The sequence below is a fragment of the Camelus bactrianus genome, chromosome X (genome assembly GCF_048773025.1).
Source record: "Camelus bactrianus isolate YW-2024 breed Bactrian camel chromosome X, ASM4877302v1, whole genome shotgun sequence".
Classification (NCBI taxonomy): domain Eukaryota; kingdom Metazoa; phylum Chordata; class Mammalia; order Artiodactyla; family Camelidae; genus Camelus; species Camelus bactrianus.
Genome location: NC_133575.1, coordinates 65,041,255 through 65,329,612, shown reverse-complemented (window position 1 = coordinate 65,329,612; position 288,358 = coordinate 65,041,255). Strand labels below are relative to the sequence as shown.

Here is a 288,358-nt window from a genome sequence, read left to right as displayed (position 1 = left end):
GCTATCTCTCCTTAGTCAAAGGAAATAAAAGCAAAAATAAACAAAAGGGACCACATCAAATTAACAAAAGCATTTACACAGAGAAGGAAGCTATCAACAAAACTAAAAGACCACCAACTGAAAGGGAGAAGACATATACATGTGATACATCTGATAAGGAGTAAATATCTAAAATACACAAAAAAAACCCACAATTCAAAATCAGAAAACAACCTAATTAACAAATGGACAGAGTACCTCAATGGACATTTTTTTCTGAAGAAGACATACAGATAGCCAACAGACATGTGAAAAGATGCTCAAAATCATTAATAATCAGGGAAATACAAATCAAAACCATAATGAAGAGTGTGTGGAGGGATGGTCAAGATGGCAGAGTAGAAGGATGTGCTTAGCTCACTCTCTCCCACAAATACACCAAGATAGACATTCATGGATCACACAATCACTCAGAACACTTGCTGAACTTTGACAGAATATTGCCTTCTTCAAAAGACAAAATTTGCCACAAATATGGTAGGAGAAAATGAAAAAAGAAGTAAAAAGGAAATTAACACTGGACAATTACTGCAGGGAGGCAGTGGCAAAGGAGGAATAGCGATCTTATGCTGGGTCTTCCCCATTCCAATGGAGAGGTCAGTGGGACAGAGGAGAAACCTCTGAGGCTGGGATCTATATAGAACAGCCCTTGACCAACAGAACTAAGTGAAATGGGCACAAAGAGTCCCTGTGACCCTCAGCCCTAGATGTGAACCAGCAGGGGTGGTATGGAACAAGCTGCCCCAGCTGGGTGGAGAACTGCAGCCAACTGTACAGAGGCAACCTCAGGGGACTGGAGTGTGCTGTGCACCATAGTTAGGAGGATACAGAGAACAGAACAGCCTGTGACCCCCATAAAATTAAAAAAAAAAGCAAATCAACACTGCTAGAGTACACTGGGGGAGGGGTGCCATAGCCTTTGTCTCAGACCCTCAGCATCATTGCTGGCTTGTTCCTGGGATAAGAGAGGCAAGGCTTTGTCACAACTATCATATTTGCTGGTTCTTGGTTCCCAGGTGGAGGTGGGGTTGAAACCTGAATCCATACCCAGGGGCTCTGCAACCTCATAGGCAAAAGTGAGATTTCTTTACAACCCAGGCAAAGGGGACCATTCTGCTCTGATGCCTCTGTGAACTGACGTATCTAAGACAAATGAACAAGGAGCAGAGTTCTGGCACACAGGTGGGGTAAGAGCTGGTATGGCCATTCTTGGGGAGCCCACCTATGGAGTGCAGAGCAGCAGAGGGAGCACAACTGGGGCACAACCTGCCCACCTACTGTGTGAGGACACTGCCCTGGGAGGGGGTGTGACCCACCCTCCAACCTTGAGCAGACACAGTGCTGGGAAGCTTCAGCAGGGCTAGGGCAGGAGAAATGAAAACCACAGAACAAATAGGCCTGCTTCAATAGCCAGGACAGGTTCTGGGCACCATAACACTGGCCACATCCCCAACCAAAGGGATAACAGAACAGCCAAAAGGCACAGAAGGAAGACGTGGCAAACAACAATAACTAAAATAAATCATGCAACAAAATTAGAAGTGCACAGTCTACAAGGGAGAACATTCTTCTTTTTTTTCTGTTCTATTTTAAATTTTTTAATTATTATTTTTAATTTTTATTACTTTTATTTTTTAATCTTTAAAAAATTATCTTCTTTGAAAATTTTTTGTTAGTTTTTAAAATTTGTCTCAATTTGATTTTTTTGTTTTGTTCTGTTATTTATTATATTCGGTTTGTAAATCTTTTTTCTTCATTAAATTTTTTTTATTTTTAAAAATTTTCTTAATTAGTTTTTATTTGAATTTTCTGTTTTTTAATAATTTATTTTAATTTGGGTTCTTAATTCTTCCTCTTTTTAAGTTAAAGAAATAAATTTTAAAATTTTTTTGGTTTAAATTTTTGGTTTTCTTCTTGTTTTGTTTTTTTGTTTTTTGGGTTTTTTTTTTTTTAGTTGTATTTCTTCATCCTCTTTAAATAAATTAATAAATAATTCCCTTCAGGATCACAGGAGATAACTGACACTCCATAGTCCATAGTGCCAGAGAGATATAAATAAAATGAAGAAGCAGAGGAACCATCCCCAATTAAAAGAATAAGATAAATCCCCTGAAAGAATAATCAATAAAAGAGACTTCCACAGTCTAACAGAACATGATTTCAAAAAAGAAGTCATCAAAGCACTGAAGGAACTGAGAGAGACTGTGAATAGAGACCAAGAATACTTCAAAAGGAAACTGAAACTATAAAGAGGAGCCAATTAAAAACAGAAAGCACAATGGCTGAGATAGAGCTGAGCTAAAGGCTGTCAAAAGCCAACTAGAGAATGCAGAGGAACAAATAAGTGATGTAGCAGACAGGATAACAGAGATCACACAATGAGAACAGCAGACAGATAAATAAACACAAATAAAAAACAGTGAAAACAATATAAGGGACCTATGGGATAATATAAAGTTTGCCAACCAACACATAATAAGGATCCCAGAAGGAGAAGAAAGAACAAAGGTGACTAAAAAGGTATTTAAAGAAATAATGGCTGAAAACTTCCCAAACCTAAAGAAGGAATTAGATATCCAAGTACAGGAAGCACAGAGGATCCCAAACAAGAAGAACCCAAACAGACCCACAACAAGACTTGTAATAGTCAAGATGGCCAAGGTTAAAAATAAAGAGATGATTCTAAAGTCAGTAAGAGAAAAACAAAGATTTAGTTACAGGGGAACCCCCATAAGGCTTTCTGCTGATTTCTCTACACAAACAATGCTGGTCAGAAGGGAGTGGCAAGATATATTCAAAGTCCTGAATGAAAAAAGGCAGCAACCTAGGACACTTTATCCAGGAAGGTTATCTTTTAGAATAGAAGGAGAGATAAAGAATATCACATACAAGCAAAAACTAGAAAAATTCAGCAATGCTAAACTTATGCTAAGAGAAACAATGAAAGTTCTACTCTAAATAGAAAACAAGCAGGATGCAACAGAAAGGAGAAAGCCATAATTGGAAAGGTGATAATTACAATGATTTACAATAGAATAAACATGAAGATGAAAAGATGACATCAAAATCATTAAGGGTGGGAGAGGGGAGCAAGGAAATATATGTTTTTTCTTTTTTTTTCATTCTTTATACGATGGGTTTGAGATTATATGACTATCAGTTTAAAACACATATAGTAGTGGATTAATATACATACAAAACTGGGTAACCACAAGACAAAAGCTTACAATAGAGCCACAAAAACTAAAAAGAAAGCACTATAATACAAAGGAAAATTATCAAACCATAAAAAGAAAAAGAAACGAACAAAGAGGAAATACCAAATCAACTGCAATACTAAGTTTAAAATGGCAATAAACATACATCTATCAATAATTACTGCAAATGTCAATGGACTAAATGCTCCAATCAAAAGACATAGAGTGGCAGGTTGGATTTAAACAATAATCTACAATATGCTGCATACAAGAGACCCACTTTAGGGAGAAGGACACACATACATTGAAAGTGAAAGGATGAAAAAAAATTTCCATGCAAATGGAAATGACAAGAAAGCAGGAGTAGTAATGCTGATTACACACAAAGTAGACTTTAAAACAAAGGCCATAAAGAAAGATAAAGAAGGACACTGTATAATGCTTAAAGGAGAAATATAAAATGAGGATATTACACTCATTAATATATATGCACCCAATATAGGAGCACCTAAATACATAAAGCAAATACTAACAGATATAAAAAGAGAAATTGATGGGAACACAATTATAGTAGGAGACTTTAACTTCCCATTAACATCACTGGATAGATCTTCCAGGCAGAAAATTAATAAAGCAATAGAGAAACTAAATGACAAAATAGAAAATCTGAACTTGGCTGATAATTTTAGGACATCACATTCTCAAAGTACAGAATATAATTTCTTTTCAAGTGCACATGGAACATTTTCTAGGTTAGATCATGTACTCGGGCACAAAAGAAGCCTCAACAAATTTAAGAAGATAGAAATTGTTTACAATATCTTTTCTGACCACAATGTCATGAAAATAGAAATCAACTACAGAAAAATAAATCAGAAAAAAAATGACAACATGGATATTAAACAACATGCTACCAAAAAAAAAGGGTCAATGATGACATCAAAGAAGAAATTTAAAAAATACTTTGAGACAAATGACAATAAAAACACAACCCCACAGATTCTATGGGTTGCAGCAAAAGCAGCCCTAATAGGGAAGATCATAGTGAAACAGGCCATCCTCAAAAAAGAATTTCAGAAAAAAGCAAACTAACCTACTAGCTAAAAGAACTAGAAAATAAGAGCAAAAAAAAAAAAGCCATCAGAAAGAAGGAAATAATAAAGATCAAGGAGGAAATAAAAATTAGAAATTAAAAAAAATAGAAAAAAATTATCAAATCAAGAGCTGGTTTTGTGAAAGAGTAAATAAAATTGACAAACCTCTGGCAAGGCTAACTAAGAAGAAAAGAGAGAGAAGACAAATAAAAAAATTAGAAAGTAAAATGGAGAAATCACAACCAATACCAGAAATACAAAATATTATATGAGAATACTATGAACACCTATATGGAAACAAAATGAATAACCTAGAAAAAGTGGACAAGTTTCTGGAAACATACAGTCCACCAAGACTGAACCAAAAAGAAATTGACCACTTGAACAGATCAATCACTAGAAATGAAATAGAATTAACAATAGAAAAAACCTCCCTACAACTAAAACTCCAGGACCAGATGACTTCACTGGGTAATTCCACCAAGTATACAAAGAAGAACTCATACTGGTTCTTCTCAAACTCTTCCAAAAGATTGAAAATGAGGGAGTACACCCAAACTCATTCTATGAAGCCACCATCATCCTGATTCCAAACCAGACAATAACATTACCAAAAAAAGAAAATGACAGGCCAATATCACTGATAAACATAGATGCAAAAATCCTCAACAAAATATTAGCAAACAGAATCCAACAATACATAAAAAGTTCATACACCATGATCAAATTGGATTCATCCCAGGAACACAAGGATGGTCAACATAAGAAAATCGATCAATGTAATACATCACATCAACAAGAGAAAGGACAAAAACCACATGATCATCTCAATAGATGCATAAAATACATTTGATAAAATTCAACAGCCATTTATGATAAAAAAAAAAAAACTTTACCAAAGTGGGAACATATTTCAACATAATAAAAGCTATTTATGACAAACCTACAGCCAGCATAGTACTCAGTGATGAGAAACTGAAAACTTTTCCACTAAAATCTGGGACAAGACAAAGTTGCCCACTCTCACCACCTGTATTCAACATAGTCTTGGAAACCCTAGCCACAGCAATCAGGGAAGAAAAAGATATAAAAGGGATCAAATTGGAAAAGAAGAGGTAAAATTGTCACTATATGGAGATGACATGACACTATATACAGAAAACCCTAAAAGCTCCACACAAAAACTACTAAAACTAATAAAAGAATTCAGCAAGGTAGCAGGATACAAGATTAACATACAAAAATCAGTTGCATTTCTTTACATTAATAATGAATCAACAGGAAAAGAAAGTAAAGAAACAATCCATTTTAAAATTGCACACAAAGCAATAAAATAGGAAAAATCTGACCAAGGAGGTGAAAGACTTATACATGGATAACTACAAAACACCAATTAAGGAAATTAAAGAAGACTTATATAAATGGAACGACATCTCATGCTCTTGGATTGGAAGAATCAATTTTGTTAAAATGGCCATACTGCCCTCAGTAATCTACAGATTTAATGCAATCCCTATCAAATTACCCAGGATATTTTTTACAGAACTGGAAATTAGGATCCTAAGAATTATATGGAAACACCAAAAAAAAAAAAAAAAAAACCAGAATTGCCAAAGGAATATTGAAGAAAAAGAACAAAGCTGGAGGAATAACCCTCCCAGACTTCAGACAATATGACAGAGCTACGTTAATCAAAACTGCATGATATTCACATATAAACAGACATACAGATCAATGGAACAGAATAGAGAACCCAAAAATAAATCCACAGACCTATGGTCAATTAATCTTTGACAAAGGAGGCAAGAACATACAATGGAGAAAAGACAGTCTCTTCAGCCAGTGGTGTTGGGAATTGGACAGCTGCATGAAAATCAATGATTTTAGAACACTCTCTCACCCCATACACAGAGATAAACTCAAAGTGACTTAAAGACTTAAATATAAGACAAGACACAATAAATCTCCTAGAAGAAAACATATACAAAATATTCTGTGACATAAATCTAAGCAACATTCTTCTAGAGCAGTCTACCCAGGCAATGGAAGTAAGAGCAAAATTAAACAAATGGGACCTAATTAAACTCATAAGCTTTTGCAAAGCAGAGGAAACAATAAGCAAAACAAAATAACAACCAACAGAAAGGGAGAAAATATTTGCAAATAATGCAACTAATAAAGGCTTAATTTCCAGAATATATAAACAGCTCATACAACTTAATAACAACAAAAAAGCAAACAAACAACCCAATCCAAAAATCAGCAGGTGACCTAAACAAGCATTTCTCCAATGATGACATAAGAATGGCCAATAGACATATGAAAAAATGTTCAATATCACTAATTATCATAGAAATGCAAATCAAAACTACTATGAGGTATCACCACACACCAGTCAAACGGCCATCATCCAAAAATCCAAGCATGATAAATGCTGGAGGGGGTGTCGAGAAAAAAGAATCCTCCTATACTGTTTGTGGGAATGTAGGTTATTGCAGCCATTATGGAAAAGAGTACAGAGATTTCTCAAAAAACTAAAACTAGACTTACCATATGATCCAGCAATCCCTCTTCTGGGTATATATCCAGAGGGAAATCTAAGTCAAAAAGATACATGTACCCCAGTTTCATAGCAGCACTATATACAATAGCCAAGACATGGAAACAACCTAAATGTCCATTGACAGCTGACTGGATAAAGAAGTGGTGGTATATTTATACAATGGAATACTATTTTGCCATAAAAAAGAATAAAATAATGCCATCTGCAGCAACATGGATGGACCTAGAGATCATTATTGCAAGTGAAGTAAGCCAGAAACAGAAAGAAAAATACCATATGATATCACTCATATGTGGTATCTGAAAGTAAAAAACAAACAAACAAAAAATGGGATACTATGAACTCATCTACAAAACACAAACAGACTTGCAGACTTAGTAAACAATCCTATGTTTACCAGGGAAAGAGGGTGGAAGGGGATAAATTTTGGAGTTTGAGATTTACAAATGTTAGCCACTACATATAAAAGTAGATTTAAAAAAAAAAGTTTCTTTGTATAGCACAGGGAACTATGTTCAATATCTTGTAGTAACCTTTAATGAAAAAAATGAATAGTTATATATACATATATACACACATTACTAGGATATTGTGCTGTACAACAGAGATAGATGCATTGCTATTGACTATACTTCAATTAAGAAAAAAAAACATAATGAGATACCACCTTCCAACTGTCAAAATGGCTATCATCATAAAGACAAGAAATAAGTTTTGGCTGGTATATGGAGAGGAAAGAACCCTCATGAACTCTTAGTAGAAGTGTATACTGGTATAGCTGCCGTGAAAAACAGTATGGAGTTTCTTCAAAAATTTAAAAATAGAACAGCCATATGGTTCTACAGTTTCAATTCTGGGTACTTACCTGAATAAAATAACAACACTTATTCAAAAAGATGTATGCACACTAATGTTCATTGCAGCATTATTTACAATAGCCAAGATATGGGAGCAATCTGTGTCCTCTGATAGATAAATGGATAAAGACATATGGTATCTAATGGAATATTACCTAGCCATTAAAATAAAATGAAATCTTATATTTGTGACAATGTATATTATTCTAGAGTGTATTATGCTATTTTAAACAAGTCAGATAGAAAAAAAGAAATACCACATGATCTCATTCATATATGAAGTCCAAAAAAGAAAACAAAAAATTGAAAACAGACTCACAGATACAGATAACAAACTGGTGGTTGCCAGGAGGGAAGGGGCTTGGTGGGTGTAAAATAGATGAAGATGATTAAGAGGTACAAACCTTCATTTTGAAAATAAATAAGCCACAGTGATATAATATATAACACAAGAAATATAGTCAATACTATTGGAATAACTTTGTAAAAGGACAGATGGGTACTAGACTTATGTTGATCATTTCTTGATGTATGTGAATGTCAAATCACTATATAGCATGCCTAAAACTAACACAATATAGTACATCAACTATATTTTAATAAAGAAAAGGCAAATAATCTATTAAAGACTTAAATATAAGTAAGACCCCTTTAAAAATACATAAAAGTAAAGCATCTTGACATTTTCTCTTGGCCATTATTTTTGGCTAGGAGATCAAAAGCACAGATAACTAAAGCAAAAATGGACAAGTAAGACTGTATCACACTACAAAGCCTCCAAAGAGCAAAGGAAACAACAGAATTAAAGGCAACACACAGAAAGGGAGAAAATGTTTGCCTATAATATATCTGGTAAAGGGTTAATATCCAAAGCATATAAGGAACTCCTATAATGCAACAGAAAAAAAAGTAACCTGATTAAAAGAATGGGCAAAGGAATTGAATAAACATTTTCCCAAAGAAGACAAAAAATGACAAACAGGTATATGAAAAGTTGCTCAACTAGTCATCAAGAAAATGCTAATAAAAACCACAGTGTGATATCAGCTCACACCTTTTATGATGTCTGTTATGAAAAAGATAATTGTGGGCAAGGATGTTTAAAAAGGGGAATTTTGGTACATTGCTGGAGGGAATGCTATTTGGTACAGCTACTGTGAAAAACAGTATGGAAGTTCTACAAAAAGTTAAAAATAGAACTACCATGTGATCCATCAATCTCTCTTTTGGGTATACATGCAAAGGAATTGGAAAAAAAGGATCCTGAAGATAAATCTGCATTCCCATGCTCATTGCAGCATTATTCATAATAGACAACATATGGAAGCAACCTAAATGTCCTTTGTCAAATGGATGAAGAAAATGTGGTACATGCATAAAATGGAAAATTATTCCACCTTATAATAGAAAAAATCCTGCCATTTATGGCAATATGGATGAACCTGAAGAATATTATGCTAATGAAATAAGCCAAACACAGACAAATGCTACATGATTTAATTTATATGAAGAATCTAAAATAGTCAAACTCAAAAAAGCAGAGAATAGAATAGTCGTTGCTAGAGTCTAGCAGACAGGGAAATAGGAGCTGTTAGTCAAAGTATATACAAAGTTCCCATTATATAAGATGAATAAGTCCTAGAGATCTACAGTAGGGCATAATGCCTATAGTTAACATACAGTATTGTGTATTTATTTTTTTTCTGAGAATAGTTCTTATGTTGTCTCATTACTAAATAATAATAATAGCAAGAAGAGATTTTTAGATGTGATGGACACATTTATGACATAGATTGTGATGATGGTTTCATACATATAAATTTATCTCCAAACAAATTCATTAAATATATACAGCTTTTTTTTAGATTCTCTATATAAGTGATATCATATAATATTTGTCTTTGCCTGAATTACTTTACTTAGGATGATACATACCACTACATATAAAATAGACAAACAACAAGGACTTACTATATAGCACAGGGAACCATATTCAATGTCTTGTAATAATCTATAATGGAAATGAATCCAAATATATATATATATATATTTGTGTGTGTGTATGTATGTATATATATATATATATATGAATCACTTTGCTGTATACCTGATACAGAATATTGTAAATCAACTATATTTTAATTAAAAAATATGTACAGCTTTTTGTATGTCATCATGTCTCAATTAAGTGCTTTTTAAAAAAGGATTCTACATCTAGCAAAGCTATCCTCCAAAACTGAAGGAGAAATTAAGACATTCCCTGATAAACAAAATCTGAGGGAATTCAGTGATAGTAGACCTGCCCTACAAGAAACGCTAAAAAGAGTCCTTCAGGCTGAAATGAAAAGATTAGACAGCAATTTGAAGCCAAATAAAGAAATAAATGATTCCAGTAATAGTAAGTTCATAGGTGTATATAAAAGCCAACATTATTGTAGTTTTTTGTTTGTAACACCTATTTTTGTTTCCTATGTCATTTAAAAGATAAATTCATAAAACAATTAAAACTCAATGTGAATGGACACACATGTGTATATATATATATGTATAAATATGTGTGTGTATATAAATGTGTATATATATGTAATGTGTGATAAAATACATAAAGGGGGCAGAAATGTAAAGAAAAAGATATTTTGTGTGCTATTGAAGCTAAGTTGGTATCAATTCAAACTAGACTTATACATTAGGATGGCAATGGTAATTCCCACTAAATCACTAAGAAAGTAACCAAAAAATGTTCAGAAAAATAAGTAAGAAGAAAATTTAATTGGTATATTATAGAAGAAACACAAAAGAAGGTAGTAATGGAGGAAGTGAAGTACAGAAAATATATGATATATAAAAATAGTAAAATGGCAGAACTGAGCCTTCCTCACCATTAATTTAAATATAAATGGATTAAGCTCTCCAATCCAAAGACAGGCAGAATGGATAAAAGCACATAACCTGACTGTATGCTGTCTACCAATGACTCACTTTAGATCCAAAATCACAAATGGTTGAAAGTAAAAGTATGGAAAAAGATAATTTCATGCAAGTAGTAACTAAAATAAAGCTGGAGTGACTATAACAATATCAAAGTAGACTTTAAATCAAAAATTGTTACCTTTGATAAAAAGTCAATTCATCTAGAAGATTCAAAATTATAATAAACATATATGCAACAAATAATAGAGTCCCAAAATATATAAAACAAACATTAGCAGAATTGAAAGAAAAGATAATAATTGTCCTACAAAAATAGTTGAAATCATCAATATACCACTTTTAATAATGAATAGAAGGTCTGGACAGATCAGTAAGTAAAATTAGGACTTAAACAACACTATAAACCAATTTCACCTAATTGACATATATAGAACACTCCATACAATCCTCAAGTGTACATGGAATGTGTTCCAGTATACACCATATATATCTTATATCCCCAAACAAGTCTCAATATATTTTAAAAGATTAAAACCATACAAAGTGTCTTCTCTGACTATAATGGAATGACGCTAACAATCAAGAACAGAAGGAAACCTAGAAAATTCACAAAAAATATGAAAATTAAACCATACATTCTTAAAAGAACAGATGAATCAAAAAAGAAATCACAAGGGAAATTAAAAAATAATTTGAAATTAATAAAAAAGTGATATATCCATTTAAAGTAAAACCTAAAATGTTTAAAAGAAAATATAGAAGAAAATTTTGTGACCTTAGGTTGACCAATAATTTCTTAGATACAACACCAAAACTATGATTCATGAAAGAACACACAGATAAATTGAAATTTACCAAAACTAAAAATTTGACTCTTCAAAATGACATTTTTAAAAGAACCAATGACAATCCACAGACTAGAGAAAATATTTACAAATTATCTATCTGATAAAGGAATTGTGTACAGAATACTAAAAACAGTGATAAGAAAATAAACAATCCAATAGTATATTAACTAAAGTACATTTCATAAAAAAAGATATATATATATATATATATCTTTATATATATATGGCAAATAAGCACATGAAGATACTCAACAACTTTAGTTATTAGAAGAATGCAACTTAACAACAAAGATACAATTGGACCCTCATTACTGGGGCTAAAGTTTAAAGACTAACCATACCAAGAACTAACAAGGATGCCAAGTATCTGGAATTCTCATAAGCTGTTGATGGAAATGCTGAATGGTGCAACCACTCTGGGAGCCAGTTTGGCAGTTTCCTAAAAATTTAAACATAAACCTACCACATGATCCCACTTCAAGATATTTATCAAAGAGAAATAAAAGCTTATGTCCATACAAATACTTGTACATAGATGTTTAATGCAACAATATTTGTAGTAGCCAACAAGTTGAAATGACCCAAATATCCATCAACATAAATAGATAAACAAATGGTGGTGTATTCATATAATAGAATGCTATAATAAAATGGAATTTTCAATACACTGTATAATATGGATGAATTTCAAAATAATTATGCTTAGTGAAAGAAGCCAGACAATAAAAGTGTATATATAATGTGATTGCATTAACATAAAATTCTATTATTATGCAAATTAATGTATAGAGACAAAGCAGATCACTTGATTGCCTTTGAATAGGGTTAACTGAAATAAACTAGGGAACAGGAAAAAGGAATCTCTTGGAGTGTTCATTATCTTGATTTCGTGCACATATTTGAACATATCCATATGTCAAACCATATGAAATTTCATATTTTAAATATATGCAGTTTATTTTATGTAGTTATTAAAGTTGATGGCATAACTAGCAGAAAAATAATTACTTAAACTGACTTGAAAAGAGTATTTTCATCATGCATATCTAATGGATATATCCTGAAGACTAAAAAAAAGTGAAGTAATATTATATTGCATTTAGTAGTTTTTTTGGTACCAATATTTATCCATAAGTTTAAAACATTGACTGCACACACACATACACACACATACTTCAGTTTAAGAAGAAGTAGATACAAATATAAAATCAAAGAGTTAGAATTCCTATAACATTTTATTTTAATTGAAAATATATGTAAGATCTCAAGTTTTTTCCTTCCTAAAACTATAGATATGTATAGTTTATTAGCTCTTTCCTACCATAAAAAGTCCAGAAGTAACACCAAACTAGTAGCATCAATACTCAGATTGTGATTTGCAATGCCACTGCTCACTAAAAAGAACCAGAACTTTGGAGAAATGTCTGGTTCAAAGTCTGAATCAGGAATAGATCAGATGATCATCAGACATTTTATCATGCCAGACAGCCAGGAAGCTATCTAAGACTACTGGGGTCACGTTAAAAACACAAAGAGGCTAGCTTTAATCAGTACCCACTGGCCCAAGATGGCAGTATTTAAGCATTGATAAACTTAAAAGCTATAATTAAATTACATAGAGCATGTATCCTGCCTTTCTTATAAGGAAGCAGCTTTAATCTTACCAAACAGTTGATGAATTAAGAGTTGTTTATAGAAGAATTTCAGCTAATGAATGCAGAAAGACTGATAATTAAAAAGTTACCATTTTGCAACCTCTAATGAAATAAAGGATCTGGACAACAATCATCAAAGTTGTTTGGGGAATTTTACAATGAATTGATAAGGCTGACAAATCTTGAACCCACTGATCAATTTTTAAAATTATATTCCCTCTGTTTTAATACTATATGAAGTAAACAGTGTCACCTATGAAGTAATCTTGCAAAAATAATTAAAACTGAATCTAATTCATCCTCTAAAATTTATTGACTTAATGGAGATTGGGTGATTAGAACCAACATGTTAAGTTACACCACAAGGATGCAATCACCCAAATCCAGAGACTTAGAAATTCTACAGGACATAAAAAAAATTTATTCTGTATAGTACAGGGAACTAGATTAAATATTTTGTAATAACCTTTAATCAAAAAAATATGAAAAAAAATATATGTATGTATATGCATGACTGGGACATTGTGTTGTACACCAGAAATTGACACATTATAACTGACAGTACTTCAATAAAAAATAAATAAATAAAAGTTATGTTTACACACACACACAAGAATGAAATTCTACAGGATGAGTTGCACACTTTCTTAAATAAGTGGCTTGTTAAAGGGTTAGAGTGAACCTGTTAAAGACTAAAAAGATGTATCAAACAAATGCAAATATATGACTTTGGATGCTGTTTCAAACAAAATAAATATGAAAAGAACATTTTGAGACAATAAAGGGAAATTGAACATAAACTGGTTGATAATATTCAGAAACTGTTGCTTATTTGGGGGTGTTATAATTATATTGAGGATATCTTTTATCTGTCAGCATACTGAGTATTTACAGGTGAAATGATGTTATGTCCAAGATATGCTTTAAAATTAGTCCAGAGGAAAAACTCAGTGGAAAGGGCAGTGGATGAGCTTAAATTGCAGGGGCTGATAACTTTTATCCTAGGTGATAAATATGTAAAGATTCATTATATTTTTTCCAATTTTCACATTTGAAAAAAATCATAATAAATTTTAATGAACAGACATGTTCACATTCTCATATAGACCAGGAAGCCACTTTGCCTGGTACATGTGAAAAGCCAATGGAAGTATTTTAATTGAAGAAAAGTGGCTTGGTTGAGAGTTATTTTGCAATAATGGCTCTGAAATCAGATAACTTAGGTAAAAATTCTGGTTTTCTTGCTTATTAACTGAACACTCCATTGGAAAGTTACACAACCTCTCTGAATCTTGGTTTTCTCAGTGTTTTAATGGAAATAATGATGTTATTAACTTCATAGCATTATTATGAGTTATAACTAAGATAATTCATGTGATATATTAGCACAGTGCATGGTACATAATAAATGTCCAATAAAGGTTAAGTGCCTTTATTAATCTATAGTCTCAAGCTTCATTTTAAAAGAGGATAAAACTGTTTAGATCACTATTTGTAATATCATAGAATTCCAAAGTTGACTATGAACTAAGAAATTATCTGGTACTTTCAGAGAGTTTGAAACCTAAATCACCAGAAAGAAATGTCTATTAATCTGGACAGAGACTATAAAGATATCATAGGGCCTGTTTTCCCTCAGTTAGATCACTTGTTTCTCTATCTCCCCCTGAGACCTTGCATTTTATTTTAGCAAGTTATCATTTACATTTAAAAAAATGCAAAATTATAGATGGCCTTTTCTTTTTGTTGGCAGTTTCCTTTGCTGTGCAAAAGCTTTTCAGTTTGATGCAGCCCCATTTGTTTATTTGCAAATGATAAATCTGACAGAGTTAATATCTAAAATATACAAAGAACTCATATAACTCAGCATCATAAAAACAAACAATCCAATTAAAAAATGGACAGAGGAACTGAATAGACATGTTTCCAAAGACAAACAGATGGCCAACAGGCAAATATAAAGGTGTTCAACATCACTAATCATCAGGAAAATGCAAATCAAAACCACAATAAGACATCACCTCACCCCTGTCGGAATGGCTATTATCAAAAAGACAACAGATAACAAATGTTGACGATGATATGGAGAAAAGGAAGTCCTTGACCACTGTTGATGGGAATGTAAATTGGTGCAGCCACTAAGGAAAACAGTAATGGAAAACAGCCACTATGGAAAAAATGGAGATTCTTCAAAAAATTAAAAGTAGAACTACCATAAAATCCAGAAATTACACTTCTGGGTATTTGTCTCAAAAATGAAAAAAAAAACCTAATACCAAAAGATATATGCAAAAAAAAGAGACATATGCACACCAATGTTCATTGCAGCATTATTTACAATGGCTAAGATATGGAAGCAACTTAAGTGCCCATCAATAGATAAATGGATAAAGAAGATAGATGTGATGTACACACACACACACACACACACACACACACACACACACACACACACACACACACACACAGAATATTACTTAGCCATTAAAAAGAATAAAATCTTGTCACTTGCAGCAACATGAGCAAACCTAGAATTATGCTAAGTGAAATAGGTCAGAGAAAGACAAACACTGTGTAATTTCACTTATATGTAGAATCTAAAAAACAAAACAAATAAACAAACATAACCAAACAGAAACAGAGTTAAAGATTCAGAGGACAAACAGGTGGTTGCCAGAGAGGAAGGGGATAGGGAGAGGACAGAAATAGGTAAGGAAGATTAAGTGGTATAAACTTTCAGTTACAAAATAAATGAGTTCTAGGTATGAAATGTACAATATGGGGAATAAAGTCAATAATTACATAATATCTTTGTATGGTGACAGATGGTAACTAGACATATCATGGTGATTATTTTGAAATGTATAGAAATATCAAAGCACTATGGTGTACAAGAAACTAACAGTGTTGTAGACCAATTATACTTCAAAAACAAACAAACTCATAGAAAAAATTATCAAATTTGTGGTTACCGGAAGTGGACATGGGAGGAGGGGGAATTGGATGGTGGCAGTCAAAATGTATAAACTTCAGTTATAAGATAAATAAGTACTAGGGATGTAATGTATAACATGATACATGTAATTAACACTGTTGTACTTAATAAACACAGTTGTTAAGAGAGTAAATCCCAAGTTCTTATCACATAGAAAAATATTTTTCTATTTTTAATGTATTTTTGTGAGATGATAGATATTTATTAAACCTATTTTGTAATCATTTCATGATGTAAGTCAAATCATTATGCTGTACACCTTAAACTTATACAGTGCTATATGTCAATTATATTTCAATAAAACTGGAAGAAAAACTATACACAATTATTTAAAAAGAGTCTGACAATGAAGAATATAGACACATTTGTTTACAACACTTTGAACATTATAATTACTTCATACTCTAATGTAAGAATTAGTAACTATAAATGAGAACTGAGGGAACAATTATATTATATTGTTCAATTTGAGAAAACAACTTGGATCATGTGAAAACTTGAATTAAAAGAATAATATCCATTTATTATGATTATATATTTATTACTTTAAATATTTTTCAGCTTTTTTCTCAAGAGCTCAAAGTGATTTTCATATCAATTGATTTTTATTCTCTAAGCCTCTCCACCACACAGTTAACCCTCTTATCCAGCATACTACCAAACAGAATGCTTTTGATATTTATGTTAACTGGCATTTCCATTCCATTTCTTTATACAGGGTTGCAAAATGCACACAGGCAAAAATTGTCTTGACAGCAATGACCTAAAAATCTACAAGTTTAAATTAAGCTGTTTCTAACATAAAGTATAATTTTAAATTTCAAAATGAGATTGCACCAACTAATCTGCAGACAATTTTTTTTCATTGAGTAAGGAAGAAAGGTAGGATTCTAATATGCTTACAAATTTTCAGATTCCTGAATCATCAAAGAAATATACATACACTTCAATCTAGATGTATTAGGTCTATGTTATCATAAGTAAAAATTTTAAATGTGGAATTTGACAGCTCTTTAGTAACCTAAAATAATTTAATAACTATAATACTCAATTTTATAATATGCTAAATAGAATAGGGTTTACTGTGAAAAACTGTATACTTAAGAAAATGTCATCATTTTTCAGGACTTTTGAGCATCATGTAATGCATTGCACTGGCAATTACGTAGAAAATGTTAAAGCACTTCCCCATGGGTAACAAGTTTGAATGTGACTTAAACAGTCACTTGTCATTTCATTTATCCTGCTAATATTTCTGTGACATATATAAGGGGCAAGGTTCATTTGGAACTATAAAATGAAAAGAATCTAGATTTATTCCATTTGTGTAACCAGTAGTGTGTACCGAAAAAAAAATCTTACCACTCTCCTGATTTTATAAAGGTTTGTGGTCAGTATTTCTTGAATATTATCCATAAGGTCTTGATCCAGGGGTGTTGAGAATGGGATTGACTTGGTTGTTTCATGGCTGCGGCTGCAAAAAAAAAAAAAAAGTATCTGGAATTCTCATAGGCATTCAATTCATAAATGTATAAATTTCATAAATACATTCACGAAAAATAAATTATGAATAGAGACACCACAAAGATGGTCTGAAAGGCTATTTGAGGGTGAAGTGGAGAGTGAGCAATGTAGAAAGGCACATTGAAAAGCAGAAATCTGAGCTTTAAGGGTAGTAAATTAAAGTCATTCAGGGAATTTCTATTTTTCTCAATATTTTAAAGTATACTTGTATATCTAGACTAGTAGATATATAAGCAAAAATATTTCAAAGGACAGTTCTGTTTGTGAGTACTAAAATCTGTATAATCCATACAACTGTATACTCTATATACAACCAAATATGTATACAGTATTGATAATACTTCCTCAATATGGGTTTAATAAAGATATAACTTGAATATCCGTTAAAATTTAACTTAAAGTATTTATTTATTCATTATGCAAGGAAAATGGAAAATCAATTTAACTATGATGACTGGGACCAGGCATCAGAATTATGCTGTTTCATACTAGCATTTCAAATGGATTTTGAGATTTTTCTCTTTTTTTCCCATTTTAAGCATTTTTAGATGTACAGTTAATTAGTATTAAACATATTCAGTTTTCTGCAACCATCACCAACATCCATCATTAGAAATCTATAATCTTCTCCAACTGAACCTGTGTACCCATTAAACAATAACTCCTGATTTCTACCTTCGCCTACCCCTGGAAACCGCCATTCTACCTTCTGTCTATGAATTTTCCTATTTTAGGTATCTCATATAAGTGGAATCATACAGTATTTGTCTTTTTTGTAGCTAGCTTATTTCACTTAGCACGGTGTTTTTGAGGTTCATCCATGTTGTAGTGTTAAAATTTCTTTCCCTTTTAAGGTTGAATAATATTCTACTGTATATATATACACCACATATTTTTATCCATTCATCTGTCAGTGGCTACTTATGTCACTTCCACATTTCATCTACTGTAAATAATGCTGCTATGAACAAGGATGTACAAATATCTGTTCAAGTCTCTGCTTTTACTTCTTTTGGGTAAAGGCCCAGAAGTGGAATTGCTAGGTCACATGGTAACTCTACATTTAATTTTTTTTTGAGGAATCATTGTATCATCTTCCACAGTTGGTGCACCATTTTACATCCACAACAGGAAAGTACAAGAGCTTCAGTGTCAGCACAATCTTGTCAACACTTGCTATTTTCTGTTTGTTTTTTTTTTAAATAATGGCCATCCTAATGGGCATGAAGTAGCTTTGAGGTTTTTCTTAAGTATGCTACCACTTAACAATAATTGAATTGATTTTTATTATATATATACAATCTTACAACAATATTTTTATGATAATTATCCAATTAAAGCTTTATTCTCCATCTAAATTCTAAAACATATTATCATCATTAAAGGCTTATAAATTCCTAAATATTTAGCATACTTATTTTCCTAATATTAATGCCAGATTTATATTGTTAAATCAAAGGGAAATTTCAATATTTCTATGGTCATTTCAGACAATGATGAGAGCCAATTTGTGTGATTTAGATAAAATGGAATTCACATTTAGGATCCTGAATTAACCAGAATTACTATATATATACTTATCAAACACATAAAATTTACACTTAGCCCTTAATTGTGTTTTTATTATATATACTTGACTTAAAAATATATTAATGTTCCTATATATGGCCAAAGCCTAATCTATTCAAGAATTTACAGCATAAAATTGTTACTCATCTATCTTTCCTTCTCCATAGCTAGCCTAGTCCTGCCTAATACAGAAGATCCAGCTGAGATAATAGCAGAAGTCCTTTGTGGTAGAAAATACTTCAGTAGGTCGACCGGTGCAGTTCACTTTTAAAAAACAAGTAAGAAACTCAACAATGAAAACAAGTATGTTCTAATTAATAATCTCTTAAAACACAAATTAGTTTGTAATATATTTTGATATCCTACTTCAGTGCTTATTTGGGAACTTATTCTTCTGTTTTGTTTTGTTTTTTATTTGTTTCTTTTCTATTGAAGTATAGTTGATTTATTATGTTATATTAATTTCAGATGTACAACATGATTCAATATTTTTACACATTATACTCCAATAAAAGTCATTACAAAATAGTGGCTATAATTCCCTGTACTGTACAGCATATCTTGTTGCTTATCTATTTTATACATAGTAGTTTATATCTCTTAATCCCATACTCTTATCTTGCCCCTTTTCCCTTCCCTCTCATAACATCACATAATCCAGCCATTCCACTCCTGGGTATATATCTAGAAAAAATGAAAACACTAATTCAAAAAGATACGTGCACCTCCAATGTTCATAGTAGCATTATTTACAATAGCCATGATATGGAAGCAACCCAAGTGACCCTCAACAGGTAAATGGCTAAAAAAGATGTGGCATGTATATACATATGTAATGGAATATTATCCATTAAAAATAATGAAATTCTGCCATTTGCAGCAATGTGAATGGAACTAGAGAATATTATGCTTAGTGAAATAAGTCAAGCAGACTAAGACAAATACTGTTTGCTAACATATTCTTGAGAAGCCATCCCTTAATTTCAGTCAATTGTTTAGAACCCAAAGGATTCCCATTCTTATACTGTGGAGTTTGGATTTTTTTTTTTTTACCTTGAGTTCTGTTTTGCTTTTGCTTTTGACAATTTCCTTCCCTTGATACCTTTACAGTTTTCTTCTGATTATAAAATATATTTGGTGTATTATGTATACACACCAAAAATGTATAAAATACAAAGAATAATATAAAAATCAAATAATGTAATTACTTAGCTCTTGGTCTATGCATTTCTAGGATATTTATGCACATATACAGATACAGGTATAAATTAAATTTTCTACAGAAAATGATCATGTGATATTTTCTATTTTTCAGGCTTCTTATTCTAATCAACACTGTACCCTGGATATAGTTCTATGTCAATACATTCATGTATATCTAAGGCCTGCATTGTGTTCTAGTCAATTCAACAAGAGCTAAATTTTGAGGCCTCAACCTCTGAATACGGAATAGAGAAATGAGCCCTCTAGTGGTGAAATATATCTCTATCAAATCAAGCACTGGCTGGTTGAAAATGATGAGTCCAATGATAAGTAAGTTAATCCTTTTGTCCTGGGCTAAATACGTAACTACAGTTACTTCATACCAGTTAAAATGAATTATGCTTGAAGAATTTTTTTAATTTTATAAAATTTTAATCAAAACAAACCCCCCCTAAGAAAATTTCATGATGCAGGAAAAGACAAATTCCTATTCAAACACCAAATTTAGTAAATTATTATTTATAATAATATTATTTTCTTCCTTAATTACATTCCCTTCCTTATATTTTCTCTCTTTAAAGATCTATCTACTCTCTCCTAACAATTGCCTAAAGACATACAGCAAGGACATCTCCAAATTATATATATTTTTCTCTATTGATATTCCCCAGCAAAAGAAAAAAGAAAAGCTAAATACCTTTTAACACTCAGGTCAGTGCTCAATCAACAAAAGTTAATGATAAATTATTTTACCTAAAAAGAGTGTTTAAATCAAATAAAAATACAAACATGTACTTCTTGGAAGATAGATAACATTTTTAAACTTTCAGAAGCTAAAGTTTCATAGATAGAATTTATCTCATAAAGCCTTGTTCAACACTCCATTCTAAACAATGCAGCCTGTGGTACTCAAACAAACATTCTCAATTTTATCTGAGCTCTTCTTCATATTTTTTCAGGAGGCAATGTGATGAAAGACAAACTGTGCTTTAAATGGAAGGAACTTTGAATAATCCTGTAGTTTTTCTGTGATATCTCATTAAACAAATTAAAACACACACACATGCACAAGCACATGCACACATACACACACATACACACTTACAGCAAAGATGTACTAGATGGTGTGTGTATTAACTGGCCTGCTTCAGCTAGCTCAATGGCATGTTTTCTTTCAAGCTTTTCATAAAGAAGCACAATGCTTGATTTGGGCTGGTCATATTCTCTGAGCAAAATCTTCTGCAAATACATGCTATTGAAATACTCCAGTCTGCTCAAGAAGCAAATAAAGTAAAAATTCCAGGAAATTACTGCCAATTTTTAGTACTTTTACACTCTAGTGAGAAGGTCCCAGGACTGCCTACTACAAATGTACTTTGTTTAAATGAAAATTTTAATCTATTTTGTAAAGAGAAAAATACATATGAGAAATTCTTACTTAATTATAAATATGTCTTTATGAGGAAATTGAAGGTTTTTGTTTAACCCACTAGTACCAACCAAGCCAAGGGAAACAGCCTATAAAGCTTTTCATCAAAGACTGAAATACTGGCCAAGCAGAGTCTAAATTTCAGAGAAGGCCATGAAAGAAAAGGGCTTATACAGTTTATTTCAATGGATGGGAAAAAGAATGGAACACCTTTGTTAAATGTTGACTAGGGAACCTGAATTTAAACTCACACAATAAACCCACAAAATGAAAAATAAATCATGTTAAACCACAGTTTCACAAAACCTGAGTGAAAATGTCCAACTAAATATAGATTTATGGTCAATACATTCATATTTTTAAAAATACTTATACCATAATCTTAAAGACTTTATTGAGGTTTACTTCTTTTTCAAATATTTATATATTAAAAGGCACTTATTGATGTTTCAGGAGTCTAAGGCCACGTTGACTCTAGGCTCAAGCTGTTAACCTGAAATTTGCTCAGGAAGATAATAGGTGGCAGTACCCAGCTTAGAAAAACAAAACTGTAAAAAGTTAAATATCAATTTTTACCTATGAAAAATATTGGACCCAGAAACTTATGGGAGTTGGTAGAGATGCTATTTTAGAGGAGGGGGAGATTTGTATAGACTAGGTAAGAGCAAAGGGAAGAAAAAGGAAAGGAGATGACCTAAATCTGTGTAACCATGAAGTTTTCAAGGTCTGTGTGTGTTTAACTTGTCCACAGAAAAAAATCACTGCATAAAACCACACAGAACATATCTAAACAGAAAGTCAGGTGATTAGCTCAAAATTTTATTGTAAAAAAATTTAATTGTTTGTCTGTTTGATATCTCAAGAAGGACAAGTCAGTAAGTATAAATTATCCCATTCATGGTTTATATTACTTCTGTATGATCAAAAAGAGTCATCAAAATCAAACATGAAAAAGACTTATTTTTGTTTGATCCTTTGCATTTATAAGGAGGGTAAAAGAATCTATTCTTTATTTATCAGAGTTTAAAATAAACCTGCTTTGGGAGTGACCACTGTCATAAGTTCTCTTGATTCTCTAACCTTAACATTGTCTTAGGAGACACCTCTCCTGGAAGGTTAATATAAAAGGATCTCTACAAAGTATCAGTCTTACCAATTCTGCCAAGTGTTTGCTCCTAAAATCCTATCTGTTTTTTCACACAGCCCCTGCAAGGAATCTAGGTTGAAGCAGCAGATTTTAATATGTGTTGCTACAAGGGCACTTGAAGTATATCATAATTTAGAATAGTTCAAACATTTGGATTTAAAATCTGGGACTAGATTTAATATCAGAATTTAAAATATGCCTTTTAAAATTCATTGTCATTCATTTATTTATTAAAAATATTTATTGAGTACATATTATTTGGAAGGACGTTTTTTAAGTGCTGCAGTTATAGAACTTAAAAATTCAGACAAGGTCTCTGTCCTCATGCCACTTATATTTTAGTTGGAAAGAAACATACAATAAGAATAAAGATATATTTTATATGAATTATAATTTAAAATTAAAAAATAAAACATTTAATAAACAAGATAAGATATTAAAATATCAGAGATTTATATGTTATTTAGAGAATTACCGTACATTGATATAACAGAGAATGATTGAGTAATGAGGGAAGAACTCTTTGAGAAAATGAAATTTAAGCTAAGGCTTAAATGACAAAAAGGCACACAAAAATCAGGTAGAAGAGCATCCCAGGCAGAGGGAACACTATGCAAAGGCTTTAAGTTAGAAATGTGCTGAACTTAATTTGTTAGACAGAAGGGAAAGACAGCATGGCTATGTTGTAGTATATGGCAGAGAGAATAGTATGAGATGAGGTGAGAAAGCCAGATTTGTAAAATGAGGTAAGTAGTTTGGATACCTTTTAAGTGACAAGCTATTAGAAGCTTTAATTAGTATAGTAACAAGATCTGATATAAAATCCTTTTTTATGGAACTGTACATAATACCCCCTCCCAAAAATGGATGGTCTGAGAATTTTATGCACACTGTTTAGTTTTGGGGTCTGGCCTTACTGTCAATCACGTCTCTCACTATAAAAAGAAAGATCTCTGTCTTTGTTTCCTAGCTGTCATCTTTTTCACAACATGTGGATAAATATATCTCAACTATTCCCAACAGAAACATACAGAAATATATACAGGCTTATTTTCATTTTTCTACACATGTATACAAGCATATTTTTGGCAAATCCTCACTTGTCTTTCCAGTAATATTGCCCCCAGTGTCCTGATATGTCTTCTATGCCAGCCAGCAAGTGATCAAAGAACTGAAATATAAAAGAAAGTCTAAATATATAGCATATATAAGGAACTTGGTCAATTACTACCAAATATAATGATCCATCAAAAGCACCTTGAAAATTATTGATTTCATCTGACTTGCTTACTTTTTAATCCCAAACGTTTTGTAGGGTAAGGATAAAAAGGAGACTCTACAATTGTATGTGAGGATGTCTGCAGTAATTCTAATACAAGCATTAAAGACATTCTATTTATAATTGCTAAAATAAATAACAAGGTCCTACTGTATAGCATGGGGAACTATATTCAATATCTTATAATAGCCTATAATAATAAAGAATATGAAAAGGAATATATATGTATAACAGAATCACTATGCTGTACACCAGAAATTAACACAACATTGTAAACTGAATATACTTCAATTACCTAAATAAATAAATAGATAAATAAATACAGTGGTTAAATGACAAAATAAAATAAAGTTGAAAATGCACATGTCAATCAGTATCATATGATAGATTCACTTATCTATCAAAAATATGGGCTTGGTAAAGTGATGTAAATAAAAGATTTAAAAAGCATGGCCCCCATCCTTGAAGAATATAGAACCAAACTGAAGAGGCAAAACTTAAAGAAATGGACAGAGATTAAAGCATGTGCATGATAATAGAGTTCAAAATGAAACAGGGGTATATAAGGAAAAAAAAAACAAATCATTGCTTGTAATGGGAATATCATGAATAAAATGAATGGGAATATGGGGACCAAGATGGTAGAGTAGAGAGAGTCACACATTGCCCTCTCCCAAAAATACACCAAGAATTACATCTACAAACCCACTGAATCACATAGAACACCTACTGAACTCTGGAAGAGTGTCTCTTACTTCAAAATACAGGAGGATTCTCACAAAATCCAGTGAGAGAAAACAAAAGAAAAAGAAAAGAAAAGAAAAAAATTGGTGTAGAATGGGTCTTGCAGGAAGGGAGTGGCATAGAAAGAAAGGCACCCTTATACTGGGATGCCCACTCTCCAGCCAGGAAGTCAGAGAAGAAAGAAGCAGAGCTTCTGAGGCTCAGAGGAATAAGTCACAGCCACTTGGTGGACAGAACTAAGGGAAACTAAAATGGAGGGTCCCTGCAATCACCAGCCTAGATGTGAGTCAGCAGGGACAAGCCAAGATGGGCTGCTGGAGAGCAGTGAGGAGCCCAGGCAGAGGCAGCCTCAGGGGATTGGAGGGCAGTATGTGCTCTGATCAGGGCTGTGTGCAGAACAGAACAGTCTGGGACCCCAATAAAAAAAAGCACCGCTGCTGTTGTGCATAGTGGGGAGGGGCACAATGCAGCCATGCCATAGCAACTTTCTCCCCTGGGCTCCACCGTTGGTGTGCTATTGTGAGAAGAGAGGTGAGGCTTGGTCATAGCCATCACTTCTGCATGGAGGTGGGGCTGAAAGCTGAATCCATACCCAGTGGTCCTGCAACTTCACAGGTGGGACTGAGATTTGTTTACAAACCCAGGCATAGAGGGTAGATTTGCTCTCTCTGGATGCTTGGTGGACTCATGCCTCTGGGATGAACAGGCAGAGTGTGGAGTTCTAGTACACAGTGCAGATGAGTATGGGTATATACAACAGGCTGGCATATCACATGCAGAGATGGGGCTGCAGTCTGCACTGACCCTGTGGTGAACCATGCTTTCAGGTCTGTGACTGCATGCTCCCTACTGTGGGACATCAGGACTGAGATTGGCAGACCTGCACTGGTGGCTCCTGGAACGCAGAACCTGGGGAACACCAGAGCAGGTGGCTGACATTCCCACAGGTAAGGCAGGGATAAATGCATTATCAACAACAACAAAAAAAAGCCCACATAACAGTGACAGACAACACCACAGAGGGCATCCTCACTCAGTGGACATCTCTTGTGGAGTATATTCAGAGACTCTTCTTCTCAGCTGAAGTGCTCCAACCCTGCCTACCACACACCACAACTCAGAAATGGGTCTAGAAGACTATATTCCAGCAACAGGGGAGCAGACCAGGCCCTTGTCAAGGCTGTGACAACCACAGAACAAAAAAGGAGGCCCTGTTTGACAACAGGGCAGACTCTGATCACCACTGCACCAACTACACCCCTAATCAAAGGGATAATAGCCAACACACATAGAAGAAAGATATAGCAGCCATCTATACTAAGAACAGCCCTCACTACAAAACTACTAGAGGTACAGTCTATACAAGAACACTCCCACTTTAAATACAAGAAAACAAACAAAAAATAAACAAGCCTTTCAACTGAAACCCCTAAATCCATAGAGCCAGAGAAATATAAGTAAAATGAAGAAGCAGAGGAATTATTCCCGATTAAAAGAATAAGAAAAATCCCCTGAAAGAATGATCAATGAAATAGACTTCGATAGTCTACTAGATCATGACTTCAAAAAGGGAGTGATAAAAGCACTGAAGGAATGAAAAGAGACAAAGAATACTTTAAAAAGAAAATTTAAACTATAAAGAGCAGCCAGTTAAAAACAGAAAACACAATGGCTGAGATAAGAGCCAAGGTAAAGACAGTCAAATGCAGACTAGGCAATGCAGAGGAACGAATAAGTGACCTAGAAGACAGGACAACAGAAGTCACCCAATCAGAACAGCAGACAGAAAAGCAAATCAAAACGTATGAAAGCAATATGAGGGACCTATGGATTAATATAAAGTGTGCCAATCTACACATAATAGGGGTTCCAGAAGGGGAAGAAAGAACAAAGGGGATTGAAAAGCTATTTGAAGAAATCATGACTGAAAACTTCCAAAACCTAGAGAAAGAATCAAGTATCCAAGTACAGGAAGCACAGAGGGTCCCCAAAAAGAAGACCCAAATATTCCTACACAAAGACATCATAATTAAGATGACCAAGGTTAAAGATAAAGAAAAAATTCTAAAGGCAGCAAGAGAAAAAAAAAAGAGTTAGTTACAAGGGAACACCCATAAGGCTTTCAGCTTATTTCTCTACACAAACAACACTGGCCATTAGAGAGTGACAAGATATGTTCAAAGTCCTGACTGATAAAAAGCTGCAACAAAGGATTCTCTATCTGGCAAGACTATCTTTTAGACTAGAAGGAGAGAGAAAGAATTTTGCAGATAAGAAAAAACTAAAAGAATTCAGCAATACAACACCTATGCTAAAAGGAATATTGAAGGGTCTACTCTAAATAGAAAAGAAGCAGGAAGCTATAGAAATGATAAAGCTATAATTGTAATTGTGATAACTACAAGGAGTTGCAAGAGGATAAACATGAACATGCAAAAAATAAATAAATAAATAAATAAATAAATAAATAAATAAATAAATAAATAAATAAATAAAAAGAACATCCAAATCACAAAAGGTGGGAGAGGGGAGCAAGAAAATATTCCTTCCTTCCTTCCTTTCTTTCTTTCTTTCTTTCTTTCTTTCTTTCTTTCTTTCTTTCTTTCTTTCTTTCTTTCTTTCTTTCTTTCTTCTTTCTTTCTTTCCTTCTTCTTAGGATGTGTTTGAGCCTACATAGGGCTACCAGTCTAAAGCAAACAGATATAGTATGGGGCTAACATAATTGAAAAACGGTAACCACGAATCACAAGCATATAATACAGTCACAAAAACCAAAAAGAAACCAAGATAATAAGAAAGAAAATTATCAACAACAAAAAGAAAAACAAAAAGAAAAAGAAACAAAGAAGAAATATCAAATCAACTGGAAAACAAAGTTCAAAATGGCAAAAAGCACACATTTATCAATAATTATCATAAATGTCAATGGACTAAATGCTCCAATCAAAAGACATAAAGTGGCTGACTGGTTAACAAAACAAAAGTCTAAAAAAGCTTCTTACAAGAGACCAGCTTTAGAGTGAAGGACACCCATGGATTCAAAGTGAGAGTATGAAGAAAGATATTTCATGAAAATGAAAATGACAAGAAATCAGGAGCAGCCATACTTATATCAGACAAAACAGACACTAAAACAAAAGCCATAAAGATAACGAAGGATGCTATACAATGATCAAAGGGGCATTACAAGATGAGGACATTATACTCATTAACATATATGCACCTAATATAGGAGCACCTAAATACATAAAACAAATACTAACAGACATAGAGGAAGAAACTGATGGGAAGGCAATAATACTAGCAGACTTTAACAACCTCGTAACATCATTGGACAGGTCTTTTGACAAAAAATCAATAAGGCAAAGGAGAAACCAAATGACACAACAGAACAGTTGGATGTGCTTGATATTTTTAGGACATTATATCCCCAAAACATAGAATACATATTTTTTTAAGTGCTTATGTAACATTCTCTAGGAAAGACCACATATGTGGGAACAAAAGAAGCCTCAACAAATTTAAGCGGACAGAAATAATTTCAACCATCTTCTCTGACCATAATGACATGAAACTAGAAATCAACAACAGAAAAATAAATGAGAAAATAAAAGAGCATGGATACTTAAGAACATTCTACTAAAAAAACCAATGGGTCAATGATGAAATCAAAGAAGAAATTTAAAAAATACCTTGAGACAAATGATAATGAAAACACAGCCAAACAAAATCTATGGGATGCAGCAAAAGCAGTCCTAAGAGGGAAGTTCATAGCAATAGAAGCCTTCTTCAAAAAACAAGAACAATCTGAAATAAACAATCTCATCTACCACCTAAAATAATTAGAAAAAGAAAAATAAAAACTAAAGTCAGTAGAAGGAAAGAAATAACAAAGATCAGGGATGAAATAAATAAATTAGAGATTTAAAAATAAACATACAAAATCAACAAAACCAGGAAGTGGTTTTTTGAATGATTAAAAAAAAAAAAAAGACAAACCCCTGACTAGGCTCAACTAGAAGAAAAGAGAGAGGACAAAGCAAAACAAAAGAAGAAATGAAATGGAGCGATTACAACCAACACCACAAAAATACAGAAAATCATAAAAGAATACTATGAACAACTATATGGAAAAAAATTGGACAACTTTGAAGAAATGGACAAGTTTCTAGAAACATACAGTCTACCAAAACTGAATCAAGAAGAAATAGATCATTTGAAAAGACCAATCACTAGAAGTGAAATGGAATCAATAATAAAAAAAACCTCCCTGCAACAAAAGTCCAGGACCAGATGCCTTCACTGGGGAATTCTCTCAATCATACCAAGAAGAACTCATACAATCCTTTTCAAACTCTTCCAGAGGGTTGAAGAGGAGGGAATACTCCCAAACTCACTCTATGAAGCCATGATTACCCTGATATCAAAGCCAGACAAAGACACTACCAAAAAAGAAAGCCATAGGCCAATATCATTGATTAATATAGATGCAAAAATCCTCAACAAAATATTAGCAAACAGAATCCAACAACACATAAAAAAGATCATACACTATGATCAAGTTGGATTTTCCCAGGGATACAAGGATAGTTCAACATGTGCAAATCAGTGTGATACACCACATCACCAAGAGAAAAAAACAAAATTCACATGATCATATCAGTAGGTGCAGAAAAACCATTTGACAGAATTCAACATCCATTTATGTTAAAAACTCTAACCAAAGTGGGTATAGGGGGAACATATTTCAACATAATAAAAGCTATTTATGACAAACTTACAACCAGTATAGTACTCAACAGAGAAAAGCTGAAAGCCTTCCAGCTAAAATCTGGAATGAGATAAAGATGCCCACTCTCAGAACTTCTATTCAATATATATTGGAAGTCCTAGCCATAGCAATTAGACACGAAAAATAAATAAAGGGATCCAAACTGGCAGAGAAGAGGTAAAACTCTAATTATTTGTGGAAGACATGATACTATATATAGAAAACCCTAAAGGTTACACACAAAAACTGCTACAGCTGATAAAAGAATTTGGCAAGTTAGCAGGATACAAGAATAGCATACAGAAATCAGTGGCATTTCTTTACACTAACAATGAAATTTCAAAAAAGGAAAGTAAAGAAACAATCCTTTTTAGAATTGCATCCAAAAAATAAAATATTTAGGAATAAATTTGCCAAAGGAAGTGAAAGATTTACATGTGGAGAACTACAAAACGTTAACTAAGGAAATTAAAGATGACTTAAAAAAATGGAAATATATCCCATGATCTTGCATTTGAAGAATTAATGTTGTTAAAATGGCCATACTACTCAAAGCAATCTATGGACTTAATGTGATCCCTAGCAAATTATCCAGGATATTTTACACAGAACTAAAACAAATAATCCTAAAATTTACATGGAATCACAAAAGACCCAGAATTGCCCAAGCAATATTGAAGAAAAAGAAGAACGATGGAGGAATAAGCATCCTAGACTTCAGAAATACTACAGTAATCTGTACATTAATCAAAACAGCATGGTATTATTTCTCTCAATTTGATCTTTATTTATCTTTGGTTTGTGCTTCTGTTATTGATTATACTGTTTTCAAACATTTGCTTCAGTTTTTTTTAATTTTTCTTAACTCGATTTTATTTCTCTACATTTTGTTCTTCTGTTGTTGATTATACTCTGTTATCAAACATTTTTTCTTCTTTTAAATTTCTTTATTTTTCAGCTTTATTTCTGCACCCACTATAGATAAATAAACAAACAAATAAACCCCTTCAGGACCACAGTAAATAACTGATACTCCATAATCCATAGTAGCAGAGATATATAAGTAAAATGAAGAAGCAGAGGGACCATTACCAATTAAAAGGACGAGAGAAGTCCCCTGAAAGAATGATCAATGAAATAGACCTTGATAGTCTACTAGATCATGATTTCCAAAAGAGCAATGATCAAAATACTGAAGGAACTAAAAGAGGTTTTGAATAGAGGCAGAGAATATGCCAAAAAGGAAATTGAAACTGTAATAAGGAGCCAATTAAAATTGGCAAAATCATTTGCTGAGATGAGAGCTGAGGCAAAGGCTGTAAAAAGTAAGCTAGATAATGCAGAGAAATTAATAAGTGACTTAGAAAACAGGACAACAGAAATCACCCAATAAGAACAGCTCAAAGGAAAACAAATAAAAACTAATTAAAACAATATAAGAGACCTATGGGATAATATAAAGCATGCCAACCTATGCATAATAACAGTACTAGAAAGAGAAAAAAGAGAAAAGAGGATTGAAAAGGTATTTGAACAAATCATGACTGAAAACTTCCCAAAACTAAAGAAGGAATCAGATATCCAAGTACAGGATCCACAGAGGGGCCCAAAGAGGAAGAACACAAACAGACCCACACCAAGACATATGATAATCAGAATGGCCAGGGTTCAGGATACAGAAATGATTCTAAAGGCAGCAAGAGAAAGACTAAGAGTTAGTTACAAGGGAACCCTCATAAGGTTTTCAGCTGATTTCTTGACACAAACACTACAGGCCAGAAGGGAGTGGCAAGATATATTCAAAGTCCTGAATGAAAAAAAAAAAAATGCAACCTAGGATACATTATCCAACAAGGCTAAACTTTAGAATAGAAGGAGAGATAAAGAACTTCACAGACAAGCAAAAACTAAAAGAATTTAGCAACAGTAAACCTATGCTAAAAGAAAAAATATTGAAAGGTCTACTCTAAATAGAAAACAAGCAGTATGCACAGAAAGAGAAATCATTATTGGAAAGGTGATAACTACCATGAATTACAACAGAATAAACATGAAATTGTAAAAGGGAACATATAAATCATTAAGGGTGGGAGAGGGGAGCAAGAAAATATAGTTTTTCATTTTTGTTGTTGTTTTTGTTCTCAGTAGGATGGGTTTGAGTTTATATTACTATCTGTTTAAAACAAGCAGATATAGTAATGGGTTAATATATGTACAAAATAGGAAAACCACAAGACAAAAGCTTGCAAAAGAATCACAAAAACTAAAAACAAACCAAAATGATACAAAGGAAAATTATCAAACCACAAAAATAAAAAGAAAGGAACAAAGAGGAAGTATCAAGTCAACTGCAAAACTAAGCTCAAAATGGCAATAAACACACATTTCTCAATAATTACTGTAAATGTCAATGGACTAAGTGCTGCATTCAAAAGACATAGAGTGGCAGATTGGATAAGAAAATAATAACTACAATATGCTGCATACAAGAGACTCACGATAGGGAGAAGTACATACAGAGATTTAGAGTGAGAGGATGGAAAAAGTAATTCCATGCAAATGAAACAGCAAGAAACCAGGAGTAGCAATACTGATTACACACAAAGTAGACTTTAAAACAAAGGCCATAAAGAAAGATAAAGAAGGACATTAACGGAGCAATACAAGATGAGGATATTACACTCATTAACATATATGCACCCAATATAGGAGCACCTAAATACATAAAGCAAATAGTAATGGATAGAAAGGGAGAAACTGATGGGAATAGAGTCATAGTAGGAGACTTTATCACCCCATTAACATCACTGGACAGATCTTCCTGACAGAAAATTAGTAAGGCAACAAATAAATTAAGTGATATAATAGAACAATTAAACTTGGTTGATATTTTCAGAGCACTACATGCCCCCAAAATAGAATATACATTATTTTCAAGTGCACATGGAACATTTGCTAGGATAGATCATGTATTTGGGCACAAAAGAAGCCGCAACAAATTTAAGAAGACAGAAATTATTCCAAGCATCTTTTCTGACCACAATGCCATGAAACTAGAAATCAACTACAGATAAACAAAGGAGGAAAAAAATGGCAGCATGGAGAGTAAACAACATGCTACCAAAAAAATCAATGGGTCAATGATGAAATCAAGGAAAAAATTTAAAAATGCTTTGAGAAAAATGACAGCAAAAATACAACCACAAAGAATCTACGGGATGCAGCAAAAACAGGCCCAAGAGGGAAGTTCATTGTGATACAGACCTTCCACAAAAAAGAAGAACAATTTCAGATAAACAATTTAACCTACCAGCTAAATGAATTAGAAAAAGAAGAGTAAAAACTCCAAAATTCAGCAGAAGGAAGGAAATAATAAAGGTCAGGGAGGAAATAAACACAATAGAGATTTTTTAAAAAATAGAAAATAGTCAGTCAAACCAAGAGCTGGTATTTTTTGAAAGAGTAAACAAACTTGACAAACCTCTGGTCAAGCTCATGAAAAAGAGAAAATAGGGAGCACAAAAAAATAAGAAAAGAAAATGGAGAAATTATAATCAATACCACAGAAATACAAAATATCATATGAGAATAGTATGAAAAACTATAACTACAAGGAAACAAAATGGATAACCTAGAAGAAATGGACAAGTTTCCAGAAACATACATCCACCAAAACTGAATCAACAAGAAATTGACCACTTGAACAAAACGATCACTAGAAATGCAATTAAATTAGCAATAAAAAAAACCTTCCTACAAAAAAATGTCCAGGATCAGATGGCTTCGCTGGGGAATGCTACCAAACATACAAAGAAGAACTCATGCCTGCCCTTCACAAACTCTTCCAGAAGATTGAAAAGGAAGGAGTATTTCCAAACTCATTCTATGAAGCTACCGTCACCATGATACCAAAACCAGACAAAGATATTACCATAACTAAAACACATAGACAACCTACGGAATGGGAAAAAATATTCTTGAAATTTGTGCTTGACAAAGGTTTAATTTCCATAATATATACACAGCTCATACAACTTAATAACAAAATAAAAACACGAACAACCCAATCCAAAAATGGGCAGAAGACCTAAACAAGCAATTGTCCAATGAATACATACAAATGGCCAATAGGCACATGAAAAATTGTTCAATATTGCTAATTATCAGAGAAATATAAATCAAAGCTACAAAGAGGTATCACCTCACAGCAGTCAGAATGGCCATCATTCAGAAGTCCACAAATGATAAATGCTGGAGAGGGTGTACAGAAAAGGAAAACCTCTTACACTGTTGGTGGGAATGCAATTTGGTGCAGCTATTATGGAAACAGTATGGAGATCCCTCAAAAAACTAAAAATAGACTTACCATATCATCCGGCAATCCCACCTCTGGACATATATGTGGAGAGAACCTTAATTCAAAAATACACATGCACCCCAAGGTTCATAGCAACACTATTTACAATAGCCAAGACATGGAAACAACCTAAATGTCCATCGACAGATGATTGTATAAAGAAGTGGTGGTATATTTATACAATGGAATACTATTCAGCTATAAAAAAGAATAAAATCATGCCATTTGCAGCAACATGGATGGACCTGGAGATTGTCATTCTAAGTGAAGTAAGCCAGAAAGGGAAAGAATAATACTATTTGACATCATTTACATGTGGAATCTTAAAAACAAAAGCAAACAAACTTATTTGCAAAACAGAAGCAGACTCTCAGACATAGAGAAGACACTTGTGGTTACTGGAGGGGGGTGGGAGGGGATAAATTGGGAGTTAGAGATTTGCAGATACTAACTGATATATATGGAAAAGATAAATTACAAGTTCATGCTGTATAGTTCAGGGAACTAATTTGATATCTTGTAATAACTTATAGTGAAAAAGAATATGAAAATGAATATATGTATGCTCATGTATGACTAAAGCATTGTGCTGTACACCAAAAATTGACACACTGTAAACTGACTATACTTCAATAAATATATATATACATATATATATGAAAAGAAAACAAAACAAAAATAACGAAAACTATGTGAGAAAATAAGGAACTTTATAAAAGATTTATGAAAAAGAAGAAGGTCTGCTAGACATGGGTCAAGGGTGAGGAAGAGAAGGTTGTTGACAAAGGATTTTAAATACTAAGATTAAAAGTTTGATTTGACATAACATCACAAAAATAACCTGAATATATTTATTAGAAAATAATAAACCCAACTGAGTGATATTTTACAAAATAACATCATGCACTTTTCAAAAATGCCAGTATTATGAAAGACAACAAAAAGTTATAAAACAGTTTTAGATTAAAGATCAATAAATACATACGACAACTAAATGCAATGTATGAGCCTAGATCAGGAGAAAAATTTTATAAAAGTATCTTTGGGCCATTTGGCAAAATTTTGAATATGGAATTATATTAGATAACACTATTGTATCAATTTTAAACTTGCTGACTTTGATAAATACTTGTTATTATGTACTATAATGTCTTTTTTCTTAGGAAATATTAATATATGCTGAAGTATTTAGCATTAAAAAGTCAGGATGTCCGCAGCTTAATCTTAAATGATTCAGCAAATGACAATAATAGTATGTACATATATAAACAGAGACTGTTAAGCTAAAGTGGAAAACATAACAATGAATCCAGGTAAAGGGTATATACATATTCATTGTACTATCTTTGAAATTTGTATGCTTGACATTTTTAAAATAGAAAGCTGGAAAAAGAAAATAAAGTTTGATTTGTTCTTATAAATTGGTTAAATAAATTACTTCTTATCAATGTAACATATAGTATACAATCATTAAAAGTCATTTATATTATAGGAATAAGACAGTAAAAATATGATTTTCTCCAAATGTAACCTAAAAATGTCATTCAATTACAATAAAAATCCCATTTTTTTAACAACTTGAGCAATCAAAAAGAAAAGAATGAAAAGTCAAATTTGTCATGCTTATCTTTACATATTTTAGACTCATAGTTATTAAGAAAACTTAAGCATTTTACATGAAGAAAGCCATTATATATGCTGACAATGTATCCCAGAAAATTATGGACTGTGCCACTTTGAAGTTAGAAGCAAGATAGATACTGAATGTTCTTCTTCCCTTTGATTAAAATTCTCAGATATTTTCCATATTGATGAATATAAGGATATCTTGAAATTGTTCTTAACATTCTCTATATTTCAGTATTTCTATTGTTATATTTTATAAAAGCCCACCCGGGTAAGCACAATTCAAATTCCATTTTTATATATAAAACCAAGTGATACAGAGTTCACATCTTTAAATTTCTCTGATGCTGTCCTTACTTCTAATGTAGTAGTTATATATTTTCTTATATATATAAACTCTGGGTGATTTTGAAACTCTACTTCAAAGAGTACATTTTGCAATTTGATTTGAAATCTTTAACTGTCTCAGTCCTCAATGGTATAAAAAACTCTGTCAAAGTCTAAAATACTCCAAGAAAAAAAATTTCTGATTACATAAGGATTACACAAGTCAGCTTATAAGCAATTACTTTATAATACCAAATACAAAATTAACTAAGTTACTGGATAATTTAGTCTACTATCAATAATAAATATGTTAAACTAACCAAAAACACTTATGATAGTCATAATTTGAAAAAAAAAGCTCATAATTCATAATTATTCTACCTGGATAGGTCCTTAAAAATCATGTAAACAGCCATTAAAATTTATAGATTAGTAAACCAAGGCCACAAAAAAGTTAAAAGTCTCTCCTAAGATAATGTTGGAAGCTGGGTAGCAACAGAGCAAATGTTAGAATACAGACTTTCATTTTTCTTATTCTTAACAGAAGAAATGATTTATTGATTTTCAAATTACAGATGGTCACAATATAACAAATACCTTTTCAGAATTCAGAAAATCATGTCCCCTTTTACTAGAGAAATTCAAATACAAGAAGACCTAGCATGTAGCGACCTAATGGACAAGGGTCAGTTCCAGTCAACAAAATAACCTAGATGATAATATAGACATCTTACCCGAATGAGAATTTGTTCACTCACAGTTGGTGAGGTTTCTCTTCTTCTTGTCACATCTAATAAGTCAACAAGAGGACGAATGGTCATCCCCTACAAAATGAAAAACAAAAAGTCGAATTCCCTTCATATGAAATAAGTTCTTGAAGATTTCCCTGGTGTGTGTGTGTGTCTGTGTGTCTGAATGTGTGTCTATGTATGTGCGCACATGCACATGTGTCTTAATCTGGTTGTGATAGGAACTTAGAACATTATTTTAAAATTCAGAGGGATCACTGGGCTAACACCAGAGAGAAGTGCTGTGATTTTCTCTTACAAAAATCAAAGGAGAATACATATTGTTTACAAAAATCTGGGTCAGTTAATAAAAGTATTTACCATTATATTTCAAAAACAGGAAGAAGTAGTCAAATAACAGAGCCAAAGTGCTTCAAGAGATTTTCATTTCAATTATTGCCAAATATCTCAGGTATATCCTTTTGTCTTTATTACCCATCATACATTAAATATGGGATTACTGTCCTCTTGGCATGTTACCTTAAATTTTCCTTAAGAGGAATAATAAAAGAAGCAAACATTCTATATTAATAACCATCCATTAAGTGGTGCCACTATATTTATTGAACATATATTGTGTATTAGGCACTGGAGTTACAATGGGGAGGTAAAGTTGGAAGGGCCCATAGCCTTATGGAGCTTACAGTGTCGTGTGTCTCAAGGAGAGAGCAATTAGCTAAATAATTGCATTAATGAATAAACAGTTACAACCTGAGATAAGTGTTCTGAAGAAAATGAAGCTGGTTTATAACAGAGTAACATATTTTAAATTGAACTATAAGAAAAGTTTTTTCTAAGATAAAATGTAAAGGATGAGCAGGCATAATGTACATGAAGGGAAAAGAACCATTCCTGGCTGAGGGAACAGCACTGATAAGGCCCCTATGATATGACATATTAGAGAAACTGAAAACTGTGGCTGGGTTGTAGAGTGCAATGGAGATCCTACTATTGTTAAGACTGGAGAGATAGGCCAGGATTAGACACAAAGCTTTTCAGGCTGTTTTAACCATCTTTAAAAAACTTTTTTCTAAGACTACTTCAAAATTGAAATGGCTTGATCAGATTTATGCTTTAAAAAGATAACTCTAGCTGCAGTGTGAAAAAAAAAACTGTTGAAAATGAGCTATAATGGATAGCAGGAGAAGGTTTAGGAGACCATTTTACTACTCCATGTAAGAGATGGTGATAGCTTAGACAAAGATGATGGTAGGGCAGATATAGAGAAGTGAACTTAGGAAGGCAGTATGACAGAGAGTGGGACATAAATGATAACACTAAGATTCCAAAGGGGTAGAGGACGGTAAAACTAATCTTAATGAGGAAAACTAAACATAGGAATCAGATTGGCAGGGAAAATCAAAAATTAAATTTTCAACATACAAAATTGAAGATCCCTGGGAGATAACCAAGGAAGGATGTCAAGAAAACAATATGTTCTAGAACTCAGAGGAGATATTTTGACTGGATATATAAATTCGTAAGTCATATGTGTATAGTCAGTAAATGAAGCCATATGTGGGTATGGATGAAATCATTAAAGAAAGAGTAAAGGGTGAGAAGATGAAAAAGTCTACAGGAATCTTTGAAGAACTCTGATATTTAGTGATGTAACAATGAGAATAAGCTTGCAAAAGAGAGAAAGGGAAACCAGAGAGGTAAGAGGAAAATCAGAAAGTGGGTTGTCACAAAAAAAAAAAAAAAAAAAAAGAGATTTCAAGACAGTGGGAGTTTGACTCATGTGGAATCCTGGTGAAAGCTCAAGTGAAATGAGGATGGAAAATGCCCATTAATAACCTTAATAAAAGAGATGGGAGCAACAAAGTTTTATGAGTTCAAGAGACAGCATTACTTTAGTGCAGTTGTATTGTATTTTAAATAGGAGTGACTTGAGCCTGTTTAAAGCTCATGAGAAGGATGCAGTTGAGAAGAAGAGTATGAATATATATGACAGAAAACATATGATTAATAAGGCAAGACAAGAAAGAAATAGATTACAGAGCATAGCTTGAGATAGGAGGACCCAGCTTTGTTATAAGAAGAAAGAGGAGGATAGGAGCAGATGTAGTTATGTTGGGAACTTGAAGGAGTTTCCATGGATGACTACTATAAGCCAAGTTGCCCTTTGCAGAGTTCTCTTTTCTTAGATTATAGGCATTTTAGGGCTGAATAGAATCTGAGATGATCAAGTAGTTCTCAATTATTCTGAAAATATGGAGGGGGCAGCAATTTTTGATTGTCAAAATGACCAGCACTTCCTATTGGCAATTAATGAGCAGGGATCAGGGATATCAAAGAATAAAGAAGTGTTATGCCCCAAAATCCAATAGTGACCCCATTAAGAAACCTCTCATTTTGAAGATAAAACTAAGAAACAAGATAGTTCCTAATGTCAATACAAGTAAGTTTTAAATAGCAATATATCATAACACCAATTCAGGAATGAGAGATCACTTAGTATAATAATCTATAACACAACATTGTAAATCAAGTATACTTCAATTAAAGAGAAAAAAAAAGAATGAGTGATTACACTCAAAATTCCAAAAATGTTCCTAAAATAGAGGTCAAAATGATTAAAATAAAACATCTTAATATATGCATAGCTCTTATTGTATTTAGTGTTCTCTGGGGTGGGAGAGGTTAGCAATTTAAATTGTCTTTTCAGATTTTTGTGCTGAAATATATCTCTACTATTTTTTTTCTGTGATTACACCATTACCTGATCTTATATAAAAATAAACATATTGCCAGTACTGCTAGTAATAATTAAATAAAATGAAGTCAAATGTGTCCAAAGTCTTACATTTAACCTTTAAAAATAATTATACTGATTAGGTAAATAAATTTAGAGAAGCCAAAAATCAGACTTTACTCTGTTTACCACTATATTTCAAGCACTCTAAATGCTACCTGGCATATAGTAGTTGCTCAATAAATGTTTGTTGACTACATCAACAATATTAATGTAAGTAATATGAATAATAAAGTGAAATAATAGATGTGAAAGCACTTTGCACAGTGTCATGCAATTGTGTGGTCTAATTAAAGCTGGCTTTTAGATCATAGTTGCAAAGGATTACACTTATCCTTTTAAGAATAAAGAAGAGGGGAAAAAAGTTGTGTGAATGGCTCTTATCTACCAAATGGTTGCTATTTCTACCAGATCTGGTCCACAGGCTCTGACTTTTCTCTTAGGCAATTCTCTCATTTCAAAGCAAGAGGAAGGATAGGGCTGATGAATTATACATATTAAATAATTTGCTATTAGAGAAATTTGCCTTTGTATGTCACTTTGAGAATCCCCATTTATATTTATTCTTAAATCCTTAATTATACATATTAAGTGACTGCATAGTCTAAATTCACTTAATACCTGATTTTACCTTTTGAAGCCTGACATATTAGTGCCCTAATGTGAAAATATAGTAAGTGGAATACCAGTTTTATACACTTTGAATGCATGCATACATAAAAATATCATTAAATGAACTAATAGCAAGAGTGAGTGATATTTGTTCACCTTCTATAGACAAAAAGAAGAGAAAGCAAGACCAAGACTAAGACAGTAAAAGTAAGGGGGAAAGAAAATGGAGAGTTGGAAATTGTCTAAAATGTTGTTTTGGTTTTCTTAAACCAAAGTATGGTTGAACAAAAAGTAAGAGAAGAAGCTGAGATTTGCCCTAGAGTTTACATGTGGGAACAAGGATTTTAAGAAAGAAAGTATCAACTGAAGTGAAAAACATGGGGTGGAATATGGAAAAAACTGGTTTTAAATACACAACAAAATCTACTGCTTTCAAATGAGCTTCCACACTTCTTAGTCATTTTTAAAACACTTTGAAAAATGCATCCCCATAAAGCTTCTATCTTCATGTTATTTCAGAAATGTAGGAAGAAGTAGGTAATAATGTCCATTAATGTTAAGGTTGAAACTTAAAAGAAACTCAGGGGTGTCCTAGCTCTTCATCAGCTCTTCGGCACTTTCAAATGATCAAAATGTTCCAATTTGGAACTATGCAATTTTTTGTAAATGTATCTGAATTGCCCAAAGTCAGGGGATCATCCTATTCACATGGTTTTCATAAGTAATTTTCTATAATTCACGCTTTTTTAGATGACATTTGCGTTGTGTGATTCCACTAAATTCATTCTGACATTTGAAAAATTATCATACAGTTCTTTCATGGGATAGAACTACATCCTTTAACAGTGTTTATCACAGGCAAAAAGCTTCTCAGTGTGAGCAGGTCTGCTTAATGAGCTGTCTTTTAAAAGGTTGACTCCATATTTGCATTTTTTAAACCCATCCACACTACTCTCCATCTTCACTTACCTTAATACATTCTATTCAGCCTACCTGGAATAGATCAAAATTAATATTTCTAAAATAAAGATGTCAAACCAACCTGACTCAGTGACATTTCCTCATATAGAGAATTTTATGTATTTTGTACAATTATACTCTGGTTATCTGAAGATGTGAAATACAGGTGAGGGACAAAATTTTATTCCAAATGGTCTGTATGGAATCTCTGTAGTAACTAGCATATCTAGTTAAATGAAGTATTGAATAAATCAAGGCCATGGTTTTAAAGAAATGGACTTGATTTCAAAGCTCTACTACATATGTTCATAATTTATATCCATACTCCAAATTAACTTTTATTTACTATTTATTCACTTATTTCTTTATTTCACAGATATTCATTGCACATTTCATTGGAGCCCATACTAGAAGACTCTGAGTATATGGTGACAAATGAACCATACGTATTTCCTGCATTTATGGAACTCACCCAAGTAAAGGAGACAGACATCATACAAGTGCAGATGAAAATAACTAAAAGATTGATTGATAGATAGATAGATAATAGATACAGTGATATAGCCTATGAAGGTGTTAAAACAAAACAATAGGCCCAAAATGGAGATGCTTATCCTAAGCCCCAAACCATCAAACCAACACTTAAACTTATTATGGTTTCAGGTCTCCCAGAAATGGAATCAAACCAGTCAGGAATCGCCTGATCAGCACAGGTTAGGTAATCTGCCATACAGACCCCTGCAACCAACTAAAGGAAAGTAACCCAACAATAACCAATCTGTTTTTTTGCCTAGTATAACTTCCTTGCTCCTGCTTCCTTCTGCCTATGAGTCTTTCATTTTGTACAGCTCCTTGGAACTCTCATCTGTTACACTGAATGCTGCCTGATTCATGAATTATAAAGTTAATAAGATGTTTTAAATTTACGCAGTTGAATTTTGGTTTTTCAACAAAGGAAAACAGATCTAAGGTGAAATGATCAGAACAACAAGGGGAATCCACCTACACAGAGTGGTCTGGGAAGCTTCTCTGAGGAGATTGTATATAGCTTCTCTGAGGACTGAAGGATAAAAGGAAGACAGACATGCAAGGAACTTAGGAGACAGTGTATTAAGGAGAGGAAATGACATGTTGGAAAGCCTCAAGCTGACAAAAAGTTTGTCAAATTTGGAGCACTTAAAAGGCTGTTAAGCATAGTGGACAAGAGGGAGAATGGCCCAAAAACATGAGGCTTAAAAGGTAGACATGAGCTATATTTGTCACAGTTTATAGCCATGCTAAGTATTTTGGATTTCATTAAATATTCGAAAAGAATCAATAGAAGAATTTTGGAAGGTAAGAAATACAATTTGTTACAAAAACATTGCTTTTGTTTCTCTGGAGATAACAGATTGAAAGACGAAAGGAAAATGGAAGATTTTAAGGCAGTTCAGGAAAATTTAGAGAAGATGGCAGAGTAGAAGGGCCCTTGCAGCTCACCCTTTCCCACAAATGCACCAAGACCCACATCCACAGACCCACTCATCCAACCAGAGCACCTGCGGAACTCCGACAGAACATCGCCCTCTTCAAAAGATAAAGACTCCATAAATCTTGTAGGAGAAAAGGAAAAAAGAAAGAACAAAAGGCAAAGCAGAGCAGGAAGGGCCCCGTGGGGAGGGAGAGGCAAAGAGGACTGGTGCTCGCTCGTTGGGTCTCCCCTCTCCAACTGAGAGGCCAGCAGGACGGAGGGGGGCCTCCGAGGCTCGGATCTGTACAGAGCAGCCCTTGACTGACAGAACTAAGTTAGACGGGCACAGAGGGTTCCCCCAACACCCAGCCTGAGACGCGGGCCAGCAGCTGGGGGCAGGGCCAAGCTGCCCGAGCCGGGCAGAGAATGGGGGCAGCTGCACTGAGGCAGCCCCGGGGGAATGCAAGGGGCTGTGCACCATGGCTGTCGGTGTACAGGGCAGAACAATCTGGGACCTCCATAAAACAGCAAGGTTGATGTGCTCTCGGGGGAAGGGTGCACACCCCCATCTCTGAAAACCCGCGGAAAGTTTTCTGGGAAAGAGAGGCAGGGCTCAGGCACAGCAGCTATATCCTCCGGCCCTTAGCACCCAGGTGGGGCTGGGACAAAACGTGCATCCGCACCCGAAAGGCTTAGCAGCCTCAAATGCCAGACTGAGACTTGCCTACAGCCCGAGGCAGATAGGATCCTTCCATCCTGGACCCTCAGAGAACTTGCTCCACAAAGACAAACAAGGAGCTGAGCTTTGGCCCAGAGGAGGGGCAAAGCTATCCCTCGGTCTTCCCCGAGCCCACCTGCGGAGCGCCAACCATAGGCAGAGCGCACAGCCACACAGAGCAGCGGAGGTACCAGCGCCAGGAGCGGGAGAGCCGCCCCCCGCCTTTCGGGCAGGAACAAAGCCCCTGACTGCTGTGCTGGGAGGAGGCACGACCCTCCCTCCTACCTGTCCAGTCTGCAACATCTCACTGCGGCATCGGGAGGGGGCAGTGACCCGCCCGCCCACAACAGAGGAGAGCTACACCTGACCCAGTGTTAGGAGGAGGCGCGATCTGCTGGCCAACAGGTACTGGGAGCAGCATAGAAGAGGGCGCCAATGGAGGGCCTCTGAAAACAGCAAGCTGAGCTTCCAAAACAGGAGGAAGACAGAAAGACTTCACATTAAAAGCACACAGACTCCAGGAGAACACCAACAACCCCCTTTTTTTAAAATCTGTTTTTACCTGTTCTATTTTCTATTAGCCTCTTAAGTTTTACTTCTTAATTCATTTCTATTTCTCTTGGGTTTTGATGTCCTGCTATTGATTAGACACAGGTTTCAAATACATCTATTCATCTACCCCACCTTTTTTTTAAAGTTTTAAAAGGACGTCTCAACCCGATTAATACTCTGCTTCAATTCGCTCTTCTATTAACCATTAAACACTGTTTTCAAACCCTCTTTCTCCCTTCTTTTAAAATTATTTCTCTCTCTTATTTTTTTTCTTTTTTTCCTATCTTCTATTCCTAAATAGGCATCAGATAGATAAACTCCTTAAGGACCAAAATAGACAACTGATACTCCATAAACCACAGTGCCAGAGAGGTATGAGCAAGATGAAGAAGCAGAGAAACCTTTCCCAATTAAAAGAACAAGAGAAATCCCCTGAAAGAAAGATCAATGAAATAGATATTGATAGCCTACTAGATCAAGATTTCAAAAAAGGAGTGATCAAATTGCTGAAGGAATTAAAAGAGACAGTGTTTAGAGATATAAAATATGTCAAAAATGAAATTGAAGCTATAAAGAAGAGCCAAGTAGAATGCGTAAACTCATTGACAGAGATGAGGAATGATCTAAAAACTGTGCAAAGCCAACTAGATAATACAGAGGAACGAATTAGTGATCTAGAAGACAGGGCAATAGAAAGCACCAATTCAGAAGAACTACAAGATAAGAAAATAAAAAATAATGAAAATAGCATAAGGGACCTATGGGATAATATAAAGCGTCCCAATCTTCGCATAATAGGGGTCCCAGAAGGAGAAGAAAGATCAAAGCAGGTTGAAAAGGTTTTTGAAGAAATCATGACTGAAAACTTCCCAAACTTAAAGAAGGAATCAGATACCCAAGTACAGGAAGCTCAGAGGGTCCCAAACAGGAAGAACCCATATAGGCCCACATCAAGACATATCATAATCAAGATGGTCAGAGTCATGGATAAAGAAATGATCCTAAAGGCAGCAAGACAAAAGCAAAGAGTAAGTTATAAGGGAACCCCCATAAGGCTCTCAGCTGATTTTTCTACACAAACACTACAGGCCAGAAGGGAGTGACAACATATATTCAAAGCCCTGAATGAAAAAAAGATGCAGCCTAGGATATTTTATCCAGCAAGGCTATCCTTTAGGATAGAAGGAGAAATAAAGAGTTTCACAGAAAAAACAAAAGCTGCAGGAGTTTAGCAACAGTATACTCATGCTAAAGAAATATTTAAAGGGATATTCTAAATAGAAAAGCAGCAGGATGCTACAGGAATGAGAAACTCACAACTGGAAAGGTGATAACTCATGAATTACAAATAATGTAAAAATGAAATTATAAAAGAAGACATACAAATCACTGAGAATGGGAGAGGGAGGCAGGGAAGTATAGAATATATTCTTTTCTTTCTTTTCAAATTTTTTTTAACAGTAGGATGGGTTAGAGATCATGTTACTATCAGTTTAATAAAACAGTTATAGTAATGGGCTAATAGATTTAGAAAAAAGGGTAACCACAAGCCAAAAACTTACAAGGGAGTCACAAAAATTAAATAGCATCCATGATAATACAAAGGAAAATTACCAAACCACAAAAGGAAGAAGAAAGGAACAAAGAGAATATACCAATTCAACTGCAAAGATAAGTTCAAAATGGCAATAAACACACATCTATCATTAATTACTGTAAATGTTAATGGACTAAATGCTCCAGTCAAAAGACATAGAGTGGCAGACTGGATAATAAAGCAAGAACCTTCAATATGCTGCATACAAGAGACCCACTTTAGGGAGAAGGATAAATACAGATTGAGAGTGAAAGGATGGAAAATGATATTCCATGCAAATGGAAAAGCCAAAAAAGCAGGTATTGCAGTACTGATTTCAGACAAAATAGACTTTAAAACAAAGGCCATAAAGAAAGATAAAGAAGGACGTTTTATAATGATTAAAGGAGTGATACAAATGAGGATATTACACTCGTTAATATATATGCACTCAATATAGGAGCACCTAAGTACATACAAGAATTACTAATAGAGATAAAGGGGGATATTGATGGGAATACAATCATAGTTGGAGATTTTAACACTGCATTAACATCACTAGACAGATCTTCCAGACAGAAAATAAATAAGGCAACAGAGAAATTAAATACTACAATAGAAAAACTAGATTTGGTGGATATTTTCAGAGCATTACACCCACAAAAAATAGGATATACATTCTTTTCAAGTGCATAAGGAACATTTTCCAGGATCAATCATGTACTCGGGCACAAAAGAAACCTCAACAATTTTAAGAAGATAGAAATTATCTCAAGCATCTTTACTGACCACAATGCCATGAAACTGGAAATCAACAACAGAGAAACAAAGGAGAAAAAAAAAGAAAGCATGGAGATTAAACAATATGTTATTGAAAAAACAATGGGTCAATGAGGAAATCAAAGCTGAAATTAAAAAATACCTTGAGACAAATGAAAATAAAAGCACAACCACTCAAAACCTATGGGACACAGCAAAGGCACTGCTAAGAGGGAAGTTTATAGCGATACAGGCCTTCCTCAAAAAAGAAGAACAATCTCAAAAAAACAATTTAACCCACCACCTGAATGAATTAGAAGAAGAAGAACAAAATGCCCCAAAAAGCAGCAGAAGGAAGGAAATAATAAAGATCAGAGAGGAATTAAATACAATAGAGATTAACAAGACCATAGAAAAAATCAACCAAACCAAAAGCTGGTTTTTTGAAAAAGTAAATAAAATCGACAAACCTCTGGCCAAACTCACAAAGAAGAAAAAAGAGAGAGCACAAATTAGCAAAATAAGAAAGGAAAATGGAGAAATTACAACAAACAAAATAGAAATACAGAATATCATATGAGAATATTATGAAAATCTATATGGAACCAAACTGGATAACCTAGAGGAGATGGACAAGTTTCTGGAAATATTCTGTCCACCAAGACTGAATCAAGAAGAATCTGACAACTTGAACAATCCAATCACCAGACAGGAAATAGAAATAACAATTAAAAACCTCCCTACAAATAAAAGTCCAGGACCGGACGGCTTCACCGGGGAATTCTACCAAACATACAAAGAAGAACTCATACCAGTCCTTCTCAAACTCTTCCAGACAATTGAAAATGAGGGAATACTCCCAAACTCATTCTATGAAGCCACCATCACCCTGATACCAAAACCAGGCAAAGACACTACCAAAAAAGAGAATTATAGGCCAATATCACTGATGAACATAGGTGCCAAAATCCTCACCAAAATTTTAGCAAATAGAATCCAACAACACATAAAAAAGATTATACATCATGACCAAGTGGGGTTCATCCCAGGGACACAAGGCTGGTTCAACATACGCAAATCAATCAGTGTAATACATCACATCAACAAGAGAAAGGACAAAAACCACATGATCATCTCAATCGATGCAGAAAAAGCATTTGATAAAGTTCAACACCCATTTATGATAAAAATTCTCGCCAAAGTGTGTATAGAGGGAACATATCTCAACATAATAAAAGCTATATATGACAAACCTACAGCCAGCATAGTACTCAACGATGAAAAACTCAAAGGCTTCCCACTAAAATCCGGGACAAGACAAGGATGCCCACTATCACCACTCCTATTCAACATAGTCCTGGAAGTCCTAGCCACAGCAGTCAGGCAAGAGAAAGAAATAAAAGGGATCCAAATTGGAAAAGAAGAGGTAGAAGTGTCACTATATGCCGATGACAAGTTACTATATATTGAAAACCCTAAAAGGTCCACACAAAAGCTACTAGAGCTGATTGAAGAATTCAGCAAGGTAGCAGGTTACAAAATTAACGTTCAAAAATCAGTTGCATTTCTTTACACTAACGATAAATCAACAGAAGAAGAAAGTAAAGAAACAATCCCCTTTAAAATAGCACCCAAAATAATAAAATATCTGGGAATAAATCTAACCAAGGAGGTGAAAGAATTATACACAGAAAACTATAAACCATTGATGAAGGAAATTAAAGAAGACTTTAAAAAATGGAAAGATATTCCATGCTCTTGGATTGGAAGAATCAATATTGTTAAAATGGTCACACTGCCCAAGGCAATCTATAGATTTAATGCAATCCCTATCCAATTACCCAGGACATATTTCACAGAACTAGAAAAAATCATAATAAAATTCATATGGAACCATCAAAGACCTAGAATTGCCAAAGCATTACTGAAGAGAAAGAAAGAGGCTAGAGGAATAACTCTCCCAGACTTCAGACAATTCTATAGAGCTACAGTCATCAAGACAGCATGGTATTGGTACCAAAACAGACATATAGACCAATGGAACAGAATAGAGAGCCCAGAAATCAACCCACAAACTTTTGGTCAACTCATCTTTGACAAAGGAGGCAAGAATATACATTGGAATAAAGACAGTCTCTTCAGCAAATGGTGTTGGGAAAACTGGACAGCAGCATGTAAAACAATGAAGCTAGAACAGTCCCTTACACCATATGCAAAAATCAACTCAAAATGGATTAAAGACTTAAACATAAGACAAGATACAATAAACCGCCTAGAGGAAAACATAGGCAAAACATTATCTGACATACATTTCAAAAATTTTCTCTTAGAAGAAATAAAAGCAAGAATAAACAAATGGGACCTAATGAAATTTACAAGCTTCTGCACAGCAAAGGAAACCAGAAATAAAACAAGAAGAAAACCAACGGAATGGGAGAAAATTTTTGCAAGTGAAACCGACAAAGGCTTGATCTCCAGAATATATAAGCAGCTCATATGACTCAATAAGAAAAAAATAAACAACCCAATCCAAAAATGGGCAGAAGACCTAAACAAGCAATTCTCCAAGGAAGACATACAAATGATCAAAAAGCACATGAAAAAATGCTCAATATCACTAATTATCAGAGAAATGCAAATCAAAACTACAATGAGGTATCACCTCACACCAGTCAGAATGGCCGTCATTCAAAAATCCACAAATGACAAATGCTGGAGTGGCTGTGGAGAAAGGGGAACCCTCCTACACTGCTGGTGGGAATGCAGTTTGCTGCAACCACTATGGAAAACAGTATGGAGATTCCTCAAAAGACTAGGAATAGACTTTCCATATGACCCAGGAATCCCACTCCTGCACTTATATCAAGAGGGACACTACTTCAGGATGACACCTGCACCCCAATGTTCATAGCAGCACTATTTACAATAGCCAAAACATGGAAACAGCCTAAATGTCCATCAACAGGTGACTGGATAAAGAAGAAGTGGTATATTTATACAATGGAATACTACTCAGCCATAAAAACCGACAACATAATGCCATTTGCAGCAACATGGATGCTCCTGGAGAATGTCATTCTATGTTAAGTAAGCCAGGAAGAGAAAGAAAAATACCATATGAGATAACTCATATGTGGAATCTAAAAAAGAAAAACAAAAACAAACAAAGAAACAAACAAAAACAAAGCGTAAATAAAGGACAGATATAGACTCACAGACAGAGAATACAGACTTGTGGTTGCCAGGGTGGTGGAGGGTGGGAAGGGATAGACTGGGATTTCAAAATTGTAGAATAGATAAACAAGATTACACTGTATAGCACAGGGAAATATACACAAAATGTTATGATAACTCACAGAGAAAAAAGTGTGACAATGAGTGTGTATATGTCCATGAATGACTGAAAAATTGAGCTGAACACTGGAATTTGACACAACATTGTAAAATGATTATAAATCAATGAAAAATGTTAAAAAAAAAAGGCAGTTCAGGAAACAGTTTGGACTAAGATGATGTCAATTGGAATGGAGAATAGCATAGAGATTCCACAAGGAGACAATACAAGAATATTCATGGCAACACAATTTGTAAAACCAAAAAAGAAAAGAGAAACAAAAAAAGTATCATTTGAAATGACAATGAATAAATAAATTGGTCTACAATCATAAAATACAATATTGTAGAGCACTGAAAATGAATGAGCTACAACTACTCACAACTATGTGAATAAATATTGGTAATAAAATGTTAACAAATCAAAAAAATTCCAGAAAGCTACATGCAAAACATACATATATACACATCCTTCACATACACACTTTTATAAAGTTAAAAAACAATTTAAACTGATTAATATATTATTTATGTGTATGTGCCTATATGTGTAATACATGATTTCAAAAACTACTTTTTAAAAAACAAGAGAATGGTAAATGGTAAATTCAGAATATCAGTTACTTGTGTGAGACAGAGGCAAGAAAACTGTATAGAAGTGCATTGAATGGGTAATTATTAACTTTCTATTTCTTAGGTTGTGTTGCGTTCACAGCTGTTAAAAGTATTAAATGAATGAATAAATGTCACATATGGGCCAATGTTTCTATTGTGTCATGAATCAAAATATATTATTAATATAATTCTGCATATCTGGAAAAATTTTAAATCAAATACTATATTGAAGATTATATTTTGGAGTTTGAAACCATAGGGTTTGATGTAGGGGATAAGTTAGAGGGAATAATCAATGATGCATTCCACATTTCTGGCTTTAGTAATCGGGTAGATGTTAGTGCCATTAACTAAGATAGGATTAAAACAGATGAGGATCAGATTTGACCTCTGTAGACATATTGCCTGTGTGGACAAAAAAAAATGTTGCCTGCCATTTCAGAAAATAATGAATACTGCCTGCCATCTAGCCACCCCTAGTGATGTGCCCTGAAAGGAAAGCAGGGTAGAGAAAAACAGGATACTGGCCCTAGATAGTTAAGATGCATATCAAAGGAGTAATTTCAATGAGCCTAGACTCTTGCATCTTCTCAAACACAGAAAAGAACAATAAGCAGTAATTTTTTGATGTTCTACTACATGTTTTTTCAGTAAAAAGTCTTATATAACCTGGCTCTCTCTTACCTCTCTGGAACAGTTTCTCAGAGCTGTCTGAGAGACTGTTTCCCAATCTATAGAGCTCCGTAAGTTCCCCAAACAAAACATAACTCACAGCTTTTAGGTTATGTCTTTTTTCAGTTGACAGCTCTGATGTTCTTGTGAGACATCCAAGTAGAAGTATGAAGTAACAATTTAATATAAACATCTAGACCTCAGAGTAGATATCTGAACTAGATTTAGAAGTCGTCAGAATTTATATTGCATTTGAAGCTATGAAAATGAATATAAACACCTAATGAAAAATTATAATAGAACAGGATGTTAAGGACGTAATACTGGAGATCTCCCACACTTAGAGACCCAAAAAAAAAAGAATCAGCCTGCAAAGAAGTCTATGAAATGCCCAGAAAGACAGAAACACTAGGAGGGTATGACGTCAAAAAAGCAAAAAAGAAAGCACTTCAAGAAAGAAGGAGTCCATTGTATAAAACTCTGCTGACAAGTTTCATAATATTAAGACAAAAGAATATGTCCTAATTTGACACTATAGAAGCTAGCAGAGACTTTTTGGCAAGAATAATTTCAGTGGAATAGTGAGAGCAGAATCCAAATTGTAGTTAAGTGGAACTGACAACCTGAGGCAGCATATGAAAATAAGTTTCTTAATAATAATAATAATAGTAACAATAATATCTTATAAACATAAAGTGCTTTTAAACTTATATTACTATTTGATCTTTATAACAAAATAGAGGGAAAGATAGGTCCTGTATCCCCTTTCTCCAAAAAAATATAAAGGATGTTGAGTAATCAATAAGATGTTCGTGATTAGAAAGCTCATCTAAATGTCCATCAACAGATGACTAGATAAAGTTGTGGTATATATTTGAACCATGGGATACTACTCAGCCACAAAAGGAATAAAATAATGTCACTTGCAGTAACATGGAGGGACCTTAAGATAGTCACTCTAAGTGAAGTAAGCCAGAAAGAGAAAGAAAAATACACATGATATCACTTATAAGTGGAATCTAAAAAAAAAGACAAACAAACTTATTTACAAGACAGAAACAGACTCTCAGACATAGAACACAAACTTATGGTTACCAGGAGGGAAATGGGGTGGGAAGGGATAAATTGGGAGTTTGAGATTTGCAGATACGAACTACTATATATAAACTAGATATACGACAAGTATAGCACAGAGAACTATATTCAATATTTTGTAGTAAATTATGCTGAAAAAGAATATGAAAACAAATATATGTATGTTCATGTATGACTGAAGCATTACGCTGTACACCAGAATTGACACAACATTGTAAACTGACTATATATATGATATAAAACTGACTATATATATATAAAAGAAAGCTCATCTGGAATGAAGTTGTGATTAGCACCAGTTCTTCTGATTTCAGCTCTGGTCCTCTTTCTCCCTCAAGAAGAATAAAGGGGTAAAAATGGTCAGATGATTACAAAGCATGTCCAGTACATCACAGAAAAAAATTCAAAGATATGTTCTACTCATGGTGGACCAGACTCATTTGCCTGAATCACATCATGGCAATTTTATTAATCACCAATAAATAAAATATAACATTGTACTTTTGTTTTCTTTTCCCTCCTGGGTCTTAATTCTTTAAAAAAATTAAAATTTCTGCAATTATTTTAACCACTAGATGGAGTTGGAACGACACGAGAAATTCTTTATTGTACAATCTACCTACAATTGCAACTAACAACACTCCCTCTAAACACCTGAATTCCACCCAAACTCCCTAATTAGAGTCTTAAGTGGATTACATCATTATTTGAAACAACAGGAAAATGTAAATGTCAAATGATGAAGTCTCTAGGAGTAAAATGTACTTGAATACTTGGAGGAAATGCACAATTAAAGGAGTATATGAATGCTATTGATAAATTATCAGAGATACTAAGTAAGAATTTTAAAATAATGGAAATTGAAAATTGTGGTAGCTCACAGTGAAAAAAATGTGACAATGAATATATGTATGTTCATGTATAACTAAAAAATTGTGCTCTACACTGGAATTTGACACAACATTGTAAAATGAGTATAACTCTATATAAAATGTTAAAAAAAAAAGAAAATTAATTCTTTAAAATGACTTTGCATTTTGAAGTTACATTGTTTTACCTGACACATATTAAAGTGAAGATCAGTTAATGTTTAGATAAAAACACAATTTGATTTGGGTTGGTTTAATACACATGATTAAGTTTTAAATGAGGATAAAATAAATGTTGAATCTTAGTCATTTACAAACAAAATAAAACAAAACAAAACAAAATTTAAAACCTAAGAAAATAATCTCACCTGTTATAGAGAAATAATTATTTTGTTTAAAGGGAAGCCTGCCAAACTCACTCACATCTTCTGATTTGTCCTACCCTACCACACACACACACACACACACACACAAATATCCACCATCATTCTCCTAGTTTAAAAAATTCAGCCAAAATTTGAAATACCATCTCATTAAATTACTAAATAGGTTTTTAGATTTTTTTCCAATATTCTTTTGGCCAGTTTTATAAAACTGAAATGCAGTGAATTAGCAATTAGAGACAAATGGTGATATAGACAGGACAAGGAGATAATTCAAGAGGAAAGTTGCCTTAGAATGAAATTCCTAAAGCATTTTATTTATTTCCTCAACTACTCTCAACCCCAACCTTACCTTTTTAAGTAGCTAAAGTGCAGTATTTGTTGTATAGCTATTGGTGTCAACCAATTGAATAAATGGCACATTCTTCCCTTCCCCTATTGATTTGAAAATAAATCTCATCTCAGCTTTTGCAGATGTCCTGTTTGAGTTATGGTAGAAGCTATTTCATATGCTATAATTGTCTCCCCCAAATATAAACTGCCTCAGTTAAAGATCCTGAAAGAGAATGTTGGTCCATTCTTAGCCATTTAAGTGGAAGATTTCAAATTGCCCTACTTTATTTTGTTTACCTGAACAATAACAGTGAAGAGGATAACAACTGTGGTTGCTGCAATGAAGAGCTTCTTTCTGGAAAACTCTGGGAGTAGAAAAACAAGGGAGAAACAGATCGCTCCCCTCAGTCCTCCATAGGCTATAATAAATTGGTCCTTTCTGGTGACTGTATTCACATGACATTTGTTCACGAAGAAAGTCAGCACAAGAACTCCTAAATTTTCCAGTAAGAAGAATAGTTGAGTAATTAATCAACAGAAGGAAAAGTGTTACAAATGTGTTCTAATAAATTAGTGTTATACTCGACTGGAATTCTAAGGATTTGTGATGAATAATTTAAAAGTCTAAATTAACTAAGCTATTAAAAGGTTTGTTTCCTCAGAGAGTTTTCTTTAAATAGTTACATTTTGTTTTGGTTGCGTTTTGTTTTTTCCTTATGATTGTTCTCAGTTTTCTTAGAAAGAAGGCAGTGCAACTCCCTTCCTTAGGCCTATGTGGATTAAATCAGGGTATTCTGCAAAAGTAGACTCTGCAAACAGAATATAACATTTTTCTTCAGTCTAATAAATATTACTGAGCTGATCAAAGCTAGTGAACTAAAAGTTAAGTAATGTGACCTGTATTGGTTTTAATCTTTAATGAGCCAGGCTTCCAGATTCTTCAAGGTTTTGAAGAAAAGTATTTTTATTTCTGCCACCCAGAATCTAGAGTTCCAAGACTCAAGTCTCAAACAGAGCTTTTTATTACTCATGTTTGTCTGTAGTCTCAAAAACCAGCCTTAACCAGGAGAGAAGTAAGTGCTTAGTAATGTACCAGTACTAGTTGAAGGAAACCAGTTAAATCTCTGCCCCACAGATCTCACTCCTAGTGATTATCTTTTGAACATCTTAATGTGAATGAGTTTATAAGATTATTTACTTCAAGACCAGGAAGAGAATGCAAGTTTCCTTGATAGGCTAGCTGAAAGTGGAGGTTCTTACATAAAATTTGAGTTGAAATAAGTTGGCCAACAGACAATTTAGCTAAAATTGATTTGTTTGGAAAAAATCCCAGATGCTCTTCATTGGAGTATATGGTTTGGAGGTCCATGGGAGTAGTCTTGCAGCCTCTAAATATAAGAATTGTGGTTCATTTTTCTGTTTTTAGAAATATTTTAATTTAATTTAAAAATTTTACACAGTGCCAGAAAATGAAAACTTAGTCAAACTCTTAGAGCTGACATAATTAACTTTAAATAAAAGCTATATCTACTGAAATGTTTAGAACTTTGAATTTTCCTTTTGAAAACTCTGTCTCCTTAGCTCTTTTAATTTTCTTTTTTATTACTACAAAAGCAAAGGAAGCTCTTAGAAAAAAACACAGATATGCAAAGGAAGCATATGACACCCATAATCCCACCCATCCAGAGAAAATTATTGCTAACAATTTGGAATAAAACCTTCCAAAGCCACATATGACTGTTTAAATTATTATTTTTCTAATAGTAACTGTTTCCCTACTGTTGAACATTTAGGTTGTTCCAGTACTGCCTAAACATATGTAATAACATTTCTAATCACCCTTCTGCTATATTAAAATTACCAGAATTCAGAAGTAGTGACAGTATATTTATTTGAGGCCAAATTACCATTTTGACTAAATGGAAATTCATCCAGCACACTTTGAGTCAAACTGCATTTGGCCAACTTAGGTGTACTGTGTCAGTAATATTGACATATTGCCAGAATGCTGACTTTTCCGTTTTGTTTATTACTCATCTTATGTTGGTTCCCAAACCAAAGGAATGAGAATATTCTGATGCATCAACTACTAAAATCTTCTAATATTTCAGAATCACAAATATATATATAGATCTTTTTCCTTTTCTCATACTAGATGTAGTGATTATCTATACATTATAGTTTATAAATAAAATGGTATTAAAAAGAGGATTTGTTTCATCTCATGAATTTTCATACAAACTATATATACAAATCTATAGAAATCTTAGCCTCTGTCTTTGATGTTTACTCTTGCTAGGTCTTAACATTTTGTAGGAAAAACTCCTCAATTATCTCTCATTTTTTTCTTTCCTGTCAGCTATTTTTTTATAGTATATGAGCACAAAGTAGACTTTTTTGATCAGTTTTATTTAAAAAGATGCTTAGATGAAAAAAGAACATTTTACAACCCTAGTGAGATTTTCCAGTGGGCTCAGAATAAACTAGAACTTGCCTTCTGTGAACTTGCATGATGATTTCACTGTTAATGGCCAGCCTAAATACATTTTAATGGATGATAAAGCATACCCTGGCCAGCCTTTTTATTCATCCTTAAAACCCTAAGCAATTTCCCTAATATGCCCCTCAGTATTGCTAGAGTAACTTATAGTCTCCAAAGAAAAGTTTACAACGATTCTGTTCATTTGTGGAGGAGGAGGGAAACAGAGATATAAATGTCAAGAAAAGATGATAAACTATAAACTGAATTCTTATGCAGACTATAAAATGTAAGATTAAAGAGACAGCTCAGTTTAACTAGCAGTGAAGCTGTGATGTTTTCAAGATGAAAAATATGCTCACATGTGTATTTCATTTCAGTACAAATGGAGTACTTTTTTAAAATGTTAAGCATTGAATTAGAAGGTTTAGCTGCAGCCAACTGTAAAATCACACAGTAGGTATAGTTTGGGGGTACCAGATGTCACTCAGCCTCTACTAGGTTTGGAGGAAAAGACATAGATGGTGCGGATTTTCCTGCTGGAGTCAGCATTCCCCATGATACAGTCAGTACTTAAATAATACTGATGCAAACGTTAGCAAGATGCATACATGTGTGTTAGGATAGGAAGTTGAAACAATAGTGCTGAGGGCAGTGGTAACTTTTACTCCTTCTTTGTAAACTAAGGTGAGGCAGGGAGATGTAAATACTCAGAAAGAGAAGAATGAAATCTTTCAGTGCTCACCCTAGCAACAGTAATATTATTGAGTATTAATTCTTAGTAGTAGTACTAGGAGCACCCACAAATTTGTTATAATATTCTATATTATAATAGCACAAGTATTCACAGTAGCAGCAGCAGCAGCAGTAGTAGTAGTAGTAAAAGCTAACATTTAGTGGAAGTTTATGATGTGCCCAGCACTATACTAAGCCCTTTGACTGCTTTATGTCATGTAACTCTCACAATAGCTGCCTGAAGTTGATAGCAATACCACTTCTATTTTACAGTTGAGGACTCTCAGGCTTAGCAGATTATATGACTCAAAGCCATAAGGCTAAGTCGTGAAACTAGAATTTGAATTCAGGTAGTCTTATTCCAGAGCCTGTTACTTAGCCTTGCTATTATGGACCCCCTACATAAGTGAAGATATAAAACAGTCCACTTATGATAAGTAAAGCAAATATAGCATATTGGAATTTTAAATATCTTGCTTCTAATGCAATCCCAAATTAAGCTGACATATTTTACACACAAAACAATATCCACCATACCTAATGCTCTCCAGAAAAGACAGAAAATGACAGTGAAACAAATGTAAGGCCAATTCCATTCATGGTTATTTCCAATGGTAGAAACACCAAGGAAGATGAAGATAAGAGTGTCACTAACACTGCTCCACATCTTCATGAAGTACTTGATAGTGGTGTGGGACTTCTGAGAAATGTTAGCTTCCACATAGCGTTTCATGCTCATAGCACAGGCAATAATTCTAAAGAAGAGGAAAAAATGTGTAAGAGTAATACTTGAATTTAACTTTAAGGGAAAGTGATCACACAAATGGTGTTGAAGACTAAATTAGCATTTCCGTTACTCAAGATGTCTGTCTTTATTCCAGAACATGAAAAACATTTCATTTCTGCAGAATTTATACAGTAACATTTCTAAGACTATAAAATGCTTAGTTTTCAAGATAAATGACAGTTTTTACGCTCATTTGTGTGCTGAGAACCACCCGCCTGTTTTATGTTTAACATCATCTAATCAGTCCTCCTTCAATAAGGCTGCACTGACAGATTCTAATCATTGGTTGGCAGCAAATCACTCAGAGGCAGGGGCTAATAATGAGAAATATTACATACTTGTAGCCTCTAAAGTACTGTAATCAATAATCAATACTAATCAATTCTAATCAATAAAGCATTTTTTGATGCTTAGGGAAGGTTTTACTGTTTTATTCTATTCACTATGCTTTCAAAATTATGTTTTATATTCCTACTTAATCATCTTTTTCAAGTCTTCCTCAAGAGTATTTCATTGCACCTTCAATCCATCAAAACGGTTTCTGGCCTGCAAGACTTTCTTACTACTCTTACTCATTTAAGGGTCAGATATTTAGATATTTTCTTAATAACTGGAAGCAGGGGAGCGGGAGAGTAGGAAGAACATTGTATATAGGATGATCAACAACCTGTTGGCATCCCATACTAAGTAATGTTTAAATTACTTTCTACTGAAGTGCACACAAGTGCACTCATTTCACAGAAAACAGATGTTCTTTCACCTCCAATATAACCTTTTTAAAATGCAAAACTCCCAGAAAATGGCTCACATTAAAAGCCATAAGGGTATGAATGCCAAACTAGGAATCTGAGAGGCAGACCAAGGATATGAGGCAGCTTTGTAGATTGTAAATCCTCAGTTTTGCCCAGGACCAGCTCAGACTAAACAAATAGTTCTAAATCCCGTAATGTGATACTCAAGGCATAAAAACCATCAGTTGCTAATACTTAGTTCAAACTAATCTACCCTGGAAATCTACCCTGAAAATAGCCAGAGGTTTATCATATGTAAAACTCAGAGAAGTAGGTAAAACAATGATTAGCAAGGAATTAGAGTCAAATTTCAGCTCTGGTTAAACCAGACTCACAAAGGGAGCTTTGAAAAGACCGATTCATCTTCAGCTCCTTTAATATCAGTAATAACTGACTGACAGTTGTCCTTAAAGTTACTGCAGGCTCTTTGGGATTGCTTCAGTCTGATTAAACCTATGAAATTCAGTTAGAGGCACACTGATTTAAGAGTTAATTACTTAAAATACCATTTGACAAGCTTAATCTTTGTTCTTTCTTTGACCTACAGATGATTTTAAAGTATACATATACATATTTACATAAAGATTTTATGTGCTAATATTTAAGTGCTTCTTTTGTGTCAAGTATATCTTCTAAGTGTTTTATCTATTTTATCTCAGTTAATTCTCAGATTGACATTTATGAGATAGAAACTATCTCCATGTCACAGGTGAATGAGGCCTGGAGAAATTAAAGAACTTTCTCAAGGACACTTGGCTAGGAAGTAGCAGAGCTGGGATTGAATCTAATCAATCTGTTTATCTAGAGTCCATGTTCTTGACCATCTTGATATATATTTCACATATACACAAGTTACTTCATTTGTGTGAATGATAACTAATATTTTTAAGTGTGACATTTTTAATCAACTTATGTTTTGCTTTTCCATTTTTTGAAAGTTAGTTACCTTATCTTACTGACTTGCTTTTTATGTTTTCTGTCATTAATTGAGCATTGAAATGTTCTGACATTCAGTATCAGCCCAATATAGCCTCCTTCCTTTTTCAAAGAAACACTGTTAACTGTTCTATTCTGGAAAAAAGAGGAGAATGTAAGAAGCTTCTCTGACTTTTCATTCTTTTTTTCCTCACAACAGTTTACAAGAAGACTTTTTCAGTTGATTATTTCAATTTTTGAAGGTATAATTTCAAAGTATTTGTTACACTTAAAATCAATCATTGTTACCAACATTTATTGTTTTCTCTGTCAAGTTGTATTTTTCCCTCTAGTCAGTTTAGCTCTAAAGAGCTTCCTCTCCTGCCATTGTTATGTAGTGTTGTTTCTTTGTTTCCTAAGTAATTTGAGATTTTTTTCCAGAAACTGGAAGAGTTCCATGATGATGTTCAGTGTTCCAGGACAAAATTTTAAAATGTTTTTAATTGCTCTATTTTCATTTTAGTCTCAGCTACTTTAAGGAGATAGGCTTGGTCAAGTGGTAAATAACCAGACTTTCAAAAATGTGATAGACAAACATATGCTCTCAATCTTTTACAGATTTTTTTGCTTTCAGTTGCAGTTCTGTGTGTAAATTTTCAGGGTTAAAGCTGAGTTCCTGATATAAGCATAGGTATCTCATGAATAATCAATTTTAGTTGGCCAGTGAAACTTTTTTTTTATATTTTAAACCACTTCCTGGATACGGTTTAAAGTATCTAAAAATATATGGGCATCAAAAGCCTTAAGTGAATTATCAATGCTAATTAATCTCAAGATTATTTCTTATTATTTTCACTATGCTTAATAATTTCTTCTAATAAATAGCATTTGGTTACTTGATAATTATCATACATTTCTTGTTTTCCCACCTGTTGCATGCAAGTTTTATTCTCATTTCCTATTCTGTAAAAAGAAAATTAAAGCAGTTCAATAACCACAAATTTCCATTCTCTAGAGTCAATTTGTGATTGTTTGAGAGAAATAGAATAATGAAATCCTCAAGGAGTAAGATTTACATAGAGCATCTGCTGAAATTGTTGAAATACTACATGCTGTCTGGTGTCTTTCAGCACAGAACAGTTTTTTGTTTGCATGTTTGACTATCTTAGACGTGATAACTAATTAAAATATTACCTAGAATATATCATTGCCATCATACATGCATTATAATCACATCTAAGGCAATTCCTAATTGCTGCTGTTTAATATTTACTGAGCAGTATGCAGCATTGTGTGATTTCCACCCCCAACCCTCATACATGGTTCCTATTCTTAATCACATTAGGATCTTAGGTAACATAAGGTCACACTGACAGTACATACATTAAGCTAGAAATACAATTTGCATGCAAACTGATTATTTTCAAAGATTAATTGTATTTTTTCTTTCTATTCTGTTTTATAAGTATAGACAGACATACAATCACACATCTCATAAAGAAAGACAAGTACGAGATAAAAGATGAATGAAGTAGCTGTGGTTTTAATGGTACTCCCCTCAACACTTAGGTCATTTTTAATTTTTTTGTAGAAATGACACCCCAAAAATATCAAGAGAGGTGGGAATGAAAGATCAATTATGCAAACCAGAAATATGACTTGGTCATTTCTTTTAGCCAGAGAAAGAAGAGCTAATGAAGGTACTAATGTCAGGTAAAGGTAAAGGAAGAGTTCTTTAAGTAAAATATAAGTATAAAGCAGGAATAAAATATACTTTGATTTATTAACTATTAAATATAGCATATTCCTAATAAAATGCTTAGAACTGCTAATATTGAGTGCCTACTACATGCTAGTCACATTCCATTTAATCTTCATAACCTCACAAAAATACACAAAGTGTAATAAGTTGCAGAGCACATATTTTAACCCAACTCTGACCAATTGCAGAACTTATGATCTTTCTATTACCCAATGCCACTTCATGTTAAACAAAAATTATCCTGCATAGATACACTTGTTTTTCATATTTAAAAAGTTCTAAATAGCCTTCTCATATAAAAAAAATTGTTACTGCAAGCATTGTAAAACTGTACTTTATAAGGAAGTAAAGTCAGAGATCTAAAACACAAGGAAATCTAGGGTGGAATTCAGGCATACTTCTGTGACATTGTGGGCTCAGTTCCAGATCACTAACAAAGTGAATATTACAGTAAAGCGAGTCATATGAATTTTTTGGTTTCCAGTAGACATAAAAGTTATGTTTATGCTATACTATAATCTATTAAGTGTGCAATAGCATTATGTCTGAAAAAATGTGCATGCCTTAATTTTAAAAGTCTTTATTGCTAAAAAATACTAACCATCAACTGAGCCTTCAGTGAAACATAATCTTTTTGCTGGTGGAGGATTTGAAATATTGGCAAGAATTACCAAAATATGACACAGAGACACGAAGTGAGCAAATGCTATTGGATAAATGGCACTGATAGACTTGCTCAATTCAGGGTTGCCACAAACCTTCAATTTGTAAAAAATGCAGTACCTACAAAATACAATAAAGTGAAGCACAATAAAGTAAGATATCCCTGTACTAGACTAAAAATTTTTAGGTATGTTTTACCTTGTACACTCTGCATACTTTAAGATATTCCTTTACATAACAAACAGTATATGGTGCAACAGTAAATTTCTATAAAATTAAGTTATAATCATTCACCTTTCTGGGTAGTGGCTAGGACTAGAATCTACAATTTAGAACACCTGTCAAAAAAGATCTATGTCAAATCTTTACCAGTAATAATCAGATACAGTTCCTGTAGCTCTCTATGTAAAACAAATAAAGCCAGACTGTGTAAGTTAAATTTGTCTTCTTACAGTTTGGCACTCGCCATGTGCTAATTTGGCAATAATTCTCACCTACTTTATAAGGTTTCATGTCCCTCTCTGTTTTATTAATTTCCCCTTCACTATCATCTGTCACCGAACAGATATTTGGTTGGTCTTTTTTCCTTTTTTACTTCTTTCTCTTTTCACTATACAATTCCAAAGTTTTACTTCAGCAAAACTTAAAAAAAAAGGTAGGAAGAGAGACAAATGTTATTCTTTTGAGGTACAGCCATTTATGAGTCAAATTCTAACAATAGATAATTTTTAAACATATAACAAGGGTTTTCAAGAAAGTGAGAACAGCTTTCCTTCTAGACCATTTATTAGACTATCAATTTCAACCATTTATTCACTTTTACCATTACTATGTAAAGTGTTGAAGTATCAGCAAGCTCTAATAATTAAAAAGGGGCTGTATCTCTGCATACAAATTTTGTATGTATCACTAGTACTGTAACTTGAGCTACGAGGCATTTAATACTTATCAAATAACATTATTTTTACCAGTCCCCAAAGTATTTTACCAGTCTAACTTTTCTCCAGGAGGCACACAAAAGTAAAATAATACTAAGAATAAATAAATGAATTAATAAAACATATCTTCAATAAATATTCAGCATCTATTGTATTCTAGTTAATGAATTAAAACAGAAAAATACAAGAGACATTGTCAGTGTCTTACAGGAGTTCACAGCCCTGGGGGTGGGAATGGATAAAACATGCTCCCATACATATAAGATAAAAGTAATTAGGTCCCTTATAGCCACTTTCTGGAAGATTTAATGAGTAGCCAGTTACAAATTGTCTTCACCACTTAAAATATTTAATATGAATCAGGAATCATGCAATACCTAATGACAGTGAAGTTTAAAGAAGCTATTATGGAAGACAAAAGGAGGGAGCAGGCAGAAATTGCTACAGCTTGTATAGGTCTTCAGGGTTGATAAAGCCATGAAGCCAGCCTCCTCTTCTCCCTTTTCTATCTTCACCACTACCCCAACTACCACTCTTGCTTTTCCTTTAGTTCTCAGATTGCCCATTCTCCTCAAGGCACTCTAGTCCAGGCCGGGGCATGACAGCGGATAAGTGTTCTTTGTTGTTACCATACATTTGAGCACTTCCTATCTTCCTTTGTTGCAACCTATTATTTCACCCGTATGTTTTTGCCTCATTAAGTAAGTTATAAGATCTCTGAAAGCAAGAACTTTGTTTTAAAATTCTTTAATCGCTCATAAAAATGAGAACAGCACTAAGCATATAGGAGCTCATAAACGCTTGTGTTTTTTTAAATTAAAATGTATTTCAGGGAGGATGAAAAAAGATCGACTAAAATCCATTCTAACCTGAGAGACCCTCACCCAATGTAACTGTCTATACTCTAGCCCCAATAGGCTCCTAATGCAGAAGTCAGAAATGAAGCTAAGTGAGAATATCATAGTACATCTTTGTGAAAAGTAACTGATTTAGCTATACCTAAAGGTTTCTCCATAAATTAACAACCAATCAAAACCAAGTATTCTGTTTCCATAGGCTTCTGTAATAAAAAGTTAGGGGTAATGTCTTCATGATAGCTTCATAATAATTTTAAAATTTATGAAAGACATAGAAATTAAATCTTCCTTTGCAAGAGAGAAATGAAAAATTTTGTACTTTATCACAAAACAAAATAATTCAAATGGGCTGTGCAAAGAATGTTTCTCTTTAGTCTCATTCCAGCATATAAAAAATCAAGTAGATGATGACTTTATTCAATATTTTGGCTACAATTCTTACAACAGTCTCTCTTTTGCCTTTTAACTGTAATTTCACACTGGTATTTGATATGATTTGATATTTAGGTAACAGTTATAAAATTACCAGCCTTCATGCACTATTTGTTGTTTCACATCTTAGAGCTGTCACTCCAAGAGTACAAAAATGACAAGTAAGTCTTTTAATAGAATACTATGACTTTTAGTCTTAAAAAAGTGATTACAAAAAAGTTTTAAGCAAGAAAGAGCAGCTGAATGTGAATATACTTAACACTACTGAACTGTACATTTTAAAATGATTAAGTTAGTAAATTTTACATTATGTATTTTTCCACAGTAATTTTTTAAATTGGATGAGCTTTGTGCAGAATTGTTTTTGTCAGTGACCCTTTAAAAGTAGAAGAGATTCTGACCCGTTGAGATGACTTATGCTCCTGTGTGAAAAATTCAACTATGTAATCACCCACACATCTTTTCATCTTTATGGGCATCAGTTTCCTCACCTGAAAAATGAGGGGAGTGGATTAAATTATCTCTAAGTTTCCTTCTAACTGTAGGCTTGTTCTAATTTTGTACTTCTGTTTTTTTAATTTTGAAGAAGAGTAAATGGGGACTGCATTTCACTCTGAAAAGTGAAAAAGACAAGCACCAGGTATCTGTAGATAACTAAAATCATAAAATGCTCTGAATGTATGGTCACTATTCTAACACATTAAAGCAATAAATGCAGCAATTAATGTTTTACATGTAAATCATTTTCCAAGTTTGAGAAGAGTGAGGGAATGAGAATTTTTGTGGTTCTACACTAGTGAAGTTTTAATCTATAAGTGGATTTAGTCTTTGGATCACTATAAAATATATTTTGTTTTGTACTTACTCAAACCTAATTTTAACCAGATAGATATTATATCTTAACTTGAGAGGGGGAAAAGAGCTTATCACAAAAGTTTAAGTCAAAAAAAAAAAAGTTTAAGCCTAATGCTTCCTCCCTCCAAAAAATGTCAGTGGTTGCATTGGGTTGTAATGCTTAGATAATTCATAAGCAATTCAATCAACTAATTTTTTATATGCACTGGTGAAGTAAAAGATTTGCCTAATAAAATAAGTTATAATAATTCCAATGTTTTTCAGTGTATGGAGAAAAGAAAGCTGCCATGGCTTAGAGAGAAATGACCTTCATAATGCAGAGAGAAGCCACTTTACACTGGCGAAAGACCACCATTATGTGATACTCTAACTGAATATAGACCTGGCCTCATTGCCCTAAAAGGAACAGGACCAAGCTGCTCCAGGATTAAAGCTAAGACTTTCCCTTCTTTATAGGGGATTTCTCATGGTGCTTTTCAAATGCTATAACAATACATATGAGGAAAAAAAACCTGGAAGGATATCCAACAAAATATTGCTTATGGTTATGTTTGTATGTTTTGTTATAAAATTTATTTTAAGTTTCTGTCAACTTTCTGAATATTTTACAATGAACATGCATAATTTCTAAGAAAAAATTGAAACTGTTTTCCAAAGTGACATAGTGTAACTCATACACAGCTGGTAGCACTATAGGTTATCAGTTCCATGGGTATTTGGCATAAAGAGAAAATCTGAGGCAGAAATGAGCTAAGATCCCTTCTCATTACATTTAATAGAGTCTAATGTTCACATATTTTTAAGGATGAAGAGAAAATAGAAAATAATAATAAAATGTACCATGTATTGAGCTCTTATCATGGGTCAGGTACTGTGTTAAGCCCTTTACATCTCATTTTTAATACAACACAGTCATATAGCTAGTAAGTAGTAGAGCTGGGATTTAAACCCAGATCTGTTTAATTTCAAATCCTTTGATCTTAATCACTATCCTATGCTATGAACTTTCTTCCATTTCTACCTCACTTAAAAAAATTGACCCTCATCACACTTAAAGTACTTAATTATAATGAATAATAAGCTATTTTCTCAAATATAAAAATATGAACATGTTTGTTCTACAATGACTATTTCATTTATTAAAATATATTCTGCAATCCCCTCACTGCAACAACTCTAGACTTCATTTACCAAATAATAGTTGGTATTCCTGGGACTTGATTTCAAGAATAAAAAATAAATAAATAAAACACAAACTAAAAGAATGCAAACACAACAACTAATGAATGATCATTCATCTGTAACACAAAACCATATATGGTTCTCAGCTGTATTCCACATTTCTAAGGAATTAGATATGAGCAGTCTATAAATTATGCACCTATGAGATACATCTCAAAAGCCTATATTTAGTACTTTAAAGTATTAATGTTATGAATTATGGTTGCATTTCCAGACCATCACACAAAATCTATTTAACCCAGAACATAGCTAAGAAGTAGTAGCAGATTAAACTATATATCCTTGGAGCTGGAGTTCCTGCAGTGCTGGAGGTAGAAGTTTTTCCTTTGGTTTTATTGGATGAGAGACTAGCCTAGAACAAAATTTTAAAATCAGATATTTCTAAGGTAACAGCGAACTATAGCTCCTCCAGCTGTATCATTTTTCTCTTTATATCAAACAAACCCAAGGTCAATTTATAAACACAAAATGTCTATTAATGTTTTCCCTTTGATGACACTTGAATAATTGTTCTTGAAACTTAAAGATAGATGTGGTTAGTCTAATAGATTTGCTTTCAACTAATTTGTAATCCCCATACAGCAATCCAGAAGGCCAAAATCACCCAAAAACATTCTTTTAAAAAATTAAACTTTTTCTTCTCTATGGCATTTCGGCAATGGATCTCTCAAACACTAAAGCATCAACCACCTAAGTCAAGACAAATGAAAGTTACAAAATTGCAAATTATCTTTGAGTGCTACTTTTTATGGAAAATATTTTTCCAGAAAATACTCATAATCTAGTGAGTTCCTCTAGAGATTTATAACCAAAAAAAAAGTTTTGTACAAGATCAAATGTTCCCACTCAAAGTATTCCCCTCCAACTAATCTCCAGTTGCTCAAATTATGCTAATTCTTCAAAGACCTGAATCACTTCTTCATGAAGCCTGTATCACTCATAGAAATTTATTTGCAACTCTAGCTTAATTCTTGTCACATCTGCCTAGCATCATAGTTACTCACATAGATGTTTCTCCCTCACAAATATTAGCTAATATTCATTGAGCACTTCCTGTATGTCAGGCACTATGCTTATTACTTTACATATATTATCTTGTTTAATTCTCATGGCAATTGCAAAATAAATAGTTAGGCACTATTAATTCTGTCCATCTTACAGGAAAGAAACCTAGGTTTAGAAAGATTAAATAACTTGCCTAAGGTTATGCTCCTGGCAGCCACATCTGACTGCAAACCCCAGTGTCTTAAAAACTGCACTATAATTCCCCCACCTACCACCCATTCACCCCACTGAATTTATAGAGGTTTATCCATCTTTGTGTAGCTACCTCTTGATATGGTGACTCATACATTTTTAAATGCTTAATAGAAGTGTCAAATGGCTATTTCCGAGGCTTACTTTGACCTAGATCAGTGCTTCTCAAACAATCTGTGATTAAAAATCAGTTTCTGTCAATGACAATAAAAATGAATTACTAGAAAAATGAAGTTTAAAAAAGACCTATAAAATACAAGTCATAATTTATTATTATATTTAAAAGTTGGTTTAAGACTATAAAAGTTTCCAATCTCTATACTAACCAACAGTTCATGGACCAGCAGAAGTCGATAAACCACACTTTGAATATTATAGGCCTATATTACTATGAAGCATTTCACAATGTCGAAACATATTCTATTAGGCCATTTTAGTCCTTTTGTGTAGAAGTCACAGCAATGCATAAACTCTTTGAGGTCATGCATGGAAGAAAATGTAATACTTGAATAAGATTTAAAACTAAAAATAAAAATTATAGCTTATTTCTAAGTCCTTTCTTAATAGAATTGGCCTTGATTTTTATGTGCTATCTTGATTTGTTTCATGTTTTTTTCTTGATGAATTCAATAAGATTTCTCAGCGTCTTTAAGACTAGACTCTAAACTTTAATTAAAGTTTCAAGTATTGATTGCCATATGAGTAAGAGTTTCCTAGTAATTAAATTCTAGAATAAAAGATCATGTCTGTCATTGACTCATTACAGATCTTTAGGGAATTCATTTTACCTCTTCCTTAAGTATAACATGCTTAAGAAAGTCATTTTCTCACTTCCTGAATCCATTTCTCTATAGGGAAGGTTATATGTGAGTCATAAAAATATGATCAATACAAGAACTTTCTTTTACAGAAGTGGTCTCATGATGTCTTATCTAAAATTTCCCTAGTCATTTATGCATTCATTTGTACATTCATTCAAAAAGTAACAATCAAGTGCTGTACACCAGAAATTGACACAACATTGTAAACTGACTATACTTCAATAAAATATATATAATATTGCAAAAAAAGTAACAATCGAGTCCCTACTGTGTGCAAGTCTCGGTACAGATTTTGCTTCTCATATCATTCTTAACAAAAAGTACTGGTTCTTTCCTGAGAACATTGTTGGCATTGTAATTTCAAAACTGAGCAAGCTGGGTAGGCCAGAGAAGTTTTGCTGAAGACATATCCAACAAAACTTATTTTATCCTGGTTTTAGAAATTTTGAATTAAAACAGTGAAGTTGGTAAGCAGGGACATCTTTGTGATTCCCTATTTAATTGTTTGCTCTAATATCAGTAATTAAACATACAAGTATTACTTCAGTTACTCCATAAGACTAAGATGTATAGGCTTGATAAGTTGCAAAAGAAATAGAAAGAAAATATCATTTGAAATAAACTATGATTCTATTTGGTATCTTTCAGGAATAGTCTCAGACTAATAGTGTCAATCATGAAAATAAAATATGGACTGTAGTTAAAATATTTTATTTTATTTATGTACATATTTTGAGCTAGAACTTTGCTTTAAATTTAAGTTTAGAATTTAAAGTGTCCAACTAGGCTAGAAAATAAATAAAAGGTACTTATCTGGAATCTATAGATAATAAAGATCACAGCTGCCAACTAAAGCCATCTGTGTGTCAGTGAGAAAAAAGACAAACTCTTTCCAAAAGTGAAAGAGAACTATGCTTCACAAGCACATAGTTTTATCATTTGAACTAACAAAGGGGAACTTCTACTAGATTCCAACAGCTTTGAAAGTGCAGCAAAGTTATAATATAATATATATATTTCATTATATAGGGCATTTTTTTCCTATGATGATACTTTCTTGGATAAAGCATTATTATATTGCAAAACAGATGATTTATGAAATTACCAACTAGTACAGTTCAAACTCATTATAGAACTGGAAGCTTAAGCTAAAGTATTCTTAAATTCTAATGCCTTAGCTTTGTAGTTCACTTCAAATACACAAAAATAACTTTAGAATATATTTCTGGTACCACAAAAATAGTATCTGTCACTATATAGAATCATTTCTGAATCCTCATGTTCTGTAAGTGCCTCTTTTTACAAAATTTAGAAAGTTTTTTTAAATGACATAGTGAAGAAAATGGTTTGTAAAAAGAATATCCTTTGGTTATTTTAGCTATAATTAGAAGTTCATTTTTTATTAGAATGTAAAATAATTTTGTTCAAGCTCCTGAATAGAAATCACAAACAAGCTAATTTTACAAATAGTTTCTGTAGAGACCATAACCCTTTATCTAAGAATGATTGTAAGATGAGAAATGAACATAAGATGAGAACTGGCCTGCTACTTTCTGCAATGTAATTTTGATATAATACTATCTACAGAGTCAGCAAAGGGTACACTTTATTAATTGTATATGAAAATTATACCACAAGAATAGTTGTTCCTCTGTTTCTTCTGCCAAAACGTGGTATCAATCTGATATTTAATAACACTGCTTACTATTTTTTGAGATTCTCCAAAACAATATTAGGTAGTCATAGCCATCTGACCCAACCACAGTTAATTAAAACACCTTGTTCTCCTACCTATGCTCATAGGCAACAACAATAAACAGTTTTCTGAATGAAATACAGACGAATTTGAAGCTTGCAGAAGCAAACTCATCATTGTCAAGTTGTAAAAAAATGTACCAAAATATAATGGTGATAAAATATATATTATCAGACTTCTAAATAGAAGTCTAGCCTTGGACATTAATCTCAGAATTATTAACAATTGTTCATTTATAATACAAAGATATATAAATATAATTTAATTTTTGTCATAATAAAATTTAATCTTAAACTTAAATTTTATATTATAGCAATTGGTGCTGCTGATGGGTGCATTTTTTTTAACCAAAATATGTCCAAAGTAGGAGGCAATATAATAAAACTTATTATAAAATATCAGTAAATGTGTACTTATTGACTTCAGAAACAATGAATTATTGAAAAGGCACAAAAATGAGTTCTATAATGGATGCAATATACCACTGTTAAAAGCACTTATCATTAAGATTGGATGCCGTATGCTTTTAGGCTGAAAATAGTGTTCAATCTCACAATTCTACCAATAGATTTTTAATTACTTTTCACACAGTAAAGTCGCTTCCCCATTTCCCCCACAAAAAAACAAAAATCAACGATGACATTGACCATTTCTGAGAACCAGTAATCCTTCAGGTAGAACCTGATTTATACACAGCTCATTTCTTAAAAACTAACTAATGACTGACTGAGTTTAGGTGTTTTGTGTACATTTTTCAAATTATTGTAGAATAAAAGAAAATGAAAGGAAGAGAAATTTTTCCCAAAGTAACATTGTGACTCTGATTATATGTTTGTTTTGTATTTAACACAGTGATTCAATCAATGAATAACTACAGAATTACTACAATTTACTTTTTATATTTAAATAGCCAATCAGTTAATACATTATTTCATTTTATTAGCCACAATTATTCTGTGAAGCAGATATTATCTACCTCTAACAGCTAAAAAATAACTGAAGCTCAGACAGTTTTGGAGGAAGCTTTCTATCTCCATCACCAAAAAAAGTTAAATTTTTAATTATTCAAAAGTATTTTATATTTAAAATCTGTGACTTGACTGTTAGTTGAATTATCACTGTATTCACTTTAATTACAGGTTAAAATATCATCATTACCAAATCTGGTTTGGTCATTTAGGTGACCTAAGTATCAGTGTTCCACTTATTAATCCAAGGTTTTCAACCTAATTAATTTTCCAATACTACAATGTCTTAGAAAAGGATTCTCTCAAATATTTCAAATCATGCTTGTTCTTTTCTTTTTCAATTGCATTCAAAATAATTGTACTTTAGGTAAGACAAAATTTCACACATAAACACAAAGTTTATACTGGTATATTATATATAATTTTTAAAGGTTTTATACAAAAACTTTTAAATACAAAAATGCACCTACAGCCTTAGCCTAAGATAGTCTGAATTATTAATCATTTAATGATTTTGTTAAACTGTTTCTATAGAAATTAAGGGAAGATCTGTCTTCACTACCTTTGACAGTCAAAAGAAACAAGATTGTCAGATATAACCTGAAGGATACTTGTAATCCTAAACCAAAATAAAACATCTTAGAGTTATAAGAAAATTAAGAATCAGAACATTTTTAGAGAAAGCAAGTAGTTTTGACAATATTGTTTCCTTTGACCCATTCTTTCAATACTCAACACAGACATGGCAATACTCTCCACATTGCCAAGTTCTTTAAAAATCCAGGGTGTTCAAAAGAAGGAAGCCACCTAAAAGATACTAAATTAAAAACTTTGGAAAATGCTCTAGATTAGGAAAATTAAATTTAAATTGCCATATCCAATTCATTTGTTGGCCTTTTTTTTTTAACATGTCTTTCATTAATAGGTAACATGAACAATGAAAATCAAAGACAATTTAAAGCACAAACTACATCTTCCAAAAAATTAAAATGCAATCACCCAGGCCCTTGCTTTTAGTCTAAAACATTTTATTTAAAACAGACTAATATCAACCACTATACGGTGACATTTATCATTTACAGTAAATCCTTTTAGAAATTAGAGTAACAAAGTCAAACGGCATTACTTCTGTAGAAGTTAAAAATCAACCCTTTCTAAAAGTCCAGGACCAGATGGCTTAACCACAAAATTCTACCAAACATACAAAGAAGAACTCATACTAGTCCTTCTCAAACTCTTCCAGAAGATTGCAAAGGAGGGAATACTCCCATACTCATTCTATGAAGCCACCATCACCCTGATACCAAAACGAGACAAAGACACTACCAAAGGAGAGAATTATAGACCAATATCACTGATGAACATAGATGCAAAAATCCTTACCAAAATATTAGCAAATAGAATCCAACAGCACATAAAAAAGATTATACATTATGATCAAGTGGGGTTCATCCCAGGAACACAAGGCTTGTTCAACATATGCAAATCAATCAATGTAATATATTACATCAACAAAAGAAAGGAAAAAAACTGCATGATCATCTCAATAGATTCAGAAAAAGCATTTGATAAAATTCAACACACATTTATGATAAAAACTCTCACCAAAGTTGGTAAAGAGGGAACATATCTCAACATAATAAAAGCTACATATGACAAACCTACAGCCAGCATAGTATTCAATGGTGAAAAACTCAAAAGCTTCCCACTAAAATCTGGGGCAAGACAAGGCTGTCCACTATCTCCACTCATATTCATCATAGTCCTGGAAGTCCTAGCCACAGCAAACAGGCAAGAGAGAGAAATAAAAGGGATCCAAATTGGAAAAGAAGAGGTAAAAGTGTCATTATATGCTGATGACATGTTACTATATATAGAAAACCCTAAAAGGTCCACACAAAAACTACTAGAGCTGATCGAAGAATTCAGCAAGGTAGCAGGTTACAAAATTAACATTCAAAAATCAGTTGAATTTTTTACACTAATGATGAATCAACAGAAAAAGAAAGTAAAGAAACAATCCCCTTTAAAATAGCACCGAAAATAATAAAATACCTAGGAATAAATCTAACCAAGGAGGTGAAAGACTTATACATGGAGAACTATAAAACATTGATTAAGGAAATTAAAGAAGACATTAAAAAATGGAAAGATATCCCATGCTCCTGGATTGGAAGAATCAATATTGTTAAAATGGTCATACTGCCCAAGGCAATCTACAAATTTTATGTAATCCCTATCAAATTAACTAGGACATATTTCACGAAACTACAACAATCGATAGTAAAATTTATATGGAACCACAAAAGACCTAGAACTGCCGAAGCAGTACTGAAGAAAAAGAGAGAGGCTTGAGGAATAACTCTCCCAGACTTCAGACAATACTATAGAGCTACATGGTATTGGTATAAACACAGACATATGGAACAATGGAACAGAATAGAGAGTCCAGAAATGAACCCCACAACCTTTTGGTCAACTAATCTTCAACAAAGGAGGCAAGAATATACAATGGAATAAAGACAGTCCCTTCAGAAAATGGTGTTGGGATAACTGTACAGCAGCATGTAAATCAATGAAGCTAGAATACTCCCTCACACCATACACAAAAATAAACTGAAAATGGAACAAAGACTTAAACATAAGATACAATAAACCTCGTAGAAGAAAATATAGGCAAAACATTATCTCACATACATCTCAGAAATGTTCGCCTAGGGCAGTCTACGAAAACAATAGAAATAAAAGCAAGAATATACAAATGGGACCTAATGAAACTTACAAGCTTCTGCACAGCAAAGGAAACCATAAGTAAAACAAAACAACAACCTATGGAATGGGAGAAAAGTTTTCCAAATGATGAAACTGACAAAGGCTTGATCTGCAGAATATATAATCAGCTCACATGACTTAATAAGAAAAAAACAAACAACCCAATCCAAAAATGGACAGAAGACCAAAACAAGCAATTCTCCAAGGAAGAAATACAAATGACCAATAGGCACATGAAAAAATGCTCAATATCACTAATTTTCAGAGAAATGCACATCAAAACTACAATGAGGTATCACCTCACACCAGTCAGAATGGCCATCTTTCAAGAGTCCACTAATGACAAATGCTGGAGAGGCTGTGGAGAAAAGGGAACCCTCCTACACTGCTGGTGGGAATGCAGTTTGGTGCAGCCACTGTGGAATACAGTATGGAGATTCCTCAAAAGACTAGGAATAGACTTACCATATGACCCAGTTATCCCGCTCCTGGGCATATATTCAGAAGGAACCCTACTTCAAAAATACACCTGCACCCCAATATACATAGCAGCACTGTTTACAATAGCCAAGACATGGAAACAGCCTAAATGTCCATCACCAGATGACTGGATAAAGAAGTGGTATATTTATACGATGGAATATAATTCAGCCATAAAAACGACAACATAACGCCATTTGCAGCAACATGGATGTCCCTGGAGAATGTCATTCTTAGTGAAGTAAAGCAGAAAGAGAAAGAAAAATACCATATGAGATCGCTCATATGTGGAATTAAAAAAAAAAAAAGAATATTAGTACAAAACAGAAACAGACTCATAGACATAGATTTCAAACTTGTGGTTGCCAAGGGGTGGGGGGTGGGAAGGGACAGACTGGGATTTCAAAATTTGTAAATACTGACACTTATATGCCAAATAGATGAACAAGATTATACTGTATAGCACAGGGAAATATATAAGATCTTGTGGTAGCCCACAGTGAAAAAAAATGTGACAATGAATATATGTATGTTCATGTATAACTGAAAAATTATGCTCTACACTGGAATTTGACACAACATTGTAAAATGACTATAACTCAATAAAAATGTTTTTAAAAAATCAACCTTTTCTTTTTTATTTTTAAGTTTTTGGAAAACATGCAACATTTGAAAAAATGCATTCCATTACTTTTAAAAACACAAAATGGGATGATCTGTTTACACCCTAGTACAAAAGTGTTTAGATGTTAATATTCACCATATGGTTATTTAGTGTTACAAGCTTATTATTAGATATGAGGTATTATCATCACTGGTTAAATATCAGTGGTGGATAAAAGAAAAACATAACATGCCCTATGATTTACAAAATAAGTTATAATATTACTTAACTGCCATGACAGAAAGTTCATCTATAGAAGGGTTAATGCCAAGTTTATTTATATGGTGTCATTTAATTACCACTATAATATGACTAGGATCAGATACTATTAGGGGAATGATTTTCCCTATGCCATGCCAAATTCTCACCACTTTTGTTATGCAATAAAGTCATACTGTCCCGTACCCTCAATATAGGCAAGTTAGTTGGGATATAGCCATTTAATCTCTACTGGAAGCGCAAGAACTTGACCACAATAATATGCAGTGCTATGACTAAGTGCCTATTAGAGGCAACAGGAAATCCTAGAACATAAAGGGAGGGTCCTCCTCCCATATCTAGGAAATGCAATTTCTTAGACTTCTAGTGGAAAATCAGACTCAATTCCTATGAGAAATTGTATAAATTAAAGACTTGTCCAGATACTTACGCCACAATCCCTGAGAGATGGAACATTTCAGCTGTCAGGTAGGAGAGATAACTATATAAAAAAACAAAAAGAGGTTCAATGACCCGGATGGTCTTGGTAAAGCGCGTGGTAAAGGCAGCAACCATGCCAAACAGGAGGCCAATGAAAATGCCTCCTATTCCAACCAAGAAAAACTTTCCTATCCCAGCCAAAATATCCAAAGGTTTGATAGATGGCATTTCACAGAAAGATTTGAACAGCTTATAGAGCACCTGCATAAAAAAAAAAAAGATTAGAATGAATTTATCATTCAGAAGAGTCTCAAATTATGCCCCATGTAGCCTTCTAATTTGAGGTTTTTCAACTTTGAAGTCCTTCAATTTCCCATTTCCTTCCCAAAATGAGTTCCTAGAAAGCTTCCCTTTATTAACAGATATTTCTGTAGATAATGTCAAATTATGGATTATTATGTTTGAAAATTGTCTGATGGACTGTGAATATATCCTTCATGGCTAAAATATTCTTATCTGCCATGACTAGGAAGGTTTACCCAAGTTTCCATTTAATAAACTGATAGAAGATTAATACAGTATAAAGGAAGCACTGTTATTTTTGAAAACATATTAATGGCCAGTAAATCACAGTCTCTGTTCATAAACTTATTTCTAAGACTAAATTGCTCAATTATCGTCTAAACCAGAATTCAGTTCTTATTTAAATTTCAAGGGTGATCATAAAGGAACCTATTTAATTACCTAGAAAGCTCATGCCTGGGATACTTACGACAGTAACAGCATCATTAAGGAGGGATTCTCCAAACACCAAAATATGAAGCTTTTCATTCACATGAATTTCTTCAAATACAGAGAGTACAGCCACAGGATCTACTGCAGCAATCAAACTACCAAACCAAAGGTTATGGAGCAATGGCACATCTTGAAGGTTGAAGTACTTCACCTGACATATGCCATAGAGGGAAAGGCCTATCCCAAATGCATTCCAGATGGTTCCAACTACAGCGTACAACAGAATTGTCCCTATGTTTTCAAAAAATGGCCGACTGGGCATAAAATACCCTGCATCAAGGACTATTGGTGGAAGTAAATACAAGAAAAATATATCACTGTTCATAACTGGTGGGGATTTGTCATTTAAACTGTAAATTAGTCCTCCCATGATGAGACCTACAAATATCAAGAGGCAGCTTTCAGGTACAACTGTGGGTATCTTATTATAGAGGTGAAATCCTAGAAAAGAAAAAAAGATAGAGTATTATAACATCTTCATTATCAGTCATCTCTGTATGTCAGCCGTTCGAGTCTATGATTCCAGAAAATAGCTTCTCAGTCATTTAACATTTAAATAATAACTTAATAAAGATGAATATGCATGAGTGGAGGCATTTTTCTTTATAATGGAAAAATATTTACTAATTGAATGAAACTATTCACCGTAAACAACAATAAGATTATTTATGTGCCCACTGAATCATTTTCAAATGTGAGAACATATTCTAAAATGGAAACCATGCATTTATCATCTGGCAATATTCTTCTGCTCTTCTCATGATCATAATGATACACATCAGACACTTTAAGAATATAGAAATCAGAAACATAATTTAAACATCTGCTTTGAATAATAAGAGTTGAAAAGGGCTTTAGTAATCGTAACTAATTCTTCATTGATAAGGGATCATGATTATTTATAAGGAAATTGAGACCAAAGAAACAAAGTAACTTTTCATGGCTATATGTTAAGTATGTGGCAGTTGGGAAGACAACCCAGCCGGGCCTCCTGACTTTTAGCTCAATGTTCCTATAATTACCTCAAACTGTCACTTGGTCTGATTGACAAATGTGGGCTTACATTAATGCATACAACTGAATCATCAAAATAAAATTCCAATCATAAAATTTATTTTTTTCTCATAGAATTATATGAGTCTTTCATCCCATGAAGGGAAATGCACCAATTCTAAAAACCCACATGGCAGCAGTCCTCTGTTTTATCCCGTATTCTTTTACTTTTGCCTACATTATGTCACATCATCATGCCCTAGCTTACATAATGCCTATAGATAGTGACTCTAATTATCATCAATACTCTCTGCTTTAGAAAGGACCTTAATAATCTTTCAAGCTAATCAATCCTCTTCCTCTCTACCCCAGCCCCCACCAGTACACTGCTGAGATCCCTTTCTAATATACTTGTTAATTAATTTGACTATAACTTTCTCAAGGATTGAGGCTAGTTTTTTACATTAATCCCCTAGCACATTGCTAGCACAAAGAAATAGCTCAATAGATACTTATCAAATAAATAATAAATACATTTTTAGAAAAGAAAGTCAGCTGGCTTCTAAGCTAGACTTTATTTTTTAATAGTTTCAAAAGTGCCTTCACATATGTTCTTGTATTTGATTCTCTCATCACACCAACACAGTGATGTAAATACTGTTATTCCTATATTTGAAATGATAAATATGAGGCCAAAGAATCACTTCACTCCTCTAACACATACTTATTGACCGCTTATTTGCAGGCACTGACTTCTAAACTTGAGCAAATATTAAACAGCTCAAAGCAATCTTATCTTTTCATTAAACCATGCTGCTTCCCTCTTTATCCTCTATACAGCCATTTATTTCCTCTAGGCCTTGAAATAATTTGAAAACTCCTCATAGGAAAAATGGGGTCTTATCTCTGTAGCCCATGGGCCCAATATAATGCTCCATACATGAAATGTGCTCAAAAAATATTTTCTGAATGAATGAATGAATGAAAGCTAACAAGGAAGTTTTTTTGTTTGTTTGTTTTTAAACTTACATTCTCTTACTAAGGTTATGGTAAAAAAAAATTATCTGTCAGTGATGGCTCAATGAAGTCCTACTTAAACAAATGGCAACAGATGACCTATTGGGAAGATTCTTTGCCCTATGATCCAGAAGTTAACATTTAATTAGACTATTTATTAAATCAACATATCTAGTACTGCAAAAAATAGTTTAAAGAAACTCTTAACTATATAGAAGTGCTAGTTATTATCATCCAAGACAGAATATATCTCTAATCAAAGAGGTATGAGACTAGCATTCTAAGCTCTGGTTTGTGAACTTCACAAAGCATCTTCTCTCCCTGGGCCTCAGATTTCCTATCTATAAAATGAAAGGGTTGGATAAAAATGGACTCTAATGGTTTATCAAGCTCTGATAATCTATCATGCTATAAATCTGTGGATTTTGTGTATCATCGTTAAATATTACATTTCATAAATGGTAATGCTTTGGTATCTATAAAGTCACTTAAATAAAACTTTGAAATGCTGAACATGATTTATTTTAGAATAAATTCATTTTAAAATAACAAAATTCTACAGCTTGTTTCATGTTTTCCTGGCATTGTTCTCAGTTGTGAACCTACAAATAAATGGTAACTCAATCATGAATACTTAGAACTCTTAAAGGTTCTCATAATTTTAATATCACCATAGCAAAGGTTTGATAAATTATTAAAGAACATAGGAGGAATAACTGAGAATAAATCTCCTTAGGAGAACCATAACACTAGTAATTCAGGGTGTTCACAAAGGTGAAATAAAGCACAATGGCTCTTCTTTTCTTGCTGGATTTATTCTTAGTTTGTGTTTCCCCTTCAATTCTGAGTGGTGGCCAAAAGACCTACCTTTTAACAAATAGGAAATAAGTTTGTCCCATTTTTTGCACTACCTGGCAACTATAACAAGGATCCTGTGAGGAAAAACAAGTCATCTAAAGACTTAGATTAGTCAGAATCAATCAAGATTTCTCTGTTCTCTCTTTTAAAGTTATGCCTTGTCTACTTAACCCTTGAACAGCTGGGACCCTCTCCAGTCTAAGTTCCTGTGCTCAGTCTATTCTTGTCTCCTTCTGCTGGGAGACCACCAATATTTGAACATAATCCCTGCAAGAGGGTTGGCGCTATGAAGAGAAAGGTCCTTTTAGCAGAGATCAGGTGGCAAATATTATAGTTTGCTTTTCTTGGGTTTATTAAGAAAAGGGTGCCTATCTTTACATCTGGAAAAGCCCTGAAAGTTCCCCCTGTTAGGCAACTCCCTGGGAAAGCCTTGGGAAATTCCTCACTTACCTATCTTTGCCAGAGATGCTAACATAATCCAGAGTGTGATCTCAAAAGGAACCTGCACATGCTGGTAATCCAGAGAGAAAAGGAGTGTGTGAGCAGACACCTCTGAGCCATTATCCTGTGTTCTTTTGGGTCGCCAGCTGCCATTGTCTGCTCTCAGGTCCCAGTAGTGCAGTATGCTATCACCAGAGGTTCCCAGAAGCTGGGAGCAGAGCTGCCCCAGCAGCAGAGGTAACAGGAGCCCCAGCCTGAGGGCCATCATCAGCTTTGCCAGCTGTGCTTGCTAAAGTACTTAATCTCTTCCCCAGCTGCATCTGCTCACAAATGCAGTTTGCTGTCCTTGACCCTTAGTCCTGCTGGCTAGCATTTAATGCATCAGTGAAATTTCCAGCAGCCCCCTGGAGTCCCAAAAGAGAAATGCTGGACTGTTATGCCCTGGAATGAAATTAGAGCCAGCCCAAGCCAGCAAAGGGAGGAAGCTGGGACAAATTCATTGATTGACATAGAAAGGGATTTTTACCCCGAGTCCTAACTCTCAAAGGAAGAAAACCATTGGGAACTGGATTCTGGCCACTTAGCAATCTATTTTCTCACTACAAGATGACTCCAATTCACAATGGATATGGAAGAATATTCAAGAATTTCTAAATCTCCAGAGACTTTGAAGACCTCTATATACAAGAATCCTGACTCCAAATTCAAACTACCTTTTGGGGAAAACTCTAGACCTAGAGCTCCTTATATTCATAGAGAGGTGAAAAGGTTGGCAAAATTAAATCAGATCAGCTGCTCCTGAAAATTCCAGGAGGAAAGCATTTTCTTTATTCTGAATAAGTGTCCCAGTAGTAAAGACTGAGATTTTGTTACTACTTTTACCATAATTCCTATCTTCCATGTGCTTTCAATAGAACTTCTAAAAAAGGGCAAGCACCTTCTACTCCCACTTCTACCTCATGTAAATTATGATTACTTTATTTGTTAATCAAATTCCTCAGGTTTTTACTATGAAAAACATATACTGGTTGCTAATAAACTAAGTGAAGTTTCACCAGAGAGGCTGACCTCCAGCATAGTTACATACCCTTTTGTATCATCGTGCCCTTTTCATCTTTATTATACTCAAATTAGGCATGAATTTAAACCTGGTGTCTTCTTTCCTGTTGTTTTCCTTTGTCAAAAATCTTTAGATCACATCTTGTTTCATAGATTACCAAATTGAATATCATCAGAAATTCAATACTTACATATTTATTTTATCTGTGGCAATTAAGGAAAAATATAATTAAAAGTAGAATGTGATGAAAGAAATTTTCATATATTGTGGTATATATATATATAAATTAACTTGAATTTTATGTTAACTAAAACAGCCTATTTGTGGCCTATCAAACATACATTGTACATCTGCTTTAATTGTGAAAGAAAAAGACGCATTGACCAGAAGTAAACAATGTCTATGTTAAAAATAAAGATTAAATGCCCCTCTTCCTGGGATGCCAATGTTGGCCCTCCTTTGATGATAAGACTCCCTTCCCAGGTGTCAGGGCCATACTGACTTGCTGTGTACATGCATATTTGTTTTTCAGAAACCTTAAAGGAGTTTATCCCTGACTTGCTTAATGTTCTTTGTTCTGAAAAGATATAAAACTGTGCTGGAAACCATGGATCTCCCAGAGCAGTTATCTGAGAGGCTGTCTTCCAGGCTATAGTCCTCAGTTTGGTTCAAATAAAGCTTTTTTTCTATTCCTACTATAGATTGTTTATTACTTTCACTGACAAACATTTCATGCTATTAGTTTCAGAGAGCCAATCAGCTAAAAAAGGAAAAGGCTTTATGCAATTTCCATGTGACTTATTTCCCTGAATTTTCAATGTTAAGCAGCCACATCACACTGGCTATATAGTTAACAGGTGGAATGAATAGTATATATATGAATCCCATGGCATGTTGACAAAGATGATGAATTTTCTCTGACTACTATTGTGTTTTTAAAATGTATCTTTGTATCTGTCCTGTATTATTATAAAATCCTTTATTAGTATTATTCCTATAAATATTTTGTATTTTTAGCCTCTAAAATTAAATAGTCCAGAATACACCACCATTTTCTAGGGGTAAAGACAATGCTTTATAGACATTGCTTATATAAAGACATATGTCTTTAAAAAGACATTGTTTATATAACAATGCTTGCAATAAGTACTCAAGTAAAAAATTCAGGGCAGATGGTGACAAGTGTATTTTAAAGTTTAAAGTGTATTTAAACACTTTGAACATTATGACAAATATTTGTGATACCGAGGAAAATTTTTTTCTTGTTTTCTATGTGCTCAGAATACCGCAAAATTGCACAGTAAAAGTTGGAAAGTGTTTTCCTGGTAAATTCTTGTTTTTAATAATAATCATCCTTACCTTTCTGATAGAAAGCAAAAAATATATATACATATACACACATAGAAAGGGAGGTGGGAAGGGAGGGAGAGGGGGAGGGAGGAAGGAAGGAAGAAAGAAAGGAAGAAAGGAATGAAGGAAGGAAGTCCAAATAAGTAAATATGCATTTCATGAAACAGGACGTGGGAGTGTTAACATGGTTGACTATTCACAGAGAACATGAGTAATTAAAACATGAAAGCCCTAGGCTATTAGATAAATCAATGACCCATTTTTTTCTTAGCTGCCTAAACACCATCTAACAGCTAATGATAAATCAATGGCCCATTTTTTAACAAAAAGGAATAATTTGGAGATACAAGCTCACCTATGCATACACTTTTTGATATGTCAACAAGAAGTCTTCTTGAAAATAAATCTAATTTTAAAAAGCAGGGCATAAATTAAAAATCTGACAACTTAAAATTTAATTTCCCTGTAAACTTCTCCATTTGCAATTTCATTTGTCATCATCCTGTACTCAATATTTAGTTATTCACTTTACTTTTAGATCAGAGACTGACACTAACCACTATTCTCAGTAATTATTTTCCAGGTTTCCATTAGACTAAGTTCTGGAGTAATTATATTAGGTATGGAATATTCAATATTGGTGTACCTCATTATCTAGGTCTAGCCTTTTATATAAGGGGCATATAATGTGATTTTAGGATCTATGAAGGTCACCCCATGAAAAGAAAATGCCTCTTTTTACTATTTATTCTTTTCTCTTTTATTGATGTATAATTACTAAATATATTTAATAAATACATAGTTCTTAAGTATTCAACTTGATATTTTGGCAATTTATATACATCTTTGTAACTACCACCGAAAGGAAGATAAAGAACATTTGTCTCATGCTCCTTTTCAGCTTATCCCCACCTTAACACACAGACAACCATCGTTCTGATTTTTTTCAACATAGATTAATTTTTGCCTACTTTTGAACTTCATATGAATTGAATCATACAATATGTACATTTTTGTATCTGGCTTCTTTCGATCAATGTAGAATCTATAGGAATTATCCATGTTGTTATATGTATAAACAGTTCAGTTCTTTTTACTACCAAGTGGTGCTCCATTGTATAAATATAGCATGATTTGTGCATCCATTCTTATATTGATGGACATTTGGGTTGTTACTCGTTTTGGCTATTGTGAAAAAAGGCTGCTATGAAAATTCTTGCATAGTTTTGTGTGGATATATGTTTTTATTTCTTTTGGGTAATTGTTTATGCATGCAGTTGATAGGTATTTCTTTCCTTTTTTAAAATACAGGACAAAGTATTTAATTCTATAGCCCATCGTTATTGAGACATATAATGTAAATCTATAAAGAAGATAATTATGGAGTTAAATTCATGGTATAGGATAAATTACTAAAGTTAAAGGGACTTGGTAAATATAAAAGAGCAATAAACTATGAATCAGGAGACCCACCATTAGATAATACTTTCATGATGTTGGACAGTTTATTTAACCTCTGTGAACTTCTATTTATTTGTCTACAAAAATAAGGTTTAGTGTTTAGTTCAAAATCATTTGAGTCTTCTGTGTACCCGTTATGCTATGTGGGTACAGAACTAGATGCTGTAGACATGAAGAGTAACACTGATTCCCTGCAATCGAGGACCTTATGATTTAGTGGGAAGAACAGGCATATACATAAGCAAGGTCACTAGAATATATTAAGTGAAGCTCATTCAACAATATGCATATAACCAACAGTTATCTAGTGAGTGTCTACCTTGTACTTCTTGCTAGACACTAGGCATACAACGCTAAATAATTCCATATACGTTTGGCTTTTGTGATAAGGATTAATGGTAGATTCAAATTGAAAATCCAATCCTAATATAGTATGATTAGATACTCAAAGAGTATCCCACAACATATGGGAGCACAGAACAAGGTTCTTAACCCAGACTAAAAGAAGAAAGAAGATGAAGAAAACTTCCAGAATAAAAAAGTCTGAGCTGAGACCCAAAGGGAGAAAAGTTGGAGATAGTTGGACAAAATGTGATGAGTTTCACTGGCAAAACAAAATAGAGATATAAACGACCAGAGAAAGGTCATGGCAAATTACAGGAATGTAAAACAATTAAATGTGACTGCATCTTAAATAACTAGCATAAATAGAGACAAGGAGACCCATTGGGAGATGACAATAACCTGAAATAGAGACACAACAGTGAAAACATAAAGTTTGCAGATTAGAAATATTAGCAACAACAGAAGCTACTACTATACCTAAACTTAAGGGACAAAGAGAGGAAATGGAAACTTATCACCTGACAGAATGACCTGGCAGAAATTGAAACATTAGCAGTCATGTTTAGTGAGAGCTGGAGTCATGAACAGCTGTTGCCAGTGATACCACCATGGAAGATAAGACCAAGAGAAATACTCTGGCCTCTCCCTTCTCTCTCTCCAAACTCCCATCAGTACCTACAATTATATGAGTCCACCAGGAAGCCAACTGATACAGGAGCCTGAGAAACACAGCCTGGAGGAGTCTGCCCCTCTGCAAATAAACGTTAAGGACAAAGCAATCAAATGTTAAGGAATGAATCTGAGACCAAAAAAGTCCAAGACTGGTACATAGTCCTAACTACTATCAACTAATACCAATAGTATTGCTATGCCAGCTGCATGTGAGAAAAAGAAAGGGGAAAGGAGAGAAGAGAAGACATCCAAAAAAGAGAGAACACATAAGGAAGAAGTGAAAACTTTCAATCTCTTCACTTCTCCAAAGAGGAGAGGCCTGGGTGTACCCACACATAGACTGAAATCTCTTTTTCTGCACCCGATCAGTCAAGAATATGACACATTTCATCAAAATGTGTAGTTCATTACAGCAGTGATTTACAAACAAAGGTGCAGATGGACATACTAGGTATTCCAGAGGGTATGTGTTGTTTGAAGTGCCTCTCCAGCTTTGATGAATACTCTTACACACATACACACACACACACACATACAAACACACAATCAGAATCACTACACTTTTTTACTGATACCATCTACTTTATTAAAGATGTCAGTATCAGAAAACCACTGCCCTATTTTTTCAGAGCCCTTTTGTTATATCATGAGATATTCCTACCTGGAGAAATTACTCTCTCCTAAGAAAATAGAATGGAGCACCATTGCCAGAAACAGAAAAGGAGAGTAAGTTGAAATGCAGTCAGCTGCAGGGGCGTATCCTAGACATTGCAATGGACAGGTACTGGAATATTCCTAAAGGGGATGGGCATTCCCCAGAATTCACAAAAGGGAATATCTGTGGGAAAAATGTTTGAATTTGAGCACATGACACATAATGAGGGCATTAGGTGCCAAATTACAGTGGAACAGTCCAGTAAGATATATTTCCTTCCCTTCACCTCCCCTTCAAACCCCAACCATCCTACATGAGCTAGAGGCAGCCAAATAAGCAATGAAGAAGACATAAAAAGGAAGGTAAAGAAATAGGAAAGAAGCCATCTATACATAACCTCCTCTCTACCAGCATTTCTCACTGCAGGTTTCTAATCATGAGTCAGACCCAACTCTAAGGAGAAAGAGATTAAAAACATAACAATATACTAGATTGATCTTTTAGTACATAAAATTAGACTGTTGATCCCTGAAAGTGACCATAAAAGCAATGTGATCTGCCCAAGATATAAACCATAAGCAGAAGATGAGTATTCTACAGAACTCAGTTAAAAAGTAATAATGGGGATAAAATAGAAGAAAAAGAGAGCAAAGAAAACTCAGTCAACCTAATAAAGACTGTCAACTTAAAAGATCAAAAAGGTAGGAAAAAACCTTAGAAACTGGCAAATAGGAAAAACGCAAAATAAAATGTAAGAATAGGTCTAAATATAATCATAATCATAGGCAAAGTGAATGGAATAAACTCACTGTTAAATGACAGATGCTGTCAGATTGGAATTGCTAAATCCAGCTATATGTTGTTAACGAGATAAACCTCAAATAAAAGTTGTGAAGAAAAAGATTTTAAAATATACAAGACAAATTGCTTTAAAAATGAAAAAAAAATATAGCAATATTAATATCAGATGAAGAGACTTCAAGGAAAAGAAAACTATCTGATGTAGAGTTGGAGATGACACTGATATCAAGGGACATAAAATACTGTCATTGTTCCTTGAATAAGATGGGAGCTTAAGGAGGCTGGGGTGATAGATGGGATTCTGGTCTAAGTCCATCTGAGAGTGGGTCCAAAGTTTTCACAGACCTATGTTATTATTTTTCCAGTCCCTGGGTAATAATTGGTAGAAATCTTATATTGGATCCCTTTCCAATATAAAAGCAATACAGTGATTGGTAGTCCTCGTTGAATGTTGAATACCATAGTTTATTACACTTGGAAATACTGTCCTTACCCATTTATCAAGAGATTTAAAAGGCATAGTTTTGAGTAGGGCTCGAGGAGTAAGGGGATGTTTTAATTGCTTCCCATTCACCCCATTGGTGAGGAACACACTAGAGTTATGGTAATGGTTAAATACACAACAACCAACACTAGACAGATGAGCTCAACAGTAGATTAAGAGTCACATATACTCACAGCCCAGGGGAGAAGGACACCATATGCCACATAAGACAACACGGTGGTTGCAATTTGAAATAGAGTGAACAAGAAAGGGGTGTAGAAGGCATGCTTTATAGTATCAGGAGAGTGAGGTGATGCCTGGTTCCTGTCAGAAATTGGTTTGTTTGAATAATTATATAGGTTGTCAGGGAAGTGAAATCCACTACTCAGGTATAAGCAGGAACTGTGCCTGGCACCCTTGATAAGCACAGTGGTCTGATAGAGATCTTAACCACAAAGACAGACTACAAAGGGGAACTTTGCAGTTAGGCCATTTGGGCCCTTTCTGGCATCAGAGATCAAGGCAACATATAATATTGGGCCTTAATTTTAGGCCTTATATCACAGAGGCTCTGAAAAAGATCCAGGTGAAAACTGCCCTGTTCTCAAGCCATATGACCTAGCAGATTTGATGGTGTTAGAGGTATCTGTAGTGAATGGGGATGCTATGTGGATTCTCTGGCCCCAATTAGAGAATTATAGCACAGACTCCAGGGGTTACAGACTAAGGCCATGCTTTCTGCAGCAGATGACTACTTGATGTTTGAAAAGCAGACTTGGATATACTACTAGACCCTAGTAGAGACTAAGCACATGACTAGGGGATATCAAGTGACTTACCACTAGACCTGACCATAATGAGCTGGTTATTATCAGATCCACTAAGTCAATAGCAATCAATCATACAATAGACTGGTCCCAAAGTCCCAAGTAAATTGCACAAAAACAGAAGGTCAAGACCTCATGTCATTTGCCTTTGTTGCACTGATGCCTCTCCCTCACATGGGTTACCTTATAACCACTCTGAAATAAAAAGAAAGAGAAAATATTCCAGGACTTGATTCACAGAATGGTGGGCTCAATATGCTGTTGTCAACCAAAAATAGCCTGCTACTGCATCTACCAGTCACATATATGGGTGTCCCTAAAGGGCAGAAATAAGTGAAAATCCTCCCAATTGGCAAAGTTTTATGTAGTACACCTGATTATCAATTCCCTGTATATAAAAAATTAATTGAAAAAACGGCCACAAAAGTTTTTTCTGACTTTTCAGCTCCTCCCATTAAGAGGTAGAGTTTATCTTTCCACCCCGTGAGAGTTGGCTGGCCTTGTGATTTGTTTGGTACATTGATATAGCATAAGACCAATTCAGGGCCTAGTACTCAAGAGGCTTTCTATGCTTCTCCTCTCTCTCAGAACCCTGAAATGACCATATGAAAAATTCCAGGATAGTTTGCTTGTTGATGAGATACATGTGGCCCCAGTTACCCTAGCCAATAGGTAACAAAGTACCAGACATGTGAGACAGGCCCTCCTAGACCAGCCATCTCTTAGCTGATGCACTGGTTGACTGAAGACAGATGAACAAGCCTGGCTGAGATAAACCAAGCCTGGTCTCGAAAAACAGAATCATCCAGCTCACCAAAATATCATAAGAAAAAATACATGTTTATTGTTTTAAACAACTGAATTTGGATGTGATTTATTCTGTACCAATAGCTTACTGATATAATGTGAAAGGAGAAATGGTTGGAAGTATGGATATCCATGGACTTCTGGGCAATGATAAATGGCTTGGATGACTGTTCAGAGGCCTGGAAATGGCAAGATTAAAACATCAGAGACAAGAAAGTCTAGGGTACAGACATGTGAATGACTCAAAGGAATAGGCAAAACATGAAAAAGTTTGAGACACCCTTTAATGTTGAGAACATCCAAGTGAACAAGATAATTCACCCTATAGATATCAGCCAACCTCTCTCCTAGGCTATCCCAGTGCTTTTGTAGTGGAACCATGAATAAAGCGGCTATGATGGCAAGGATAAGAGCTAGGCAAGGGCTTCCTTTCATCAAGGCTGATATAGCTACCTCTACTGCTGAATGTCCAATTTACCAGCAGCAAAAACTGATATTGAGCTCTATATATAATATAGTCCTTCAAAGAGACCAGCCAGCCACTGTTGCTGGTTAATGACAAAATCCCTCTTCCATCAGGGATCTACTAGTTCTACCATATGTAACATTATCTGAGATAAGCTAGCCTAATTAAATGGCCTAGTAGATGCATGATGAAGGTTCCATTTGGAAACTACACCCTACATGGATGAGGCACGATCCTCCAGTATAAAGCATATTCATTGAAGGAAGAGCTGATACATGGTTCCTATCCTCAACGGCTAGAATAAATTGGTCCAGTGAATAATGGAATTGGCTCTTCTCTCCAACACTGTGGGTTATGACTTTCTATTCCTAAATTTTTAGTCTCTGCCAGATTCAAAGCCCCAGTTTCAATTGGGGAAGAATGCTTCTTAAAAAGGGAGAGTGTAGGGTGCCATTGAACATGAAACTACAACCCCTACCTGGTCATTTAGGACTTCTCATAAAAATAGACCAGCAGGCAAAGAAAGGAGTTAATATTAATATGAGATATTAGCCCATTACCATGAAGAGCTAAGGTTACTCTTATATGATTGAGGTAGGGAGCAATTTCTAGAACCCAGGAAATTTTACTAGGGTATCTCTTTGTGTTTCCACATCTCATAATAATGATTAATAGACAATTACAGTTGCCATAGCCTGGCAAGGGCAAGTCTCCTAAGGACGCAGAACCCTTAGGGTTGAAAGTTTGGATAATCCCACTAGACTAGCAATCTATATTAACTAAAGTATTGACTGAGAGTGAGGGAAAAATAGACTGCAGGTAGAGGAGTGAGACAGTGAATATCCACACAGACTTGGAACCAGTTGCAACAGTAGGGACAATAGTAGCAAGTTCCATTAATCTCCCCGATGTATTGTCATTTGTGGAGAAAGCAGTTGGATATTGCATTAAAAACTTAATGAAGAAAATGAGAGACAGTGAGTGCAAAGGGTGGATCCTATAGGACACATCTGAACACTACCTCACAGCACCTCACTCTCAGGTCTGATTCCAGCCATATGATGACAAAAAGCGGTGTCCAAGTTTTGATTCTACTTCATGCTGACAGTATACTTCATCTCAATAGCACAGTCTTCAACTAAATTGTAATCAAGAATCAATGGATAGACAATATCCCTTAGGCAAGTGGTCATTCTGGGGTACATTTTATATATCTCCTCAGAATGGACGATTTAGATTGAATATCAATTATCCACTGTGGTAGCCAACTTGATTCTGCGTAATTAGATTTATCTCCTTCCCTGTTTCCCTCTCTCTGGTTCCTCATTCCCACTTCCCAAGTAAACTATCTTCATGAAAAAGCTTTTGAATCAGGCTCAGCTTTTAAGGTAAACCAGAATGAGACATATGTATTTTGTTCTCCCTGTATTTTTCCCTTCCTGGTTCCTTCTTGTATACTTCAACTCTCAGGGAAGAGTTGAAATGCAGTGCTAAACTCAGAAGTTGCTTTCAGAAAATATAATATTCCTAGTTTTTGGTTTCCAGAAGCCTAAGTAACCTGAGGTAAATATGCTTGGAAACAAAGAATGGAATGTATAAATTTAAGGAGAGAGAACCTTGAGGAGAGAAAAGCATGAGCAGTGAAAGAGAATGAAATATCCCAGGATCAGAAAGGGATTATGATTTGGGATCTCCACAATCAGTAGAGGACCTATACCCTGAATCTGATGCTTCAGAGAGATGCCGGGACCTCCTGGGAGTGGGAGTATGATAGAGCAAGCTGGATCCTAGACAGGACAGCTTATAAATCTGGCAAATAATGTCGTGCCAAAGCTTGACAAAAATGCAGCAAATCTTTAAGGTACCATGTGGAGTCAGACAATGAACAACTCGCTAGCATCCATGTTGCAGCAAAGGCAAGATTTCCAGGAACCATATACAATCTCAGATATTTGTGAGAGTTTAAAGAAAGGAAAAGGTCCTCAAATATACTTATACACACACACACACACACACACACACACAAACAAACATGCATGCATGCATGTAACATACAGTGACTGAGATTGAAGCACCGGTTGGTTAGTATGGGGCCTCAGAATTAACTTTAATTTGATTTTTTAAGAATAATGTGATATTTATGGCATGCCCAAGACTGTGTTTGCAATCTCACACCACTATATACCTTTCCCAGCTCAATGCAGGGCTTAGGGGCTTAGTATAGTACATATACTGTTTCTGCAAGCATATGAACACGCTTCTACACACACACACAAAAACACACACACAAAAAAACACACACACACGATCTGTTCCAATCTTCCACAAGGATGAAAAAGAAGTCTAAATGCACTCAAATATTCCTCTCAAAGTTATCATGACTGAAATGGAAATATTTATAGCCAGAGAGCTATATTATTTTTAAAATTGACTTTTTAAAACATACTACAATGTTTAAAAACTCTACCCTCCAACTCTACCTGTCCAGAATTGGATATATGGCCTCATAATTTCTTACTCTAACTCTGATTTTCTTCTTGAATTCCCTATATCAGATAATGGTACACCCATGTTACACATGCTAGAAATCTGGGAGTCATTCTTAACATTTCTCCCATACTTTATCAATCTAACCTATTACCAAATCCTGTTATTTCCATTTCCTATCCCTTTCACATATCCATCTCCTCTTCTCTACTTTCACCATATCAGTTCATGGCCTCAACATCTCTCCCTGGGACTAGCGTAATAGCCTACTAACAGTTCTTCCTGTATCTGATCTCATCATCGTCCAAACCATTTGATGTATTGCTTGCTAAAGTTATCTTTCTAAAATATCAAATCAATAATCTCAATCCCTGCCTAAAACACTTCATTGACTCCCAACAATAAAGAGTATAAAACTCAAACATATTAAATGCTGCTGATAATTATTTCACTCATACCTCTCCACTCTCATTTCCTACCACTTCCTTCCTCTAATTTCATGCTTTTATGATATCAAAATATTTGTGGTTGCTTTCATACCATATGCTACTCCTCACTTCCATGCTGTGGCCATATTGTTATTTGCTTCCAGAAAGCCATTCCTACGTTTCTTCACTGAATAATTTTTATTCATCCTTCAAGATGCAATTCAGATGTCATTTTTTCCAGGAAATTGAATTGTATTAAGTACCCACCTACTCAATTTCTCATATCACACCATGCTTCTATCACTGTATTTTATTTGCTATATTGAAATTATTTTTATTCTTACTGTCCCCCACACTATACTGTGAGCACCTTCAGGGCAATAACTTATTAATTTATGGATCCCTTGTTCTTAGCATTGGGTCTGGCACATGGCAGTTTTTAATCAATATTTACTGAACTAAACAGATAAGTGACTTACCTCTCCAGAATTATGGTCTGCCATCCCCTTCAATATACACTTTCTGTTTCCTAGACTTGGAATATAGTGTATCACAAGCTACTGGAGCAAAAATTCACAAGCAGAAAACTATCTTGGGGCAAGTACCAGGGTAGGAAAACTTAAACTTTAATAGGCAGATTCCTAGGGAGGGTCATTGCGGACAGGTCTAAAAATTAAAAATTCTGGGTAGAGGAGGCAGTTATAGGGGGATTCCCATGCTTCATCTCCAGGAGTTCTACCAGGTTCTCACAGTGAATGTAGAAGAAGAGAAAAATCCCTTTGTGTTTCCTGCAGGGGAGAGGGAGAAATAACCATTTGGATATACACCAGGGAATTCTGTTCTTTGAAAGAAAGCCTGTCCTCAGGAGAAAATATTTTACCAAAGCCTAAGCTATTAAGAGCCTAACTGACCTGGAGGAACTCAACTCCTCTCTGCCTTTCCATGGGGTGGAAGAGAAATACCAACTCCTGCCCATGCTAGTTATCCTGTCCCACCTAAGAGGGAGAAGAAACTGATAAATCCTTGTAAGGTGCATAGCCCAGAGATACACACTCACTGAAAGACTGAGATCTAATCATACAACTATAGACTTACTCCCTCCCCCTATACCTTACCACTGTACCACCAAAAGCCTATTTACCACCTTGTCTTTTACCTAGTATATTATGTCTTGCTTTCAAAATTAAAAGACATACTAAAAAGCCAAAAACACAGTTTGAAGACACAGAACAAATATCAGAACGAGACTCAGATGTGCCAGGGGTGCTGGAGTTATCAGACTGAGAGTTGAAAACAACTGTTATTATGCTAAAGGGAAAAAAAAAAAAAAGGAAAAGTAGATAACATAAAGTAAGAGATGGATAGTATAAGCAGAATGATCCAAATTCTAAGAAACAATTAAAAAGATATGTTAGAATTTAAAAAACAGAAATTAAGACTGCCTTTTATGGGCTAATTAATAGAATGGGCACAGGTGAGGAAAGAATCTCTGAGCTTGCAGATACAACAATAGAAAATTTCAAAACTGAAAAGCAAAAGAACAAAGACTGAAAAAAAATTGGAACAGAATATCCAAGAACTGTAGGATACAAATAAAAAATGTAACATAAGCATAATAGGAATATAAGGAGAATAGAGAAAACAACAGAATAATTTTGTGAAACAATAATGAAGAATAATGAGGAATTAATGTCACACATTAATTCAATAGATTCATGAAGCTCAGATAATACCAAGGGGGATACATGCCAAAAAAACCTACATGTAGGCATAGAATATTCAAACTGCAAAAAATTAAAGAGAAAGAAAATATTTTGAAAGAAACAAGAGGAATAAAACATCTTAACTATATATGAGCAAAAAAAAAAAGAAAGAATTATATCTTACTGTTCAGAAACCATGCAAGCGAGAAGAGTGGAGTGAAATACTTAAAGTGCTGCAAGGACACACACACATACACATACACACACAAACCTAAAATTCTGTTTCCTGCACCTGTCTTGCAATAAATGTTAAAAGACATTCTTCAGAGAGAAGAAAATGATACATGTCAGAAACTCAGATCTATATAAAGAAAGAAAGAAAGAGACATGGAGAAGGAATAAAATAATTTTAAAAAGTTTTTTTTTCTTATTCTTAATTGATCTAATGGGTTGCAGTTTGTTCTAAGTAATAATAACAACAATGTATTTGGAGTGAAAGGTATAGATCAGTGGTATAGTGCGTGCTTAGTATTCACAAGGTTCTTGGTTCAATCACCAGTACCTTTGTTAAAAATAAATAAATAAACCTAATAGCTCCCCCCAAAAAACAGCTTATTCAATTTTGTATGCTTATGTATATTTATATACTTACATATTCATTTCAAAGTGAAATGAATGATAGCAATGATGCAAAAAATGGGAGGAAGGAATGAAGAATATTTTAAATGAAAAAAAGTATAATTGACATGTTAAGAAAGAAAAGTAAATGGAATCATAAAAAAATTTTCATTTAAAACCCACAGAATGCAGAAAAAGAGTAAAAAGTGAAAGACAAAAATAAGAATAAAGAACAAAGGCAACAAATAAGAAACAATATTAAATGTGGTAAATATTAATACAAATATATTAATAATCATTTTAATGTTAGTCATCTAAATACCCCAAATTAAAAGGCAGACATTTAGAGAGTAAACCAAAAAGAAGACCCAGATGCATGCACCTAATAACAGGGTACCCAAGTACACAAGAAAAAAAAAACTGATAGAACTACAAGGATAAACAGAAAAACCCATTATTATAGTTGGAGATTTCAAAACCCCTCTATCAGAAACGGACTGATCTATAAGGCTGAAAATAAATAGGGACATAGATGAAATCCACAGCACCATCAATCAACTGAATATAATGGACATCAATAGACTACCTCATCCAGCAACAGCAGAAAACACATTCATCTCAGGATTATATGGAGTATTCACCAATATAGATCATATTCTGGGCCATAAAACATACCTTAAATATTTTAAAATAATGTAACTCATACAATGTCTGCTTTCAATCACAGTGGAGTTAAACTAGAAATCAATAATGTAGAGACAAGTGGAAAATGCTCAAATGCTTGGACTGCAACAACAAACTTCTAAATAATACAGGAGTCAAAGAAGAACTCACAAGAGAAATTTTTTAAATTTTAGAAAATAAATAAATATAGAAATAAACTCTAAAACTGTGGGATTCAATGAAAGCAGTGCTTAGAAAAAAATTATATTATTAAATGCATATACTAGAAAAGTAGAAAGATCTAAAATAAGTAATTTAAGCTTCCACTTTAGGAAACTGCAAAAAAGAGAGCAAATTTAATACAAAGTAAATAAAAGAAAATGAATTATAAAAATTAGAGCAGAAACCAGTGAAACTGAAAAAAAGAAATCAATAGAGTAAATTTTAAAATAAAGCTGGTTCTTTGAAAATATCATTAAAATCAATAAGCCTCAACAAGACTAAGACAAAAAGACACAAATTACTAATAATAGAAATTAAAAATATCCATCATTACAGATCCTATGACAAGATAATAGTGGAATATCATGAACAACTCTACGCCCACAAATCTGATAACCTTGTTGAAATGGACCAATTCGTTGAAAGACAAAATCTAGCAAAACTTATGCAAGAAGAAAGAGAATAGCTGAATAGGTCCATATCTAATAAATAAATTTAATCAATAAGTAATAAGGCCTCATAAAAACTCTTACCAAAGTGAGTATAGAAGTAACATATCTCAACATGATAAAAGCTTTTATGACAAGCCCACAGCCAACATAATACTTTTCAATGAAAAGTTGAAAGCCTTCCTGCTAAAATCTGGAACAAGACAAGGATGCCCACTCTCACCACTTCTATTCAACATAGTATTGGAAATCCTAGCCTCAGAAACCAGACAAGAAAAAGAAATAAAACGGATTCAAATTGGAAGAGAAGAGGTAAAACTGTCACTACATGCAGATGACATGATACTATTCAGAGAAAACCCCAAAGGCTCCACACAAAAACTACTGATAAAAGAATTCATCAAGGTAGCAGGATACAAGATTGACATACAGAAATCAGTGGCATTTCTTTACACTAACAATGAAATATCAGAAAATGAAAGTAAAGAAACAATCCTTTTTAAAACCACAACCAAAAAAAAAAATACTTAGGAATAAGTATGACCAAGGAAGTGAAAAACTTATATGCAGAGAACTACAAAACATTGACTAAAGAAATTAAAGACTTAAAGAAATGGAAAGATATCCCATGCTCTTGGATTGGAAGAATTAATATTGTTAAAATGGGCATACTACCCAAAGCAATCTACAGATTTAATGCTATCCCTATCAAGTTACCTGGGGCAAATATACATGGAGTCAAAAAAGGCCCAGAATTGCCACAGCAATACTGAAGAAAAAGAACAAAACTGGAGGAATAACGCTCCCAGACTTTAGACAATACTACAGATTTACATTAATTGAAACATTCTGGTATTGGCACAAAAACAGATATATGGCTCAATGGAACAGAATAGAGAGCCCAGAAATAAACCCACACAGCAAAGGTGAATTACTTCTTGACAAAGGAGGCAAAAATATATAATGGAGAAAAGACAAGTCTCTTCAGCAAGTGGTGTTGGGAAAACTGGACAGCTGCATGGAAATCAGTGAAGTTAGAAAACCCCCTCACACTATACACAAAAATAAACTCAAAATGGCTTACAGACTTAAATATAAGACAAGACATGATAAACCTTCTAGAAGAAAACATAGGCAAAACATTTTATGACATAAATCTTAGCAATGCTCTCCAAGGGCAGTCCACCCAGGCAATAGAAATAAAAGCAAAAGTAAACAAATGGGACCTAATTAAACTTGCAAGCTTTTGCACAGCAAAGAAACCATAAACAAAGCAAAACAACAGCCTATGGAATGGAAGAAAATATTTGCAAATGATGCAACAGACAAGGACTTAATTTCCAGAATATATAAACAGCTCATACAACGTAATAACAAAAAAAACAAACAACTCAATCCAAAAATGGACAGAAGTCCTAAATAAGCAATTCTCTGTTGAAGACATACAAATGACCAATAAGCACATGAAATAATGCTCAATATCACTAACTATCAGAGAAATGCAAATCAAAACTACAATGAGGTATCACCTCACACCAGTCAGAATGACCATCATTCAAAAGTTCACAAACAGTAAATGCTGAAGAGGCTGTGGAGAAAAGGGAGCCCTCTTACGCTGCTGGTCAGAATGTAGTTTGGTGTAGCCATTATGGGAAACAGTACAGAGATTCCTCAAAAAAAAAAAAAAGTAGACTTACCATATGATTCAGCAATCCCACTCCTGGGCGTATATCTGGAGGAAACTCTCATTCAAAAAGATACATGTACCCCAATGTTCATAGCAGCACTGTTTACAATAGCCAAGACATGGAAGCAACCTAAATGTCTATCAACAGATGACTGGAGAAAGAATTTGTGGTATACTTATATAAAGAAATACTACGTAGCCATAAAATAGAATAAAATAATGCCATCTGCAGCAATATGGATGGATCTGTAGATTGTCATACTAAATCAAGTAATCCACAAAAAGAATGAAAAATACCATATGACATTGTTTATACGTGAAATCTAAAAAAGTGACACAAATGAACTTATTTATAAAACAGAAAGAGACTCATAGACATAGAGAACAAACTTATGGTTACCCAGTGGGTAAGGGGAAGATGGAGGGATATATTAGGAGTTCAGGATTTGCAGAAACTAACTACTATATATAAAATAGATAAACAACAAAGTCCTACTGAATAGTGCAGGAAGCTATAGTCAACATCTTGTAATAACCTATAATCAAAAAGAATATGGAAAGGAATATATATATGTATATAAAGGAACATTATATATATATGAAACATATATGAAAAGGAACATATATATATTGAAACAATATGCTGTATACCAGAAATTTACACAATATTGTTAATTGACTCTACTTTAATAATGTTTTAATTAATTGGGTTGAAAGTCTCTCTTGATTTTTGGCAAAAAATTTCCATTGAAACAAATGAAAATTTTAAAATCATTTTCAATCTATATCTCCACCCTCATAAAGATTGATATTGCTCTCTATTTTGACTCATTGCCCTTACACCATACATAAAGGAATAAACATAGTCCAGTGGTTAAGAGTATCTGCTTTGGAGCCAGGGAGATTGAGATTCATATGTCTGATCTGCAACTTCCTACTTTAGAGCCTTTGTTTCATATATACAATGGAGATTACAATAGTATTACCTTACAGGATTAAATAAGATGATGCATTGAAAACACTCAGTAAATTGTAGGTATTATTAAATAAACTGTATAACCCTTCTCTATTCATAGAGTCAAAGAGAGAATTTCATTATGAAAAACAGAGAACATTATAAATCTAATGGAGTGTAGTTTCAACATTATGGTTGATGGAAATCCTAATGAAAACAAAACTGGTGAAAATAGGCCATATATTAATCTTAATGCAAATTCTTCATTTTGGTTTATTTCTGTTCATGGAAAAAATATGTATTTATCATGGATAATTTAGAAAGAAGATAAAAAGACTGCTTCTAAACATTTTTAGTATAAACCCACAATTCCTACTATTCTCCACTAGATGACACTAGTGGGTAAAATAGAATGGTGATTTTTGCCAATATTTCCTAAACTGAGGCATACATCCAGATTATTTTCTGGTATGCAGTCAAATCTCAGAAGCAGTGAGAGAGAGAGAGAGAATGATGCATAGCTTTAAAGTAAAATAAAATAAATGAATCTGCAAAGTTTGAAGCAGCAAAGCAGAAAATGTCTGTTTAATAGAAATTAGAAGAGGAAACAAAATATTTTGGGCAGTGTATTTGTAAATTTTCAATTGAGCATGCAGCAACATAAATCATAACCTCAATATTTTGAATATGTGTTTCAAATATATGTTTGAAAATAGATTACCAGATAGTAAAAATTTCATAATCTAAAATGTTTCTCTTTATCATTTGGCTGCAAGAATGCTCAGGGTAAAATTTAATAGTAGTACTATCCTGATCCCTTTTTCTGTTTTCTTTGTGATATTTCTTTTAAGTTCCTTTGTAACATTCAATGTTTCTGTACTTTCATTTTAAGCCATCTTCAATTATTATCAGAAGTGGTTGGGAGAAAAATTTCAGGATTACTATAATACATTACAATTATTCATAAAAATAAGGAAAAATTACTATATAAAATAAGTCAAACTCTAAATGCCAAGAAGACACACACTTCTCGGATATTGTTTTGCTTTTCGTTTTTAAAAAGTCTTGTTATTTTATACTCATTAAACTGATTTTTTTTTTTTTACAAAATCAATAGTACTCAATACCTTTTACGAGTTTGTGGTAACAGTGGTACATTACTGGTTCACTATAAATATGAACAATTTGTATTTAAGCCAATATGATAATATGTATCAGAAATACATACAATGAAATAAATATTCATTACTGATGTACCTGGAGCAGATATAGACTTGAGGAAGTTTTAGAACTAAATATACAATAAAGAGGCAAAAAAAGTAGTAGAGAAAGTGGAACTTGTATATAACAAAAATTTGGAAACTAAGTTAGTTGCAAAGGCAAGTCCCATCAAGAGCAAGTAAATAGTGTTGTATTAGAGAGGATCCAATCTGCTGAACAGGGTCCAGCAATGACAATGTGGCAAGTGACAGGAAATAATATAGTGGAGGTATGGATATATTCTAGTTATGGAAGGGTTCCCAATGTTTTAATGGGAAATTTTTTCAACTAATAAACAGCATGGGAAATGAGGAATAGAATTAATCCTCTCAGTCAAGGAAAACATTAGCACAGCTTACACAATGTATCAGGAAACACCAAAGAGTTGGGATTCTAAGAAAGATTAATTTCATGGACATTAACTGGAATGCTCAACAAGACAAACTACATAGTTGGGTTCAAAACAAACCCCAATTCTATGGACTAAAAAACACTGGACATGGAGAAGGGCCAAGATGGCATAGTAAAATGATGCTCGTAGTTCACCTTCTCCCGTGAACACACCACGACTGATATTCACAGACTCACCCATCCAATCAGAACATCTGCTGAACGTTGACAGAACATTGCCTTCTTCAAAAGGCAAAATACACCACCAATCCAGTGAGAGAAAAGGAAAAAAGAGGGAAGGAAAAGGAAAATAGTGTGGGACCAGTCCTGTGGGGAGGGAATGGCAAAGGAGGAATAGCACTCATTTGCTGTGTCTTCTCCTTTACATGGGAGAGGTCGGTGGGATGGAGGGGAAACCTCAGAGGCTCAGATCTGTACAGAATAGCCCTTGACTGACAGAATTAAGTAAAACAGTCACAAAAGGTCCCCACAACTCCCAGCCCTAGACACAAACCAGCAGGGTTGGGATGGGAAAGACTTCCCTAGCTGGGCAGAAGACTTGGGCTGACTGTACAGAGACAACCTCCAGGGACTGCAGTGCTGTGTGCCATTGCTGGGAGGGTATACAGATCAGAACAGCCTGGGCCCCCCATAAAATAAGAAAAAAAGGCAAAGCAACACTGCTGGTGTGCTCTGGGGGGAGGAGTGCCATAGCGTTTGTCTCCACAGACCTGCAGCACCATTACTGGCCTGTTCTCCGAAGAAGAGAGGTGGGGCTCAGTCACAATCACCATATTCTCCTGTGTGTGATTCCCAGGTGGAGGCGGGTTCAAATCCTGAATCCTTACCCAGGGGCTCTGCAAACTCATAGGCAGGACTGAGATTTGTTTACAGTCCCAGGCAGAGGGGAACATTCTGCTGTGGTGCCTCTGTGAACTCTCACCTCTAAGACAAATGAATAAGGAGCAGAGATCTGGCACAGAGCATGGTGCATGCTGGTGTGTCCATTTTCTCTGAGCCCACCTACATAGCACAGACTTACAGAGTGCAGAGCAGCATTGAACCTGGGAGTGACCTCCCCAACTACCAAGCAGGAGCCATGCACCAGGAGGAGGCATCAGGAGGGGGTGCAACCTGCCTTCCTGCCATGCATGAGCTCAGCTCTGGATTGTGGCATCAGGAGAGGGTGTAACCTCCTGCCCACCTAATGGCACTGTGAACAGCACAGACAAGGGGTGAGACCAGAGGGCCACTGGAACCAGCAAGCGAGTGGAGTTAATACAGCAGGGTGAGGGCAGGAGTGGTGACAACCACAAAACAAAAGGAGGCTCCGCTCAATAGCCAGGGCAGATTCTGGCCACCAGAACATCGGACACACCCCCAAACAAAGGGACAACAGTCAAAAGTCATGGAAGGAAAACCTGGCAAACACCCATACTTAAGAAGGACCTCTTGACAAAATTATTAAGAGCACACAGTGTTGAGGGGAACACATCCACTTTTTTTTACTTTCTTTTCTTTTTTCTTTTTATTTTTAATTTTAATTTTTAAAATTTTCTTATGTTTCTATTTTTAATCCATTTCAAAATTTTCTTTTAAAATATTTTTATTAATTTTTTAAAAATTTGTCTCAATTTAATTTTTATTTCTTTTTGTTTTGTTCTTTTGTTATCAATTATATTGTGTTTCAAATCTTTTTTCTTCTATTAAATTTTTAAAAAATCTCTCAATTTGGTTTTTATTTCTCTTTGTTTTGCACTTATTGGTTACACTCAGTTTTCAAACCTTTTTTTCTTCTTTTAAGTTTTCAAAAATTTGTCTCAACTTGAGTTTTATTTCTCTTCATTTTGTTCTTTTGTTATTGATTATATTCTGTTTTCAAATTTTTTTTCTTCTTTAAAATTTTTTTAGTTTTATTTCTGTATCTGCTTTAGATAATTAAACAAATAAATAAACCTTTTCAGGACCACAGTAGAAAACTGATATTCCATAATCCATAGCTCCAGAGAGAGATAATTAAAATGAAGAAACAAAGTAACCATTCCCAATTAAATGAACAAGAGAAATCCCCTGAAAGAATGATCAATGAAATAGACCTCAATCATCTACTAGATCATGATTTCAAAAAAGGAGTGATCAAAGTACTGAAGGAACTAAAAAAGATTCTGATTAGAGACAGAGAATATGTAAAAAAACAAAAAACATTGAAACTATAAGAGGAGACAATTAAAATTGGGAATACTCATTTGCTGAGATGAGAGCTGAGGTAAAGTCTGTAAAAAGTAGGCTAGATAATGCAGATTAACAAATCAGTGACTTAGAAGACAGGAAAACAGAAATTACCCAATCAGATCAGCTGACAGAAAAACAAATAAAAACCAATGAAAACAATACAAGGGATCGATGGGATAATACAAACTGTGCCAACCTATGCACAATAGGAGTCCCAGAAGGAGAAGAAAGAGAAAAGGGGGTTGAAAAGATATTTGAACAAATCATGACTGAAAACTTCCCAAAACTAAAGAAGGAATCAGATATCCAAGTACAGGAAGCACAGAGGGGTCCAAACAAGAAGAACCCAAACAGACCCACACCAAGACATATTATAATCAGGGTGGCTTGTATTAAAGATGAATAAATGATTCTAAAGGCAGCAAGAGAAAAACAAAGAGTTAGTTACAAGGGAACCCCCATAAGGCTTTCAGGTGATTTCTCCAAAAAACATTACAGGCCAGAAGGGATTGGCAAGATACATTCAAAGTCCTGAATGAAAAAACGATGCAAACTAGGATGCATTCTACAGCAACGTTATCCTTTAGAAACGAAGAATAGATAAAGAACTTCACAGACAAGCAAAAACTAAAAGAATTTAGGAACAATAAACCTATGCTAAAAGAAATATTGAAAGGTCTACTCTAAATAGAAAAGAAGCATGATGCTACAGAAAGAAAAAAAAAAACAAGTTGAAAAGGCAATAACTACAATGAGTTACTACAGAATAAACATAAAATTGTAAAAGAGGACATCTAAATCATCAAGGGTGGGAGAGGGGAACAAGAATATATAGGGTTTTTTGTTTTGTTTTGTTTTGTTTTCAGTAAGATGGCTTTGAATCTGTTTAAAACAAACAGTTATAGTAATGGGTTAATATACATATAAATAGGGTAACCACAAAACAAAAGCTCACAACAGAGTGGCAAAAACTAAAAAGAAACCAAGATAATACAAAGGAAAATTATCAAAACACCAAAAGAAAAAGAAAGGAACAAAGAGGAAATACCAAATCAAATGCAAAACTAAGTTTTAAATGGCAATAAACACACATCTATCAATAATTACTGTAAATGTCAATGGACAAAATGTTCCAATCAAAAGACATAGAGTGGCTGACTGGATAATAAAACAATAACCTATAATATGATGCATACAAGTGACCCACTATGAAGAGAAATACACATGTAGATTGAGAGTGAGAGGATGGAAAAAGACATTCCATGCAAATGAAAATGATAAGACAACAGGAATAGCAATACTGGTAAAACAGACATTAAAACAAAGGACACAAAGAAAGATAAAGGACATTTTATAAAGATTAAAGGAGAAATACAAGATGAGTATATTACCCTTGTTAACACGTATGCAACCAATATAGAAGCACCTAAATACATAAAGCAAATAATAATGGATAGAAAGGGAGAAATTGATGGAAATACAATCATAGTAGGAGACTTTATCACACCATTAACATTACTGGACAGATCTTCCAGACAGAAAATTATTAAGGCAACAGAGAAATTAAATGATATAACAGAAAAATTAAACTTGGTTGATATTTTCAGAACATTACATCCCCGCAAAATAGAATATACATTCTTTTCAAGAACACATGGAGCATTTTCTAGGATAGATCGTATACTCAGGCACTTAAAGAAGCCTCAAAATTTTTAAGAAGATAGAAATTATTTCAACCATCTTTTTCTGATCAAAATGCCAGTAAGATAGAAATCAACTACAGAAAAACAAATGAGAAAAAAATGACAGCATTGAGATTAAACAACATGCTACTAAAAAATCAATGGGTCAAAGATGAAATCAAAGAAGAAATTAAAAAATACTTTGAGAGAAATGACAACAAAAACACAACCACACAGAATCTATGAGATGCAGAAAAGGCAGTGCTAAGAGGGAAGTTTATAGTGATAGAAGCCTTCCTCAAAAAAGAAGAACAATCTCAAATTAACAGTCTAACCTACCAGCTAAAGAGTTAGAAAATGAAGAGCAAAAAATCCAAAATTCAGCAGAAGGGACGAAATAACAAAGATCAGGGAGGAAATAAATAAAATAGAGATTAAAAAACAAAAGAAAATATAAATCAAACCAAGAGCTGTTTTTTTTTTTTTTTTTTGTGAGACTAAACAAAATTGACAAACCTTTGGCCAAGCTCATGAAGAAGAGAAAAGAGAGAGCACAAATAAAGAAAATAAGAAAAGAAAATTGGGAGATTACAATCAATACCACAGAAATACAAAATATATGAGAATACTATGAACACCTATATGGAAACAAAATGGAAGATGTAGAATAAATGGACAAGTTTCTGGAAACATACATTCCACCAAGACTGAATGAAAAGGAAACTGACCACTTGAACAAACCAATCATTACAAATGAAATCAAAATAGCAATAAAAAACCTCCATACAAACAAAAGTCCAGGACCATATGGTTCCACCTAGGAATTCTTACTAAATATATAAAGAAAAAAGTTTACCAGTCCTTCTCAAATTATTTCAGAAGATCGAAAAGGAAGAAGTACTCCTACATTCATTCTGTGAAGCCACCATCACCCTGATACCAAAACCAGAAAAAGATATTAACAAAAAAAGAGAATTACAGCCAAATATCACAGATGAACATAGATGCAAAAATCCTCAACAAAATATTAGTAAATAGAATCCAATAATACATAAAAAGATCATACACTATGATCAAGATGGGTCTACCCCAGGAACACAATGATGGTTCAACATACACAAATCAATCAATGTAATACACTACATCAACAAGAGAAAGGACAAAACCCACATAATCATCTCAATAGATGCAGAAAATGCATTTGATAAAATTCAACACTTATTTATGATAAAAACTCTTGCCAAAGTGGGTATACAGGGAACATATCTGAACATAATAAAAGCTATTTATGACAAACCTACAACCAGCATGGTACTCAACAGTGAAAAACTCAAAAGCTTCCCACTAAAATCTGGGAAAAAACAAGGTTGTCCATTCTCACCACTTCTATTCAGCATAGTCATGGAAGCTCTAGCCACAGCAATCAGGCAATAAAAAGAAATAAAAAGCATGCAAAATGAAAAAGAAGAGGTAAAGAGAGTGAAAGAGAGAAGATGGCAGAGTAGAAGGATTCCCGTAGCTCACCCTCTCCCACAAATACACCAAGACTCACATCCACAGACCCACTCAGCCAAACAGAACACCTGCAGAACTCCAACAGAACATCGCTCTCTTCAAAAGACAGAGATGCCAAAAATCTGGTAGGAGAAAAGGAAAAAAAAAAAAAGAACAAAAGGCAAAGCAGAGCTGGATGGGCCCCACAGGGAGGGAGCTGCAAAGGAGGACTGGTGCTCATTTGCTGGGTCTCCCCTCTCCAACTGAGAGGCCAGCGGCACGGAGGGAGAGCCTCCGAGGGTAAGATCTGTACAGAGCAGCCCTTGACTGACAGAACTAAGTAAAACGGGTACAGGAGGTCCCCCAGACACCCAGTCCGAAACACCGGCGGGCAGCTAGGGGAAGGGCCAGGCTGCCCAAGCCAGGCAGAGGACAGGGCGGCCACACTGAGGCAGCCCCAGGGGACTGCAAGGGGCTGCGCGCTGTAGCTATGGGTATACAGGGCAGAACAACCTGGGTCCTCCATAAAACAACACGGTTGATGTGCCCTGGGGGGAAGGGTGTATACCCCCATCTCTGGAAAGCTTTCAGGGGGAAGAGAGGCGGGGCTCAGGCACAGCGGCCATATCCTCCAGGGCTTAGCATCCGGGCGGGGGCGGGGGCGGGGGTGGTGGCGAAACCTGCATCCTCACCTAAGGGCTTAGCCGACTCAAAGGCCAGATGGAGACTTGTCTACAGCCCAAGGCAGATAGGATCCTTCCATCCTGGACCCTCAGAGAACTTGCTCCACAAAGACAAACAAGGAGCTGGGTTTTGGCCCAGAGTAGGGACAAGGCTGTCCTTCGCTCTTCCCCCAGCCCACCTGCGGAGCACCGACCCAAGGAGGAGCACGCAGCAGCACAGAGCAGCTGACCGACCGGCGCTGGGAGAGGGAGTGCAGCCCCCCCGCCTTGCTGGCAGGAAAGTAGCCCCTGACCACGCTGCTGGGAGGGGGCGCTACCCGCCCTCCTACCTGGCCAGTCTGCAACAACTGACTGCAGCATCGGGAGGGGCAGTGACCCACCCGCCCACAGCAAAGGAGAGCTGAACCTGACCCAGTGTTGGGAGGAGGCACGATCTGCTTGCCGACAGGTGCTGGGAGCAGCACAGAAGAGGGCACCAATGGAGGGCCTCTGGAAACAGCAAGCTGAGCTTCCAAAACAGGACGAAGACATAAAGACTTCACATTAAAAGCACACAGACTCCAGGAGAACAACGACAACCCCCCCCCTTTTTGTTTTTAAGTCTGTTTTTACCTGTTCTATTTTCTATTACCCTCTTAATTTTTACTTCTTAATTCATTTCTATTTCTCTTGGGTTTTGATGTCCTGTTATTGATTAGACACAGGTTTCAAATACATCTTTTCATCTTTTCCCCTTTTTTTAAAGGTTTTAAAAGGACGTCTCAAACCGATTGATATTCTGCTTCAACTTGCTCTTCTATTATTCATTATACACTGTTTTCAAACCTTTTTTTCTCCCTTCTTTTAAAATTCTATCTCTCTTTCTCTTATATTTTCTTTTTTTCCCAAGTTCTATTCCTAAATAGGCATTAGGTAGATAAACTTCTTAAGGACCACAATATATAACTGATACTCATAAGCCACGGTGCCAGAGAGGTATGAGCAAGATGAAGAAGAAGAGACACCTTTCCCAATTAAAAGAACAAGAGAAATCCCCTGAAAGAAAGATCAATGAAATAGATATCAATAGCCTACTACATCAAGATTTCAAAAAAGGAGTGTTCAAAGTGCTGAAGGAATTAAAAGAGATAGTGTTTAGAGATATAAAATATGTCAAAAATGAAATTGAAGCTATAAAGAAGAGCCAAGTACAATGAGTAAACTCACTGAATGAGATGAGGAATGATCTAATAGCTGTACAAAGCTGACTAGACAATGCCGAAGAACGAATTAGTGACCTTGAAGACAGGAAAATAGACAGCACCCAATCAGAATAGCTACAAGAGAAACAAATAAAAAATAATGAAAATAGCATAAGAGACCTATGGGATAATATAAAGCGTCCCAATCTTCTCATAATAGGGGTCCCAGAAGGGGAAGAAAGATCAAAGAGGATTGAACAGGTTTTTGAAGAAATCATGACTGAAAACTTCCCAAACTTAAAGAAGGAATCAGATATCCAAGTACAGGAAGCTCAGAGGGTCCCAAACAGGAAGAACCCATATAGGCCCACATCAAGACATATCATAATCAAGATGGCCACAGTCATGGATAAAGAAATGATCCTAAAGGCAGCAAGAGAAAAGCAAAGAGTAAGTTACAAGGGAACCCCCATAAGGCTCCCAGCTGATTTCTCTACACAAACACTACAGGCCAGAAGGGAGTGGCAAGATATATTCAAAGTCCTGAATGAAAAAAGATGCAGCCTAGGATACTTTATCCAGCAAGGCTATCCTTAAGGATAGAAGGAGAGATAAAGAATTTCACAGACAAGGAAAAGCTGCAGGAGTTTAGCAACACTAAACCCATGCTAAAAGAAATATTGAAAGGTCTATTCTAAACAGAAAAGCAGCAGGATGCTACAGAAATGAGAAAGTCACAACTGGAAAGGTGATAACACATGAACTACAAATAAAGTAAACACGAAATTATAAAAGAAGACATACAAATCATTGACAGTGGAAGAGGGAGGCAGGGAAATATAGAATACATTTTTTTCTTTCTTTTTTGAACATTTGTATCGGTAGGATGGGTTTCAGTTCATGTTACTATCAGTTTAATAAAAACAGTTATAGTAATGGGCTAATAAATTTACGAAAAAGGATAACCACAAGCCAAAAACTTAAAACGGGAATCACAAAAATTAAATAAACTCCATGATAATACAAAGGAATATTACCAAACCACAAAAGGAAGAAGAAAGGAACAAAGAGGATATACCAATTCAACTGCAAAGATAAGTTCAAAATGGCAATAAACACATATCTATAATTAATTACTGTAAATGTTAATGGACTAGATGCTCCAGTTAAAACACATAAAGTGGCAGACTGGATAATAAATGAAGAACCTTCAGTATGCTGCATACAAGAGACCCACTTTAGGGAGAAGGACACATAAAGATTGAGAGTGAAAGGATGGAAAAGGATATTCCATGCAAATGGAAAAGCCAAAAAAGCAGGTGTTGCAGTACTGATTTCAGACAAAATAGACTTTAAAACAAAGGCCATAAAGAAAGATAAAGAAGGACATTTTATATTGATTAAAGGAGTGATAAAAGATGAGGATATTACACTCGTTAATGTATATGTACCAATATAGGAGCACCTAAGTACATAGAACAATTACTAACAGAGATAAAGGGGAATATTGATGGGAATAAAATCATAGTTGGAGATTTTAAGACTGCATTAACATCACTAGACAGATCTTCCAGACAGAAAATAAACAAGGCAACAGAGAAATTAAATTATACAATAGAAAAATTAGATTTGGTGGATATTTTTAGTGCATTACACCCCCCAAAAATAGGATATATTTTATTTTCAAGTGCACATGGAACATTTTCCAGGTTTGATCATGTACTTGGGCACAAAAGAAACCTCAACAATTTTAAGAAGATAGAAATTATCTCAAGCATCTTTACTGACCAAAATGCCATGAAACTAGAAATCAACAACAGAGAAACAAAGGAGAAAAAAAGGAAAGCATGGAGATTAAACAATATGTTACTGAAAAAAAAATGGGTCAATGAGGAAATTAAAGCTGAAATTAAAAAATACCTTCAGATAAATGATAGTGAAAGCACAACCACTCAAAATTTATGGGACACAGCAAAGGCAGTGCTAAGAGGGAAGTTGATAGTGATACAGGCCTTCCTAAAAAAAGAAGAAGAATCTCAAAGAAATAATTTAACCCACCAGTTGAATAAACTAGAGAAAGAAGAACAAAAAGCCACAAAATGAAGCAGAAGAAAGGAAATTATAAAGATCAGGGAGGAATTAAATACAATAGAGATTAACAAGACCATAGAAAAAATCAACCAAACCAAAAGCTGGTTTTTTGAAAAAGTAAATAAAGTCGACAAACCTCTGGCCAAACTCACAAAGAAGAAAAAAGAGAGAGCACAAATTAGCAAAATAAGAAAGGAAGATGGAGAAATTACAACAAATAAAATAGAAATACAGAATATCATAGAAGAATATTATGAAAAACTATATGGAAACAAAATGGATAGCCTAGAGGAGATGGACAAGTTTCTGGAAACACACTGTCCACCAAGAGTGAAGCAAGAAGAAACTGACCACTTGAGCAAACCGATCACTAGAAAGGAAATAGAAATAGCAATAAAAAACCTCCCTACAAATAAAAGTCCAGGACCGGACAGCTTCAATGGGGAATTCTACCAAATATACAGAGAAGAACTCATACCAGTACTTCTCAAACTCTTCCAGAAGATTGAAAAGGAGGGAATACTCCCAAACTCATTCTATGAAGCCACCATCACCCTGATACCAAAACCAGGGAAAGACACTACAAAAAAAGAGAATTATAGGCCAATATTAATGATGAACATGGATGCCAAAATCCTTACCAAAATATTAGCAAATAGAGTCCAACAATACATAAAAAAGATTATACATCATGACCAAGTGAGGTTCATCCCAGGGACAAAAGGGTGGTTCAACATATGCAAATCAATCAGTGTAATACATCACATTACCAAGAGAAAGGACAAAAACCACATAATCATCTCAATCGATGCAGAAAAAGCATTTGATAAAATTCAACACCCATTTATGATAAAAACTCTTGCCAAAATGGGTATAGAAGAAACATATCTCAACAAAATAAAAGCTATACATGACAAACCTACAGCCAGCATAGTACTCAATGGTGAAAAACTCAAAGAGCTTCCCACTAAAATCTGGGACAAGACAAGGATGCCCACTATCACCACTCCTATTCAACATAGTCCTGGAAGTCCTAGCCACAGCAGTCAGGCAACAGAGAGAAATAAAAGGGATCCAAATTGGAAAAAAAGAGGCAAAAGTGGCACTATAGGCCGACGACATGTTACTATATATAGAAAAGCCTAAAAGGTCCACACAAAAACTACTAGAGCTTATCGAAGAACTCAGCAAGGTAGCAGGTTACAAAATTAACGTTCAAAAATCAGTTGCATTTTTTTATACTAACGATGAATCAACAGAAAAAGAAAGTAAAGAAACAATCTCCTTTAAAATAACACCCAGAGTAATAAAATGTCTGGGAATAAATCTAACCAAGGAGGTGAAAGAATTATACACAGAAAACTGTAAACTATTGATGAAGGAAATTAAAGAAGACTTTAAAAAATGGAAATATATCCCATGCTCTTGGATTGGAAGAATCAATACTGTTAAAATGGTCACACTACCCAAGGCAATCTACAGATTTAATGCAATCCCTATCCAATTACCCAGGACATATTTCACAGAACTAGAAAAAATCGTAATAAAATTTATATGGAACCATCAAAGACCTAGAATAGCCAAAGCATTACTGAAGAGAAAGAAAGAGGCTGGAGGAACAACCCTCCCAGGCTTCAGACAATACTATAGAGCTACAGTCATCAAGACAGCATGGTATTGGTACCAAAACAGACATATAGACCAATGGAACAGAATAGAGAGCCCAGAAATCAACCCACAAACTTTTGGTCAACTAATCTTCAACAAAGGAGGCAAGAATATACATTGGAATAAAGACAGTCTCTTCAGCAAATGGTGTCGGGAAAACTGGACAGCAGCATGTAGATCAATGAAGCTAGAACACTCCCTTACACCATATGCAAAAATCAACTCAAAATGGATCAAAGACTTAAACATAAGACAAGATGCAATAAACCTCCAAGAGGAAAACATAGGCAAACCTTATCTGACATACATCTCAAAAATTTTCTCCTAGTAGAATTAAAGGCAAGAATAAACAAATGGATCCTAATGAAACTTTGAAGCTTCTGCACAGCAAAGGAAACTATAAATAAAACAAAAAGACAACCTACGGAATGGGAGAAAATTTTTGCAAATGAAACTGACAAAGGCTTGATCTCCAGAATATATAAGCAGCTCATAAGACTCAATAAGGAAAAAATAAACAACCCAATCCAAAAATGGACAGAAGACCTAAACAAGCAATTCTCCAAGGAAGACATACAAATGATCAAAAAGCACATGAAAAAATGCTCAATATCACTAATTATCAGAGAAATGCAAATCAAAACTACAATGAGGTATCACCTCACACCAGTCAGAATGGCCGTCATTCAAAAATCCACAAATGACAAATGCTGGAGTGGCTGTGGGGGAAAGGGAACCCTCCTACACTGCTGGTGGGAATGCAGTTTGGTGCAGCCACTGTGGAAAACAGTGTGGAGATTCCTCAGAAGACTAGGAATAGACTTACCATATGACCCAGGAATCCCACTCCTGTGCTTATATCAAGAGGGACACTACTTCAGGATGTCACATGCACCCCAACGTTCATAGCAGCACTATTTACAATAGCCAAACCATGGAAACAGCCTAAATGTCCATCAACAGGTGACTGGGTAAAGAATAGGTGGTGTATTTATACAATGTAATACTACTGAGCCATAAAAACCAAAAACATAATGCCATTTGCAGCAACATGGATGCTCCTGGAGAATGTCATTCTAAGTGAAGTAAGCCAGAAGGAGAACGAAAAATACCATATGAGATCGCTCATATGTGGAATCTAAAAAACAAAAACTAAAACAAGCAAACAAAAAGCAAAGCATAAATACAGGAGAGAAATAGACTCATAGACATAGAATGCAGACTTGTGGTTTCCAGGGGGGTGGAGGGTGGGAAGGGATAGACTGGGATTTCAAAATTGTAGAATAGATAAACAAGATTATACTGTGTAGTACAGAGAAATATATATAAGATTTTATGGTAGCTCACAGAGAATAAAATATGACAATGGATATATATATATGTTCATGTATAACTGAAAAAATGTGCTCTACACTGGATTTTGACACAACATTGTAAAATGACTATAACTGAGTAAAACATATTTAAAATAAGAAAAATGTCAAATAAACAACCTAACCTTAGACCTAAAGGAAATATGGAAAGGAGAACAAACAGAACCAGAAGTTAGTTAAAAAAATATATATCATGAAAGTTAGAACAGATAGAGATTCAAAAAATAGAAAAGATCAATGAAACTAAAAGTTGGTTCTTTGAAAAGATAAACAAAATTTAAACCTTTACTAAACTCATCAAGATAAAAAGAGAGAGGGCCCAGATCAAAAAAATCAGAAATTAAAAAGGAGATATTACAACCAACACCACAGAAATGCAACGAAAGATAAGAGACTACTAAGAACAACTGTATGCCAATAAAATGGACAACCTATAAGAAATGGGAAAATTCTGAGAAATTTACAATCTCCCAACACTGAACCAAGAAGAAATAGAATCTATGAACAGACCAATTTCCCATAATAAAACTGAATCAATAATTTAAAAACTTGCAGAAAACAAAAGTCTAGCTCCAGATGGCTTCACAGGCGAATTCTACCAACCATGTAGAGAAGAGTTAACTCTTATCCTTCTCACACTTTTCCAAAAAATTACAGAGGAAGGGACATTTCCAAACTCATTCTATGAGGCCCATCACCCTGATACCAAAATCAGAAATAAGATATTTTAAAAAAAGAAAATTATAGGCCAATATCACTCATGAACATAGATGCAAAACCTCAACAAAATGTTAGCAAGTCAAATCCATATACTCAGGAAACTATAAGATATGACAAATAAAATTGAAGATGACACAAACAGATAGAAAAGCATACCATGTTCTTAGATTGGAAGAGTTAATATTGCTGAAATGGCCATAGCACCCAAGGCAATCTACATATTCAATGCAATCTTTATCAAAATACCAATGGTATTTTTCAGGGAACTAGAATGAATAGCTTAATAATTTGTATGGAAACACAAAAGACCTTGAACAGCCAAAACAATCTCAAGAAAGAACAGACCTGGAAGAATCACTCTCCCAAACTTCAGACTATAATACAGAGCTACAGTAATCAAAACAGTATTGTACTGGCACAAAACAGACACATATCAATGGAACAGAATAGAGAGCCTACAAATAAACCTACACACTTATGGTCAATCTAAAACAAAGGAGACAAGAACAGACAATGGAGAAAAGACAGTCTCTACAATATGTGTTTCTGGGAAAACTGGACAGCTTCATGTAAAAGAATGAGAGTAGAACATCCTCTAACAACATAGACAAAAGTGAACTAAAATGGATTAAAGATCTAAATGTAAGATTTGCAACCACAAAATTTCATGAAGAAAACATAGGCAAAACACTCTTTGACATGAATCATAGCAATATTTTTTAGATCTGTCTCTTAAGGCAAAAAAAAGCAAAAATAAACAAATGGGATCTAATTAAACTTAAAATGTTTAGCACAACAAAGGAAACTACCAACAAAATGAAAAAAACAACCTACTTAATGGGAGAAAATATTTGCAAATGATATGACTGATAAAGGAATTAATATCCCAAAATATAAAAAGCTCATACAACTCAACATCATAAAAACAGACAACCCAATTAAAAAATAAACAGAAGACCTGAATAGACATTTTCCCATGGAAGAAATGCAGATGGCCAACAGGCATATGAAAAGATGCTCAACATCACAAACTGTTAGAGAAAAGCAAATCAAAGTCACAATGAGATATCACCTCACACCTGTCAGAATGGTTATCATCAAAATGAACACTAATAGCAAATGTTGGTGAGGATGTGTAGAAAAGGGAAACTTCCTTGTATGTTGCTGTTGTGAATGTAAGTTGGTGCAGCCACTCTGGAAAACAGTATGGAGGTTCTTCAAAAATTTAATGATAGAACTACCTTATGATCCAGCAATTCCACTCCCAAGTATATACCTGAAAAAAATGAAAACACTAATTCAAAAAGATACTTGCACCCATGTGTTCACAGCAGCATTTACAATAGGCAAGATATGGAAGCAACCTAAGTGTCCATCAACAGATGAATGGATAAAAAAGATGTGGTATATATAGTAAAATACTACTCAGCTATACAAAAAAGAATGAAATTTTGCCATTTGTAACAACTTGGATGGACTTAGAAGATATTGTGCTAAGTGAAATAAGACAGACAGAGAAAGATAAATACCATATGATATCACTTATATGTGGCATCTTAAAAATACAACAAACTAGTGAATATAATAAGAAGGAAACAAACTCATATATATAGAGAACAAACTAGTGGTTACCAGTGGGCAGAGGGAAGGAGGAGGGGCAAGTTAGGGGTAGAATATTAAGAGGTACAAACTGTTATGTATAAAATAATTAAGCCATAGAGATATACTGTACAACATTGGGAATATGGCAAACATTTTATAATACGTATAATCTTTAAAGATTATGAATCACTATGCTGTACACCTGTAACTTATATAATATTGTCCAATTATATATCAATAAAAATTAAATAATTTTGTACACCAGAAAATGTATTCAATAAAGTGAAAAGATTACTAACATAATGGAAAAAATATTTGCAAATCATATATTTGGTAAGGGTCTACTATCCAGAATATATAAACCCTTACTCCTCAAAAATAAAAAGTCAATTAGCTCATTTTTTAAATGAGCAAAGAATCTGAATAGCCATTTTTCCAAAGAAGATATACAGAAGGCTAATAAGCACTCATAAAGATGTCCAATATCATTATTCATCAGAGAAATGCAGATCAAAAACATGAGACAGGACTTTGCACCTGCTAGGATAGCTACAATAAAAAGTAACAGTTACAAGTGTTGGTAAAGAAATAGAGAAATATTTAGCATTCTACATGGCTGATGGGAATGTGTTATGGTAGATCATCTGTGGAATATAGTTTTGTATTTTCTCAAAAAGTTAAACATAGAAGTTACCTTAAAAAACAAGACTAATAAACAAATTCAGTAATATTGTATGATATAAAATTAATATATAAAAATCAGTTGTGCTCCTAAGTGTACTTCTAAATAAACCTTCAGAAGAATAAATTAATAAATTAATCCCATTTACAACTGCATCAAAAAGAATAACATACCTAGTAATAAATTTCTCAAGGAAGTGAAAGACTTGCATGCTAAAAACTCTAAAACATTGATGAAAGAAATTGAACAAGACACAAATAAATAGAAAGATATTCCATGTTTATTGATTGGAAGAATTAATATTGTTCAAATTGCCATATTACTCAAAGTAATGTACAGATTTAATGCAATTCTTATCAAAATTCCAAAGGCATCTTTCACAGAAATAGGAAAAAAATCTTAAAATTTGTATAGAACCACAGACCCAGAATATCCAAAGAAACATTGAGAAAGAAGAAAGTTGGAGGCACCACACTTCATGATTTCAAACCATATTACAAAGCTATAATAATCAAAACAGTATGGTATTGACATATAAACAGATATATACATCAAAGGAACAGAATAGAGAGCCCAGAAACAAATCCATGCATATGTGTTCTATTATGTACAACAGAGGAGCCAAGATTTAACAATGGGGAAAGAACAGTCTCTTCAACAATGGTGTTGAGAAAATTGGACAGCCACATGTCAAAGAATGAACCTGGGCCACTATCTTACACCATATATGAAAATTAACTCAAAATGAATTAAAGACTTAAGAAAAACCTGAAACCATAAAACTCCTAGAAGAAGACATAGGTGATATGCTCCTTGACATCAGTCTTGGGTATGATGTTTTAGATTTGATATCCAAAGCAAAGGTAACAAAAGCAAACATAAACAAATGGAACTATATCAAATGTAAAAGCTTCTGCACAGCAAAAGAAACCATAAACAAAATGAAAAGACAATTTATGGAATGGGAGAACATATTTTCAAACCATATATCTGATAAGGGGATAATATTCCAAATATATGAAGGATGCACACAACTCAATAGTTAAAAAAGTAAATTTGACTAATAAATGGGCAGAAAATCTAAATAGACATTTTTCTAAAGAAGACATGCAGATGGCCAACAGGTACATGAAAAGGTGCTCAACAGCACTAACTAACAAGGAACTGTAAATCAAAACCACAATGAGATATCACTTCAAATCTGTTCAATGGCTACTAAGAAAAAGACAAGAAATAACAAATGCAAGTGAGGATGTGGAGAAAAGTGAAATATTGTGCGCTGTTGGAGTGATTGTAAATTGCTAAAGCCACTATGGAAAACAGTATGGAGATTCCTCAAAAAGATAAAAATAGAACTTCCATATGATTTAGCAATTTATCTGAAGGAAATAAAAACACTGACTTTGAAAAGATATCTATGTTCAGATACTCCCCATGTTCACTGCTGCATTATTTACAACAGCCAAGACATGAAAGCAACTTAGGTGAGTCCATTGATGGATGAATGTGCAAAGAAGTTGTGAGCTATATGTGTATACACACACACACACACACACCTATATACCCATTATGGAATATTGTTCAGCTATAGTAAAGGAGGAATCTTGCCATTTGCAACAATATGGATAGACCTTGAGAGCAGTATGCTAAATGAAATAATTCAGATAAAAACAAATATGGTGTGGCCTCATGTGTGGAATGTAAAAATAACAACAACAACAAAAAAAACAAGCTCATAGATACAGAGAACAGATTAATGGTTACCAGAACCTGGGGGTGTATAGTGAGTGAAATGAGTGAAAGTAATCAAAAGGTAACATTTTCCGGTTATAAAATAAGTAAGTCCCAGGGATGTAATGTACAGGCTTTGGTTAATATGCTATTGTATATTTGAAAGCTACTAAGACAGTAAATCTTAAAAGTTCTCATCATAAGAAAAAATTATAAATATGTGTAGTGAGGATATTAACTAGCCTTATTGTGGCGATCATTTCACAATATGTACATGTAGTGAATCAATATATTGTACACCTGAAAGTAATAATGTTATATGTCAGTTGTACCTCAATTTTAAAAATATTCAGCATTTCCACTTCTAGGTATATACACAAGATAAATGAAACCTATGTCCACACAAAAACTTGTGCAACAATGTTCACATCAGCATTATTCATAATAGCTAAAAACTTTCAACAATTCAAATGTCCATCAACTGATGAACAGGTAAACAAAAGTTTGTATATGCATACATTGAAGTACCATTCAGCCATAAAAGGAATGAAGTACTGATACATGCTACAACATGAATGAATCTTGAAAACATTAACTAAGTGAAAGAAATCAATCATAAAATGCCACTTATTATATGATTCCATTTATGTGAAATGTCCAACATAAGCAAATCCACAGAAACAGAGAGTAAATTAGTGGTTGCCTGCAACTTGAGGGAGAGAATAATGGGGAATTATTGCTAATGGACATGGAGTTTATTTTGGAGATGATTAAAATTTTCCAAAATTAGATGGTGGAGATGATTGGAAAACTCTATGAATATACTAAAAACAAATTAAATATATTTTAAATGGGTGTAATTTATAGCTTCAATTGTATCTCAACAAATCTGTTATTAAAATACTCTAAACATCAATTAAACCAAAATTATGCTATAAATAATAGCTTTGAGAATAATGAAAGATGGTGTAAGAGGCATATTTCCACCCCACACTTAATGAGAACTTCATAAGGGAGAAGAAGAATCAGAGGATAGAAGAGAGTCTGATTTTAGATATGGCTTCTTAGAAGGAGACCTGAGAACAGAACCTCTTAGAAATTAAGGATTTTATGTCCTCCTTTACATTTGGAATCCTAGTAGACAATAGCTTTCCAGAGTTTCCCTGCACCAATATATTATCAAGGATGGAAGGAACTTCACATGACCCAGAGTGACACAGGGGCAATTCCATTTTTTCATACTACCAAGAGAAATGATGGAGTGTGCTGAGAGAGAGAAAGAATATCCTGAAGTATTGTAACTTTGATTCATTTTGAGATGTAAACAATGTAGGAGGTGGGAGTTGGGAATAACTGTGATTAAAAGAGGTGTAACTAAAGCCATCTCAGCAGGTGCCAGCATAGAGGGGAAACATTAACCAAGGAAAGAAGTATTTCTGTGCTTTAGTGGATGTGAGTATGGGCAGACACTGATGACTAAGTGCCTCTCCCAGATGCCATGGTACTATTTGAGCAGCTGGAAATGTATATACCACCCCAGGGGGAGACAGATAAGATGAGTAGAAATTCTACAAAGACTTCATTGAACCCCGAAATAACTGAGAAAACCTGAAAATGACCAGAACTTCCCCTGAACTGACTAGTAACAAGTTTTGCCATTAGGTGAAATTAAGGCTCAGTACTGAAAGGAAGTTTAGTAACAGAAAAGTGACTTTTTGGAACACATGAATAAATGGTGTATGATAGACATACTTGCTGCATAAAGTGTACTAATATGATATGATAGAAAAATAAACAGAATAAACTTTATTAAATGCAAATCTGTAAGCGAAGACATATTTCCTTCTTCCATGAATGATTCCCCTGCTCCTTATTTAATTTTTATTTCCAGATAACAGAATCTAGATTTGGATAAACTTCAGAAAACAGTTATTCCATTGCACTGTCCTTACCTCTACCAAGCCCTTCCTGGAACATCTCCAGTGACATGAAATTCATAATTCACAGTAAAACTTATTATGTTTTGGATGTTCTAACTGTTAGAGTGACTTTTTAATGATCCAAAATCTCTCTCTAATGTCTGAAAATTAGACTAATTCTGGTCTTATTAATGTATTTACTCACTTAACAAATATGTGACAGACACCATGTTAGGCACTGGTGTTGCAACAGGAAACAAGACAGACACAGTATAGTGTATAAGGCAGACATCAAACATGAATTGGGCACCCTGATTTTTTCTAGCTTCTATGAAGCCATTGGTTTATAAAGAAATGTAGGAGAAAACAAATACAACTAATAACCTTTCCAAAGATAATATTTACTGACAAGGTAGCTATTGAAACAATAGTTCATGGAATCTAAAATGGATGGTGAGGAAAGTGAATAATAGGAGGCGGTTACTTAGATAGGAGCAAGTTAGAGGTATCAATGGACCAGAAGTTAAAGAACATTTTTTAAAAATTTATTGAAGTGTAGTTGATTTACAATGTTAGTTTCAGGTGTATAGCAAAGTGATTCAGTTATACATATACATACATATATTCTTTCAGATTCTTTTCCATTATATGTTATTATAAGAAATTAAATAAAGTTACATGTGCTATATAGTTGTTTGTTTATCTATTTTATATATAGTAATGTGTGTCTTTTAATCCCAAACCCCTAATTTATCCCTCCCTGCCCTTTCCCTTTTGGTAACCATAGTTCGTTTTCTATATCCATGAGTCTATTTTTGGTTTGTAAGTAGAATTTGCATCATTGTTTTTTAGATTCCACATATAAGTGATATCATATGATATTTGTCTTTCTCTTTCTGGCTCACTTCACTTAGAATGACAATCTCCAGGTCCATCCTTGTTGCTGCAAATGGCATTATCTTATCACTTTTTAATGGCTGAGTAGCATTCCATTGTATAAATATACCACAGCTTCTTTATCTATTTGTCTGTCGATGGACATTTAGGTTGTTTCCATATCTTGGCTATTGTAAATAGTGCTGCTATGATCACTGGGGTTAACAAGAAATCTGGTAAGGTAGATAGGAGACTGTAATGATAAAACAGGATGCTTGATGTGGATTAGAGTATTTTGGGGTGATGGCCATGGCTGATGTAGAATAGCCACTGGAGAAAAATATGAGAGTATTTTGGGTAGAAAGACTTTGAGCCATGTATCACAGTCTTCTATAAAAGAGGGAATTAGCCAATGCATAGGAAAGAGTGATATAGAGGATTTCTATGAAACAACGGAAAATTGTTGAGCTGGAAGGAGCAATGGGGAACAAGTGAATATAAAATCCACCTCCCAATCCCAAAGAAGCAATGTTCTCAAGGGAGAATTCAGACTGTTAAGATAAGGAGATGACTGGAATATTCCCAGAAGAAGCTGAATATATGAGTAAACTTTGCCAATTATAGAGAAAAAATTCCTGAGAGTACAGTGATAGAAAACTGGGTGAAGAGAAGTATCTTGATAAAAAGCAAAGAAATGCAGCACAGTATAAGTCTGATCGTGCCTTAGAACTCTGGGCATCAAAGTGAGACTGCACAGCCAGAGGATGGGTGCTTGAGGAGATGTGATTATAGTTACATAATATAATCCATTAAGGTGTGAAAAGAAAATATAAGCGCTTCTATGTATATTGTTGGTTGATACCCAATTTATTTTTACTGTTTTGAAAACTACTGCCATAGGGAATATCTAGTCAGGACCACTTCTTTATGTTCTGAATGATAAAACAGAGATCAGAGGCATGAAAAATTAGTCCCAAAAACTTCCATGAGGAGCATGGTCACAGAGCTTAACTATTTCCAAGCTTGAGGTGATTGTAGGTTCAGCAGTGACAGTTGCAGCATCCATGGCTTACAACCATGTATGTCTACACACCTCTTATGCAATGGAGCAGTGATTAAAAAAGAGAGAGAGATACATCTTCAGTGTAAACCAATATTTATTTGTCAATATATATTTTATACATTTTAGCTAAGCTGGTATAAATAATGGACATATGAAATCTATATTTTAGGGCAAAAATAAATTTAAAAGTATAATAGTAGTCTACTATATAATTGTCAACAATAATTTCCACTAATTTATAGTAAAATAAAATTACCACTCTTCCATGATCTGCTGACAAGTTTTTTGGGGGTATGCATGTCTCTTCATTAATGTCATCTCTGGAGTTAGCCATTATTACAATTTGATTTAACATGTCCATTTCCAACCTAGAATCTATCTTTTGATCTACAGTGAAAAACATAGCTTCAAATATGATTTTTCCACCTTTTAGATAGCTATGAGAAAAAAATGAGTTATTTCAGATAAATCGCTTAAAAATTTCATCTTTCACATAATAAGCAATAGATAATATCTTTATTTCAGTCTCTGGAATGAGTCACAAGAACCATAAAAATGTTAGGAATTTTGGAGGGGAAGGATAACTGTAAGCTAGGAAAAACTGCATGAATAACTTATTAACACTTGTATAGACCTTCTAGTTAGTTTACAAAGCACTCCCAAACACATTATACTATATATTATATATAGTATATATATTGCACTGTATCCCTGTGAGGTGTGAGTAGCACGAGTAAAAATCTGATTTTACAAATGGGGTTGTAAGTGACTTCCCAAAGCTCTGATAAGAGGCAAGCTATGATATGAGCCTGAGTCATCTCACCTCAAGTCTGGTGCTCTTGATTTGCTACTGTCTTCCTTGATAATAATAAAACTGAAAAAGAAACCTTAAAAAATGAATTGGTCCAAAACAGTCTAAGTTAAATTGAAAAGCAGGAAGTCTAAAATCATTATTCAAAACCTTGTTGTTACTTTCTTAATGACTTTGTAAAACTCCTTCAGGGAAAGAAGACTTCTGCCTTGCTTACCTACTGTTCTCTATACCTGTTCCTCAGAACCATGTTCTAACTGTTCTTTTCAGCTAAGGAGCTATGATCAGTTGTTCTTTCCACACATGAGACCCCAACATCCCATTCCACCCCCCCCCCCAGTTTTTTGCAATGGACACATCTCCCTGTGAGAAGAAAACTTCCTTGCTCTTGAGAGAATATATACTATCTTCACTCTTCTACTACGCTTTCTTTAATACCAAATCTTGTATCATTTTAGAGCCAATCCATTAAAATTGGGTACATAATTTGTCTTATGTGTTCTAAGGGTATCAAGTATGTGATTTTCCTTGGATAAACTGAAATTTTATGTCATTTGCATTGTATCTAATTAATGTTAAATATGAAGCTAAAAAAATCACTTCTCTGCTGGTTAAGCCTACAAAATCTTTTCAAAGGGCACTCTGAATATTCATTCTCAAGATGGAGAATTATAAAAGTTCTATAAAGAAGAATTTTTCACTAGTTGAATGATAAAACACCACAATGCGTAACTGAAGGTTTGCTCCTCAAGAACTTTTTAAATAATAATGCAGTAAAATAACTACTATCTTGGATGAATAATTTAGATCTTCAGCAGCTTGAAAGCAATATATTGAAAAGTATGACCTCCTAACATATTTTTTTAATTTTTGGTGCAACTACTCTATGATGTAACCCAAGTAAATAACATTAATACCCTGCATATAATGTGCTCCATTGATATTATCACTATAGTCTCAGGGTCCAAGTACAAAGGAATATTTATAATTGAAAACCTAATAATTAAACAGCAGCAACCCACATGACTAAAGTTAGGAGTTCCCAATGAAGACGGCCTTAAAATTGTGGCCTCTTTATTAGAATAAACTGAATATATCCAAGGAATGAAAAATAGAAAATAAACTAAGAAAATAAGCTTATAAAACCTGCATTTCAGAGCCACATTTCAGGAAATTCTGGTCTTTCCCACTAAATACTGTATGACAGATTCTGCAAAGACCCTTCATATAGTATTTCATGGGAAATAAATAAATGACCCTGTATCTATCTTTATCTTCCAGTATTGGGTGGGTCTCCACATTTCTCACCTGTCCCCAACCTCTTTTGGGAAAAAAATAAGCTGTCTAGAATTGTTTTCTAGGTGTTTAAAAATGTCTTAACTTTGTTTTACCAGTGAGAATATAAACCTCTCTGGGATAAGGGTACTGTTCCATATCACTTACACTGCCCCCCCAACATTCACTGTTCAAAAACACAGGTGGAAAAAAAAAGTGACCTTCAGCAAGTCACTTACACTTTCTGACTCTAGGTTTCTTTATCTTTAGAGTGAAGGAGTTGATCTAGATCTAGATCAGAGATTCTTCACCAAATGTCTGTATGAGAAACTAAATAAGATTTGAAGCCTAAGCCTCAGAGTCAGATTTGGTAAATATGGGGCGAAAGACAAAAAAATTTCTCTGAGAAGTTTCTCAGGTGGTTTTGATGAAGACTCTTAAGTTGATAAATAGGCTCTAAGAAATCTGCCATTCTACAGCCATATTATTTCTCCATAGTCCATATGAAAATATTTTATAGCCCTTTTTGAGATCTTTTTGAGTTTAGGGCTCCTTACACTGGCTAGTTAGTTCAACCACTGCTCTTCATCAGCCAGCTATCAATTTTCACAATCTGGTCTATTCAGATGCCTAAATGTAAAAAGTAATGAGATTTATCTTGCTCTCCTTTATTTGGACATTAGAAGCACTGAAGAAGGTGTCCCACATATATTTATATACAAGAGAGCAGTTTTAATATCCTGCAATGATAGGAAAGAAGAAAGCAAACATATTTACCTGCTTATTCAAACAAATATGGTGGTTTGACTCATTTTAATGGATTTGCATTCCTCTTAGGAAAATACACTCACTGAATTTCTACATCCTTTCCATTTTATGAACACTTTATTGCTCACTTTGATTATTTCCTTACCACTGCCCAGGCAGCAAAGCTAAACCAGTGGGAAAATTCTCACATTCATTGCTGTTATTTCTCTTTGAAAATAAGTTCCAAAAAATAGAATAAGTTTACAAAATACATGATGTATCATCCCTAAATCTTAGTGGATCTGGGCATGGGGGATGAGAAATGATGAGTGGCTGCCAGTGGTTGTGTGACAACTGACCCCTTTGGTGCTTGGAAGCCAGAAAGAGCAGCTTATGTCATCATTTGAGAGGAGTATTTGGAAGCAGCAATAAGGCCCCACTATATGGGAGCCTAGGCCACTTCTGGCATGCATACCACAGGGTAAAATTATAGCTGCTGTTGATGATAACAGTGATGATAATGATGATGATGATGATGATGATGACGAAAACTATGACGATGACGAGGACATTCTGGTCCCAGCATATAGAAGCCTGGAATTTTGACTCATTTTAAGAAGAGGAAAGTAATTTAACTAGCAATCTTCTAGAAGACCTGGATACCGGTACCAGTTCGGTCATTCACTAACTGCTTGAACAATTTTTCCCTCTCTTTGGGCATCACTTTTAATTTATAAAATAAGAGCTCCAGATTAGATCAACAATTTTCAAACTATTACGAGGAGCCCCACAAGGGTTGCCTTAATGTGGGAAGAAGGTCAGAATTTTTATTTTCCTTCTTTGAATCAGAGAAACTCTTAAAATATCTGTTTTACATATTGAGACACTGCAAAAGTGTGCGTGTGCATGTGTGTGTGTGTACAAAGGGTGAGGGGAGAGAGAGGTTTATTTCCCTGGAGTTTTAAATGTAAAAATACACCTTGATTATCTCTATGGAACTTTATATCTATGATGCTCTACACCTCTACAATATCTAAACTAGAAAGCAAAGACCTTCCAAGAGCTCACAACAAATCCTCCCTTATTTTTCCTCTATCAGAAATTTTTTTGCTATTGTTGTCATGTACTTCTTTTTTTTCCGTTTCACTACAAGTTTTTTTTTTTTTTATTGAGTTATAGTCAGTTTACAATGTGTCAATTTCTGGTGTACAGCACAATTATTCAGTCATACATGAACATACATATATGCATTTTCATACATATATGTTTTTTCACCATGAGCTACTACAAGATCTTGAATATATTTTCCTGTGCTATACAGTATAAACTTATTTATCTATTCTACATATACCTCTCAGTATCTATAAATCTCGAACTCCCAGTTTGTCCTTTCCCAACCCCTCCCCTTGGCAAACACAAGTTTGTATTCTATGTCGGTGAGTCTGTTTCTGTTTTATATTTTAAGCTCATTTGTCATCTTCTTTTTTTTTTTCAGATTCCACATATGAGTGATATCATATGGTATTTTTCTTTCTCTTTCTGGCTTACTTCACTTAGAATGACATTCTCCAGGGACATCCAAGTTGCTACAAATGGCATTATGTTGGTTTTTTATGGCTGAATAGTATTCCATTCTATAAATATACCACAACCTCTTTATTCAGTCATCTGTTGATGCATATTTAGGCTGTTTCCATGTTTTGGCTATTGTAAATAAGCACTATTTACTATGAACATTGGGGTGCTGGTGTCTTTGAATTTTTGAATTAGGGTTCCTTCTGGATATATGCCCAGGAGTGGGATTTCTGGGTCATATGGTAAGTCTATTTTTAGTCTTTTGAGACATCTCCATACTGTTTTCCACAATGGCTGCACCAAACTGCATTCCCCCCAACAGTGTAGGAGAGTTCCCCTTTCTCCACACCCTCTCCAGCATTTATCAGTTGTGGGCTTTTGAATGATGGCCATTCTGACTGGTGTGAGGTGATACCTCATTGTAGTTTTAATTTGTGTTTCTCTGATAATTAGTGATATTGAGCATTTTTTCACATGCCTATTGGTCACTCATATGTCTTCATTGGAGAATTGCTTGTTTAAGTCTTCTGCCCATTTTTGGACTGGATTCTTTGCTTTTTTCTTATTAAGTCATATGAGCTGCTTATATATTCTGGAGATCAAGCCTTTGCCAGTTTCATCTTTTGCAAATATTTTCTCCCATTCCATAGGCTATCATTTTGTTTTACCTATGGTTTCCTTTGCTGTGCAAAAGATTGTAAGTTTAATTAGGTCCCATTTGTTTATTTTTGCTTTTATTTCTATTGCTTGGGTAGACTGCACTAGGAGAATATTTCTGAGATGTATGTGAGATAATGTTTTGCCTATATTTTCTTCTAGGAGGTTTATTGTATCTTATGTTTAAGTCTTTGACCCATTTTGAGTTTATTTTTGTGTATGGTGTAAGGGAGTGTTCTAGCTTCATTGATTTACATGCTGCTGTCCAGTTTTCCCAATACCATTTGCTGAAGGGACTGTCTTTATTCCTTGTATAGTCTTTCCTCCTTTGTCGAAGATGAGTTGACCAAAAGTTTGTGGGTTGATTTCTGGGCTCTCTATTCTGTTCCATTGGTCTATATGTCTGTTTTTGTACCAATACCATGCTGGTTTGATTACTGTAGCTCTATAGTGTTGTCTGAAGTCTGGGAGAGTTATTCCTCCAGCCTCTTTCTTTCTCTTCAGTAATGTTTTGGCAATTCTAGGTCTTTTGTGGTTCCATATAAATTTAATTATGATTTGTTCTAGTTATACGAAATATGTCTTATGTAATTTGATAAGGATTGCATAAAATTTGTAGATTGCCTTGGGCAGTGTGACCATTTTAACAATATTGATTCTTCCAATCCAGGAGCATGGGATATCTTTCTATTTTTTAAGCCTTCTTTAATTTCCTTAATCAATGTTTGCTGTCATGTACTTCTAAAAGCCTTCCACTCTTATCTTCCTGAGCCTCAAGTCACAAGACATTGCCTAAGGAAGTTGCACTATCTCATATTTTGTAAAATGGCCCTACAGCCCCTACAGTAGCAGCTTTATACCTAAACAGATTCAGGTCAGCTTTGGTAGTGAAATTCTGAGGAACTATCACAGGAAGGTCAAATTTTAAGCCCATAGGTATCTGGATAAAGCTTGAATGTGTTTTTCCAGAGAATAGAATCCATTGTTCCACACTGGGAATTTAGCCTTTTAATCCAGGCTTCTATGGAAGAAGGAAAACTGACATTCACAGTCAGTTAGAAATGACTCTTGTCCAACGCCATAAATATAATTAACACTGCTGTACATTACATATGAAATTTAAGAGAGTAAATCCTAAAAGTTCTCAGCACAAGAAAAAAATGTTTTCTTTTTAATTTTGTATCCATGAGATGTTGGATGTTCACTAAACTTATTGTGATGATCACTTCATGATATAAGTCAAATCATTATGCTGTACATGTTAAACTTATACAGTGCTGTATGTCAACTATATTTCAATAAAACTGGAAGAAAAAAAGAAGACTCTTGTCTGAAATCAAGCTTCTGATTACAGAAAAAAAGAACTGAGTGCCTAAAATCACTGGACAGAACAAATCTCAGTTTCCCCATGTATAAAGTGGGAAAATGATAAATATAATAAAAGTAACAGCACTCACCATTTATTGAGTATTTAATAGGTATCAAACATCATACTAGACATGACTTATGCTATCTCATTTAAGTCGAAAAACAATCTTAAAAGGTAGGTGAATTACCCACTGCAATGAGAAGGCCTCTATTATTTTTAACTTCTTACCATTATCATTACTGCTATTATTACTGAAAGGATCTAGAATGAGGAAACTAGAAAAACAAATTTCACCAACTGCACAGTCCTGCTGTCACACTTTCTTAACAGCATAGAGTTGCCTCTCTCTTTCAGGTAGTATCCTATTCTTTGCCAATGTTACATTTGTTTAAGAAATAAAAAAAGTACTGTATCTACATCATTTGCTGTTGAATCCTAGTACTCTTTCAGTGACTCTTCCATAAAAGTTCCCACTGGTCTCCGTATACTTCGCTGTAATAGGAGATACTGTGCATTAATCTTAAATAGTTTCTGTTTCTCTCATCCAGTATTTATAGCATATTTTGTCTTCAAAAAGCATTTACCTTAAATTTCCTTCATCTGAAATAAAAAATTAAATCAAAACGCTATAAAGTTTCTCAAGCACTAGGAAAAAGGCAAATCTTTTTCTTCTTATATGTTCCTATAGAGCACAAAAGCGTCCCCTCCCACCAGTAAACACTAACAGCATATGTGAATTCTCATTTCTTATTTTACATTCAGATGGTCCTTTTAAGTAATCAGAAGGGATTTATTACAAATGTTAATTAGGTTAGCAGAAAGGAAGTCTTTACCCCACCCCAACTTGAACGTGATGATTGATTTCTTACAAGTGTGCTGATTCCTTATTTAAAAAGCTATATATTAGTGGAATCTTTTACTACTTACCAAATCTTTTAAACTCCTTTTAATCCTCATAACAGTGCTGTTATATATTTGGGGGGAGTCCTGTTGCCCTCATTTTTAGATAAGGACATTGAGACTCAGAGAAGCAAAACGCCTTGCCAGGCAGTTACTGTATGAGTTGGAACTGCTAAAACACAAATCTCATCGCAAATCCTCTGCTCTTTCTAGCTCTCTTCTTACCTGTTTCACTGAATGATTTACTCATGTAACAGAACAGAAACAGATGTCTCAACATACCTACAATAAGCTCTGTGAATCTATAAAGTCCTCAGGAGATGAATCTCTCTCCCCAGCTCTCCTTGAATTAATGGCTCTGTAAAATGGTATCCTGCACTTACAGCTTCCAGAATTCTTGGTCTTTTTCCCCTTAGTTGTGTCCCTCAGGTCTCACTCTGCTGTTTTAACCACTGTGGAAAAAGCAAGGATAGTGTTTAAGGTAGGGTCACCCAATAAAATACAGGACTCCCAGTTAAATTTGAATTTCAGATAAATAAATAATGCTCTTAATATAAATGGGTCCCAAATATTGCATTGGGACATATTTATACTTAAAAGTAATTTGTTGTTTTCCCAAAATTCAAATTTAACTAGACATTAAAAAATGAATTTGCTAAATCTGGCAACCGTAGGTTAACAGCATAGGTTCTAATGTCAGAGTGACTTCATTTGAATAATGACTCTTACTCTGAGTAGCTGTATGATACTGGGTGACAATTTTAACATCTCTTAACTTCTTCTTGTCTAAAATGAGGATAAAGATACTACTTATCTAATAAGGTTATTGAAAGAATTAAATAAGAGGATAAGAGCAAATATCTTAGTAGAGTGCCTGTCATATAATAGATACTCAAAATAGTAACCATTAATATAACTGAATGACAATGACTAATAATAGCATTCCTCTTGTTAGGTAGATAGGCATTTCACAGGTAATAAAATCTCCAATTATATGGATAAAGCTCTATAGTAGAAATTTAGGGAACTTCACATAGGCAGAAAGTCTTCTCAAGGCATTGAGCTTTTTTATACTTAAGCTTTAAAGTATAACTTTTCAGTGTCTGAAACAAAAATAACTTTTGTTATGAAGAACAATGCAATATCAGTCAATAGCTTTTAGGTCTGAGATGACGTATAAACCAGGAATATTATAAAGTAGAATGTTCAAGATAATCAGTGTCAGACACCCAAGATGTGGTCCTCTCTTTTGTGTCTTAGGTCACTCAGTTTGGTCAACAGGTGGCAAGCAAAAATTTCATAAGTCAATCTGCATCTGGATAGTATATCAAGAAGTAAATGACCTTTGAGAAAAACACAGCAATAAAGATTAAAGGCAAGGCCAGAGAAAATCAAAGAAAGTGACTAACAGTAAAGAAGTCCCAGTCAAAAGATTTGGTGCTCATGAATATATCTCCACTTACTTAAGAGTTGCAAGAGAAAAACAGAGATCAAGTCTAGAAATAATAGTGTTACTCAGCAGGTTTTTGGAACTGTAATCTCAATATTGAAGTATATACAAGCAGAATGAAGGGTCAAAATACTTAACAATTTATATGAATAAGAAGTGTCATAGATAGTACTAGAGTTGGGTATTAAAGATCTCTCATTTGTCTGTTTACTTGCTGGATCATAAGAAGATATAAGGATCCAGAAGCAGGGATTAGAGTGGCCAAGGTAGTTATGGGGGGTTAGGACTTGGAGAGTTAGTGGTGGCAGCTTCACACAAGTTGTCACAGAAATATTTCAACATGTTTAATAATAAATAGAGGTATGCTGGTGAATGACACCAAATAGCAGCTCTGGATACAAGATTCAGACTAGATTAAAAGTAAGCCAGGCAGGTAGAACTACCAGCATACGTAATCTAGAGCTACGTGTTATAACTTTCATGGCCCTAAAATAGTCTTGTGGTAATTTACTTTTGTTCTTTGATTCTATCATCAGCTGAACTATAAACTCAGTTAAAAGCAGTAAAAGCATCAATTTTGTTCATCATTTATTGGGATTGCCTATCACAGTGCTCAATAAATATTTGTTTAATGAATAAAGAGCCAGTCAGTTTCTCCTAGTGCCTGGAGTGTCCTGAGGATAAATATTCCTAGAGGATGAAAAGCTCTGAGAATTCACTCTGATCTTGAACTGGCCTTAGAAGTCTTCTCCAGGTGCAAGATGGTCCCTGTCATTTGAACTCTTAGAAATCAATTTCTAAGCCTCATCTATGGGGAATACAAGGGTGCTCTACAATTGTATAGCTTCCCTAAAGCAGAGCTGAACCCTTAAAGGAAAGGGGCAGAACTACATAAGTCACTGAAATCCTGACCAGCCTCTTAAACTTTTTCAATTCTGCTCAAGAGTTCATTTGTCAGATATGAGTCCAGTTTACAATTGTAGAGGGAAATAAATTTCAAGAAGTAGCTGACCAATGAATTTCAATCACTCTCAGCTAAAACCAAGGTCTTATGACAATTTATGTTTCTCATGATAAACTGCCTCTATTAATTTAGGGAAGTAAAAACCAGAACTACAATGTAATTCTGTAAGCTACAAATTTCTCAGCTTTAAATAGAAATAGCACAAAAATTCAAAGAATTAACTGCCCAGAACAATGATTCAGTATTTTTAACTGATGTCAGTATACCTTAATTTAGTTCTCCTCATGTTTATCGCTGTGATCTTAACATAATTATGTAAAAGTTATCTCATAAAATTACAAGTGATGAAGTGCATTTACACTATAATAAATATGAAACCAACATTTCTATAAATTTTTGCTAAACCTTGAAGAAAAGAATACTACATGATTGGGGATTAAAAGTCCCAAATTTCCAATAAGCATTTTTCAAAAGGGCAGGTATCTTTATTTTACCATGAAGAGAACATTTTTTGCCATCATTTTTTTTTTTTTGCTTTCAAATATTACTTTGTTTTTCATTGACTTTCACACATAAGTAGCTGATTGGTTAATTTCCATACAAATGACTAGTCATGAAAACATTAAATCACTTGAAATTTGATTTAACAGATATCTGTTGTTGTCAATTTACTTATTTCTTTCCTTCTTGTATTAACTGCAACCAATTTTCTACTTAACTGCATAATTATTCCAGTTTATTGCACATACTAATCCTCATCAAGCCATCCCTCCACCTTTCATCCAAATATGCATTATGTAGTAATGCTATATTAGTCAGATTACCTGAAAAGAAATTCATTGTATTTAAAGATAAATATATTTGTATATTTATAATGATCTACTCTACTCCTGCCCACAAAGCAGCTGCACTTAAAGGGAAATTGCATGTGAAAAGATATCCGTAGAGAACTATTTATTTTGTTTTTCCACTTCCAAAAATCAGTTTTGATAAGACCCAAATGTTAAAGGTAAGATTGGAAAGAACCAGAAAGTCTGCTTATAACTTTGAGTGGACCAGGTCAGTGTTATCGTTGGTCTTAAGAACCTCAGGGAGACTGGCTTCTTTTAAAGACTAACCCATGAGACAGATAGATGAAGCCTAAAAACCCCAGGAGTCCAGAATAGTCTATCTCTTGAATTTTTTTTTTAATGATTTAGGGATACTCCTGACAGAAAATTACTTGAAACTGGGTCAAACCCACTCTGGGACCTAAAATAGTGACCTGAAATCCAAAGATGGGATATAAATTACACTGACCTACACAGGTAAGGAGCAGCATTGTAGTGGGCATCATTCTTAACCTCCTAAAATTTTTCCCTACACAGAAATTTTATGATCCTCCCCAACTGATGAATCAAAAACATTCTCCATTTTCACAGAAGCACAAAAGTAATACTTTCAACTTCTGAAAAAGTGAGACAGAAAGAAATTAATCATTTCATACATTTCAAATAACATTTTAAAGGGAACTGTATGGTCATATAAGTGAAACCCATGATGAAAGACAGAATGAAGAGTGACTACTTAAGGTGAAAATATGCTAAACACAGTCCCATAAGCATATCTAAGTCAAGCATTAAAGTCAGCAGGTATGAGGTCAAGGTGAAAATAATACTAAATTTATCTTCTTTCCTTGGTTAAATATTGCATTGAATTCTTAGGCCATTTTAACAATAAGTATCTTTAGATAAGCATTTTGGTGACATAAACAGGAGGGAGAAAATTGAAGTCTGAGAGTATAATTAAATGCATTTGTAAATTTTATACTAGCTAAATATTGTGCTTTTTTACATAATACTATGTAGTCTTAATACTATTTATGAATATATACACTTCATAAAGTATTAATACATATTATAATATCTTAGAAAATTTCACACAAATAATGTTGCCCAACATTTAATTCACTTTAGAAAAGATAAAGCTTGACATTAATATTTCATTATTTTGGTAACATATTAAAAGTATAAATTTAGCAATATATAAAACAATGTATACACAACCATTTTTCAGTATCTACAAGACACTAAGTCAGTTTTTCCGAAATCTTTGCCCATTGTTTCTTCAGAATCAATGTCAGAATGATGGATATGAATTGGAAAGGTTACGGAAGAAGATGCTGGGGCAAGTACCGATGAAAATAAAAACAAGGTAATTCAGGCATATTTGTTATTAGATCATAGAAATTTGAAGACGATGAAAATAAACTAAAGGTTGTATGATCAAAATGAACAAGCTGTAAGGACATCTGGATAACTCATTCTTTAACATTTAATCAAAGACCAAAGAGATAATTAGGGGGGAATATGGGATTTCTAAGGTACAAATCTTATTAACATATAATGAAAACATAAAAATTCCATAACATAAATTCATACCATTTAATTTTACAAACAAAAGTACATGTCAATCATTTTACTATCCAAGAGAGAAGTGTTAGCTGTCAAGTATAGGATCTTGTTCCAAGACTGCAATAAACCATACCATTCCTTTAGGTATGTCATGTTTATTTTATTAATTAATTAATTAAATTCCAAAATTGCCATAACATTCTACTGACTTTTATCCTAAACCAGGATCTTGACTGAGGATAATCTGAGAAGTGTAAAAAGTTGCCAAGAAAGCCTCTTTATTTCTAGGTGATTCTCTATGTACTCTGTTCACTCTCCCTATACGCTTTCCTTCCTCCCATTGCTGAAAAACACCATGCATAGCAGAGTGATATAAAAAAGTTGATGCTTGTCCCAAGAAAGATCAAGGAAGCATCAAGTTTAGTTGCAAATGTTAATGGCAAATTCTCCATTTTTCCTTAAGTCCTCCTTCCATATTTCTTTCAAATATAATTTAAATCCAACATTTCTTTGAAGAATTGCTGATTGACAGTGTGAACGATTCTATCTGTTGAAAATAAAAAGAATGGTGTTTAAGTACTATTCATGTCTTTAAACATTTTTGTAGAAAAATAAATGCTCCCTTCTGATACAGTTTCTACTGGTCTTTTCAGTAGCTGAGAACAATAATCCTCTCCTTGTTCCACTTTTTTTTTTATCACTTGTGTGGTAAATAAATCTGATGAGTGAGTGTGAAGTGATTAACTTGGGATGCTCTGACAATTAAATAGATAAGCACATCAAACTTGAATGTAGCAACCATTAAAGATGTCAAAAACAATTAGAATTTATGGTCATAAAATTTAATTATTAAAATTGTCTCCTACAAGAATTCAGATGTACAATTGGTCAAATAATTTATCTGTAATAACCATACCCCAAAGGGCCTGATGTGGCACAATAAGCCAGAGAATACTACTGTTACTCCAGTCTCATAAAACAATCCAACAAACCTACAGTTGGTTCTTATTGTAGATGTAATACATGTTCCCTACTTCTCTGGTTTGATATTTGTAAGTAAGGAGTGCTGAATTCAGAACTATTTCCACAGGAAAAGTTACAGAGATTACATCTTGCTAAAGAGTGTAAGAGAGCTTCCCGAACTTTCGATGCCTCTATGTTCTGCTCTTGAGAGATTTGAAAGCTTATCTGATTTACATTATTCATTAGTAAATTGGAAGCCATAAGATTGGTTATGGAGCAGCACCTAGTAAGATTTTCTTCCAAAAACTGTTTGTAGAGTTCGTCCACTTTTTTTTCCATATAACTATTAAGCATAGAATTAGAGATGGGCTTCTTATGAAACAACATACTTTTTTCTCGAATTTCATCCCCATTCAAAATCTTTGAGGTAGGTAGTTTATCTAGAGGTTCAAAGATAGGAGAATGTCCCAGAGGTATATCTACTGAAAGTAAAAGAGGACCATTAAAAGTATCATCACGTATGTGTTCCACAAAGCATCCTGAATCATACATGTTACCCACGTGGTCTCCTCCAATCTGTAGATCAGGATAATTCTGGCAAATACTTGTACATGACCAAGATCGGTATAAATCTACTTGTGTTTCATCATGTTGTTCTCTCTTTGGTATGGGCAACGCAGCAGATACATTTCCTGGAAGTGATGCACTTTTACGTTTTGTTACAGTTTTCTCATCCACAGGTTTTATTATATTTGTATCATTACATTGCTCTGTTAAACTTTCTTTCACAACCTTATTTTGATTTTCCATTTTATAAGGGGAAAGTGAATTGTCATCTATATCTAAAAGCTGCTTTTTCCAAGTTTCCTTTTCATCATTTGAGGTTTTCTTACATGTAAGTGGTTCTTTGTATAAGAGTTCAATTAAGAAGGCTTCTCCAAGCATTTTATTAGACAAAGTTTCTAACCAGAAGAAAGTAATATATTCCTGTAATATAAAAGAACTCATTAAGGCAATGTACATTAAATTGTGAAATGAAGATTTAACTTCTACATGAAAACACAAAAGATTTAAGGAGGCAGTATTACTCAAAGGATAGAGAATAAGACTAGCAGTAGAGAGACTTGGGTTCTAATTTTGTCATTAACTTTTTACTGTCAGGTGATTTGTTTACCATTCTTGTGTCTCAATTTTCCTCTCAATTAAATGGTGATAATAATGTTCCCCTGGCTTCTTCACAGGGTTATTGTCAGGATAATATTTAAGGTGTACATGCAAGTGTTTTAAAAGTACAAACTTGGAGGGCTTCAAGATGGTGGAATAGAAAAACATGGAGCTCACCTCCTCCCACAAATACATCAAAAATACATCTGCATGTGGAACAGTTCTCACAGAATACCTACTGAACTTTGGCAAGAGATATTATACAAGCAAAGCTACAAGAAAAATCTCCGTGTAACTAGATAAACAACAAGGTCATACTGTAATGCACAGGGAACTATATTCAATAGCTTGTAATAACTTATAATGAAAAAGAATATGAAAAAAATATATGTATAACTGAATCACTATGCTGTACACCAGAAACTAACACAATATTGTAAATCAACTATACTTCAATAAAAAGTACAAACTTATACAAATGTATTCATATAGATTCAATTGTCATAAATGATTTATTTTATTTTTTTAAACATTTTTTATTGAGTTATAGTGATTTTACAGTGTTGAGCACAATTTTTCAGTTATACATGAACGTACATATATTCATTGTCACATTTTTTTCACTGTGAGCTACCACAAGACCTTGTATATATTTCCCTGTGCTATACAGTATAATTTTGTTTATCTATTCTGCATATGCCTATCATTATACATGATTTATTTTAAAGTTATTAGTTAAAGTGCTTAACTCTTTCTCTATTTTCAAATAGTTTGCTTAAAATCAAGCCTGCTTTCAAGGAATTGATCATAACTGTGCTTTAATTGATGTCATTTGAATCACATAAAAAACATATACCTTACAATGTGTATAAGAAATGGATATTTATATATAGCTTGGACAAATGCAAATTGTCTGATTTAAACTATAAACAGAGTCACTTAATTTTTCAATAATTAAATGCAAATAAGTTTATGAAATTCACTGCCATCATTTTTCTTTTTTTCTCTCTCCCTTTCTTTTTTCCTTCCCTCTTCCCTTCTTTTCTTTTCTTTTTTTTTTTTTTTTTGGACTTAAATCTTATTTCCCAAAGCACTTATGTCAGTCTTTTGCATGATTCTTTAATACAGTTTTAAGACTTTCAATTTTCTGTACAAACTCTATAAGCGTGCAAGAGGGAAAAATAGACTTGATTAAAGATACACTTTTCTTTTAATAGGACTATAATGTCTACTATAAATGTTTCCAGGAAACCTACTTATTCATATTTTAAATCATTTGGTAAAAACTAAAATAATATGAACTAAAATACATAAGAATTCAAACTTACCTTTTCCAAATGTCAGGGTAACTAAGATTTAGTCTTCTGAGATTCCAACAATCCAAACTCAGGAAAAGTCCCTTTTGGCTTGTTTTTTTCCTCAGGTCTTGCCTACACCTCAGAAGGATAATTTTAATCACACAAAATGAAATGGTTCTGCTTTCCAGTCATACCCTAGGACTGAACCAACTAACAGGAAAGTGATGTGGGTTGATCACATATATGGTATGGCAATGATCACATACTAAAAGAGGATCTTGAAAGTATTTATTCAAGATGCAACTGACAATGACAGTGGGAAATGTTAACAGCAATAGCCTTCTTTATTCAAGTGAAGACAGAGACAAGGTTATTTTAATTTTTTAAGTATTAAAAAGCAGTATGGTAACCAGCATATTTTGTAACAATTAATAATTAAAAGTAACTTAAATGGCCACCAGTAAGACAATGGTTAAATTGTGATATATCTATTATGTGAAAAACTAAATTTCATAAGATTTTTAATGATGGAATGATAATAAAGAGAAGTAATTACTACATAACAGTCATTCTAAATGTTATACACATACGATTTAATTTAAAACAGAAACTATTATCTCCATTTTATAGAGGAAACAGAGAAAGTTGTATATATGAAAGTTCACAAAGGGTGGAATTAGATTTGTACCAGGCAACTGGACTCAGAACTCATGCTCTTAATCACTATACTGTACTGCCTCTATGTTTACTGATGGAATGCAAGTTGCAGAACCTTATGTACAGTATGATTCCATCATGTGTTGTATGTGTACTATGTGTCAAGCACTTTTCTAAATATTTCACATATACTAACTAATTTAATCCTTTTAACATCTCTTTGAAACAGACATTATAATTGCCATTTTACCTATGAGGAAACTGAGGAGTAGAGAAGTTAGATAAGATATCCATTATCACACAGTTGTAAGTGGTAGAGTCTGGGTTAGAACCCAGGCCACCTGGCTTCAAAGTCTGTGTGGTTAACTTTCCTGGTGTAACAGAATTTTTTCCCCTTTTAATTGACTTAATATATGTAATCATGTTAATGGAAAAGACTACAAATCAAACTGTTAATAGTGGTTTCCTCTGGGAGAAGGGTGGCAGGCAGAAGGTGAAAGGGTAATTTTATTTTTCACTTTCTATATTTCTATAGAGTTTGAATTTATCTACAAAGAGCATGTATTCATGTATTATTTGTATGATTAAAAATAAATAATTCACATACATAAAAGGACAAGAAAAACAACACTATCTTCTTTAGAATTTATTTTCTCCATCTCACAAGTGTCTGGCCCATTCTTTAAAATGATTTTAAACCCAGATAAAAACTGTGAAAATAGACTGGGAAGCATGAACAAAATTTCTACATAGTTGATACTTTCAGCTACAATTATCAATGCAGCTCTTGTTTTACAAATAATTATTTTAAAATAATTATCACAAACATCCTATAGAATAGGTTAATTCTAGTTTTGAAATACATATCGGCCATTTTTTTTTAGGTTGTCAAAGATAGCCTCTTGTAAGAAATAGTGCATTAATTTAGCTTGGAACCAACGGAATGGTTCACAGTGAAATGAGGAACTATTTCACAATACCACACCAGAAAGATAATGAAAACAGTTGTTAAAAAAATTTTTTCTACCACTGCTACCACAAAGAAATATTAAAGGAAAATAGAGGTCTCAAATTGTTTCTAACTTAAACTCCTTCATTGGTTTTATCCCATCTCCTCTGACTTTCTCCTCTCTATTTCCAGCTGATCCAAATTCTAGCAGTCCTCTGTACTAAATATCTCTACCTTTCACTACTGTCATTTTGTTCTTGGATTGTTGTAGCTACTTCCAATCTTGCCTCCTTTCAAATCCATTTGACATTGTAGATTTATCCATCTTTCACATGAACCTGCTAAATCCTTCAATGGCTTCTAACCATCCATGGACTAATAATAAGAATAGACATAATTTATTGTGTACCTCGTAAGTGAAAGATGCTTTTAGGTGACATCTGTTGTTTATTTAATCTTCTCAGCAAATCTTCAAGTTATGATTTTCCACATTTTCACAAAACAGAAAACAGCCTGGAAAGGACTAAAAAGCAAAATCAAACATGACACCTGAAGGTCTATGTGCTTTTCCCTGTTTACTTCCTTAACCTCTATTCCTCCACTTGCTCCCCAAAGTTCCAATTACCATGTTGCTTCATGACTGTTCCTAAAATTCTTTTACTCTTATAATTTCCTGGCAGACTATATATCCTTCAGTTTTCAGTTTCAGTCTCAATTCTTCAGATCCCTGAAGGGCCTTGACTCACCTAGCCTGGTAGATTTCTCTATATTGCATTTACCTTGTCTTATCAGTTATCACTTTGGTTTTTTCTTATTCATATTGATGTGTTTGTTTCCAAGCAGCATGCAATGAGTATGGCATTTATTATCATCTAAAGTAATCATCATCATTTTCTGAACTACCTGCGTGTCAGATTGTATGCTAAACACTTGTACATACTAAATTCTTTTACCCTTCACTATGATGCTGTCAGGTAGACATCACCTTTCTCACTTTAATAATAGAGAAACTGACATTCAGAAGGAAATAATTTGCCCAAGATGCATAGTTATGAACTGGAATCCAAATCTGCCTAACAGAAAATCTGGTGCTGAGGTTCTCTGGCACTTTACTCTCAATTTTCATTGCCCATTTTTGCCAAACCAAAAAAATCCTGGAAATATTACAGTGATCTTTAAATACTGGAAAAGATTAAAACTCGAAAATAAACGCTGGAATGAGTTATGAAGATATTGAAGAGGAAATGGTCTTTAAAGTACCAGGTTATCTTTTTACAAAGGGGTGGAGAGGAAGTTCTAGGAGTCAGGGACTATTTGCACCCACTATCACACAAACCCAAAGGTCAACTCCCAGAGAGAAAGGGTGCCTCTTGCAAAGCACATGCTCAAGAAGCAGGTGGGGTAGGGGGACTGGAGAGGGAAAGGAGGCACTTCTCTGGGCTAAGAGAAAATGTAAGACTGCTATGGTGGTCCAGACCCATCCAGGTAAATATCGGTTCCATTTGCGCTGTTCCTACAAACCTAGACAACACAAGTTTTAATTTATATGTTTTCTTCACTCATCACTTTGTATTTTGGCCATTTTCTCCCTCTGGTGTCTCGGCCGTTCAGACATGGCCATGTTTCTCAAGCATGAAAGCTCAGGCTCACCACCATTCCCAACCAGGGAGACAGGAGAAGGGGCAGCAGGAATGTAGAGTGCTATGGTTCCCCTGCTATTCCTCCCCTGGGCCTCACAGATGAGGAGAGAGAAAAAACTTTAACTAAGCTTTATTCTCCCTGAGAATTCAGCCCCTCCCCCGAGGCCAGTGGGAGCCACAGCCTCCGCCTCACCAGGCACCTGGAGTTCCTGGAATGTGCACAAGCTTGCGCCACAAGGGCTCTTGTTTCCCAGCCAATCGTGAGCGCAGGGCCTCGGGCCGTTAGCAACGACCCTGGAGAAGGGCCGGGTGTTGGGACACAGTGCCTAACGTTGCTGATCCGGAAGCAGCGGTGAAGTGGCAGAATTCGGGTTACTTCTGCAAAGTAGCCTCAGAGTGGAAACAATGAGCTCCATTAAAGTCTATTACACCAGCGTGTCAGGGTCTAGGGAGGTGAGTGGAAAGAAAAGGGCCTTAGCGGGCAGAAAAATGACTTAAGTGAAGACATCCCAGTTGGGGACTTAAGGATTGTGCTGAGCCATTACCATCCCCTTCCTGCCTTCCATTCTTCAGTTCCCTCCTCTGTAGGTTTTTGGGGGTGGGAAGTGCGGGAGAGAACAGAGAACTTCATTAATACCCTCACCCAGGTTGTGCTCTAAGACCTGATCTGGGAGGTTTCTGTGTCCTGAGTTCAACCATCTTAAGAGCTTCCAGTAATTTTGTGGATGTTTCGAATGGATGAGATAAAGAACTCTGTTTAAGACGGGAGAGGAAAAATGCCAGTGAATGGCCAAAATCCTTAGATAAGTCTTGGCAACCACAAAAATACAAACTGATTAATTCCTAAGAAGGTATATTTGCACAGATCAGTCATTTCTTTAGCTTAATTAGAACTAAGGAGAATCATCTTGACCAAGATGTACAAAATATTATAGAGCAATGTTTTCCAGCAGCAATATATTGTGAGCCACATAAGTAATTTAAAATTTTCTAGTAGCCACTTAAAAAATAGATGAGATTTTAATATTTTATTTAACACAAAATATACTAAATGTTACTATTGCAACATATAATCAGTATAAAGATAGGAATATATTATTTTTTCATATTAAATCCTCAAAATTCAGTATGTATTTTGCATTTATAGCACATCTAATTTTGGACTAGCCACACTACAAGTGCTTCATAGTCACATATGACTAGTGGTTATCACATAAGACAGCTCAGTTATAGAAGGACCATTATATGACTAGAAACTTCATTCTGCAAAGTTTTTGGAGAAGCATGAAAACTGAAAGATTTGGAATTGGTTATAAATGGTTGAGAAACATTCATCACACTCCCGATGTGTGCCAGATACCATGACAGGTGCAAGGAATGAGATTTGATCTGAGCCTAGAAAGAATACATTACTTTTCATAAGCCTCATCAGGTAGATTAGAGATTTCACCTGGATATTAAGAAACAATAACAAGTATTAGTTTAAAAAAGAAAATTACAGGCCATTTGACTAGTTATTTTTTTTAAACACTGTGAATTGTTATTGGATATGGTACTGAGTCTGTAAGAGGGAATGATTTGAAATCTGTAAGGACTGAAGTGGATGCAATAGAAGATTCACCCAAATGTTGATTTGTGTCACTCAAACTGTAATATAAAAATAATCTGGAGGACTTATTAAAACACTCCTGAGACCCACTGTAGACTCTGACTGTGTAGTTTTGGAGTGGAGTAAGGCTGATGATGCCAGGCTTATGAACCACCCTCTGACTAGCACTGGTCTAAGCAATAGTTCTTCTCTTAATGGGTTCCTCTGAGAAGGTTTTGAAAAACCACTATAGAAGTGTGGCTAAAGTCACATGCACCGTGTTTCTGCAATTTTAAAGACAAATGAGCCTCAGAAAGTGGAAATGTTGCATTTTGGAATTTCGGAAATTTCTCAGCTATACGTCAGAAATAAGCAGTTTTCCTAAGCGTGAGTGTGACTCGATTACATTTTCAAGTAGTCAAACAAAAAGCCTACTGACATGCCCTTTCACAGAAATCCCACTTGAGTAGACTGGGGTTTGTACTTGTCAAAATGCTTTCACATAAGTTTTCTCATTCTAACGTCAGAGATTTTATGTGACAAAAATGTTCAAGACTGTCATATGAAAATGTAGAAACTTCAAATTTAATATTTCTGATATATATTTTTTTAATTTCTATTTATAAAACAAGTTTAATAGATAACTATTACAATTTTACTTTAATAGTAGTGTGTATTTTTAAAAGATATCCGGCTATGACAATTTTATTTTAGTTGTCTGTGATTTAGGGGAAAAGACAATGGAGGGAAATACAGTAGTAACAGATGACACAAATCTAACTGTTTATATAAGCGGGCATAACAAGAATTGATCAACTGATACACACCGCATCTTTATCTATTCATCTGATAATGTGCATAGGTTGTTTACATATCTTGGAAATTGTAAATAGCGCTGCTATGAACACTAGGGTGCATATATCTTTTCAAATTAATGTCATCATTTTTTCTGGATACATACCTAGGAGTGGAATTACTGGATCATATGGTAGTTTTAGTTTTTTGAGGAAACTCCATACTGCTTTCCAGAGTGGCTACAACAATTTATCTTCGCAACAACAACGTACTAGGGGTCACTTTTCTCAACATCCTCTCCAACATTGGTTATTTGTAGACTTTGATGATAACAATTCTCACAGGTGTGAAGTGATGATATCTCACTGTTGTTTTGATTAGCATTTCTCCAATAATTAGTGATGTGAAGCACCATTTCATGTGCCTGTTAGCCATCCATATTTCTTCTTAGGAAAAAATGTTTCTTCAGGCCTTCTGCCCAATTTTTAATTGGGTTTACTTTTTATATTGAGTTGTTTAAGCTCTTTAAATATTTTGGATGGTAACCTTTTGTCAGTCATATCATTTGCAAATATTTTCTCTCATTGTGTAGGTTGTCTTTTTTAATTTTTTTAAGTTTTCTTTTATTGATTTATAATCATTCTACAATGTTGTGTCAAATTCCAGTGTAGAGCACAATTTTAGTTATACATGAACATACATATATTCATTGTCAAATTTTTTTCTCTGTGAGCTACCATAAGATCTTGTGTATATTTCCCTGTGCTATACAGTATAATCCTGTTTATCTATGCTACAATTTTGAAATCCCGTCTATCCCTTCCTACCCTCCATCCCCTTGGCAAACACAAGTTTGTATTCTATGTCTATGAGTCTGTTTCTGTTTTGTATTTATGCTTTGTTTGTTTCTAATAGATTCCACATATGAGCGATCTCATATGGTAGTTTTCTTTCTCTTTCTGGCTTACTTCACTTAGAGTGACATTCTCCAGGAGCATCCATATTGCTGCAAATGGCGATATGTTGTCATTTTTTATGGCTGAGTAGTATTCCATTGTGTAAATATACCACTTCTTCTTTATCCACTCATCCGTTGATGGACATTTAAGCTGTTTCTATGTCTTGGCTATTGTAAATAGTGCTGCTACGAACATTGGGGTGCAGGTGTCATCCTGAAGTGGGGTTCCGTCTGGATATATGCCCAGCAGCAGGATTCCTGGGTCATATGGTAAGTCTATTCTTAGTCTTTTGAAGAATCTCCATACTGTTTTCCATAATGGCTGCACCAAACTACATTCCCACCAGCAGTGTAGGAGGGTTCCCCTTATTCCACAGCCTCTCCAGCATTTGTCATTTGTGGATTTTTGAATGATGGCCATTCTGACTGGTGCGATGTGATACCTCATTGTAGTTTTGATCGGCATTTCTCTGATAATTAGTGATATTGAGCATTTTTTCATGTGCCTATTGATCATTTGCATGTCTTCCTTGGAGAATTGCTTTTTTAGGTCTTTTGCCTATTTTTGGATTGGGTTGTTTGGTTGTTTCTTATTAAGTCGTGTGAACTGCTTATACATTCTGGAGATCAAGCCTTTGTCAGTCAGTTTCATTTGCAAAAATTTTCTCCCATTCTGTAGGTTGTCTTTTTGTTTTACTTATGGTTTCCTTTGCTGTGCAGAAGCTTGTAAGTTTCAATAGGTCCCATTTGTTTATTCTTGCTTTTATTTCTATTCCTTGGGTAGACTGTTCTAGGAGGGCATTTTTGAGATGTATGTCAGATAATGTTTTGCCTATGTTTTCTTCTTGTCATATGTTTAAGTCTTTGATCCATTTTGAGTTTATTTTTGTGTATAATGTAAGGGAGTGTTCTACCTATTGATTTACATGCTGCTGTCCAGTTTTCCCAACACCATTTGCTGAAGGGACTGTCTTTATTGCATTGCATATTCTTGCCTCCTTTGTCAAAGATGAGTTGACCAAAATTTGTGGGTTCATTTCTGGGCTCTCCATTCTGTTCCATTGGTCCATATGTCTGTTTTTGTACCAATACCATGCTGTCTTGATGACTGTAACTCTACAGTGTTGTCTGAAGTCTGGGAGAGTAATTCCTCCAGCCTCTTTCTTTCTCTTCAGTAATGCTTTGGCAATTCTAGGTCTTTTGTAGTTCCATATAAATTGTATTATGATTTAATCTAGTTCTGTGAAATATGTCCTGGGTAATTTGATAGGGATCATTAAATCTGTAGATTGCCTTGAGCAGTGTGACCATTTTAACAATATTGATTCTTCCAATCCAAGAGCATGGGATATCTTTCCATTTTTTAAAGTCTTCTTTAATTTCCTTCATCAATGGTTTATAGTCTTCTGTGTATAATTCTTTCACTTCCTTAGTTAGATTTATTCCCAGATATTTTATTACTTTGGGTGCTATTTTAAAGGGGATTGTTTCTTTACTTTCTTCTTCTGTTGATTTATCGTTAGTGTAAAGAAATTCAACTGATTTTTGAACGTTAATCTTGTAACCTGATACTCTGCTGAATTATTTGATCAGCTCTAGTAGTTTTTGTGTGGAACTTTTAGGGTCTTCTATATATAGTAACATGTCATCAGCATATAGTGACACTTTTACCTCCTCTTTTCCAATTTGGATCCCTTTTATTTCTCTCTCTTGCCTGATTGCTGTGGCTAGGACTCCCAACACTATGTTGAATAGGAGTGGTGATAATGGGCATCCTTATCTTGTCCCAGATTTTAGTGGGAAGCTTTTGAGTTTTTCACCATTGAGTACTATGCTGGCTGTACGTTTGTCATATATAGCTTTTATTATGTTGAGATATGTTCCCTCCATACCCACTTTAGTGAGAGTTTTTATCATAAATGGGTGTTGAATTTTATCAAATGCTTTTTCCGCATCTATTGAGATGATCATGTGGTTTATGTCCTTTCTCTTGTTGATATGATGTGTTACATTGATTGATTTGCGTATGTTGAACCAGCCTTGTGTCCCTGGGGTGAACCCCACTTCGTCATGATGTATAATCTTTTTTATGTGTTGTTGGATTCTATTTGCTAAAATTTTGGTGAGGATTTTGGCACCTATGTTCATCAGTGATATTGGCCTATAATTCTCTTTTTTGGTAGTGTCTTTGCCTGGTTTTGGTATCAGGGTGATGGTGGCTCCATAGAATGAGTTTGGGAGTATTCCCTCCTTTTCAGTCATCTGGAAGAGTTTGAGAAGGACTAGTATGAAATCTTCGTTGTATGTTTGGTAGAATTACCTGGTGAAGCTGTCCAGTCCTGGACTATTATTTGTAGGGAGGTTTTTTATTGCTATTTCGATTTCATTTCTAGTGATTGGTTTGTTCAAGTGGTCAGTTTCTTCTTGATTCATTCTTGGTGGACAGTATGTTTCCAGAAACTTGTCCATCTCCTCTAGGTTATCCAGTTTGGTTCCATATACTTTTTCATAATATTCTCATATGATATTCTGTATTTCTATTTTGTTTGTTGTAATTTCTCCATTTTCCTTTCTTATTTTGCTAATTTGTGCTCTCTCTTTTTTCTTCTTTGTGAGTTTGGTCAGAGGTTTGTCGACTTTATTTACTTTTTCAAAAAACCAGCTTTTGGTTTGATTGATTTTTTCTATGTTTTTTTAAAACTCTATTTTATTTATTTCCTCCCTGATCTTTAGTATTTCCTTCCTTCTGCTGCCTTTTGGGGTTTTTTGTTCTTCTTTTTCTAGTTGTTTTAGTTGGTGGGTCAAATTGTTTCTTTGAGATTGTTCTTCTTTTTTGAGGAAGGCCTGTATTGCTATAAACTTCCCTCTTAGCACTGCCTTTGCTGTGTCCCATAAATTTTGTGTGGTTGTGCTCTCATTTTCATTTGTCTCAAGGTATTTTTTAATTTCAGCTTTGATTTCCTCATTGACCCACTGTTTTTTTAATAGCATATTTTTTAATCTCCATGTTTTCCTTTTTTTCTCCTTTGTTTCTCTGTTGTTGATTTCTAGTTTCATGGGATTGTGGTCAGTAAAGTTGCTTGAGATAATTTTCTATCTTGTTAAAATTGTTGAGGTTTCATTTGGGCCCAAGTACATGATCAATCCTAGAAAATGTTCCATGTGCACTTGAAAATAATGTATATCCTATTTCTGGGGGTGTAATGCTCTGAAAATATCCTCCAAATCTAATTTTTCTATTGTATCATTTAATTTCTCTGTTGCCTTATTTATTTTCTGTCTGGAAGTTGTGTCTAGTGATGTTAATGTGGTGTTAAAATCTCCGACTATGATTGTATTCCCATCAATACCCCCCTTTATCTCTCTTCGTAATTTTTTTATGTATTTAGGTGCTCCTATATTGGGTGCATGTATATTAACGAGTGTAATATCCTCATCTTGTATTACTCCTTTAATCATTATAAAATGTCCTTCTTTATCTTTCTTCATGGCCTTTGTTTTAAAGTCTATTTTGTCTGAAATCAGTACTGCAGCACCTACTTTTTTGGCTTTTCCATTTGCATGCATCCTTTCACTCTCAATCTATATGTGTCCTTCTCCCTAAAGTGGGTCTCTTGCATGCAGCATATGGAAGATTCTTGCTTTATTAACCAGTTTGCCACTCTATGTCTTTTGACTGGAGCATTTAGTCTATTAACATTTACAGTAATTAATGATAGATGTGTGTTTATTGCCGTTTTGAACTTACCTTTGCAGTTGATTTGGTATTTCCTCTTTGTTCCTTTCTTATTCCTTTTGTAGTTTGGTAATTTTCCTTTGTATTATGTTGGATTTTATTTAGTTTTTGTGACTCCCTTGTAAGTTTTTGGCTTGTGGTTACCCTTTTCTGTTAGTCTATTAACCCATTACTATATCTTGATCCCATCCTACTGAAAACAAAAAATTAAAGAAAACAAAGAAAAATAAATACTGTATATTTTCTTGCTTCCCTCTTCCACTCTTAATGATTTCAATCTCTTCTTTTACAATTTCGTGTTTATTTTATTTGTAATTCATGAGTTATCACCTTTCCAGTTATGAGTTTCTCATTTCTGTAGCATCCTGCTGCTTTTCTATTTAGAGTAGACTTCTCAATATTTCTTTTAGCATGGGTTTAGTGTTGCTAAACTCTTTTAGTTTTTGCTTGTCTGTGAAATTCTTTATCTCTCCTTCTATCCTTAGGATAGCCTTGCTGGATAAAGTACTCTAGGCTGCATCTTTTTTCATTCAGGAGTTTGAATATATCTTGGCACTCCCTTCTGGCCTGTAAGTGTTTGTGTAGAGAAATCAGCTGAGAGACTTATGGGGGTTCCCTTGTAACTCACTGTTTGCTTTTCTCTTGCTGCCTTTAGGATCATTTCTTTATCCTTGACTCTGGCCATTATGATATGTCTTGGTGTGGGTCTTTTTGGGTTCTTCCTTTTTGAGACCTCTGAGCTTCCTGTACTTGGATATCTGATTCTTTCTTTAAGTTTGGGAAGTTTACAGTCATGATTTCTTCAAAAACTATTTCAATCTTCTTTGATCTTTTTTCCCCTTCTGGGACCCCTATTATGTGAAGATTGGTACGCTTTATATTATCTCATAGGTCCCTTATATCGTTTTCATTTGTTATTATTTTTTTATCTTGCAGTTGTTCTGATTGGGTTCTTTCTGTTGTGCTGTCTTCTAGGTCACTAGTTCTTTCCTCTGCATTATCTAGTCTGCTTTGCACAGCCTTTAGGTCAGTTCTCATCTCAGCCAATGAGTTAACCAGTTCTACTTTGCTCTTCTTTATAGCTTCAATTTCATTTCTGACATTTTATATCTCTAAACACTATCTCTTTTAGTTCCTTCAATACTTTGATCAGTCCTTTTTTGAAATCTTGATCTAGTAGGCTATCGATGTCTATTTTATTGATCATTCTTTCAGGCAATTTCTCTTGTTCTTTTAATTGGGAATTGTTTCTCTGATCTTCATTTTGCTATATCTCTTTGGCACTGTGGCTTATGGATTATCAATTATCTATTGTGGTCCTTAAAAAGTTTATTTATTTATCTATCTAATGCCTATGTAGGAATAAAATAGATTTTTGGCATCTTTGTCTTTTGAAGAGGACAATGTTTTGTCGGAGTTCCGCAGGTGCTGTGATTGGCTGAGCGGGTCCGTGAATGTGAGTCTTGGTGTATCTGTGGGAGAGGGTGAGCTACGAGCATCCTACTACTCCACCATTTTGGCCTCGTCTCTCATTGTGTAGGTTGTCTTTTGATTTTATTGATGGTTTCATTTTTCTGTGCAAAAGATTTATTTAAGTCCCATTTATTTATTTTTGGTTTTATTTCTTTTGCCTTAGGAGACAGATCCAAAAATATATTGCCGTAATCTATGTCAAAGAGTGTTACACCTGTGTTCTTTTCTAGGAATTTATGTTTTCAGGCCTTGGTTGTGGTCTTTATTATATTTTGAGTTATTTTTGTATATGATGTGTGGTAGTGTTCTAATTTCATTGTTTTACATGTAGCTGTCCAGTTTTCCTAGCACTATCTGTTGAAGAGACTGTATTTTGTCCCTTGTATATTCTAGTCCCCTTTGTCATAGATTAGTTGACTATAGGTGTGTGAGTTTATTTCTGGGCTCTCTTTTCTGTTGCATTGATCTAGGTGTCTGATCTTGTGCCGATATCATACTGTTTTGATTACTGTAGCTTTGTAGTATAGTCTGAAGTCTGGACACATGATTCCTCCAGCTTTGCTGTTTTTCTTAAGATTGGTTGGCAATTTGGGGTCTTTTGTGTTTCCATATGAATTTTAGAATTATTTGTTCTAGTTCTGTGAAAAATGTCATGGGTATTTTGACAGGAATTGCATCAAGTCTTTACATTGTTTTGGATACTATGTCCATTTTAACAACATTAATTCTTCCAACCCAAGAACATAAACTATCTTTTCATTTCTTGTATCATCTTCAATTTCCTTCATCAGTGTTTTCTGGTTTTCAATGTATAGGTATTTCACCTTTTTTTAAAGTTTTTTCCTTGGTATTTTATTTTTTGATGTTATTTTAAATGGAATTTTTTAACTTTCTTTTTCTGATAGTTCATTATTAGAATTTAGAAATAAAACAGATTTCTGTACATTAATCTTGTATCCTGCAAGTTTTCTGAATTTATTTATCAGTTCTAATTGTTCTTGCATGGAGACTTTAGGGTTTTCAATATAAGTATCATGTCATCTGCAAATAATGACAGTTTTACTTCTTTCCTTCTAATTTGAATGGCTTTTATTTCTTTTTCTTGTCTGATTGCTGTGGCTACGATGTCACTACTATGTTACAGAAGTATCCAGAGTAGGCATCCTGCCTTGTTACTGAATTTAGAGTAAAGGCTTTTAGTTCATCTTGTTTGGGACCCTCTGTGCTTCCTGTATCTGGATATCTGTTTCCTTCTTCAGGTTTGGGAAGTTTTCCTCCATAATTTCTTCAAATACTTTTTCGACCCTCTTCTCTCTCTTCTTCTGTAACCCCTATACTGTGAATGTTGGAGTCCTTGATGTTATTCAGAGATCTCTTAGATTGCTTTCAAATTCTTTAATTTTTTTCTTTCTACATTTCTGGTTGGGTGATTTCCATTATTCTATCTTCCAGATCACTTATGTGTTCTTCTGTATCACTTAGTCCTCTTTTCATTCCTTCTGGTGTGTTTTTTTTAATTTCATCTATTGAATTATTTATTTTTGATTTGATCTGTTTTATAGTTTCCTTGTTTAAATGTTCAGTGTTTAGATTAATTCTTTTTCCTAATTAATTTAACATTTTATTACCAGTGTTTTGAATTCTCAGTCTGGTAAATTGTTTATTTTCATCTCATTATTTTTTTCAAGGGTTTTCTCTTGTTTTCAATTGAGAGTAGTTCCTCTGCCTTTTCATTTTATTTAACTTTTTCTGCCTCTATGAATTTAGGTGAACCAGCTACATATTGTGGTCATGAAGGTGTATTCTTATGTGGGAGCATCCTTATGTAGATTGATTGTGCCCAGTACCTTTACTGGGAAGGCTGGATTTTATGTGGATGCCAGTAATTTTTTTCCTTAGGGTGTGCTGGTAGCTATCACCTTGGTAGTGGGTGGGGCTAGAGATGGAGGTGCTAGAGCCTGTGCAGGGTGTGAGGCAGGACTTTCCCCCAGCTCAGTGCCCATCACAGCCTTGTCAGGTGCAAAGTCTGATCCCAGGTTGCTGGAGCAGTAGCCCCAAGGGTCATTCTTGGGATGGCTCTGTTTCCTTTAAGTGTTTGTTTTTCCCACTACCCCCACTTGAATATTTTCCACAGAAGAGAGAAGTGCTGAAACAAGTAGGGCCTGTGCACATACAGAAATCTGATGTACTCCCTGTGTAATTGTCTGTGTCTCCACTTAGGCACAGACCATGGTTGAGCCTTTTCCTGGTTTTGCTCATCCCAGATCCAATGCCACACAGTGGCGTAGTCTGAGCAGTGTTGGAGTGTTTGCTCTGCTTGGGCTAGGCTCACTCTGCTGGGCCACATGGCAAGTGGTTGCTGGAAACCCAGCAGCCACTAGAGCAGTCCTCTCTTTGCCCTCCTTAGGGGCAAGATACCTTTGTCTCTCACAGCTGATTACCATTCCCAGCCTGCACTGCTCCGCAAGGGAATCAGGGACTGTATGGTTTCTCTGAATGTATGGGGAGGTGAGCTGTGGCCAAGTAGTTGCCATCAGAAATTTGGGCTGCTTCTGGAGTGCCACGTGAGTAAGGGCCCACAATGGCCACCACAGCCTTACTTGGACTCTGCCTTGGGACCAGGTCACTTCTGAGTCCTAAGATTGAATCTTTTCCTTAGTCTTGGCTGCCCCAGATCCAGTGCTGCACTGTAGCAAGGAGAGAGGGGGGCTCAGAACATTTGCTCTGTTCAAGCTGGGGTACATGGCGAGGAAGTTGTTGGAAAGCCAGCAACCACTAAGGCAGACTTTTTCTCTACCCTGCCTCCAGGGCAAGCCAGCACAAGTGAGTGCTACTTACATTGGAGTACTGGCTTTTCCTGCCTATCTGCCCCAGTGGTCCTTCAACCAGAGAAAAGCATTTGTTATCTCCACATAGGACCTGAGGACTGGGAAGCCCAGTCTGTGCCCTGACCCATTCACTCCCTAGGGTCTGTGTCTGCTGGCACAATCTTTCTTTTCCTCTGAGTCCCCTCCCAGGACAAGTCCTGACCTAACCACTTTTCTTCCCTTCCTATATGATTACATATGTATCTTTCTTACAGCCTTGGTTGTACAGGTGTCCTTCTGCCAGTTTCTAGTTAGTTTTCAGTGAAAATCATTCCACATGTAGATGTATTTTGGATGGTGGTGAGGATGGGGAAGTGAGCAATATATCCTTTTTCTCTACCATCTTGATCTCTGCCAGCCTGATTACGGTTTTAGAACTGGCATTAACTTTCCCTCAAATTTAAAAACCTGATATCATGTCCATTTTCTACACAGTTACTATGTATTAGCATAAATTAATGCTGTGATGAGTTCAAAAGCCTGCTTGAACTGTTAGCAGAATGTTCATAACACTTCATGCCCAGTATGAAAAGAATTTGTTAAATATTTATAATTAATTAGATATTTTCAGCCCCCATTGACTGTAATTCTTCATATTTATGTATTAAACATATTTATATATTACATGCATACTATGTGTATATACATATGTAACATATAATATAGAGCGATGTTTATTTATAAGATATGTATACATCTCACAAGAAAATTACCTAACTTTTGCTCCTCAAAAAATATCATACCATTATAAAAGCTGCTCCTCTTACATAGCATAATGAACAGGGAAAATAAAAACATAAAATGAAATCAGTTTATTAATATATTTTTATCTTTGTCTATCTAGGTGAAGCAGAGACAGGAAGAAGTTACCAGAATTTTAGATACTTACAAAATAAAATATGAATTAATAGATATTTCTGTCAGTTTGAAAATGCTTCAAGAAATGAAGATGAAGGTTTCCATCTCTAAGGCTCTACCACCTCAGATATTCAATGGCCAAGAATATTGTGGAGTAAGAATAAATGTCTATATATTTTTTATTTTTATTTCATATTTTAAAGTCATATACTGTGGAAACAGTAAATTATGGGGTGTGAGGGTCAAGTTTATCTATTTATGTAATAACTTATGTTCTTGAAGAAAGGCAATTTGTATTTTATTATGAAAAGATCATAAAAAGAAACTGTATCATGCTGCTTGTTTGGGATACTTATGCAGTATTTTTCATCACACACATTATAGCATGAAGTGACTGCTATTCTGAGGAAATTTTTTTTTTTAATCTAACTTAGCTGGCAGCAGTTTGCATGCAAAGACCCAGGGAAGGTTATTAGCAAACTTACCTAGACACTTGAGTTTAATAACTTCATAATTGGGAATTATCAGTATTCACATTATGAGTTAATTTTTATTCTTTTTAGGATTTTGAAATGTTTCATAAGGCAAAGGAGAACAAAGAAATTCTGAAATTCCTGAAGATGGAATGAATGGGCAGCAACGACACAAAAGATGTTTATCAAGGTGGATCTGCATATACTTCCATATACATCAGTTACTCTAATTCTAACAATATAACTGTTTCATTAAAGTTAATTGTTACCTAGACTAAGTTGTAATCATTAACATGTGGATCTTTATCACGCATTAAAATAATTTCTCTATTACACTGTGAACATTTTATAAAACTGTGTAAAAATTTTGTTAAATATCTATCTATTGATATAAAACTTTTATTTTAAATCACTAGTAGCTGCCACTTTATAGGCATGAAGTAGACCTTTAATGCAATTTTCAATTTACTTTCAGCATTATTTTTTAAATATTTCTCAGTACTTTTAACAAAAGCCTACATACTGTACTAAGGCTGCTTAAAAAAAGAAAAGAAAAAGATCACTGGAATCCTTTCCAAATTCTCCTAAATGGAAATGAGGGAGGGAATAAGAATTTGTATTGTAAACAAATTCCTCAGGTAATTTTTTTTTGGTACACTAAACTCTAGGAACCGATACTAAAGAATACCAATAATTTTAGGTCACTCCTCCCTTGGTCTCTACCTGTGCTATAAAATGGCACTCTTCCTCCAAATCTGTTTCTCCTGTGATTTCTATATTGCTGAATGGCACCTCCACCCACTCAAATCTCAACTCAGAATCCTGAGAGTCATTCTTAAATATCATCCACTCCCTCACCTCTGTATGTAATCAGGCAACAAACCTTAGACGAGCTAGTCTTAATACCTCAGTTACTTCTCCAGTGCTCCAGCTATTGCCCTTGTTCCTGTCCTCAGCACTCTTGCTGTGCTATTGCAATGTCTTAACTCCCGACTTCCACTTTTACTAATCTAATATCTGCCCTTTGCATTGATTCTAAATGAGGACTTTTCAAACTTGACTGAACTTTGGAATCACCTGAGGAACTTTAAAAACCACAATGTCTGGATCCTACCTTTAATGATTCTAACGTGCACCTAAAGTTGAGAATAATAGAATTGGAGGGATCTTTCTAAAACTTAAGTCTAATCAAGTTTATATTGCCTGTAGCAAACATTTCTCAGTGTGGTGTATGAAAACCACATTCCTCAGAATCATCTGGAGAACTCAATGAATATGCAGATTCCTGAACACTTCCCCATACCTCTAAATCTGGGCAAAGATATTTGAATTTTAAATGAGTTGCTTCAGATAACACACTAATTCTTGAAAAGTATTGATCTATAGGTTAAAATTAAACTCCATACTCATTCTCTGAAACAAACCTCTGTACATTATTATTTTCTCACCTTTTAGTTACATCCAACACTCTCCCCTATTAACCCTACTTATCCTATTTGTAGTTTCCTAAAGGTTTCAGCTTTGCATTATCTTGCCTTTTTGTACATACTTGCAGGCCTACATAGTCCTGCCATCTGCTTGACAAGTAATTACTGCTATTTCAAGTAAAATTTCTCTAAGATGCCTTTTGTGACCTCCTCCTCCCTAATATAATGAAATACCATTTTTCTTTATGACCCAGATGGTACCCAGTAGCTACTTTTATTGCAGCACTACTAACAGTTTAGAACTATTACCTCCCTTGAAAGTCATAATTGTCAATACTTCTTTTAAGTGAGGATCTAAGAGAATGGGACTGAGGTCAGCTTCATAAAGGCTTACATCTCCATTGCAGTGAGTGAAAGAGCATCCCAAACTTTCCCATGTCTCCTATGGGAATGAACAAAGAGCAGTCAAATGTGAACAATTAAAGGTTATTCAGATATTGCTATAACAAGCAGCCAGTTACTAGCACTTTTATTCTTCAAAGACTGAAAGGCAGGCAAAGGAGTGGGAAAGCTTTATAGTGGAAAAAAGAAGGCTTTAGGTATGCGCTGATTGGAGGTTGTTGGCATGGGGAAGCTGGAGGCAGGCTAACAAGAAGCATGGCGTCTTATGTTGATCTGCTGGGGGAGCATGTTTGGTTTTCTACGCTTAGTCCCAATTTGTAAGCAGGGCCAAAAATTAGGGAAGCTGTCAGTTGTCGATCATGCCCTGGCTGTTTTGGACTGATTGCTACAGAGGTTGTTTGACTTCCTGAATGGATTACTGCAGAGATTGTGTTTAGCTTCCTGGGTTAGTTGTTGCAGGTTATGAGTTAAAGTTCTATTTTTATATAAAGACTAGCATTTGTCTGTTTGTGTATTCAGTTTCACACTCCACTTTCAGAAAGGATCAAAGGTGGCTGAATGTGAGCTAGCAGATACAGAAGTCCTCAAATTCAGGAAATAAATGATGAGTGACTTTTGTGAACCTGGTGATCATGGAGTAGAGGGATATAAACATATCATCCACAGTTTAAAATCAGTTTGTCCTCCAAAATAGAGAAAATGCCCATTATGTGCTAACATTTTCCCACTTTTAACAGTTTATGCTTCCAGCTTTCAGGCAGAGACTAAGAAAACTGAGGAGAATTATCATCCAGCATAATAACATTAACTGAAGCTGTCCCAGGACTATAAATTTGGGTATTATAAAATGTTTACTGATTTTGCAGATACAACACTCTGACAGCCATCCACTGAGAAGGTTTTTTTCTTACCTCCATTCCTAAATCCCCTGTAATAGATTGAATGGTGACCCCTAAAACGGTACGTCCACATCTTAATTCTTGAAACCTAGGAATGTTACCTTATTTGGAAAAAGGGTCTTTGCAAATGTAAGGATCTTGAGATAAGATCATTCTTATATTATCCAGGTGAATCCTAAATGTAATGCCTCTTTATTAGAGTGAATCAGGGGATATTATAGAAAGAAAAGAGAGCACCATGACCACTGAGACAGAAATTGGAGTTATGCGACAACATGCCAAGGAATGTCCAGAAGCAACAGAAGCTGAAAGAGGCAAAGAATGGATTCTCCCCTAGAGCCCTCACAGGGAGTGAAGACTACTAACACCTTGATTTCTAACCTATTGCCCCCAGGATTGTGAGAAATTAAATGTTTGTTATTTTAAGCCACCCATTTTTGTGATAATTTGTAATGGAAGTCACAGGAAATTAATATTAGACCCCGTGTGCAATTTCCCAAAACTAAGACAAAAGGGAATAAAAATAACTGGGGTCATGTGTGGTGTCAAAAGAAGAAGAGGTTTTCCTTTACACCATCACGGGATGGATACAGGGATACCCATAACTTAATATTATAAATGAGAAAGCTAGTGGAATAGGGCAAGAGTCACTCCCAAGTCCCAAGGATCTTTTGTAAATTCTGTAATGCAGATATTTTGAAAAGGCAAGTGGCTACACAATGAAATTAACATGGTTGCATGCTACCAGCATTTCTGAAGAATGAAATATAATACTAGAAAACAGAAACTAACAGAACAGAGGCTTCAGTGATCACATATTAAAGGGAATAGAATATTTACAAAAATAAATTAGAAAACACACTAAAACAATGGATGACTGTAGCTTTAAATGATCAAGAACAGCAAATCCTGAGGAAGGGGGCAAGTCTGATTTCCAGAGATACCACATTATGCTACTGTTAGGTGGAGTCCTTTATATGTCTGTTAGGCTTAAGTTATATTGTTATTCAAGTGCCCTATTTCCTTATTGACCTTCTGTATAGATGTTATATTTGTTTTGAAAGTGGAGCATTGAAATCTTTAGCTCTTATAGAAATATCTCCCTACAGGTCAACATTTGCTTTATATATTTTGAAGTGCCATTGTTTTCTGTGTATATTTATAATCATCTTTTTTTGAAGTATAGTCAGTTACAATGTGTCAATTTGTGGTATACAGCACAATGTCCCAGTCATAGATATACATACATATATTCATTTTCATATTCTTTTTCATTAAAGGTTATTCTGTGTGCTATATAGAAGAAATTTGATTTTATCTATTTTTATATATAATGGCTAACATTTGCAAATCTTAAACTCTCAAATTTATCCCTTCCCACCCTTTTTCCCCCAGTAACCATAAGATTGTTTACTATGTCTGTGAGTCTGTTCCTGTTTTGTAGATGAGTACATTACTGCCCTCTTTTTTCTTTCTTTTCTTTTTTTTAGATTCCACATATGAGTGATATTATATGGTATTTTTTCTTTCTTTTTCTGGTTACTTCACTTAGAATGACAATATCTATGTCCATCAATGTTGCTGCAAGTGGCATTATTTCATCATCTTTTATGGCTGAGTAGTATTCCATTGTGTAAATATACCACATATTCTTTATCCAGTCATCTGTTGATGGACATTTCAGTTGTTTCCATGTCTTGACTATTGTAAATTGTGCCGCTATGAACATTGAGGTGCATGTATTTTTTCAAATTAGAGTTCCCTCTGGATATATGCCCAGGAGTGGGATTGCTGGATCATACAGTAAGTCTATCTTTAGTTTTTTGAGGAATCTCCATACTGTTTTCCACAGTGGCTGCACCAAACTGCATTCCCACCAGCAGTGTAAGAGGGTTGCCTTTTCTCCACAGCCTCTCCAGCATTTGTCATTTGTGGACTTTTGAATGATGGCCATTCTGACTGGTGTGAGGTGATACCTCATTGTAGTTTTGATTTGCATTTCTCTGATAATTAGTGATATTGAGCATTTGTTCATGAGCCTATTGGCCATTTGTATGTCTTCATTGGAAAATTGCTTGTTTTAATTTTTTGCCTGGTCTACAAATTTCAGACTTTCCAGTCACCATTATTGTGTGAATTTCCTTAAAATAATTTATATATAGTTATAATTCACATATAAAATAATTCATATATATATATATATATAGGATGTGTATGTATGTGTGTGTATATATATATATCCTACATATATAGGATGTATGTGTGTGTGTATACATATATGTATCTCCTATTTGTTTTTCTGTTCTGTCCCCTGAAGAACTCTGACTGATAGGAATTTTGGCACGTAGAATGGTTCAATAGGAACAGAATCTTAAGGGTGAGTTCTCTCCTGCTTTAGTTCTGGAATTTCTTGAATTGTTTCTTTAATCTTATTAGATTTAAAGGCATTAATGACTCTATTTCTAATGGTAAAGAGGGCATTGATAGTCCAAGGCATTACATGTCAATACAGAAATGTAAAATATCACCATTGGAATTCTTAATCAAATAATTATAAAAAGAAAAGTTTTGGGTGACCATGTATTTGATGCCTTAGAACATTTTTGTTAAGCTCAGGAATATAATGGGATTGGTAGTCTCTTCCTACCTCCATTAGAAAAAATGAGGAAAGGAAAAAATACTATTTTTTAATATTTATTTTCCAACTATAAACCTATGTGGAGAAATTGATTACATGTATATAAATATGTATATAGAAAGATAGGTGTAGATAGAGATGCATACACATATAGATGTGTATTCATCTGTTTAGCATCATGATTTAGGATGTGTTTTTCACTGGATATAATAAACAACTAAGTTTGAAAGCCATTATTCTATTAGGTTGAAACAAATAACCCAAACCGAAAGGTAAGGCTCTTTTATATTCTTTTTTTAAAATATACATTCTTTCAGACTGTATGTGTGTGTGTGCAAGTGTGTGTGACTGGCTTAAGAACATTTGGATTGTTCTGAGTCCCATCCATGACAGAGATGTAATATTGAGATTAGAACATATTTTAGGTTAGTTTAAAAAAGTAGAACCACTGCATATAACATAGCATAAGTAACCAAGGTATATTTCAATAATTTTACCCTACTTATACAGAGATAGTTTCCATTCACCTGATTTAATTAGCCAATATGATGTCTATTTATTAAATCCAGCACATGATAAAGATGTTACTAATAATCTGTTCTATATATTTAGTTTACTGGCATAATTTGGGGTCAGATAATTGATACATTAGTCTATGAGCTTTTGTGTTACAGAAAGGTATATGATATGTAGGATGTGAAAATATGTTTTAAAGTATGAATATATAAAATTAATAATTCCTTCAGCAGAAACACTTGTTCCTCAAATGCAATGGCTCTCAAATAATTCTTGGTAGAACTTTATGGGATCTCTAGGATTTTTAATGTTTGGCAGGGAGCAGAGGAGAGAATAGAGCCAGCCAGACTCACAGTCCTCCAAATACACACAGACACACACATCAATTTCAATCAGAAAAACCACTTACACATCTTCTATACCAGGCACTTACATCATATTTTCCTTGAAGAAAGAGTCGCACCCATCAAATTTAAAAGCACTAAGTTTGACACAACATTGTAAAATGACTATACCTCAATAAAAAAAAAAGTAAAAAGCACTAAGTAGTGATTACTTCTTAGCCAGAAGTGATCAATATTGGAAACGGAAATACATGTTTTTGAAAAAAAAACTTCACATGTGCACTTTATAATGATTTTTTGTTACTTCACTAGCTTATCTTTCAAGGTAACCCTAAAATAGGCATAGTAGAAACATCACTGAATTGAGTAAGAAGCCCCAGACTCTTGACATATTCTTGTTTTGTAAGTCAGCAGGTTTCTGTCTTAGGGTAAATCAATTGATTTTTCTGGATTTTAGTTTCCTTTTTGGTGAAATGAGGTTGGTCTAGACTAAAGTAGCAAATAATTTCTAACTCTTGTGCTAAATCTGGTTATAGTTACTGCCTTTCTAAAGTAATGTGTCTAGAAGGATTCCAAGGCTCAATAGGAAAGAGAACTGTTATTCTTTAACAATATCTTCCATGAACAAGGGAATGGGTAGGGAAAGATTTGGGGCAATTTATTTGACATCCCCAGGCTAGATGATCTCTTGAAATCTTTTCCAATCCTAAACAATGTAATATAAAAAAAATAACAAGTAAAAAGCCCATCAAGTAAAATGTAAAGCACAGGAATAAATGATAAAATGCAATAAATTTCTGAGCAGACTGACAATCAAATGACGTGAATGGAGCAGGGAGGAAGTGATGAATAGGTGGAATACAGGGGACTTTTAGGGTAGTGAAACTATTATGTTACTGTAATGTAATGTAACATTATGATTCTACAATGATGGATACGTGACATTATGCATTTGTCAAAATCAACAAAACGGCAAAACACAAAGAGTGAAACCTAATGTAAACTATAAACTTTAGTTAATAATAACTTATTAATATTAGCTCATCAATCATAACAAATATATGCTACTAATTCAAGATGTTAATAATACTGGAAACTAGGAAACGGAGAGGAGTATATGGGAACCCTCTGCTTTCTGCTTAATTTTTCTTTAAACTTAAAACTGCTCTAAAAAGTAGTCTATCAATTAATTTTAAAAGTAAAAAAACCAAAAAGGACACTCATTACAAAAGAAGACTGCCAAGTAATGGCAGTAAGGAACATTTCAAAGAAAAATGTAAATACATTAAAGTCTTGTCTACTTATCTAGCTTTTTAACTGATCACAGGCACCCCTGCATTAATAATAGTGTGCTGACCATGCACAATCTCTACCTTAGCCATACTGAAGTACTTGTACTTTCTTTAGTGCTCCATAAGGTCTCCTCCAACCAGGCCTAGGGCCATGCTGCCGCACTCCCCTTGCTTCTTTACCTAGCTAACTCCTACATAGCCTATATGTCTTAGTTTATAACTCACTTCCTATAGGAAAGCATGCCTGTTCACCTCCTACATCCGCCAACACATAATGAGGTATCTCTCCTAAGTCCTCTCTTAGCACCATTTACTTATATTTCTGTATTAGAAATGTGTAGTAATTTGTACATTTTAGCACACTAAACTATTAGTTTCTTAAAAGTAGAGATAATGCCTTGTTCGTGGTAGTATTCTCATCACTAAAATTTTTCTGCTATGTAGTATGTGATTAAAAATATGGGTTGAATGAATGATTAATTACAATTGCTACTCACAGTAGCACTTTAAAATTTAGACATTATAAAATATAGAGAATAAGATTTTTAAGACAAAGTTCTTTGATGATCAAGAATGCCTTTTTCCTTTTTTTTTCCTCAGAGCATATCAAATACATTTTAGGAAACAACAAATGTAGAATGGAATTGGAAAGGCTATTTGCCATCAGCTATGTAAACCTATGTACTACTTGCTGAGGTGTCACTCACTAAACCAGGTGCTTAATTTGTGTTTTCTTCCACTTCCACTTCAAGCTAGTTATTATAAATTTCATATACACAGTATTCCTTGACCCTTTCACTTAATATTTTACTAATACTTAGAAATAGTTAAAAATGAAATATGATTTGCATATATTTCCTCTATTTATTGTGAAGGAAAGTGAAAAGAAATGGAATTATCCATAATTTCTCCAAAGCTCCATCTATATGAACAAACCTGTTTGATTGTTTTGACTGACTTAACCAACTGAAGCCAGGCCAGAAGCTGTCAATCCAATACCTCATTTGACTTTTTCCCCTTACTGAGCTGATAAAGTCAGCACAAGCATCAAAACACGTTGTGAGTGAAGAGCCAGATTTAAGTTGGACAATCTAAATAATCGAAGTAAAATATGTACTTCCTCTTCTTTATTTTCTAAATTTCTTGCCTATATTTGCCTCAAAATTCCATTTCACAGTGCAGACTTTCTGCTGTCATAGTAACAGCAACATTCAGTAGGACCAAGATCTAATTTTTAAATATAAGTAAAATTTTTTAAAGTGCTCAAACCTCAGAATTTGACTTTATAGTCAATTTTTCAGAAATATATTTATTTTATATACGGAGCCTAGAAGTAGAGAGGGGCAGAAAAGGAGGTTTCCTTTCATGCTAACTTTCAGGGTGATGAAATGAGAGGGGAAAAAAAAAACACAGACTGTAGAGTTACTAGGACTTAGGTAACTGCCATTTCCCAGCTATGTGACCCAGGCAAGTTACATAACTTCAGTTTTTCCATCAAAACTATGGAGACAGTAATACCTATTGTATAATTTAGAGTGCTCCAGAGAAACAATAGGAATACACACACACACACACACACACACACACACACACACACACATATATGTGTTGCAATAAAATGTGGCAAGAGAAGATTGTCACGTCCCAAGTCTTGAGAGAGTTCCTGGGATGCACCTCACCAAATGAGGGTCCTTGGCCTCACGCAGGAAAGAATTCAAGAGTGATCCAAAGTAGAGTGAAAATAGATTTATTCAGAGAGATACACACTCCACAGACAGAGTGCGGCCATCTCAGAAGGCAAGAGGGGTGGCCTCAGGGCATGGTGTCATCTCAGAAAGTGAGAGCTGCCCTAGGAGATATACATTCTATAGGAAGAATGTGGGTATATCTCAGAAGGGAGAGTGGCCCCAGGGCATGAGATCCTCTCAGAAAATAAGTGTTTCATTTTTATGGGCTCAGTAATTTCATACGCTAAAAAGTGGGAGGATTACTCCAGTTATTTTGGGGAATGGGCAGGGATTTCCAGGAATTGGGCCAACATCCACTTTTTGGCCTTTTATGGCCAGCATTGAAACTATCATGGCCCCTGTGCATGTGTCATTTAGCATGCTAATGTATTAAAATGAGTGTATAATGAGGCTCAAGATCTACTGGAAGTTGAATCTTCTACCATCTTGGGCTTAGTTGGTTCTAACCAGGTTATGTCTTATCCTTAATTGCTGTGCCATTCTTTTAATGGTTATGCCTTGCCCCCTTACCTCCTGTCTCACATGCATACATTTTAAGGAACTGATTTGTGTGATTTGGGGGTGGGGTGCTGGTAAGTCTGAAAGTTTGAAATTTGCAAAGCAGGCCAGCAGGCTGGAAATTCCAGCAATAGTTGATGTTGCAGTCATGAGTCATAAAGGCAGTGGGGAGGCACAATTCCTTCTTTCTCAGGGGGCCTAGATCTTTTTCTATTAAGACCTTAAACTGATTGGGTAAGATTTACCCACATTACAGAGGATAATCTGACTTACTCAAAGTCTATTGACTTAAATGTTAATCACATCTCAAAGATACTTTCACAGCAATATCTGGACTGGTGTTTGACCAAATATCTGGGCATTATAACCTAGCCAAACTGACACACAAATTTAAGCATTACACCTATGTATTATGGCTGTTGTGAAGATTAAGTAAAGTTATGTAGGCAGATGATGTAGTAGAGTGCCCAGAGTAAGTGCATTGCCTTCACCATGCCCAGTAACAATCCAAATAATTAGGATTCATGTGAAGAAAAAGAAATGAAGAAGGAAAAGGTGCTCTACATGCTCTGGGGCCACTTTTGCTTTACATAAAGGTGGGGAAATGGAAATAAAGTTGTAAAACAGGTACCACTACTGTCTCTCTGCCTCTTCCCCTATATTAATCCAGTAGTAATGAAAATTAATTACCCAGTAGCAATATAAACTGGTAACTCTAGGTCTTCAAGAATCACAGTAAGTCAAACGATTTGACCAATTTCTGAAATTGAGGCCTTTTCTCTATTCCTACAGTATAGATATTTTAATAATAAACCTAGGAAGATCATCTGCTTTGAAGGCTGTGTCATTTTGATAAAACTTGCAGGAAACCTATTTTTCTCATAATCCCACAGTATGATAGGTTGGAAGGACTGAAGTCATACTGTATTTCCATGTACATTGCAAGCAGGTTAGGGCCAAAGAAAAATAATGTTATTTTTTTTAATTTGTGGAGGAAGATATATTTTATTATGAAAGACAATCATGCTATGCTTTTCTAATGGTGGAGTAAGGAGCATGGCAAAACTTCCCCCATCAAAATAGCAATTTGAGTGAAGAAAATTATTTTGAAAGCTTCTGAAAGTCATCCTCAGGGCATACAACTATATTGGAATAAGAAATGACACCAGATGGTAACTTAATTGCACAGGAAGGAATAAATAGAAGCAAAATGGTAAATAAGGTTAATATGCATATATAACCCCTCTATATTTGTTCAGTTCTCTCCCTTACGGTAATAAAATTATCCCCTTGGATACAAGATCCCTCAATTTCAGGTTTTTTAGATTTTTTTGTCCAGAGGAATCCCCTTCATATTTCATATAATGGTTAAACAAAAATGAAACATAAAGGCTATGGATATAGTAAGAAAGAAACTGAAAAACTCTTCTTCCAGTACTGGTGACAGAGATGGGATGGGAGAAATATTTAGTGGTCTGTCATCTTATGCAAAAGATGATCTTAACTTAAAAGGCTGTCTAGCAGAGTAATAAGTAGCAGGTGCCTGCTCCCTGTCCCCAGACACACTTTGCCTGATCACCATTAGGTTCCGAAATTGGGATGCATGAATGGGTCACTAGGAAGTGCAAGCATTTCCCACACAAGCTAGAGTAGCCACATTGTACAAGAAATTCCACTCAACCCTGGGTTTCCTGCCTGTCGGGAGGAAGTTAGGAAATCTCACTGCTTCCTAAGCCCTCTTCCCTTATATGCATTTCTGGAAAACCTATTAGTAGAGAAAAGAGAATTTTGCAATCCTGTGTAACTCCCTAACCCTACCCCAAGAGTCATAGTAGATGGTGATGTGTGAATATTTATATACACATATGTGTTTATATAGGTTTAATTTCATACATAAAAGTAGACAGTTACATATTGTACCCTAAATAATAATAATAATAATAATAATAATAATAATAATAATAATAATAATAATAATATTGATGATGATGATGAAACTGTTTCTAAAATTTCTTGTTCCTTGTATCTGGAAATGAAGAGAGTTTTTATACTGGGGAACCATGCCTCTAGCCTGGCTTAGGGTGCTGGTCAGAATTTGGAGGTAACAGAGCAGACCAGCACATCAGTGGAGGTGAAAACTTTTGGAAATGAGTATCTCAGAAAATGAGTGGTACACACTCCCAACATCAGAAAGTTGAATCAAGAGCAATCTAGGAAAGCAAGGGGCTCTGTTGCTCATGGAATACCACAGAGAACCAAAACCCACCTTCTCTCTGCTTTGCTTTCAGGTTTGTGTATTACTTTCTCTAGGTTAGTTATTCCAGCTTCTTACTATCTCTTGGTGTTTTGTGGGTTTATAGAATAGTGGGACAATTTTTGGTCTTTCATAAAAGGGGCCCCAGCATGGCCTTGAAGGCATTTCCCTAATATTCAGAATTTCACTTGCTTTTCTTAGGTCTACCAGACATCTAGTGCTCAGCTGACCAAAAAAAAAATCAATTTGGAAAGACTTAATACAACCTTTTACTTTAAATATATATATATATATTTGTTACATTGTACATTGTAGTTAAGTAGATATAAACATCTAGAAATGCCATCTATTTTTAAAGAATGTCTGTTTTTTGACAGTGTTAACTTATTTGATACTAAAATAAAAGTAAAAATGCCTACATAAAATACTACAAGTAGGATCATCAGCATTTAATAAAGCACAGGAGAAAATATTGATGAAATTTTTTTTAGCATTTTCCAGAATCTATTACAAAACACCTTGCTTACTCCAGAGTTCTCCACAGCATATTTTTGTACACAAAACAATGGAATAATTATTTGTTTGACTCCAGTGTGTATGCAAAATTCAGAGCTCTAAGGAGGAAATTTAGAAATTTCATTCAAATTGTTTTCTTTTTGTTATTTTCACTTTTCTCCTTCCCCACCCTCTAAAAACTATATTATTAATCTAAAGTTATTATTACACTATTTAGAAACTCCATAAACATATAAATTATGTTTCTCAAAGTAGTAAGTTTATTTTAAAGCATTGCATCAAGTTTGAATCTCCATAAACAAAGCCATGTCTTCATTGTATACTGATTTTGGCCAAGAGCGCAGACTTGCATCAGATGATATGATAAAGTAATTTAAAGGTGTTTGCTTTTAGCAATAAAATAATGTGGAACTTAAGTACAATATATATGTCTCCTGGATGATTTAGGTCATAATGTTTCTAGTCTTCTTGTAAGTTTTCAAAATTAACATTTTTTAAATTGATCCTTTTATCTGATACTAATTCTATTCAGTGGAATGGAGGCATAGAAATTATTCTCTCTGCTTAGATTAATGTACTCATACAGTATATGCCTAAGCTGAAACAAAAAGGTCAAATGTCTGAGAGATAGTGGCATTTGTGATCACAAGTTGTTTTGAAAGGGAAAAAATGAGTTCCAGTGTATTTAAAAATAGTTAATTAAAAATCTGAGTTCATTGCAAAAGAGGCCATTTTAAACTTATTTGCCATCCCACTTCCATAACATACATATGCATATTTCACTGGGGCAAGCAACTTAGTAATATGATTGCATCATAGCTGTGTACTTAAGCAAGAAACTTGTCAACTGAATACATCTTTTTTTTTTTGTGGGAGTTCACCAGTGTTGACTGGATCAGATCAGATCATTTCCTGATCACTGAAATATGCAATGAAAGGCTACGTTTATAATTCTAGAAAACCTGTGGTTCAGTACATAGAAGTTTCAACTACAGAAGAATGGCAATGTTATAATTACCATAGGAAATTGTCTGACATATCATAAACATTACCTGCAGCTACTTTTTAATCATAATAATGTCACATCAAAAAGGTACATATTTTTGTTTACTAAAGTAAATGAGGCAATCTGGGAATAAGAGATTCTTTCTTTCTCTCTCCTTTTAAAATTTCTCAGTGGAGAACTATGGATATACTTAAGCTGCAGTAAATAATACCAAAAAAGGGAACAAGTGTTTGCTTTTTAAAATCATTGAAATACATAAAATGCCTTGGCAGACAACAATACTATTCCATGACATCTACTTAAAATTGTATGTTCATCTCCAAAGCTCATCATAATGTTCACATTTTAATTATGTATTCATTTTGATTGTTTGCATTTGAAAACAACAACTAATCTATTATTTCAACATTAAGCCTATTTCTGTTGAAGCCAAGATAATTTTGCTAGTGTATAAAAGCAAAGGAGACTCCTTTTTCAAGATGCTTAAGGCAGAATGTTTAAGGTTCATCCTTGCTGCTTTGCCTGAGCTTCTGCTTCCTGAAATGAAAAACAAACAAAATAGATTTAAATATCACAAATCAGACATCCATGTGTATTTTGGTTAGACTATATAGTATCTCAAATTACTAAGACTATTTAAAATCAGAAAAATGGCCCCCAGAAAAGACTGCTTACAAATTCTGAATAGAAAAGCTATAAAATAGAAACTTCGGCTAGAAACAGATGTCATAGAGAACTGTCTAGTCATTACTAATTGTTTGAAATAATTCCATAAAAGCAAATGATTTACAATTATAGTTGACATTTAATTTAAACGTAGATGATGTCCTTTTTGTGTGATTTTTCACAAAAATTGAGTGTTCAAAAACATTGTCACCCACAGTTTACAGTCAGTTGGGGTTTTGTTTAATTAAGGTTTAAGTTACTTTTAAAATGTGTTGTTTGTCAAAATGTTGTTACTTTTAAATTTCATTTCAGTAGGCACAAAGAGGTAAGGTCATCTTTCTTTTCCTTTGGACAGTGAGTACTTCTAGCATAGGAACTCTGACTTATGGGTATGTTCTGGCACCTAACTTAGTACTTGGTACAAAATAAATTAAACAAAAGTTTATGGAATTAAAGATGGGTGGCAAGAGTGACTTTGGTGGAAGAAACTTCAGACTTAAGTTGTAGAAATCATGTATGCTAGACAATATCACTCTAAACACCTGTCACTAATTGAATACTTTGACAGTCTCATGAGTAACAGCAGCTGCATATTCCAAAATAAGCCTCTGATATAACCTCAAAAGAAGGGGGAAAAGCAAACAAATAAAAAAAAGATGCTACATTTTTGCCAAAAAAGAGGTAGAAATGATAGAAATAAGGAAACTAGAGAACACTGTAATTCATTCTTAATACATCTTGAACACACAGATGTCATACACTACTGATTCACCTTCCAAAATCTCCAGTCAAAAAAAAATGTCCTTAAGCTCTTCTGAAACTTCTAGCATAGTGTTTGGCTGTCAAAATGAATACATCTTAGACCCACACTATGCATTTTGTTTCATTTTATAGAACAAGCTTCCAAAATTTTTCTCACACAACAAAATAAATTTTATACCAAGGCCCCTCAATGGCCCAGCACATATAGTTGGGGAAGCAGTGAGATAAAAATGTGAGTATGTCCTAATGTGAAGTCCTTCTTATGAGCTCCTAATGACTCTGAGTAACTAGTATTTTGGAGACAGTCTAGTTCCCTAAGTCACATCTTATCAATCTTTGCTGTAATTTATCATAAATTCCTTGGCTCTCAGTTATCCTTTTTAATGGAAGAAATCACTAGTACAAAAATCCAGAACAAAAGGCAATTCAAAAATTATTTGTAATCTTTCTTTAGAATATATTATATTTAAATTATTTACTTTTCTAATTGTTTTATTCATCAAATATGTAAATTGTGCTAAAAGCTTTATTATTACCTAAAAATAAGCAGCCAGTATATGTAGAATCACATTATTTAATCAACCAGAAAGCTTTAGAAACCGGCATATGAGGTGTTCTCCCCCTCCACTCCTACTATAAACATCATTCTATAAATGTACTAATTTTGAGTCAGATAATTCTGGGTTCAAATTCCATATCTGCTACTAAATTATTGTGTAGCCTTGAACAAATAATGTAAATTATCTGAGCATCAGTTTCCTTCTCTGTAAAATGGCACTGAGGACACCAAAGCTCATAAGGATGGTGTAAAGATAAAATGAGATATATGTGAAGTGTCTAGCTCAATGTTTTAGCCCACTGCAGGTATCCATCCTTCTTTCTTGCTTTTCTCCATTCCACTTTTGGCCTAGTAACTAAGACCAACACCACAGCTAAGTGTTATTACATACACTTCTCTTGGAGATGCAGTAGAATAGGATGGGCTTAGTGGAAATAGAAATCCTTCAAATTTCACACTAGGGGCAGATTTCCATGGCTCCTCCCTAGAGGAAGGTAGTTCAACCAAAGGTAAGGAGAACATTTTTTAACCAGTATCTTCTATTCCCTCAACATATTAGTGAGCATGGTTCTTCAGGAGCATGTTGGTTTTCCCCTCAACATGAACATCACTGGATTATTATTTTTTAGTAAAAATATATGCTATTTGATTTCATATCAAAACTACCAACTACACTGCAATGTAAGAAATGCTAGTGCTAAGAACTAATCTTTTGTATTAATAAAAGAATACATAGTAAATATTTATATACCATGTTTAAATGCATCCAATATACAAAAAAATATAAAAATTACTTGTCTTCCAGATAAGAATTCCTTGCTTTGTGGAAATATTTGGCAATGGGTACTTTTAAATATCAAGCTTTCCAGTGCAGTGGTTTTTAATAATTTTTAAATGTAAAGAGAATGTATGCTAATTATTTGGAAAATAAAGAAAGGGAGAAAAACATGCATATTAGCTATTACAGTTCCTTTCAGTCTCTTTTTATCCTATACACAGATCTTAAATGTAATTACAATGTTAATTATACAGTAAAAATAGTTTTGCAGCTCATTATAGTGTATCTTTTTACAAACTATCATTTTTTAATGAGAGCATGAGTTCATTCAGTGCATAAACCATTTTTGCTGACTCTGTTTTTGGACATTTAACTTGTTTCCAAATTTTTTAAGCTTATAAATAACATTTGATTTGTTTTTATCCATAAAGACTTTTCCATGTATAGAATTATTTTATTAGGCTTCAATACCCAATGAAATTACTGGATAAAGAACTATAAATATTTTTGAGGTCCTTGATACTTATTTGGCATTCTGGTTTTCAAAAGGCAATACCAATTTATACTGTCACCAATAATATATATGTTTCAAAGCACTCTTTTCAACACTGAGCATTGTCACTCTGTTTTATATTTGCTAACTTTATAGATAAAAATGGTATCTCATTTTGTCACATTTCTATGTTATTACCGGTGTACTTTCCCAATGCAGGTTAATTAGTAGTATTTCTTGTTTTGTATACTTCCTGTTCAGCCAGTTCTTTCTGGAAGGCTTATTGTTCTGTTAAATTAAAGAGGGGGGGGGACTCTGAAAGCTGAGCTGAAAGATAGAAAAATCATCCTTCTGATATTGAATTTATCACTTTTAATCTTGGAAAAACCTATTAAATATTAATATTCAAAATCTCCCTATCACCCAACCACTCTTTAACTCCAGTCAATTCCAGACCTCTTCTTGTTATCCCAATCTACCATTTTCCCCTAGTTCAAGTCTTGATAACATCTACTTTTCCTTTACTCTATTCCTCATCTTAGGATTGAACAAACAAGCTGACTGGCTCCACTATGAGTTCATCAACTCTAACTTTAGCTGGGCCTCTCATTTTGCTCAGCCATCCTTCCATTCATGATTTTAGCCTACACCTTAGCTTATTTTCAACAAGTGAATCCTTTCAATTCTCCTCAAATTTCCCATCACTCCTAGCAGATGATCTTTCTTCTTACTTCATAATAAAGATAAGATGTTTTCAATGTGAACTTTCCCATAACCTCCACACACATTAAAATTTCTTTCTATTTTTATCCTTTCCTCATTCCCTCCAGTCTCAGAAGAAAATTGCATGCCCTCTCCTTTACAAGACTAACTCCTCTCTTGGATCATTCATTTTTCTGTTTCCTTCATGATTTTTGCTTCATTTTCCAATCACTCAGGTTAGAAGCCTCAGAGATAGCTTCAATCCTTCCCAGTTCTTTACATACCCAAGTATTTTATAAGTTGCTAAATCTTATCACGAGTGATGTTTCTGTGTCTCCTAACTCCATCTTCTTCTATGGCTGCTATATCACTTTAGGGCTTCTCCATCACTTTTCTGGACTCCGAAGGTATCCACTCACAGGTCAACCCATCTCTAACATATCATTTCTCCAATGTTTCACAATCATTACCACTGCCAAGTGTATTTTCTTAAGACATAGATCAAATCACATCTTAAAATACAGAAATAATCACATTACTGTCTTCCTCCATTTCCTATAATGGCTTTTAGATGTCTAGAAGATAAAGCTGAAGTTATCCAGCACAGCATTCATAATCTGGTTCCAACCTGCCTAGCCAATCTCACCTCTTAATGAATCCCCCTTTATTTAATATGTCCTATACTGGATTCATGCTATATTACACTCTGCTCCCTGAACATATCATCAGGTGTAGCTACATCCCAAGGCACTGGTTCTTGTTGCTGCCTCTGTGAAACATGCTTAGTTTTACTTCAATATTTCAGAATCCCTAACAGCTCAAATGCTACTTCCTCTATGAAACTTTCCACAAACCCTTTAGTAGTAATTTATGATTATTTCCTCTGGATGCCTACAACAATTTATTCACACCAGCCATACAGAATTTATTTGTCTGCATGTCCCTCACTAGGTTATAAACACTTTGAAGGTACAGACTATGTTGTATTCTCTGTATTTGCCCTACAATCAATATCAAGTCAATGTTTGACACTCAGTAAATATTTATTAAATGAATAAATGAATGAATGACTCCTACTTTTCATTGAAAGAGAGAGTCATCAGTCATAGAAAACAGACTATCTTTCCTTTTATACTTCCTCTAATATGCACTGAAATTAATTACTTAACTCAGATTTTACTAACTTCTTTAAAGAAAAATGCCTTACCTAACATTTCCTACAACTTGAGTTACAGAAAACCTAAAATAAGACATTTTATCCATGGGAAAAGAAAGTTTGGCAAGAAAACAGAATTTCACAGTGACTCAAACAACAATGCCTGTAAATGGTCTCTAGTGAAAACACAGACTCTCAAAATTGTAGGAGGAGCTGGAGTTTGAAGAATCTGTTTAACATAAAATTAGCTTCTAAGAGCAAAATGTAAAATAACAGAGCAGGGGACATACATTTTGATTAAACCAGACTGTGGGTAAAAGTAATAAAGTAAGAGGCAAAGGCATATTTGAAGTTCATCGCTTTGAGACATTTCATAAAATAGGCAATCTAATTTTTGATTTTTTTTTCTTTATATGGTCTCCCCTGGGAACACCGCCACTTGGAAAATTAATTTGTTATTGACAGGGGAAAAGCTCCAAATTCAGTCAGCAATTTAGTGACCAGTTTTGACATTCAGATGTTGTTAGTTAATTTGAGTGAGTGACTCTAGCATTTGCTCTCACACAAAGATAATAGATACTGCCAGGAAGATTACTATGAACTAAGATGCTTTCTATCCATGTAGAACTGTGTATGACAGCTGGAATGGTAGAGTCTTTAAAATTGCTAACCATTTATTTGAGAATGGGTCAATGAGAAGTTTACTGCCTTGGGGAGCTTGATAGGGAAGTCATTCCACCTACCTCCCATTCACATACTTTATGTATTTGATTATGCACATCTGACTGCCCTACTAGGGGTTTTATGCATTTGATTATGCACATCTGACTGCCCTACTAAGGGTTAAGTGCATGCAGAGCAGGGATATTTCCCTTTAGCTATGTTGCACTGACTCTGGCTTAATCTGAGTACTTAATAAAGGTGGAAATCTTACTGATTAAAAAACCTAGCAGCAATAAAACGGCCTATAAAGAAGGGAAAAAAAGAATCATACCTTTGAACCAGGTGGGGCTGTCAAGCCTAAAAAGGCATACACTGCATTATTTTCTCTGGCTTCAAAGAAGGCATCATAGTCCTTGATAAAAAGAAGATAAGAAAAATTAGAAATATTCAACCAACAAAGGAAAGAAAAGGGAACATTTATGCAGAATGATCTGACTGGTCAGTATCTTTGAGGGCAGATAAGCTAACTAACTTCCATAATACTAGAATTCTGGACAGAGTAATAAAGAGGCAAGGCATATTGGATCCCAATTAATGTGAGTTAGAAGATATGCTGTTCTTTCATACCACACAGTACTTAAATCTGCTTCAGGGCAAGTGGCTTTCTCCACAGCCCAAATCGGCTAACTATTTGCCAGTAAGACATTGCTTATTTTTGATACGAGGCTGTTGTTCCAGTTCTCCGTTATTTCTCTTCCATTATTTATTAAGGTAGAAATGTTCTCAGAACCTACAGTGGGCCAGATAGTAACTACATATGCCCATGGCCATAAAAACAGTAAATCTGTGCTGTGTTTGGTGGAAGGGTATGGGATTTTCATAAAATATGACTGGAAGAGCAAACAATACACAAAATGTTTCAATCCAGGGATCCAATAAAACCTCACATGACTAAATTTGATTGGGCTGCCCATAGTCATCCTCTAAGTCACCACACATGCTCCAAAAGTAACAAATATAATTATCTAAATTTGACTATGACATATAATCAATAGCCAACCTACTTAGAAAGCACAGCCATTGTCTATATCTGCCCTTAGTTTGTTTGATTTAGAACACACAGAGAGAAACTTGGCATTTTGGCTGATTTATTAGAGGTAAAAAGTACCCATAATTTGCTGACTTCTCTAGAGATTGCATCACCAAAAGATCAGCTATTACAGGGTTCTTTTCTAGCACGTATAATTCCTGGCACCTGGAAGATCTAGAAGTATAAAGTTTAAGGCCTCTCAAGCCATTGATGACCCTAAATTTGAACCACATCCCAAGAAACATCAGAATTCCTCTCTTATTTAGGGACTTTTTAAATACAGTGTTATTTAGAGCCACTGAGATCCCCTCAAGGACTGACTCAAAGCATCTTTTTGTTACCCTAGATATTGACAAAGGAATAAAATAAACAAAACACATTTATAAGCAACCTCCTATACTCTTTGAACTCACCATTCAAAAACAAAACTAACTGGATCTTTATACAAATTCTATACTGAGACACATGACCTATAAGCTAATCAAAGTAAAAAAACAACATACATCATCACTATACTCAGGCACTTGGAAGTAACCTCAAAATGCTAGTTAAAGGAGCCCAACCGTTATACAAAAAGTATTTCTTATTATCATCAAATCAATAAAAATAACCCGTGTTAGTCTTTAAAATCATGTGAAAGAAAGCAGGTCTTTAACTACATTGAAATCTAATTATAAAATACTATGTAGGGTACTCTAGTTATCTCTGTTTCAAGTGTTTTGGGGTCAAAGTACATTATTTTTTGGCCTCAAACTTAGCAAACACAAACAGATTGTAACTCTGAGAGAAAAGAATAGCAGTTTCTCAATTAAGCCAGATTAATTAATTTATTCTGCAGATATGTATTGAGTACTTACTACATGCCAATCACTATTCTTGGTACTAAGAATACAAGACTGTGACATAATCTGTTTCTTCTGTAGGAATTTTCTTGAGGAAAAATAAAGATACTTTATTGACATCTCTGGGATTCCAATAACATCAATCCAGAATGTATTCTACCATATATTGGTATCATATTAATTATTTCATAGAAATGTGCTTTAGTTCTTCATATACATAGCATAAGCTCTTTCAGAAGAGGACTACCCTTAAAAATTTTGTATCTTCTATAGCAGAGCTTCATCTATGTTGGTAGGGTAATTGTTTCAGTCACATCCTAATCTGGAAATAAGAAACTAAGCTATAATTCAGTGATTCTTAAAAGGAGGTAATTTTCCCACCACAGACATCTGACAAAGTCTGGAAACCTTTTTTGGTTTTTTCACAACTGGGAAGGTGCTACTAGCACTCATGGATAGAAGCCAGGGATGCTTCTAAACATCCTGAAATACACAGGGCAGCCCCCATGAACCCAAAATGTCAGTAGTACCAAAGTTGAGAAAACTTGAGATAGTTTAAAGAAGGGAACTTAATATGAAGAACTACTTACAAAGGATTAAAGAGCTGAGAGGCAGACAGGACATGGTGAGGCAACCCAGAGACTAGCAATGGCAGGAAGCTGCCACCACAGCTAGTGCTGGAGGGAAAAGTGGAGAAGGTGGTATTACAGAGCTAGTCCCATGAAGGAGCTGTAGCCACTGTCATGGAAACCTCCAAAAACAGGAAGGAGAGAGATAACTTGTTTTTTCCTCTCCTCCTGTCATCCACTCTTCCAACCAGTGCTTCTTATTATCAGCCACACCTAATAGGCAGCCATTTGGTAATGGACACTGGGAAATATAATTTGCTGAGGTCAGCTCCCCACCCCCAATACAAAATAAAGCAATAAAAGAAGGAAGATGGGATCTTGGAGTAGACAGGAAACTAAACAATGTAGTGGTTTAAAAGAAAGAGTAAGAGCTTCAGGATAAAACAGATCTAAGTTTAAATCCTAGCTGCAACATTTACTAGTCATGTGATTTAGGAATTCAGTTAACCTCTTTTAGGCTTCAATTGCTTCATCTGTAAAATAGGAATAACAGTACCTATTTCATGCGATTTGTATGAGAACTGACTAATATTATACACATAAAGTATGTAGCACAATATACATATAATACACTTTCTATGAATGATTGCTATACACTTTTCTCCCTAAGAGTCTATATTGGGACAAATCTTAATTTTTATCATTATTAAACTCCTAACTTGGTGTCTGGCACACAGCAGGCAATCAACAGAAATTGGATTCCTTTTCCATTAACACCATTTGTTTGGTCTGAGTGTCACCTCCTGCCCCTTCCTTTCCTTCTTCCCATTTCTTAGTGACACTTGCCTTTTTTCCATAACATACTCCATTCCCTTGTAGTGTGGCTTCCAAGGGAGAAATAAACCAGGTAAACGTGGCTTCTCAAACATTACCCTTATAACCCAAAATGTCTTTGTTTTTAAAAGGCAAACAAATTGAAATTTGTGCTTCAAAAAAGAAAGGTTAAGACAATATATGCTGGCTTCAATTGGACTGGATGACCTCTGAGGCCTCTTCCAGCCCTTGAAAGTCAACAATTTGCAGAAATTTCAAATATAGAGGCACTGAGGTTTCACTATCTAAATGAACAGCTGAATTGCCTTCTCCTTATCTGCAGAGTATGTCTTTACACACCGGCCCTGTTTGCAGTAACAGAAGAAATCTTCAGGCCCCTCCTCAGAACTGATGAATTCAATTCAGAGAAAATATTTTACTTCTGAATTTTGCCATATCCTCCCCCAGATGCTCTGAATTGGCACATAAAAGGATCCCCACCAAAAAGTATCCTCACTCCCATATAAACCTATGAGTTAGAAGATTTGGATTGCTGGCTCTAAAAACATTTTTTCCTCAATTATGCTAATTCTGAGGACATAGCAAAGTAAACAATTCTTTACTGGAAATTCCTATAGCCCTTCCATATGATTTCTATACCAAGTCATCACATGGATGTGGCTTCATAACCACTCTCTGTTTCAGGTGTGTATGATTATACCCACATGCCACTCCCAACCAACTCTTTAAGAAAAAAGGCTGTTTTCTATTAATACTTGTACTTGTCATGGTAACTAGAATGGCCATAGGGTACAAATGTTACTTAAATATCCAGTGAATAAACAATGAAGGAAACTACTTCACAGTTTAAATGAAGACTAAACAAGATGGCATACTTGAAAGTACCAGTCACAAAGTAAAAACTCTATTTTTGCTTCCCTCATTCCATACATAAGTTCAATTAGCTAACTCAGAATTTTAAGAACATTCATTAATGATACCAAAATAGAAATATTACCTTTTAGCACAAAGTAAGATATTCCTCTTTTTAAATTGATTTTAATCTAAATAAGTAAAACACCTGACTTTTCAGAGGCTTCTTCTTGGACATACCAGAAACAGTATAAATGCTCTGGTCTGTATTTATACATTCACAGGTATTTTGGTGACTGACTCATCCCTTTGTTTCCTAGTAGAAGGCAAAATACTCTAGCTGCCTAGGATGGATGCATAGGATGAACAGAAGAAATGACTGTATGAAGATGTGGGGTGAGGGATTTAAGGTAATCCATTTGAAAAAACAAGAATTTAAATTGGTTCCTTACCCCAAGGTACTGGCTTTCATTGAAAATCTGAGGCGGCAGGGGGTACCCTGTTGCTGGTCGACTGTTTTCAGGTACATTTTCTCTCATCCACTTCCGATTCTCTTCATTGGCTGCAATATCTTTTTCTTCAAATCCTATCTTGTTAGCTTCTAAGAAACCAAGTACATCTTGCTGTTTCTTCTTAATCTAGGACATAAAAGACAAGATACTATATTGTTGAAAAAAAGTGTTTATTGTTTTTATTTTTCAAATTCAACAAAAAGTGTTATGAACTAGCAGAAATGAAATCAAAATCCGTGGTTCACAGATACATGGTTTTCCCTCTATTATTTTGTCGTTAATGATGCATCACAAGTGGACTGAAGAGCTTTCAGTTCACAGATCCTTTTATCAATCTGACTTTTTCTTTTTCTTCCATTGAAATTCCCACATCTAATCATGCAGAAGAAAAGCTAGCTAATGCATATCAATAACCTAAAGTGAAATTAACTCAAAAGTGTGAGTAGTGGGAAGATGTGTTTCAGCCCTTGTTGAAAGTCATTCCAAATGATCTATGTCTACTTCCTGTCCTAATAAGCATCATATAGTTAACAGAAACGAATCTTTCCTTGAGAATGTTACAAGCCACTACATCTCAATTTTTATCATTTAGAACAGAAACTGAATAAGAAGATATAAGAGCTAAGCCCACGTGTATAATAAGTTTGAAATATACCTGTACTATACGTTAGCCTTTAACATGTGCTGCTAAGGAATCTTAGAGATAATACACTTATTTTGTCTACTAATCATACGTAGGAGAGAGCTTTAAAATAGTAAAATTAATACTTTTTAGTTAGGTTTCTCCTCTGATATGCATTTCTTTTAGAACCTTAATTCATATATCTATAGTAATTTATCCAAATTTAAAACTATTAGCAAACAGTTCTGAACTGCAGAGCACAATCAATAAATGTTTCTTCATGGGGCTACATTAAAAAGACACATGGAGCAGAAACATTAGAAATATAAAATCAAAAGAAACAGTCTTCCTAATGGAAATTAAAATGCAAAATAAAAAAATTTTCATACAGTCAAATCTAGATTTATACCGTGCCCCTCCAACACACACATGCATGCATATGCAGAGGTTGTATTTTTGTCCTTGTAACTTGTTATGAGTAATTTTCTCTCTCCTCACACAACCCCAGGAAAAAAAATTCTCAACTTCTCCCAATACGAACTGGAATCTCTACAGGCTATTTAGATCAGAGTACAGAATGTCCTCCTTTAAAGATCTGTTACAGCCCAGCAAAATTTGCAGCAAGATAATTTTTCTAATAGGAATCCTATTTCCTTATTAAATTATAAAGTCAAGCTTTCATTCATAAACATAACATATACCTTCTTTTCAATTTTGAGGATAAACAATGGAAAAGTCAGTAAAATAATCAGGAGTGATGGAAGGTTCAATTAAATCAGTGGTTCTCAATCTCCATGATACAATAGGGAGTGTTCAGTTTGTATGAAGTGTGTCAAGTAATTTGTCCATTATTTGTATATTTACAAATTTAAGTAGATAAAAAGATGCCCCATAAATATGGTACTTTTAGGCACTTGGCATTCTAACAGATATTTCTGAATGAATTAAGAGTTAATGTTATAGCTAATATGCTAATAATTATACATGGCCCTGGGTGAGTGTCATCTGTCATGTTTGTGTGGGAGAAAAAAGGCAAAGGACCTTTAAGATAAATGACTTTTTGAAGCCTTTCCCACCTTACTGAATGCTTATATGTTCAGAGCACTGTTCACTGTTTGCTGAGTTAAGGTGGTGGCCAGGCCTAGTATCACTGAACATTACAGTAAACCTTCACTGATATCTTTACCCTCTAGCCATCAACTGTGGACCACAAGTATTCCTCCCATGCTCTGGAACTGCCTGACAAGTACACATGCCTCCTAGCATGTTCTACATCTTTGTAAGGCTGACCAGAATGGGCTATAATAACACTTTTTTTAAAAAAGTTGTTATTTTTTAAATTTTATTTTATTTTTATTTTTTAATGGAGGTACTGGGGATTGAATTCTGGACCTCCTGCATGCTAAGCACGTACTGTACCACTGAGTTATAATCACCCCCCACATAATAACACTTCTTAAAGTAGAACCTACTTTAGGTAGAACCTGCCCTGGTGAACATGAACAATTGTCCATCTTTGAATTGTCAGGAAATGTAAAAAACATTGTTTTCTAAATTGATCATATCTATAAGTCTAAAATTTCACATATCAAGTTTATTTCTAACAAGCGACCTTTTATATATAAAGAGTTAGTGCCTACAGGCACATGTTCACTTCAATACATCTTAATATTGGATGACGCTAATTTCCTAATTCCCTGGGGGAACTTAAAGGAACACAGTCAACAGATATGACTGAAAACCATACACTGCCAGAGCAATTAGGAATGAGTGTCACAAAGATTCACTAAGGAATAAAATTTAAATTTCTTATAGGAAAAGAAAGTAGTCTGGAATTACAAGGTTACTGACATTCTTTTCAGCACACAAATGCATTTGCAAGTGGGCAATGGCACTGTAGGAATTTAAATCAATCTTTTTGAAAGAGCAAACCACACCCTTCCCCTCCACCCAAAGAATGCCAAGTTATTTCTGCTCACATGTCAGGGTTTGAGGTTCAAGGTACCCTTCCTAACAAAGGCACAGAGCAGGGCTGCTGAACAACTGTTGTCTACAGGAAACAACTTGTCTCCAGCTAGCTTCAGTAAGTTTCTTGTCTGTCATCCCAAGGGTCAAGTTCCTTTTAAAGGAAGGAAACTGACAAGGTTTCTGCTTTAGAAGGTGCCCATGTGAATGTTCAAATTCCAAAGGAAGACCAAAATTTCAATAACCATGCTTCAGATGGGAAAATAAAAGTCTCTTTTATGAAAGTATCAACCTACAATAAAACATTCAATCAAGATGGAGTTTTGTCTTGTTTTCTAATCAACCTGTCACATTTTTCTCAGTTGACACTTTAATGAATATTGAGAGGTTCCAGCTGTAATGCAATAAAATCTAAGATGGTTGTCCAAAACTGTATTTAATAGCTATTCAACAGTATTTCTTGGGTGTCTCTTAAGTGTGTAAGAAATTTATTCAATTCTTTAAAATGTCTAAAGAAAAATAGCAGAGATTCCCTCTTAAAGTTACAATCTACTGGAGGGATTAGACATAGATATATTAAAAAGTTCATTTACAACATGGTATTTAAATATGAAGCTAAGCCAACCATACAAGATGGTCAGAAGGGTCAAGTGAATGACAAAGCCAATGAATGCAAGGAGCTTAGAAGAGAGAGCAAGTGCTTACTGCTATTAGCAATGCCACTTGGACTAAGCTCAATAATCACAGCACAATATGACCCAGTAATACCATTCCTGGGCATATATCCAGAAGGAATCTTACTTCAAAAAGACACCTGCACCCCAATGTTCATAGCAGCATTATTTACAATAGCCAAGACACAGAAACAGCCTAAATGTCTATCGACAGATGACTGGATAAAGAAGATGTGGTATATTTATACAATGGAATAGTATTCATCCATAAAAATTGACAACATAAGACCATTTGCAGCAACATGGATGTTCCTGGAGAATGTCATTCTAAGTGAAGTAAGCCAGAAAGAGAAAGGAAAATACCATATGAGATCACTCATACGTGGAATCTAAACAAACAAACAAAAAAAGAACATAAATACAAAACAGAAACAGACTTATAGACATAGAATACAAACTTGTGGTTGCCAAGGGGGTGGGGGGTTGGGAAGGGACAGACTGGGATTTCAAAATTTGTAGATACTGGCAGGCATGTGCAGAATAGATAAACAAGATTATACTGTATAGCACAGGGGCACAGGGAAATATATACAAGATCTTGTGGTAGCTCACAGCAAAAAAAAATGTGACAATGAATATATGTATGTTCATGTATAACTGAAAAATTGTGCTCTACACTGGAATTTGACACAACATTGTAAAATGACTATAACTCAATAAAAAAAAGTTTAAAAAAAAAACAGCACAAATGCCTGTATACTACATCCATCTATACTGCATACAATCTATGGTTTTAGAGCAAGCATGATGTACCTAGTAAAATTTAATATAACTGGCTAGCTGTGAAAACTGAACCCACAAATATTATAGCATATTGCACTAGAACAGTGACAGTTCAGAATTTACAAAGTAAACTTGGAAACTTTCTAAATGGATGCTCACAATTTCTACGATTAAATTTTCACACATAATTGAAGTCTATAAATGACTTGTGTGGGTGTTTATTTTGTCTTTTTTAAACAGGTTATAATTTGTGACCCAGTCAACCTCTGCAAAGAGAAATTTAGATACAGATTCCCTCCAAATGGTTCTGTTTATTTCAAATGCTGCCCCAAGAAGGGCTACTCTAATTTATAGGAAAATAATAAGGCTGTCTTTGCTTAGCCAGTGCCTATGGATTTAAGAGTCGGGTGAAGGAAGAAGGAAGCATGAATAGAATTTAAAGCTGCCTTTTCAGTTTTTTACTTATCTACTTACAAAATACACCTAAAAGGAAAATCAAATCTAAATCCCCAGTTTGTTTGGTACTAGACAACTGCAGTGTTGCTACTGTGTAGTCATTTGGTCACCAGAGAGATCTATGTGCATTTTTAAATGAATACTGTCATGAGTCCTTAAGCCACTGGCTTCCTACTGCTTTATCTAATGGTACAACCACAGCAAGAGATGCTTGTTTTCAGCTTGTCTGTTTTGCGACATTTAATAAAAAATGCTTTTGTCACAATCAGCCATGTAAAACTTGTAATTCATATCTCTTTACCAATAAGTCTGCAACAAATCTAGGTTAATACGACCATTAAGACTTTTCTTCCTAAAAAAATAATTTTCTTCCTGATCTCCCACCTCCACCCCTAGCTCCCTGGAATTCTCCTGAGAGATGTTCCAAGATGTGGCAAGAAGAGAGCACAAGGTAAGGTTTGCTACTTTACTGCTGCCAAAATAAATAAATAAATACTAGTATCATTTTCCCTTTTAGTTGCACTTCTACCACATTATGTCTAAAAAGATGTTAAGGCCTAAGCAATTTCAGAAGTACAGCCTAGTGTGAAAAGAGGAGAAGGTAGATATTTAAAGGTAGTTTCTCAAAAGTAGCTATGTCTTAAGGTGGTCACAATAAAATACATTCATGTCTATCATTCTGGATTAAAAAGGCTTTCCTTGATCAGTTCTAAATAATCTCATCTATCTAGTCCTTTCTTATCTGGAGTTTTTTCCAGAGTCAGAAGGAAATTTGGTCCCTCTCCAATTCCTTCAGAGATGGCTCTATGTGTAGACCCAGGAGGCTGTGAAATAAGAAGCACTGGGAGTACCATCTACTTTAAAATTCAATTCTTCTGATGCCTGTAATCCTACCATTACCAATTCACTACTTTGGTCTTCCTAGAAAGCGCAGGCAGTGTGCATGTTTGGAGTGAAGGGAGGGACTACCTGGAGAGATGCAGGTAAGGAAGACAGTGAACTTTCTTTGTCTGCCCTAGAATTTGGCCCAGAGTTGTCCTTATATAAATTCTAACCAAAAAGGCGGCAGGAATGGCCTCCCCAGAGGAAATTTCCAAGCCTTATTGTATGTTAGTACTGGGTTAGGCTTTGTATCAGATGAACAACTTTAAGGAGAAAGGGAAACTAAGATTTGCTGAGTGCTTACTGAGTACAAAACTCTTTGTGAAGACATATACATATATCCGTGAAATCTTTACAATAATTCTGAAGCATTAGCATGACTATTCTCATTTTACAACAAAGGAAATTTAGGTTCAGATAGGTTATGAAACCTGTCCAAGAAAAATGATCTATTAATTGGCTGTACCAAATTACAAATCTAAAGCTATCTGACAGCAAAGCCCTATCCTTTTTCACCACATGCAGTACATATTAGAATTCCCAATCTAGCTGGGGAGATAAGACTGACATACAGGAAAGAGTTCCTTCTAAACTATGTGATACAGAATAGAAAGACAACAAAAATTGAGATACGTTCTCTTCCAAATAGCCTTATTTAGTGAATTTGATTTCCTAGTTATTATGGGCTCTTTCCCCTTGACCAGTCTAAACAGACCCCAATGAATTTCTAAGACCACAAATTTGTGAGTTTGCTTGCACACAGGCAATAAGCACACAGGAGACCCGAATGGCATATCATGAGGCCTTTGGTTTCTTGTTGACTGCACTGAGACCAAGGTAGTCAATGCCTTCCCCTTTCTAAGAGCTCTGTCACTTAATAGTTCTGAGTGGGCAAAGTTGGTATGACCCTTCCCATTATTTATTTTTTAAAATAAGCAAAGTACCCATCACTTAAAAATAAAGTCCAACAATCTTTTCAAAGAGCAAAATGATCTGAATACAATGCACTACTCACTTGAAAGAAAAACAAGCTTTAACTGAGTCAGTAACAAACAGAGGGACTGAAGTTCCTTCTGACTCTGGGAAAGAGTATGGACAGAGAAAAGTTCCAGGTAAGAAAGGGCTTACAGAGAAGATTATTCTATTTCATTTAGTCAAAAGCCCTTTTAATCCAGAAGAGGAGCATGACTGTATTTTCACCTCTTGCAGGTGAACTTCATCCCCGCATAGTCTTATCAAATGCACACGCTAAGAGAAGCATTAGCAGATTAATAAATAATAGACATAAATTTGGCCAAAGGTTGAAAGCCACAAAATCAAAACAAATACTGTAATCCTACTGCTGCTACACTGGTTCCTTGTGGCCAATTTTGACCCTATCCCCTATCCCCTACTGTATAACTTTCAAGGTTCTTCATACTGTTCTATCTACCTCTCTAAAAATATGCATTCCTCTTCCACCTCACATCAGAACAAGCTGCCTTTATTCTTCCCTGAGTTTTCTGTACCCAAGAACTTAGTGCTTTTTCTCTTTGTTCCCTTCATCTGCAAGTCTCCCTTCTCTCAACTAATGCAATTCTAATTTATTCATCCAGGTTCACTCAGTCTGTGAAGCCCTTGGTGGCAACTCCAACCTTCTCCCTCTGACCTCCTACAGTCAGTATCACCCAGTTGGAGCTTAATCAAATAGTATCAATGCTTGTTAATCTTTTCACCTGTCAAATTCTTATCTCTTCAGTTCCTTAGTTGATAAGCCACCTGGAGGCCACACCTTATGCCTATGTCTCCTTACTTAATGCTCATCTCCAGGCTGGACCCAAAGTAGACAATGCTTACTGATCTAACAACTTCATTTTAAATTCAGCACCACCAAAAACTTTTTTTTTTAGTTTTTCATTTTAATAAACTTAAACTTTGGAATAATTCTAGATTTACAGAAAATTTGCAGATATAATAGAGTTCTCATGTAGCTCTTACTCTGTTTCCCCTATTGTAACACTTTAGCTCACAGTGGTACTTTTGTCACAGCTAGGAAACCAATACTGGTACATTGGTACAGTACTATTAGCAAATGCCAGACTATTTGGATTTCATTAGTTTTTCCACTAATATCCTTTTTTCATTTCAAGATCCCTTCCAGGATACCACATTCCATTTAGTCATGCCTCCTTAGTCTCCTCTGGCCTGTGACAGTTTCTTAGACTTTGCTTGTTTCCCATTATCTTGACAGCTTGGAGGAGTACTGGCCAAGTAATTTGAAAAATGCCCCTCAATTCAGGTTTATTTGATGTTTTTCTGATGATTAGATTTCCAAACTGTTTTCGAAGCAAGCTAATAAATCAATTATACATCAATAAAGCTGAAAAATATATAGATAATAATAATCCCAGCCATATAAAGCAAGAAAAGCTCTCCTTTTGCAACTCTTACATCATACTAGGAATCTGACAATACTTTCTAGGAAAGTTTGAAAAAAGTCTGATGGCTATAATCAGGCTATGAGAGCTTATTCAAAAGTAATACACATCATATTTGAGGCTGACTGCACTGAATTTCTCATAGATTAAATGTTATCTGGAAATATGTCTTCAAAAGAAATTCCCTGGATTAAACATATCATGCATAAAATTAGATTGATGGGTTCTTCTAAAGGGATTGGAGAAAATGCCATTTGTTAATGGGTTTTAGTTATATTTTACTCACCATTTTCAATACCAGATATTTCTCACACCCTTAAAATACTAGTGACTATGGAATGTACATTATGACAATATAAATTCCAATTACCTAAGATTTGAGTGCAGAGAGATATTGTTGATGATTACTGTTTGCACATATAATCTTGTTCATCCCCAACTAGCAAAGTAAGTCTTGATTCTCCAAATTACCACTTGGATGGAGGTTCCTCAAAAAACTAAAGATACTTACCATATGATTCAGCAATACCACTCCTGGGAGACTTACCATATGATCCAGCAATCCCACTCCTGGGCATATACCTAGAGGAAACGTTAATTCAAATAGACACATGCACTCCAATGTTCATACAGTGCTATTTACAGTAGCCAAGACATGGAAACAACCTAAATGTCCATCAGCAGATGACTGGATAAAGAAGCTGTGGTATACATATATACAATGGAATACTACTAAGCCATAAAAGAGAATAAAATAATGCCATTTGCATCAACATGGATGGACCTGGAGATAGTCATTCTAAGTGAAGTAAGCCAGAAAGAGAAAGAAAAATGCCATATGCTATTGCTAATACGTAGGCTCTAAAAAAATACACAAATGAACTTATTTACAAAACAGAAACAGACTTACAGACACAAAGAACAAACTTATGGTGACCAGCAGGTAAAGGAGGTGGGAAGGCATAAACTGGGAGTTTGAAATTTGCACCTCTTGGGGAATGATAGAAATGTTAGGTATCTTGATTGTGTTGGTGGTTTCACAAGTGTATACATTTATCAAAATTCATCAAATTGTACATCTGAAATATGTGTAGTTTATTGCACAGAAATTATAACACAATAAAGTTGTTTAAAATTTAAAAAAATAAAGGATAGTTGATTAATTTATCGCCATTTCTCCATTTGACAAAATACAGTAAGAACAAGCAAATACAGCCCTCAGAAATCTCCAGAGCTAAAAAGAGCACCTCTGCTAGCACATTCCATAGTAGGGAGATAGATAGCAGCTGTTCTGGGCAAAGCATAGATGAATTAAAGCTCAAAAGTTTCACAAGATTTAAAGCTTCTGGGCGTTCATCCAGCATAGAGAGATGCTTTGGGGTATTAGAAGGTACCCAGTAATTATTCCCAAATTCACAGGAATTTTAAGTTGTAGTTGTGTTCAGACAAGACTGGAAGAAAGATACTGTCTTCTTATTATTCATACCAATTACAACTATCAGTTATAAAAAGCCAGTTAAGTGACAGCTGCTAAAGTAGGTGTTTTGATATATTATTTCATTTAATATTCATAATAATCTTGGAAAGCAGATTTCATTACCTCCATTTTACAGATTAGAATGTTGAGGCTCAAAAAGGTTAAGTAAATTTACCCAAAGTCACAAAGTTAGTGGGTGGTAGGACAGGCATTCAAACCTAGATGTCCTGAACTACAAAGCTTAAGTTTGTTCCAATACATTTCCATGTCTAACTTCAAGATATTTTTGGTATGGATTTTTTCTCTTAAGAGATTTTTATATAAGGTAAATAAGCTCTTACAAAGAGTAATACCACTTTTTGATGTGTTCTTACTATATAATTCTAAATTCTACTTAGCAGACAGTGATTTTGCTTCCATTATTGTCCAAATGAGTATGCACACAATTTAATCAATCTTCACATGATTATGAACAAGAAGTGACTGGAATACCCAATTCCAGCTCTAAGATCCTCTGTTGCTAGGAAAGGATTAGTGTCAGAACCCTGCTGAGGTAACGTTAGAGACTACCATTTAATCAAGAATTCAGTTCATGAAGTGGCCAAGATGACAGAGTAGGAAGACACTGAGCTCACTTCCTCCTGTGGGCACACCAAAATTACAACTACTTACAGAGCAACTATTGATGAGAACAACCTAAAGACTAGCAGAAAAAATCTTATACAAAGAAGAAACCACAGAGACAGATAGGAGGGGTGGAGATGCAGTGTAGTCAAGACCCACAATCCTGGGGAGGTGACCCACAAACGACAAGATAATTACAATTGCAGAGGTTCTTTCTGAGGAGTAAGGGGTCTGAAATGCACATAGGGCTCCTAAGCACAAGGGTCTTGCACCAAGAAGATGAACCCCCAGAATATCTGTCTTGATGGCCAGTGGTGCTTACTTTCAGAAGAGCCAGAAGGCTGTAGGAAACAGAGACTCCACTCTTAAAAGGTGCACACAAGAGTTCACACACTCCAAGACACAGGTTGAAGCAATTATTTGAAAGGAGCTGGGTCAGACTCACTTTCTGATCTTGGAGAACCTCCTGGAGAGGCAGGAGGCAACCAGGACTCACCATGAAGTCAAATATGTTAGCAGGAGCCATTTTGGGGAGCTCATTCCACTGCAAGGATACTGGTGCTGGTAAACACCATTTTGGAATCCTCCCTCTAGCTTCTTAGTACAGGGATCTGGCTCTGCCCACTAGTTGGTCGGTATAAGTCCTGAGATGTTGCAAGCTAGCAGCTAGCCTGGTGAGGACATAGACCCACCTACCAGCAGGCCAGCTGCAGTAGGATCCCCTGAGAACACAGCCTCCCTGGGAGCCAGCCATACCCATCAGAGGGAACTGGAACTGTCCCCATGAACCAGTGCCCAACACCAGCTCCAGGATCCCTGGACCCCACAGCCAGCTACCTAATGCCCTGGCCCTGCCAACTGGCACTGGGCCCAGCTGGCACACAAACTGGGACTCCTCGGGCTGTGAAGCCCGCCATGCTAGGACCCAGCCCCACTCACCATGGCCAGCAGCCTCTACACTAGGTAGGGCCAGGCAATGACTGGACCAGAGGACAATCATGCCTACCAGTGCACCCACAGTAGTCAACCTACCACAATAGAAGGGCCCATACAGCCCACATAGAGGACACCCCAAAAGCATATAAACTCTGGTGGCCAGAGAGGACTGTGCTGCTGGGCCCCAAAGGACATCTACAACAAAAGGCCACTTCTCCAAATATACAGAAATAAAAACAGAATTGAGCAAAAGGAGACAACAGAGGAATATGTTCCAAATGAAGAAACAGGATAACATCCCAGAAGGACTAATGCAAGGTAATGATGGTAAAGATGTTCAAAAAAGAGGTTCCAACCAACAACACAGAAATAACAAAGGATCACAAGAGATTTCTATGAACAATTATATGCTAGTAAAATAGACAACCTAATAGAAATGGACAAATTATAGAAATGTATAATCTTCCATGACTGAATCAGGAAGAAACAGAAAATATAAACAGAGAGATTACTAGTAATGAAATTGAATCGAAAAAAAAAAAAAACATGAACAAAGAAAGTCCAGGGTCAGACAGCTTCACAGGTGAATTCTACTGAACATGTATGGACAAGTTAAAACCTATCCTCAAATTATTCCAGAAAACTGCAGAAGAAGGAATGCTTCCAAGCTCATTCTGTGAAATCAGTATCACCCTGATACCAAAACCAGACAAAGATATCACCAAAAAAAGACAATTACAGGCCAGTATTACTAATGAACATAGACACAAATATCTTTATCAAAATATTAGCAAACTGAATTCAACAATATACTAAAAGGATCATACACCATGATCAAGTGAGATTTATCCTAGGAATGCAAGTATGTACAGTTCAACACCTGTACAGAAAATCCTACAGATGCCACCATAAAATTACTAGAACTCATCAATGAATTTGATAAAGTTGTAGGATAAAAAATTAATATACAGAAATCTGTTACATTTCTATACACTAAAAGCAAACTATCAGAAAGAGAAATTAAGAAAACAACCCCATTTACCATCACACCAAAAAGAAGAAAATACTTAGGAAACCTAGCTAAGGAAGTTAAAAGACTGTACTCAGAAACTTATAAGACACTGGCACAAACAGATGGAAAGATATTCTGTGTTCATGGACTGGAAGAATTAATATTGCTAAAGTGAATGTACTACCCAGGGTGATCTACAGATTCAATGCAATCCCTACCAAAGCACCAATAGCATTTTTCAACATAACTGAAACAGATAATTCCACAATTTCTATGGACATACAAAAGACTCTGAATAGCCAAAACACTCTTGAGAAAGAAGAACAAAGCTGGAGGAATCACACTCCCTGATTTCAAACTATACTAAAGAGCTACAATAATCAAAACAATATGGTACTGACACAAAAACAGACACATAGATTACTGGAACCAAACTGACAGCCCAGAAATGAACCCATACTTATATGGTCCATTAATCTACAACAAAAGAGGGAAGAATACACAATAGGGAAAAGAGCCTCTTCAATAAATGGTCCTGGGAAAACTGAACAGCTACATGCAAAAGAATCTAACTGGACTACTTTCTCACACCATATACAAAAATAAACCTAGAATGGATTAAAGACTTAAATGTAAGACCTGAAAGCATAGAACTTCTAGGAGAAAGCATAGGCAGTATGCTCTTTGATATTAGTCTTAGCAATATTTTTCATTTTAGGCAAGGAAACAAAAACAAAAATAAACAAATCAGACTATATTAAACTAAAAAGCTTCTTGCTCAGTGAAGGAAACTCAACAAAATGAAAAGCCTGCCTTCTTAATGGGAGAAAATATTTGCAAACAATGTGTCTTATAGGGGTTAATATCTAAAATATACAACTCAACATTAAAAAAACAAGCCAATTAAACAATGGACAGAGGACCTAAATAGACATTTTTCCCAAAGAAGACATACAGATGGGCAACAAGTACATGAAAAGATGCTCAATATAACTAATCATCAGGGAAATGCAAATCAAAACCAAAATGAGATATCACCTCATACCTGTCAGAATGGCTACTATCCAAAAGACAACAAGTAAGTGTTGGCACGCATGTGGAGAAAAGGGAAACATCATGCATTGTTTGGAATGTAAACTGGTACAGCCATTATTCAAAACAATATTGAGTTTCCTAGAAAAATTAAAAATAGGATTATCATACTATCCAGTAATCCCATTCCTGAGTATTTATCCAAAGAAAATGAAAGCAGTAATTTGAAAAGATATATGCACCCCTATATTCATTGCAGCATTATTTACAATAGCCAAGATACAGAAGCAATCTAAGTGTCCCATCAACAGGTGAATGGTTAAAGAAGTTGTGAGATATATATATATATATATATTACATATATAAAAATATACACACACACACATACATATACATTACTCAGCCATAAGGAAGAATGAAATCACGCCATTTGCAACAACATGGATGGAACTAAAGGGCACTATACTAAGTGAAATAATTTGCCAGAGGCAAGGGGAAGGAGCAAGGAGAGAAACAGGTGTGGGAGATTAAGAGTAGACATTTCCAGTTACAAAATAAATAATTCAAGGGTATAAAACCTACAGTTTGGGGAATACAGTCAGTAATTATGTAATATCTTTGTATAGTGACAGATGGTGACTAGACTTATCATGGTGATCATTTTGAAATGTATAGAAATATTGAATTATTATATTGTGTACCAGGAACTAACAGAGTGTCATAGGTCAATTATACTTCAAAACTAAACAAACCAACAAACAAGCACATAGAAAAAGAGATCAGACGTGTGGTTACCAGAGGCAGGGGTTGGAGGGAGGGGGAAGTAGATGAAGGTAGTCAAAAAGTACAAACTTCCAGTTGTAAGATAAATAAGTACTAGGTATGTACTGTACACCATGATAACTGTAGTTAACACCGCTACATGATATATTTGAAAGTTTCTAAGAGAGTAAGTCCTAAAAGTTCTCATCACAAGGAAAATACCTAAGAAATATAATCAACACAGCTATATGTTATACATGAAAGTTGGTAAGAGTGTAAATTCTAAGCATTCTCATTACACAGAAAAAGGGTTTTTTCTATTTCATTAATTTTGTATCCATATGAGGTGATGGATGTTCACTAAAATTATTGTGATAATCATTTCATGATTATATAAGTCAAATCATTCTGTACATCTTAAACTTATACAGTGCTGTATATCAATTATATCTCAGTAATACTGAATAAATAAATTTATAAATAAATAAATAAATAAATAAATAAATAAATAAATAAGATAGTTGCATCTTTCTGTGAAAATAATAAAAGAATGCAGCTTCTAAGTACACGTTGGGCATTCAAACCATTGTTCTTACCCTGACATAAGTAAAAATAAAATAAAATAGATAATATTTATGATCTCAAGGAATTTATAAATTATAATTATAAGTTTATAAATGCCATACTAGCAGACTATTTAAGCAATGGGATCTAGTCATTCATTAATCAAAGTCTGGTCCCTTTCTGAGGCAGGAAAGTAGGTGGATTAGGACTGGGCTGATAAAGGGAAACAAAGGGACATAGATCCCACTTTAGGGTGTGCTAACAATGGACTGCAGACTCTGATATGTAGCAGGTCCCTCTCTGTATTGCACCAAATTTAATCTTACTCTAAAGTAATATAATTATAAAATAATAATTACTATTGATTCAGTGTTTTTTATGAGCCAGGCACTATACTAAGCTCTTTACATGCTTACATTATTTATTTATCACAATAACCTTACGAGCTGCTGTTATTTTCATTCCAGATTCACAGATAAAGAAACTAATGCTCAGATGGATTAGAAACTTTCCAAAGTACACACTTGCCTGAGATCTGTCAAAGTAAAAAGCACCAGTTAAACATTAAACATAATGAATAGCAAAATAATACATTACCATACTTGTTATCTCATGCTAATTAGACTACCTGTCAACTTAATGAAGTATCCTTCCGTGCAGAAATGGCTCATAATTCTTTTGTATTACTCTTAATTCCAAAGTTTGGCCAAAAGTAAGAACAAGAAAAACTGTTGGTTATTTTAAGGATTTGATACACAGGGTAAATTTTCCTAAATGACCCCTTCAGTCCTTTCCCACCATGAAGTTCTGTGATAATGAAACAAAGAAACATGACACAAGCAATAAAAGCCTCCTGGAACTTTAAGACTTGATAAGAAAAAAGTTATAGCAAAGAATCTGTATTAATTCCATTGCCTATATTAAAAAAAAGTTTTATCTCAATTTAAAATTGTCATACGGTCAAAAAAGTATGAAGTTAAAAACATTCCAAAGAGCTTCCACAAAAGTATCAGTGACTTGTGTCCAAAGGTGCCTAAGGAAATGAGTGCTGAGGGGGAAATAGGGTAACAGGTGCTCTAGGGTGCTCTGTCAGCTTTGGGAGTGCCCTTAAAGCAAAAGCTTTCCTCGAAACAAATCACACTGTTATAATCAAATATCAAAGCTAAATATTTAACAAGTATTAGTCTAACATAAGTGGATTTTATGTTCCATAAAATTTCAGATTAAGGTTGCACTAAGAATTTAAAGGTAAACAAACCAATTCATTACAGCCTCTACCTCCCGGCCCTAATCACTATCATCATCAACTCATTACAATGAGTTCCTATACAGATTTCATTCTTCTTTAGGAGAACTTTGTCATAATAGAAGGAAAAGAATTTGATTAGTACATGAAGAGGTATAAAAATGCTGGTGATTTTACAGTCGGCAAAGATGTTCTTCAACTCGCCACCTCTCTATGGAACAAATTCTGACAGGAAGGAAACCTAATTACACAAACCACAGCTTTCTCCTTGAGCCACACTTCCTGCAAATGCTAAAGGGCTTCTAATCCCAGTCAGATTCTCCAGGCAGCCTTCCCATATAAGGATAAGCAAAAACACACAAATCCTCCAACAAGCTGATGTAAGGTCACAGGGCAGGCATATGAGAACCAAATATGGTAGTTAAATTCTCCAGCTCACAAAAGATACTTAAAAAGAAAAAGGCTATGACCATCCACTACAAACCATAAGTTCCTTAATCACAAGAAAAGTAATAAGCAATTAATCTAATTTTATTAGTGTTAGCCGGATGACAAATATGAGCTACTCTACCGTATTTTACACCAGCTCTGCATTTTCCTTCTTTTCCTTTTCTATTGCAGGGAAGGCTACTGTGAAACGTGCAGCTAAAGTGGAAAACAGGGTATTGCATCTAAATAAATAAATTAGTTCATTCTGCCCCTGTAAGAAAGAAATACAGATTTCCCAAGTGCCCCATGAGAATAGCTTCTGCTCCATTGTACAGAAGGCACTGTCCTACACTATGACTAAGAAAAATGTCCATATAAGTGACATCATTCAGTACTAAGGTTAATTCCTGAGGGGATCCTTGTCCTTATTTGAACTCCAGGATAGAACAACATAAAAAGAAAATAATTTCCTCTACTTCTCACTACCAAAACCTTATGATTAACAGCAGGTAAGATATTGTCTTTCTTTCTAATGATCATATATTTCTAACTAGAATTACCACATGACTTGGTAATTTTGAAAGCTATTAATTCAATCACAGTCAAATAAAACCAGAAGCATTTTGGGGCAGGGTCTAGCTCAGTGGCAGAGTGTGTGCTTAGCATGCAAAAGTCCTGTGTTCAATACCAAGTACCTCCATTAAAAAAAAAAAAGTAGATCCTTGCTTATCTATTTTATATATAGTAATGTGTGTCTGTTAATCCTCAAACCCTAATTTATCCCTCCTTGCCCTTCCCTCTTTAGTAACCATAGTTCATTTTCTATGCCCTTGAGTCTGTTTTTGGTTTGTAAACAGAATTTTTATCATTTTTTAGATTCCACATATAACTGATACCATATGATATATTTGTCTGACTCTATCTGACTTACTTCACTCATTATGATAATCTCTAGGTCCATAATCTTGAGAGATTATGCTGCAAATGGCATTATTTCATTCTTTTAATGACTGAGTAATATTCCATTGTGTGTGTGCACACATATATATATATACACATATATATATACACACATATATATATACTACTGTATAGCACAGTGAACTATATTCAATTTCTTGTAATAACATATAATGGAAAAAAATCTGAAAACAAACAAAAAATATATGTATGTATGTGTATGCATAACTGAATCACTTTGCTGTATACCTGAAACTGACATTGTAAATCAACTATACTTCAATAAAAATTTTTTAAAAAATAAAAAAAACAAGAAAAGTTAAATTGCTTATTTGCAAATAAAAAATAAAAACTATTTTTAAAAAAGAAACAAAAATAAAAAAAGCATTTTGAGAGTGTGCATCAAAAGTCATGGAAACATTCATATTCCTTGACCTAGTAATTTGATTTCTGGATTCCTAGGCTAAGACATAATCCAAAAAAGGGTAGAAATTGTGTGCCTGAAGAGATTATGTAATTTTTTCGTGTGTTTTGTGGGTTTTTTTTTTTAACATTTTTTGATTGAGTAATAGTCATTTTAAATGCTGTGTCAAATTCCAGTGTAGAGCACAATTTTTCAGTTATATACGAACATACATATATTCATTGTCACTTTTTTTTGCCGTGAGCTACCACAAGATCTTGTATATATTTCCCTGTGCTATACAGTATAATCTTGTTTATCTATTCTACAGTTTGAAATCCCAGTCTGTCCCTTCCCACCCCCCACCCCCTTGGCAACTACAAGTTTGTATTCTATGTCTATGAGTCTGTTTCTGTTTTGTATTTATGTTTGTTTTTTTTTTAAGATTCCACATATGAGTGATCTCATATGGTATTTTTTCTTCTCTTTCTGGCTTACTTCACCTCGAATGACATTCTCCAGGAACATCCATGTTGCTGCAAATGGTGTTATGTTGTCAGTTTCTGTGGCTGAATATTATTCATTGTATAAATATACCACCTCTTCTTTATCCAGTCATCTGTTGATGGACATATAGGCTGTTTCCATGTCTTGGCTATCATAAATAGTGCTGCTATGAACATTGGGGTGCAGGTGTCATTTTGAAGTGGGTTCCTTCTGGATATATATGCCCAGGAGCGGGATTCCTGGGTCCTATGTTAAGTCTATTCCTAGTCTTTTGAGGATTCTCCATACTGTTTTCCACAATGACTTTCCTTGCTTCCCTCTCCCACTCTTAATGATTTAGATGTCTTCTTTTACAATTTTGTGTTTATTCTATTTGTAATTCATGGTAGTTATCACCTTTCCAGTTATGAGTTTCTCACTTTTTAGCATCTTGCTTCTTTTCTATTTAGAGTAGACCTGCCAATATTTCTTTTAGCATGGGTTTAGTGTTGCTAAACTCTTAGTTTTTGCTTGTCTGTGAAGTTCTTTATCTCTCCTTCTATTCTAAAGGATAGCCTTGCTGGACAGAGTATTCTGGGTTGCATCTTTTTTTCATTCTGGAGTTTGAAGATGTCTTGCCACTCCCTTCTGGCCTGTAGTGTTTGTGTGGAGAAATCAGCTGAAAGCTTTATGGGGGTTCCCTTGTAACTCACTCTTTGTTTTTCTCTTGCTGCCTTTACGATCATTTCTTTATCCTTGACTCTGGCCATCTTGATTATGGTATGTCTTGATGTGGATCTGTCTGGGTTCTTCCTGTTTGGGACCCTCTGAGCTTCCTGTACTTGGATATCTGATTCCTTCTTTAGGTTTGGGAAGTTTTCAGTCATGATTTCTTCAAAAACTATTTCAATCCTCTTTGATCTTTCTTCCCCTTCTGGAACCCCTATTATGCGTAGATTGGCATGCTTTATATTATCTCATAGGTCCCTTATATTTTTTTCATTGTTTTTTATTTGTTTTTCTCTCAGCTGTTCTGATTGGGTGCTTTCTGTTGTCCTGTCTTCTAGGTCACTTATTCCTTCCTCTGCATTATCGAGTCTGCTTTGTACAGCCTTTAGGTCAGCTCTCATCTCAGTAAATGAGTTTACTAATTCTACTTGGTTCTTCTTTATAGCTTCTATTTCATTTTTGACATATTTTATATCTCTAAATACTATTTCTTTTAGTTTATTCAGTACTTTGATCAGTCCTTTTTTTGAAATCTTGATCTAGTAGGCCATCAATGTGTATTTCCTTGATCGTGCTTTCAGGGGATTTCTCTTGATCTTTTAATTGGGAGATGTTCCCCTGCTTCTTCATATTGCTCATATCTCTCTGGCACTGTGGCCAGTGGGCGGGCAGGTGACTCCCCCTCCTGATGTCGCAGTCAGATGCTGCACTCAGGCAAGGCAGGTGGGCGGATCGCGCCCCCTCCCAGCACCGTGGTCAGTTGTTGCATTCTTGCCACAAAGGCGGGTGGCCACCCGCCCTCTCCCAGCCCCGTTCGCTCCGTTCGCTCTGCTGTTCAGTATAGCTGCCTGCTCTGCCTTAGGTCGGAACTCCGTAGGCGGGCTCAGAGAAGACCGCAGAATGGCCCCTCCCCTGCTCCCTGCCAAATCTCAGCTCCTTGTTTGTCTTGACAGCGCAAGTTCTCTGAGGTGCCAGGGCAGAAAGATCCTATCTGCCTCGGGCTGTAAATAAGTCTCAGTCCTGCCTAGTAGGTTGCAGAGCCCCTGGTTATGGATTCAGGTCTCGGCCCTGCCTCCGCCCGCGTGCTTCACATCGGAGGAGATGGTGGCTGTGGCTGCACCCGACCTCTCTTCTCATGAGAAGCTTCAGTAATGGCGCCGCGGGTCTGAGGAGACAAACGCTATGGTGCCCCTCCCCCCAGGGCACACCAGCCTTGTTGCTTTGCTTTTTTTGCAATTTATGGGGGACCGAGGTTGTTCTACTCTGTATCCTGTCCCTGCCACAGTGCACAGCAGCCTGCAGTCCCCCAGGGCTGCCTCAGTCTAGCTGCCCCAGTCCTCCGCCCGGCTCGGACAGCCTGTCCTGGCCCCCAGCTGCCAGCTCATGTCTTGGGCTGGGTGTCGTGGGGACCCTTTGTGCCTGTTTAACTTAGTTCTGTCTGTCAAGGGGTGCTCGGGGCAGATCTGAGCCTTGGAGGCTCCCCCTCCATCCTGTTGGCCTCTCCATTGGAGGGGGTAGACCCAGCAAACAAGCACTATTTCTCCTTTGCCTCTCCCTCCCACGGAACCGATCCCGCACTGTTTTTTTTTTTTTTTTCTTCTTTCCTTTTCTCCTATCAGATTTTTGGTGTCTTTGTCTTTTGAAGAGGGTGATGTTCTGTCGGAGTTTGGCAGGTGCTCTGGTTGAGTGGGTCCATAGATGTGAGTTTTGGTGTATTTGTGGGAGAGGGTGAGCTACAAGCATCCTTATACTCTGCCATCTTGCTTCTCTCTCTTTCTTCATGTGTTTTGTTGTTGCTGTTGTCATCATTAATTTGTTTGCTTTTTAGTGGTGGAGAATTGAAAGTTGCCTGTATATCCAACCATTCAGACTTGGTTAAGTAAACAGTGGCATGGTCATTCAAAAGATTCCTATGAGCACATTAAAACTGACCACTCTACAATTATGTTGCAACAAGGAAAAATAGTTATGATATAAAGAGTGCAAAAAGAAATCTAGAGAATCATGTTTTTGCTGATCCCAACTATGGAAAGGAGAATTGTGTATGCTTTTTAAAAGACTAGATAGGAATTTAAGTACAATTATTATGACCTCTTAGTGATAGCAGGAGTGAGTGCTTAACACCTTGCTCAGGTGGGTAATTGAGGTGTGTCGGGATTACTGGATTAAGGGAATCCTCTTCCAAATTTTTCCAGTGGTATTATGTTGCTCTGTATAATTTTTTTAAATATTAAAAAAAAAAAACAATTCTTGTATATGGAGCTTGTAGCAGGGGAAACACAATATAGTAGAAATACCATTGACTGTGGAACCTATGGCCCCCCCTATGATCCTCACCTCTTGGCATTAATTTCCTTATAGAATTCCCTAACCTGGAGTGTGAGCAGGACCTGTTACTTGCTTCCAATCAATAGAATATGGCATAATTAAACTTTTAAGTTTTTGTACAGCAAAGGAAACCATAAGCAAAACAAAACAACAACCTACATAATGGGAGAAAATATTTGCAAATGATGCGACAAAGGTTTAATTTCCAGAACATATAAACAACTCATACAACTTAATAGCAAAAAAGCAAACAACCCAACACAAAAATGGGCAAAAGTCCTAAAGAAGCAATTCTCCAATGAAGACATACAAATGGCCAATAGGCACATGAAAAAATGCTCACAATCACTAATTATCAGAGAAATGCAAATCAAAACTACAATGAGGTATCACCTCACAGCAGTCAGAATGGCCATCATTCAAAAGTCTAGGAATGATAAATGCTGGAGAGGCTGTGAAGAAAAGGGAACCCTCTTACACTGCTAGTGGGAATGTAGTTTGGAGCAGCCATTATGGAAAACAGTATGGAAATTCCTCAAAAAATTAAAAGTAGACTTGCCATGTGATCCAGCAATCCCACTTCTGGGTATATATCCAGAGGGAACTCTAATTCAAAAGATATATGCACCTCAGTGTTCATAGCAGCACTATTTACAATAGCCAAGACATGGAAACAACCTAAATGTCCATCAACAGATGACTGTATAAAGAAGAAGTAGTATATTTATACAATGGAATACTACTCAGCCATAAAAAAGAATAAAATAATGCCATTCGCAGCAACATGGATGGACCTGGAGATAGTCATTCTAAGTGAAGTAAGCCAGAAAGAGAAAGAAAAAAAAATATATCACTCATATGTGGAATCCAGAAAAGGAAAAAAGAAAAAAAAGCATACTATGAACTCATCTACAAAACAGAAACAGACTCACAGACATAGTAAACAATTTTATGGTTACTAGGGAAACGGGGTAGGAAGGGATAAATTTGGAAGTTTGAGATTTGCAAATGTTAGCCACTATATATAAAAATAGATTAAAACAACAACAACAACAAAAAAACAAGTTTCTTCTGTATAGCACAGGGAACTATATTCAATATCTTGTAATAACCTTTAATGAAAAAGAATATGAAAATGAACATATGTATGTATATGTATTACTGAGACATTGTGCTGTACAACAGAAGCTGACACATTGTAACTGAATGTACTTCAATAAAAAATTAAAATTAAAAAAATAAAATATGGTAAAGGTGATGTGTTGGGATGCCACTCAACACAAGGCTTTATCTTTCCAGCTAACTCACAGTAGAGTTTATCTCTCCTTTGTTGGCTACAGAGAAGCAAGCTGCCATTAGTACTACAGCCTCAAAGAAATGAATTCTGCCAACAACCACATGAGTTTGAAGGTGTATTCTTTCATAGTGGAGCCTCCAGATGAGAAACCAGTCCCAACTGATACCTTGATTGCAGCCTTATAAAGGACCCAAGTCAGCTATACCAGACTCCTGACCTACAGGCACTGTGATATAATATGTGTTGTTTTAAGGCACTAAATCTATAGTAATCTGTTAAACAGCATAGAAAACTAATACAGAACCCAACAACTGACTTGGGTTTGAATCTAAGATCCTCCATTTATTATCTGTGTGATGAAGCAAGTTGATTAATCTTTCTAACTCTCAAATGCTTCATTTATTAGTTGAGAGTAATTTAATACCCACCTCCCAGAACTGTTGCATAGAAAATTACAGATGAGAGAAGCAATATGCCTTTAACGCTGACTGCCACAAAATATGCTAGATTGTAAACTATAAGCTCTCTCAGGGCTGAAACTTTATCTATCTTGCTCATCATTTTATCCATTGCCTATAATCATATCTGACTCATAGCAGGTGTTCTGTAAGTATGTAGCTAATGAATAAATAAATGAAGGTAAGTTCTCAAGGAAATGTAGCTACTTTAAATATACAAAAGGAACTGTAGTTATACATAATTGAAAGAGAACACCCCCTAGGAATAGACTTACCATATGAACCAGTAATCCTGCTCCTGGGCATATATCCAGAAGGAACCCTACTTCAAAAAGACACCTGCACCCCAATGTTCATAGCAGCACTATTTACGATAGCCAAGACATGGAAACAGCCTAAATGTCCATCAACAGATGACTGGATAAAGAAGAGGTGGTATATTTATACAATGGAATACTATTCATCCATAAAACCCAACAACATAATGCCATTTTCAGCAGCATGGATGTTCCTGGAGAATGTCATTCAAAGTGATGTAAGCCAAAAAGAGAAAGAAAAATACCATATGAGATTGCTCATATGTGGAATTAAAAAAAATACAAAACAGAAACAGACACATAGACATAGAATACAAACTTGTGGTTGCTAAGGGGGTGGGGAGTAGGAAGGGACAGACTGGGATTTCAAACTGTAGAATAGATAAACAAGATTATACTGTATAGCACAGGAAAATATATACAAGATCTTGTGGTAGCTCACAGTGAAAAAAAATGTGACGATGAATATACGTATGTTCATGTATAACTGAAAAATTGTGCTCTACACTGGAAATTGACACTACATTGTAAAATGACTATAACTCAATAAATAATGTTAAAAAAAAAGAAAGAGAACCCCTGACTTCAAGGTATTAAAAAACAATGAATTACACCATGGTGCATCAATCACAATAGAGGATAATCTTTCTGGAGCAGTATGATAAGGATATGCATATGCAGATAAGGTGCCAGACTCTGGAATTAAACATAAGAAAATTGTATCTGCACAATTCAATGTAACCTTTGATAAGCTGCTATTAATATCAATAGAAACTATACATGAAGATGATAAAGAGATATTTAAATCAAGCAGTATAGTCACTGGTTAGTCAGTATAAGGTGAGTGGTTTGTAAAATGCTCAGCTGATCTCTGAACATTCATAAAGTCTAGTGACTTTCCTCACTCACTTCACGGGGCTCTGAGAAGCTTAATGAGCTAGTTAGTACATCCAGGAAATGTTTGATGGATCACTCAGAGACTATAAATGTCTCCATGAGAAACCACAGAAAGATGCAACTATTTACTGCATTACAGTAAAATCCCAGAAGTGTTGTGCTCAGAAAAAAAGTGTCTACCAAAGTAAGAAAATTTATCCTGATAATAGCCCATAAAAAAAGGTGCTTTTAATGTAAGAGAGTCTAGTAGAAAGTTGACTGACAGTTAAATATTGTCAAGCAATACATTCCTTTTTAACTTTTTTTGAAGAATAATCAATTTACAATGTTGTTACTTTCTGATGTACAGCATAGTGATTCAGTTATACGTATATGTATATGTATATATATTCCTTTTCATATTCTTTTAATTATAGGCTACTACAAGATATTGAATATATTCCCTGTGCTATACAGTAGAACCTGTTGCATATATATATATATATATATATATATATATGTATATGTATATATATATATAGAGTCAGTTTACAATGTGTCAATTTCTGGTGTACAATATAATGCTTCAGTCATACATGAACATACATATATTTATTTTCATATTCTTTTTTACCATAAATTACTACAAGATACTGAATATAGTTCCCTATACAGCATGAACTTGTTGTTTATTTTATATATAGTAGTTAGTATCTGCAAATCTTGGACATTCAGCTGGTGTTCACTGTAAAAATCCACCAATATTTGTTTCTGTGAAAAAGGGAAGGCCAAAAATATTGTTAAACAATGGGAAAGGAAGTCATTGACTCAATCTCTGAAAGTCCCCCAAATCATTTTATGAAGGAAAACAGTAATACACAAAGACACATGCACATTCTCAGAAATGCGATTTCTAATGACTCTAAGTTGAAAGAAACTAATTTCTCCACTTCCCTTTCTTTTCTCAGAGGAAAAGGAAGCTGTTTTACATATGTCCTATTGATTTTCAACCCAAAGACATCTCTTTGCTAGGACCAAATTCTCTCTCAGTACAATAAAAATATTTTAAGGTAATGACTTTTTCAATTTCAAGAGTCATATTATAATAGCAATAGGCAGAAGTGGGACAAAATATAAAAAATGATTCAGGGAGATTTGACCTATTGCTAATGGCATTACTCAAGGTAGGGAGAGAATCTCAATCTAACACCAATCATGAAGTAAAGCATCAAACACAGGAAATAACAATAATCTTTTCACAAGTTGATGAAATTAATGAAAATGACAAGAAATGTCCCAATTCAACTTCTTTAAATTCACTTACCCTTAAAATTAATATTCTATCATATGCATAATAACAGGAGATATCAAATCTTTGTACACATTATCTAATGGGATAATTTTCACAAATAATTCTGTCAGATTTTAGATCACAGAGTCAACTTTGCAAACGGTTAAAACTTTAACTAATTAGAATGTCATATAATGAAAGAAACAAGCATGGCTTTACTTTCATACTGAAAACAAGTTAACAGCCACCCAATTTAAAGCTAACTCTTAGTTACAGTCTATTTAAGGTAAAGGATTTTAACTGGCCTTACACAAACATACGATTGCTTTTTTTTTTTTTTTTTGCTTTTTTTTATAGAATTTGCAAAAATATCCACAAAGGAATGTATATTACTAATGTTATTTAACAATCTAAAAGTTGTTCATATGAATGCTTCTTCAAGGTTAAGAGAGAATGCTTGGTCTGGTTACCTTAATACACATGCACACAAAAACTGCATGTCCCTGGTCACCCTCTAGACCCTTCTGGGAAAATAACTGTTAACCACATCCAGCTGATGATGAGTCCACAGCATAATCCTTACACCTAAAGGGCCGTCCATGACTTCAGAAAACACAAAAACAAACAGACAAAAAACCCCAAATACTACCATTTCAGACTACCGTAGCTGTAGTACTGATTATTTTCCTCTATAGTTGATGAGGTGATTAACATTTCATTACAAAGGAAATTAAACACTTTCCTTTCAAGGGAGCATGGCAACTCAGAATTCTGTGTCCTGGCCCGAACAAATGCATTTGCCACAGGAAAAATAATTAGTCTGAAGCCTTAGCTGAGCAGTGTGCTCCAGATAAACATTCCAGAGAACAAACACTGTGAGTGCACTCCCAGACTCAAGCCATAAAGCATGTGCCAAACCACCCAGCTGAGAACAGCTGCCAGGTATTACCTAATTAGTTAAACAAGACCAGGATCAAATGGTCCAAGAAATTAACCAACTAGCAAGCCAAGGTTACTAAAACAAAAGAGGCCTAGGTCATGTAGTTCTGTAGGGCTCATTAGTGAGTTTTCTGTGCAATTTAATTTGCTACAATTGTTATTTGGACTATGACTGTCAAGGATAACAGGAACAGAAACTGCTGTCAACGATGCTGTACACCAGAAATTGATACAACATTGTAAACTGACCATACTTCAATAAAACAAACAAAACAAACAAAAAAGGGAATGGTGAAAGATCTGATATTTTTCCTCCACCTGCAAATTAATAAGTAAACCTGCCACAGCTTTAAGGATGGTGGAAGAAAACATGAGATTTTGGGATCATAGCAATAACAGTAGCCACAGTACAAGCATTTTCTTGTACCCGTTCCTTGATCCTCAATTCCTACAGGGTGATACAGGGGGCCAGGTGGGGGAACATTTATCTTTCATACTGGGCTGTAAGCAAATTTTCCTTTTGCTTTAGAGAGAGACACTATTTCATCTTTCAAGACTGTTTGCATCCTTGAAAAAAAAAATACAGGACAAATGTAGTCAGTGCCTCTGCTCACAAGATGTACACAAATACAAGAGATGAATGGAGAACTGTCCGCCAATATCTACTGTGCACAACCTATTTGGCTATTATAGAGTTCTCAGCTCTTGTTTTACACATTAATGAAGAGAAGCTAATCTCAACATCAAATGTAGTTTTTGGGTGATGAAACTGTAATTCACCACCTGGTGGAACAGAAAATTGTGTGAGTTAAGTTGTATAGCAATTCAATTAAAAACAGAAATCATGGATTCTGCAAGAATCCAGCAGATCAAACTGAACTCTTCTATCTCCATGGATAACACATTCATTCAGCAGTCTCTTATAAGATGGGTTGTTTATTTGTAAAATCAATTCTTGTGACCAGTGTTACATCTTCAACTCCTTTCACTTTAAAAATCAAATATCCATACATGTGCCAAAAGACAAAAAGTAAATCATGACCTCATTTTAAAGTCTAGACAAGCTGCAAAGCATTTAATTCTCTCAGCAAACATGCTTTTGCCTTAAGGATTTTGATACTGATTCAGGAAATGATTTGTTGAAATGAATCTAATACTAGTCAAGTTTTAAAAAGGAAAAAAAAAAAAAAAACCTGGCAGTCATCTCCACAAAATCCTTATTGAAAGTAAAGTATATGAAAGAAGGACTTCAATGTCTGGTGTTATTGTAAAATGTTATGTAAGCATAAATGCTTTTTTATTTTGTTCTGTTTTGACTTTAATCAATATTAGAAGTTAGTATAAACTGTGAGGAATATAAATTGCAGAAATTAAAATATTCACTTTACCTTATGATATTTTTTGAGATCAACAGCCAATTTTATTTTTTGTATATATACCTTTTTATTGAAGTATAGTCAGTTTACAATGTTGTGTCAGTTTCTGGTGTACAGCATAATAGTTCAGTCATACATACACATATATATATTCATTTTCATATATCTTTCACCATAAGTTACTACAAGATATTGAATATACTTCCCTGTGTCATACAGTATGAACTTGTTGTTTATCTATTTTATATATATTAGTTAGTATCTGCAAATCTCAAACTCCCAATTTATCCTTTCCTGCCCTCTTTCCCCCATGGTAACCATAGGTTTGTTTTCTGTGAGTCTGTTTCTGTTTTGTAAATAAGTTTGTCTTGTTTTTTTTTTTTTTTAGATTCCACATATAAGTGATATCATGTGGTATTTTTCTTTCTCTTTATGGCTTACTTCACTTAGAATGACAATCTCCAGGTCCATCCATGTTGCTGCGAATGGCATTATTTTATTCTTTTTTATGGCCAAGTAGTATTACATTGTATAAATATACCACAACTTCTTTATCCAGTCATCTGTTGATGGACATTAGGTTGTTTCCATGTCTTGGCTATTGTAAATAGTGCTGCTATGAACACTGAGGTGCATGTGTCTTTTTGAATTAAGGTTCCCTCTGGATATACACCCAGAAGTGGGATTGATGGATCATATGGTAAGTCTATTTATAATCTTTTGAGGAATCTCCATACTTTATCATTTTAAAAGTGTTTCACTGCTCGCAACAGATTATATGCCAGTTTCCACAGGAAGCTAATAAGATATATTCTCTTCATAAAGATTTATATACACAAGGGGAATGAATTATTCTAATGAATCATCTAGTGATCTGATAGTTGATAATTTGTTGACATATATCCAATTTCCCTGAGCACCTGACTCATTCATTCTATAGCAAAGAATCATAGGTATAATTAATAGCAAACAGGTATTGAATCGATGCCTAGCATGGCCTTTCTAAAATTCAAATGTTATTTATTAACTCTGTACAATCTACCAAAGCAATAAAATCTCATAATGCCTGTTTGTTGATTGGTAGATATTCAGTTTCCTTAAATGTTTATGGATCTTTTAAAAGATCTACATGATAAGTATTTGTTAATGATTCTTCATCATAGTATCCTGCAACTTTTAACATTAAGTTTGAGACACAGGAACACTTCAGTAACTAGTTTTGTAGGGGAACAGGGAAAAAAAATCACTAAGTATTCTTTTCTTAGTGTAGAAATACGTAAAAGTGTTGAAAAAACAGTTTAAAGAGATTTGCTACTATACTATACTTAATTTAAAAATAATTTTAATTAATTTTTTTTCTATTTTCTTCAGTCCACGTTTATATGAAATATCCTGGCAACAAAATCACTCCCTCCCAAATCATCTTGATTACTTCTTGTTCCACAGCCAGCTCTTCAGGGAACACAAAATGAGAAACACTATTTCTGTTTTAGAAAAATTTTAAATTTAGTATGACACTAAATTCAGTTTGTTAACACTTCAGTAAAATACTTATGCGCCAAATATTACACTAAGCACTCCACATGCATTATCTCACTTTAATAGATGAGAAAACAGTCCTTAGAGCAGTTAACCATCCCCAAGAAGACACAGCAAGAAAATGGTGGAACAGAGATTCAAAGTAAGCAGCTTGACTCCAGCTCTTGAATCCATGATCTTTACTACCACATTACACAAATGGAAGTTAAGTAATTAAGTAAGCTATAAATAAGAAAATAATGCCAGTAAATTTTAAATAATTAGGAAATTTTTCATTCAAAGGATTGAAAAGGGTGAAGCTAACCAATGAAGTCAGTGAAGAGAACAATGGCTTTAAACTAATAAAAGGAAAAGTATAAGATTAAAATATAAAATTACTTTATTCTAAGACTTAAAGAAACATATTTTAAACAGTAATTTCCATTTAAGTACATATTTTTCTAATACATTTTCACAGCATTCATTTCTTTTCAAGTCTAGAATTGAAATTAAAAATGGATTTAAAATGTTATTGCATAAAATTCCTTAAAAAGCAAGCAATAATCATACAATTTACTAGATTGCCAAACTTAGTTTACGAAAATAAGGAGTTAGGTGTTCCTTGCTTTGGGAAAGCCCTAGGAAACTTTTTTTTCTTTCTGAGATGTCAGAAATTTAGATTAAGATCTATGGTATAAGTTAAACCTGTTTTTTTCTCCTACTCTCTACCAGATGGTATGTTATCAAATATATTTTCCTTGAGGCTGTACTGAATACATTCATTTCACAAATAAATACACATCTGCTGAACAGTTCAGAGAAAAAATCTCATCACAACTTCTGATCAGTATGATCTGTGACGTTCATCCAGATGAAGGTGTGATTAGTGAAGGGCTAGAAATTCTGATATTTCTTATCGCACCACTACATAGTCAGTTTGACCAAAGTTAAGGCTTGAATGTTTCTTGTAACAACTACATGTGCAGACACAGATGGCGTTTATTTGCAATGTTAAAGTTTTCCATTGAAAGAATAGCTGCATTTATTTTGCCCTTTTCTATCATGATGTTTGGTATATAGGAGTAATTTTCCCATCTAACCTAGCACATAGTAAGGGCCTCACTAAACCCTCCCTCATGGCTGAGAATTTATTTCTATGGAATGGTCTGGTCTGGAAAGGAGATGTCCATGGTTTCTGTTTATTTAGCAGGGCAGCAGGACACAGAATGGTCTTTAGCTCTTCCATCCAGATGAGGGAAGAAATATATTTGGATGCATTCAATACATGCCTAATTCCAATAAATTTATTAGTACAATTGAAAAAAATACATGTCTCATGCCTTTTTGTGAACACCATTTAGTGAGAAAAAAAGCTTAAACTAAGGTCTAATTTCTGCATTTTAATGTACATATGGCTCCCCTCATGAAGAACCATAATTTGGCCCTGAAAATATATTCATTAATGGAGAAAAAAAAAACAGTTGAAGTTGGTAAACTTTATGTAAGTTAGACTACTGCATACCAATGAATGCAAACTTTCACTAACCATACCAAATAATTTACTTTAAAGAAGGAGGAGTGATAAAAGAGAAGAGGAGGAGAAAGCACAATACCAAATTTGAGTTATAGAAGGCATTATGCCTTAGATTAAGAAGGGAAATAATCACAAGACTATAACTCTAAAATATGGAGATAAGAATGCTGCTTAGTAGTATTCACTACTGCTTCATATTTACTTACTGGTTTCTCAGAACCCTTTTGCTGAATAAGAGTTTAGCTTTTTCATGTAACACAAATGGATAAGGGTCTGTATGTCAGATCAGGCAGTATTTCTGAGATGCTTGTTCTGGGCCCAGCACTAAATTGCACTAAATTCTCTGGGGACTACAAGAGAAGCTAAAAATACAACATAAGAAGGGAGGTCATAAATATAAGAAACTTTACAGCAATATGAGATGTTATATAATGGAATATTTAATTGTGAGAATCACATTATGAAAAGGATCCTTAAGTTCAGACTTAGGATCTGTGAGTCCCCTAAAATGTGTAAGTGTATCCTGGGGGAGGCTCCAGAATTTCCATCAGGTTATCAGATTGACTAGAGTGGAAGGTCAATAGATGATTTAGAAGGGAAATAAGAATGGAGAGGCAGAGTGGAAATAACTGGTGCTAAATCTTATAAGTCCAATAAGTCCAACAGAAAGACTTAACTTTCACATAGCACTTCAAGCTTTCACACCCATTTGCATTTGGAGAAGGTTCTTAAGCAATGAGATGAGATGAGGGAAATAGTGTTTGAGGAAAATTAGAAGAGCAGTAGTATGCAGGATGGATTGAAAGCAGATTATGGGTAAGAAATTATTGTTTAGGTCTAAAGGGTCCAGGGACAATTGGAAGGTGTGAGCTGTAAAAGTGCAGAGGAATTAGAGAATCTAAGAGACACTATTAAAAAAAAAAAGAGACACTATTAAAAGAAAAATTGATAGAATTCACTGATGGATTGGTTGGGAATGTTTAAGTATTAAGATTTATTTAATCTATTACTCATTTAACAAGTATTTATTGAGCTGAGCCTATTAGGTTCCTGGCACTTGTCCCAGACATCAAAGAAACAGCAATAAATAAAACAGACAAGGAAGGTACCTGATCCCATGGAATTTATAATCCAATGAGAGGAAACAGACAATAAATAGGAAAACAAATTAACAGACAAAATAATTTCAGATAGTGATTAACTGATAAATTTTATCAGTTGTCAAAGTCTTAGTATGAAAGATGACTTCCAGGATACAAAGATGACAAGTGCAAGGGAACTAAATATGTGCTAGTTAATGGACTAGGTTTTTAGAAAAATTTATCTCATTTAGTTAAAAGATGATACTGACAATAACATGGGACCACTGGCAAACATAGGACATTGTGAAGGTAGACAATGTGTATGTGTGTGGTGGGGCAGTAAATATATCTAAGAAGGGAAGAATGGTGAGAGAAGTGGCAGGGAGTAAAGATGATGAGTTAGGTTTCAAATAAATTGAACTAGAAGGTTTCTATTTTGATGAGAAATCAACCCATGGGTATGACAGCAACAAGTATTATCTGAATTAAAAAAAAAAACTACTTTGGTGTAGCAAAACAAGATGATATATTCAGTCAATGCTGTCTTTACAAGTGAAGAGGTTTTAGTTTTTTATAAATGTATAATGGCTACTCATTAAGGAATGAAGAATTGGTAAATCAATGCATTGTGCTTCTCTTTTGCTTCTACTCCCACAATTAACTGTTGATATAAGTGTTTCTACCTTTATAGAGTTTTATCACATAAAAGCAGGCTTGCTCATCCTTGTGTGGAAAAAAGAAACTTTGAAAAAAATATGTACACACATTCACATATGAATCTTGTTATCCCTACTAGATTACAATCTCTTCAAGGCCAGCTCATGTATCTGATTTATGTTTGTGTCCCTCAAAATACCAAACAGAATGCATTATGTATTGCTGGTACTCAATAAATACTTTTGAGTAAAGGCCCCTTCAAGGTAGATAAACTTATATAAAATACAATGCATCATTTTGATAATTCTCCTCTCATGAGAATATTAAGTGGATTTATTCTATTGGCACTTCAAACACTGTAAAATCAGTTACTACTAGCAGTATTTTTATCTTTCAGTCAAAGCCTACTTTGGTCCAATTCAAAAATAAGAAAAGGAACTGAAAAAAAAAAAGCAGAGTATGTGAACTTTCAGGCCCAAGAACTAAGCCAGAAAAGAGGCAGGCAAACTAATTTGGATGCAAAATAATCAGAACAACATTGGAAGAAAAGAATCATTAAAATCTTAAAAGGAAAAGTTGCACTGAATTGTTCACAAATGCACTTTGTAAAATTAATCAAAGACAACTAAAGACAAAGAGAGGAGAATCATTTCTTTGTGCATGCTGCAGAATTGATTTTATAATGCTTGCTTTATTATTTTTAGCAAGTGAGCAAGTTAAAGTATTTCTACTTTGGTGCAACCTATTTGTAATGGGAAGCTATTTCTTCACATGTAATTTGAGGAATTTAGAAAGAGTTAATCAAGGGACCACCGATGTTTGGTGATCTGCTTCAGATGGCCTGTGGGATTATTCTGGACCATAGAATGAGCCTAGACAGTAGAGTGAAACATTAATAGTGAAGCCAATCAAAGACGAAATAATCTGTTCAATGATAGTCTAGAAACAACACAAGCTTTCTCAACAGGATATTCAAAACATATTCAAAAACATTGCGAGAATTAAGATGGGCCTGCCAAATGAGAAAGTACAAAAGCAAACAACTGCTATAATTTCTGTGGATTCCAGGCTTACCAGTTCAAATCCACACTTTCTTTACAGTAGCTGACTTCTGCTCTTCTTATTACTGATAATTTGAAATCCTGGGTATGGATACCGGCTCTACAAATTTAATGACTATAAGACCTAGGGCAAGTTATTCAATTATTTTGAGACTTGGTTTTCCTATATGTAAAAAAAAAAAAAAGTATACCACACCTACTTCACAGAGATATAAGGGCTAAATGAGAAAAGGAATGTAGCATGCCTGGCTTTGAGCCTGGCTCCCCAAAGGCACTCAGTAAATAGAAAAATCTCTCCACACCCATTTCCTCTTTTCTCCTACTCAGTCTTCAAACTCAGTCCAAAGTCTTGTCTATAATGTATTTTAGGCACACTGACTTTTCTTATATCTGAGTTCTTATAGCAGTACTTTCTGATCTGTGGTCCAGAGAGCACTGTGGGGAGAGAGAGTGAGAAGGGAAGAACAGTTATTGCAAAGGGCCTACAAATCTCTCAGTACACAAAGAATTTTCTAGAGACTGAAAGATAAGTTTTACACTGAAATATACAACTGTTTTCTAATATGTATAGATACTGTTGTGTAAATTAAAATATAAATTCATTTTAAAGTGTTACCAAATTTATGGTAGCTTTTTGCAGCTACTTATTTTCTTACCAATGCATAGTAAAAAAAGAAACTAATATCATAGCAGATTTCCATTATACTCTGAAAAGCTGAATCCCACTATCACAAGCGACTCTATTGTTGTATGATGTTCTCCAGTTGTTTAAAGTTGGCCTGAACTAAGTGTAGGAAATGAGATGCTTACCTGGAGTGAAAATTTGAGGGGTATCAAAAAGCTCAGTAATCATGATAAATAATATTTTAAATATATTTTTAAAATAAAAATTAATGCAAAAATATATGATGAATAAAATATCAAAATTTTAAATAAAGACATGACCAGACAGAGCCAGGATTATAGGGAGGTAAATGAGATGAGTCAGACAAGAGCAGGGTCAGATCCTGATTTATAGGCATGCTGAAGATTTGACCCTATTCACTATTTCACAATATGAAAAGTGTTCATTAAAATTTTCAGCTGGATTTCCAAAAGAGTATGCTAACCCATGCCAAGAGTGCTTTCTCTGTCTCTCTCTCTCTCTTTCTCTCTCTCACAGACACACACAAAACTGCCTTTGGCATGCAAAAACCACTGCAAGCACCAGAGTATACACAATGGAAGCCATGAGAAGAGACAGATAGGTATGCATGTCGAAAGTCTCAATTTAGTAATATGAATAACAGTTCCGGGAGAGTATCAGTGAAGCAGTAAAAGTCTTACTGTTCAGAAAGGCTAGCAGCTAGCCTACATTTATTTTCCAGAGGGCAAGCGACATCACCTTCTTTATCATCATTATCATCAACATTAGTATTTACTGAATACTTAATTGTATGCAAAACACTACATTGAGAGCTTCATCTTGTTTAGTCATCGCAATGGTTCTGTGATGTATATGTACTCCTATTACCCTCATTTTATTGACTGAGTTTCATCAGGAATTAAATCACTTGTGTACAGTGCTGCACCTTGTAAAGGATTTTAGGGACAATATAAATGTATCCAGGTGTACCTGTAATAATAATAACAATAATATCAAGTAACATTGAACAGTTACTGTTTTAAGCACTGTGCTAAACATACTATCTCATTTAAACTTTATAACAGCCAAGTAAGGCAGGTATTATTATCCCTGTTTTTACTGTGTATGTATACACACACACACACACACACACACAGTCAGCCCTTGCACAAAGTGAGAGTTAGGGGCATTGACCCCCTGTTGGGCTGCACCCCACAGGTCTACAAGACCTGTACTTGCCCAGCTTTAAGACCTAAGAAAGAGCCCAGAGTCAGTGACAGAGATATCCATGGTTTAATGGATAGGGAAATCTTACATGTCTGAAACAAGGTCCTGGACACCCCAATGTGTGCCGCAGTCAGCAGGCAAGACATGGCAGCAGTCTTTGCTACGAGGGGAGGGGGAGGTTACCAGTTATAGGGGTAACCGACTTCAGGTTAACTCATCAGTTACCAGGGAAACCAGCAGAAGGGCATGCCCCTCACTTCCCCTTTGACAAGCTATCATAGCGGAGATATTCTAATATAAAGCTATAACAATCATTATCTGGGGCCTGGGGCAAGTATGTAGGAAGGTCAGTCATGTGAGTAGGGGTAGGTGAAATAGGCACTGGTTGAGAAGGCAATGTAGAGAGAGCAAGAGAACATACCAACACCCATGCAGTTGAAAATCCCTGTACTGCCATCTCTGCCTCAAAAAAAAAAAAAAAAAATTGATCAGAACTCACCCAAAGGCAGGAAGCTGAAACAGTTTGGATAGAATCAGGACTCAAACCCTAGTTCCTTTGATTCTACATATTGTGATCTGTAATCAAACACAAACTTTTCCTTATACTTAAAGATCTATAAAATGAAAATACAGATACTATAGTTATTGAAAAAAAAATCCTCGTACAAGTGGATCTGCACAATTCAGAACCTTGTTGTTCAAGAGTCAACTCTATAGTTGAAATAAATTTCTAGAACCAAGATGGAGCTGCTTCTGCCCTGGATGTCATGTCAGCAAACCCAAACTTAAATAATTTTCATGTCCCTGCAAATGTTCCATTGACCAGAAAAGCAGTATATCCAGTCAGCCAATCCCCAAACACCAAGCCAACTCTGGGCCTTCTTCCTCCAAACAAGGTCAACTGTGTGACCCCAAACAATTAGTCATTTTCTATTTTTCTCTTCCTAGTTCAATATTCTTTATCCTATAAAAGCTTCCTGCCCTCTAACCCATTTTTCTGTTCTCTGAACATAGACTGTCCACTTCATGAAGTGGTAAATTGTTTCTATCTCCCAAATTATTTCTTTAATCATTTTTAATCATACATATATACACACACACACATATATATATATATATATATATACACATATATATATATACACACACACACATATATACACATATAATATATGAACATACACATATAATATATTTAGCATCTACCTTGTGCCAGGTGTTATGCTAAGTACCACATACATTGTGTCATTTGATTTCACTTGCTTGTACCCAGAGAATATTGCTATTGCAGTCTTGTACCTAAAACTGCCATTTTTATAACTGTAGTCTTCTAACAGCTTGTCATTAGTCTTTATCCAATTGAGTTCCATATATCATAGGGCTCTGAAAGGTTCTCATAGAGATATTACTGCTATAACCTATAGAAGATAATAAGGTTACAAAGCCAGAATCAAAGAAGACTCTTAGAATTTAAATGAAAATATTCAAATTTTAATCTGAAAAGAAATTGACCAACACTCTGTGTTTTTTCCGACAACTACATGCCATTTTTCTATACCAACAACCAACTCTCCAACACCAACTGAGTATCCAACAATATAATTCTGACACTACCTGAAGTTAGTTCAGATCCCACAAATTAAAGGGCTCAGTCCTTCAATTCAGATGCCAGCCAAAAGTGGGGTTCCTAGACAACCCACAATTCTACCTGGCCAACTACAAATTCAAGGGTTCCCACAACTCCCCATCAAGATCAGTAATTCAACAACTCATAGATCTCCCCATCAAGATCAGTAGAACAACTCATAGAACTCAGTAATGTGCTCCACTTACTATTACACTTTATTATAAAAGATACAAATGAGCAGCCAGATGAATAATAGGTAAATAGGGTGAGGATTTGAAAGGACATAAGCGCAGGAGCCTCTGTCCCTGTGGAGTCAGGTTACACCACTCCTTGGAATGTGAATATAGTATTTCACCAACTTGGTAGCTCCCCAAACCCTGCCGTTTAGTTTTATGTAGGCTTCATTATATAGGCATGATTGATTAAATCATTGACCATTGGTGATTTTTTAAATTGAAGTATAGTCAGTTTACAATGTTGTGTCAATTCCTGATGTACAGCATGTTTCAGTCATACATATACTTACACATATTCCTTTTCATATTCTTTTTCATCATACGTTACTACAAGATATTGAATATAGTTTCCTGTGCTATACAGGAGAATCTTGTTGTTTATCTATTTTATATATAGTAGTCAGTATCTGTACATCTCGAACTCCCAATTGCCATTATGGAAAATGGTATGGAGAGTCCTCAAAAAACTAAAAATAGACTTACCATATGATCCAGCAATCTCAGTCCTGGGCATATATCCAGAGGGAACCTTAATTCAAAAAGATACATGCACCCCAATGTTCATAGCAGCACTATTTACAATAGCCAAAACATAGAAACAACCTAAATGTCCATCAACAGATGACTGGATAAAGAGTTGTGGTATATTTATACAATGGAATACTACTCAGCCATAGAAAATAATAAAATAATGCCATTTGCAGCAACATGGATGGACCTGGAGATTGTCATTCTAAAGTGAAGTAAGCCGGAAAGAGAAGGGGGTGGGAAGGGACCTTCGGCGATTGAATTCAATCTGGCCCTTTTTCCCTCCCCAGAGGTTGGGAGGTGGGGCTGAACGTTCCAACCCTCTAATCTTTTGGTTGAGTTCTCTGAAGACCAGCCCCTATCCACAAGTTATCTAGGGGCCCCACCCTGCTAAGAGCCACCTCATTGGTATGAACTCAAGTAAGGCTGAAGGACGCTCATTATGAATAACAAAAGGCTCTCCTCCTCTAATGACACTCCAAAGGTTTTAGGAGTTATGTGTCAGGAACCAGAGACATAGACTATATAATACCACAATGTTATTCTAAAATTTAAATGACAAGTCATTTTGAACACTGCTAGTATATATTAATTTTGCACAAATTGTATATTCTGTTTTGAACTTAACTATACTTAACTTTCCAGCAAAAATTTGACTAGTTCATTCCAAAATTGACAACATAATCACCATTTAACAGATAGCAATTCAATTAAATTAATAACTGCTAGCAATTGGTAAGAGTTAGGAATCCCCTTCTAATCAGCTATAGCAACAAGTCGACTGCTTTCTAACAGAGATAAAACCCCATAATACAGTTTTGCTACTTTATTTAGATCCTTAGTTTCAGATAGAAAAGATCAATAAAAGGAAGTGTCCAAAACTATAACTTAATTTTTCTGTTCTGAAAATGACAAACGATGGATGTGGATACCTTCAAAAGCTAACAATATATGCAAAATGAAATTCAACCCTCCTCATTAAAAAAAAAAAAAGCCTAATGACACTGCACTTCACAGCTGTCTTAAATGATAAAAGGAGTTAGGAGTGATAAGTATTTGCTTGAGTCCAAATTTACAAATAGAACTTCATCTGCAAGTTCATCTTTTTAGATATATGTCTGGTGAAATGCATCATTCTTATTGGCAGAAAACAATTTTCCAAAAATATTGAGTGAGCAATGCTTGTGTTCACAAGCTTCTACTAAAATAATACTCAAACAACATGGTTTTTCTAGCTTCTCTCCCTAAAGAGCCACAGACCACCAACTACTGAACATACTTGCCTTACTTCAACATATCAACACATTGTTCTAAAGAACATTGACCTGGGAATCAGGTGACCTGGAGTCTGGTCTCTGAGCTGCAGTTATTCATATATATAACAAGGGATTTGAAATAGCTAATTTCTAAGGACACTTCCTACTCTGCCATGTTGTTCTGAGAAATCTTTCACTTTAATAGCCAGGTAAGACAGATAGGGTAAGGGATGTGCAATTCTTCCTGAATTCTTATTTACTCTAGAAATTAGTTGGAAAAGTAAGCCCTTGCTTTACCTGAAAAGTGATAGAAGTGTTCTGTATTCAGTTTATATGAATGAAGTTGTTGATGTTACAAGTACAAAGAGCTAAAACTCTTCAGGATACTGTGAACTAATTAGGAACTCCAAGGAACCAATAATCTCATTTGGGGGAAAATAACCACAGAAGGCACCTAGCATACTTTTGATGTTAGGGCAAGTGATAGTGAGAAAAATCCAGCTTTCATCCCATTTAGCTCAAAGTACAAATGTAGGAATACACAGGCTTACCTTCATGTGTTAAGAGTCAGTTAGGGCCATACATTACAGGGATGGAAAAACTCAGTGATATTATGTTGAAAATAGAAGTGCCAACAGTACTATGACCACTTTAAACTTATGGAAGTTTACGGTTCATAAAGTTTGCCATTGTACTTTCAAGGCTCTATTTGATCTACCTTCTGACTTCTACTCCAATTTTATTTCAAATTATTCAATTTTTACCAACTACACCAGGGATCACCCGTATTCCTCAAATATGCCAAGCTCATTTCCTCCTCTAGGTAGGTCTTTGAAGCTGCTGTTTCTCTGCCTGAAATGTTTCCTTGCATATCATCTACTTGGTTCCTTCTTTCCTTCTAAGCACACTGGGACCTTCTCTGACCACACTATCTAAAGTAAGTCTCTTGTTATGCTCTCACGTTAAACCCTATCTTCTTTTTTCATGGCACTTATCACAAGTTGTAATTACATCTGTATTTATGTGTTTATTTCTTTAATATCTGCATTTTCCATCAGAATGTAAACTTAACGAAAGTAGGAGTTATGTTAATCTTGTTCATTGCTGAATCTCCAAGGCATACTACAAAACCAAGTAAACAGAAAATGTTCAAAATATACTTGATGAATGAATATACATTCACTAATTCAATACAATAACCTAATGGAATAGGTAGAGCAAGTACTAGGTACTCATTTTTTTAGTTGAGGTCACTGAGGTTCACATAAACTAGGGAATCTATAACATAGCTATGAATGATGGAATTAAAACTCAACCTCTGAACTTCATACTCCAAATCCAGTGTACTTTCCACTATACCACATGGCTAGAAACTCCCTAATTACTAGTAACCCCATGTAATTTAATCATTGACAAACACCTCCTCCATAGCCTCTGAAAATGAAATCTAGGCAGCAGAGATGAATATGCATCACAGATTTCCTTAAAAAGGAGTTACCCAATTATCTGTGTTCTTTTCAAAAGAGGACCACCATTCCATTGAGGCCACTCAGGATTCTCAAACTTCAGTAATGGCTAATCTTAAACTTCTAAATTCTATATTTAACTCACAAGCTATACCTCCTGTCACATTTCATGTCATTTTGTTGAAAAAAAGAATTTAGAGTTATAAACCCAAAACATATCTACAGAGTGGATTAACTATATACTTTGGGTTAAAATAGACTTTTCTTCTTATAAACAGACACATTAACATTAACTATCACAAATAAAGGTCTATACATTTTTATATACAATCACTGTAATCATATTTTTTAGAGCTCTAGTATCTAAAATTGCCTACTTGGTGAAATATATGAGAGAACACGAAGCTGCATGGTCACAGTTTATTTTGTAATAACTTCTGTGAATTGCAAGAAAGTGCAAATACAAGAAATGAGTGAAGTATGCTATCACGTGAGTTAATACTCCAAGTATTAGTTCTCCATTCATTGTACTCAGCCCACTCTTGGCTTAGGCTATTTAACAGCACATCCAGCTTACAAGAACCAAGGAAACAACAACAAATTTTTCAAAAAAGCCATGACTTAAAGAATATTTACAAATAAAGGTTATTGTTACTTAAACCTTAAAAAGCAAATGAAATCATTGTGCCTTTTAGAGACTTATCAAGACAGCAAGTAAAAAATAAGTCATTTTTAAAGCAAAAGTAAAAACATAAGACAAGTTTACTTTAGGCTAGGAAGTTGTCAACAGTCCCATCTGATAGTTTGTTCAAGAATTTTTGTGCATTCTTCACATAGAGTCGAACCCCTGGGGTTTTGCAAGCAATGAAACAGGCTCTCTGTTCTGAAATAGACCAGCTGAGTAAGGGCATATAGTGGTGGGAAATGTACAGAAGAGAACATTTTGGTTGCTTTTAAGCAGAAAAATAAAATAGAACTCTTAAATGAGAGACTAATTGATTGCTTTTGCAATGGCTCTGGCAATCTCCTTCAGATCAAAATAAAATGTGGCAGTTTTAAACCCATGAAGTAGCTAAAAACTTTGCACTACGTTTTTAACAGGTGTAGGGGTCTAACAACAAATTACTCAACATTTGGTCTTTGGCCCTCTATTTTTCACAATGATATTTCTGTTGTGAAGAGCCCAAAGCATTTATTTCAGATACAATTTTATAAATTTCCTCACAACAGAGTTGAATGATCTGTAATATGGGCAATGTTAAACCCAATTTAGGTAAACTAAGAGAAACAAAAGCAATGACAAAGTGACTTGGCCAAAAATACATGACTAATCAATGGCAGCGCTGGGAGTTCTATTAGCTTCCTATTGTCACAGTAACGACTTACCAAAAATTTAGTCACTTAAAACAATGCAGATTTATTCACTTACAGTTCTGGAAGTCAGAGTTTAAAATTAGTTTCATGGGAATAAAATCAAGATAGTGGCAGTGCAGATCCTTCTGAGGGCTCTAGAAAAGATTCTGTTTTCCTTGCCTCTTCTAGTTTCTAGAGGCCACCTACATTTCCTGGCTCATGACTGCTTCCTTGCAACACTCTCAACCTATTTCCATCATCATATCTCCTACTTGCCCTTCTGCCATCAAATTTTCCTCTGCCACCCTCTTTTAGGGAATCTTGTAATTACATTTAGGGCCCACCTAGATAGTCCAGAAGAATCTCCCCATCCCAAGATCCCTAAATGAATCATAGCAACAAAGTCTCTTTTGCCATATAAGGTAGCATTCACAGGTTCCAGAGATTAGGACTTGGATATTTTCTAGGAGTTATATTTATTACCTTAGTAGTTAATAGTAGTAGTTAGTAGTATAAATTAACCAGAGTTATCTGACAATGGAACAATCTATTTGAAGGATTACTAGAAGTATCAATGGAAAAGGTCAATATTTAAAAGGCTGTTAAAAATATGTTTGCAGTCAATAAATTATTGGACAGATTGGGCTACAGGTCCAGTTCACCTAAAAGACTGTATGGGTCTCGAATTAGATTTTGCCAAAAGATACAATTCCTTCCACATAAAATCTTACACTAATGTTACTTATTTTGTTAACATAGCAACATCATTAAGAAAAGAAATTTATCAACAATCATTTACTGAACATCTCTTATGGGCTAGGAATTGAAGACATATATGATATAGGCCCTATCCTCAGAGAGTTTAATGGCTTGATCAGAATGTAGCTGACAATATGATGAACATCCCTCATGAAACATATAGGCAATGAGTACTAAAGGAGTTTAGAGGTAGAGAGAACTGCCTTACTTTAAGTAGCCAAGAGAGACTTCATTAGTGAGGAAGGGTAAAGATGGATAAGACCAAGGGCTATGAAATAGGAGGAGAAGTATAACTTAGGTGGAGGAAACACTGGGAGCAAAGGCACAGAGGTGAGGCTATACCTGGCACATGTAGAAGTAGTAAGCCCAGATGTCTGGACCAAATAGTGCCTCTAGCTCAGTGCTTTCCACTGATGACATACAAATGGATTTTTAGTACATGATTAAAGATGTTCATTTAACTGTATGTGTTTATGTTTATGCTAATGTGTAATAGACAAAACAGGTAATTAGCACATCAAATCCATGATTTCACAGATACTATTGCTTGGGATAAATCAAGTGCTTTATTCATGCATGCATTCCTTCATATATCCACTAATGCCATAATCATGTATTCACTGTATAGTTCTGGGGACTTGGCACTGTGCTACAGCTTGAGAACATAACAGAGACGCACAAAACAAAGACCCTGAGCCCAGGGAGTTCACAGTCTAGTGGGAAAGACTGATATAAACAGAAAATTATAATACAATATGCATTGATATAAAAATATGTACAAGGTGTTACTAGATTATAAAAAGACACCTAACCTAGCTTTAGGGTGTTTCCTGGAGAAGATTAAAGTTTATTTAGGAAGCTTAATATGGGGATCCTGAGTGGAATGCAGAGGGACAGGCAATGAAGAAAATGGTTGATTTTTCTCTCAATATAAGGTAAAATATCAACTTAATTCAACTGGGATTTATCCTGTAGTTCTCAGAAATATACAGTTATCAAATTGATGAGATTCCTAAGCCATGCCCCCCTATTTATGAAGATTAACATTATCAACATAAACTCATTCATTGTGGGGAAAAAAAACACTTCACAGGAACAAAAGTTCAGTTAATGTTTATAAATACGTAGGTCGCACCAAAGAATATCCAAAAGAACATTGGGCTGAATGCTGGTGATTAAAAATGTGGCAAAGGCCTAATTTTAAAAGGAAATTTCATTTTTCTAGAAGAATTAATTTACTGCCAACTTAGGTTAAGGTACAGCATTTTTCTTTCAGAGGCCTTGGCTTTATTTACAATATATTGGTAGTGACCCAAATTTTGATTAACTGTCTAACTAGGATCATTGTTTTCCCTTAGCCTTAATTATGTAAAATTAATAGAACTGGTATTGTGGTGGCCTGAACTTACTTCAGTCTTGAAAGGCTTGAAAAAAGGCGTGGGTATTGAATGAAATATAGTCTCTATTTGTACAGGGCTTTAATGAGGAAGCCAGCTTTACTTAGCTCTACATATCACTCATCAGGTCATTATCTGATCCATTATCTTCTTTAGAAAAGAGAGACGTTGACTCAGTTTTAAACAGCAATCTCCAAGGAGCTATAACACCCCCTCATGGTTTCTGCAACAATTTTGTAAAAAAAAAAAAAAATCTATATTCCCAGTTCCCTCCAGAGTTGAGGAAAAAGAAAGGGAAAAAACTGATGAGGAAAAAAAGAGTGAACAAAGGATGGTTAGTGGTCCTTTTATTACACTATGTCAAAAAGTGGAGTTTAAGACAACTGCAGTGGAATTATAAGGGAGGCACAAAAATAAGCCTTTTTTTGTATAAAATTAAGTTAGTAAATACACATCAACTTAATTTCACAGATTATGATCTGAAAAAATGCATTTTAATATCTATTCTTGATTCATTCTCAGTCTTGCTTCCAACTATTGGGTTAAGACATAACCTGTGACTCAGGTTGTCTTTCTGACTCAATTAGTACTTTAAAGATCTCATATTTGGTGTATATACAGTAGGATTTCACAAAATTTGTTTATAATTTAGGAAGGTCTTGAGACTGGAACCTATTGCAAATTTGCCTGAAATCATTGAAAAATATCCAAAGAGAGTAGATGTTTAATATTTTAGAAATAAGTATAAGAGCTACTAATAGATTCAGAAGAAATAGATGGCAAGGAGGAAATATCCAAAAAGAGAGATTATTGATGAAAAGAATATGATCATTTTCATTAGCATAAGATTCTTTTCCTAGAACACGATAATACATTTACAAAAGTTTTTACATGTGACAATTCTAATTTGGAAATATGAATGTCACAAGCAGCGTGATTAGCTTATTTTCTAGAGTTGAAGGTCCTATATAATCTTTTCTTAGTACCTTTCTCCTAGCTTAACGTATAACTTCTCTGGGACACAACTTTGTTATTAAATGTCACGTTCAACTAATTGTAAATCACTGTGCATTGTTGCAAAGGCATAGAAAAGAACCAGAGAGAGGAGAGAGGAAGGGAGGATACGGGGGGAAGAGAGAGACCAAACATAAGAGTCTACAATATTGTTCCCTAAGAGAAGAGTTCATTTTCAATGAAAAGGAATGAGGTAAAACTCTCCCCTGTGCAGTATTAGGATTTCAACAGAAAACAAGGAGTTAAGGTTCTCTTGAAGCCTAATCCTGGACTGCTAAAAACAAAACGTAAAATTCGAATTTATAAAAGAAAAATAGAAAGGCAGTTCTGTGCCAAGAGTTTTAACAAAATATTTCAGGGTGCTAGAGAAAAATAATTTTCTTTCAGAGATCATCACATTGCTATTCATCACATTTTTAAAAATCTAACATTCGTGGGAAGTGGGGATAAGGTCATTTCTTCTATTTCACAGAGAGAGAGAATAAAGCATATAGATTAAGCACTATCTTAAGGCCTTTATTCCCTGATCCAGGGTTCCCTTGTTGGTTAGTACACTAATGATGGGAAGGATTTCAAACAAATTACTATTAAACAACATTAAAAAGTCACAGCCTTCAGTTCGGAGTTCTGAAACAGCTGTGTTTTCTCTATAACAGCAAGTAGTATAATTAATAATTTTATAACAAAATATTTTTCTTGAAATTGAACTTTTTAAAGGCACTACATTAGGTCTTACATTAGCCATGCTATATGATTTTCTTCATTAATAATACCATCAACTATTATGAATGAACAATGCCCAGTACTTCAGCTTTAGGGAATTTTTGATTTTAAAATGTTTAAAATGCTGATTTTGAGATTAGTATAAATTCAACAAATCATAAGTCTCACAAAATAACCAATATATAGAATATTCTCTTATGGCATGATCTTAAAGTGTACTGATCTACAGGCATGAACAATGCCCAGAATGCTTCCTAAAAAAGAAGAGGGACAGAAGAAAAGAGAAAAAAGAAATCATCAGACCTACTTTAAGCTTTCCAAAACAAAATAGGTTGTAAGCTCTCTCAGGACAAAGACTTTGTCCCCCACAGAGTTGACTATTTTATCATCAGGTATTTAGGAAATATGTGTTGAATTGATAACTAGTGGATCTCTATGTACTGTACAGTGCTTTAATTCCTTTACTTCCATGGTTTCAAGAATCTGATCTTTTCTCTTCACTACACAAAAACAGGCAAACTATATCCTTCATTGGTCACCCAGATTTCCACAATCTTAGTCCTAGAGTCTAGGACAACAAGGAATAAAAAGTAGTACTGCAGCATATTATCAAGGGAGGTTGTATATTTCCTTCTTTGGAGAGTTTACTAAGAGAAAATTGATTATTATCTTTCTGGGACAGTTCACTGGCAGTCTTGACGTGTATGGACTGGATGACCTCCTAAGATCCCTTCTCCCTAGATGTTTTTCGTATTTTATTTTCAGCATGTTTCATGCTGATAAAAAGAAAAAGACCAAAAGCAATTTTTTTTTTACAATGAAAAAGGGACTTCCAGTGTTATAGTCTAGGTTTCTTAATAACAAAATAACAAATTCAATAGATTAATTTTTACCATGACCTTTTTATCTAGATATAGTTGTTTTAGTCCACTAAAGCACTGTTATAAAAATGTGAAAGCCCTAATGCTATTTTAAGAACAATAGTGCCCAAGTGGATATCGGTGCTTATTAATTCTTGGTAATGTGGCAACCATTTTTGACAGGGTTCAAATGTTTGTGGTGGGGAGAATTAGAAATATGTTGGGAGGAAGAAGTAGGAGTTAAATTATATTTATTTATCCAATGATTTGGTGGAAACATAAGAAGAAGTTTGATTATCTCAGCATTTAGTTCCTTTGCCATATGCATGACCAAAGGCAAACACTGAATAACCTCTACACTTGAAAGTCTGGCTCAGGAGATAATCTTTATCAAATTTAAAGGAGCAGTGACATGAACTAAAGCTAAAGTAAATGAAGCACATTGATATCCAGAACCCTGAAACAAACATTAAGCCATACTCTTGAGATGCCTATAATCCTTATAAAAGGAGGAAAGAGCCAGGGAGAACAGGAAGGGAGAGACAAACAGAAGATGGTTAGGGTGTTATAAATAAGAGTTAATAAATACACCTCAGATTTTTGTAAAGCATAATTGTTTATACAAAAGTCAAGGCCAAGGTGGTCCCAAGATTTAGGGATTATAGAGAAGTCTAAAAAGCATGTTTCAGAGATTTAAAAGGGGGCTTAGCGTGCTTTGTTCCAGAATTCCAAGGTAACTGATAGAACTGGTTTGGCAATGATATCACAGATCTTTAACTTGTCATCACTGCTACATTTGGCTTTAATCAGAACCATATAATGATCATGCTTGTGAAAAATGTTCAAATATAAGAAGAAAGTGCAAATTGTGCCTATGATCTCCTTCTCACACTTTTCTAAAGTAAAATGGCAGGAAAACTGAGTAAAGTTTGAACTAATAAACTATTGTTTTCAGAATAGTTACTCAAGGAGATCTTTTGTTAGGGTGACTGGAAGGGGTAGACAAAGTAGTTTAGGACATTTGTTTGGAGGCAGAATGTTGATTCCTGTGAAACAGCATATCAGATTTCATGCTAGAAGTCCCTGAAGTATTTCTGCCTTTGATCTCCTCATGTACAACTCCTTATTTGCAGACCCTGAAATTATCACCATAATTTCTTCCTTTTTATGGTTCAGGGAAGAGGCTGAGGAATCTTTATTCCTGGCTCTTTTTTTGCCCTTCAGGACCTGGCTCCAGAGTCCAGCCCAGTGGATGGCAATAAATATTTTCCGAATGAATTAATAAATTTGGGATGAAAGGAAAAAAACCTTAAGACAGCCTATAGATTCAGCATGACCAGGGCCTGCCTACATAATTTATTCAAATTATCTACCTCATGTAAGGCTCTGCACCAGAGCACCTCTGTCAAGTGTTTATATGGTATGCATGTATGCATACATTATTAAGTTTGCTCAATGTTTTCTCTTGGCCTTAATATCTATTCTTTTACGTACAGAAATCTACCTTATATGACTTTAAAACAATTACTATGGTAGAGGCAATTTCTATAACTTGAGAAAATGTTTAGAAAATAAAAGTTTAATGCTATTATAAACAACATGTGTTCTCTTATCACATGCTTTTACATATAATAAGGGCTTATTATTAACCAAAAAAATGAAAATTGCTATACATTTTTATTACAACAAAATAGGTAAATTAATGTCCACCATTTCAACTTCAAATATTTTTAATATGTCTTATAAAGACATCAAATGATGATCCTTTTAGCAAATGTGCATATAGAATTAGGTTGTAATTATCTCACCCATTGGGAGACTGTCTGACTACTTTTCCTTATAACTGTCTATTGGAACAATCCATGTTTTGACAACCCAAGTATTTATGTTTTGCACTTTTCTTCCCCCAGAATCTCTTAACATGAGCTATTGTACAATATAGTACCTAACTGTTGTACCTATACCCCCCTTTATAGATGTTCTCTATATATTCCAAGCAATAAGATGTTTATGCACAGTTTCAGTAACCTGAGAGCACAATTCTAATACTTCTCTATCCAGCCACATTAGGCAGTGAAAAAATAAAATTCATCTCTGTAAATGAGTGATTTTCAAAAAGTAATTAGATTTACAATAGCCAAGACATGGAAACAAACTAAATGTCCATCAACAGATGACTGGATAAAGAAGGTGTGGTATATACATACACACACAATGGAATACTACTCAGCCATAAAAAATAAAAATACTGCCATTTGCAGCAACATGAATGGACCTGGAGAATGTCATTCTAAGTAAAGTAAGCCAGAAAGAGAAAAAAAATACTGTATGATATCACTTATATGTGGAATCTAAAAAAATAAAAATAAAAAAGGACAAACGAACTTATTTACAAAACAGAAACAGACTCACAGACATAGAAAATAAACTTAAGGTTACCAGGGTTAGAGGGAAGGGGGTGGGAAGGGATAAACTGGGAGTTCAAGATTTGCAGTTATTAATAATGTACATAAAATAGGTAAACAAGTTTATACTATATAGCACAGAGAACTATATTCAATATTTTGTAGTAACTTATGGTGAAAAATAATATGAAAAAAATATATGTATGTTCATGGAAAACTGAATCATTATGCTGTACACCAGAAATTGATACAACATTGTAAACTGACCATACTTCAATAAATATATATATATATATACACACACACATACACACACACACACACACACGTACACACATACAAAAAAGCAATTAGATATTGACTGAGTAAATCTACGTGGGTATCCAGATATAAATTATGTAGATAATATTGTGTTAGATGCTTTGTGTTTCAAAGCATCACATGGTACATCACTTTTCATGAAATCTATAGTCACTGACTTTTGAAAGTACATACATACTGTGTGGCTGGTGGGACCTCCCCCAAATCGTCCCTGACATTTGGGCAGTGTAAGGATCTCCTGGGATGTAGTATTTTAATTCTAAGGTCAACTTTTTCATAGAGTCAGACTAAGTGAGATATACATACTCCTCTCTTAAGCCTCCCATGCAGAGCCTGATCATAAGCATACAATTAAAGGGATACAAACACATACCAAATTAAAATCATTTTTCAATTTCAACTTCAAAGTGAACTTGTAAATCTTAATGCAACTGGACAATAAGTAAATGTTTATTCACACTTTCCTCATATTTTTTTGTATTTGTCTTTCAACAACCTCATTTTTAAAAATCATATAAATTCCAAATCTGGTATAGAATTGGCTTTATTCCGGATCTTGTCATCCTTCATACTTAGTCCCTTTAAAACTCACCAGGTGTTTGTCTTGTCATCTGGCCAACTCTCTATATTACCACCACTACCCTTGAATGTCCTCTCAACATTGCTCAGAAGATTTAAATTTAAGACTTTTATGCCTAAATGTCTTAACTAGAAACTCACTGAAAAAACTTCACCCCAACCACTGCCTTTTTGAGTTCAAAATATTTAGTTGATGCACCAAACCAATTATGTTTAAGTTTCTGAAACTGTTAGATCATATTCCACAATTTTTAGTAATGGATTTCCATTAACAATACTTGCAGTTTTCTTCCATAATACTCTGAATTTATGTCATTTATATTCCGCTTGTGAGGGTGATGAGAAGCAAAGAAAAGTTTAGCGACCTACTCAAATCACACAGGCAGCAGGCAATAACACATACTTCACCTTAAAGCCTCATGTGTCTTATCTACTTTTAGTTAGAATGCCTTACACAAGGTAATTTTCTTATACTGGGATAAAGGTACATGTTCTTCATTCTAACTAATCGTATATACTAAGCTATTATGACTTTAATTTTCTGCTGTAAAGAATTCTAAGTTCTCTACATGGGAAGTTTTCTACATGATGTAACAAGCCACTAGAATTATTCTTGGTACTGCTATAGACCAATTAATTAAGAAGTACTTTTCATGACTTTCAAGCTCAGAAGAAAAGCAATTTTACAATTACTTATAAATTAATTTTAGAGCCTCATTCGTACTGGGTAATAAATAAAAATCAGTAGGCAGAAAAGCATAAGGGTTAAGACTATGGGCTCTGGAATCAGACCACCTGAGGGGTGCTTTGCTAGCTCTCTGACATTGCTAGCTCTCTCAGCCTGTTTCCTCTTCTTTAAAATGAGCATAATAATTGGGGGTTAAGAGATACAAATTACTATGTATAAAATAGATAAGCTACAAGGATATATTGTACAGCACAGGCAATATAGTCAATATTTTATATTAACTATAAACGGAGTATAATCTTTAAAAATTGTGAAGCACTATGTTGTAAACCTTAAATTTATATAATACTGTAAATCAACTATACCTCAATAAAAAGAAGGAAAAAAAGAAAGAAAAATGGACATAATAAGAGTACTAACTTCATTGAGTTGTTACAAGAAGTAAATGATGCATCTAGTTCTTAACACTTTGTCTGGCACATTTTAAGTGCTCAATGAATGACAGCTTTTATTATTATTAACTAAAGCTGACAAATTATTTGCATGAGAAACTAAAATGAGATGATTTATCACATTTTTAACATGTTAAGTACTTCTCTATGCTCATCTTCCTTCTAAATCAACTTTGAAATATCACATTGGATAGAATGGTTTCTGATATACAGCTACTATTAAATATATATTTACTGTTATAATTTCAGTGTTGAGAAATATGCTGCACTTATGGTGAAACAATAGGCTGAGTGGTGGTGAAACAAACAGAAAATTTTTTCATGTTGTAACTGTTAACTGAGATGAATATTCTCTGATGTTTAAAAGGTGAAGTTCTTTTTGTCTTGACTCACTGCTGGAAATCCCCTAAGCTTTAAAAGTGTTTGGCTACACTCCAACTCTGTGATAGGGTCTCATTTCCAAACAAGACTAAGCCAAAGGGACAGAACTCATAAAGACTAGAGTCCAGGACCAGAGTTCAAGTCATAGAAGTTCTGCCTTCTAGATGAACTGAGATATACAGAATCAGAAAAAGCCACCTTTTAATTATGTTGGTCTATAGCCACGCATAGACACTTTTCAGGGAAGAGAACTAAAGTCATAAAAGTTCAATATGTCACAAATGGTATTTAAAAATGTGCCCTTGGCTATGCAACTTTATTTTTTTAACATTTTTATTGATTTATAATCATTTTACAATGTTGTGTCAAATTCCAGTGTTCAGCACAATTTTTCAGTCATACATGGACATATACACACTCATTGTCACATTTTTTTCTCTGTGAGCTACCATAACATTTTGTGTATATTTCCCTGGGCGGAGGGTGGGAAGGGATAGACAGGGATTTCAAAATTGTAGAATAGATAAACAAGATTATGCTGTATAGGCAACTTTATTTTAAGAAAGAACTAAATTGTATATGAAAATGTTGCTACTAACCTCTCTATCTCCCCCACTCCCATCTAACTCTCACATGCAGATTATGGATGAAGACATATTTGCCTGGTTAGGCATCATCCAGTCTTTTTCCTTCTTTTCAGGCATCATCCAGTCTTAAATGGCAGTTATAGGCTCCCAATCACATGACAAGATTTTAATGTACTATTGACATAATTTCTGTTCAATACCTATACATTAAGAGGATGTGTAAATAACAGTGTTTAAGAGTGGGTTCTGGAGTCAGAACAACCTGGTTTCTAACCTGCGTTCTGCCATCTGTAGTTGTTTGATCTTGAGCAATGTACCTAATATTCTGGGACTTAGAGATATCTTCTCCGATTATATGAAATGGATCTAATACTAGTACTTACCTCAGTGTTATCATAGGATTCAACTAATTGAGATAAATTATGTAAATTGTACCTGACGTACACAATGCATAAATAAATGTTAGGCTCTAGTATTACTAGAGTCAAATCTTGAAAGGTAATTAAACAAAAATCCAGGAGCACTAGCAACTAATACTTTAAAATATACATTTTTTTCAATTTGTTGTGGTATTTTTAAACTTATATCTAATTATGGCCTGATGTTCTGAAACACTTGAAACAAACTAATAAAGCCAAAATGTGAGGAACTGAGCTAGAAACTAATCCCTTTTGCTTCAAATTCTTCTCTATTGGTTGGCCAAGTGTAAAAAGTCAGCTTTACACACATATTAATTAAATTAATTTAAAAATCATAAATGAGCTGCCCCTTCTCTCTAAATGTATGTTTGTTTAATCTTGGTCTGCATTGGAGGAAGTAATTAAGTGCTGGGTTTAAAAGGTTTCCTGGTGGGCTGCAAAGTAGAACTGAAGGCAAACAGATGGTCAGACAGTTATCAACAGATTCTCAATCTGTTTAATTTTATAAGTAATAAATGAAACACAACATTCACCCTTGATAATTCAATTAAAACAGAAAACATTTCTGTAAAAGATGTATGTTTGATTATACAGTATATATTTTAGAAAATAATTTAGAGATGAACTACAGAGAATTAGAACATTCAACCTAATTGTGTCTGGGTGCTTCGATTTATTTTTTTTCCAACTCAACCCAGGAGGAGAATTGACCTTAAGGTTTATTGATCAAAACCCTTCCTCAGTAACTAGTCTTTGAGTTAGAGATGAATCCATTTTATCTTTTCCATCTACCAGATTATGAAACTTCTGCAATAGATTTTTTCCTACAACCATTCAACTTTTAAGTACCTTTTAAAATTTCAAAAATCATCATCATTGATAACTGTTTTCCCCAAGCTTCTGTAAATTGAGCCAAATTATGCCAAATGCTTTGCCATTGTTGCTGTGAGATTTAGGAAGTAAGTCACCAAATATATGGCACCAAACTGAAGGCACTGATCTTGGTTCCTGTATCTGTCATGTGAAAGTTGTCATTTTCAACTTTTCAGTGCATTCAAAAAGCATGTCCACACAGTCATTTCATGAATGGTTTCTAATTTTGCTCTTCTAAGTAATTAATGAATACCTTTACATAGCACTCAAACAAACTTGGCAGCTACAAAAAAGACCTCAGCATACATCAAATCTATGTTCAATTTACAAATAAAGAGACAGAGCAGCAAAATACTCTGTTACCCAAATGCAATTACTTGAAAATCATATAGTTGAAGAACAATGGTTTGTTGTTCTATATCCAAGTAAAGAATGAAGAAATGAAGAAAATACTGACTAGTGACTAATTTTTTGGCAATCATGAGTGTTCATTTTGTTCACTTGTTTTTATAACTTGTGTACAGAATAATCCCATAGAGGAAAATCACATACATTTCACTTATTACATGGACAGTCCAAGCTACAACTAGTTTATGTTTTAGCAGTCATTAAAGAGATGATTTTACCAAAGTCATTCCATAAATAAAACCCTCAGATATCTATCACAATCTATCTACCCCAGTCTTAAAATTTCTACACCAAGCTCACCTAAAATGCATAGAGACCATGAAATGGAGATTATTATGGATCTGAGGGGAAATGTATGGGAAGAAAACTCCCAAACCAGTGAAAATTCTCCAAGGTATCATCACTGTAGCAATCCTGATCAAAGGCCAGTTTTGATTTTTGTTAAAAGTTATTGAAATGAATTAAGTTTATTATAGGCTCTGTGCTTACTATTTCTCTCCCATTAAATGAAAATTTACAGAGCATTACTATCTCAAGAGAAAAAAAAATATAGTGTATACTACTGTGTTACAGTAGAACAAGACATTCTGAACAGGCAGAATTCACTTCCATTAAAAAAAAAAAACAGTATTAAGACCTGAATTTTCATACCTTAACCTATAAAAGACCAGTTCCAAATGTACGTCTTTTCTATTTCCCTGGCCTTGAGTGAATAGTCATTTAGCTCACTTACTGACATTCACCTTTAGACAACTATCCCTCCTCTACACTGGCTCCTCATTTTTCTACTCCTCTATATGTATATGCCTGAGCAATTTTTCCACTTACAGGACCAACTCCCTTCTATACCTCTCACCTCATGTTCATATTTATCTCCTCATGCCTCCTAGCTGTCATGCATCACTGGGCGGATTTATTTATTGGTGGTTAAACACAAGTCATTTGGATTTAAACAGCTTGTGTTGGATTCAAGTTCTGTGGCTTACGAGTTGTGTGACTTTGAGAAAGTTGTTTAACCTCTCTGAACCTCTATTTTCTTAACTTAAAAACAGAGATAATCACTTAGAATGACATTCTCCAGGAGCATCCATGTTGCTGCAAATGGCATTATGTTGTCGGCTTTTATGGCTGAGTACTATTCCATTGTATAAATATACCACTTCTTCTTTATCCAGTCACCTGTTGATGGACATTTAGGCTGTTTCCATGTTTTGGCTATTGTAAATAGTGCTGCTATGAACATTGGGGTGCAGGTGTCATCCTGAAGTAGATTTCCTTCTGGATACAAGCCCAGGAGTGGGATTCCTGGGTCATATGGTAAGTCTATTCCTAGTCTTTTGAGGAATCTCCACACTGTTTTCCATAGTGGCTGCACCAAACTGCATTCCCACCAGCAGTGTAGGAGGGTTCCCCTTTCTCCACAGCCTCTCCAGCATTTGTCATTTGTGGATTTTTGAATGACGGCCATTCTGACTGGTGTGAAGTGATAACTCATTGTAGTTTTGATTTGCATTTCTCTGATAATTAGTGATATTGAGCATTTTTTCATGTGCTTTTTGATCATTTGTATGTCTTCCTTGGAGAATTGCTTGTTTAGGTCTTCTGTCCATTTTTGGATTGGGTTGTTTATTTTTTTCTTATTGAGTCGTATGAGCTGCTTATATATTCTGGAGATCAAGCCTTTGTCGGTTTCACTTGCAAAAATTTTCTCCCATTCCATAGGTTTTCTTCTTGTTTTACTTCTGGTTTCCTTTGCTGTGCAGAAGCTTGTAAGTTTCATTAGGTCCCATTTGTTTATTCTTGCTTTTATTTCTTCTAGGAGAAGATTTTTGAAATGTATGTCAGATAATGTTTTGCCTATGTTTTCCTCTAGGCGGTTTATTGTATCTTGTCTTATGTTTAAGTCTTTAATCCATTTTGAGTTGATTTTTGTGTATGGTGTAAGGGAGTGTTCTAGCTTCATTGTTTTACATGCTGCTGTCCAGTTTTCCCAACACCATTTGCTGAAGAGACTGTCTGTATTCCATTGTATATTCTTGCCTCCTTTGTCGAAGATGAGTTGACCAAAAGTTTGTGGGTTCATTTCTGGGCTCTCTATTCTGTTCCATTGGTCTATATGTCTGTTTTGGTACCAATACCATGCTGTCTTGATGACTGTAGCTCTATAGTATTGTCTGAAGTCTGGGAGAGTTATTCCTCCAGCCTCTTTCTTTCTCTTCAGTAATGCTGGAGAGCTGTGGAGAAAGGGGAACCCTCCTACATGGGTGGTAGGAATGCAGTTTGGTGCAGCCACTATGGAAAACAGTGTGGAGATTCCTCAAAAGACTAGGAATAGACTTACCATATGACCCAGGAATCCCACTCCTGGGCTTGTATCCAGAAGGAAATCTACTTCAGGATGACACCTGCACCCCAATGTTCACAGCAGCACTATTTACAATAGCCAAAACATGGAAACAGCCTAAATGTCCATCAACAGGTGACTGGATAAAGAAGAAGTGGTATATTTATACAATGGAATAGTACTCAGCCATAAAAGCCGACAACATAATGCCATTTGCAGCAACATGGATGCTCCTGGAGAATGTCATTCTAAGTGAAGTAAGCCAGGAAGAGAAAGAAAAATACCATATGAGATCGCTCATATGTGGAATCTAAAAAACAAAAACAAAAACAAACAAACAAACAAAAACAAAGCATAAATACAGGACAGAAATAGACTCACAGACAGAGAATACAGACTTGTGGTTACCAGGGGGGTGGAGGGTGGGAAGGGATAGACTGGGATTTCAAAATTGTAGAATAGATAAACAAGATTACACTGTATAGCACAGGGAAACATACACAAAATGTTATGATAACTCACAGAGAAAAAAATGTGACAATGAGTGTGTATATGTCCATGAATGACTGAAAAATTGTGCTGAACACTGGAATTTGACACAACATTGTAAAATGATTATAAATCAATAAAAAATGTTAAAAAAAACAGAGATAATCATAGCATGTAATTCATAGGACTAGAAACTGTCAAGAAAAAATTGAGATAGTACCTGACACACTTAAGTGTTCCTTCTAACTGTCATTACTGTGGTTATTATCAAGAAATCCACTGTGAAAATCAACATACTTGCTTTCATTTCTCAACTTTTAAGAAATAAGTGTTCTATATTGGGGAAGAGTTGAGTACAAATTTGAAAACTTTGTTTTTTTAATCAAGCTTTGAAGGAAAGGGAATCTTGAGATAAGGTCAGAATAAGTTGCAATCATCATTGATCCTCCCTTGCCTGATAAAGCATCAAATATTGGTTATTTTTATGATAATCATTAGGAGGAGTAAGAAAACAGTCAAAGATTACCAATCCCAAACCAAAAGCTTTCTTTTAAATGTTCTTTAGAAAACTATACTTAGTCACTTACAGGAGCATCTCACTTTGTATAATTGTTGGGTTCCTGTTAGGATATTGGCCCCCAAATTTCTGAAGCATATATTAAAAACAACATAAAAGCAATCTTAAAGGAAAACCCTTTCTTTGTATTGCAAACTGAAGAGTCCCCATTTATGTTATAAAGGTGTTTTTCTGAAGTATACCCACTTTATACTGTTTTGATATCATTTAAAAGTACTGTAAGATTATAATAAAATAAGAATTTATTTTGGAAATATGCAGTAGAATTCTGACAACAGGTTCATAAGAACTATAACTGATGCAACAACAGGCAAATCTCTAATTATCCACAGGAAAAAATAAACATAATAGCATAAATATTTCTTATTTGCATAGTTTTCAACAGTGGAATCTAATAATGGACATAATAAGAGAGAATAGTCATTTTTAAGGCTCTAAGAAATTTAAGTCAACAAAGAGTTAGAGTTATTCTTACTTGAATAGAAATTCTGAAAGGAGCCTCTTTTTGAATCTTCTTTTAAGGGAGAGTAGAAGAGCAAGAAAGCCAAGAATAAATAGCAGTACTGAAACTGTGTATCGCCCAAACTGAAATCCTGAAATTAACTTCCTGTGTTCAATCTAATTAGAAGTTTAACTAAATGTATCAAGCTGATCTTTTAAATTTTACAAATATTGCATTGGACTTGAGACTCTGAGCAGCTCGAATATTACTTTGAAATATCATAATTAATATATATGGAAGATAATAAGGCAAGAAGCTTATAAAGTGAGGTTCAAAGACAATATAAAAAGTTTTCTTTTTTCCAACTGAAATTTGCTCCAAAAATGTAAGTTTAAGTATTCTATTTCAAAACTATCTAAACACACCCACACATGGTAGCCACAGAAGACAAGTTCAAGGTTCAAGGTTTTTATGATTTCACATAAATTTCAGTTCTATTCCAAACCCTCTTAGGGGATAAATAAACAAAACAAAAACACACAGCAACAAGAACATGGAATAGCTGCTGCTCTAAAGCTCAGAAGAGGGAGGGGGGTTCCTACACGGTACATTCTGAGCCCACACATCTGATCTTGCCACTGGTGGCTTTTATCTTGGGTTGTGAAAAACAGAGACATTTCCATTTATCATGGATATACACTCAGCTTTCATCTCAGTTTAGCCTATTGCTCCCCACAGTTGTTTAAACTTGTTATTCTAAATTAAGAGCATGCGAATGAGGGGGGCATCCTATCACTGAAGAAGCAGTACTGGAGTTTGTCACTACACAAGAAGCCACCCACTTGTTAGTTCCCTTTCCAGTTCTCAATACACTTAAAGCAGTTAGGCACTGTTTGAAGTAAAATCTTTTGAAAGAAAATAAAAAGTCAAAATCAGGGATCATATGGAAGAAAAAAGAGGTCCCTTTTCACATTAAGTTTAAGAAAACCCCACAATTTTGCATCATTGTTCCCAAATTACCCTCCCATTCTTTCTAGTTCTAACCAACTGTTTACAGCCACCTCTACACACTGGCAAATAACTATTTGATAATAGGGATCTCACTCTCTGATACATAATCACAATGCCTCAGTAGGCCTCCACTCAATCATCATCAATAAGAGCATGTTTTACATCTTTAAGAGATGTGTACTCCTGCCCCTTGCTTCAGTACCTAGAGTACACATGGCAAATATCCCATGGAAAGCAACGTGTGATTTTACTTGACTTCTTCACCTACCCCTAAAGACCCTATAGCAGCACTATGTTCCATTTACCAGAACTCGGTCGCATTCTTTTTCCGTCAAAAAAGAAATGTGGCCCTAACGTCATAAGTCAACCAAAGCCAAACTCCATGGAAAAGTGAAATCGATGTAACAAAGGGAAGAAAGGGAGGAAGAGGGGGTTGGGTGGGAGATGCGTGTCTACCGAAGGAGAAGCTGCCAGACAAACTTCTGCAATTTAACCGTTCTGGGGCAGCAGGAGACTGACATGCAGGAAAACGATAAAGGTGGGCTCCCCACCCTCCTTACCGCCGTCGAGCCAGAGGAAGATGCAATATACACACGGATCACCATCCTGGGAACAGCGGCTGTAATTGTTTGAGTCCTGCAAAAGGCTGGAGAGCAGCTGCAGCACAGGCTGGAATCAAGCTAGGGGCCATACAGAGATTGGAAGAGAAGGGTGGGGGAAGGTGGAAGGGGAACTCGCCGGAGCCCCGCCTCCTCCCTCCGCTGATTTCACTGGACTCTGAGGGCTGTAATCCCAGCCCCAAACCCCGGAAGGCACAGGCTCGTTTGCATCGTTTCTAATTTTTTTTAAATTGGGAATCTCGAATAGCACCGCGAGATCTGTTGAAACATTTATTTTTGAACTATTCCTTCCCTGAGGAAAGGGAAAGGAGAAAGAAAAAGAAAGAGGGAGCATCGAATTAAATTAGATTACAACGAAGGACCTTTTCCCACGTAGACTAAAAGTTCTTTGTGTAACTTCCTGCTCAGAAATGTGTGCAAATAAGAAGACGTCTTCCTTGAAAGAGGAAGTCATATGTTGAATCTAGACGCTAGTAAGAAAGCCCAGGTTCTCAAAGCCTCGTGCATTTTAAGACTCCTATTATGAAGTGATTGTTCTGATGTTAGCTGGTGGCAGGAATTCGCCCTGAAGGACTGAGCGCTGCCTTAGAAGGTTTAAGAAAAGTTTCTGGTTTCCCTAAGCCCAGAAACGGCAGGATTAGTTTTCTTTTTGAGTTTTGCTTTATTGTTAAGTTAAGGAATACTGCTTCTCTGTGAGAATTCGCAGGAGACCTGATTGACTGGCAAACTCAAGAATGGAAGAAGAAATTGCAAACCAAAAAAGTTGAAAATACAGTGTAAGAAAGTGAATGATTTTTGTTTTGTTCTGTTTTATTTTGTTTGTTTTCTGACTGAGGAAAGAGTTTGGGCCATATATTGCAGGAGATGTCTAAATGATAAACAGAGAGAGCAAATGGTTATTTGTAGATCTAGGGAAATGAGCAAAACAATTGGTAATGTCCAGAGAGAGACCATATGGAATGTAATTTCAACTTCCCAGATTATGTTAAATGAATAGAAATAAGGAATTGCAAGATAAATGAGAGTGGAGATGGAGTCAGTAGCCTGTCCTACTTATTTACTTTTACTTTGCAGTTTGTCCTTCCTCTGCATTCTACTGGTTTATCATCTTTGTCTAGGTCCAATAGTTGCAATAGCTTCCTAATTGTTCCCTGTTCACAGATTCTCCCTTCTCCAATCCATGTGATCCGTACAACCTTGAGAGGTGGATATTATCACATCAAGTTTTCAGATGAAAAAACTGAAACTCAGGAAAGTAAGTAATCTTCCTAAAGTCATATAGCTAGTAGATTCCAGAATTAGAACTAGACTTCAAATCCAACCAACTCCAAAGGCCACCTTCTTAAATATCATTGTAATACACTGTCTGGAACAGGGAAAGTATTCAATAACTGTTAGCTATTTTTCTTCCTAAACATTATTTTTATATATCACTAAAGACAATGTAGACTGAACTACTTAAGGCAGGTATCCACTGACGATCAAACCAAACCTAAATTATGTTGCTAAGGAGCTCCCACCATAATCTGGTCCTACACTATCCATACAGTCCTAACCATTGCTCCCCCAAACTAACTTCCTTGAATAATCATTGTTGACTCCCCACTACAATCATCACACTTATTCCCATTTCCATACCTTTGCTTTTCCTGTCCATTTCTTCACCTTTCTCCCACATCCTTACACCCTTTTCTGCCTTCTCCTTCTGTCCAGCTCTTACCTTTAGTAGACACAAATCAAAATCTTTATACAAATAATCATGCTGAAGAAAGTCAGGGTGATTAACCACCCTCATCATTGTCAACATCAGAGTGACTGTTATTGTGCTTCCCAGCCCACAGGAGTGGAAAATCTTCCTTCAGGTTTTAATTTGGCAAAACGGGCATAATTTGCCATATAATTACATAATCTAACCTCCTACCCCTTTATTTATAATTTATGAAAGAAAATGAAGAGAAAGAAAGAACTCTTCTGTTTATTCTACATACCCATATGACAAAATATCTCCAGAGAACTGAGTGGCAGGCAAGATTAGCAATATGTCCAGTGGGTCTTATCTGGAACTTTGAGAAGACAATTCCTGGTATTTAGTTTCTTTTAAATGCAGTCGTATTAACCTAAGTGAAAATTTCAGTAAGCTGTGCATAGAGTGGTAGCATTGGGGTGTATAGCATGTGCATAGGTGAACAGATAGAAAAAGAAGGCTACAGAATTGAGGATATCTGTCACATGGAAGGATTCTATACAGGAGTCTAATAAATTCTGGTAGATATGGGTCATGCATATGGTATAGAATAAGAACTAGAAGATGTCTCTCACTCAGAAATTCTACCTCAGGTATCAACCTCTATGCTTCCCTCCTTCCAAATCTTTTCACTATTCATTGGAGGTTCTGCTTTATGCTGAGAAAACTCTCCCATATCTTCAACCTTTTCTCTAAATGTTCCTTCTACCTCCTTGACTTAACTGATACCTGTTTCTTCAGGACAGCTCTTTCCTTTCTCAAGTGGAGACTTCTTATGTTCTCACACCCTCCTCAAGGTTAGGAGTCTTCAGGTGCATCATCTTCCTTCCCAAAGCCAAAAGAGAAGGATCTGCCTAGAAGCTTCATTTTCTTGCTCAGCAAATAACCCCTTCCTAGGGCAAAAGTATCTCTAACTCATCACTGAGCTCTTTGAAGTTTTAATTCATCCCTTTTTCTTACCCTGGTAATTCCTCACTTTCTTGTCTAGGTCTTCGATGTTTTTAAGATTTTGTTAAGTGTCTTCTAACATTTTAAATTGCCTTTAGTAAGAGGGTTGTTCCAGATCACCTAGTCCACCATTGCCAGAAGAGTAATTTTCCCTATTTTTAAACTTTTGAGAAAGTAAAAATATTATTTACCCCACAATACAGAAAGAAAACTACAAAATCACAATTATGAAATATTTGATGAAATATCTACAAAAAATTACCATGTCAACTTCTTAAATAGTAAATTTGGTATTCATAAGAATTTCATTTAATTTGAAAACAATTTGGAGTTTAGATTTTTTTCCTACAGCAACAGAATTCCCAAGTATATATAATGCTTGAAGAGAAATAACTATCAAGCATAGTTTAATGAATTGCTTGGTGCTGAATAATTTTAAATTTAAAAACAAAATTATAGGGGAGGAAGGTATAGCTCAAGTGGTAGAGCACATACTTAGCATGCATGAGGTCCTGAGTTCAATCCCCAGTACCTCCATAAAAAAACTAATAATAAATAAATAGACCTAATGACCTCCCCCTAGAAAAAGTAAATAAATTTTTAAAAGTTTAAAAAATAAAAACAAAATTATAAAATCTTAATAATATTTGTATTGAACATTTATATTTAAGTCAGAGGTACATTTGAATTTTTATATTTTGGTGTTTCCAAAATAAAAGTGCCTGGGCTCTTGATGGTATTGAAAGAGGCTTGACTGTTGGATGGAACCACCAACAGTGTTATTCAATGATGCCCTAGTCCCCACCTTTCTGCCTGCTCTGGCAGATGGGAGACTAGAAATATAACATTTTTCTTCTATTAACAGGCAACACATTAACATAAATATATCTATCCCCCCCTAAAAAAAACCCAAAAACAAAAACAAAAAGACTCCGTACTTTGGAGGATTTAGTGTTGTTTTTCCAAGGGTTTCCAAGCCTGTTGCAGTCACCTGCTACATGGTGATGTGCAACAGCAGGACACAACTTTAGGACTTGATGCCAGAATTTGTCTTCAAGTTGTCTTCGTAGTTTTGAGTCGAGTTCTAATTTCATCCAAGACATTATAATCATAGCTGTAGCAGCTAGAGGGCACCATATACCCATGGAACATTAATATTCTGGTGCTTGGATTTTTATCAGCTCTGTACAGAATTCCGGCAGACAGGTAGAATGTCATTTCATCCATTGTCCCCAAGCAATAACAACAACAACAAAAAATGTCTCAGGGAACAATGAGACTCCAGGAAAGAGAAACGACTATTTCTAAAAAGCTTTTGATACCTGTGGTAAGGGCTACTGGCCCATTATTCTTTCACTTGGTTACCACTGATCCAGAAAAGTAGTGAGTCAACCTGTGAAGATAACTCATTGATCACCAGAAGAAATGTAATGGGGTTAGGGTGGAGGGTGATTTCCCAGGTATTATTTCTTCCAAAGAGAAGCCTGCTTTGAGATCTCATTCTCTCTCTCTTTCTCTCTCTTTCTATCTCTCTCTCTCTGTCTCTCTCTCTCTCATGCACGCAAGCATGCAAACACACCATAATTTATGGAATTATAAATCTGAAAAGGACCTCAGAAATCAGTTTCAACCCCCAGCTTCCTTCATGCTTTAGTAATAATAGCCCCATCAAATGGTTGCCCAGGCACTGCTTGTGAACACCTGCTGTTGCAGTGAACTCACAACTCCTGAGGTATCCCCATTCCATTTTTTTGGTCAGTTCAAAACTTCAGTAAATTTTTTTCTGAGGTTCAGCTGTTTCCCTCCATGTTTCTCTGATACTAATAATTTCCAGTTATAAACTCATCTCTATTCTTGTGAAAGTCTTTGTAACAGGAGGACTTCTCTCCTACAAGTTAATATTTCCAATTTTTCTAACCATTCTACATATGCTGTGAGATCTAGAGGGCTGTCTTCTAAATATGCTCTAATTTGTCAATTTCTCTCTTCTGCAAAATGTGGTCCCCAGAACTGAATATCATGCTCCAAGTATGGTATGACTAGCACCGTGTAGAATATAGTATGCGGTTCTCATTTTGGACCCTGTGTTTCTCTTTTAGCCCTCTTATTAGTGGGGAATGGTTATCTTACTGTGATTTTAATTTACATTTTCCTTATTACTTAGAAGTTGTGCACCTTTTCATATATTTATTGTCTTTTGGATATTTTATTTTGTGGAGTATCTGTTCAGAACTTTTTCCCATTTAAAAAAAATTGTTTCAAGGTTCTGCACAGCAAAGGAAACCAGAAGTAAAACAAGAAGACAACCTACGGAATGGGAGAAAATTTTTGCAAATGAAACCGACAAAGGCTTAATCTCCAGAATATATAAGCAGCTCATACGACTCAATAAGAAAAAAATAAACAACCCAATCCAAAAATGGGCAGAAGACCTAAACAAGCAATTCTCCAAGGAAGACATACAAATGATCAAAAGGCACATGAAAAAATGCTCAATATCACTAATTATCAGAGAAATGCAAATCAAAACTTCCATGAGGTATCACCACACACCAGTCAGAACGGCCATCATTCTAAAGTCCACAAATGACAAATGCTGGAGAGGCTGTGGAGAAAGGGGAACCCTCCTACACTGCTGGTGGGGATGCAGTTTGGTGCAGCCACTATGGAAAACAGTGTGGAGATTCCTCAAAAGACTAGGAATAGACTTACCATATGACCCAGGAATCCCACTCCTGGGCTTGTATCCAGAAGGAACCCTACTTCAGGATGACACCTGCACCCCAATGTTCATAACAGCACTATTTACAATAGCCAAAACATGGAAACAGCCTAAATGTCCATCAACAGGTGACTGGATAAAGAAGAGGTGGTATATTTATACAATGGAATACTACTCAGCCATAAAAACCGACAACATAATGCCATTTGCAGCAACATGGATGTCCCTGGAGAATGTCATTCTAAGTGAAGTAAGCCAGAAAGAGAAAGAAAAATACTGTAGGAGAGCGCTCATATGTGGAATCTAAAAAACAAACAAACAAACAAAAACAAAGCATAAATACAGGACAGAAATAGACTCATAGACAGAGAATACAGACTTGTGGTTGCCAGCGGGGTGGAGGGTGGGAAGGGATAGACTGGGATTTCAGAATTGTAGAATAGATAAACAAGATTACACTGTATAGCACAGGGAAATATACACAAAATGTTATGATAACTCACAGAGAGAAAAATGTGACAATGAGTGTGTATATGTCCATGAATGACTGAAAAATTGTGCTGAACACTGGAATTTGACACAACATTGTAAAATGATTATAAATCAATAAAAAATGTTAAAAAAATTTGTTTGTCTTTCTTTGTCTCTATCCCAAATAGCAGCCTCATGCCCCTTATATGTGTTGTAAATAATATCTTCCAGCCTGACCTAACAGTGTCATTCTATAAGCAACAGCTTTAATTTTAAGTAATTTAAATATGGCATATTTTCCTTTATGGTTAGTTGCCTTTATGATTAGCTTTATGTCAGTTTTTTAAGATATTTTCCAAATCCTGATGGCACTAAGATATTCTCATATTCATTTATAAAAGCTTTATTATAGTATTTTACTTTTAGAGTTACAATCCACCTGTAATTGACTTGCATGTAAGATTTGAGATATAGATCAAATTTAATTTTTTTCCAAATAGATATCCAATTATTCTAGTGCTAGTAATTGGAAAAAAATTTTTCTATTGCTTTGCAATGCCACTTTTGTCAAAGATCAAACAGTTTTTGTATCTCTATTCTGCTTCATTTGCTTGTTTGTCTGTCCTTACACCAATAGCACACTATCTTAATTATTATCAAATTTAATATCTTAAAAACTGGTACAGCAATTTCTCCTACTTTGGTCTTCTTCATTAAGTGTCCTCTCTGTAGTCCTTTATATTTCTTTCCAACAAAGTTAGAATGTTTGTAACTGCAATATAAAAAATACAATTGATTTCTGTATAGTGACTTTGTATCCAGAAATTTTGCTGAACACAAATGTTAACATTAATAACATATCCATATATATTTTGGAATTTATGTTTACACAATTCTATCATCCAAGAAAAGTGACAGCTCTGGCTTTTCTTTTCAATCTTATACTTTTAAAATTTATTTTCATTTTCTTGTACTGAAATTTCCAAAACATTCATTCTTCTTACTATTGCTGTGTAATAAACAACTCCAAAACTTAACAGCATGAAACAGTTATTTCATCATGCTCAGAGATTCCATGGGTCAGGAATTCAGCCAGGGCATTACAACTAGTATTTTTCTCTTCTCTATTGTATCTGAGGCTTCAGCTAGGAAGTCTTGAAGGATGAGAGTCACTTAATGGCTGGAGGCAGAAATCACCTAGAGATTTCTCTATCCATATATCTGGTGCTTATGTTGAGATGATTCTCAGATGCAGCTCAGCTGCAAATCTTGACTACAGTACTTATGTGTGATTTCAACATGTGACTTAATGCTTTCTCATGACATGACAACTCCAGAAAGTGAATCTTCTTTACAATGCAGCTCAGAGCTCCAGCAAATAAAGCAGAAGCTATAACCTTTCATAATTTTACCTCAGAAGTCACATAACACTACTTTTCCAAAGAGCTATACTCAGAAATAAGGGAAACAAAATAAACAGACTCCAAAGGGACCTTGATTATTTTAAGTTAATCTGGGGTTTCTCCAAAAGCAGAAGTAATTCCTCTTTGGAATAAGATAGCATCATCCAGATTCTTATTATTACTACACTTTTTAAAATCTACAATGTCTAGAACTCAAAAACAATCTTACTTAAAAAGAGAAAAGATGTGACTGAAAGCCAAAGACGGAGAGAAAACCATAAAAGCAGCCACGGAATAAAGAATAAAAAAGACACATTACCATCAAAAGAGCAGCAGTAGGATCTATTGCTGGTTGCTCTTCAGAAAGAAAAAAAAAATAGGAGACAGAAGGCAATGGAAATATATCTCCAATGTGCTGAATAAACATACTAAAACCATGTTTCCAAAATGATATCTATAAAACATTAATTTGGGATAACGTTGATAAGTGTGTGTACGTGTGTGCGCGCGCACACATACACACACTACAAAATAGTTCTGTGCTCACATTTGGGAAATACTGCAAATGTCATGCTATTGGAAACGTGTAACACACTTTTAAAACTCTGAAAAGTCCTGCAGTAAATACATGTGAAGGCATGTTTAAGTTTAACTTTGCTTAATCTAATGTTTCCTAAATTTATCTAGTTATAGAAAAGTTGTTTTGTGCATGTGTGTGTATTTTTATTTTTGTTTGTTTTGGCAGCACTATCCCATTAACATGAGTGTTCTGAAGGATACCAGTTTAGGTGGTCTACTGGTCTAGCATAATATATTCTTAGTGAACCCATACTGACTTTAGTGATCATCACTTCCTTTTAAAAATACCTTTTAATACATTTAGAATTTTTCTTAGAATTCCACTGTTTCATTCAAATAAATAAAATGATATTCTCCCATCATGAGTCTTGTGGAACTTCTTTTATTCCCTTAAGAGTACAGGTAATCATCCATCCGTTTCATTCACTAATATCTTCACTATTCTGAGAACTTATTCCCCCATGACTCATAGAGCCTAAGCGTTAGGGTAAGAGGTACCATATGTGAGTATCAAGTCTCTCTGTAAGTATTTAGAATGGGGTCATATGCTACAATAAAGCAGATGAATGCAAACATTATGAAACGGTAGACTGTAGAAAAGAACATTTCTATTTTTAGGTGATAAGATTGAAAAGAAACACTTTTAGCATGGTTATTATATGCCAAGCACTGTGTACAGCACTATATGTACCTTATTTCATTAAATCTTTATAAAAATTTAAGTGAGATATAGCTCAGTGATAGAATGCCTGTTTAACGTGCACAACGTCTTGGGTTCAATCTCAAGTACCTCCACTAACAACAAAACAACAAAATCTTCATAAAAATCCTGTGAAGTAACTATTACTGTCTCTATTAGTCAGAAAACTAAGCACAGTGCTTAAGTAACTTGCTCAAGGTCATGTAACTATTAAATAGGGAAGCAATATTGCAAATATACATTTATTTGATTTCATGTGTTCTTAACCACTACGCTGTACTGCCTCCCTGAGGACAAAGATCATATTATATTTATATTGTAATACTTCAGAATGCTTAACATAGTAGTTGCTCAAAAAAATTGCTGAATGGATGAATATATAAATAAATACATTTCAGTTAGATCAGGGGACTTTCAGGCATTCAAATTACTTATGTGCTCTAGGATAATACCTCTATCATTCTTGGAACTTCGATTCCTATTTATTAATATTACCCACTAGTCTTCTATAAATTCTAACTAAATGCCATTAATACATTTCAAAATTAATCCTTGGAATTCTGGAAACTAAACCAAAGGAAGATTTTAAAAACAGTTTAATAGATTACTGTATACCCTTGAATAAAGGGCTGTAAGATGTGTGAGATTTCCATATAGAAAAGCACCAGTGTAATGAACAAAGTTTTTTTTTTTAAGTTTTGATTCTTATTTTCCACTAATGAGACTCTATTATTTTACTAGAGGGTGGTCATCTTAGATATCACCAAGTATTGTGATAGTATTGGCATCATTTTTAACTTAAGAATTATAGAAAAATTATTTCCAATTTTTCAGGTTTTCTCTGTTCACCATCTTAATTGAATACCTGCTGTATCTCCAGGGGTTCACAATAGTATAAAGACAAACAAATCTAAGTAAATAATTCTAATACAAGAGAGTGACAAGTGCAATAAAAGAGACGAAAGCAGGATATTATAGGAAGAGATTCATTAAGACAAGGTGTACCTGAAAAGGTTATATTCATTCAAAAGACAATTTATTGGGCAACCATCACATGCCAGGCACTGTGCACATTATGAAAGAGACAGAGATGCATTAACATGAGAATCCTACACTTAAGAAGTTCATACCTTTGTAGAATTAACTAACAAGAAACAAAAACTATGATACTAACTGTGGAGTGTTATAAAAAAAAGCTACATATAAAACAGTGTTTAGAGCAAATCTTGGATAAAATGGGGAAGGCTTGCTGAGGAGTTAATCTTTTTTTTTTAAATGTTTATTTATATTGTTTTGAATATGTAATATACTCAAATGGTTCAAAAAGAAAGTAATAAATCGAGATTTCTGTTGAGAAGTCCCATTCCTATCCCCTCCCCAACTGCACCATTCTTACCCCGCACAAGTAACTACTTTATTAGTTCTTGTGGCTACTTGCAGTGTTTCTCTATGTAAATACAAGAAAATGAAGATATATGTCATTATCACTCCCATCCTTTATTTATTCAAAAGGTATTATACTATAAATACTCTTCCTTTTCTTACTTTTTCTTAACTTAATTATATATCCTGGAGGTTTTCCCATATCAATGTATAGAGAGAGGTTCCTCTGTTTTGTAAAGAGATGCACAGTGTTCCATTGCATAAGTGTACCATAATTTACTAAGCCAGTTTTTTTAATGAGTGGACATTTGGGTTATTTCTAATCTTTTATTATTATAAATAGTATACCAATAAATAGCCTTATATACATATGCAAGTATATCTTTAGCTATAAATTCTCATTAGGATTACTGAGTCAAAGAATAAATCCATTTGTATTTTTGATAAATATAACCAAATTATCCATAGGAATTGTCCTATCAAAATATATGAGAATGCTTGTTTCCTAAAGCTGATTGGTGAAAATTGTCATTGTAGCTTGATGTATATTTGTCTTATCACAAGTGAGATTGAGCATTTTTTCACATGTATGGGGAATTTGTACTCCTTTTCCTCTGAAATGTGTATTTTTCTCATTTTTCTAATGGGTTACTTGTCTTTTTTGTATTAATTTCTAGGTTCCCTTAATAAAGTGGGAAAATTAGCTCTCACCTGTGATATCAATTGCAAGTATTTTTCTAGGTTTTAATTACTCATTTGAGAAAATTTTTAGCATGGGTTTTTTTCTTGTTATGCAGAAATTTTGTTTTGTTTTTTAAGTAGTTGACATTATCAATCTTTTCTTTCTGGCTTCTGGATTTTGAACCACAGTTAAAAAGGTCTTTCCTATCCCTTGATTATAAAAAACATTCATCTGTGTTTTCTTCTTGTCCTTTTTGTAGCTTTTTGTAAAAACATTTGGAGTTTATTCTGGGTGTTCAGTGTATGTTACTGTATCTCTTTGCATCTAATTATTCTTTCACTTTTTATTGGAATATTTTAAAGCAAATCCAGACATCATATCTGTTCACTCCTAAATACTTCAGTATGTGTGTCTAACTGATGGAACTTATTTTTCTATATAACTACCATGCCGTTATCATACCTAACAAAATTAACAGTAACTCCTTAATACCATCTGGTAACCAGGCTACATTAAATTTTTACTGATTATCTCAAAGATGACTTTTTTCAACCATTTATTTTTTCTCTCATCAGCATCCAAATAAGGTCCACACATCACGTTTGGTTGGTATGTCTGTTAAGTTTGCTTTATTTTACATCCCCCTGGTCTTTCCCCTGATATGTACATACATTTAAGGAGCAGATAGTGTCAATCTTTAAAACTGGCTTTAGAGCCTCCTCAATTCTTTGGAGAAATAAATAAGATTTAAACACACAAATAACATTTAGCTTTGCCCAGCATATTTAATTTTATCAAGACACATGATTCATAAAAAGTAACTTGTTTTTGATAAATGTAAACTTTATTGTATTAATCTAGAATTCTTCAAATAGTTCCCTTGTGAGCATATTTATCAGTTCTCATTTTATATACTTATTGTTATATTTCAAATATTTTCTAATGGGAGGACAAAATAATTTTAGTAATGTATCATAATTTAGGTACAGTATGTGCAATGACCCTGAAGCAGTGTGGCCAGAGTGTAGTGAGCAAGGGTTTGAGTGACTTGAGATGAGGTACAAAGAGAGAGGCAGATGCCAAACTGTGCAGGGTTTTCTAGGGCCATTAATGATTTTAGTTTTTATCATAAGAACAATGGGAAGTCATTGAAAAGTTTTAATTTTTCAGTTGCACACCTTCAACTCAGGAAAACTCTGAATAGTTCCATGTTGATTAACTAGCTCACATAAAAAATATACAAGGAAATGTAAATTTTTGGCTCTCATCCATCAACATGTGAGTTAAAAATGAGTAAATTATGTTGTCAAGCCTGGAAACATGCCATTACATTTCTGTTCATATTTCCATCAACTCCTAAAGTTATGCAGAACTAGAACTGACCTGCTACCTGACATAAAAGAATTCAGGGTTCAAAAGTTTGTTTTTGAAGAGAAAATAAGTTATATTTATGGGAAAAAGAAAAGTTGTACAGTCAATGTTACTTCAGTGCCATTTATTTTTGTTCGCATTTACCTAAGATGCATGTTTTTTCTGCAATAAAAGCTACAGTTTCATCACCATTGGTTGGTCCACTTATAAAATCCCATTTTCTCATAAACAGAGCTCCAAAATGCACTTTGTCAATCACTTAATATTCACCAAATGGGACTTAAGTTACTTGTAATACACAAGTTACGTGTTAAAATGAAAGCGAAGTCCCCTGAGTCACAATAATAATGCACTATTCTTGTGACAGTGTTATACGTTTTTCCATCCTCATTTCAATCTTTAAAATCAACTGTCTTGGAAGGCAACATATTGTACCAGAGGAAACATAAGGCTTGAAATCAATCAAAACAGGATTGCAATCCCAATTCCACCACATATTTGTAGTTTATCTTGGCCAAGTCATAGGCTTTCTGAATCTCAGTGTTTTCATCTACATAATGGGAATAATAATATCTAACATGCAGAGTTGCTATGAGGATTGAATGAGATAGTTTACATAAAGCATCTGGCACATAGTAGATGCTCAATATGATTTTGATGTCATATTGTTATGTTTAATACACCCCTAATGTTAGATTTGGAGAATTTGAGACATATTAGCATTTCTCACTATATATGTTACCAGTTAGCTGATAATCTCTCATTGATAACTGATGCATTTCATCAGTGATAAATCTCATTGATAATCACTCATTGACAGTGTTTGAGGGAATGCTGATTTTACTCTTTATGCCCCTAGTGCATCCACTTGTTTTATAAATTAGGCCATTAGCATTACTGGACAAAATGGTTTTGCCTGATTTTGCTTCATTTTCTTAATATAGTCAGTTATTTTTCTGTTATACATTTATTTTATTACTAGAAAAGTAATATAACCATAGGTAACTGTCATTTCCAGGGCCACATCATCATTGATGTAAAATAGAGTTATTCTAACAATCATCAAATAGTATTTCTATAACTCTGGACTCAGTTACTTTAAAAACTCTAGTGCCTGCTCTACTTCACACTACTCATGGTCCCAGTGCACCATAAATAGGTTTGAGATTCCTTAGGGCATCTCTCAGATGCCATGTGAACCAGTCCTCCTGGCTGCTACTTGGTGCCTTGTTTTCTTCCTCTCCTTGCCGTAGTAACGCCTCTTGTCCTTGACTATGCCCCCAAAATCTATGGAATTCATTGCCTCTGAAGGCACCAGTCATTACTAATAACTACTGAGGTTCTTGTTGCTGCTGCTACTCTTGCACATTTTTACAGTAAGTTTACTGATATCTACTGCTCTTGTCTGGGAGGCCTATATAAACTTGAGGATGCTACCTCCCATCTCAGGTTGCTGACACTAATGTTACTAATACTTTAATGTAAGGATTAAACACTTAATGTGTCATGAAAAGAAGATGAAACAACTGTGTAGTGCTGTGTAATGAGGTAAAACAGCTCATTACATTTTTTATTCTTTTTCTTGTTTGGTATTCCTCTAGGACTGAAATGTGAGTCCCTGTGAGTGAGCTGGGTCAGTGACTAATCCAACTAAGTGATATATACCTGTGCTATAACCGTAATCAATCTTTCTAATGGCGTTGACCCATTGTCTTTGAACTCATCTTGGGTTTTGTGACCTTTTTTTCCCCTGTGGATGAGTTATTTTCCAAGAGGTTCTTTGGCCCTTCAGGCAGCTAGGTAACTAGGAACTGCTTTTCCACCAGTTTTCCAAGACATGTCAAAAATCTAAATGGTACAAAACTTGGGTATATTCTAAGAGCCCCTACGAGTTTCTCTTTCTGATAAAAACTTTGTAGTACATGCTGCAGTCTGTATCTTCATTCAGGAATCAATTCATGCAACAATGGGGAAATAATCAATTATTTACTTAGATACTCTAAGCTTGGCTCACAGGCCCAGATTCTCACATACCAAACAACCCTAGATTCTGTAACATCCTCTCCTGACACATCAAATGTGATTGAATAAGGCTGGGCTACAATGCAGTTTCCAAATTACCTATGCTGTGAATGCTCTTTTTTTCAAAATGAGCATTTTCCTTTCTGTCTTTGATCCCTTCTACCTTAGAGAAGTAGGTCCCCAAGTTCTTTGTGTCTTCTGGAACTTCCCAAGACCTCTCTGGAGGAGCCACATGTTCAAAAAACACTGCCCATGAGAAAACCTATGGTTATGGGTAGGCAGATTCTGTAGTTTATGATGGCAACAACTCTAGTGTCATCTTCTGACTCACCCTCTACCCTAGCTTCTCTTGTTTTCTATGGAAATCAGACATAGTTAACTGTAAACTTTTCCTAGGCAAAGGATAGATGCTTCATCTTGCTGCCTCAGTTCCCAAGCACTGGGCTAACAGATGTAGGAAAACTATCTTTCCCCAATTCATATGTAGGCAATAGATCATATTTGTAGACCCCCTATGTCAGATGGACCCCATTTTCTGCCAGCTCTTTTTACACAGGTAATGGCCTTAACCTTTAGTCCCATTAGATAGGGTATAAGTATTCACATGTCATTCATTTTATACTGGACAAGGAGACCCAAAGTCTATAACAGTACTCATCACCCATCTTGGAGTCCCTGGCACTACACTTCAGCATTGACACCACTGCCATTAGCCACAGTAATGTTTTATCTGGGAATATGTTGTTTCTCACTTACTTAGTTACTCGATAGGTTGGGCTTACTGAAGTTCCAGTCTCAACACCCATTCTAAGTTAGTGGTCTGTGGACAGTCAGGATACCTGCTAAATATGCAAAAATAAAGGGTAAAGAAAGTGGTGTTTTTCTTAGTCTTTATAGCCAAGTGCTAGGAATGTCATGTCTGGCTCTGAACTCTTTTTTATATGCCCCCCACTCCCCATTTCCTGGCATTCTCAGCAAAGTAATCAAATATTTGTGGATCTCCTGAGAGTCATGATGGGGTAATTCTGGATTTTTGCGTGTCCATCAATTGCATACTTTGCATAATAGCCTATATAGAGAGTAGTATGTCTTCCATAAAATCTAAGCAACTGTGATTAGAGCCCTTTAATTTTATGTGTCATGGGTGAAAGAATTGGTTTCCAGGAGTCTGCTCCTATAAGCTCTTTTATCTGGTTTTAAAAACAAGAAATCTTTGTTCATTAACACTATGGCTTGCCATTGTGAATTACTTATGGTTGACAAGTTTGGATATCTTTTGCAGTATACAGAAGTTTCTCAGTGGATTTAATGCCTTCGGTCATCCTTGGCAAACAAAACAAAAGAAAATCCAGGTCCAAATTAGTTCTAAGGTCTTTTCTCTTTTAATAATCACAGTCATTGCTAATGCCCTCATAAATATTTGTGATATCCTCTGAGAAAAAATCAAATGGGTTAAAATAAATCCACATGTTTCTATTTCCCTTGTACAGACCAGTGCAAAACTTTGCATAATACCTGACTGACTACTTCCAAATTATGCCATTCTTAAAGTAAATCTTAGCAATCCTAGAAGAACACTTTTCAAACTGCAGATCATAGCCCATTAAGTAGTGAAATAAAGTCAATGGGTCACAAAAAAAGCATTTTTATAAAATGCAGTAGAATAGGATGGAGCAAGAAATGTAAGACTACATGGAACTTAGAAAAATAATTATTGTGTGATATTTTTGTTTCAGTTATATATTCATGTATATATATGTATGCATATGTGTTTCTGGATAGAGCCATAAAATCTACTTCAAACTGGATAGTAGTCAAAAATTTTTGAAACCTGTTATCACAGAAGAGTTACCAGTTCTCTCGGCTGGAAGGCCTTTTCTCTTAGCTCACTATGCTCTGTATCTATCCTCTACCCCATAAATTGCGTCAGCAAATATTTATATAGGACAACACAGCTGACAGGTACTACAGATACTGTCTAGAGGCAGGCACAAGTTTTCAGACATGCTTATTAAAACAGGGTACCAGGTAATCTGGGAATTCCAAATAGACCTAATTTCCTACATAAGGATAAATAGTTTCCATTTCCTATAGGTTGAGTACCTGAGATGGCATCTCTTTGTCACAAATCTTGGCCCTGTAGCATAGATTGACACCTTTAAATTATAATCTAGAAAAGCCACTACCCAATTATGTTCAGTAATATCTAATCTGAAAGTGTTATTAAATCTCTTCTCCAACAAGCAAGAGGTTGGAGACAGTGATGACCAAGGAAGGATATGGTATCCTAGAAGTTAGTGTCAGCAGTGATACAGGAATGACTATTTAGAATCTTGTTCCTCATGCAGCTGGGTTGGTTGAGGACAAGAATGTATGAGCCTTTGCCTGGACTTCTCTGAGGTTCTTCTTTGCATGAGTCCCTCTTTAATAGCATTGCCATAGAACTAGTACTTTTCTGAAGATCTTTGCAATTGGCTAAACTCAGGTGGCTTGATACTAAAATAGCCACCATCCATGTTCTTCCAGTGCCCTGACAAAGGCAATGCTGTCATTTAGATCTAGCAATACTTCTTGATAGTTCATGCAATCTACCCCTTTTCCATTAGGTGTTGAGAAGTGTCAGAAACTTCTGTTTTCTTTTTCTGAAGTAGTCTTTTGAACTGATAAAGATATTTCCCCTTTATCTTCATCAATAACTGAAATTTTATGATTCATGTTTCGCAAATATAATAGAGAAATTTACTGCCTTCCTAATAAAACATACTGTAATTTTATATCTAGATATAGTAACTGTGAGTGTGAAAATCCATGCCCATTCAAAAATTTTCAGACTTTTTTTCATTATCACAATAGGTAAGGTACACAGACAGAAGGATCTGGTAATAATACCAGTAGTTTATAGTTCTTTAATGTGATTTCTCAGGTCATTAATATCTGATAAAGTAATTCTCCTAGATTAATGGCTATCAATTGGAGTAAATTTTGCCACTCACGAACCTTTAGCAGTGTCTGAAGAGGTTTTTTGTTGTCAAAACTGTGGGGGTGGTATTACTGGTGTCTAACGAGTAGATGCCATTGATGCTGCTAAACATTATACAACGCACAGGGCAGCCCTTGTCACCTACCCCTCAACACAGAATTATTTGGTCCAAAATGTCAGTAGTGATGACATTAATGTTGAGAAATTCTGTCCTGACCCTGACATTTGATCCTAACATTTCCTTAAGTCATTCAAAGTTATAGTGAGCTATTCCCTTTATATACCGCTTCGTTAACATAGAGACTATATCATGGCCCTAATCCTGATCTTCCTTCTCAACCTCTTATTCTATGTCTCAGAACTTGAATAGATCTCAAACTCAAAATTAAACTAACTCAGATCTTAAACTTGAAATTTTCTAGGATGATAGCCAGAAGGAAGAAAGAGAGATTGAGAGTTGTTTTGTTTCTATTTCCAAGTCTGGTGAGCTGGTGTGTATAAGTTTTTTTAAGGCTATATCATCAGTCTACTGCTGGAAATAATGTTCTGGTATTTTAAAAAGGCTTAAATTAGGCTCAATCACCACAGGAGGTTTAAGTCAACTCATCTCAATGGCTGATATGGGGTAAGATAATGAGTTCAATTTTGAATATGATGAGTTTGAGGTGTCTGTGGACCATTCAAGCAGAGATGTCTAGTAAGTAGTTGTATATATGGCATTGGAGGTAGAAATAGAAATGTTGGCATCATTAGCTTATAGATGGTAATTTAAGCCACTGGAGTAGAGAATAACAGCTAAGGAAAGAATATAACTTTAGAAGAGAAAGCAGTCCATAACTGAACTCTTAGGTAAATCCAACATTTGATGTCAGATACAAGATCAATTCAGAGCCAAAGGTCTTTCCACTATATCAGGCCATCTCCCAGATAGAAGGAGAATTACATTTAATCATTCACTAAATATTTATATTAAGAACTTATTATATGTCAGGAACTATTGTAGGAACTTGGATCAGTAAACATCAGTAAACAAAACTGACAAAAACCCAGACCCTAGGGGAGTTTAATGTGTAATAAGTTTCTTTATAATGAAACAGGAGTTCCAGATGTTCTCCCTTTAAGAAGTCTCTGGTTCTCTGAGAACTTCAATCCCCCACCTTCAATGTTAGAAGGAAATCTTAGGTGCCACTCTGTTCTACCATTCCAGCATCTTTGTTCAGTGTTGCACGTAACTTTAGTTTTCCTACAAATTTGCTGGCTGCTTTGAACAAGTGAAATAGATAATAGAGCAATTCAGAAATTAGAGAGACGTTGAACTTGGGCAAAAGGAAGGAGAATGAATGTCACATCAAAAAGAATGAGAGGCATTCATAATGAAATAAATAACATTATAGACCCAAGTTAAGATAAGTGAACAAAGAAATCTCAGTTCCTAGATTGACAAAATATAACAAAGATGGGACAACATAGTTACACAGTATTGGAGGGAGTAAGGGTAAAGGGGTTGGCCTGGTTTGAAAATGCTAGGAAAGAGGGAGAAACTTAATCATCTTTCTGACTCTGTATCTCTGCTCTTTTTACCTTGGACTGAGTTTCACTCCCATCAGGCAACAAATTGATGTGTCAGACCACATAATAAATGTATTTAACTAAAATTTGATGATAAAACTTTAGACTTTCTCAGCACTTTTGAAATAACTCTCTTACTGTAGGGGAGGGGAATCACTGACAGATAAAGCCCAGTAACACTTAATGACAGATTTTCTGCTTCTCTTTAAAATAGCATTTGTTTCCTCATTTTTGTTAAACAATGTTTACAGCTTTAGAATACTCAAAGACTTGGGGGTTAGATCATTTGAAAGCAGAAAGTACAGCTCATCTCTGATGCATTAGGCACTATTATGATGGCAATCCAAGTAGAAAACATCCATGTAATAGGTAACCAGAGCTTCTGGATGGACACATCGCCATGCAAGCCTGGATGACATGGGGTAGAAGAGGCCACTTAATGCCAAGAGATCCTCCATCATGGAAACCTTATAGCCATCCGTTAGTAGTCGGAAATAATTAATCAGATATGAATGAAAGACAGAAGGTTATATATAACCTTGTGTGGGACACTGTGTGAAGGACATCAAAGTGGTAGACTAAACTGGGAGCCCATTGTACAGAATGATTTATTGAAGATGTCAGCTCAAAAACTTTGCACACAAATTATATGCTTCTGGGCATTACCACATTGGACACTTATAGTGAACTTTATGGGATTTCTATTGATCTTGTATCTATAAAGCACAATGTTCCTGAATCTAGGAACACCCATCAAGTCCTAAAATTGCTATGGAATCTTTATCAAGTTTGGTTTAAGATTGAGAGTTGAGATCACATTGTAAATACAATTTTGAATTGGCCCTCTTCATCTAATATTATATCAGAAACATTTTTTCTGGTAATTGCTTTATTTTCGTAATTGGAAATATTTTTTATTGAAGTACAGTCAGTTATGACGTGCCAATTTCTGTTATACAGCACATCCCAGTCATGCATATACATACATATATTCATTTTCATATTCTTTTTCATCAGAGGTTATTACAAGATATTGAACATAGTTCCCTGTGCTATACGGCAGAAACTTTTTTTCTAATCTATTTTTATATATAGTGGCTAACATTTGCAAATCTCAAACTCCCATATTTATCCCTTCCCACCTCCTTTCCCTGGTAACCATAAGATTGTTTACTATGTTTGAGAGTCTGTTTCTGTTTTATAGATAGGTTCATAGTGTCCTTTTTAAATTTTTTTTTAGATTCCACATATGAGTGATACCATATGATATTTTTCTTTCTCTATCTGTTATAACTGGAAATATTAATTTCAGTGGTTCCCGTACATTCTCTCAAGGTTTATTTTCATAAAACACATTTGAATAACAAACAGCAACACTAAAATTCACCAATAAATTTTATTTGCATTTTAATTTTCAGAAATGAATATTGTGTAGGAATATGTTTTAAAGCAAAGGAAAATATCACTTTTTAATTCATGTATTAAAAGTAGTACTTTTATCATAAATACACTTTTTAAACTATTTTAAAACAATAGAATTTCAAGGTGAGTTAAGTAGTAACCAAGAGGGCGAAATTATCCTAGAATCTTCGCTTACCACCTTGACTGCTATTTGAATTGTTCCTTTGGCTAAGGTCACCTTCGGTTTACCCTATCACCAAGATCCTTTGAGTGGCATTCCCACTGAACTCTCCACAGCCTAAAGTGTAGGACATGACCATCGTATTATGAAACCCATAGCTCCAGAAGCACTACACATGCAGACATAGATAAGCTGGCAGCAATCCTGCAGTTCTTTCATTAATCTTTTGGAAGAAAACAATTACAGAACAATTGGCACTGTTATCAAGGCCTTACTCTTACATATAAGGCAACCATATCTACATAATTATCCAGGCATTTAATATCTTTAAAGAACAATTTTCTTTATCTGGGTCAGTTGATGAAATTCTTTACATAACTCCATGGACACTCAGCCTTCATACTTATGAGCAAGGCAGAACATTTTAGATATACTGCTGATGGCAAAGATAAAAATGGGTCATTCTGAAACTTCAAAAAAGTCACTCCTTATGCCAGACCTATGTTGGATTAGTGTTGGAACTCTGGATGGTATCTGACTTCTTGCTCATGAGGAGATGCCAATACTTCCAAAGCATGAGACAGACACTGTGTAAGAGTTCCAGTTGCTGGAAAAGTATGTGCTATGGAATGATGCTGCCCTAAACAAGACATTCCAGGAAAGGCTTTCCACACTTTTATGTGAACAACTGATTTAGATAAGGGCTTGTAACTTGGGCTTGTGTGTATAGATGAAATTATACCTGGACATTTGGACGTATCTCCTAGCCATCTTGGTTCAGTCATCTAACACCAGCCATGACTGAGTAAATGCACCAGCATGAGATATTTTATTCAGAAAGATCAGCCACTTTATATGTGTGTGCTTAGCCCACCAGCAAGAAATGCCTCAGTTATCCAATAATAATAAAAGTCATCCAGGTTCTCTCTCTCTCTAGCTTTATCTTAAGTTGGGGGAAACTTAGCTGCCTATATAACCCACCTGTAAACCCACATGAGGACAGATTTCATTCAACCGTGGTCCAGTAGGCCCAGACTCACTCCAAGCCTCCACCAGATAGTGGACAAATGTAATGGACATCTGCTGCTAGGAGAAACCATTCGCCCATTAGAACTTTTTAGGGTATGGAATTACATGGGGCTACTTGTACTAATGTTGGTACTTGAGCTCAATTGGTCTAATTATCATCTGTAGCATCCTGAACTATAAGCTTTATCTTTGCCTACTGAATATCAATGATCACAGGTTTTTCAGGTGTGCTTAGTTTAACACTCACACTGACACCCAGAATGCTCAACTATAAATCAATTTACTAAGAAGTCTTTTCTAAACAAAATGCAGGGGAGATACCCTAGTTATTCACCTATTTGATAAGTAATTATTAAAGACTTACTATGAGATAGGCACTTGGTATACAGTGGTGAACAAAACAGAAAAATATCTTTGCCCTCTGATGCTTACATTTTAGAGTGGAAGACAAAGTATAAACAAAATAAGTAAAGTAATAAAATATTAGAAAGTAGTAAGTTCTATGGAGATAAATAAAGCAAAGAAAGGGGATAAGGAGGTAAATTTAAATGTGATAATCAAAGAAGGTCTTCCTGAGAAAGTTATATTTAACCAAATAGTGGAAGAAGCTGAATAAGCAAACTATATGGCTATATGGGAGGAAGAGCTCTAGACAGAAAAACCTAGAACTGGGAATTTTAATTCTGCTTTAAACTTCGGACTGAGGCTTTAGTCATTGTGATTAAATAACAAGTGAATCAGAGTGATGCTAGCTGTTGCTAAGATATGTTAGTCCTACTTTAGTTCTGGCCATACTCTGAACTACCCTAATATAGATCACATTCACATAGTAAAAATATCTGTTTCCAATACTACATTGGAAACAAACTTATTGCAGAAGGATACCAGCCATTCAACAACTACCATAATCATTTAATTTCTGGGAAAAATGCCATTCGATACTCTATAGAGGAGGAGTCAACAAATTAAAATCTGATATCTGCTTTTTTAATTGAAATTTTCATTGAGATAATTATAGATTCCTGTGGCATTGTAAGAAATAATACACAGAGGCCTCATATAAACTTTACTAAGTTTCTGTCAATGACATCTTTTAAAAGTACATTACAATAGCACAACCAAAATATTGACATGATACAATCTACTGATCTTATTCATGTCTCCATATTTGCATGCACTCATTTGTACATGTACATATTTGCATGTTTCTTAATTTCTATGCAGTTTTATCACATGTATAGATTTGTGTATTTCTGACCAAGTCTAGCTATGTAACAATTCCATCATCACAAGGATCCCTTGTGTTCTGTTTTTTATAATCACACCCCACCTCCTTCCGACCCCTTATTTTGTCCCTAATCCCTAGCAATCAATAATCAGTCCTTTATTTCTAAAATTTTGTCATTTCAAGACTGTCATAAAAGGATTCATAAAATATGTAACTTTGGGGGGTTGACTTTTTTTCACTCATATTAATTCCCTGGAGATTCATTCAGGTTCTTGCATGTAGAAGTACTTTATTCCTTTAAATTGCTCCATAGTATTCCACAGTTTGTTTAAACATTCACATGTTAAAGGACATCTAGCTTTTTATTGGTTTTGTCTACTATGAATAAAACTACTATGAACATTCCTGTATAAACTTATGTGGTAACTTAAGTTTTAATTTTTCAGGGGAAAATGCCCTGGAGAGCATTTGCTGATTTGTGGGTTAATTGCATACTTACTTTTATAAGAAACAGCCAAGCTGTTGTCCGGCATCTGTATCACTTTACATTTCCACCAGCAATGTATAAGCAATTCAGTTTCTCCACATTCTCAGCAAAATTTGCTGATGTCACTATTTTTTATCTTAGTTTCCCTTACAGGTGCATATTTAAATGTCATTGTAGTTTAATTTGCAATTTTCTTTTGTTAACATTTCTTATTGAGTTATAGTCATTTTACAGTGTTGTACCAAATTCCAGTGTAGAGCAAAATTTCTCAGTTATACATGAGCATACATATAGTCACTGTCACTTTTTCTTTTTTGCTGTGAGCTACCACAAGATATTGTATATAGTTCCCTGCACTATACAGTATAATCTTGTTTATCTATTCTACATACGCCTGTCAGTATCAACAAATTCTGAAATCCCAGTCTAGCTCTTCCCACCTGCCTCCCCCTTGGCAATCACAAGTTTGTATTCTATATCTATGAGTCTGTTTCTGTTTTGTATTTATGTTCTTTTTTTTTTTTTAGATTCTACATATGAGCGATCTCATATGGTATTTTTCTTTCTCTTTCTGGCTTACTTCACTTAGAATGACATTCTCCAAGGACATCCATGTTGCTGCAAATGGTGCTATGTTGTCAATTTTTATGGATGAATAGTATTCCATTGTATAAATATACCACCTCTTCTTTATCCAGTCATCTGTTGATGGACATTTAGGCTGTTTCCATGTCTTGGCTATTGTAAATAGTGCTGCTATGAACATTGGGGTGCAGGTGTCTTTTTGAAGGGTTCCCTCTGGGTATATGCCCAGGAGAGGGATTCCTGGGTCATATGGTAAGTCTATTCCTAGTCTTTTGAGGAATCTCCATACTGTTTTCCACAGTGGCTGCACCAAACTGCATTCCCACCAGCAGTGTAGGAGGGTTCCCTTTTCTCCACAACATCTCCAGCATTTGTCATTATTGGACTTTCGAATGATGGCATTCTGACTGGTGTGAGGTGATACCTCATTGTAGTTTTGAAAATTAGTGATATTGAGCACTTTTCTTGTGACTATTGATCATTTGTATTTCTTCCTTGGAGAATTGCTTGTTTAGGTCTTCTGTCCATTCTTGGATTGGGTTGTTTGTTTTTTCTTATTAAGTCATATGAGCTGCTTATATATTCTGGAGATCAAGCCTTTGTCAGTACCGTTATTTGTAAAAATTTTCTCCCATTCCGTAGGTTGTCATTTTGTTTTACTTCTGGTTTCCTTTGCTGTGCAGAAGCTTGTAAGTTTCATTAGGTCCCATTTGTTTATTCTTGCTTTTATTTCTATTGCTTGGATAGACTGCCCTAGGAGAACATTTCTGAGATGTATGTGAGATAATGTTTTGCCTATATTTTTTTCTAGGAGATTCATTGCATCTTGTCTTATGTTGAAGTCTTTGATCCATTTTGAGGTTATTTTTGTGTATGGTGTAAGGGAGTGTTCTAGCTTCATTGATTTACATGCTGCTGTCCAGTTTTCCCAATAACATTTGCTGAAGAGACTGTTTTATTCCATTGTATATTCTTGCCTCCTTTGTTGAAGATTAGTTGACTAAAATTTGTGGGTTCATTTCTGGGCTCTCTATTCTGATCCATTCGTCCATATGAAAGTTTCTGTACCAATACCATGCTGTTTTGATGACTGTAGCTCTATAGTATTGTCTGAAGTCTGGGAGAGTTATTCCTCCTGCCTTACTTTTTCATCAGTAATGTTTTGGCAATTTTAGTTCATTTGTGGTTCCATATAAATTTTATTATGATTTGTTCTAGTTCTGTGATATATGTCCTTGGTAATTTGATAGGGATTGCATTAAATCTGTAGATTGCCTTGGGCAATATGACCATTTTAACAATATTGATTCTTCCAATCCAGGTGCATGGGATATCTTTCCATTTTTTTAAAATCTTCTTTAATTTCCTTAATCAGTGTTTTGTAGTTCTCCATGTATAAGTCTTTTACCTCCTTGTTTAGATTTATTCCTAGGTATTTTATTACTTTGGGTGCTATTATAAAGGGGATTGTTTCTTCACTTTCTTTCCTGTTGATTCATCATTATTGGAAAGAAATGCAACTGATTGTTGTACGTTAATCTTATAACCTGCTAACTTGCTGAATTTTTCAATTATTTCTATTAGTTTTTGTGTGGACCTTTTAGGGTTTTCTATATATAGAATCATGTCATCTGCATATAGTGACACTTCTACCTCTTCTTTTCCAATTTGGGTCCCTTCTATTTCTCTTGCCTGATTGCTATGGCTAGGACTTCCAAAACTATGTTGAATAGGAGTGGTGATAGTGGGCAGCCTTGTCTTGTCCCAGATTTTAGTGGGAAGCTTTTGAGTTTTTCACCGTTGAGTACTAGCTTGGCTGTAGGTTTGTCATATATAGCTTTTATTATGTTGAGATATGTTCCCTCTATACCCACTTTGGCGAGAGTTTTTATCATAAATGGGTGTTGATTTTTATCAAATGCTTTTTCTGCATCTATTGAGATGATTATGTGGTTTTTGTCCTTTCTCTTGTTGGTGTGATGTATTACATTGATTAATTTGCATATGTTGAACCACCCTTGTGTCCCTGGGATGAACCCCACTTGATCATGATATATAATCTTTTTTATGTGTTGTTGGAGTCTATTTACTAATATTTTGGTAAGGATTTTTGCATCTATGTTCATCAGTGATATTGGTTTGTAATTTCTGTTTTGGTAGTGTCTTTGCCTGGTTTTGGTATCAGGGTGATGGCGGCTTCATAGAATGAGTTTGGGAGTATTCCCTCCTTTTCAATCTTCTGGGAGAGTTTGAGAAGGACTGGTATGAGTTCTTCTTTGTATGTTTGGTAGAATTCCCCAGTGAAGCTGACCGGTCCTGGACTTTTATTTGTAGGGAGGTTTTTTTATTGCTAATTCGATTTCATTTCTGGTGATCGGTTTGTTCAAGTGGTCAGTTTCTTCTTGATTCAGTCTTGGTGGACTGTACATTTCCAGGAACTTGTCCATCTCCTCTACGTTATCCATTTGGTTCCATATAGTTTTTCATAATATTCACATATGATATTCTGTATTTCTATGTTATTTGTTGTAATTTTTCCATTTTCCTTTTGTATTTTGCTTATTTGTGCTCTCTCTCATTTCTTCTTTGTGAGTTTGGCCAGAGGTTTCTCGATTTTATTTACTTTTTCAAAAACCCAGCTTTTGGTTTGATTGATTTTTTTCTATGTTTTTTTCAATCTCTATTTTATTTATTTTATTATTATTTATTAATTTATTTACTTATTTATTTATTCATTTATTTATTCATTTATTTATTATTTTAGTATTTCCTTCCTTCTGCTGCCTTTTGGGTGTTTCTGTTCTTCTTTTTCTAATTTTTCTAATTCTGTTAGTTGGTGGGTTAGATTGTTTATTTAATATTGTTCTTTTTTGAGGCCGGCCTGTATCGCTTTAAACTTCCCTCTGAGGACTGCCTTTGCTGCGTCCCATAAATTTTGTGTGGTTGTGTTTTTATTTTCATTTGTGTCAGGGTATTTTTTAATTTCAACTTTGATTTCATCATTGACCCATTGGTTTTTTAATAGCATGTTGTTTAATCTCCATGCTTTCCTTTTTCTCTCCTTTGTTTCTCTGTAGTTGATGTCTAGTTTCATGGCATTGTGGTCAGTAAAGATGCTTGAGATAATTTCTATCTTCTTAAAATTCTTGAGGCTTCTTTTGTGCCCAAGTACATGATCAGTCCTAGAAAATGTTCCATGTGCATTTGGAAAGAATATATATCCTATTTTTGAGGGGGTGTAATGCTCTGAAAATATCCATCAAATCTAATTTTTCTATTGTATCATTTAATTTCTCTGTTGCCTTATTTATATTCTGTCTGGAAGGTCTGTCTAGTGATGTAAACGTGGTGTTAAAATCTCTGGCAATGATTGTATTCCCACCAATTTCCCCATTTATCTCTGTTAGTAAATGTTTAATGTACTTAGATGTTCCTATATTGAGTGCATAGATATTAACAAGTGTAATATCCTCATCTTGTATCACTCCTTTAATCATTATAAAATGTCCTTCTTTATCTTTCTTTATGGCCTTTGTTTTAAAGTCTATTTTGTCTGAAATCAGTACTGGAACACCTGCTTTTTTGGCATTTCCATTTGCATGGAATATCCTTTTCCATCCTTTCACTCTCAATCTATATGTGTCCTTCTCCCCAAGTGGGTCTTTGTATGCAGCATATTGAAGGTTCTTGCTTTATTATCCAGTCTGCCACTCTCTGCCTTTTGATTGTAGCATAGAGTCCATTAACATTTACAGTCATTAATTATAGATGTGGGTTTTTTTTTGCCATTTTGAATTTGTTTTTGCATTTGATTTGGTATTTCCTCTTTGTTCCTTTCTTCCTTTTGTGGTTTGGTAATTTTCCTTTGTATTATCTTGGATTTTATTTAGTTTTTATGACTCACTTGTAAGTTTTTGGCTTGTGGTTACCCTTTTTTGTAAGTCAATTAGCCCATTACTGTAACTTTTTACATTAAACAGCTACTAATATAAGCTCAAACCCATCCTATTGAGAACAAAAAAGTGAAAAAAAATACTCCAGATTTTCTTGCCTCCCTCTCCCATGCTTATGATTTACATGTCTTCTTTTATAATTTTGTTTTTATTCTATTTTTAATTCATTGTAGTTATCACCTTTCCAGTTATGAGTTTCTCATTTCTGTAGCATCCTGTTTCTTTTTATTTAGAGTAGATCTTTCAATATTTCTTTTAGCATGGGTTTAGTGTTGCTAAACCCTTTTAGTTTTTGATTGTCTGTGAAATTCTTTCTCTCTCCTTCTATGCTAAAGGATAGCCTTGCTGGATAAAGTATCCTAGGCTGCATCTTTTTTTTTTCATTCAGGACTTTGAATATATCTTGCCACTCCCTTCTGGCCTGTAGTGTTTGTGTAGAGAAATCAGCTGAGAGCCTTATGTGGGTTTTCTTTTAACTCTCTGTTTCTTTTTCTCTTGTTGCCTTTAGGATCATTTCTTTATTTTTGACCCTGGCCATCTTGATTATGATATGTCTTGGTGTGGGTCTTTTTAGGTTCTTCCTGTTTGGGACCCTCTGAATTTCCTGTACTTGGATATCTGATTCTTTCTTTAGGTTTGGGGAGTTTTCAGTCATGATTTCTTCAAATCCCTTTTCAATCTCCTTTGTTCTTTCTTACCCTTCTGGAACCCCTATTTTGTGTTGATTGGCATGTTTTATATTATCCCAAATGTCCCTTATGTTGCTTTCATCAGTTTTTACTTGTTTTTCTCTCAGCTGTTCTGATTTGTTGCTTTCTATTGTCCTATCTTCTAGGTCACTTATTCATTCTTCTGCATTATGTATTCTGCTTTGTACAGCCTTTAGATCAGCTCTCATTTCAGCAAATGAGTTACCGATTCTACTTGGCACTTCTTTATAGCTTCAATTTCATTTTTGACATATTTTATATCTCTAAACATTATCTCTTTTAGTTCCTTCAGTACTTTGGTCACTCCTTTTTTGAAATCTTGATCTAGTAGCCCATTACCATCTATTTCCTTGATCATTCTTTCAGGGGATTTCTCTTGCTCTTTTAATTGGGAGTGGTTCCTCTGCTTCTTCATCTTGCTCATATCTCTCTTGTACTGTGGCTTATGAAGTATCAGTTATCTATTGTGGTACTTAAGTAATTTATTTATTTATCTACCTAAAGCCTATGCAGGAATAAAACAGATTCATGTCGTCTTTGTCTTTTGAACAGGGCAATTTTCTGTCAGAGTTCAGCAGGTGTTCTGTTTGGCTGGGTGGGTCCATGTATGTGAGTTTTGGTGTATTTGTGGGAGAGGGTGAGTTACTCTTCCATCTTGTCCCCCTCTCTTAATTTGTACTTTTCTGATGGCTAATAATATTGAACATCTTTTCTTTTGCTTACTTGCTACCTGGATATCCTCTTTGATGTTCATGTCTTTTGCACTTTCTAATTGTCCTTAATTTTTAAATAATTTTTGATTTTATTATTTATGTCAAGTTTTGGCAGTTATTTATATATATTACACTTTTGTTAGATAGGTGATTTGCAAATATTTCCTCCCCATTTCTAACATGTCTTTTCATCTTCCTCACAGCATCTTTTATAGAACAAAATTTTGTAATTTTGATGAGGTATGATTTATCACATTTTCCTGTTATGGGCCATGCTTTTTGTGTCAAATATAAAAACTTTTTGTCTAGCCCTGGATTCTGAAGCTATTATATTTTTTATCTAAATTTTTTATAGTTTTATGTTTTACATTTAAATCCATGATCCATTGTGATTCATTTTTTAAAATAAGATGTAAGGTTAAGATGGAGGTTTGTTTATAGCCTATGGATATCCAGTTGTTTCTGTACCATTTGTTGAAAAATCTGTCTATCCTTCCTTCATTGACTTGCTTTTGTACTTTTGTCAAAAATAAATTTGCTATATCCACTGATCTTTATGTCTGTTCTTTTGCTGATACAACACTGTTTTAATTACTATGCCTATATAGTAAGCCTTAAAATTGCAGGAGTGATTCTTTTTTTTCAGAATTGTTTATTTTTTAGCAATAAAGTATTTTTAATTAGGGTATGTATAATTTTTAGATAGACTATATATAGAATATTTTATATATATAGAATTATAGAATTCTATAATATATACATAGAATTGTATATTGATATATCAATTCTAGAATAAGTTGTCTATATTTAAAAAAATAACTTGGAGCTTTTGTAGGAATTACATTAAATCTATAGATCAGTTTGTGGAGAATTGACATCTTTATTATATTGAGTTTTCTATTCCATGAGCATGGTATGCCTCTCCATTTACTTAGGTCTTCTTTGATTTCTTTCATCAGCATTTTGTAATTGTAAGCATATAGAGACTATATATATTATTAAGTGTATTCCTTTATATTTCATTTTCTTAGAAACAATTATAAATATTATTATGCTTCTAATTTTGGTTTCCATCTGTACATTGTTAGCATGTAGAAATACAATTGAGTTTTGTGTGTTTATCTTGTACCTTCCAATCTCACTGAAATCAATAGTTCTAGAGAATTATTTGTATACACTAGTGGATTTTCTATGTAGACAATTTGTCATCTACAAATAGGGTCAGTTTTATTCCTTCTTTTCCAATCTTTGTACCTTTCATTTCCTTTTCTTGCCTTATTGTACTAGCCAAAACTTCCAGTGAAATATAAGAATAAGTGGTATGAGAAATTTTCTGACAGTTCTATCAGATTCTAAAAGGGACATGTTGAGATCCTCAACTATATATGTGGGTTTGTCTCTTTCTCTCTTCACCTCTATCAGTTTTTGTTTCATGTATTTGTTTTGAGGCTCTATTGTTTGATGCATAGACGTTTAGGATCATTATGACTTCCTGGTGGATTGACCCTTTAGTCATTATGTAATGTCTCCCTGTCTCTAGTAATTTTCTGTTCTGAGCTCTAGTTTATTGGATGTTAATGTAGTGACTCCTGCTTCTTTAAATTAATATTTGCATGGAATATCTTTTCCTACTCTTTTACTTTCAACCAACTCATGTCATTGAATTTGCAGTGAGTCTCATGTTAACAGCATATACTTGGCTCATTTTAAAAAATTCATTCTGCCAATCTCTGTCTTTTAATTAATATGTTTAGGGAATTTACATTTACCATTATTATGGATATGTTAGAGCATAAGTCTGCCATTTTATTATTTGTTTTTCATTACCTCTGGTTGTCACTCCTCTGTTTCTCTTTTTTTGCCTCCCTGTTTATTTCTTAAACATTTTTTCAGGATTCTATCTTGATTATTTCTTGATTATTTATAGTGTTTCTGAGTGTATATCTTTGTATAGCTTTTCATAGAGGTTGTTCTCGGTATTGCAATAAACATATGTGATTTATCATAATCTACTGGGTTCAATATTTTACCACTTTGAAGTGTGGAAACCATATTTCCATTGAGACTCCCTTACTTTCCCTGCTTTTTAAATGTCATTGTCTTGAATATTTGATGATGTTATACATTTTGTTTCAATTGTAAAATGATTTATAAACCTCATGAGGAAAAGGATAATCTATGCTATGAACCCATATTTTTTAACCACTTTATTAAGATGTCAGTTAGATACCATGTAATTCATTCATTCAAAATGTGCATTTCTATATTTTTCGTGTAACAGGTTGTGCAACAATCATCACAATCAATTTTAGAATAGTTTCATTCCTCTAGAAGGAAACTCTGTACCCATTAGCATTCATTGTCCATTTCCCAAAACTCCCTCCAACCTTACCAGTCCCAGGAACCACAAGTATATTCCTTTTCTGTCTATATATTTGACTTTTCTAGACATTTCACATAAGAGGAATCATGTCTTATGCAGTCTTTCTGTTACAGGCTTCTTTCCCTTAATATACAAGCATACCTTTGAGCTTCACTTTATTGTGTTTCACAAATATTGCATTTTTTTTAAACAAACTGAAGGTTTATGGCAATTCCACATTGAGCAAGTCTATCAGCACCACTTTTTCAACAGCATTTTCTCACCTTGTGTTTCTGTATCACATTTTGGTAGTTCTTGCAACATTTCAAACTTTCTCAGTATATTTGTTATGGTGATCTGTGATCAATGAATTTTGGTGTTACTATTATAAAGAAATTGCAGCTTGTTGAAGGCTCAGGTGATGGTTAGCATTTTTTAGCAATAAGATATGTTTTAATTAGAGTATGTACATTTTTTTAGACATAATGCTATTGCATAATTGAGACTAGAGTATAAAGTAAACATAACTTTTATATGCACTGGGAAACCAAAACACTCATGTGACTTGTTTTATTGCAATATTCACTTTATTGTGGCAGTCTGGAACTGAACTTACAATATCTCTGAGGTATGCCTGTAATGTTTTCAAGGTTCATTCATATTGTAGCATATAGCACTATTTCATTCCTTTCTATTGCTGAATAATATTCTATTGTATGAATGTACCACATTTTACTTATCCATTTATCAGTCAGTGGACATTTGGGTTCTTCCTACTTGTTGGCTATGGTGAGTAATGCTTCTGTAAACATTCATGTATAAGATTTTGTGTGGATGTATGTTTTATTTTTTTTGATATATATCTAAAAATAGACTTCCTGACTCATATCAGATCCTTTGCCCATTTTAAATTGGGTTATTTATCTTTTTATTATTTATCTGTTAATAGTTCTTTACATAATTGGAATAAAATTCCCTTATCAGGTATATGATTTGCAAATATTTTCTCTCATTTTGTGGGTTGTCTATGCACTTTCTTGATGGCATTGTTTGCAGTACAAAGTATTTCAATTTCAGTGACGTCCAGTTTATCTCTTTTTCTTTTGTTGCTTGTTATTTTGGTGTCATATCTAAGAAACCACTGCCTAACTCAAGGTCATGAGTATTTACTCCTATGTTTTTTCTAAGAGTATTATTGTTTTATCTCTTACATTCAATTGTATGATCCATTTTGAGTTAATTTTTGTGTATAATGTGAAGAAGTCTAATTTGTTTGCATGTGAATAATCACTCTTTCTAGTGCCATTTGTTTTAAAGACATTTTTCCTACTGACTCTTCTTTGCACCTTTGTTGAAAATGAGTTCATCACACATGTAATGTATTTTCTACATTCTCAAGTTGATCCCATTGATCTATATGTTTATCCTTATGCTGGTATTTTAATTAATGTTGCTTTGTAGTAAGTTTTGAAATTGGGAAATGTGAATCTTTCAACTTTATTTTTCTTTTCTAAGATTACTTTAGCTATTCTGAGTCCCTTTAATTTTCACATTAATTTAGGGATTGTGTTAAATGTGCAGATCAACTTAGGGGGGTTAGGGAAGAATGAGGAGTGACAGCTAATGGGTACAGTTATTCTTTTGGGGGTTATTTAAATATTCTAAAATTGATTGTGATAATGGTTTCACAACTTTGTTAATATACAAAACACATTGAATTGCATGCTTTAATTTGGGTAAATTTTATGGTATGCAAATTACATTTCAATAAAGCTGCTAATGAAAACCAAATAAATCTAATGATGAAGTTTGGTATTTGGTCATAACAAATTAAAAATATTAAAGAAGCCAAATATTAAATCCAAAACTCATTGAAATATTCAAGTTCAATATGAAATAAGATGATAGTGTTCAAACTCAATGTGAAAGTCCTAAACTGGTTGTAATTAGTGCTTGTAACCAAAGAGTGCAATAACACAATTGAGAAATGGCATTACAGCTCATAGCATGATTTCTAACAGACTAAAGTTCAATATTTGGTCAGCTGCTATGTTTACATTAGACAAGTTTTGTAATATGAATAAACACTGTTTTCTTAGTGTAACTCTTGTTTACCAGATATAAATCTATTTATGGATTCATAATAGATTCACCCATTTTTTGTACTCATTGAAAACAAAGTTAGGTATTTTTATATCCATTATAATAAAACAATTTTAATGGAAACACAATTTGCTAAAATTACAACCCTTTTTATATTTAAAATTAATTGAAATATTGAAATGACTTGGCAACAAAAACAAAAACAGGATTATTAGGTTAAAAAGATAATGGTTTTAGGGAGGTGGGAAAGGATAAACTGGGAATTTGAGATTTGCACATACTGACAGGTATATATAAAATAGATAAACAAGTTTATACTGTATAGCAAAGGGAAATATATTTAATATCTTGTAGTAGCTCATGGTGAAAAAGAATATGAAAATGAATATATGTATATTCATGTATGACTGAAGAATTGTGCTGTACACAAGAAATTGATACAACATTGTAAACTGACTATAACTCAATTTTAAAAAGATAATGGTTTTAACTTTTCATATGTCAGTAAAATTATGTGGTATACATATAATGGTATATACATCATATGTTTGCCAGTTTTATCTGGTCCATATCTTATGCAAGGAGGCTGAATTATTCCACACCTGCCCCTGTTTGCCTAAAATAGTAGCTGGTCAAGATCACATTTTCTATTTTGACTGGGCACTTATATAGTCTTCCTCAGTTCCAGCACAGTTCCTTTGCAGGGATTTACCTAGCTGTGCTCAAGGCAGAGTCTCACTTCTCTCTAATCAACCAAGAAAAAAGAAATCCTATCTATTCAGCACTGCCTGAAAAATACATAGATCAAATAGTCACTGAAATTTCTAGTTATATAAGAAACCCATGCATCTGCACTGAGCCCTGGGAACAATGCCAGTGCCCCTAACAGAGGAGTATTTTTCAAAGTGTGGACACATAGGTGGTATACAAGGTAATTTGGGAGATACATTGGAAAGTATTCTAATAATTACTTATTTTATATGTATTATGAAAAATAAAAAATAGCACAAGTCAGTATTTTAACAAATATTACTTTTTAGGATGAGTAAAAATATATAGAATTATTAATAATTCTTTACTTGGAATGCTCATCTCCCTTCTTTTGTCTTACTTCTTCAGTAAAGCCTTCCCTGACCTCCCCACTTTTCGTGATATTGGCTTCTTACTCTGATTCCCGTACTATTTTGCACATATCTTGATCATATCACATCTCAGATTACATCGTAATTTTTATAGGCACATCTAACTCTGTACTAGATTGTGAGTTCCTAAGAACCAGAGCCAAATATTTGTATCCTCAGTGCCTAATGCACTGGCTGGGACCTGAGAAGTGCTCAGTGAATATATGTGGAATGCATGAATGTGAATTACAGCTGTGGTCAGGACAACTACATTCTACAAACATTGATGTAGTAGCTTTCCCAGTTGGGGACAAAATGGCACTATGTCCCAAAGAGAATGGAAAATGTAAAACTGCAAGACAGGAAACCAAACATAATTAATTCTCTGTCTAATTAATTACATTAGCTAATTTTTTATGCTGAGTTTTCTTAGAAAAAAATGAATTTCTGAACTGAGATTCAAAAGCAGAATTACTGGATAAAATAAGGGCTGAAAGAATTGAAATGTAATTAAAAGAGCATAGTCTCTGGAGTCAAAGTCATCTGGATTTTAATTCTGGCTCAATAATTGCTAGCTGTATCACATGTAAATTGAGGACCAGAAATAATTTGTATAAAACCTAAATAGTACCTGACACATAGTAAACTTCCAGTAAATGGTAGCTGTTATTATTAATTTAATCTGGAGAATATTTTACTAGTAAACTCTAAGTAGGGCCTTTTGAGGGTTTGACTAGAGAGAAAAATATAAAAAAGTTCCCTCTCTTATCTTGCTCCCATTCCCACCCCAATCCTCTCACTATAGCACTGTGATCATTACCTTCTCAACTTATGCCAGACACCAATCTAAAACACAGCTGGTCTCTCCTCCTGAAGTTCCTGGTATAGATCTTCCCTATACAAGGAAATAAATCATTTTCTAATTCACACTTTTCTGGTGGCAAGCAGATAATTGTTTATAATTAAAAAGGGTTTTCATCCAGTTTCTACTGGGTTAGAGTAAATCACACTACTGTCGTGCCAGGAAAGTACTTAATCAAGCAGAAGAGGTGACAATGCATCAGTGTACTTTGTTGGAAAAATTATAGGCCAAAAGTTGAAGTAGGAAACCTTATTTCTATTCTTAACTTTGCTAATAGCTTACTTAGAAATCTTAGGTGAGTTGCTTCATTGTTCTCGGCCTCAATTTCTTTACTCACAGATGATAAGTTCTATGCTGAGACAGCTGGCTCATATTTAGGAAAAAAACTAAGCTGTATCCCCACTCCTTTAAAAAGCTTAGGTCAAGAGGACTAACAAATCTTTAAGTATAAAAAGTGAAACGATATAATTTCTAGAGAGAAGTGTGAATGGATGTGTTTATAATTTTGGAATAGTGAAGTTCTTCTAAAAGAAAACACAGCCAAGAAGTCATATAGAGAAAGTGATAAGACTACATAAAAACTTAAGTCTTTTGTCTGGAAAAACACACCACTCTAAAGAGCTCAAAAGATGAAACAGAAAAATCAAATAGAAAAATAAAGGATATGGTCAAATAATTCACACACAAAAAATACAAATGACCATCAAACACATATAAAGATGTTTAACTCCACTCATAATTAAAAACATGCAAAATTAATAGATTTTAAGATAATAATGCTGGCCAAGGTAAAAGAAGTGATCATGCTTCTGTGTTGGTGAGAGTGTAAGGTGATGCTGCTGTTTGTAGCTGATTCTTGCTACCTGTCTCTGAGGCACTTCTGTTACAATCATTCTCAGAAATGCCCCTCTTAATGGTATTCCTACTACTTAATTTGGCATCCCACAGCCAGGTTTTAATCTGAGACACCATGTGCAAAAATAGATACACTGTTCTTACTGTTCCATTCCCCATCACCACCTCTGCCTTGAGAAAAGTTCAAAGCCTCCTACAGTATGGCTCTTTTTCTCTCTTCTAGTCTTTGGGAACCCTTCCTACCTGGATAAACAAGTTCCACAAATTCCAAGGACTTAGCCAGTATAATTCTCAAAGCATAGCCATCAGCAACTGGCTGAGGGGAAGAAACACAAAGATTTTGCTAAATTCTTGAAATGGAGACAAAATACAAATTAATATTTAAAGAAATTATCCTCCCATAGTTATTTCAAATATAAAATTAAGATGACTAAACATAATAGGATACTACTTTTTATGGACAAGTTAGCATAAACTCACAAAATAATGTTTCTGTTTTCAAAAGCTGCACAAAATGTATTTCATAGAACAAAACATACCTCATGAACCAAAACATCATTTATTTTATTTCTTTTTAAAAATATCCAATGTGGGCCATATCCAGGAGAAATTAAGTACCAAATGGCAATTAATCATACAATAAATTTAGATATGAACTGGAACATAAAAACAAAAGACTGGAGGAGTAATTTTCCTTTCATTTTGAATCAGTAATGAATCCATATATCAAATAGACTAAACGATATATAATCCGACAAATAGATTAAAGAATATTTTAAAATATTATTTTAAATTTAAAAAAAAATATTATCTTATTTACATCTAGACCATGTAACCCTGAAACCAAGGGAAGAAATTCCAAAGATATGTTTAGTTTATTTAAAATAATGAAAATATGTAAATGTAGATTGTCACTAAAATGTGTAAGAATTGAGCATGCCCATTTGCTTAAATGGTTACTCACTTCAATATAAATTATAATTTCTCTGGTTATAAGTCAGTGGGAAATGAGTGAAGCATGTCAACTATTGTTCAACAAATGAATTGAACATAGACTGACAGTAACAATTGGATAGAAACAAACAAACAAAAAGAATGATTCCTTGAAAAAGAAGTAATGGGGAAAATCTTGCAGTAAATGTTTTTCACTATGTCCTTAGAATTTATAGACATAGAGATGTGTATAAATAATCCCCCTAAAATGACTCTTTAGAGATAATTTCCTAATGATTCTTCTCCAGTGGATCCTCTTTTCTCTCTTCCTCCTTTACTATACACTTTAAAGCATTTTTCAGACTTAGCACATTTGTTGTATAGCTGTTTGTTTATTTATCTTCTTGAAGGAATATACAGTTAGTGATTATAGCAACACAGATTGCCAATTTCTCAAAACAGAATCTACCTGAGTTCTACTACTTCGTCAGACCATTCATATCTACAGTTTGAAAATTGAAGAAAACTAGTTTTAACTTTGTGTTATTGCACTTTAGATATGTCTAAATTAAAAAAAAACTCAGTTGATGGCTTCAAGTAATTTACAATAAAATATAACAATTTGGAGAGTTATATGATGCTTATTACAAAACAATGTGATATGTAAGGCTCTAAGTAACTGGATGAAGGCCAAAACCAAAAAAAGGGTGGGGGGCGGGGACCAAGCATGACACAAAGTTAAGAGAATCATTTCTCTATGGGTGTCTTAAATATCCAGCATTTGACTTTAACTTCTGGTTAATGGTATTGAATTTTTTACTAGTGAAGACATTGGTTTCTGACACAACCTATTTGACAGGCCACTACTATTTTGTCTGTAAAGGTGATTGTTTCTAATCAACCCTCACTGATGGAGAGTTGGACTACACCAAAAAACTGATCTATCTTTTCTTGAAAATAGGCTCTAGTCTCATATGGGCAGCATGGAGAATTTATCAAATTAATTAATTCTTTAAAAAATTTGTTTTATAAGGATAACCAGCATTAGTGAGCTTTCTAAAAAGACAGAAGCCTGAAGCATTAAGGTAAATTAAAATACAAAAAGCGAAAATATAACTGTTTTAAACTAAAGATGCCACTGTGTTAGCATCCTATAATATTTACACAACTTGTAGAAGTGTCCTAATATACATCTTAGTAGTTTATAAGTGGTGGACTAGTATCTATGCTTCTGTAAGATAAGGCTGATGGTAAAATATTAGAAAAAAATTAAGATTTTTGTCTCATATTTCATGCAAAAACAGATATTAACCATTTCAAAACCACAAATTAAGTTCAATAATAGAATTTAGTAAATTTAAGGGAACCAGAAGATTTTATAGCTAAAGGGAGAAACTTCAAAACTCTTTTCAAGTAAATGAGGACACCGACTGGAAATTAGAAATCTTCAAATAAGTTTTAGCCAATGAGAAAGCTCATCTGCAATTTTATTTGAAAACTTCTTTGTTGGCAAAAGAAAGAGGTAAACCTAGCCAAGTATCTGTCAAGTTCTGGGTGAGAAACCTACATTACCCAGAATTACCTTAGACCAAACAAAACAAAAAAAAAAAGATGAAAGTAGAATTTCTCTCCCCTAAGTTTTCTACTTTCTTGAGGTAATTGAAAACTGACTAGAGAATTCAAGTTTAAGATCATAGATGAACGGAAGAGCCCATGAATAAGCATTAAAAAACTTGAAGTAGGCTGATGGCCAGAGTTTCTCCTTGAGTTTTGAACTTGAACAAGTTTTCAAAACTCAAGTTTTGAAATTGAACAAAATTTGTATTTACCAAATATGCCACATAATCACTAACATTTCTGCATAAGTTGTATAATTGTTAATATCACAACCATAGATAACACTTTTTAGTGAAACTCCCCCCAAAAAATAACTGCTCCACACTTAATAGATGATCTTGGGCATGTTATTTAACTCTATGGGTTAGAGTTTATTCATCTGTATTCCAAGGATATTAAATTAGAACATCTCCAATAGCCTCTTCTCAGCTTTAAGGTCTGAGAGCCTAAAAATAGGATTTCTTCAAATAATTACTTTAAAAGTAGGTAGATATTTTGCAATTAAAAACATAAAATTGTATATTCCATTTTCCCCTAGAAAGCATCCTCATTTAATTTTACTATTGAAAGCATACTTTCCAGATCTTTCATATCGGGGATCACTTACTAATTCACTATTTTATTAGTCTCAGGTCTGCTATGAATATACATAAGATATGGGGAGCTTTGGGTCCTCAGTATTATATTTTTTCCAGAGCCTCAGCTAAGTGCTGCCTGCCATCAATCTAAGCAAATTCTTCAGATAAATCTTATATGAGAATTAAAAATAAATGTATTCTGTTGGTGGTAATGTAAATTGGTGCAGCCACTATGGAGAAAAGTATGGAGGTTTCTTAAAAAACTAAAAATAGACTTATCATATGGTCCAGCAATCCAACTCTTAGGCATATATTTGGAGAGAACTCTGATTCAAAAAGATACATGCACCCCAATGTTCATAGAAGCACTATTTACAATAGCCAAGACATAGAAGCAACCTAAGTGTCCATCGTCAGATAAATGGATAAAGAAGTAGCGGTGTGTGTGTGTATGTGTGTAAGTATATATATATATATATATATAATGGATTTTTTCAGCCATAAAAAAGAATGAAATAATGCCGTTTTTAGCAACATGGATGGACCTAGATATTATCATACTAAGTGAAGTAAGTCAGATAGAGAAAGACAAATATATGATACCATTTATATGCAGAATCTAAAAAAAATGATACAAATGAACGTATTTACAGAACAGAAATAGACTTACAGACATTGAAAACAAACTTATGGTTACCAAAGGGGAAAGGGAAGGGAAGGGGGACAGATGAATGAGAAGTTTTGGATTAACATATACACACTATTATATATAAAATAGATAACCAACAAGGACCTACTGTATAGCACAAGGAACTGTACTGAATATCTTATAATAACCTATAATGGAAAAGAATCTGAAAAGGAAATATATATATATATATATTTAACTGCATTACTTTGTTGTACAGCCGAAACTCACACAACATTGTAAATCAACTATACTTTAATATAAATAAATAAATGGAAAAAATAAGTGTATTGATGTATTTTAGCTCACTGTAAACTTATCATTTATTTTGCCGTCTGAAAATACCAACCAAAGTATGTTTAAAACACAGATTTTAATTATATGATAGAAGTCTTTCCTCATTATTTGCTGATTAGTTTTCTGATATTTTTTTCATTTTTTTGAAATATAATAGAAATAATAATGATAATGAAAGGCCAAAATTAAAGTTAACTTAATACAGAAAAGAAGTTTTTTTACTAATCTTTCAGTATTTTTTATATCCCATTGCATGCAAAGCAGTGTATAGAGAAATACTTTTAATTATGTAACATATGTATTTTAAACTGTGAATATACAGAACATGTGAAGACTTATCAACTGCCTAGCACCCATTTTCTCATAAACGTTCAATTCTTTCTTTTGGTAGGGGGAGGCAATTAGATTTATTTATTTATTATTTTTAGAGAAGGTACTGGGGATTGAACCTGGGACTTCATGCATGCTAAGCATGCACTCTACCACTTGAGCTATACCTCCCAATTCTTTTTTTTTTTTTTTTTTGGAGTCTCCATCTTAAACATTTTAATGTTGGTGTTTTTCCTTCATAATTTTTCATATCTTCCTGTGTCATTTCCTAGTGGTTACTAATGGGCATGCTACAGCTCCTAAGTTTTGTTAGGGATAGTAGGCATACTTAATACTCAGGGAAAACTAAAGTGTCCTGTGGAGAATTGTCCAGCAATCAACCTTCATAGTCATTAATAAATAGTTCTAAAACATTAATAAATAACTTCAGAAAAAAATGAGCTGATAAAATGTCTCATTTTGACAATTACACACAAATTAAAACTTTACTTAAGGAATAATTTATCAATTTTAGAAAAATAGTTTTTAAAGTTAGTAAATTCTATAGGATATATGTAGAGTGTAATGTGCTGGGAAAATATTTAGGCAAGGAGAAATAAGTCTATAAAATTTTAAGTCAATGTGAATGTTTACGCCTGAGTAGTTGGGAAGAAAGTGTAAATATCAAAGCTTGCTTACGTCATATGAGTGGTACAATCTAAGTTCTATAGTGTAATAAGAAGGTAGAATCTTTTGGGGCTGAAATGATTGGAGAAGGCTTTTGTCAAAGAAGTCATATTTGATTTGGGTCTAAACAGTTTGGTAAACATTTGCTAGGCTAAGATATTAGAGAATGGGACTGCAATTGGAGGTAATAACAAAGGCAAAGAGTCTAGGGCAGGTTGGTTTGTATAAAAGACTACCCTGGTTAATCGTTGGATAAAAGAACATGGGGGTGGGGTCAAGAATTAGAGAAATGTTTCATACTTAGAAAATCTTATTATGCACGCATGACTGTTTTTTCAATCTGATAAGACGTAAATCACAGCTGCAACAGGTTAGACTGCAAAGAAGGAAAATTGACCAAAAAAGAAAATTTCTGACAAACTTAAGAGGACCCTTAGAGCCCACTGACCTACACATCTTTTCTTTGTCTCCAAACTAAGCCTCATGATTATTTGTTTCAATCCACTTGGACGAGGCATTCTGTTCCCTGAACAAGTACAAATTTTCCTGCTTCAGCATTTGCTATAACAGTCTACCCAACAGTTCAGAGCCAAGTCAAATACTACCTCCTCAACAAAAGCCTTCTCCAATGATCTCATTCTTAAAGGACAGTTCCCTTCTGTTTTATTATTGAACTTAGATTGCACCACTCACATGATCAAGCAACCTTGATTTATAAATATGTATGCATCTGCTTGTTCTATCCTACAAAATTATAAAAATCTTTAAGGGCAGAAATGTGTAATGAAACTTTGCATACTGCAGGGTTTTGGATTTTCATAAGCGAGTTTACAAAACCAAAATCCAACTCACAAAATAATGCTAAATACAAATTTGTTGAATGAATGTGTTCCAGTGTTGACACATTTTTCATTCCATTCATGTTTCTCCTTATCCTTATAAAGTGATGCTTATATTGAACCCAAATTTTATGTTTACTTTCTAACTCTTGGAAAATAAAGTGATTGAGGCATATGTAGGCCCACCCAATAATGCTTTCACCATAAGAGTAAAAGAGGAATTAAGAGCATCTAGGGAAGATCCCGATAACCATGGACAAAGGAAGCAATTTAAATGTCTTTCTGATTTACCTACTTGAATCACAATGCAATATGAAGTTGGAGGAGGGAAATTGAGCTGCAGTCAAACAGTCTTTACTACCTGATCTCTTTATTTCCACACTGTATGTGCTGGAGAAGAATGGGCAAAAGTAAAAATGATGGGTTCCTCTGTTAGGCTGTATTTTACTTTGAAGGGATGGTTTGGTATTCTATAGCAGCTATGAATATTTATTTTTTAAACTGAAGATTCCAATTCTTTAATCCACATGAACACAAATGGAATTCTACCTTTAAACAACTGTCCAAAAGGTTAATTTTCTTTTTTGATTAACCTTCCGGCATAGGGATTTTGGCTGTTGTTGGAGCACTTTTAAACCCAATTAGCCAAACAACAACCAAAGCAAATCACTCTGAGAAAGGGCTTCAGGATCCTACATTTTAACCTATAATTATCCACAAATACTTTATTTGACAATCCCCACCCCTACATTCACAACCTGTAAGTCTCAGGAACTAACTTTAGAAGGCTGATAGAAGCCTCTTTTAGGGTCAAAAGCCACCTAATGATTGCTATGACGAGGGTGAGGCTAGGGGGCACTCTTGTTAGGCACAAATTATAATTTGGGGCACCACAAAACTCAATAATGAAGATAAATTTTAAAGACCTAAAGTAATGCAAAAAATCCATGATGAACAAAACATCAATTTTAAATAAAAACAGGATCCTACCCTGCATTTGTGTGATTCACCTCAATTGCCTCACTCTAATATACTGAGTTTTGGGCACGTCCTTAAATTTGCACTTTCATAGCTTTATCTTAGTTCAGTGTCTAAATCTTAAACATTTTCATGCATGGCACGTTCCCAAGTCCCTTCACTAAATGCCACCTTTGGATTCATAATCCATTGTATCAGCACTTTTCCTCTGGAAAGACCTCTTATTACAAACCTCACGCGAGGTCCCACTGAATTCTTGGTGGACTCCCACCAAGTGGGATAATGGTATCTGTCTGGTGTCCCCACCTAGCTGCCCCCCAACTCTTACAGTTCCCAGTTTTATTCCTACTGTCCACCTGCTGGAGATGTGCTATTTTGGCACCCTTCTCCTGCCAGGACCACAATTCTGCTTTGGCAGAGTTTCTACAACCTGAAAAACAACTCCAGTCTTTTCTACTTTCTGAATAAGTGTTTTCCCCAGTTCATCGCCAACCTCCTGCCAAAGGTAGAATGGAAAGAGTGGAAACTAGACTCAAACATGTTTCTAAAGCACTTTTCCCCATAGGAAGAAGTTAAGCGGGAGTTTTGGATACCGAGGAGAAAGCAAGTGCATTTACTTTTGCCTGTCATTACAATATAAAAGGAGGGGAAAAACGATCAAGACAATTCCGGCTTTCCCGCGGGTTTTATGCTTCAGCACTTTCCATCTGCTAAGTCCGCGTGCTCATCCACCCCACCAGTGGTCGGAGCAGGCAGAGTACGAGGTCTTCGGGCAAGTCCGTGGGCCACGCCTCCTGGGCTGGTCACCTCCCCTTATTGGCCTGACAGCCTGTCACTCCAATCTGGCTCCCACTCCTGCTAACCATTCACGTAGTTTGGTTGCGTCTTGGTGCGTTTAATGTTGCCAATAATGAGGGATTTTTTTTTAGGCGAGTACAGGTCGTGCTGCAATTAGTTCATTGAAAACTCAGTTGCTCTCAGAGCGGTCGAGTAAAGACTGTTTTTGGCTTTTTTCTTGCTGACTGTTAAGATCTCCTATAGAGAGCTGCAACAATGCCCAAAAGAAAGGTAAGTGAAATAGGAAGATAAAAAAGGGGGTTAGCGAATGAAATACATATTTCCTAATCGGCAGAGATATTTTTTAAGCATTTTGGCTTCTAGTTCGATTTTGTGATGTGTTGAATGGAAGAGGGGGGAAGTGTAAAGAATGGTCGATGTAAGGCTGAGGATGGTCTCTCATGCAACTAGTAGTTCACTTTTGGCTTGTTTTGTTTAAGGGAAAGAATCGCTTGAGAGGTGTCTCCATGCTGAATTACAAACAGCCATAGCGCTGTGCTGTCGCTTCCAACCCCACCCCCCTTCCTCCGCTTACCGTATTGGAGAACACTTCTCCCAACCACACTTCCAGGCACTAGTTTCCTCCTCAGCCTCCAGCCTTTCTCCGGGAACCGACCTGTTTAGGGGAACGAAAGCCATGGCTTTCTTCTGTATTTGCCTTTGTTCTTTCCGTTTTCTTTTTCCTTTTTTTTCCCTCCTCCACTTCTTGTCATGCCAGATGGCTATGCAATGGTAATCCTGTGCCGTTAGGCGGCGCAGACTTCAAACTGTCCTAGAGAAGGGAGAGATTCACCTCTGTAATTAGCAACTTCAGGGCTGAGAGATCTGGGGTTCTCCAAGCTCACTGTCTAAAAGTGGAAGGATGATAAGAGAAATGAGTCAGATAAACTATTGCTGTTTTGGGGGTAGCATGGATTTGTTGACTTTAGACATGCAGAATTGATGAGCTGTTCAAGGGCTACAAGTCTTCTGCAAGCCCTCACTTAAAAATCTGTGGCTCCTCTCTTGGACGGGAAATAAATTAATGCCTCGGTATTTGCTAGTCTGTTTTGTGGGGGGAGTCCCTTAGTAATGAAATTGATTGCTATTTTGTTGATAAAATTGTAAAACACTGTGCTAATGTAAGGCGTTATGATTGTTTTGGTATTACTGTTATTTATCCGTTCGCATTCCTTATTTTTAGAACCTAGGAATAAGACTGAAATTCCCTGGTGCTCTGGGGCTGTGAGTACAAATCATGGAATAGCTTGATAATTCCCAGGCTAAAGGGCTGCTTGGATACGGAAAGAAATGGTTTATAATCACCATCCCCCTTCCTGAAATTCCTGCCGCTGCTCTTTTCTAGGCTTGTGCAATGGGTCTTGCTATTTTACAGAGCTGACAGCAACCTTGTAGCAGGTAGTGGCGGGAAGTTTTAAAATCCGTAGCCGGCTTCTCAGAATATCGCATTGATGTAACAAAGAGGTCCCCCCAAAGCATTGTGGGGGTTGTAGTTCTTATATGCAGAACTTGGAGGGAAGACTAGTCCAGAATTAGAAGAGAGGGTCGGATAAATACACTAGCATCTCAAGCAAAAAGCCTAAACAGACAGGGAAATTGCATGAAGTACCACCTTCATTCTGCCCGCCCTACACTTTCTGGCTTTAACACTGGCTACAACAGGTGGATTTTAAAATTAAAAAGGTTTGTTTTTAGGAGATGCAGTTTACACAAGAGGATGAAATTGACTATCAGTTGTATAAACTTATGTCTTGAGAATTTATTTGCATCTTGGTGCATACTTGCACGTTAGTAGACAGCAGTATGTAGCATGGTACTAGGTAATAACACGTGGCTAATTGAGCAGGAATCCAGGAAAAAGTCTTAAGCTGTTATATTGCAACTGCAATCCATAGGCACTTTTTTCTGATCTGTATGTTTATATCAATGGCCTTATATCTGTGTGATTTTCTCCCCTGTACAGGCTGCAGGTCAAGATGATATGAGGCAGGAGGTGAGTTTCTTTAGTTTCAGAATCTGTCTGAAAAAAACTTACTCGTTTTATAAACTTGAGACATATAAGCAGCTAAAAAAAAATTCTGGTTAGTATATTTGCACCATATGAGTACCAATATGGTATACCAGTGAGCTCTTTCAGAAATATAGTAGTCATTGAAAACTCCAAACTTCTTGGAATTTAGGACTTTATTGTGCTTAAGATCTAGAGAGAGCTTCTTCCTTTAAAGCAAAAGAATTGCTTTGTCAGTTTGCAAGAAGAGCCTATATTTTCTAAATATGCTTCTTGTTGCTAGCCATTGTGTTCATTTAGCCTAGCAATTGAAATTTAATTTGGAATTTTTTTTCCTTAGCTGTATGAAGGGTCCAGAGGAGGGAAAAAATCAAAACTTATATTTTTACTATGATATTTTCTAATCAAGTTCACAATGCTTCTTAATGACAAGATATATACAGTGTTAACACTAAATATTTTCACTACAATATAAATATTTTTAGTTTCATGTATCCATGTATAATTCTCATAACTGATCACTTTTTTTAACTTATAGCCAAAGAGAAGATCAGCCAGACTGTCTGCTGTAAGTAGTCTTATTAAAAAGCTGCCCATGTATTGTAAAACGTAATTTTAAAATTCAGGGACTCCTGGATAATACTGGTTATTTAACACAATATTTTTGACATTAAAAACTTTCACACCAAGGAAATGTTTTTATACTAGTGCTCAGTTTGAACTATACTCATTTATTTTAATTATGAGGTTGAATTTCACTGTTAGTTATCTTTCTTCAATTATGATTTCTTCCTTATTTCTCCAATGACTTGATTTTTGATGCAGTTGCCTGTGCCCATTACACCAGAGTTGAAGTCCAAAAGAACATCAACTCCAAGGGTAAATATCAACATGCAATGTTGAGAGAAATTTGCTTTTCTTTAGAAATAGCTTTTTGGAAAGGCATACAGTTGATCATTTGGCTTTTAAAATTTTCTGTTCAGTTAGTAATTATATTATATATTATAATGTATATTATAGCATGATATATATTACATATAACATATATACATATGGTACATGTAAGCCCTTTGAGTAAGAAATATTTGTTCATGTTCTGTGATTGTCCACTGTGTTTTGGCATTTTCATTAGGAAGAGACAAAACAAAATTTTAATTGGCTAGACCCATAAAGTGTGCCTTTGGACATCATATAGTCACAATACCAATATTCCTGGGAAAACAAAAGGTGTAAATTGTAGTAACCAAAGTAATGCTTTGTGATAATAATAGTAACTAACGTTTGATAATACTCTGCAGTATGTAAAGTGCTTTCATATGCATTATTTTTAAATGCAAGCAATTCATTTCATATAGGCTTCTGTGCTCTAATGTTGTGGCTAAAGACATTAGAAATAGAAATAGCCTCAATATTAGGTCCACTTTTTTCCCTATACTTTATTTAGTGAAAATAGTATAATTTTATTTCTTTTTAAAAACTGCTTTATTGAGGTATGATTGATGTTTTAAGGATTGGTTATGAATCTTAACATCATAAAAGATTAAAGCTAGGAAGAACATCAGAGATCATCTAATTCCATCATTTTTTGGTTGAAGAAGCTAAATTACAGTTGTAGTCATAAAATGCTTTGAAATCCTTGATTAAAAGATATTGCTAAAACTATGGCAAATGAAGTTTTAGTAATAATAGTACGTGACAACAGAGGAGAAAGTTTCTTTTTAGTTTTTTTTCTATTTCACATTTCAAAGTCATTGTTTATAAAATTAAGTACTCAATTTATAAGTTATTAAAATAGTGAACACTTTATTTCCTTTAAAAATAAAAGACAGTGCTAAAATAAAACAGATACTATATAATCATGGACTTTAAAACATGTTACCCTCCTTGACTCTCAGTATTTCATGTGTTAAAGGAATAATAACATATCTATATTGCATTTTACAGTTTCTGAAGTAATTTCACATATATTTTATCATTTGTTTCTTATAACATCACTATGAGGTAGGTAGTATTACTCTCTTTTACATATTAAAAAATAAGCACAAGGAGATTTATGCTTTTGCTGAAGATCACATCAAGAAACAGACCCAGATTTAAAACACAACATTTGCTGGCCCCTTAACCCAGTGTTCTTTCTACTACATACACATGTAGGCAAAGAGCTTGCTTCATAAAGCAATCGTGATTGAAGTCATTCCACAACTTGTAGACCCAAAGATTGAATTGCTAATGTCCCCAGGTGATCTCTTTCAAATATATCTAAATTGATGGCATAGTATTTCTCTTAATTATTACCAATGGAGACTCTGCAATCAAAAACCCTGTTGAAGAGGGATAGGATATAGCTCAGTGGTAGAGTGTGTGCTTAGCATGTACGAAGTTCTATGTTCAATCCCCAGTACCTCCATTAAAAAAATAGTTAAAACCCTGTTGTTAATTAATAGATGCGACAGAGATAAACTTGCCCCCTCTAAAGAGAGTTAATTTATCAAAGTCTAACCTGATACTGGCAATTGGCCCTGAGTAGCTACTGGTCAGCATTCTAACTTGCTGCTTCTTATCTAAAAGAAAATTTCTTTGCCTTATATCACAGGAACATTTTTCACTTTAATGCCTTTTCAGGTTTATAATGAAACGGAAAGTGTCAAGTGATAATTTTGTTGATATTAAGATTATATGGATATTTTAAAGCTTTTCCATAAATTATTACAGCAACTAGTGAAATAACTTGAGCCACACTGGTGAAATTGTATACTTATTTTTTACTATTTTGTGTTGCTGTACAGAAAATGAAGACAAAAAATATGATGGAAAAAAACTCATATGTAAGTGCCAAAGCAGTAGCTGAAACCAAGAAAGAAGTTGTTAAAGACGAATACAACAATGAAACTGCTGAAAATGGAGAAGCCAAAATTATCGAGGTATCTTAAAATAGTAACAGATTTGTCCATTTGAAAGTTTAACAGTGGGTGCAACTGAAAGAAGTCTTGTTTATCTTGTAGTTTAACAGTTGAGAAACGTTAAATGAGTATGGTTCTATAATGTCTTAGTCTGTTTGGGCTGCTGTAACAAAATACCACAGACTAGGTAGCTTATAAACAACAGAAATTTGTTTCTCACAGTTCTGGAAGCTGGGGAATCGAAGATCAAGGGGCCAGCATTTTTGGTGTCTGATGATGACCTGCTTCCTGGTTTATAGATGGCAGTCCTACCACTGTGTCTTGACATGATAGAAGGGGTGAGAAAGCTCTTTGGGGCCTCTTTTAGAAGGACATTAATCCCCTTCATGAGGGCTCTACCATCATGACCCTAATCACTTCCCATAGGCTCCATCTCCAAATATCATCACATTGGGAATTAGGTTATATCATATGAATTTTGGGGAACACAAGCATTCAGTTTATAGCATATAATATGATGATGTCTAAGGAGAAAAGGAAGAAAATGAATTTAAAATATGAGAATTTACATATATGGGTAGTGGGAACAAGGAGTTAGCATTGATATTAACACAATAACGCCAGTGATTAATAATATAGTGATTCTCTTATTAAATATAGACCAATCCTCTATACCTTTTGTCAGCACATGGGCTGTTTGTAAATCCCTTTCTGAGATCATATAATTCCTTTTCCCTCTTTAGATTACAAAACAAATCATTATGTAAATGTTTCCAATAGGTATTTCTTTGCATATTTAGCATACCACGTTTTTAGGTATTGTAGTAAAACAATGAAAATGATATTTAATGCCAAATGTACCAACCAAATCTGTGCACATAGGGAAAATCTTTTATAAGTGATCTTATGATACCTGGTTAAAATAAAAAAAAAACTTCAAGTAACTTTTTCAAAGTAAACCTAAATCTCACTATTATAGAAATAAAATGTATTATTTCTCCAAGGAATATAGTTTGTTTACATGCATAATACTCATTGAGATCTGCTGATACAGAATATATGTTATTTTTCTGTATTTACCGTTTCCTCATATTTGCAATGAAAATTATTTATATGAATAAGTTTTCCTGAATTTTTATTGTTCCAGATATCTACTTTTGCATGTTTGCATGGAGATATTTTAATTAATCCTATTTCTTATAATGTTTCCTCAGAATGTGATATTTAGGAGAACATTTCCACAGGAAAATTACTTTCTTATGAAGTATTATTCTTTTCATAAAATAGATATAATCTTGTGTAAATAATTAGGAGAAGCCATATTTACAAACATAAACTTATTTTTTCTTTATACATATAGGAACCAGCTTCTGGAAAAGAACTTGAGGAAACAAACGAAGAAAAATTTGAAGATGTCAAAGAAGAGGAAGGAAAAAAGAGAGAAGCGATGACAGCAGAAGTAAAAGAAGATGAAAAAGAAGATCAGAAAGAATATGGAGAAGATCAAAACGAAGAAGAGAAAGAAAAAGATGGAAAGCAAGATAAAGATGGGAAAGGGAAAGAAGATGAAAAAGAAGGTGAAGATGGAAAAGGGAAAGAAAAAGGCAGAAAAGAAGAAGACAAAAAAGAGACAGGAGATGAAAAAGAGAATGAAAATGGAAAGGGGAAAGGAGAAGATGGCAAAGAGGAAGAAGATAAAAAAGAGAAAGCAGATGAAAAAGAGAATGAAAATGGAAAGGGGAAAAGAGATGGCAAAGAATTGGAAGATGGAAAAGATAAAGGAGAAGATGAAAAAAAGGGAGAAGACAGAAAAGAGAAAAGAGATGGAAAAAAGGATGAAGGTGAAAAAGAGGATGAAGATGAAAAAGAAGATGAAGATGGAAAAGAGGATGAAGATGGAAATGAGAAGGAAGATGGAAAACAAGAAGAAGGAAAAGAGGAAGAAAATAGAAAAGAAGAAAATGGGAAAGGAGAAGGGAAAGATGGAGGAGATGAAAAGGAACATGAAAGCAAGGCTGAAATTGGAAAAGAAACAGCTGAAAAAGAAGAGGTCAAAAAAGAAGAGTCCCAGAATATTGTTTAAAGCTGCCCTATATGGTTTCATACTTTGGTAATATGTACCTCCATGTTTTAATGTTAATAGAGATGAATATTTTTATCAAATATTTTATAAACACAGCTTTTCTTTAGCATCAATTTAATTTCAAAGCATCTTCATACTGATTATTAGACACAGATTTCCTAACATGAAATCATTGTCTATAAATTTTGTGATTATAATAATGGAATATATAGAAAAAATGTGCTTTCAGCTTGTCAGTGAATACCCTTTTCGATAAGTTATGTGCTAAATCTTTGAACTTTAATTTTACTCCTATATGTGATAATTTCACAAAGTGGAGACATCCTAAAAGAGTTTCCTCCAACATTCTTGTGGTTCTCTAGGTTGCTTTTATAAAGAAGGTGAACTATTTTCATGTAATGCTAAGAGTTAGAATTATCTTTCCCAAGTATAACTTTAATATTATTTTGGGAAAAAATAAAATTGTAATTCCATTTGTAAAAGAAATACAAATGTTTATTTCAAAGGGGCAGTTCTGATTATATGTGTATTCACAAAATTTTACTGGATTTATCTTAATAAAAATTCTCTTCAAAAATGATTGTAGTTTGTTATATCTCCAAAAATATAGTTAGTGAAATATTATAATGCTTGATTTTTTGTATTGTGATGTTCACGAAAGCATTTTAAAAATTTTTGCAGAGAGAAACATAACAAAATTCACCATTTGCCATTTCAAAGTATACAATTCAGTGGTTTTTAGTATATTCATAATGTTGTGCAACCACTATCACTATCTAATTCCAGGACATTTTCATCACCAAAGTGAGAAACAAAGTACCAGTTAGCAGTCTCTGTCCATTCCCTCCCAACATGCCCTACCACTGATCCCTGACGACTGTTAATTTACTTTCTGTCTCTAAGCATTTGTCTAATCTGGACACTTCATATAAATGGAATCATGCAATATGTGGCCTTTTGTGTCTAGCTTCTTTCACTTAGCATAATTTTTCAGGTTCATCCATGTTGTAGTATGTATCATTACTTTATTTCTTTTTATGGCTAAATAATATATTGCATACATATACTACATTGTTGGTGAATATTTGTTTCCATGTTTTGTCAGTTATGAATAATGCTGCTATGAACATTCAAGTGCAAGTTTTTGTGTACATGTATGTTTTCACTTTTCCTGGTTATATATCTTAGAGTGGAACCACTGGATCGTATAATAATTCTATGTTTAACTTTTTGAGGAACTTCCAGACTGTTTTCCAAAGTGGCTTCAGCATTTTATATTCTCACCAGCAATGTATGTGTTCTAATTTCTTTACTTCCTTGTCAACACTTGTTACTGTCTGTCCTGTCTATTATAGACATCCTAGTGGGATTATTTGAGAGTATCAGAATCATGGTAATTTTAATTTTCATTTCCCTAATGTTGTTGAGCATCTAATGTGCTTACTGGCAATTCAGATAACTTTGGAGAAATGTCTATCAAATCTTCACCCATTTTTTACTTGGGTTATCTTTTTAGTACTGAGTTAAGACATGTATATATTTTAGATGTAAGTCCCTTATCAGATGTAATGACCTACAAAATTTTTTTCCTATTCTAGGCTTGTCTTTTCAATTTCTTGATAGTGTCCTTTGCATAGGAAGTTTTAAATGCACAGAAGTTTTAAATTTTTATTAAGTCCAATTTATCTACTTTTTCTTTTGTTGCTTGTACTTTTGGTGGCATAGCTAAGACTCTGTAACAAGCCCCAGGTCACAAAGATGTACACCCATATAAAGAGTTTTATAGTTTTATCTCTTGCATTTAGGCTTTTGGTTCGTTTTGTGTAAAATTTTGTATATGGTGTGAAGTAAGGGCCCGAATTCATTCATTTGCATTTGGCTATCTATTTGCCCAAGCACCATTTCTTGAAAAGACTATTTCCCCACTGGATGATCTTGGCACTGTTCAGAAATCAATGGACCATAGATGTATTGGTTTATTTCTGGACTCTCAGTTCTATAACATATCTATATGTCTTTCTTCATGTCAGTACCACACTTTTGACTAAGTACCAGTACTTCTGTACTAAGTTTTAACATCAAAAGTATGTGTCTTCCAACTTTGTTCTCGGTCTCTTACAATTCCTTATGAGTTTTAGGATAAGCGTGCCCATTTCTACAAAAAAAAAAAAAAAAGGCAATTGGAGTTCAATAGGGGTCACAATAAATATGCAGACAAATTTGGGGAATGTTGCCATATTAACAAAATTGTCTTCCATTCAGGAACACAGGATGTCTTTCCATTTACTTAGGGTCTCTCATTTCTTTCTGCAATATTTTGTAGTTCTTAGTGTACTAGTCTTGCACTTCTCACTGATTAAGTTTATTCTTAGGTGTTTTATTCTTTTTGGAGCTGTAAATGGAATTGTTTTCTTGATTTCCATTTTGTATTGTTCATTGCCAGTGTATAGAAATGCAACTTATTTTTGAATACTGATCTTATATCCTTCAATTTTGCTGAATTCCTTTATTAGATTTAACAGGTATTTTGTGACTTCTTCAGATTTTTTCCATTTATAAGATTATGTCATCTGCAAATGGAGATTGTTTCACCTCTTTCTTTCCAATTTGGATGCCTTTATTTCTTTTATCCTGCCTAATTTCCCTGGCTTTAAAAAGGTTTCACAAATATTA

General features: G+C 34.5%; 5 protein-coding genes and 1 long non-coding RNA gene across 9 annotated transcripts; 3 read left to right on the top strand and 3 right to left on the bottom strand.

The window, feature by feature from the left end:
• Nucleotides 1–21,576: 21,576 nt before the first annotated feature.
• On the bottom strand, nt 21,577–79,807 carry LOC105064758 (sodium/hydrogen exchanger 2-like). The gene is made up of 8 exons (XM_010949757.2): nt 79,552–79,807; nt 76,211–76,674; nt 75,449–75,699; nt 57,377–57,594; nt 53,923–54,119; nt 36,890–36,979; nt 24,152–24,222; nt 21,577–21,745 (listed from the first exon to the last, which is right to left on the bottom strand). Exons 1-8 carry the CDS (start codon nt 79,805–79,807, stop codon nt 21,577–21,579), a joined length of 1,716 nt encoding a protein of 571 aa, XP_010948059.2.
• Nucleotides 79,808–132,372: 52,565 nt separating this feature from the next.
• Nucleotides 132,373–139,281, bottom strand: LOC105064750 (TLR adapter interacting with SLC15A4 on the lysosome-like). 2 transcript variants are annotated; one of them, XM_045512668.2, is made up of 3 exons: nt 137,911–139,281; nt 135,926–136,027; nt 132,373–134,420 (listed from the first exon to the last, which is right to left on the bottom strand). In XM_045512668.2, exon 3 carries the CDS (start codon nt 134,376–134,378, stop codon nt 133,476–133,478), a length of 903 nt encoding a protein of 300 aa, XP_045368624.1. In that variant the 5' UTR covers nt 134,379–134,420; nt 135,926–136,027; nt 137,911–139,281; the 3' UTR covers nt 132,373–133,475. The 2 variants fall into 2 exon arrangements, with proteins under 2 accessions (XP_045368624.1, XP_010948051.1); XM_010949749.3 differs by lacking the exon at nt 137,911–139,281 and having other exon boundaries at nt 135,926–137,901.
• A 187-nt stretch (nt 139,282–139,468) lies between these two features.
• On the top strand, nt 139,469–152,083 carry LOC141576448 (SH3 domain-binding glutamic acid-rich-like protein 3). Its single transcript, XM_074359916.1, has 3 exons — nt 139,469–139,594; nt 151,403–151,570; nt 151,980–152,083. Exons 1-3 carry the CDS (start codon nt 139,547–139,549, stop codon nt 152,043–152,045), a joined length of 282 nt encoding a protein of 93 aa, XP_074216017.1. The 5' UTR covers nt 139,469–139,546; the 3' UTR covers nt 152,046–152,083.
• Nucleotides 152,084–164,660: 12,577 nt separating this feature from the next.
• On the bottom strand, nt 164,661–234,936 carry SH3BGRL (SH3 domain binding glutamate rich protein like). Its single transcript, XM_010949751.3, has 4 exons — nt 234,708–234,936; nt 175,848–176,033; nt 171,540–171,620; nt 164,661–165,966 (listed from the first exon to the last, which is right to left on the bottom strand). Exons 1-4 carry the CDS (start codon nt 234,750–234,752, stop codon nt 165,934–165,936), a joined length of 345 nt encoding a protein of 114 aa, XP_010948053.1. The 5' UTR covers nt 234,753–234,936; the 3' UTR covers nt 164,661–165,933.
• Nucleotides 234,937–234,977: 41 nt separating this feature from the next.
• LOC141576449 (uncharacterized) lies at nt 234,978–240,773 on the top strand. Its single transcript, XR_012504860.1, has 3 exons — nt 234,978–235,543; nt 235,929–236,022; nt 239,723–240,773. It is a non-coding gene; the product is annotated as an uncharacterized LOC141576449 (long non-coding RNA).
• Nucleotides 240,774–278,709: 37,936 nt separating this feature from the next.
• HMGN5 (high mobility group nucleosome binding domain 5) lies at nt 278,710–286,265 on the top strand. Of its 3 annotated transcripts, XM_074359236.1 has the most exons (7): nt 278,710–278,925; nt 279,878–279,918; nt 280,658–280,687; nt 281,241–281,270; nt 281,528–281,581; nt 283,489–283,623; nt 284,963–286,265. In XM_074359236.1, the coding sequence occupies exons 3-7, from the start codon at nt 280,676–280,678 to the stop codon at nt 285,683–285,685; spliced, it is 954 nt and encodes a 317-aa protein (XP_074215337.1). In that variant the 5' UTR covers nt 278,710–278,925; nt 279,878–279,918; nt 280,658–280,675; the 3' UTR covers nt 285,686–286,265. The 3 variants fall into 3 exon arrangements, with proteins under 3 accessions (XP_074215337.1, XP_010948060.3, XP_074215338.1); XM_010949758.3 differs by lacking the exon at nt 279,878–279,918; XM_074359237.1 differs by lacking the exons at nt 279,878–279,918; nt 281,528–281,581.
• Nucleotides 286,266–288,358: the final 2,093 nt, after the last annotated feature.

What these genes read in the sequence shown, in the direction of transcription:
- LOC105064758 (XM_010949757.2), bottom strand. Translation starts at nt 79,807, where the DNA reads ATGGCCCTCAGGCTGGGGCTCCTGTTACCTCTGCTGCTGGGGCAGCTC. An exon ending in TTAATGATGCTGTTACTGTC is followed by an intron (nt 75,700 to 76,210) that starts GTAAGTATCCCA and finishes TTTTTTATGCAG; the next exon opens with GTGCTCTATAAGCTGTTCAA. An exon ending in CAATATTACTGGAAAGACAA is followed by an intron (nt 21,746 to 24,151) that starts GTGAGGATTTGC and finishes CTTCTTGAGCAG; the next exon opens with ACTGGAGTATTTCAATAGCA.
- SH3BGRL (XM_010949751.3), bottom strand. Translation starts at nt 234,752, where the DNA reads ATGGTGATCCGTGTGTATATTGCATCTTCCTCTGGCTCGACGGCG. An exon ending in ATGAAAGCCAGTACCTTGGG is followed by an intron (nt 171,621 to 175,847) that starts GTAAGGAACCAA and finishes CTTTTTATCAAG; the next exon opens with GACTATGATGCCTTCTTTGA. An exon ending in CAGCCCCACCTGGTTCAAAG is followed by an intron (nt 165,967 to 171,539) that starts GTATGATTCTTT and finishes TTTTCATTTCAG; the next exon opens with GAAGCAGAAGCTCAGGCAAA.
- HMGN5 (XM_010949758.3), top strand. An exon ending in AAGATGATATGAGGCAGGAG is followed by an intron (nt 280,688 to 281,240) that starts GTGAGTTTCTTT and finishes TTTAACTTATAG; the next exon opens with CCAAAGAGAAGATCAGCCAG. An exon ending in GAGAAGCCAAAATTATCGAG is followed by an intron (nt 283,624 to 284,962) that starts GTATCTTAAAAT and finishes TTATACATATAG; the next exon opens with GAACCAGCTTCTGGAAAAGA.
- LOC141576448 (XM_074359916.1), top strand. Translation starts at nt 139,547, where the DNA reads ATGAGCTCCATTAAAGTCTATTACACCAGCGTGTCAGGGTCTAGGGAG. An exon ending in GCGTGTCAGGGTCTAGGGAG is followed by an intron (nt 139,595 to 151,402) that starts GTGAGTGGAAAG and finishes TTGTCTATCTAG; the next exon opens with GTGAAGCAGAGACAGGAAGA. An exon ending in ATGGCCAAGAATATTGTGGA is followed by an intron (nt 151,571 to 151,979) that starts GTAAGAATAAAT and finishes TATTCTTTTTAG; the next exon opens with GATTTTGAAATGTTTCATAA.
- LOC105064750 (XM_045512668.2), bottom strand. Translation starts at nt 134,378, where the DNA reads ATGCTTGGAGAAGCCTTCTTAATTGAACTCTTATACAAAGAACCACTT.